Source organism: Tachyglossus aculeatus, chromosome X1, assembly GCF_015852505.1.
Source record: "Tachyglossus aculeatus isolate mTacAcu1 chromosome X1, mTacAcu1.pri, whole genome shotgun sequence".
NCBI lineage: Eukaryota > Metazoa > Chordata > Mammalia > Monotremata > Tachyglossidae > Tachyglossus > Tachyglossus aculeatus.
In genome coordinates, this window is record NC_052101.1 from 82,165,636 (window position 1) to 82,453,993 (window position 288,358).

At 43.9% G+C, this 288,358-nt stretch overlaps 1 protein-coding gene and 2 non-coding genes across 3 annotated transcripts; 1 reads left to right on the forward strand and 2 right to left on the reverse strand.

Annotated features, from left to right (window-relative positions):
- Positions 1–34,995: 34,995 nt before the first annotated feature.
- FBLN2 (fibulin 2) lies at positions 34,996–242,317 on the reverse strand. The gene is made up of 18 exons (XM_038740258.1): positions 242,125–242,317; positions 185,234–186,768; positions 87,329–87,440; positions 83,431–83,560; positions 82,937–83,123; positions 77,512–77,718; positions 65,728–65,841; positions 64,292–64,393; positions 62,413–62,553; positions 52,999–53,133; positions 50,785–50,922; positions 50,281–50,424; positions 47,217–47,345; positions 45,182–45,307; positions 44,454–44,570; positions 43,867–43,995; positions 40,269–40,392; positions 34,996–35,518 (listed from the first exon to the last, which is right to left on the reverse strand). The coding sequence occupies exons 2-18, from the start codon at positions 186,648–186,650 to the stop codon at positions 35,161–35,163; spliced, it is 3,810 nt and encodes a 1,269-aa protein (XP_038596186.1). The 5' UTR covers positions 186,651–186,768; positions 242,125–242,317; the 3' UTR covers positions 34,996–35,160.
- Positions 121,333–121,468, forward strand: LOC119920087. Its single transcript, XR_005447854.1, has one exon. It is a non-coding gene; the product is annotated as a small nucleolar RNA SNORA7 (small nucleolar RNA).
- Positions 242,318–279,247: 36,930 nt separating the features above from the next.
- LOC119920657 lies at positions 279,248–279,385 on the reverse strand. The gene has a single exon (XR_005448388.1). It is a non-coding gene; the product is annotated as a small nucleolar RNA SNORA7 (small nucleolar RNA).
- Between the last annotated feature and the right edge of the window lie 8,973 nt (positions 279,386–288,358).

Genomic DNA, 288,358 nt, shown 5'->3' on the forward strand with positions numbered 1-288,358 from the left:
TTCCAGGTAGAAGGGAGGGTTAAGCAAGAAGTTCAATCCTCCAGACTGTAAACCTGGTGTGGGCAGGGATTCTCTCTCTTTATTGCTGAACTGCACTTTCCAAGCACTTAGTACAGTGCTCTGCACACAGTGAGCACTCAATAAATACGATTCAATGAATGAATGAATGAATGTAAAAAAGTTACTGTGAGAGAGAGGAAACCAGGTGTCATAATTGGCTTGAGAGGAGCAAAGCATGAGTGCTGGGGTGTAGTGGGCATGGTGTGGGGGGGAGGGAAGATCTTAAGGAGGGCCTTAAAGCCAATGGTCAGGAGTTTCTGCTTGATGTTGAGAAGAATGGGCAACAAGTGGAGGATTTTACGGAGTGAAAAATGTTTCAGAAAAAATTATCTGGGCAGCGGGATCAGTGTTGGCAGTTTGGATGGAGAGGAAGGGGTGGATTCTGGAGATGAGAAGGAAGAACTGACAGGATTTGGTGACAAACTGAGTTATGTGGAGATTAAAAAAGATGGATGAATCAAGGATAATACCAAGGTTGAGGGCTTGAGAGATGGAGTGGATGGAGATGCTGTCAATGAAGAAGGGAAAGTTAGTAATGGATAGGATTTGGGTGTGAAGATGAGAAGTTCAGTTTTGGACATGTTGTGATGTCCTGGAGACAGGAGGTGATTTGAGATGGCAAGGAAGGAGAGAGGTCAGGGCTACTGAGGTAGAATTGGGAGTTTTCTTATCTGTAAAATAGAGATCAGAGGAAAAAAATATAAAATTCACTGATTTTAGTAGAAGACTTTACTCAATACATAAGACTGACTGACTGAATGAATGAATGAATATTTCCATCCTTGAACATCATCAAAGCAATTGCCACATTGACGTTGGGCCAGCTAAAATGGATTCTACAGCACTAGACCCCCATGGACAATCCAGAAACCATGTAATGATGATTATGATGAAAAAACAAAACCATTATTCAAGAAGAGAGGATTTGTTTGGGAAACCCATGAGCTGTCACCCTCCTATTCAGGTAGAGCCAAATTCAGCATCCTAGATGTTGCTGAGCACTTACTATGCATCAAGCACTGTTATAAGCACTGGGGTAGATACAGTTTTATCAGGTTGGACACAGTCCACGTTCCATATGGGGTTCACAGCTTAAGTAGGAGGGAGAACAGGTATTGAATCACCATTTTACAGTTGAGGAAACTGAGGCCCAGAGAAGTTAAGGGACTTGCCCAAAGTCACACACAGCAAGCAATTGGCAGAGCCAAAATTAGAACCCAGGTCCTCTGACTCCCAGGTCCATGCTTTTTCCACAAGGCCATGGTGCTCCTCCATGCATGGCTTGAACCTCAATTCAGAAACCCAGACCACTGATGGATGCTGGGAGACTTCAGTGGAAAAACTCACTCTCAAGCATGAGGTATACTCCAATTCTCCTAATTCCCAGAACGTATAATGGAATTCTGCAATTACCCTTTATGTCTCTGTCCAGGAAGACAGGTCACCCTGTCTTCCAATAATTCCAATATGGTGATCACTGACCTGCCTGCCTGCAATCCAGGTCCTGGGTCAATAAGCTATCTCTAGGGTGACAGTGGGGGTCCCATTGGTGGCACTGACTCAAGAAGCCAGCAACTGCAGCTGTCCAAAAGATGGAGCTGGTTCAGGGTTGCGGTTATCTTCAGGGCTCAGGCTTGCAACTCTCTCACTGATGGCAGTAGTCTTGTTTCTGCAGGCACAGCAATTTTTCAATAGGTGGCATTTTTCAATTAATCCATCAACAGCATTTATTAAGCAGTGAGCATGTGCAGAGCACTGTACTAAATGCTTGGGAGAGTACAATAGAGTAGGTAGGCAGCTGACGGTCTAGAAGGGGAGATGTGTTAAAACACATTACAGACAGAGTAGCAGCATGAGAAGCCACGCAGTCTAGTGGTAAGAGCACAGGTCTGGGAGTCAGAGGACCTGGGTTCTAATCCTGGCTCTGCCAACTGTGTCCAACCTGATTGTCTTGTATCTACCCCAGAACTTAGAACAGTGCCTGGCAATAGTAAGCGATTAACAAATACCATCATTATAAATTGCCTGCTGTGTGACCTTGGGCAAGACACTTTGCTTCTCTGTACCTCAGTTTCCTCAACTGTAAAATTGGGATTCAATACCTGTCCTCCCTCCTGCTTAGACTGTGAGCCCCAAGTGGGACAGGGACTGTGTCCAAACTGATTAACTTTTATCTACCCCAGGGCTTAGCACAGTGCTTGACACATAGTAAGTATTTAACAAGTATAATAATAATAATAATAATAATAATGTTAATAATAGTAATAATGAATAGGGATAACGTACACAAGTGTTCTGGAAGTGGGAATGGGGTGAATACCAACGTGCTCAAGATGTATGTACCTAAGTGCATAGGTGATGCAGAAGGAAAAGAGAACTGGATGTGGAGATTTGAGATTAGTCAGGGAAGACTTCCTGGAGGAGATGTGATTTTAGTAGGACTTGGAAGATGGGAAAAGGTGGTGGTCTACCATGGCGATCTCACTCTCTGACAAGTAGATTCTAGTCCTAGATCCACAAACTACTTCTTCTATTACCCTGAGTCAAGGTGAGCCAAACTCTGTCTTCCCCCTGATTTTCCCATCACTGTAGACAGCACCATCATCATCCTTCCTCTCTCACAAGCCCGTAAACTTGGCATTATCCTCAACTCATCTCTCTCATTCAACCCACATATTCAATCTACCACTAAATCCTTTTAGTTCAACCTTCACAACATCGCTAAAATCTGCCCTTTCTTCTCCATCCCAAATTGCTACCATGTTAATCCAAGCACTTGTCCAATCCTGCCTTGATTCTTGTATCAGTCTTCTTGCTGACCTCCCTGTCTCCTGCATCTCCACACCCCAGTCCATACTTCACTCTGCTGCCTGGATCATTTTTCTACAAAACATTCAGTCCCTATTTCCCCACTCCTCAAGAACTTCCAGTAGTTGCCTATTCACCTCCACATTAAATAGGAACTACTTACCATCTGCTTTAAAGCACTCATTCACCTTGCCCACACCTACCTCACTTTGCCACTCTCCTACTACAACCCAGTCCGCCCACTTCATTCCTCTAATGCCAACCTATTCACTGTGCCTTGATCTCACCTATCTTGCCACTGACCCATAGGCCATGTCCTGCCTCTGGCCTAGAATGCCCTCCCTCTTCATATCCGACAGACAATTAGTCTCCCCACCTTCAAAGCCTTACTGAAGACACATCTCCAAGAGGCCTTCTCTGACTATGCCCTCATTTCCTTTTCTCCCAACTCCCTTCTGCATCACTCTGATTTGCTCCTTTTATTCACCACCCTTCAGTCCCATGGCAATTCTGTATATATCCACGATTCAGTTATTTATAGTAATGTCTGTTTCCCCCTCTAGATGGTACACTCGTTGTGGGCAGTGAATGTGCCTACTATGTTGTTATATTATACTCTCCCAAGCACTTATTACAGTGCTCTGCACACAGTAAGTGCTTCTTAAATATAATTGATTGATTGATTGATTGACTGACTTTCTGTCTGAGCTGAATCCGTTTTCAAGGATCTCATACTTTACCATTCATATATAACTTGTACCAGTCTCCCTGGTCTTTAATTTTTTAGGTAGGTGACTTCTTGTCAATCCTTGCTCATGTTGGGTGAGTTTTTTTCCCCCGACTGCTATCTGCTCTCTTTTATCTCTCTTATCTGGAGGTAATCTGCAAATAGTGGGCCAACTCCTAGTTAGAGGGGATACATACAAATCTCCTTGAAAACGCCAATGATTGGCTCGATTCAACCACTGGGTGGCAGCAAAATCTCTTGGGCAGAACCCCCTTGTTACAAAGTGAACTGCAAAGGAAAGTACTGAGAGATGGGGGCTGTTTTCCAAGGGAGGTTAGACGTTCGAATGGACGGTTCCATGGAAAGGGCTAGCCCTCACCTGCACATTAGAGAGCTGACAAACAAACGAAGAGGAGATGATGAAGCATCCCTCTCTGAGGGATCCCTACTACAATAATAATAAAAATAATAATTACAGCATTCGTTAAGCACTTACTATGGACCAGACTGCACTCTACTAAGCGCTGGGATGGATACAAGCAAATCCTGTTGAACATGGTCCCTGTCCCACGTCGGGCTCACAGTGTCAATCCCCATTTCACAGATGAGGTAACTGAGGCACAGAGAAGTAAGGTGACTTGCCCAAAGTCACCCAGCAGACAAGTGGCAGAGCTGGGATTAGAGCCCACAACCTTCTGACTCCCAGGCCTGTGCTCTACCCACTATGCCATGCTGCTTTTCCTCAATACTCAGTGACCCTTTAGGAGGCACCTTGAAATATAGAAGTGAAGCCCAGAGTCACACAGGAATGATGATCCCATGCCAAAAGAACCAACTGAGAAGATAAGCCTTGTGGAGGGACTAGTTGCTTCTAATTCTAATAATAATGATGGTATTTGTTAAGCACTATGTGCAAAACACTGTTCTAAGCACTGGGGAGGATACAAGATGATCAGACTGTCTCACGTGGAGCTTCCCAGTCTTCATCCCCATTTTACAGATAAGGTAACTGAGGCACAGAGAAGTTAAGTGACTTGCCCAAAGTCACACAGCTGACAATTGGCGGAGGCAGGATTTGAATCTATGACCTCTGACTCCCAAGCCCATGCTCTTTTCATTGAGCCACACTGCTTCTCTGAATTCTAGTGCTGTATTCCCCAGAAGTATCCCCCTAAATCAGGTAGCATTGTGGGATCATTCAGGAGCTTGATTGGCCTGAACTGGGGATTGGCTGGAGCCAATTTCCTTCCCCAGTGGACAAGTGGTTTAGAACAGTGCTTTGTACATAGTAAGCGCTAATAAATGCCATCATCATTAAGTGGTTACCTTGTGAAAGCTTTCTGGATAATACTACTAGCCAAGGCAAGAGATGAGACAGCATAGAGGATAAGGATCCAACAGCTTGGAGAAGCAGGGTGGTCTAATGGATAGAGCACTGGCCTGGGAGTCAGAAGGACCTGGGTTCCAATCCCGGATCTGCTGTTTGTTTGTTGTGTGACCTTGGGTAAGTCACTTCACTTCTCTGTGCCTCAGTTGCCTTTTCTGTAAAAAGGGGATTAAGACTGTGAGTTCCCTGTGGGATATGAACTGTGTCCAATCTGATTAGTTTGTATCTACCCCACCACTTAGTACAGTGCCTGGCACTATTTGTAAGTGTCTAACAAATACCATTAAGAAAGAAAACCCCGGCCTAGAGACTCTACCCGCCTTTCTTAGAGGGATGAGCTCTCAAGAATAGAGAAGAGGGTTGAGAGAAATACTGGGGGTCATTTTCTGATCTTTTCTCCCTATGCAGTGTGGTTCAGTGGAAAGAGCACGGGCTTGGGAGTCAAAAGTCATGGGTTCTAATCCTGGCTTTGCCACATGTCTGCTGTGTGACCTTGGGCAAGTCACTTAACTTCTCTGAGCCTCAGTTACTTCATCTGTAAAAGGGGGATTAAGACTGTGAGCCTCGCGTGGGACAACCTGATCACCTTGTATCCCCCCATCACTTAGAACAGTGCTTTGCACATAGTAAGCACTTAACAAATGCCATCATTATTATTATTATTCGTGTCACTCTACCCACCTTTAAAGTCTTATTAAAAGCACTTCTCCTCCAAGGCCTTCTCCAACTAAGTCCTCATTTACACTTCTCCCACTCCCTTCTGTGTCACCCTGGCACTTGGATTTGCACCCTTTCTTCATCTCTCGCTCAGCCCTATAGCACTTAAGTGCATATCCATAATTTATTTATTTATATTAATGTCTGTCTTTCCCTCCATTCATTCCCTTAATCATATTTACTGAATCCTTAATGTGTGTGAAGCATTGTACTAAGCCCTTTGGAGAGTACAATATAACAATAAACAGATGCATTCCCTGCCCATAAGGAACTTAGTCTGTAACATGTCTACCAACCCTGTTATATTGCACTCTCCCAAGCACTTAGTACAGGTGCTTTGCACATAACAAGGTCTCGATAAATACAATTGATTGATTGATTGATTGATGTCCTTTTAGGGCTGTTCACTTCTAGTGAAGTGAAGTTGAATACAAATTCAAGGTGCTCCTCCTATTCTTGAAATCCTCTCACTGAAACCCAGTGGATCACCAAGCTCCATAGATAACCAGCAAAAAAATTGCTTTTTACTAAACACATCATATCAACTCCAGCATAATTGCACCTTTTGACAAATGACTTGTTAATGATATCTGGTCTGTACTTCCACTAAGTAATTAACCCATAATTAATTTTTGTCTTCAGTAGAAGAGCCAGGATAGGCAGGGTGGGGCAAATTTTTCTTTTTCTACCTTGAACAGGGACTTTCCCCCCATACCCTCTGGGCTTTAAGAAGACCCAGAAGATGCCTAGGGAGCAGAGAAAGAGGAGAGAGATACAATGATCATCCTTTGCTATTGTATAGCTAGCTGCGTCACTTGGGTTTTGCTCAGAAAAAAATCAGGGAAATTCATTTCAGTGTGCTTGAAAAAACCAGTTGGAAAGAGTTAGGGACCAACAGGGACATTTCCACTTCATCAATGTGGATGAGCACTTTTTATGGTGTATGTTAAGCACTTACTATGTATCAAACACTGTTCTAGATGCTGGCATAGGTACAAGTTAATTAGGCCATGGAGCTCACAGTCTGAGGGAGAATAGCTACTTAATACCTATTTTCAGGGGAGGAGACTGAGGCACAGAGAAGTTAAGTGACTTCTCCAAGGTCACACAGCAAGCAATTGGCAGAGCTGGGATTGGAACCCAGGTCCTCTGACTCCTAGGCCCATGCTCTTTCCACATACCTTCGAGAAGACGCTCAAAAACTTTGCAGTTTTACAGAGCCAGTAGTATGCTTTGGTCTGCCATCAAGAAGAACGGTAGCATCTTAAGAAGGCTCGTCCTACCAATACAATAGACAGAAATACATTCCACAGCTAGCAAGAGCAGGCCCTGTGCTCCTATAAGACCAAGCATTCAGGCTACATCACCAATTACAGCCTTCACTGGGATAGGGGGAGATCAGATACAGTGTTGGAAGTGAAAGTTAAGCCATTTCCAGGGCTTGCTGGCTCCATTAGCATGCAAATACTTTCCAATGGTTTGCATAAATTATGTATCCCCCTTGGGCATTCAGACAAAATTTTATTATCTTCAAAGGGACAGGAGGTGGAGAAGGACTGTCTATCCTAGTCCCTGTCTCTCTCAAGAAAGTAAAATTGTTTCATCTAGCCTAAATACCTGAGAAGAGTACATTCTCATGCATATCTTATGCAAATCTACGGAAATGATCCAGCAATACTATAGCCAGGACTTCTGGAGTAAGTAATTTCCATTTGCACACTGGATCCACACCGTATTTGCAGGTATTGAGTGAATATGCCAAGGTTTCAGGTCAAAGGAGATGTTTGTAGCTTTTCCAATAAAATATGAAATGAAAGCAGAAGTTCAATATCAAGACTTCAGAATTCCATTAATCATCTCATATGTAAAAGTTTCTTTTTCAATTGTGATAAAAAACCCAACAGAAGTGCTAATGTGCAAAGTATATGAAAAAAATCACCCCAAATGGCAGACTTACCACTTAAGTGTCATACTCACACCCTAAATAAATCAAGTGCCAGTCATGAATTATATCAACATTTTATTCTAACACTCATAAAAGTACTCTTATATACAGACATTTATAGATTAATATGTGGTAATGGTTGGAACCTGATTGAAAATGAATATCCACTATGTCAAAATCACTGCTTTAGTTATAAATCTCCAGACTCATAGGGGGGTTAGAAAAAAATCAGTGAGTAACAGGTTATAAATCAGAGATTTTCTATGATTTCGCCAAGGCTTTGGAATTGGTAGCTCCTTCATAATTTTCAATTTCCCTGCATATGAAATGAGCCAGCTGGGAGATCAAGAAGGGATATTTAGTCATTACTGTTAATGAAGCTTTTTTATGGACAAATGGTCATTTCTTTTCAGGTGAGATAGTCTGAGGCACTGCGGGATAATGGCTCACAAACATTAGGGGTTCCTTAGAGGGCCGTGCTTCTAAACGCTCCCAATACACCCCATCCTGTTTATCTTTTTCCCAAACAAAACTACAAAATGACTTGGCCAAAGAAGGGAAAAAGTGAATGCAGAAAGGGCGGTGAATGGAACACAGTGTGCAGGACTAGGTTTCAGAGTAAAAAAAAAAAATCTAGCACATCCTCTATAAAGCTGGAGACTCTCCTGGCCACATTTCTATATTTAATCTTCACTGCGAACACCAGGATTGTTCCCTTCGCTGTAGTAGTCTCTTTCATTTCCATGCTTATTTCCAAGAGCAGTGACATCTCTACTTTTAGCTCCCTGGGGTCCACACAGGAATGAAAACGAGGTTGTTTCACACCACATGGCCTCTATGGCTGTCATCATGATTCATCTTTACTAGGCCCCAGCAGAGTGCTAGCTGAACTCTTGTCTCTCACCTGGTTTCCCTCCCATGACATTGGGCCGCTGTGCACTGTTGTTGCCTGGGAAGTAAGAAAGAGATTGGAAAATGGAGTCTTGCTGAAAATCTGAGCTGTTTCTCAGAAGAGAAATTCTTGTAGTCTGAATGGTTCCCAACCCCAATTTTTATCTCCCTGTGCCCTCGCAACCATCTTTGATAGCTGTGCGATCCCTCTGAAGTCCAGAGCAAACAAGATTTTTTTTCCCCAAGCACTTTTACTATGGAAGAAAAACTGCTTCACATTTGCTAGGTTATCTACTTCATCTACATACCTACATGGCCCCACTGTCCTAGGGGAGCCCCATGAGAGCAAAAGCCACCCCTTCCTCCCCATTCAACACCACAGGAGCCCTGCCTGACTCCATGACATTTAGAACATTTAAAAAGGTTGTGGCAGTTTGGATCAGGGCAGCTGAGACTAGAGAAATGAGAAGACAATTTGAACTGATACCTTTAACTGTTATACTGTCGTTCGTTGTGTCGTTTTTTGTTTATTTTGCTTGTCAATCTTTCTAGATGCTTGCCTTTCCTCCCTCCCTCGTGTTATAGATGGCCAGTCCTAAGTGAGCCAGGGACAGGGTCTGAATTAGTGCCCAGGTATTCTCAACACTTAGTACAGTGCTTTGCGCACTGTTAGTGTTGAAAAAATGTCATCATTCATTGATTGTTTGATTACCAGTCCTATTCACTGATCAATCAATCAATCAATCAATCATATTTATTGAGTGCTTACTGTGTGCAGAGCACTGTACTAAGCGCTTGGGAATTACAAGTTGGCAACATATAGAGACAGTCCCTACCCAACAGTGGGCTTACAGTCTAAAAGGGGGAGACAGAGAACAAAACCAAACATACTAACAAAATAAAATAAATAGAATAAATATGTACAAGTAAAATAAATAAATAGAGTAATAAATATGTACAAACATATATACATATATACCGGTGCTGTGGGGAAGGGAAGGAGGTAAGATGGGGGGGATGGAGAGGGGGATGAGGGGGACTTTCCACTGAGGTGGAAAGTGAATCACAGAAAGGTTTTAAAAGTCTTGATGAAAGTCCTACAGCAAGACAGAACTAAGACTGGACTCTAGTTCTCCTGACTCCCATAATTCCATAGGTCAGTGCTTTAGTAGATGCCTGCATTATTCAGTCGTACTTACTGAGTGCTTACTGTTTGCAAAGCACTGCATAAAGCACTTGGGAAAGTACAATACAATAATAAACAGACACATTCCTTGCCCATAACAAGCTAACATATGATGATTATTCAAACGTTCATCTGTTGAAAAATATTGGGGGTGGGGGTTGTTGCATGTGATTTCCCTGCTAATTTCTGCGCACAGAATTGTCTCATTCTTCTCTTTCCCTTTGAAGTTGCTTAGAAATTTCCAGTTAAAACTCAGTTGCTCCCGACAGCACCTATTTTAGGGTTTCAGCATCTTCTGTTTCATGGGCCTACAGAGTAGAATCGGTAGCTGAAAGAGGTTCATTAGTCCAGAGCGCTGATCTAATTGGCAGTAATAAATCTCTTGGCAACTTCAGTGACTTGTGCTGAGGTATCTAGAGAGTGGCATTTAATTTAAGCCCTTCAATGAGTTGGAAGAAAGAAGAAAAATAAACATCATTTTCTGAAGGTTTCATCTTGTTTCTGAGTCAGTCAGGCAAGCCACTGCGGCAGTTCAGAACAAGGCCAATGAGGAAGAACTCTAGATTTGGCCACAAGCACAGTCACTGCAGAATATTTTCTCTACATTTTTTGACACAAGTTGGGTTGGCGCCAAGAGATACAAAGCAAATGGAACACCTCTTTTCATTTTTCTTAAGGCATTTGTTAAGTGCTTATAATAATAATAATAATGGTATTTGTTAAGCGCTTACTATGTGTAAAGCACTGTTCTAAGTGCTGGGGAGGTTACAAGGTGATCAGGTTGTCCCATGGAGAGATCACAGTTTTAATCCCCATTTTACAGATGAAGTAACTGAGACACAGAGGAGTTAAGTGACTTGCCCAAGGTCACACAGCTGACAGTTGACGGAGCTGGGATTTGAGCCCATGGCTCTTTCCGTTGAGTCACGCTTATGTTTCAAGCATTGTTCTAAGTGCTGGGATAGACACAAGTTAATCAGACCAGATACAGTCCCTGTCCCACATGGGGCTCACAGTCAGGTAGGAGGGGGAAAGGGTATTGAATTTTCATTTTGCAGCTGAGGAAACTGAGCACAGAGAAGTTAAATGAATTCACTTAGCTGGCAAATGGTTGAGCTGTGAATAGAACCCAGGTTCTCGTGCTTCCAGGCCCAGGGTTTTATCCACTTGGCCACACTGCTTCCCCAGGTGAAGTGTTCTTCATTTCAAAGTTGATCTCCCTCCCCTCCTTGAGGGCGGGGATTATGTCCACTTGTAGTATACTCTTCCAAGTGTTTAGTGCAGCACTCTGGACAAAGTAAGCACTCAATAAACACCACTGATGGAGTGAGTGGGTGGTACAGATGACACTCCCTGTCCTGATCTTCAGAAAAGACAGATAGAAGAAAAGAGGGAAAAACCACGGTGGCTCTTTAGAGCATCAGGTATTGCAATCAGTGCTAAAGCTTGTCTAGCTGAAACTCCAGATGAATTGCAGAGAGAGAGCCCAAGGTTGGATCAAACTGGGCAAAGGGGCCAGAAGGAGGTGATGTCCAAAAACAAATCTTCCCCAATAATAATTATGTCTTTCTGTTAAGTACTTACTATGTGCCAGGCACTTAGTGAAGGCACATCACCTCCAAGAGGCTTTCCCAAACTAAACCACCCCCTTTCCTCTTCTCTCACTCCCTTCTGCATTGCCCTGACTTGCTCCCTTTGTTCTTCCCCCCCTCCCAGCCCCACTGCATCGCGCTGTAAATTTCTGTAATTTATTTATTTGCATTAATGTCTCTCTTCCCCTAGACTGTAAGCTCATTGTGGACAGGAAATATGTCTGTTTACTGTTGTACTGTACTTGTTGCATTGTACTTTCTCAAGCACTTAGTACAGTGCTTTGCATACTGTAAGTGCTCAATAAATATGATAGATTGAATGAATGAATGTATAATGCACTGGGAAAGCTACATTATAATCAAGTTGGACACAGTCCTTCTCCCACAGGGGATTTACAGTCTAAGTAAGAGGGACAACAGGTCTTTAGTCCCCATTTTACAGATGAGGTAACTGAAGCACAGAGAAGTAAAGTGACTTTTCTTCAACTCCTGTCTGTGTCACCCTGACTTGTTCCCTTTATTCACCTCCCCCTACCAGATCCACAGCCCTTATGTACATATCTGTAATTTGTTTATTTATCTTAATGTCTGTCTCCCCCTCTGGACTGTAAGCTCATTGTGAGCAGGGAATGTGTCTGTTACATTATTATATTGTACTCTCCCAACTGCTTAGTACAGTGTTCTGCACACAGTAAGCGCTCAATAAATATGATTGACTGACTGACTGAATTACCTAATTAGGGACCCTCATGGGTATGGAGCAGATAGTCACCCAAGACCTTCCCCCTGCACCACAGGGCTGCCTCCCTGGAGACCGCCCATTTATATACAGTTCTCCAAGTGCTGGAAGTCTGCGTCCCAAACAGGTTTGACTCATCTCAAGCTCACCGGCTGCAATCCTTGTGCAGAGGCTGGAGAAATTTTCTAATTTCCCTCTCACTTGTTTGTAATTTATTACAGGAATTTGTTCTCATACAGTTCTACAAAAAATATTGAAATTGCATGCTTTCAAGGGAAGGAAAATACTTCGCCCCCTTCATTCATTCATTCAATTGTATTTATTGAGTGCTTACTGTGTGCAGAGCACTGTACTAAGTGCTTGGGAAGTACAAGTTGGCCACATATAGAGACAGTCCCTACCCAACAACGGGCTCACAGTCTAGAAGGGGGAGACAGACAACAAAACAAAACATGTGGACAGGTGTCAAGTCATCAGAATAAATAGAATTAAAGCTAAATACACATCATTAACAAAATAAATAGAATAGTAAATATGTACAAGTAAAATAAATAGAGTAATAAATCTGTACAAACACATATACAGGTGTTGTGGGGAGGGGAAGAAGGTAGGGCAGGGGGGATGGAGAGGAGGAAAGGAAAAACGGTGGCTCAGTCTGGGAAGGCCTCTTGGAAGAGGTGAGCTCTCAGTAGGGCTGAGAGCTAGCTTGGCAGATGTGTGGAAGGAGGGCATTCGAGGCCGGGGGGGGCGGGCGGACATGGGCCGGGGGTCGACGGCGGGACACGCGAGAACGAAGTACAGTGAGGAGGTTAGCGGCAGAGGATCGGAGGGTGCGGGCTGGGCTGTAGAAGGAGAGAAGGGAGGCGAGGTAAGATGGGGCAAGGTGATGGAGAGCCTTGAAGCTTGCTTGATGCATAGGTTGACAGGCAGCCCCTTTCTGCCCTAAACTCTAGTGATCATATGCAGACTGCTTTCACCTGAATTCCAGTTTCTGATTTCCCTATTCCCACAGTCTGTGTTTTTGTGTGGAACTGGTGATCAGGAGACCTGGGGAAAAGAGAGTGCCTATTGCCATGAGAAGCAGGACACAATGGGTGGTTAGTACCCACTGCACCCACCCTCCCTGATTCAGAGCGAGGGGATTATATCGCTGGCTCGAAGGACTCAACAGGGAGATTATCCCACCAATTCAATCTGGCCTAGGAGTGATGAGCTCTAAACAAGATTTGCCCACCAAATAGAGGAGGAAGTAGGAGGGATGGATCATAAACCAATGCTTTAATTGGAAGAATCTCAGAAACAAAGGTTTACCAGAAGTCTTTCATTGTCAAGGGAGTCATAGATTAGCAAGCCAGGACCCTATCATCTACCCCTTGAGAGATCATTTAGTTAATCCTCATGCCTCCAAGCTGGAATGTACATATCCTTAAATATCTACTCTGAAAGATATTTTAAAATGTTTTTAAGGATTTGAAGGAAAGGATTTATATAATGATCTCCTGAGATTGTAAACTCAGTTCCCATTATTGCTTCCTTTTATTTTCTGAGGCTGTTGGGCATGCAACATTCCTGGAGGCCATGATAGCATGAAAATGAGTCAATTTTTTTATGGTATTTGTTACATGTCAAGCACTGTTCTAAATACTGGGGTGGATACAAGTAAATCAGGTTGGACACAGTCCCTGCAGCACATGGGGCTCCAAGTCTAAGTAGGAGGGTGAACCAGATTGAATCCCCATTTTCCAGGTGAGGAAACTGAGGTAGAGCTGCTAAGTGACTTGCCCAAAGTCACACAGCAGACAAGTGGTGGAACTGGGATTAATAATAATAATTGTGGTATTTGTTAAGCACTTACTATGTGCCAAGCATTGTACTAAGCACTGGGGTGGATACAAACAAATTGGGTTGGACACAGTCCCTGTCCCTCTTGGGACTCACAGTCTCAATCCCCATTTTACAGTAACCGACGCCCAGGGAAGTGAAGTGACTTGCCCAAGACCACATAGCAGACAAGTGGTGCAGACAAGTAGAGAAGCAGCGAGACAGTCGCAAGAGCACGGGCTTTGGAGTCAGAGGTCATTGGTTCTAATCCCAGCTCTGCCACTTGTCAGCTGTGTGACTTTGGGCAAGCCACTTAACTTCTCTGTGCCTCAGTTTCCTCATCTGTAAAATGGAGATTAAGACTGTGAGCCCCACGTGGTTGCCCTGTATCTACCCCAGTGCTTAGAACAGTGCTTGGCACATAGTAAGCACTTAACAAGTACCATTATTATTATTATTATTATTATTATTATTATTATGGTGGAAATGGGATTAGAACCCAGGTCCTTCGAATCTTAGACCCACACTCTACCCACTAGGCCATGCTGTTTCCCAGCCATCCATTTCCCTCAGTTTTTCCAAATGGTTCCCAAATTCTCATCCCATGATCTCTCTTTAGACTCCCATACCCATCATGCCTCACATCACCCCTCCATAAAAAACAACAGCCTACGTTGGTCTTGTAAGCATGACCACTATAAAGTGACCATATTTTGGGAATCTTAAAGTAGGACAGTTGCGATGTCTCTAGGGAATGATCAGCAGGTGCACCGAAACACAACCACACACACTTACAGGACTCACCCAGCCTTTGTGACCACTCATACCATGGCAACAGGTCTTGCCCCCACCACAGGCTATATCCTGGAGGTTTCAGGTGTGGCTGGAAACACATCCAAATGACTGTGCAAGAAACTCTTGGATATGGCCAATTTGACTGCAGTGGTGGTAATGGCAGTGGCTGCTGTGAAGCAGGCTAACAGCTTCTTCATTTTTCCACCTTCCTGCTGTTCCTGATGCCCCCTCTGGTGGCCTGTTCCCCTTCTGCTACCCTGGCCTAATGTAGGACCTCAGTGGATCCCACTGGAGCATTCTTGGGTGGTGGGACAGAACCCCCAAATTGGTGACTGTTCCAGCTAATATGGGCTATGTAGTGATATTACGTCACTGATAAGCAGATGTTTGGAGCTCAGCAGCTTGTCTCCCTCTGAGCAGATTTTAATGGTTTGGGGAGACAGGGATGAAGGAAGGAAAAAGAGAGGGAGGGAGGGCAAAGGAAGGGCTCTGAAGGCTGAAGTGGGCAGCTCAGCCCACCTCATAGTCCTCATCTAGCTCCAGTCTCTGGGTCCACTCAGTGATTCCTCCCCTTAGATGAACAATCTGAACATGCAGTTCTCTCACTTGCAGTCAAAGATTAATGCTAACCCAGCCCACCAATTCCAAAATCCAGTCTTGTATCAGAAAAGAAAACTCTCTCTCTCTCTCTCTCTCTCTCTCTCTCTCTCTCTCTCCCCCCCCCCCCCCCCCCCGCCCCCAAACCTTTAGTCTCCACTAAAATGTAAATATCAGGACTGATGCCAGGGTCAGACGAGACAAGACCCAAAGTGTCAACATTCACATCCTGTCCCCTTGCCCAGAAACACTTCTAGCACCCCACCACACCCCTCAGGCCTGCATTCCTGTTCCTCCAAGCTGCCCAGAGCTTACCCCGAGAATGTCAGCCTACAGAGCTCCCATGGGGAGGATCCTGGCTCCTGACTTTAGGTTATTCTTGGCAGGCAAGGCCCCTTCTTAGGAGAAGGGAGAACTCCAGAAACAGACTTGTCTGGGGAGATGCTGAGCCAAAGCATCCTGCCAGGACTCACGACTGGACACTGGGAGAAGAAACTAAAACCTAATTTCCTGGAGTCCCTTATGGTTTTCTCTGCCCTGAGCCTATTTCAAATGCTGGCAACAAATGGCCCCTATTTCAAATGCTGGCAACAAATGACTCAGATGAAGGGGGCTCAGTCTGAAAGGAAAAGCAATGCCCTGAGAAGGGAGTTTCCAAAGTTGCAGAGTGAAATCACTGCAGACCTTTGAAGCTTGACATTGCTGGGAAGCTAAGCCATGATGGAAGTGGCTAAGAAAAACTTAAACTCACTTCCAACTTCTAACTTGGGACTCCTGGCAGATTCTTTCCTCCATTCAAACAAACCCACAAAATGCTCTAAGTTAAACAAAGTACTGAGTGTATTTTTTTCCTCCCCTTTCTCTTGTGTACCTAACCGTTAAGTGCTTTGAAATGACATGGCACAGTTTGACTATTCACATCTCAGGAACAAAAAACCCTTGAGAAAGGTTTAGAATGAAGACACTGTACATTGTGTTGTATTACAAATCTGCCGTGCCCTGTAGGATTCTACTGTCTAGCTTTAAGAGCTATTCACTGGATCTACTGAGGGAATAAAGGTAACTGGAGAGTTAGTACTTCTTCCTTGGGTTTGCATTTTATCGCTGTGGTCAAGAGACAATAAAGAGCCTGGGATGGAGTGAGAGGGTGAGACAGCCCTGTTTATTTAGCCCATTAACTTGGAAACTGTCACTAGAGGGCAAGGACCCTTCTCCAGTCAGGCTTTAAATTCCCACTTTGTTCTGCCAGCCAAGACCTGAATAATAATAACAATAACTGTGGTATTTGTTAAGCGCTTAGTAGGTACCAGACACTGTATTAAGCACTGGGGAGGATACAAGCAGTCACACAGTACTTGTTCCACATCGGGCTCACAGTCTTAATCCCCATTTTACAGATGAGGTAACTGAGGCCCAGAGAAGTGAAGTGACTTGTCCAAGGTCACTCAGCAGATGTGGCATAGTCAGGATTAGAACCCGGGTTCTCTGACTCCCAGGCCCTTGCTCTTTCCACTAAGCCATGCCGCCTATAAAGGGCAAAGATTACAGAGCGACTAGCATCAACGGATGCTCCCTACAGTAGCATCAGGAGAAACCAGCTGCCACAGTCAGCCCTGATTAGGATGGGATGACCAATGGCATAGAGAAGCAGGAACAGCTAAAATCCTGAAGATGGGAACTTTTGCTCCTGGCCAGACAGGAATTCTGATCCCTAGAGCTGAACTAGGCTTTATCCTTACCTGGACCAAGGGAGAACAATGTAGGAACATGAATGGGGCACTGAACCCTAATCCTCACTGCTCCATGCATAGATCCAAAAAAAAAGCAGGAAGACTTTCTCAATTATCTCCCTGCTGGATCTGTGACTTTTGGGCATTTGGTATTTGCCCCACCCTCAGCACTTATGTACATATCTATAAATTATTCATTTATAGGCAAGTCTACCTCCCCCTCTAGATTGCAAATTTGGTGTGTGCGGGGAACGTCTACTACTTACTGCCCACAATAAACACTCAATAAATACCACTGATTGATTGTTTACTGCAAATGGCAAAATGTCTGGCTTCTGAAGTCTAGACACCTTGTGCAGTTAAACAACTCTGACCTGGAGAAGCAGTGTGGCTTAGTTAATAAAGCACAGGCCTGGGAATAAAAAGGACCTGGGCTCTAATACTGGCTCAACTGCCTGTCCGTTGTGTGACCTTGGGCATGTCTGTTAGCTTCTCTGTGCCTCTGTTACCTCATCTGTAAAATGGGGATGAAGACTGTGAGCCCCTTGTGGGACATGAACTATGTCCAACCTGATTACCTTGTATCTACCCCAGGGCTTAGAACAGTGCCTGGCATATAGTAAGCACTTAACAAAAGCAAACAAATACACAAAAAAACTTAATCCAAGAAAGAGGCAGCTCCAGGACTCCATTATGTGCTTGGAAGAGAGAGAAGAAGCTGCCATCATTATTATCATCAGTAGCATTTTGGAAACCCCTCTCTGGGAGTGAGAGTATGCTGGTTAAACAGCACAGGTTCTGCCCTCTAGAAGCTTGCAATCTAAGACAAGAAATTTAAGGTTTAAGGTTGTTCTAAACCCTGGGGTAGATACAAGCAAATTAGATCAGGCACAGTCCCCGTTCAACATGGGTCTCACAGTCTAAGAGGGAGAACAGGTGTTGAATCCCCATTTTACAGATGAGAAAACTGAGGCATCATGAAGTTAGGTGACTTGGCCAAGGTCACACAGCTGGCAAGTGATAGAGCTGGACTTTTTATTATTATTAGAACCCAGGTCCTCTGACTTCCAGAACTGTGCTCTTTCCACTAGGCAATGCTGCTTCCCCCCCCAACAAAAGCCCTACTTTTGCCCCTGTATGCCATGCATGGTACATGGTACACCTGCACCGGAAATACTGTCTGTTGCATTTTAGGAATATCTTAGTAGAGCTGGAGAAGGTACAGAGGACAACCTAAATAATCAGGCAGTTGGAGGAGCTTTCCTATTAGAATATCCTGAAAAGATAGGTCTCTTCAGTTTGGTAAGATGAAGGCAGGAAAGGAAAGCTATTGAGGTTTGTAAAGTCATAAAAGGTGTGCTCAGGGAAAACACAGAAATTGCTGCTCACCAAATCCCACAACTAGAGGAAGAGAGGGAACCCATGAGAGCTTGTGAGGAGGTGGCTGGTTCAACACAAACCAAAGGAAATGTTGCTTCATGCAGTGGGTGATAAAACATGGAGTTTGTTACTTCAAAAATTATGAGCAGGTTCAGGAGAGGTTTGGATAAATTCAAGGTAAGCCACAATGTGTTACTTCAGGTAAACCTATGAATCCAGGGAGAAAAGTTAGTGATGCTAGATGGCATATTCCTAAACTTTAGGATAGGTGTCAAGGAGGACAATCATTTCACAGTGTTAATGTCAGAGACAGAATACTGGGCTGGATGGAATTTTGACCTGACACATGGTCTTGTTTGAGCACAACTAAAAACTCATCTCTGAGCCCTCCAAGGGGCTAATTTCTGGTGCTTAGTACAATGCACTGCACACAGTCAAGTGCTTAATAAATACTATTACCACCACCACTACTACTAGTACCTGGTAATGGCAGTGTTCATGTTCCAGGTTTATGAACTGCCACAAACTCCAACTCATTCCCCATCGTGGTAGAATAGGAGGGGGTTGAAACAACTGGATGTAGGGGAGTACCTACTGGAGCTATGCCATCAATGGTGAAGGACCTCCAAGAATGTCTCACGTGGTGGACAGGCTCAGCAGGAATTCTGAAAATAGGTGACTAATTTGGGCAGCAAAGATTGCAGCAGCTCCCAAAGCAGCTATCCTGTCAGCTCCCTGCAGGTCTCTGGCACTACAGAGAATCAGCCCTTTGCTGCAACCACTTTGTAATAAATGTTTTTTGTAATTTACACATTCCAATGAACTGGACCTCTGCCTACCTACTTGCCAGCTGCCCCAGAGGAAACATGACCATCAGGGAAGAGAGTTCCGTGCTGTGGCAGAAACCTCTGGCACCATAATCAATTACCGGAATCAGTTTCTCTGCCCTGAACTTTTCATGACTGGACCAAGTATTTATGTACCCTTTAAGCACTTGATATTCACCCCACCCTCAGCCCCACAGCACTTATATATAGATCTGTAATTCATTTATATTAATATCTTCCTCCCCCCGTGGACTGTAAGCCCCTTGTGGACAGAGAACCTGTCTACCATCTCTGTTATATTGTACTCTCCCAAGTGCTTAGTACAGTATTCTGCACACAGTCAATGCTCATTAATAAAAACCATGGATTGACTGATTGTAAAGCATTTAATATTATATGTACCTCAATGCTAAACCATGGGGAAATCCTGGCTATCTAAGTGGATTCATTCTCTGTTAGTTTCTCAGGGGAGAATTTCCCCGTGTTTTCTCCACCACCATCACCAAGAGCAGTATGTACTGAGCACTCATTCTACGCAGAGCCAGTTCTGTATGCTGCGTGGGGGATTGCAAGGGAAGGATACAACAGAAACCTTTCCCTCAAAGAGTCTACAATAGGGAGGTAGTGTGGCCTAGTGGAAAGAGAACAGGCTTGGGAGTCAGAGGACCTGAGTTCTAATCCAGCCTCTGCCACTTGTCTGCTGTAGGTGACTTTGGAGAAGTCATAATTTATCTCAGTGCCTCAGTTTCTTCAACTGTAAAATGGAGACTCAATACCTGTTCATTCATTCATTCAACCATATTTATTGAGCGCTTACTGTGTGCAGAGCACTGTACTAAGCACCAGAGCACTGTACTAAGCACTTGGGAAGTACAAGTTGGTAACATATAAAGACGTTCCCTACCCAAAAACAGGCTCACAGTCTAGAAGGGGGAGACAGACAACAAAACAAAACATATAGACAGGTGTCAAAGTCATCAGAACAAATAGAATTAAAGCTATATGTACATCATTAACAAAATAAATAGAATAGTAAACATGAACAAGTAAAATAGAGTAATAAATCTGTACAAATATATATACAAGTGCTGTGGGGAGGGGAAGGAGGTAGGGCTTGGGGGGGGATGGGGAGGAGGAGAGGAAAAAGGGGGCTCAGTCTGGGAAGGTCTCCTGGAGGAGGTGAGCTCCCAGTAGGGCTTCTCAGTGTTCTCTCTCTTACTTAGACTGGGAGCCTTATGTGGGTCAGGGACTGTGTCTGATCGTATGAACTTGTATCTACTCTAGCACTTAGAATAATGCTTGACACATAGTAAGTATTTGACAAATGTCATAATAATAATTCTGGCTAGGCCACTTGTCGGCTGTATGACCTTGGGCAAGTCATTTAACTTCTCTGTGCCTCAGTTACCTCATCTGTAAAATGGGGATTAAGACTGTGAGGCCCATATGCATCAGGGACTGTATCCAAACTGATTATCTTGTACCCACTTCAGCACTTAGAACAGTGCTTGAGACATAATGAGTGCTTAACAAATACCATAAAACCAAAACCAAAAAACCCCCAAAACCCTCAAGTGTACAGTTACAGTATAAAATGCATGTGCTGCCAAAGTGAATGGTGTGGCCAGTATTTTTCCAAGGGTTACTTTTCCAAACAAATATAATAATAGTAATGATAATGGCATTTATTAAGAACTTACTATGTGCAAAGCACTGTTCTAAGCGCTGGGGAGGTTACAAGGTGATCAGGCTGTCCCAAGGGGGCTCACAGTCTTAATCCCCATTTTACAGATGAGGTAACTGAGGCCCAGAGAAGTGAAGTGACTTGCCCAAAGTCACACAGCTGACAAGTGGCAGAGCAGGGATTTGAACCCATGACCTCTGACTCCAAATCACGTGCTCCTTCCAATGAGCCACGCTCCTTCTCTATATAAGATAAAAGATACTTTAGAGCTTTGTTAGAGAGCCAGACATTCTAACGGTAACTTGTGTGAGCCCCATTCCTGCCTAAGTCTACTTGGAAATCTCATGGGAGAATCCTTTCATTAACACAGAGAGGTATGGCTCTGTGTGGTCAGGATTGGTGAGTTTGGACAGAGCAGGCTTTTGTGATGATAACATCTGGCAGAACCTTCCACCTGGGCACAGTCAACCTGACCCTGCAGTGACCCTTAGCTTTATACATTTTAAAATTTGACATTGAAAAACACTGAAAATGCTCTATTTTCAGCAGTTCAGCCACCTGGGGAAGCAAGTGGCCTAGTGAGAGAGAACAGGCCTGGGAGTCTGAGGATATGGGTTCTAATCCCAGCTCTGCCAGTTATCTGCTGTGTAGTCTTGAGGAAGTCATTTCACTTCTTTATGCCTCAGTTTCCTCATCTGAAAAAGTGGGGATTAAATCCTCCCTCCTACTTAGACTGTGAGTCTGATGTGGGACAGGGACTGTGTCCAATCTGATTATCTTGTGTTTACCCCAGCACTTAGTACAGTGCTTGGTATCAAGTAAGCACTTTACAAGTACTACTAATAAAAACAAACAAAATTTAGTATCAAAATAAAAAAACATTTAAGAAAAATAATTCCCCCTCAGTTATTTTCAAAGGTTTCCCCTGTGGCCAGGGCCAGAGACATTGAATAATACCATCCTGAATTTGAATAGAAAGTTTTATTTTTCCATTACTTTTTTTAAAATAATAGCGTTTATTAAGTGGCCCAACACAGGTGAAAAGTACTATGCTAAACCCTGGGGTAGATACAAGATGATACTTAGTTGATTCCATCTTCAAACCATCCCTGTGAGGCAGGCAGGAAGATTTCCCCTCATCTTACAGTTAAGAAAACTAAAGCCAAAGGAGGTCTAATGACATGTCCAAGGTCACACAGCAGGAAGAGCTGGGGCCTTGAATTAATTACATTAAGAATGCCAAGTGTGGGCATAGGGCAAAGGTGAGCCTCCTTTGCCATAGATTGAGTTGGGGTTTGGCCTGAGGTGGAGAAACTGGTACCTGGTTTCTTCCTGCTCCAGCTGGAGATGCTCTGATGCTGGCTGGTTGTCAGTCACAGATTATTTAGATGCCACCAGAGGAGACATTCCTTAGACCTGCAATGGAAAAATCATGCTTAATATAGTGCTTTGCATATAGTAAGCACTCAATAAATAACACTGATTGATCTAATGCTATGTCATCGATTCTCTGGTGCTGATGGAAAGAAAGGACTCAGCAACCATATCCACCGGGCTACAGAAAAGCTTAATTTTGAACAGGTAAACTTGGATCAGGGCTCTCCTAATCATATTCCAGGTTTTTCCCAGTCCAGAATCTTTCTCTGTAGGGTTGAGAGTCAGATTGCTCCATTATGGCATCTCTTGGCTTATCTTACACTGGAAATTTCACTAAACTTTGTTGTGGCTTGCAGTCCTATGGTCTGTGAACTATTTGTCAAATACACTGCTGTCTGTTGCTGAACATGGTTTGTCAAGATGAATATTGTTTCCCTGAGGTGCAATTGGATTAACTCTAATAGATGTGGGCAATGTTTAAGATAAGTGAGATGACTCTGCAGAAACATCGACAGTAAAGACTCTGTCACCCAGGAGCTGGGCCGTTTTAGATTTGAACAAGCTTAGTTGGGGAAATAGACAACGGCTATGTCCTTTCAAATGGGGAAAATCCAAGCCAGAGGGCATCTTTCTGCTCGGACCCAAAACTCAGGAATGGAGGAATCAAGAGTCTCCTGGTCAAGCCTAGGTTGAGGGCAGATAGTGGGGGTGGGGGGGTGGCGTTGTTCTCCCCTGGAAAGACTTCCTTTTTGGGTGCTTAGGAGACATTACTAAGTCACAAAATGTCTTCCCCAATACCCAACATTTGGGACATTTTTATTTTTACTGCAAGCTCCTAGAGAATAAAGGGAGGTGGGGATGGGGGGTGGGGTGTGTGTGTGTTTCAAGTATGTCCTAGACATAATATATTGTCCTACAAGAGAGAGTTCACTAAATAACCCACATGCCCAGTACTGCCATTATGAGAAGGCAACCCCTCTGGGCTTTAGGGTATTCCAGCACTACTACCATGTTCTCTTCAGCCTTCCTTTGGGGTGCTTCCCCTCTGAGTCTCACCATTTAATGGTGTGGGTCCTCTTTATGTCCAGTCCCCTTTATAGTTCCAGTCTTTGTCCTTCTGCTTAGCACTTGTGAGTCCAACACAGTTGCACCCAATTGCAGAGATGATTAACAGACTCAGCACCTTGGTTCACATACCTGGAACTGGGGCAGGTGTACTTGATGCTGCTGCTAGTAAAGCATCCAACAGCTCCTACTCCATGCTAATCCTCCTCGACCTCTCAGCTGCCTTCGACACTGTGGACCACCCCCTTCTCCTCAGCACACTATTCAACCTTGGCTTCACAGACTCTGTCCTCTCCTGGTTCTCCTCTTATCTCTCCGGCCGTTCATTCTCAGTTTCTTTTGCAGGCTCCTCCTCCCCCTCCCATCCCCTTACTGTAGGGGCTCCTCAAGGGTCAGTTCTTGGTCCCCTTCTGTTCTCTATCTACACTCACTCCCTTGGTGAACTCATTCGCCCCCACGGCTTCAACTATCATCTTTACGCTGCTGACACCCAAATCTACATCTCCGCCACGGCTCTCTCTCCCTCCCTTCAGGCTCGTGTCTCCTCCTGACTTCAAGACATCTCCATCTGGATGTCTGCCTGCCATCTAACACTCAATATGTCCAAGACTGAACTCCTTATCTTCCTTCCCAAACCCTCCCTGACTTTCCCATCACTGTTGATGGCACTACCATCCTTCCCATCTCACAAGCCCGCAACCTTGCTGTCATCCTCGACTCTGCTCTCTCGTTCACCCCTCACATCCAATCTGTCACCAAAACCTGCCAGTCTCACCTCCACTACATTGCCGAGATCGATCTGCCCTTTCCTCTCCATCCAAACCGCTACCCTGCTGGTTCAATCTTTCATCTTATCCTGACTAGATTACTGCATCAGCCTCCTCTCTGATCTCCCATCCTCCTCTCTCTCCCCACTTCAGTCTATACTTCACGCTGCTGCCCGGATCATCTTTGTGCAGAAATGCTCTGGGCATATTACTCCCCTCCTCAAAAATCTCCAGTGGCTACCAATCAACCTATGCATCAGGCAAAAATTCCTCACTCTCGGCTTCAAGGCTCTCCATCACCTCGCCCCTTCCTACCTCATCTCCCTTCTTTCCTTCTACAGCCCAGCCCACACCCTCCACTCCTCTGCTGCTAACCTCCTCACTGTGCCTCGTTCTCGCCTGTCCCACCGTCGACCCCTGGCCCACGTCCTCCCCCTGGCCTGGAATGCCCTCCCTCCACACATTCACCAAGCTAGCTCTTTTCCTCCCTTCAAAGCCCTACTGAGAGCTCACCTCCTCCAGGAGGCCTTCCCAGACTGAGCCCTCTCCTTCCTCTCCCCCTCCTTCCCCTCCCCATCCCCCCTGCCTTACCTCCTTCCCCTCCCCACAGCACCTGTATATCTGTATATATGTTTGTACATATTTATTACTCTATTTATTTTATTAGTACATATTTATTCTATTTATTTTATTTTGTTAATATGTTTTGTTTTGTTGTCTGTCTCCCCCTTCTAGACTCTGAGCCTGCTGTTGGGTAGGGACCGTCTCTAAAAGGTGCCAACTTGTACTTCCCAAGTGCTTAGTACAGTGAGTGCTCTGTACACAGTAAGCACTCAATAAATATGACTGGCTGAATGAATGAATGAATATGCACGGTCACTAAGCCTAGCACTACTTCTGGAAAAGTTCAGGGAAGAACAGAGGCAATTCCTATTTAATTCAGGTGGACACTCCCATTTTTATCATATCAGAAGCATGTCTTGAACGCAGAGCACTTTATTGAATGCTTGGAAACACACAATAGAACTACAGATTGCAATCCCTGTCTCCAAACACTTAGTAAAGTGAATGACATGCAGTAGATGCTCAATAAATACTATTACTCAAGGGGCTTACAATACAATTTTACCTGATTAATCGGAATAGAAGCAGATTTAGGAATTCAGTGTAAATGATCCAGGTATTGGATGTGCCAGTGGGGACCTGGCCTTGGAAATTCAGTTCTTAAAGGCAGTTGATCTTCCTCGCAGACAGGTCTCCTCAAGGTGAGATGAGTGCTTCAATGGGAGGCAAATTGTTAGAGAAGAGTTACTCTCCAAATTAGTCACAGTCTAGAAGGGAACAGTGCTGTATACATTATTCATACAGACCAATTGCTTTTTGGACCACCCATAATCTAGACCAGTCATCTTCTAGAGAAACAGTGTGGCCTAGTGGAAAGAACATGTGGAAAGAAAGTATGTGGCTCATACTCTATCCTAATCCTCCTCGACCTCTCAGCTGCCTTCGACACTGTGGACCACCCCCTTCTCCTCAACACACTATCCAACCTTGGCTTCACAGACTCTGTCCTCTCCTGGTTCTCCTCTTATCTCTCCAGTCATTCATTCTCAGTCTCTTTTGCAGGCTCCTCCTCCCCCTCCCATCCCCTTACTGTGGGGGTTCCCCAAGGTTCAGTTCTTGGTCCCGTTCTGTTCTCGATCTACACTCACTACTTTGGTGACCCCATTCGCTCCCATGGCTTCAACTATCATCTCTACGCTGATGACACCCAAATCTAAATCTCTGCCCCTGCTCTCTCCCCCTCCCTCCAGGCTCGCATCTCCTCCTGCCTTCAGGACATTTTCATCTGTATGTCTGCCTGTCACCTAAAACTCAACATGTCCAAGACTGAACTCCTTGTCTTCCCTCCGAAACCCTGCCCTCTCCCTGACTTTCCCATCACTGTTGACGGCACTACCATCCTTCTCGTCTCACAAGCCCGCAACCTTGGTGTCATCCTCGACTCCGCTCTCTCATTCACCCCTCACATCCAAGCCATCACCAAAACCTGCCAGTCTCAGCTCCGCAACATTGCCAAGATCCGCCCTTTCTTCTCCATCCAAACTGCTACCCTGCTCTTTCAAGCTCTCATCCTATCCCATCTGGACTACTGTATCAGCCTCCTCTCTGATCTCCCATCCGCGTGTCTCTCCCCACTTCAATCCATACTTCATGCTGCTGCCCAGATTGTCTTTGTCCAGAAATGCTCTGGGCATGTTACTCCCCTCCTCAAAAATCTCCAGTGGCTACCAATCAATCTGCGCATCAGGCAGAAACTCCTCACCCTGGGCTTCAAGGCTCTCCATCACCTCGCCCCCTCCTACCTCACCTCCCTTCTCTCCTTCTACAGCCCAGCCTGCACCCTCCGCTCCTCTGCCGCTAATCTCCTCATTGTGCCTCGTTCTTGCCTGTCCTGCCGTCGACCCCCGGCCCGCGTCATCCGCCTGGCCTGGAATGCCCTCCCTCCCAACGTCTGCCAAGCTAGCTCTCTTCCTCCCTTCAAGGCCCTACTGAGAGCTCACCTCCTCCAGGAGGCCTTCCCAGACTGAGCCCCCTCCTTCCTCTCCCCCTCATCCCCCTCTCCATCCCCCCGTCTTACCTCCTTCCCTTCCCCACAGCACCTGTATATATGTATATATGTTTGTACATATTTATTACTCTATTTATTTATTTATTTTACTTGTACATATCTATTCTATTTATTTCATTCTGTTAATAAGTTTGGTTTTGTTCTCTGTCTCCCCCTTCTAGACTGTGAGCCCACTGTTGGGTAGGGACTGTCTAATATGTTGCCAACTTGTACTTCCCAAGCGCTTAGTACAGTGCTCTGCACACAGTAAGTGCTCAATAACTGCAATTGATTGGTTGATTGATTGATTAACATGGGCCTGGGTTTCAGAGGAGCTGGGTTCGAACCCCAGCTCTGCCCCTTGCCTGGTGTGTGAATTTGGGCAAGTCACTTAACTTACCTGTGCCTCAGTTGCCTCATCTGTAAAGTGGGGATTAAAACTGCGAGCCCCATGGAGGACATTGGCCATATCCAACCTGAACATGGACTTTGTCCAACTTAATTAGCCTGTATCTACGCCAGAGCTTAGTACAGTGCCTGGCATGTAGTAAGCACTTAACAAATACCATTAAAAAAGGTCTTAACATCTCTGTGCCTCAGTTTCCTCATCAGTAAAATGGATAAAAAATACCTGTTCTTCCCCTACCTTAGACTGTGAACTCTATGTGGAACAGGAGCTGTGTCTGATGTGCTTATATCCTGTATCTGCCCAAGTGCTTGGTGCATGGTACTCACTTCCTCTAGAAAGGAAGGGAAATGCTTTCCCATAGAAATCTATATTAGTATCTCCTTTCTTTCCTTCCTCACCCATCACCTCCTCTTCCAGCTTTTCTCCAGAGTGCATGCTTGCTAAATTTCCTAGGACCAGGCTTTGGTTTAAATAAAGTGGGATTTCAACAGGATCTGGTATCCACCATTACAAGGCTTTAAGGAGAATCAATCAATAATCAATCAATCAATCGGTGGTATTTATTAAGCACTTACTGTGTGCAGAGCACTATAATAAGCACTTAGGAGAGTACAACAGAATTGGTAGACATGTTCCCTGACCACCAGGAACATATAGTCTAGAGGGGAAGACAGACATTAAAATAAATTCTTGGTATGTTCACAAGTGCTGTGGGGCTCAGTAGGGTAAATATCAATATGAATATCAAAGGATACAGATCCAAGTTCATAGGTGACAGAGAAGGCAGAGGGAGCAGGGGAAAAAAGGGCTTAATTGGGGAAGGCCTCTTAGAGGAGATCTGATTTTAATATGGCTTTGAAGGTGGGGAGAGTGGTGGTCTGTTATATGAGAAGGGAGAGGGAATTCCAGATCAGGGGCAGGATGTGGGCAATGGGTCGTCGGCAGAGAGAAGACATTGAGGTAGAGTGAGTAGGTCAGCATTGGAGGAACGAAGTGTGCGGGCTGAGTTATAGTAGGAAATCAGTGAGGTGAGTTAGGAGGCAGGGAGGTGATTGAGAGCTTTAAAGTTGATAGTAAGGAGTTTCTGTTGGATGCAGAGGTGGATGGGAAATCACTGGAGGTTTGTACGGAGTGAGGAGAGGTGAACTGAATTTTTTTTTAGAAAAATGATCCAGGCAGAATAGTGAAGTATGGACTGGAGGGTGGAGAGGCAGGAAGCAGGGAGGTCATGGACGAGGCCAATGCAGTAGTCAAGGCGGGATAGGATAAGTGCTTGGATCAGTGTAGTAGTAGCAGTTTGGATGGAGAAGAAAGGGCATATTTTAGCGATCTTGTGAAGGTAGAACCAACAGGATTTGGTGACAGATTGAAAATGTGGGTTGAATGGGAGAGATTTGTTTGAGATAAACCTAAGTTTCCCCTCTCAGGGTCGCACCTGGAGAGTTCCCAGTACAGGAGGGAGAGTCAAGCAGAGGCATACCCATTCCATTCCTAGCTTGGGCAGTGGCTAGTGAGTGGAAGGCAGTCTGCTAAAAGTCAAAACTCACCTGTGCTGGGCAGCAGCAGCATGGGAGGGAGTCAAGGGAAGAGACTCGTTTACTGTGTGGAAAGAGGCAGTGGTAAACCACTTCTGAATTTTTACCAAGGAAACTCTATGGATACGCTACCAGAACGATTGCAGCTGGAAGTGGGGCGTTCTGGGAGAGATGTGTCTATGGCGTCGCTATGGGTCGGGCACTACTCTACAGCATAAGACAACAACAACGCTAAGGTGAAGGGCTTGGGAGATAGGGAGGATAGTGTTTAGTGTTGTTGTCTTCAGTGATGGGAAAGAGAGGGGGAGGACAGAGTTTGAGTGGGTAGATGAGGAGTTCTGTCTTATTCATGTTTAGTTTGAGGAGTTGGTGGGACAGCCAAATAGAGATATCCTGAAGGTAGGAGGAAATGTGAAACTGCAGAGGAGAGAGGTCAGGGCCTACTATGTGCAGAGCACTGCACTAAGGGTGTAGGAGCATACAGTATAGGTAACAGGCACAGTCCATTTCTCTGAAGGGACACAATAAATGACCTTTTGCCTTTCACAGAAAGTGAGGGAAGCTGAATGGAGAGATCTGTAAGCAAGCTCTTTGGTCAACCAAAAAAAAAAACCTGAACAGAGAATCACAGCTGTGGAGTTAATTAATCAATGGTATTTATTGAGTGCTTACTGGGAGCAGATCACTGTACTAAGGGCTTGGGAGAGTACAGTACAGCTGAGTTGGCAGGCATGCTCCCTGAGAATTTACCAGAACGATTGCAGTGAACTTACAGTCTAGAGGGAGCTTACAGTCCACAGCACTCCCCATCTTCAAAGCCCTACTAAAACCGTATCTCCTCCAAGAGGCCTATCCTAACTCCTCATTTCTCTACCCTGCTTATCCTCCCTTCTGTATCACCTATGCACTTGAGTCTGTACTCCTTAAGCACTTTGATATTCATCCCTCCCCCAGCCCCACAGCATTTATGTAGGTATCCATCTGTAATTTATCTTAATGTCTGTCTCCCTTTCTAATCTGTAAGCTCCTTGTAGGCAGGGACCATGTCTATCAACTCCATTGTATTGTGCTCTCCCAAGTGCTTAGGATAGTGCTCTGCACATAATAAGCACTCTACAAGTACCACTGATTGATCAACACTATTGTCTATTGACAAGACTTTCCATTTGACCTCCATGGGCCTCAGTTTCCTCATATGTAAAATGGAAATAATTTTTCCTGTTTTTCCATACTTCACAACAGCTCTAGAATCTGCTCTTTCTCTTCTTCCAAATGGCTCCTGTGTTGGTCCAACCACCTGTCATATCCCACCTCAACTACTGCATCAGCCTCCTCACTGACCCCCCTGCCTCTAGCCTCTCCCCACTCCATTCCATACTTCACCCATTTCATTTTTCTAAAATATATTCTGAGCACATCTCTCCATTATGCAAAAATGTCCAATAGTTGCCCATCCATCTCCGCATCAAGCAAGAACTCCTCACCATTGACTTCAAGGTACTCAATCAGCTCCCTCTGTCCTATTCATCAATCAATGGTATTTATTGAGAACTTACTGTTTTCCAAGCACTGTAGTAAGCACTTACCTTATCCTCACTCCTCTCCCACTATAACCCCGCCTGCACACTTAACTCTTCTAATACCAATCTACTCTCTCTGTACTCCCTGGATTTCATCTTCCTAGTTTTTGACCTCTTGCTCACACCTTCCCTCCTGCCAGGAACTTGCTTCCCCTTCATATCTGACAGACGACCACTCTCCCTCTCTTCAAAGCCCTTCTTAAAATCATATTTCCTCCAGGAAGCCTTCCCTGATTAACCTCTTCTCCCCACTCTATTCCCTCTCCCTTCTACATTTCCTTTGCACTTGGGTCTAAACACCCACTAAACACTTAGATACTCACCCTACCCCCATCCCCACAGCACTTTTTGCATATCTTTACACTCTGTTGCTTCCCCATCTGTAATTCATGTTACTGTCTCCCCCACTAGACTGTAAACTCACTGTGGGCAGGGAAAATGTCTACCCACTGTTGTATTGCACTGTCCCAACTGCTTAGTACAGTGCTCTGCACACAGAGAGCTGTCAATAAGGGCAAATAAATCAAATATTAAGGAGGAAAATAAAATAGTGACTGCCTATCTAAGTAATATTTGTATTCTTTTCTTGTCTCAACATTCTAGACAAATCTACTAAAAAAATCTGTGAGGATAAATAAAATAATCTGTGGGAAGGCACTTTTGAGTGTTTGGGAAGAAAAGTGCTATAGATATACAATTTTGATTTCTCTTCTTTGGGGGCCTTTACAGCCTTGATGGTGCTAAGGGCCAATGCCATGGGAATCTGAGGGCTGGAATTTTATCTGCCTTTTCTTAGTGAAAGCTACAATACATGGAAAATAAAACTTCTCCTCTCCCCTTCCCTCAGGCTTTTCTAGGTGCACTCTGAAGCATGAAAATTGAGGCAACTTTCTCCATACATGGCTCTCATCCCACCCTTCCCCTCCTAGAGCCAGATACCTTCCCAAGTCCTCTCAGGCAATCAAATAATTAGGATTGCAATAGTTTCCTTGGAGTCGTAATCTAACAAATGCCATTTATTTGGAATTGACTGGAACAAAAATTGGTAACGTGCTTCGGTACTTAATTCATGGGAAAATTACCCATCTAAAGACCTGCCCTCGTTTAAAAAATAAAAAGCAGAGTATTTCCATAGTGGTGTAATTTATTTAGAAACAGCTTACACAAAATGGAATTGGTAACAGGAATTTTGTTTTCATATGCTCACAAAAAGCTATTAATATCTGGCCTGGCCCAAGAAAGTCAGATGTGCTTGCAAACATGGTACATAGATTAGCAATGTCAGCAAGGGGAGAGAGAAAAGAGGGGGAGAGAAATTTTCATGGAACCACCAAGTAACTCATCTTCATCCCATCAACCCAGTTTAGGAAGCCCAGCAGGGACCATGACGATGAAGAGGGGAGAGAAGATGAAAGTCAGTGATGAGAATTTGGGAAGTGATATTTTGCTGAGCATCACAGGTTGACAAGCCCCTCTCAATAACATCTCTCCCTTCCCCCAGAGACCAAATGGATGTCAGATGCTCAGACCAAGATTGAAGGCCCAGGGCCTGATGATCAAGTATCAAAATAGCTCACTAGCCCTTTTCCAGAAGTTTCTTCCCTGCTTTGCAGGAAAAATCAATCCGTTTTGTGAACTGCTGGAGACTTAACAGAATGATTGACTGTGGTCTCTTTTAGCCTGCTGAAGGCCTTCCGGCAGCAAATCACTTGTCCATTAATTCTCTGACAGCACCGGGTGCTGGAGTTGGAATGGCATTTACTCACAATCAAATCCTAATGCTGATGGAGATCTTTTGGATTTCAGTGATTTTTGATGGGCCTAAGCTGAGGTCTCTGTTGAATGTGCCTATCATGGGACAGGGATGAAAGCAGTGGGTGGGGGTGGGAGGGCAGATGGGGGAAGGGAAGACTTGTGACTGTCTTTACTTCTTGAACAATCTTGCTAATCTTAGGGCTATAGATATATACCCTCATTCTCTTGTAATGCAGGAGTTCCATTAATCAGAAAAACTCATGCCAAAGCGAACATGTCTTAACTGACACCATGCACATGTGTACAACCTTTTCTTCCAGCATCATGTCACATTCTTTCCAGATAGATGCATGCCACTGGAAGGATGTCCCTTAATGGTCTAGCAATGTTTGATCCAAATCCTGCAGTGAAAAGACAGGATTATGGAAAATTGAGTGTACATTTTTATTTTTTAGCTGGCGGCTAGTTTCTTGAAATGTCAGAGCTGAGGTCCCATTTTTGAATATGGCTTTAGGGGACAGTAGGTCAGGCATTTATAATGAAAAGTGCCAAAATCACCCACTCACTCTCATTTCTAAATATGAGTACACTGGCTTATCACCAAGCCTGGAAATGGTGTCTGAAAAATAAGTTTCATTCCCTCTGAGGGCAGAACTCTTTGATGGTGAGCACACCATGCAAACATAACAAACCCACATTTTTCGAGCCGGCAACCTCTAGGTCCCATATGCCACGGCTTAGCTTGTCTGTTGCTTATTTCTACTCTGCAATACGTATTGGAGAGAATGGAGCTGATTACATGATGTAGTATGGACTGCTCTATTGGAAATTCAGAATTAATCTGGGAAAGATTATGACAAATGAGGAATCTCTGGCAGAAAAGGCCTAGTTGCCATACACAATCCTTAGTGAAAATGTGTGGTCCTGGAGCAGCTTCCAAAAGGGGAAATAAAGCCACTGAGAAGTTCTCCTACTTGTTGTTGCGTCCTACCTATCATGTCATATTGCCACATCAACCACATCTGACACTCAGCTCTGGACCACTTCCAGTTTCTTATGGAACATGAGAAAATCCAGTTTGAAATGCAGGTTGTGCTACTAGAAAATGGCTCAGACGAACTGCCTATTTAATGTTTTCCCCTGAGCCATTAAGATTGAATTCCTCAGATCAATTTCCTCAGAAAAAGAAGTCCCTCCCTTTTGATCATTTCATACAAAAGAATAATAAGGATATTACAATGCAAAGTCTCATTCGCTTAGTCTATCTGCATGCTGTATTTGGAAATTAGGCAGAAGCATATGCAGGCCATTCTTAACATCAAATGGTAAAGCAGTGTGACAAACAAAGAAATCCTGGAATGCACTTAGTCCACCAACATGGAAGCATAGCCTAGCTTTTCATGGTGTGATATGTGAAGAGAATGGATGACATCAGGACAACCAAGCAGCTATTCTATGGTGAAGTGGAGGGACTGTAAGCAAGAAGAACAGAAACAGATGTTTTAAACGTTCAGGGAAGCATCCCCTTAGGCACTGTGGGATAAGGGCCACCAATGGGAAGCAACAGCAGGAGAGAAAGAGCCTGGAGAATGATAATCAGGGAAGGGCTAGCTCTTGGGGAGTAAAGGCCTCAGGTAGCAAAGAATGAATGTTACATGTGCACAATATGTAAGCTACTATTGGTTGTTCCAGCCACACCTGGACATACGGATAAAATTTTACTGTCAGTAGTGTCATATTCAAATATGAAGGACAGCTCTGTGTATATATATATATATACACATACATACATATATATACACACAGTGGTCAATATAATGGTTCCATCTTTGGTATATGTCTAAGGATTATAATACATCCAATTTGTGGCAGGAAATACCTGGATAGAATGCATCTATAGAATGAGAAGCTTAGCCACACCAGGGCCAACTGCTACAAAAACACCCCACTATCCATTTCGAATGGGAAGTGAAACACACTCCTCTGATTTTCCTCTTGATAGGCTATATCCCAGTAGAAAAGTGAAACAGAATCAAGCTTTCACGTGAGGTAAGCCACTGTGGTGCCAATCCTGAAGTGTAGGGGAAGAGTACCTACACACCAGATCAATGGGCAAACAAAATTCCTAATTTTGGTACAGTGAGGAATTGTTCAGGGTTTTTCTTTTAATTTATCATCCTCCCAAACCTAATTCCTTTCAAAACTGACCACCTGACTTTAAAGGCAAGGTCCTGTAGGGTGCGTGTGTATGTACCCACCTGAAAAATCAGTTTCAAAAATCATTTGGCTTCCAAAGTTCTACTGGGCTGCAAATTAGCACCGACTTGAATCATAGAATCAGAGAAGCAGTGTGGCTCAGTGGAAAGAACACGGGCTTGGGAGTCAGAGTTCATGGGTTCTAATCCCAGCTCCCCCACATGTCTGCTGTGTGACCTTGGGCAAGTCACTTGACTTCTCTGAGCCTCAGTTACCTCATCTGTAAAATGGGGATTAAGACTGTAAGCCCCATGTGGGACAACATGATTACCTTGTATCCCCCCCAGCGCTTAGAACAGTGCTTTGCACATAGTAAGCGCTTAACAAATGCCATCATCATTATTATTATATTTCCCACAGCTCTATTTCACATTCTTCTACCGCAATCCCACCCTCCCACCTGCCAAAGCTAAAAGAACACCAGCATTTCCCTGCTGTAATCTAATAGCAGGCCAGCACACTTAGAGTTTCCCCCAGACAGAGATTTTCTCAGAAAGCCCACACAACACTGTGTGATTTCTCTTGGGTACTGGACCATTGCTTATTTTCATGGCTTGGGTACACACACACACACACACACACACACATTCTCTCTCTCTCTCTCTCTCAAATTGGAATGGATTTTAGAGACTTAACTGATTTTCAAATGCTTAGAACTTTGGCTACAAATCTGCCTGTTTCCCTTTCAACACCAGCACCACTGTAACTCTTCGCTCACGTGCGGTCCAAAAAAGAAAATTAAAGAAGAAATGAGTCAGTAAAAATTAAGTTAATTTTTAAAAAATAATGATTGAAGCAATTAAAGAAAAATAATAGGGATGCTGAATACAGTAAATATCACTTCCACAGTAATAAGCTTTGGAGGGGGCAGGGATGAATAAAGAGCACAGAACAGCCAACCCCAATGTCCCCGCGTGCCTCAGAAAGCATGGGCTGTGATGAAGATGTAAATTTTGGCCAGGAAAGTGGTGTAGCTCCCTTGACGCCAGAGTTTCATTTCAACATCTAATAAAAAGTCTTTGGGCTCCTTGACAGGCCGCTGGAGATAGACCACACCAGTGTAGGAGTTGAGCTTTCGGGTACTGAAGTAACTTTCCTCATTTCCTTTGGTGATGGTCAGGATGATGTTATCACCTGCATAGGCAGGAGATGGACCGATGCGAAAAATGTGAGCTGGGACAACAATGTTAGTCTGAAAGTTGAGCTGATAGTATGTAATCCGCACCGGGGTGTTCTGGCAATCCAAATAGTTGTAGCAATTGCTCCTTTCACACCTCCTGAGAAAAGGGAATGAGAAACCATGACGTGTTGATGACAAGATCTGAACTAGTCAGAGTCACCTAAAACCCATTTCATGTGTGACCTGAGCCAGCCATTCACCCAAAACCCATTTTTATGTGTGAGGCAGATGTGGAAACAGAACCCTGGAAATTTCAGCAGGGCCGTTAACAGCTGCTGGCTTTCATTTCACAGACTCCCCACTTCAATCAATCAATCAATCATATTTATTGAGCGCTTACTATGTGCAGAGCACTGTACTAAGCGCTTGGGAAGTACAAATTGGCAACACATAGAGACAGTCCCTACCCAACAGTGGGCTCACAGTCTAAAAGGGGGAGACAGAGAACAGAACCAAACATACCAACAAAATAAAATAAATAGGATAGAAATGTGCAAGTAAAATAAATAAATAAATAAATAAATAGAGTAATAAATATGTACAACCATATATACATATATACAGGTGCTATGGGGAAGGGAAGGAGCTAAGATGGGGGGATGGAGAGGGGGACGAGGGGGAGAGGAAGGAAGGGGCTCAGTCTGGGAAGGCCTCCTGGAGGAGGTGAGCTCTCAGCAGGGCCTTGAAGGGAGGAAGAGAGCTAGCTTGGCGGAGGGGCAGAGGGAGGGCATTCCAGGCCCGGGGGATGACGTGGGCCGGGGGGCGACGGCGGGACAGGCGAGAACGAGGTACAGTGAGGAGATTAGCGGTGGAGGAGCGGAGGTTGCGGGCTGGGCAGTAGAAGGAGAGAAGGGAGGTGAGGTAGGAGGGGGCGAGGTGATGGAGAGCCTTGAAGCCCAGGGTGAGGAGTTTCTGCCTGATGCACAGATTGATTGGTAGCCACTGGAGATTTTTGAGGAGGGGAGTAATATGCCCAGAGCGTTTCTGGACAAAGATAATCCGGGCAGCAGCATGAAGTATGGATTGAAGTGGAGAGAGACACGAGGATGGGAGATCAGAGAGAAGGCTGGTGCAGTAGTCCAGACGGGATAGGATGAGAGCTTGAATGAGCAGGGTAGCAGTTTGGATGGAGAGGAAAGGGCGGATCTTGGCAATGTTGCGGAGCTGAGACCGGCAGGTTTTGGTGACGGCTTGGATGTGAGGGGTGAATGAGAGAGCGGAGTCGAGGATGACACCAAGGTTGCGGGCTTGTGAGACGGGAAGGATGGTAGTGCCGTCAACAGAGATGGGAAAGTCAGGGAGAGGACAAGGTTTGGGAGGGAAGACAAGGAGCTCAGTCTTCGACATGTTGAGCTTTAGGTGGCGGGCGGACATCCAGATGGAGATGTCCTGAAGGCAGGAGGAGATGCGAGCCTGGAGGGAGGGGGAGAGAGCAGGGGCAGAGATGTAGATCTGGGTGTCATCAGCGTAGAGATGATAGTTGAAGCCGTGGGAGCGAATGAGGTCACCAAGGGAGTGAGTGTAGACAGAGAACAGAAGGGGACCAAGCACTGAACCTTGGGGAACCCCCACAGTAAGGGATGGGAGGGGGAGGAGGAGCCTGCAAAAGAGACTGAGAAAGAACGACCGGAGAGATAAGAGGAGAACCAGGAGAGGACGGAGTCTGTGAAGCCAAGGTCAGATAGCGTGTTGAGGAGAAGGGGGTGGTCCACAGTGTCAAAGGCAGCTGAGAGGTCGAGGAGGATTAGGACAGAATATGAGCCGTTGGATTTGGCAAGCAGGAGGTCATTGGTGACCTTTGAGAGGGCAGTTTCCGTGGAATGAAGGGGACGGAAGCCAGACTGGAGGGGGTCGAGGAGAGAGTTGTCGTTGAGGAATTCTAGGCAGCGCGTGTAGACAACTCGTTCAAGGAGTTTGGAAAGGAATGGTAGGAGGGATATGGGACGATAACTAGAAGGTGAGGTGGGGTCAAGAGAGGGTTTTTTTAGGATGGGAGAGACATGGGCATGTTTGAAGGCAGAGGAGATGATGATGTCACTAGGAGAGGGCTCCTCATGGGGAAAGGACACAGATAGGTAAACTGCTGTGGGAGGGAACCAGAAAGGGACAGAGCATTGTTTTGAGCTCACTACTAGGCATGAGGCAACTGCAAAGTCTTGTTGATCAGGGCTGAGGTCCTCCTTTTGGAATTGTGTCAGTAATCCAAAACCAGCCACTATTCTTCTTCCCCCCTAAGTGAACATTTAATTCATATCCAAGGCAACTGCACAAAGTGGTGCTTTGGCAATATGTTTTTTTTTAATTGGTATTTGTGAAGTGCTTACTCTGTGTCAAGCACTGTTTAAAGTGCTGGTGTAGATACAGGTAACTTGGGTCACACATTCCCTGTCTCACACAGGGTTCACAGTCTAAGTAGGAGGGAAAACAGGTTTAGAATCCCCACTTTACAACTGAGGAAACTGAGGCACTGAAAAGTCAAGTGACTTGCCCAAGGTCACTCAGCAGGCAACTGGCAGAGGCAAGATTAGAACGCAGATCCTCTGACTTCCAGGCCTGTGCTCTTCCCACTAAGCCATACTGCTTCCCCTATAGTTGCACATAAACAAATAAACTTTCCAACTGAATCCTTCCCATGTGAATTTTTCACCAATCCCTGAGCTGTTCCAAGACAAACTGTATATGTGTAAATATAAAATCCATACAGTCTTGACACATGTAATATTTAGATCCATAGAAACACAATCACAGTAGCTCTCTGAACATACATATGTTGTTATTCATTTGTTGAAGCAGCGTGGCCTAGTGGAAAGAGCACGGGCCTGGGAGTCAGAAGGAACTGAATTCTAATCCCGGCTCTGCCACGTGCCTGCTGTGTGACCTTGGGCAAATCACTTAACTTCTCTGTGCCTCAGTTACCGCATTTGTAAAATGGGGACTCAATACCAATTCTCCCTCCTACTTAGACTGTGAGCCCCATGTGGAATAGGGACCGTGTCTGATCTGATTATCTTGTACCTTCCCCAGTGCTTAGAACAATGAGTAAGGGCTTAACAAATACAAGTATAAAATTTACTTTACTTACCCCTGAAACATATGCCTCTCCAGAAATGATATACAAACTACTGTATGTAAAAGGTAAATTTGAGCAGCAAAGGTCAACAAATACATAAAACTAGTAGAAACAAAATAATAATTATAATGATATTTATTAAATGCTTACTATGTGTCAAGCACTGTCCTAAGGTCTGGGGTAGATATGAGATAATCAGATCCTACATGGAGTTCACACTCTAAGTAGGAGAGAGAACAGGTTTTGAATCCCCATTTTGTAGAAGAGGGAACTGAGAGGCATAGAGAAGTGGAGTGATTTTCCCAAAGTCACACAGCAGCCAAGTCACACAGAGCCAGGATTAGAACCTAGCTCCTCTGACTCCTTGGACTGTGCTTTTCCCACTTACTGTGGAGAACTTAATTACTACTTAATAAGACCTTAATAATACTTTGTATGGCCTAGTGCCATGCAGGCAAGTTTCAGAGCTGGGTTTAGAACCCAAGGTTTCTTGACTCCTATATTTATGCTCTTTCACTTGTCCACTGGGTAACCTTGGGCAAGTCACTTAACTTCTCTGGGCTTCAGTTTCCTCTCCCCAAAATGGGGACTGAATTCCTGTTCTCTCTCCCTCTTATTCATTCATTCAATTGTATTTATTGAGCACTTACTATGTGCAGAGCACTGTACTAAGTGCTTGAAAGAGTACAATATAGCAATAAATGGACATATTCCCTTCCCACAATGAGCTTACAGTCTAGAGGACTGTGAGCCTTAGGTTGTATGCCTCAGATAGGACAGGGACTGTGTCCGATCTGACTGTATTGCATCTATCCCAGTACTCAGTACAGTGTCTGTCACACAGTAATGTCTTACCAAATATCATTATTATTAGCAAAAGCACTATCACATCAATGATTCATTGAATCCTCACAACACATACCTGTGAGGCTTAGCTTTCTGTCCTTCTTTATACTTAATCACCTGCATCTTTCTCAGTTTTTTGTCCATTTATCTTTTTCCTCTATTGGTTCTGGACTTTTTGGAGCTCCCTTTCCTAGCCACTCAAGGCTTTCCTGGCCCCTCGATGACTCTCATTGACCTTCTCAGCCCCTCAGGACTTCCCTTCTCAATCTCTTGGACAAGCAGACCTTCCTTTCCTGGCCACTCCAAGCCCCTCTGCATATTTTCCTCAGAGACTTGGCTTCAGGGTACTTGTTCAGTTAAGATTCTTTCTCTCCTTCTACCCACTTCCCTCAACCCCTTTCCTGCTTCCAGGAAAGGAGTAACCGAGGGTTCCTCATTTCTTAACATGGACTCACAGAACTGGAGAGATCCTCTGGTACACAAGATCATTTGGTACACCTCCATGCAGACATCTAAACTAGGCCATCCAGGACAGAGTGTTCAATTTGTATTTAAAGACCTTCGAGGCTAAACCCTCCCCAACCTCCTTCGGTAGATAGCCCCTTTCTATGTTTTTTACCCCTGATGGTCAAGAACTTCTTCATTATGACCAAGCTAACTCTCTCCTGCTTCAGTTATTCATACAGAAAATAAGATCAACAATTTTACCACAGAGAGGAGTTTTTGCTTAAAAATTGAGTTGGAGCCTGAAAATGGGTTAAGCCCACAGCCAAAGAAGCTTGAGGAAGATAATGGCTGAAAAAAAAAAACCTTTAGCACATTGATTTCTTGAAAGGTTAGCAGGAGTGGCAAGATGGGCTCGATGATGCTAATTGACCCAGAGAAAAGGTGGATTTTTTGGGTCTACCTGGCACCATGTGATGAAACTTACATGTCAGAGACTTTTTTGTAGTTCTGAGGACATTCAAATAATAGGCATCGGAAGCTGCCCTGGATATTATGACAGGTCTCAGCTGCGGAGCAGTTGTGTGTGCCCAGGGTACACTCATCGAGATCTGAAGATAATAACCAAGAGAAGACAAATAGGTCATAAAAGGTCTGATTAGCAACAAGGCAAATAAGCCATAAAATGTCTGATTAGCAACAACCACAACCCACACTTTAACCATCCCAGGGAAAGAGAAAGCTAATGGATTGGGGGAAGAATGTTACTGGACTCAAACAATGAAAACACACACACACTCACATGACTCTTACAGTGTTAATTACCTTGTGGGTAAACAATACATTCTTGTTGACTGTTAGACCCACAAGCACACACTCAAAAGCAATTTCCTTTTTAGTACCTCAGACTAAGGTAGGGAAATATTGCTTGTCTGTGATAGACAATTTTCAACCCCATTCACTTGTGCTACAGGAAGGAGAAAACTCATATTCAGAGCTCCTGCCGAATGCATATTGTGTACTCCTGGACAGTACTTTGTACTCTCCCAGTCTCCACCTCGTTGAATTGCTTCCCAGCTATAAGGCTCAAATCGTGTGTGTGTGTGTGTGTGTGTGTGTGTGTGTGTGTGTGTGTGTGTATGGGGTGAGCGGAAGTGTTGGAGGAGCAGAAAGTCCTCTACTTCCTGGACAAAGTGGTTTCAAATTTTGCACCGTTCCCTCAACTGGAGTGAGACTCAAATTGTATAAAAGAAGATAAGCACCAATAATTACTGGAGAGGAAAGACTGGGATTGTGTGTTCCCTCTTTGTGCCAATTTGCATTTAGAGACCTGGGGGGGTACAGGAAATCCATCTCCAGGTGCTGGGACTGACCCTAGCAAATCCTGGCACAGACTAAGCACTGTTGCTAGCCAATGTAAAGGGTGCATATATTAAAGAAGAGATAGTGCATGGAAGGGAGGGAGAGGAATTATTCCTTTGTCCTACGTCAACCTGTGTGGTGGATGCTCACTATAGGTGGAAAACGGAGCTAAAAATGTATTTTATCAAACTCAGTCCTAGCTCAATTCAATCTAGTGGAGTGGAGTTGGCTGTAATTGGCAGACCTGATCAATCTGCTGACCTTTATCAAGCAGATTTCAGATTGCACAGACAAGAGCCAGCAAGAGAGCTGGGCCAGCTTGCAGAAGTGAAGCAGGGGCCCTCCCTTCCTGAAACAAGCTCGGCTTGTTCCTCTGCATTGTGCAGACTATAGTTTCCCACAAAACTCTTTTGTGAGTGGAGCATTATGTGGCTCTGACCACCGACCAACTAATTATGCTGCCCTAGGGGATTTCTACAGATCCGGTGGAGTAGAAAGAATGGCAGGAAATTTACTTCTCTGCAAATGCCATTAGTAATAAGAGGAGAGGGTTGAAGATGAGAAGAGGGTATGAATAGAGCTAGGTCTGGTTCTAAACATAATATGGCCCTCGTTTTCCCCCAAGGCTTCACCAGGATGGCGAGAAGTCATAAAATGAGAATATGATGGAGAGAAAAGTTTGCAAAAGACTCTAACAGCAAAAATCTAATATAGCATAAACCAGTCCCAATTTCCAGGAGGGGGAGGCTCTCTAGTTTTCTTGCAGAGGTCGCCCCAGTCAACAGCAACAGTTCATGTGAGAGTGAAACTAATGCAACAGGATGGGCTGCCCAGGGAGCAGTCATAGCTGAGGGACAGGACCACTAGCATCTGAAAGGGAAGGCTGATGAGGTTAGAGTTAGAAAGGGGTGTGGGGGTCATAGGGCTCATTCACAACTTGAGCCCTACTTCTCCTTCCTCATTAGTACTCTAAATTCTGCAGACAGAGAGCTTTGTGACAGAAATCTGCCACAGTCCTGAGTGATAGGTGACATAGAGCAAGAACCCTTGTTTCACAGAAGGACTCACGATTCAAGGACTACCAACCGGTCAAGACTTCAAACTCGGACCCTTTCTTTTGGTTCATGAGTTCTAATCTCCTGGGTCATACTCCTTCTGGCTTCAGGTTATTTCCACATTTGTATCAGAGTCAGTAGCAACAGTGTTTACTGTGCCTAGTGCCTGCAGAGTCCTGCCATGGCACTTGAAGAAAATACCAAATAAGTAAAAGACACAATCCGGGCTTTCAATCGTATTTATTGAGCGCTTACTGTGTGCAGAGCACTGTACTAAGCGCTTGGGAAGTACAAGTTGGCAACATATAGAGACAGTCCCTACCCAACGGTGGGCTCACAGTTTAAGTTATTAAACACTTTATTATTATTTAAGTTATTATATGTTATTATTTAAGTTAAAAGTTATTAAGTGTTTACTATGCGTCAAACACTGTTCTCTAAGCACTTGGGTAGATATAAGTTAATTAGTTGGGCACAGTCCTTGTCCCTCATGGGGCCCATAGTTTAAGCAGGAGGGAGAACAGGCCCATGCTCTTTCTACTAGGCCCTGCTGCTTCTCATGTTTTCAGTCATCTTGTAAGCTAACGGGGGAGACAGTAGACATACATTGATGAGAATACAGCAGTTAAGTAGTTGGTGTGACAAGAATTATTTAATAGCAAAACCAATAAGCAGTGTGGTCTCGTGGAAAGAGCACGGGGTTGGAAGTTGGAGGGCTGCTTCAATGTTTAGAACAGTGCTTCGCACATAGTAAGCGCTTAACAAATACCATTAAGGAAAAAGAAAAGAAGGGCTAGGGTTCTAATCCCAGCTCTGCCACTTGCCTGTTATGTGACCTAGGGCAAGTCACTTAACTTCTCCGTGCCTCAGTTTACTTATATGTAAAATGGGAATTCAATGATCTTTTCTCTCTCCTACTTAGACTGTGAGTTCCGTGTAGCGTGGCAGGGACTGTGTCCAGCCTCATTATCTTGTATCTACCTCAGAGTTTAGTACAGTGCTTGCAAAGTAGTAAACACTTAATGAATACCACAATTATTATTAGAGAAGCAGTGTGGCTCAGTGGAAAGAGCACGGGCTTGGGAGCCAGAAGTCATGGGTACTAATCCCGGCTCTGCCACTTGTCAGCTGTGTGACCTTGGGAAAGTCACTTAACTTCTCTGTGCTTCAGTTACCTCATCTGTAAAATGGGGATTAAGACTGTGAGCCCCACGTGGGACAACCCAATTACCTTGTATCTACCCCAGTGCTTAAAACAGTGCTTGGCACATAGTAAGCGCTTAACAAATACTAACATTATTATTATTATTCTCTGGGCCTCAGTTACCTCATCTGTAAAATGGGGTTTAAAACTGTGAGCCCCATGTGGGACAACCTGGTCACCTTGTATCCCACCCCAGCGCTTAGAACAGTGCTTCGCACATAGTAAGTGCTTAACAAATGCCATCATTAATTATTATTATCCACATTATAACACTAAGGAAACAGAAAGCCTAAGGCAATGCTGTGACTGCACCCAAACCCATGCACCACTCTCAGGCGATTTTTTACTTGTAGGAGTCTAAACTGTAAAACTGATGCTGCCCTGGGGGAATTTAGCTGATGAGTCTCCTCACATGAACCTCCAGTGGAAATATTACCAGTCCTCTTCCTCCAGCTCTCACTTACCCCTGCAAGTTCTTCCATTGGCCATCATGGTGTAGCCCTGCTCAGGACAGGCACACTGGTAACTGCCAGGCACGTTCACACAGCGGAAAGTACAGAGCATGCCAGAACTCTGGGCACACTCATCGATATCTGCAGGACAAGAGTCAGTGTCTTGTCACTTGGAGTCTGGAAAAGGGTTGAAGCCCAGACACCCACTTCTGATTCATAATTCCTCACCCCTTGCCCATGGTTACAGGTGCCAGTGTAGAAGATATACTGAGAGGAGATGTATTGCCATGGCATTATATACTCCCAGAGATCTTCCCAGATCCTAGATATACATCCATTAACCCCTGCCATGTCCCTCACTTAGCTATGGGACACAGCTGCTGCCTAGCCCAGTGCTTTGGACGAGATTGCTACAGTGAAAACTCCTTGAGTCCTTCTTTCATAGGTATCAGGCACCAAATGCAGTGTTTTGTCTTGTATAGGGTAGTGTAGACCACCATTTAGAGAGATTTGGATCCCCCTCTTCCTTTATTTCCTCTCACTTCCACTGGCATAGCATCTCTCCCTGAACACCTTGCCATTTGAGACACAGTCTGTACCTTTACACGCATGTCCATCCTCTGCCAGCTGGTAACCTTGTCTGCAGTAGCACTGGTAGGAGCCATAGATATTGGCACATTCCTGACTGCAGGGATTATTCTCACATTCATTCACATCTGCAGCGAAGAGGGTCAATAATGGAATATCATCACCTGGATGGATGTAGAACTCAGAGCCCAAGCCTTCCCAGTGGTGCCAACCAGTCATGCCCAGGATCAAAAAAAAATTCTGAGTTGGGCCCAGCAGTATCAGACTTAAACGTGTCAACTCCTGTTGAAATGCACAACCTTAATGGCCGGGGGGGAGGTGTCAAGGTCAAAGAAAGGGAGATTCAGCCAGTTTCCCAGGGGAGCAGCAGCTGAATCTCTGTGATAGGGTTGGGTGCCTTTATGTGAAGGTAACCAAAGCAAGATGGCTTTGCTTGGCCAAGAGTAAAGACACAGAAAAGGGAATGATTGAGTCTGGAACAAGGCAGGGGGAGCACCCAGGGAAGGAGATAGAGAATGAGAGGAGGACCTGAGAAACTGCTAGGGGGGAAAAAAGGAATCAACAACATTCCTGAGGTTGGAAGTATTCTCAGCTTTAGAGAAGAGTATAGGAGAGACTAGATTTTGGGCAAAATTATTCATTATTCCAGGTCTTGGGTCTGTAGATATTCCAGCCCAAACTCCCAGTATTGCAAGTTGTGTTAGAAAAGAAAAGGTGAAGAAACCGAGCAGCCAGGTACCTTCACAGTGTTTCTCATCAAAGACCAACCGGAAACCATTGGAGCAGGAGCAGTGATAAGACCCCGGGGTGTTCTCACAGGTGTGTTGGCACAGGCGTCCTGGGTAATTCCAACACTCATTCATGTCTGTGAGCCAGACAAAGGGGAAAACACAATCTCAGTGAGATCTCAATTTTCCAGGGAGCCAGTCAGCAAAAAGTACAGAGAAGGGGATCATTTTTTTTCTCCCCAGGTCACATCTTCTCAACTACCTCCTCAGCAGCACTTCTGAACCACCTCCAGCTATATACTCACAACCAGTACAGCACTTCTGTACTTAATAACTTACACACTCTATTTAAGCACTTACTCATTCACCTATCCATCTTTCCATTCCTCCTACCTGTATTCATTTCATTTTGTCTCCCCCACTGGATTGTAAATTCCTGGAGGGCATGGATCATGTCTACTAAGTCTATTGTACTCTTCCAAGTGCTTAGTTTAGTTTCCTGCACAGAATAATACCTGATTAATTGATAGATTAATAGAGATAGAGGACATTGATTCCTCTAAACTGCACTGGTGCATTTTGGCACAGAATTTGATTTTGACTATATCATGCAATAGAATTACTAGAATGTGCATCTGAGCAGCATGAATAATAATGATAATAATAGTATTAAGCACATATTATGTCCCAAGCATTGTACTAAGCGCTGAAGTAGATTCATGATAATCAAGTCAGACCCAGTTCCTTTCCCATATGGGGCTCATTCTATGTAGAAAAGAGAACAGATATTTCATCCCCACTTTACAGATGAGGAAACTGAAACACAGAGAAGTGACTTGCCTAAGGTTATCCAGCAGCATTCTCTGAGCCTTCCTTTCCCAGCTTAGGTTTCCTCAGCATGTCTAAGATAAAGTAAATGTGTGCCTTGGGAAGGCAGGTGCTCCAGGGTCACCGTAGGAGATGATATCTCCCAGAATCCTAAACTTCCACTTTGACTCTATAAATTCCCCTTTCCCGACTAGCTCAAGCCACTTGGAAGTAACCCAGGAAGAACACTATTTCTGCTCTCTTCCAGTGGTGGAAGCAGGTTCCCAGTTACATAGTGGATCTTCTAGTTCACTCAGTGTAAATAAAAATTAGAGGGGACATGGAGAAATAGATGAGAGCCTTGGGAAGTAGTAGTAATAGTATTTATTATACAACTACTGTGTGAAGAGGCCTGTATTATGTGCTGGGAGAAAATACAGAAGTGAGAATTACGCATGATTCCTATCCCTTTGGGGTGCTCAGAGATGAGTTTGAGTTGTGCTCAAACAGGACCGAGGATCATGAGCTTTGTTATGGTCTGTTCTGAGAAAGGGTCCTACTACTATTATTACTACTAATAATAATGGTATTTGTTAAGCACTTACTGTGTGCCAGGCACCGTACTAAGCACTGGGGTGAATACAAGCCAATTGGGTTGGACACAAGTCCCTGTTCCATATGGGGCTCACAGTCTTAATCCCCATTTTAGAGATAACTGAGAAGTTAGGTGACTTGCCCAAGGTCACACAGCAGACAAATGGCAGAGCAGGGATTAGAACCCAAGACCTTCTGACTCCCAGGCCCATATTCTATCCACTAGACCACATTGCTTCTCTAGTAGTAGTAGTAGCAGCAATGGGAATTACTGAGCACCTACTGAGTGTAATGCACTGTACTAAGTGCTGGGACAAGTACAACAGAAGCACAAGAAACATTCCCTGCCCACAAAGCGCATACTCTCTACTAAGGGAGACAGAAATAAAATTATTTATAAACACTGCAAAAAAAATTCTTAAGCGGGGGTCTAATTAATAACCTCCAGTATGGGGCAAACCCAATCAATAAGCTTCAACTGAATTAAATCAGTGATATCTGCAAAACAGCTCATAATTGGGACATGAGGAATGAAAACGCATTTTCTGGTAGCTCTGTTTCTTCTTTTGCATCTGGTGCAGTAAATATAATAACCATCACCTAAGCAAGAGGTTGAGAATCATCTTCCTAGGGGTTCTTACATACCGATACACGCCCTGTTAAATGCATCATACTGATAGCCAATCTTGCAGTCGCAGCGGTATGTCCCAGGGAGGTTGTGGCAAATCTGCCCTTCTCCACAGCGGTGGACACCGGTCTGACATTCATCTACATCTGGAGAAGGAAAGGCCAGATAATCAGCTACGGAGTTCCTTTACTGTAGAAGCAGAATTAACTCAAAACAAGACAGAGTGATTCAAAGTCCCAATTCCCAGTCAACCTTCAAAATTGTTCAAAGTTGATGATGGAACGGAGGGCCAACTCCTGTTCCTTCTCCAGTCTATTACTGGATAACAGTTTCCTCTGAGCTGCTTCCCAGAAAGTACAGAGGGGACCAAAAACATATCACCAGATATACCATATGGATGAGCCAAGCAGCACACTACCTCAGAATGTCAACTTTAGAGGACCTGGACTGGAGGTGTTCAGACAGTATGTTGTGAGTGCTCAAAAATAAGTAACTGGCCCTCAAATGGGTCAGCAGCTGGGCGTAGGCACATTAAACCTGAGGAAGTTATAGATTCTTTGGTGTATCTATTCCTTCTTTTGATTAATGAAACCTCTCTCCCTCACTCCCCGTTCTAACTTCTCATTCTTTTAACACCCACCCTCCCCTTCCAGTGGACAGCAGCACTTGGCCCTTGAACTTCCTTCTCATTCTCTCTGACTCCAGATCCGCTGGCCTGTGGCCATGTTTTCTTTTCTGGTTTTGGAATGGCCATTCACCCAACTTCTCACCAGAGTGCCAATCTATGGCTCCATAATACCAATTTTTCACAGGAAGCACTTAGTACCAAGCGCTTAGTACAGTGCTCTGCACACAGTAAGCGCTCAATAAATATGATTGAATGAATGAAAAGGACGAAGCAGAGGAAGAATGAATCAGGGCCTAGCGCAGGGTGAGCCAGTGGCAGAGTTTCCAAAACCCGCTAGAAAGCTCCAGAGTTAAAGTGCTTCCTGCCAACAACCCACAGTGTTTTGGTGATGGTCAATCTAAAACTAGGCACACATCAGGAGGCAGGAAGTCACCCATTTACCCTAAATGCCCATCTCAAAGGGAAAGTCATCAATCACATTTATTGAGCATTTACTGTGTGCAGTGCATTATACTAAGTGCTTGAGGGAGTACACTATGACAATATAACAGAGTTGGTAGACATGTTTCTTGCCCACAGCTAGTTTACAGTCTAGAAGGGATTGTAAGTGCATTGCCTGAGGGCATCATCTGAAACGTGGCCTATGTGGGGGTGGGTAAAGAAAAGGAGGAGGGGGCTAGGCGAAGTCAATCTTTTCTTGGAAAAGTTCTACCTTTAAGGAAAGGCATTTTGAAGAAGGAAATGGGTTTAATGTTTGGTTGTGCAAAAAGAGCTACTGTTGTGGGGTAATTTCCATGCTGAAACCAGAAGGCTAATTTAGAGCCTGGGTTCATATTTTGTTAAAGCTGAACTGCCTCCCTTGGTGACATATTGATACTCTATAACTGATTTAAAGCTGGTTATAATCAATATTCTCTAGGGTCTGGGTGAAAAGAGTGAGTAGTGTTAGCATCCAGTGACACAGGGTGGGGAGGAAGAAATATCTCTCTGAATTCTCAGCAACCAGTCCTGGGGAAATGTGACTGGCTAACAGGACCCCAGATGATTCCCCTGCCAGGGTGCTGGACAAACTTTCAGGGGTTAATTCTTGGGGTCACACTCACAGGCCCCCAAGAATCACCCCTTACCTAGGAAAGGAAAATCCAAGGTCTTAAGGACCCAGAGAACACCTCTGAGTGTTGGAGCTCTCTTACAAGTGGCTTTGGGGGTTCTCTCAATCAATCATATTTATTGATGTTACTTATGAGAAGTAGCATGGCTTAGCAGAAACAGCACAAGGCTGAGAGTCAGAAGGACCTGGGTTCCATTTCCCAGCTCTGCCACTTGTCTGTTGTGTAACCTTGGGCAAATCACTTAACATCTCTGTGCCTCGGTTATCTTATCTGTAAAATGGGGATTAAGACTGTGAGCCAAATGTGGGACAGGGACTGCGTCCAACTTGATTAACTTGTAGCTACTCCAGTGCTTAGAACAGTGCCTGGCAAATAGTAAGTGCTTATTGAGTGCTTACCATGTGCAGAGCACTGTTTTAAGCTCTTAGGAGAGTACAATATAACAGAGTAGGCAGACATATTCCCTACCCACCATGAGCTTACAGTCCAGAGGGGAAGACAGATATTAATATAAATTACAAATATGTACATAAGTGCTGAAATGACCCCTAAACGTTCATAGGTTGCTGACAGAACTCTAGCCAGACTCCATTTTATTGGCCCAACCCAAATCACCTCGGACTCAGTTCTGTTCATGGTCAGCTCCACCAGAGCCCTGGGACTCTGGTGTCTGAGGAGCCTAAAGCTACTATCCTCCACTTGTTTGGCTGCTCCCCATTACTATCCCAATGAAGAACCCCTAGCACCTCAGACCTAAACCTGAATTGTAAGCCCCATGCAAAATGAATCAGATTTGGGAGGGTTCATCCCAGTCCAACCCATAGACTTGGGTAACTTCCCAACTTTCTGGCCCAGACTCATAAGCTGGAGAAAAATCACGTACACTCAGTTCTGCCATAACGTGTGTTTTCACTCTTTGTTTTGGCTAGAATGCAAGGCAGAATTCATAAACCTTCTGACAGCATGAAACTGTCTGGACACAGCACGGTGTGATGGAGGAACACAACCCCTACGTTATAGAAGAATCAAGTATATTTCCATATCCTCCAGCTCAGAGAGAGTAACACATCATGGTAATTACAATTTTCTTCGAGTGTACCTTCAGCTGGATTCTCCTCTCTAAACACGGAGTATGTGTTCACAATAGGTGGTGGGAAAGCCTCTTGCATACCCCTCTACCTGAAATATCCAGCTGTTTCAGGCTAATGTGTATTTTGGGGGCCAGAGTCATTGGAATTCTTTGTCCAAAATTAGATATCTCAAAAACTGCTTTGGATCTGAAATCACTTCCTGCTTTACTGCCAATGTCTCTCTCACCAGGTGCATAGGTCCAACCCTTACCAACACACTTGGTTCCATCCTCACTAGAATGATAACCTCTGGTACACAGCAGCTGATTTTTCTGACAGGTGTAAGATCCTACTGTGTTGATGCAGTTGAATCCTGGCTTACATGGCTCTGGCAGAGAGGTGCACTCGTTAATATCTGAAGAAGAAAAATCAGCATATCAGTCTTAAGGCTCTGAAATATAACCGCTCCTTCTCTCCCAGCTGTCATGCCTTTACCATTTCTCTGATTTTGATTTATTGAGCAGTACATTTTGTGTGAAAGAGAATCTGTTTCCTCTGCAGTTTCAAACTAGACCGCTTGCAAATTTAATTTATTCACTTTCTTCCTCCCTCCTGCCCCCTGGCCCCCAAAAAGAAGGAGCAGTAGTATTTAGAGAACAATCTCCCAGCTATTTTAGGTTCATTAAACATGATGAATGTACATTCTGGGAATGGAATCAGAGGCCTGATGATGCCTTTGTAGACATGATGTATTTATTGCTGTCGTCACACTTACCAACACAATTGCCCTCAGGGTCTTGTAAAAATCCATCCATGCACCGCTGCTTAGATTCGCAGTAGAATGAACCTTTTGTATTCTGACACACAAAGTTGACTTTGCAACTATGAGTTCCACTTGTGCATTCATCAATATCTATTAATGAGGAAGCAAGCAATTTGTCACTCATTTAACTGCATTTTTTATCTAGCTCATTGATGGAAATAAATACAAGAAAGGCCTCAACAGGAAATTAGTTCTTAAGCAAGGCTGGTAGACTCTACATCAAGAAGTGGTATCAAAACCCAACTATTCTATCCAGTCAAAATTTTAATGTGTTAAGAGTCCCATCCAGAGCAATTATAATTATTATTATGATTAATTGTTGAATGTCTAGAAGTGTAGATGCCATTCTCTATTTGGGAGGCATACACATACACACAACTAATCTCTCCTCTGCGCCTACCCTAGAACTTTTAAGCAATCATTCAATGGTAATTACTGAGTGCTTACTGTGTGCAGAACACTGTACTACATATCACAAGGAATTTACAGTCTAATGACTCTTTGAAGGACAAAATACAGGGCTGTCAGCACACTGGGATATCAGCTGTCCACTGTGAGGATTCCCAGGGCAATCAGGAGGCAGGCACTGAGAAGCCTACATCATGATCTGCTGCTTTTGCTCCACAAGCCCAAAAATTGTCATTTTCAAGGCAAAATGTGGAATTACAACAAAAAAAACCCTGTCCCCTTATCACTGGTGGAAAATGAGTATTGTATCACAAGGGCACTAAGCAGCAGGAAATTTCTAATTGCTATACTGTTCTCTTCTAGATGCAACCAAGATTCAGCTCCTTGACTAACAGTACTTGAATATCTTATCTATCACAGGAAAACTGCTCACCTCCTCCAGGAGGCCTTCCCAGACTAAGCCCCCCCTTTCCTCTGTTCCCCCTCCCCATTGCCCCAACTCACTCCTTTTGCTCTACCTCCCTCCCCACCCCACAGCACTTGTGTATATGTACATATTTCTAATTCTATTTATTTATAATTCTATTTATTTATATTAATGATGTGTATATCAATAATTCTATTTATATTGATGCTATTGATACCTGTTTACTTGTTGTGATGTCTGTCCCCGCCCTTCTAAACTCTGAGCCCATTGTGGGCAGGGATGGTCTCTGTTGCTGAATTGTACTTTCCAAATGCTTAGTACAATGCTCTGCACACAATAAGTGCTCAATAAATATGATTGAATGAATGAAAAAAAGAAAAAGAATCCAGGTGTATCTCCTGCTGGGGAGGAGGAAGTCAAGACATCCTGGTACTCAACGAGTTTTGTTATGCAAGCTTCCTGGTCAGCCCAGTCATTCAGATGATTGACAATTGACATTCAAAGATCCGACAATTCTCTTCTCCTTTGCTCCACCTTGCTGTCAGCCCACCAGAACTCTGGGAACTGTGCTAAGGCCACCCACCTTAAAGGTTTGCAATGGGATGTTGAAACAGCACAGAGGGAGGAGGGAAAAGGCCTGAGATATCAGTTAACTTGGTATGCCGATGTCCGGGTTACCGCACGGGCCTAGAGTGGGACTAGTGGTTTGGGCCTCTGCTAATGCTTGCTGCAATTGTACAGAACAGTCACTACAAGTGTTAATAAGGTCCTGAGTGTCAGATTCGTCCCATTTTGAATAGCAATTAGTGTGGAAATTCCTATTGAAGGATTCAGTTAGGAAAAATTCCCTGGCCTGGTATAGACATGATAAAATGTCATCTGAAATTGGAATGACTTAGGTTAAGTCTATAAAATGAAGTGGAGATTTGGCAGTTATTGAGTTAAATTGGCAATGGAGAAACCAACAAAGATATTGCAGGCAGATAATTCAAGTCCAAAAATCCACTGTGGCTCAGTGAACTCATCTAATTGTACTGAGAATTGTCAGCTCTCCACTTTGTGCTGGGTAGATTCGGCACAAGTTATGTATGTTTTGTTGATTTTAACCCCTCAGGTCTAAATATAATCCATCACCGGATTATCATTTGGTCTCATCTAGGCTTTTGGTAGAAATGCAATAATTACTCTTATAACACATAGCAATGAAAGATATTCATACATTACCTGTAGTACTAATTAAATGTGAGCCGCTGACAAGAAAAACAAAAACAATTCATTAATAGAGGATGCCATACCAATGGGAGAAATGCTATAGGAAAATGGCTTCTTACCTACACACTCGCCTTCCTTTAGCTCATAGCCAGATTCACAGTTGAGGTCTTTGTAACAGTGAAAAGATCCAATTGTATTCACACAGTGCTCCCCCCTGGTGCAGGTGTGCGTGTCTGTCACACATTCATTAATATCTATGGGAGAATCAAGGAGTGAATTTAGCAGCTTGACCCCAGACAACCCCAGCTTCCTCATCTCAGCAGAACCAATCTCTCTGAAGAATAAAAAAGACTCTCAGTGTTAAAATTCGGATGGCCTGGCTGCTAAATGGAGAGAGATTTTAACGTCAGATGTTTTCACAGCCCAAGATTCCATTTACTCAGGTGTCTTTTGAACTGCAAGGTGTAAAGAATAAGAGTCAATGAGAATCAATCAGGCATGAAACCCGGGAAAGAGGTTAGAGTAAATCAGCTCACATGTAATTGATGGAACCAGGGTTTATCAGTGATAGAGCTCTTAATGTCAAATGGTTGGGTAGAAACTTTGGGATATCTTAACCCAATTCTCCTGCTGTCCCATACTGCAATGGTACAGTGAAGCTCAGAGTAGGTAGGAGGAGGGACATGTGATTAAGTTGTTTTTCAATAGGGGTGATGGGTTGCACTGAGTCATCCATACTCTCTTGCACAGTTCCCCTAGAAAAAGTACATCTGGTGAGATGGTTGGCTGGAGGGAAGGATCTGTGGCTGAGGAACAGAATATTTCTGTGTGCTCTCCTCAAGAGTAAACCTTACTCTGCTCTCCTCCAGTTTGTATACCATTGTCGAAGACACTACTCATTCAGTCATTCATTCGATCGTATTTATTGAGCGCTTACTGTGTGCACAGCACTATACTAAACGCTTGGGAAGTCCAAGTTGGCAACGTATAGAGACGGTCCCTACCCAACAGCGGGCTCACAGGCTAGAAGGGGGAGACAGACGACAAAACAAAACATATTAACAAAATGACAACCGTCAGAATAAACAGAATTATGACTATATTTTACCGATTAGGTCACTGAGGTGCAGGGAAGTGAGGTGATTTCATTCATTCATTCATTCAATTGTATTTATTGAGCACTTACTGTGTGCAGAACACTGTACTAAGCGCTTGGGAAGTCCAAGTTGGCAACATATAGAGACGGTCCCTACCCAACAGTGGGCTCACAGTCTAGATATTATTGTTATTATCATCAAGCGCTTAGTCAATCAATCAATCGTATTTATCGAGCGCTTCCTGTGCGCAGAGCACTGTACTAAGCGCTTGGGAAGTCCAAGTTGGCAACATATAGAGACGGTCCCTACCCAACAGTGGGTTCACAGTCTAGATATTATTATTAGTATCATCAAGCGCTTAGTCCAGTGCTCCGCACACAGGAAGCACTCTATAAATACGACTGAAGGGACGAATTTCTATGGCTAACTGTTCCTATTACCACTAACATTATTCATTCATTTATTCATTCATTCAATTGTATTTACTGAGCGCTTACTGTGTGCAGAGCACTGTACTAAGCACTTGGGAAGTCCAAGTTGTCCTCCTGTCCAAGTACTCCTGTCCAAGTACTCCTGTCCACTCAATCAATTGTTGGGTTCTTCCTTGGGAGATCAGGTGAGGTCAGTGAGCAGGAAACAGAAAATCTCTGTGCACCCTCTCAAAAGAAGATTTTTGATATCTCCTCCCATTATGTACTCTACTACTGAGCAAGATACACCCTTCCTCTGTACAAAGCACTAAAGATCAGAAAAATAACTTGGAACTAATTCCAAAGGCCAGGGTTTGCGGGGGTGGGGAGATGGTGTTGGATGAGGAGAATTTCACCTAGAATTCAGTGTTCCATTTACAAAAAGGTGGAAACAGCAAACAGGAAAATCATATGTTCAGGGGTTGCTTTACATTAGAATCTTTCAGGAGGTACAAAGGCTGTTCCTTGGTGGATTGGAAAGAACACAGCAGGAAAACTGAGAAAATAAGAGAATGTGTTTTTGCAACATACATCTGTCATCATGATTCCTTTTTCTTGGTTTACCAGGTATCGCCCAAGCCTAGGGAGCAGAGGCCTTAGTCACTGAAAGGGCATCCTGATTCTTGTTCCACCCCTTTTCCCCAGAAATCATAGAGTTCAGATTAATGAAGAATGGGTCTCCTGGGCGCAGTTGTCAAACACAACATGCTTTCAAATAGAGCCCTTCTAGGACCTGGCCTAGTCTGCCCCAACCCAAACCAAGCCCAGGGAGATTGGACCCTACCCAGAATGAAGTCCTAATGGAGCCCGGACTCACTTCCAGGTGAGGGTGGAACCAGGCATGTAGAGCATGTAGTCTTAGCAACTGCATGAGGATTCTGTGTAGGTGGGATTCTTTCATGTATTGGCTAAGTTTCTTCTGGCCAGAAGGGTCATAAGAAGGTGGCTGTGGGAATGGTGGGGAGGGAAGGGGAGCATATATTGGTCTGAGTGTAGCCTAATCTCTCTAAGACCTGGCCCATGTTTGGCTCTACTTCAATGATCAGGAGGGAGTGAAGGCTGTTCACCTTGGCCCCGACTTGAATATCTCAGTTTTAATCACAAATTCTTTTCTACACTCAGTTCTCTCTCTCAGCCTCCGAGCATTTGCCCAAGCTGTCCCTTCTAATAATTATAATTATGGCATTTGTTAAGTGCTTACTATGTGCCAGGCATTGGACTAAGCACAAGAATGGTTGTTTCAGGGCTCTAGCCTACTTATCATATACTTTTTATCCCCCTCCTAAATCAGAACACAAGGCCCTCCTCCTCCAGGAAGCTTTCCCAAATTAATCTCACCCATTCTCCAACCCACCACAAGGATCCAAGACCCACTTCTGTTACCAACTCATTCTTGTATCTCCAAGGACAGGTTTAGGTTTACACATGTTTTTCTGCCCTGTTTCTCCCCTATTAGACTGACAGAACCTTGAGCAGAACACTTCTAAGCTCTCTGTAGCTATTTTCCTAGTCCATCCTTGGATTGATAAATGGTTTAGTTTACACCAGGAAAAGGCTACAGAGAAGCAAACTCTGCCAATATGGATGTAAGTGATCACTGAACACAGTAATAACAATACTAATAATGATATTTCTTAAGCACTTACTATGTGTCAAGCACTGTTCCAAGCACTGCAACAGATATGAGCTATTCAGTTTTGACACAGTCTTTTTCTCACATGGAGCTCACAGTTTTCATCTCCATTTTACAGATGAGGTAACTGAAGTACACATAAATTAAGTGACTTGCCCTAGGTCACACAGCAGACCAATGGCAGAGTCTGGATTTGAACCCAGGTCCTTATGACTCCCTGGCCCATGCACTATCCACTAGGCCATGTTGACAGGGTTATGATTTTTTTTTTAGTATTTCTTAAGTACTTACTGTGTGCCAGGCACTGTACTAAGTACTGGGGTAGATACAAGCTAATCAAATTGAACACAGTCCATAACCCACATATGGCTCACAGTCTTAATCTCCATTTTACAGCTGAGGGAACTTAGGCCCAGAGAAGTGAAGTGACTTCCCCAAGGTCACACAGCAGCCAATTGGCAGAATCTGGATTAGAACCCAGGTCCTTCTGACTCCCAGGCCCGTGCTGTATCCACTAGGCTATGCTGTTGCCCATATGTTTCTTCCTTACCCATGCCAGTATTTGCAAAAAGCTGACTGCGTAGAAGCCCAGCTTTTCCTTTCCACCCAGCCACAAAGAAACATCCCTCCATTCTTAAACAGATTACGTTAGAGGGAGAGCTTCTTTAAATTCAGACTTGGTACCCTGGATATACTGGCCAGAAGCATGCCCTCTGAGGTCCCAGAGAGGCCAGGAATTCTGTGTATTACACCAGTCAAGATTTGATACCCATTAACTAAAGTTTAGTTCAGCTCTCTAGCATATCTTCCAGGGCCAAATTGAGTTAAGGCCCTTAGACGTTAATCTCCTTAAGGGCAAGGGTCACAATTTATACTTTTTCATTATGTCCTCATCACCAAGTACAGTCCTCTGCACACAGTAGGTGGTCAATAAATGTTATGGATGATGATGGCAACAAAATCACGGTCATCATAATCACTTAAGAATATACAATAGAAGTAAAAGGCAATCCCTGCCCATGAGGGTTTCAAATGGGATGCCATCTGGCCAGGGCATCCCTAAAACCAGGAAGGGTCCCATGGTTATGGATGACAGTAGTCATTAATCCTTGGTTTGGTAGCCAAGCAGCAAGGCATACAGTAAGTGATCTGTAAGTTTCCACCTCCTTAGCTATCTATCCTTGCATCTTTTGAAAATCTGCTAGGCAGATAGAATTCAGTAGCAGCATTCAGCTCTGTGCTCCAGCTACTGACCTTTGTTTATATGCACGGTTTGCCAGGAACAGGCCAGTAGAAAACTTCATTCTTCTTCAGACTAAATAATAATAATGGCATTTACTAAGCGCTTACTATGTGCAAAGCACTGTTCTAAGCGCTTGATAAATCGTACAACTTTGCCGATTCTGAGAAACAGTCCATAATAATCCACATGTCCTCTTATCAACATATGAATTCCTCCCTGAGTGATTCAAGGCCTTTTGATGATGCTCCCAATTTGGTGAAAGTTTTCCATAAGAGTGAAATAATTTTGGAATCAAATTCTGAACACCAGCTTCCAGATTCCCTACTGCATCCTCAAGTATGGCTGCCTAGAATAGATTGAAAGATATTGGTCCTAGCACACAGTCCTGCTTTGCTCCTTTGGTGATGGAGAAAGATTCTAACGAGATCCCTCTGAGTTTCTGATACAGCCAGGCAGATGATCATAGGATAATCTTGGAATTCTGGTAGACATTTCAAGGCAGTCAACGCTCTTCAGTATGTCAGAGCCCAGATCTACTGATGGTATTAAATGCTTTTGTTTGGTCTCCGAATAGCATAGAAAGATCTTGATTTGGTTTTCTCTTGTACCTCATATGCAACAAAGATCATATTTGCTCTGTGTCCCTGTGGCATGAAGCTACATTATGATTCCAGTTGGGTATGGCTAATGTTGTTCTTCAGTAGCCTGTACAAGAGAACTCTGGCCAGAGCAGTGAGATCGCATACTAGTTTCCACAGTCAACTCTTGTTTTTCCCTCTTCAGAGATATTTATTGAGTGCTTAGTACCGAGCACTGTGCTAAGCTCCTGAGTGTGTAAACCAGAAGCAAAGCACATGTTCCCTGCCTTCAAGGACTCCACAGACTTCTTGAAGAGAGGGCTAATGTTAGCATCTTTGTAATTTGGTGGCAGCTCCTTAGAGTGATACATAAATCTATGATGGTGATTGAGTGTAGATCTCACCTGCTATTCCATCATATCTGGAAGTTTTACCATCCTTCATGGCTCTGATTTCATCAAGTTTTGGAGCAAAAGCCCTATCTTAAGATGTTGGGAGGCAAACTAATGTCTGTAGAGTGTCATCCTCAGTGATGGAACGAATGCTAGGAAATCATTGAAAGATTACCATCTCTTCAGCTTCCTACTTCATGTGCGATGTGGGCAGAGTCATTGCTACTCTCCAGTAGTTCTGTGGTGGTGTGTGGGCCCGCATACACTCTTCAGGGATGAAGTGAAGCCCTTGGTTTGAATTCTGCCTCTCTAGCCTTGTATTTTCACACTTGGCATCCCACAACATGTTACTCATGCTTCTTACCTTGCTCTGTCTTCCATGATGTAGGCTTTGAAAAGCAGCCCCTATCATCAGGGTGGCGACTACCTGTGAGGAGTTGTGTTGTTTTGTGGTGTACTGCTTAGACCCACACTCTGCACTTACAGTATCACTAACAGTTATGTGTGTGTGTCCTCAAAAAGACATAAGGTCAAGCCAGACTCTTTTCCACTAACTGAAATCTCTTATCAGGGAAGACAATCTCAGAGATGAACACTTGTGTAATTTCCCTTGTGTACTATTTTAAAAAATAAAACTCTCCACCACAGGGTACCTGGATGGAGGCTGTGTTGCTGGAGGTGTGGGAAATGGCAGTGCGGTGTTTTGAGAGGGTCACAGAACTACCCTATAGAGAGAGAGAAGAGCAAAGGGCTTGGACAGAAAGCAAAGAAGGAAGGGGGAAGTTCCAGGTTTGGAGAAGAGACAAAATCTGTCTCTGCTCATGTGGGAAAAGGAGTGCCTTAACAGGAACCATAATAAAGACTTAGAGCATGTGTGTGGGCAAGAGAGGAGGTGCCATGTAGCCCTCCAGTGATGTTATTATTATTAATAGTTATGATGATGATAATAATATTAATAATAATTATATTTGTTAAATGCCATGCACTGTATTAAGTTCTGGGGTAGATATAAGATAATCGGATTGGACAGTCCCTGTCCCTCATGAGACTAACAGTCTAAGGAGAGCAAGTATTGAATCCCCATTTTATAGGTGAGGAAACTGATGCACAGAGAAGTGACTTGCCCAAGGTCACCCAGAAGGCAAGAGGCAGAGCCAGGATTAGAACCCAGGTCCTCCAACTCCCAGGCCTTTACTCTTTCTACTAGGCCATGCTGACAGGGGGGAGGAATGATCTATCCTAGGAAGGACACAGAAAGTCCCCAGAAAAGGAAGCAAATTTTCTCTTAATTCCCACTGAAAAATTGAGGGCAGGGTTAAAGGAGAATAAGATCATTCTCTCCCTAGAGAGGGTCATTTTAGTAGGAATGGTGAGAGGGCTAGCTCTCCTTTCATCAGTTTATATGATATCCACTTTATCCCCCATTGGTTTGAAAAGTCTTTGAGGACAGGCTTTGCATCTTTTATTTTTTTTGCCTAATTTAGTGCTCTGCACCTAGAAGGTGCTCAACAAATACTGTTGATGATGATACTGGTCTTGGCAGAGGACTCCTGAGGCTCCCCATACTGCCTGCCTCGGGCCTTAGGACGCATGCTTCCATTCACTTAATGGGAAGTGTAAGATGACCAAAATCCAGACAAAGAATAGCAATCCAGAAAAGATACCAAATTGTATGATAAAGACAGAAGAACAGAATGAATTATAGTTATGCAAAGGCTCATAGCAACCATTAACCAAGAAAAGGAGAGGAGGGCCTCAGTTGTATTCAGGATCCCTATTTTGCCAAAATCCCTGGATGAGTCTCTACAGAGGAGTAATCAGAGTCCCCGAGGAACTGGTCTCACTAACCTTGGCTGCACTCAAAGAGATCAAAAATACGATATTCAATCAATTGTATTTATTGAACGCTCACTGTGTGCAGAGCACTGTACTAAGCACTTGGGATAGTGCAATATAACAATACTAACAGACATATTCCCTGCCCATGACAAGCTTGTGGGGGCAGGGCTTTTATTCCTAATCATGTCAAATAAATTTTTCTGGTGTGCTAGTTCTGGTCCTCTGAGGGCCTAGGCCTGAGCAACTTTATCCAAGAGACAGTTGTTTTGTTTGTTCTTCCAAAAGTATTCAAGAAGCCAAATTTTTTCAACAAGGTCTCCTGAACCTCAGGCACCCTCTATGTTGGACCCCAGTGCATAGTCAGCCAGCAATTCTAAATCTTTCCTTCCTGGAAGGTGGGTAATGCATCCACGAAGGTGGGCAATGCTCTTTCTGGATTATTTCACACCATGAAGCAGCGACTAGGAAAACACTGAGTAGGGGTGACAAGAAGGTCTCACTGCATTGCTCAGAGGAAAAAATAATGGGCTGGAAGCAGCAAGAAGAGGAAACAGACCCTGTGCTTTTCCCCCCAAAGGAAAATCTTCATGGCCCTTTCCCCTCTATCCCGTCCCCATAAATAAGGAGTCCTCTTCTAAACTGCCAAGAGAAACAACTTTCTTTAAGGTATTATCTCTGAGAGACATGAACATTCAAGAAGGAAGGGACTGTTATATCCATGCAGAAAACTTCCCAGAGGAGAGGAGGTGTTTGCATGCTGTTTAAACAGCCGGTGACTCTTCATCTCACTTGGGTGCCTTTCAGGAATATTAAGAATCTGCTGCAGACTGCACCTGGAATTTTAATCTACAATAACTTAACTCAAGGAAATGCAAGAAGAAATATTCTCAGATAAACTATTGTATTTCATGCTCAGGATTATTATTGTCATTCCAACTGTACATGCATTGACATGATCAAAATTTGGAAGAGAATTCAAAGAAACAACCATCATTTGCAAGCAGAATATGAAAGCTCTTCACATGTTTTTCCAAACGGCTCAAGATGGTGTAGGGATATAGGGATCTGGTTCAGGCCTCCTTGGATAAACATGGATGCAATAGACAGCTGCTAGCCCAGCACTCCATAAAGTAAAAGCCATAGAAGATGGGTGGAGTTTTCCCCATCTCTCACAGAAAAAAACAGGAGAAAATGTTCCCACTGCACATATTCTGCAAGCACACAGACAACAAAGGAAAATAAGGTTCAGCAGGCCCAGAGCTGAGTTTCCCAACTCACGAGGAAACTGTTCCAGGGCCATCATGGTACATATGACTTTCACCTGCTCAGGTCTTTGTGGTAACCGGCTGTTTTTTGTTTGTGTATGTGTGTGTGTGTTTGTGTTGGTGTTTGTATTTCAATAAAGATGAATGACACATCAAACCTACAAACATCTTATACTTTTGCCCAAGATCCCAGTTTGACGGCTGCTACTTATGATGCATGGAGACCTGGAGAGGGGCCTCTACAGAAGAGATTACTGAGGCTTGGCCTTATTTGCATATCTAACAACCGGAAGTCATAGCAATACAAGTAGTAGCTATACTGGTATTTATTGAGTGCCCACTTGGTGCAGGGCATCGTACTAGACATTTGAACCCTCAATTTAGAGTCACTTTATGGATTAGTAATAATCATGGTATTGATAAAGGACTATGTGCCAAGAACATTATCAAGGTCCCTTTGAAATTCCTCTCTCTTCCCCGACCTAGCCGCCTCCCAATGGGAACATTTTACTTATCAGTAGCACCTCTACCTGAGGGTAGGCTCAGAGGGAAATTACAGATAAAATTTGAATGGGTCAAATTTGTTTTTGGTAGGATTTCTGGTAAAAGGTTGCAAGGTTGGATGTCTATGCTGTAATGAAGACTTTGGCTTATTGGTGGGTTTCAATGATCCAGGCTACACCTGTTTCCCAAGGCCATGGATAATTGAATCTCCTACCCTCTCCTGGGGCTCATCATTAACATTGACCTCCCAGCTTCCCACTTCAGCAACATGCTCCCTGGGTGTCTATTTGTCAGGGAGTGGAGAGAGGGGAAGAAAGCTAAATAGCACACAACACAACACTGAGCAGAAGGCGGGCATGGGCTTGAACAGACCGGATTGCATTGAAATGTCGTATGCAAAGGTGGCCAGAGGACCCTTCCTTTAGCATACGGGGGTGGGGGGGTGGGATGTATGGTGCGGCATGGAGAGCTGGGATGGGGCGGTGCTGAGCGACTAGCAGCTCTTAGCTTACCAACGCACTTCCTATTCATGTTGAGGATAAAGCCCTCGGCACAGATCACTGTGTGGTTGACACAATAGAATGATCCCAATGTGTTCACACAGAACTGTCTTCGGGTACAACCGTGAGTACTTGTGTGGCACTCGTTCACGTCTAAGGCCACGTGGGGGCCACCGGAAGGGAAAAACAGAGCTCAATTAGAATGACACTAGGGCTCACAAACCAGTCTTTTCAACATTCTAAGGGGAGGGAGCATTATAATTATCATTGAGTTTGTATCGTTCTTTGATGTCCCCAAACCACTTTCACACCAGTTACCTTATTTTTTCCTCACAACATTTGTGAAGAGTAGTCTGGATGATGAAAGTGAGACATAAAGTTCACCGAGCATGTCAGTGGTAGAACTGGGACCATACTGCCTCCCAAGTAGTAAGCCAATTTAGTGAGCTGGCACGAGGTTCCCAGCCAAACCAAATGTCCCCTTCCTCTCCATACTCACTCAGCGAGACCCTCATTCAGAAAATGTCCATAACTTTTCACAACTCCTTATCATGGTTTCACACTTTTTCTTCTGTGGTTCTGCTCATTTTGATTCATTTTGAACTCAGTGTTTCATCTACCAGATCCTTAGCATATTATGCATGTGTGTAAGAGCATGCACGATTGTGGGGGAGTGTGTAGGCTAGTTGAGGGAAGAGTGTGTGCATATGTGTTTGCATGGACTAGCCCAGAGTTCACATTCCAGACTAGCCATCTGAGGGGATGTCAAATTGCTTCCCAGCCTCTCCTCCTGTTCAAAGCAGCAAGGGGACAAAAGAGGATCTATATATTCCCATCCCGAAAACAGCACATTGACCTGACATCAGTGGTCTTAGAATCCTGGGCTTTACTACTGGGAAAGGTTTGAGGACAAAGGGAAGAGGGTGAGGGGCTAATACTGCAGGAATCCCATTTTGCTAGTGGCTTCTTGCTCACTGAGAGCTCTCCAGATGGCTTGTCTTTCAAGCATTAACTTCAAGTAGGCTGAGAAAATTCAGTTTTGTATCAGTTCCCTGAGAGCACTTTATAACTTGGGGAAATAGGGGTAAGATGTCCATGTGATGGTCTAGAAACCATTAGAACAGAGAAACAACTTATCCCTCAAGACCTCTCTTGTGGAGAAGCTCCCCTGCTTGGCATGTCAATCACTCACCTAGTGACATCAGCAGGAGCAAAACCAATTACAGAGAAGCATTTCGGTTTAAGAGAAGGGTACTAGTAGAGTGGGAGGAAACTCCAGAGCTGTGATGAGAAGGGGAGTTTGTGTTAGGTGTCTGCAGGAACTGGACTTGGGAAGCAGAATTCCTGCTAGGCATCCAACGGGAATGAGTGTGAGAAGCTGGAACTAGCCAGAAAGGCAGAACTAAGAGGGGAGAACTAGTGGATGGCATTCTCACAGAAGACCCACTAAGGGAACAAGTTCCTGATTAGGGATAGGGAATTATTCCTGGATCTAGGTTAAGATTCTGCTCTATAACTACCGCTTTTATTGAAATCTTTAATAAAATAAATATTACTCAAGTTTTAATGATCAAAGAGTGAGCAGGAGCCATTGCTGTGCTCCTGCAGTAGGGAATGGAGCATTTGACATCCAACCAAACTTCAGGTACAGGACTGGCTTGCCGAACCGCAAATGCTTCCTGTGCTTTTCAGGGGTTCCAAATATTAGTCGCTACTGGGGCCATCTTGGGTTGTATTAGCATGGCTGTAATTTTTTTGGAGCACTAGGACCCTAATTCTGCAACTGAGTGTTTGACCCCAAAAGTGACCTAAATTCTACAGTCCATGATCCCAATGACAGTCTAAAGTAGATGGTTTGTGTAATTAGCTTGTCATCTGAGAGGATACTCACCTTCACAGGAAACCCCATCACCCATGATAGCGTATCCAGGAAAGCAAGAGCACATGGCTTTATTTTCAATAACGTTGCAGACTTGTTTGCAGGGCCCATTGTCTAGAAAAAATGCAAAATTCAAAGTTGTTACAGTGGCCAGTGGTGCTCTAAGCACTAAGACCCTACTCAGTAGCCTGTCATTTTCAAACTCAATACTGAGAACCACCCCAGCAAGTGGGTCGAGAATTGCTGGGGCAATCATAGAGGCCGGCTACTTCCAGGCTGACCTGTGCTCCTCTTCCTCTCTCCTCCTAACAGATCTTGCCTCTCCAAATCCTCTCTTCCCTCCAAGAGCAGCTCGAGGTTCAGTTTCTCTGGGCTATGCTGGGATGAAGAAAATCACAATGTTCCTTTTTTAACATGGTATTTTTTAGATGCTTACTTTGTGCCAGGCACTGCACTAAGTGCTGCGGTCAATACGAGCTCGTCATGTTGGGCACAGTCAATGTCCAAATGGGGCTCACAGTCTTAATCCCCATTTTACAGATGAGGTAACTGAATTCCAGAGAAGTTAAGTGTCTTACCCAAGGACATATTCATTCATTCATTCAATCGTATTTATTGAGCGCTTACTGTGTGCAGAGCACTGTACTAAGAGCTTGGGAAGTACAAGTTGGCAACATATAGAGGCGGTCCCTACCCAACAGTGGGCTCACAGTCTAGAAGGGGGAGACAGAGAACAAAACAAAGCATTTTAACAAAATAAAATAAATAGAATAAATATGTACAAATAAAATATAGTAATAAATACATACAAACACATATACATATATACAGGTGCTGTGGGGAGGGAAAGGAGGTAAGGCGGGGGGATGGGGAGGGGGAAGAGGGGGAGAGGAAGGAGGGGGCTCAGTCTGGGAAGGCCTCCTGGAGGAGGTGAGCTCTCAGTAGGGCCTTGAAGGGAGGAAGAGAGCTAGCTTGGCGGATGTATATAGCAGACAAGTGGAGGAGCCAGGATTAGAACTCATGTCCTTCTGACTCCCAGGCCCGTGCTCTATTCACTAGGCCATGCTGATTTCTGGGGAGAGTGTTCTTTAATCTCAAAGGGTTTGAGCACTCCTGCACAGGAATAATCTAATTTGTCAGCAGACAAGGCAGAAGCAAGGATGCTGTTGATTTTCTATCCCTCTGTCTTTATCTCCCTCCTGTGGCCCTCAAATTCTTCAGGACTGATTCTAACTGGCCTGTAACAGAACTCTTAAACTGGCAGCTCTCTCCACCCAAATAGTCAGCACACCCCCAGGTTCATCAGAGGCAGATCATCCATTCTCGTTCTAAAGGAAACAACACAGGAGCACGGGGTGAAATGAGTGAGACAAGTGAAACACAGACTGATTTATTCCATTCTGGGGAATTTCACTACCTGGTCCCAAAAGTGCCATCACCTCACTTACCTTTGCAGATGTCAGGGACTGCTTGTATCCTATCAATGATGGCAGGCTGGTTGTGGGAGATTTCAGAATGGAGAGTGTCTTCTCCCAAAGTAGCCTGCTTCTTTTCTTCTCTGTCTGTTAGTGGGTAAACAAAGGAAAAATTAGGGACAGAGGAAGCTGGAGGCTGTGGAAGGGAGAGGAGAGTGTTCTGGAATGGATGAGTCAAGCCAGAGGACCCTGCAACGGAGTCTACACAAAGTCAATTTCATGGTGAAAAAAGATGAAAACATCTGAGCAGATCTTGTCCACTGTTTTACAATGTGACCTTTCTTGACCTCATTTCTATCCCACTAATGGGGAATTGGTAACTGGTGGGGAATTGGTAACTGGTAATATCTACCCCAAGTAAGTCTTGTTCCCTTTGAGACCACTCAGAATATTTGAGCTCATGGCCACAAGTGAATCAGTGGGTGATAACTGCTTTCTCATGTTTGCTCCCTTAGTGTCTTGACAATATGTCCTATTGACAGATCATGTCCTGCCATTCCTTGCCCCCCTTATCCATTGCCAGCCTGTCTGGATTTTGTGGACAGCCCTGATAGAGAAGGGGAGTTGGCACTATCTGAGATATCCTCTTTCAATAAAGTTGACATTGTGACAGAATTCCCAGGCAGGGCTTAGAACTGCAAGTAATGGGGCTCAGGCCCTGGCCCAGCCCCTATGATGATTTATTGGGCACTAGAAGAGCAGCTTATCCCAGGTGAATTATGGCAAAAACAGAGGTAGCTCTTGAAATAATAATAATAATAATGATGGCATTTGTTTCATGTATGAAAAATATATGATAGTTAATAATAATTATTATGGCATTTGTTAAGCGCTTACTATGTGTGAAGCACTGTTCTAAGCACTGGGGAGATACAAGGTGATCAGGTTGTCCCATGTGGGGCTCACAGTCTTAATCCCCATTTTACAGATGAGGTAACTGAGGCTCAGAGAACTTAAATGACTGGCCCAAGGTCACACAGCAGACATGTGGCGGAGCTGGGATTAGAACCCATGATCTCTGACTCCCAAGCCCATGCTCTTTCCACTGAGCCATGCTGCTTAGTTCCTTGGTATTTATGGCGGATCAATTAGAGAAACCCCTGAGAATTACAGGAAATTGTCACAGCTGCACTTACAGCACTAGAAAGTTTATTCAACAACTTATGGTCTCTTGGACTTTCTCAGGGTGGTTGTGGGGAGGCCAGTCAGCCACCAAAGAGGTGGGGCTGTGGCTTCAACCAAAGACACAACAGACGGAAGGGGCCTGGGCTCCCCATCACGCCACAGCTGCAAGAATGGGTGCAGCCCACCATGAGTAGGCAAATCCCCGAATTAAAAATCCACTAGAGCCAAGGAACTACTGTACTTGCCTGGTATTGACACCATAGTGGCATATTTGAATCCTGGCTGTCCATGAATCTTTGCTAAGGAATCGTTTCATTCACAGTGCCATGGGGGACACTGACATTTTGAACAAAAGACTCTTTGGGTTTTAATACTTCAGTTCATAAAATATGTATTACTCTGCACTCAATACCGTGCCACTAACAATCACATGAGTCAGTGACAATATCAGGCTTCTTCTCCCCGTGACAGTTAGGGCTGTCTCTGTTCTTTTTGGAATTAGTGGGTTAGGGGAGTGTAATCAATCAATCAATCAATCAATCAATCGTATTTATTGAGCGCTTACTATGTGCAGAGCACTGTACTAAGCGCTTGGGAAGTACAAATTGGCATCACATAGAGACAGTCCCTACCCAACAGTGGGCTCACAGTCTAAAAGGGGGAGACAGAGAACAGAACCAAACATACCAACAAAATAAAATAAGTAGGATAGAAATGTACAAGTAAAATAAATAAATAGAGTAATAAATATGTACAACCATATATACATATATACAGGTGCTGTGGGGAAGGGAAGGAGGTAAGACGGGGGGATGGAGGGGGAGAGGAAAGAAGGGGCTCAGTCTGGGAAGGCCTCCTGGAGGAGGTGAGCTCTCAGCAGGGCCGTAATATGGGTAGGAATTGGTTAAGTGGCTACAATCAGAAGTTCTAGCCTATGTCGTGTCTCCTGTCCCACTGTGTACTCTGCCAAGCACTTAGTACAGAGTTCTGCACACAGTAAGAGCTCACTAAATATGATTGATTGATTGCTACCACAAGTCCATTTACCTCTGGTACCACCAGCATGCCAAAGGCTGAGTTATCCCAACAGCCCCGGCCAGGAAATAAACAGAGACAGTGAAGCAAGCAATACCATCCTTCCCATCTCACAAGCCCACAACCTTGGTGTCCTCCTCGACTCTGCTCTCTCATTCACCACTCACATCCAATCCATCACCAAAACCTGCCGGTCTCACCTCCGCAATATCGCCAAGATCGGCCCTTTCCTCTCCATTCAAACCGCTACCCTGCTGGTTCAATCTCTCATTCTTTCCCGACCGGATTACTGCATCAGCCTCCTCTCTGATCTCCCAAGCTCCTGTCTCTCCCCACTTCAGTCTATACTTCACGCTGCTGCCCGGATCATCTTGGTGCAGAAATGCTCTCGGCATGTTACTCCCCTCCTCAAAAATATCCTGTGGCTACCAGTCAACCTACGCATCAGGCAAAAACTCCTCACTCTCGGTTTCAAGGCTCTCCATCACCTCACCCCCTACCTCACCTCCCTTCTTTCCTTCTACAGCCCAGCCCGCACCCTCCGCTCCTCTGCTGCTAACCTCCTCACTGTGCCTCGTTCTCGCCTGTCCCACCGTCGAACCCCAGCCCATGTCCTCCCCCTGGCCTGGAATAACCTCCCTCCACACATCCGCCAAGCTAGCTCTCTTCCTCCCTTCAAAGCCCTACTGAGAGTTCACCTCCTCCAGGAGGCCTTCCCAGACTGAGCCCCCTCCTTCCTCTCCCCTTCCCCATCCTCCCCACCCTACCTCCTTCCTTGCCCCACAGCACCTGTATATATGTTTGTACAGATTTATTACTCTATTTTACTTGTATGTATTTACTATTCTATTTATTTTATTTTGTTAATATGTTTTGTTTTGTTGTCTGTTTCCCCCTTCTAGACTGTGAGCCCGTTGTTGGGTAGGGACCGTCTCAATATGTTGCCAACTTGTACTTCCCAAGCACTTAGAACAGTGTTCTGCACACAGTAAGTACTCAATAAATACGATTGAATGAATGAATATTCCAAGAGGTAGGGATGAGGGAGAAGCACCTTCCTTAGGATTTCCAACTTGAATGAAATGACTCCAGCTGGCTTTGGTGCTTTGCTTCCCCTGTAGCAATGAGTAAGGTGACCAGTCATCTGGATTTAAGCACCTTTTAGAGTTCTGTCCCACCACTCAGAAAGCCTAAAATTGAACCAGAACCACTTTTAACTGGGATGTCAGAAAGGGACCAAAAAAGGCCCTGGTGGCAGTGAGAGTGGCAGGGCATAGGATTAAAAAAATTGTCCAGATGCCCCCCCTTTCTCTTGCCACTGCTGTCACAGCTGAGCCAGCCTATCGTGAATTGGTTCTGGAAACTTATATCATACGTGGAATGATGCTGAAAAGGCCCCAGGATTAGTCTGGCATGAGTCAGTTCAATCCAGGTTTTCAGTGTCCTTGCTATCTCCACCTCTACCACTTCTATTTAGGTGATGGTGGCACTGGAAACCTTGACTGAACTGGGCAATCTTGGGGCTTGCCACCACCCCCACTTCCATTCAGATAGTGATAGATAATGGTGGTTAGGTTAGTTGTTCCTCTCCCACCTCTCTCTCTTTCTCCTGCTCTCTCTCTAACTCTATCTGTTTCTGTCCTCCACTCAGTCCCACCCAGCAAGGCCTCACTCACAACCCATTTTTTGGTAGCTAGAACTCTGGTCACCTTAAAAACAATTCATATTTTAGAGAATCTCAAGTTCTCTCTGCCTTCTGTCAAAGTAAACTAGAGAACAGGGAGCAGTAGGTGTGGCCTAGTGATTTGAAAAATTAATCACTCATCAGTCAAAACCCATGGGGGTTGTCAGGGGAAGAGTTCTGGATTCAGGGGAAGTGGGAAGGATTTGGGCATGGTGTGATCCAGTTGGATTTCCTTCTGTGGAAAGGAGGAGTGGTAGATAACATTTCCATGAGTGGTGTAGTGGGACTTCCTGCCTTGAGGATCAGCGAGCCCAGAGGAGGAAACTGGCCTCCAGAAATTTTGTCGGTCCAAAAGGGAAGTTCTGGACTCTGACCTTCACGAGTAGTCTCAGCTTAATGATACATCCACCTTAAAACTCACTACAGTATCAGAGCAGGAAAGGGGAGTCCTGAACCCACTGACTGAGCCAAGATCCAAGAACAGTTGATTTACAGTTCCATCAAGACTTATCAAAACACGACCTCTCCCTTCATCCCTCTCTGATTGCCATCTTCAACCATTCACTCTCCAGTGGCTTCTTCTTTATTGCTTTCAAACATGCTCGGGTATCTCGTAGACTAAAAAACAACCCCTCCCTTAAATCCACAGCTCCCTCCAGTTATCTCCCCATCTCCTTCCCACAACTTCAATTAACCAATCATATTTCTTGAGTGCTTACTGTGTGAAAAGCACTGTGCTAAGCTGTACTGTACTTGGGAGAGTACAATATAACAATATCGTATACATTCCTCTCCAATATAAAAATATATATTCCTGTCCAAACTCCATGAGCAAGTTGTCTACACCCACTGTCTCCACTTCCTTTCCTCAACTCTCTCCCTGACCCCCTCCAATCTGGTTTCCACCCCCTTTACTCTACTGAAACTGACCTCTCAAAAATCACTCTCCTTCTTGCCAAATCCTAATCCTCCTCGACCTCTCGACTGCCTTTGACACTGTTGACCACCCCCTTCTCCTGGAAACATGATCTAACCTTGGCTTCACTAACATTTGTCCTCTCCTGGTTCTCCTATTTCTCTGGCTGCTCATTCTCAGTCTCTTTCGCAGATTCAGTCCCTCAGGGTTCAGTTCTGGGTCTCCTCCTTTTCTCTATCTATGCACATCCTTGGAGAACTCATTTGCTCTGAGGCTTCAACCACCATCTCTATGTGGATGATTTCCAAATCTACATCTCCTTCTCTGCAGTCTCATATTTCCTTCTGCCTGCAGGATATCTCTACTTGGATGTCCTGTCAACATCTCAAACTTAACATGTCCAAAACAGAACTCCTCATCATCCCACCAAAACCTTGTCCTCCCCTTGACTTTCCCCTCAGCAAAGACAGCACCACTATCCTCCCTGTCTCATAAGCCCATTATCTTGGCATTATCCTTGACTTTCTCATTCAACCCATTATCGCTAAAATCTGTCCTTCCCTCTCCATTCAAACTGCTACTATATTAATCCAAGCATTTACTCTATCCTACCTTAACTACTGCATCAGCCTCCTTGCTGACCTCTCTGTCTCCTGTCTCTCCCCCCTCCAGTCCATACTTCACTCTGCTGCCCAGATCATTTTTCTACAAAAACGTTCAGTCCATTTTTCCCCATTTTTCCTCAAGAACTTTCAAGAGTTGCCCATTCTCCTCCACCACAAATGGAAACTCCTTACCATTGGCTTTAAAGCATTCAATCACCTTGTCCCCTCCTATCTTATGTCTGATTTCTTACAGAAACACAGCACATTCACTCACTCCTCTAACACAAGCTTTCTCACACTCAATCTCATCTACTTTGCTGCCGACCCCTTCCCCATGAGTTGCCTCTGGCCTTGGACTCCCTCCTCCTTCATATCCGATAGACCATCATTCTCCCCACCTTCAAAGCTTTATTAAAATCACATCTCCAAGGGGTCCTCCTCACCTCATTTCCCCTACTCCCTTTACCTTCTGCATCACCTTTGCACTTGGATTTGTATCCTTTACTAACATGCTGCCCCCTTCCCCTCCCCGCCCCCCGCCAGCCACACAGCACTTGTGTATAATCCATAATTTATTTATTTTAATTAATGTCTGCCTCCCCCTCTAGACTGTAAGCTCCTTTTGGGCAGGGAACATATCTACCATATAACATATCTACCTGTTATATTGTACTCTCCCAAGCACTTAGTACAGTGCTCTGCAATGCCATTTATTGATTGTTAAATAGGCTTCCGCTGACCCTTGGGGAAGATGAGTGGGGTGAGGGAAATCCTCGGGGAATTCTACCAGGATGTCTGTAGAGAAAGTCAGAGAGAATGACAGAGAGAGAGAGACAGAGAATTCAGGAAAGTGAGGGCTGCTCAAGTAACTTAACAGGAAAGAAAAAAGCTCTAAGGGGAAACAAATATCTAAAAACTTAACATTTAAAAGCCAATCATCAGTAAATTTCAAGCATGTAAGTTTCTGAAAATTTAAATCAAAACAGCTACAATCTCAATTACCAAAATATCTAGATTGATAGAGGTTGAAAAATCTCCATTCTGGTCAGAGCATGTTATAGGCACTTCTGATATGACGGTGGTGCTGATCAGTCTAGCCTTGAGCAGAAAGAGTTGTATCTGAATAATAATAATGATACCATTTGTTAAGCACTTACTATGTACAAAGCACTGTTCTAAGCGCTGGGGGTGGTTACAAGGTGATCAGGTTGTCCCATGTGGGGCTCACAGTCTTAACCCCCATTTTACAGATGAGGTAACTGAGGCTCAGAGAAGTTAAGTGACTTGCCCAAGGTCACACAGCAGACATGTGGTGGAGCTGGGATTAGAACGCATGACCTCTGACTCCCAAGCCCGGGCTCTTTCAACTGAGCCACACTGCTTCTCAATAATAATTACGGTATTTGTTAAGCACTTACTATGTACCAGGCACTGTATTTATCACTGGGGAAGATACAAGATAATCAAGTTGAACACAGTTCCTGTCCTACATGGGGCTCACAGTCTCAATCCCCATTTTACAGATGAGGTAACTGAGGCCCAGAGAAGTGAGGTGTCTTGCCCAAGGTCTCACAGCAGACAAGTGGCAGAGCCAGGATTAGAACCCATGATCTTCTGACTCCCAGCCTCGTGCTCTATCCACTACACCATACTACTTCTCTTTCAAATCTCACAGAAGAGATTTAGGAGGGTCTTCTGGAACAAAAATGGGCTCAGGATGCCTAACACTAACTGAGTCAGGTGTACTGAGTGAAGCCCTCACCAATTTGTATGGAGGAAAAAGTAAGCTCTTTGTGGGCAGGAATGTGTCTGTTTATTGTTGTATTGTACTCTCCCAAGAACTTAGTACAGTGCTCTGCACACAGTAAGCACTCAATAAATATGACTGAATGAACAAATGAATGAAAGAAGTGGAGGAAATGGACCCAATTGGATGAAGATGCCACCTTCCTTTATTTTAGAAGGTCAGGAAATGTAAGCCCGGTGTAGGCAGGGATTGTCTCTCTTTATTGCTGAATTGTACTTTCCAAGCATTTAGTACAGTGCTCTGCACAAAGTAAGCGCTCAATAAATACAATTGACTGAATGAATCCTCTCTAGCCCCTATTCCTGGGAAAGAAAGAAGAGTCTAATAGCCAGAATTGGTCTGACCTATCACCTTCATCTCATGATGATGATTTTTGGATAAATGGTTGAATGGTCTGCGTACATGAAAGCCCTCAATCAATACCAGTGACTGACTGATTGGTTAATGTCTTAATATTGAGTTAAACAGTGCTTGACCATTTGATGGCTAATTTGTTATAGTACCAGGACAAATACATAGCTATAGTGTAAGGAACAAGAGTGCAAGCCCAAGAAAACACGGGAGAAGTGCATAAGGGGCAATGTAGACTAGCATTATACATAATAATCTTGGGAATTTGACAGCAGTTGATTCCCATGTCTGTTTATTGTTCTGTTGTACTCTCCCTCAAGTACTTAGTACAGTGCTCTGCACACAGTAAGCGCTCAATAAATACTATTGAAAGAATGACAGAATGAATTTGGAGGGCAGCCATTACAAATAAGTCAGTTTGTGGTATGTATTCAGTGAACCCCGTACTAGATGCAGTGGTGTGTTATAAATGAGCAAATTACACTTTAATGGAAAAGACAGGATAGAAACAAATACACAAATGTTAATCAAGAGTCAAAATGAGCATGCTCAAGTGAACAGATGGATGGTGCAGGATATGGTGCGCTTAGTACAGTGCCTGGCATGTAGTAAGTGCTTAACAAATACCATAAAAAAATGGTGACAGTGAAGGATCTCACTAATGCTGAGATCTAGTGGGATGGAAACAACAGTGGCAAATGATATATACCTCTGCTTAGGACTGGCCTCTGCTTTTCAGTGTCTCTAGCCTGAGCTATGGAGGTGAAGCCTCACTCTTCCACCGTAACAGGACAAGTCAAGCAGCTCCTTCCACCTATCATGTCAGTGCTTCTGTCCTGAAAGAGGAGGGCTACAATCCAGGACACCACGTGACTATGTTCCTCCTTTTGAAGGAGAGCTGCCAAAGCATCACAGAACAACTAGCATGGCCTAGTGGAAAAAGCACGTGCCTGGGAATCAGAAGGACCTGAGTTCTAACCCCAGCTCTGCCACTTGTCTGCTGGGTGACCCTGGGCAAGTCACAACATCTCCGTGCCTTATCTGTAAAATAATAATAATAATAATATGGACTCTGTCCAACCTGATTATCTTGTATCTACCACAGGGCTTAGTACAGTGCCTGGTACATAGAAAGAGATTAGCAAATACCATTAAAAAAAAAACCCTACCACAACTACATCCTGTGCTCTCACAGCACCATGTTGTTGCGGGGAAGATGGCAAAATGGCAGGAAGAGATGGGGAGAAGAATGAGGACAAACATGGTGATACCTTATGAATGGTTTTTGGGTCTCAGGAGGTAAATATGTTGTGGGCAGGGATTTTACTCTTTATTGTTGTATTGTACTTTCCCAAGCTCATAGTACAGTGTTCTGCACACAGTAAACATTTAACAAATATGATCAAATGAATGAATGAACATTTGAAAAGGTACATACGGGTTTAATTGACAAACAGAGAAAGGTACAGAGTTGAGGGTTTTTTAAGGGTTTTTAATAAGTGCTTACTATGTGCCAGGGACTGTATTAAGTGCTGGGGTAGATACAAGCTATTCAAGTTGTACACCATCCCTTTCCCACAAAGGGGTCACAGTCTTAATCCCCATTTTACAGAAGAGGTGACTGAGGCACAGAGAAGTTAAGTGACTTGCCCAAGGTCACTCTTTAGACAAGTGGCAGAGCCAGGATTTGAACCCAGGTCCTCTTACTCCCACTCCCATGCTCTTTCCACTAGGCCATGCTGTTTCTCTATGTATGACTGGGTTGGCCAATACCAGGAAGGTTTCTCTGGAGGTAGCGTGACTTTTGAAGAAGAATGAAGCAGGAAAGGGACAGAGGCAAAGAAGAGAAAAGAGTTTTTCCAGTAAAGGTGCTGGGGGAGTCTGGGAGAACAGGTCAGGGAAGCAGTACCACAACCATCCATAAGAAAACAGATTCCAACTGTACTCAATATGGATAGGGCAGCATATCATACAGTGGTCTTTTCAGTTAGATTCACACACACTCCACCTCCCTCAACACACACATACACTCAGAGTAACACTGCCAGCCCCACTATCTTTCAGTAGAAAGAATTGAAAACCCAGTATTCCTCAGAAATGCAGACATAGGGCAATGAAGTGTACTGAATCATTAAAATAATACAGTATCTGGATTGATCTGTAGAGTCAACTCTCTATTAGTCAGGGGCTGATTATCCAGTTTGCCAATTAACCAGGAAGACCCCTTCACCTCTCTTTTTCTCCTCTGCCCCAACCTTTTGTCCATTTCCCTACCCATGAGCACCTAATAGTAGCAATAGTATTTGAAGTGCCCACTAGGGGCAGTACACTCACTGTACTAAGTGCTAGGGAATAACAATAATGGTAATAATAATAATAATAATAGTAATAACAACAAAAAGAAGTGACAAGTGTGCATTAGTAGGTGGTCTGGAGCAGAGAAAGTAGTTATTTTTGCTCCTCTTGAGCATCTTTTGTGACAGGTTTTTTGAGGGGAGGAGGTTGAAACTCTTGCCTACAAAAAGGTTTTGAGGCACAGTGGATTTCAATTATTCATGCTCTGTCAGTCCCCCACGACCATGGACAATCAACAGTTAGTTGTACAGCTCAGATATTTTATTTCTACAGGTTTGGAGGAGAGATGTGTTTCCCCTGCCAAGCCATGGTTCTGCTTCAGCAGTTAGTTTCAATAGTTTCTGGCCCTGCCACTAAAACGACTACAAATAGCCCTGATCCTAACTCATTCTGGTTGCCAGGCATGGAACTCCTGCCTTTCTACCTCCAACTCTGCAAAAATATTCTCCCCACTGCATTTCCTTAAAGGTTTTATTCAAAATGCTTTGATACAAACTAAACAACAGACAATGGCAGCAGTCACCACCAGAAAATACATTTTTACCAACAGCCAAATGTGATGAAGAGAAACCACTATAACGAGAACTGGTTTGGATTTGGCAGACAGTGCACATGGTCTCAGGGATACCAGTCATCAAACAGCATCAGGGCTATTTCTCTTGCTAAATGATTGGCTATTCACTAACCTAATGTTTTAACTTTCCTATAATCTGGGTTGAAATCTTGCCTTGAGTCAACTCAGGAGGCTAAACAAAGGCAGCAAATGAGACCTCTTTCCCACAGAAGACTTCCCTTGAATGAGGTAAGGATGGGCTATAAATCTCTAGATATAGGTCAATGGCTGCAGGTAAGGTAGAAATTTGGGAAGAGTGGTGTGTATGGTCTGAATAAAGATTACTAGTAGCAATCAAAATGTCATTGTCTTACTGAATGCAGTACAGCAAGTTGGGGAAATCCTTTATGGTTGCTTGATTTCAAGTCCCATGTATCCTAGCACACTCTGCGTCAGGCTTCATGACATGGAAAACCTTATCAGAGGAATGGAGGGAATCTTCTCTGACTGGAAAAACAGTATGGCCTAGTAGAAAAATTGATGGCCTGGGAGTCAGAGGACCTGGATTCTAATCCTGACTCCACCACTTTCCAGCTGGGTGACTTTGGGCAAATCATTTCACTTCTCTGTGCCTTAGTTCATTCTTTCATTCATTCAATCACATTTATTGAGTACTTACTGTGTGCAGAGCACTGTACCAAGCCCTTGGGAGAGTACAGTAAATGGACACATTCTCTGCCCACAGTGAGCTTAAATGGGGATTCAATACCTGTTATCTCCTCTACTCAGATTTGAAGCACCAGGTGGGTCCTGATTATCTTGTATCTACCCCAGAGCTTACAACAGTGCTTGACACATAGTAAGCGTTTAACAAATACCACAATTATTATTATTATTGGTGGGATGAGGCCCATTCAAAAAGAACTGGTTTGCACCCAGGGTGGCTCCATGAGGTGCACGAAGACCACAGCAAGACACCAAAGGGGAGCATGTAGAAAGCGACCTTGGGACAATGATTTAAGATTTCACGAATGAGTTCAGTTCTTACAAAATGTTCCAGACTTAGAGTCCTTGGTACTAATGCGGGGTTCTCAGCTAAGGATCAGGAACTGCATGGGGAAGAGCAGCACAGTTTCCTTCTGTCTCCCGGTACCTCTTCCTCTCTGTGTGAAACAAATACACTTAACTCTTCCCAAGGATGAACAATGTTGGACATCTCTCCCATCAGCTTAAACCTGTAAGATCAATGAAGCTTGAAACAGAATATGGCAGAGCCAAAGAGGCAGTGAAGCTTTCCCTCATTGGCCTCACACTCACTCTGCTCACCTGGGTTGCAGCTAAGCCCATCTTCCTGCAGGATAAAGCTGGGGAAACAGGCACACTTGTAGGATCCCACAGTGTTGATGCACAGGTGCTGACACAGCTCTCCGGGGTAGGCCATGCACTCATCGAGATCGTCGCCAGGTAAGTTGTTTGACAGCTCTGCTTCATTGCTGATGGACAAGGCTTCGTTGTGATCATCTGTATCTGAAACTATCAACAATCCAGGGCAATTACCTCATGTCAAGGCACATAGAGGAATACACAGGCCCTTTGGAGAGCACCTCTGAAGTAACTGCTCTGCTAAGGGTGGGGACATTATTAGGCTGACTATAGCCTTGATAACTGCGGTGCCATATGCATTCATCTTGGTATAGAGCAACTTATGGAGATCAGCTAAATAAAACTAAAGAAGGAAAGCACAAAATTGGAGCAAAAGAGGAGAGGAATCAGATGGATGGGCAAGAGAAAAAATGAGCAGTGAATTCTGCACAAAATAAGTCCGCAATAAATACTATTGCTGGATCAATTTGAAACTATAGGCAGGGCAGGGAGAAACCATAGCAGCAGCACATAGCCACAGTTGTTCCTCTGCCCTCAGAGTGGCAAAGCAAGTCAAGCAATGTGGAAAGAGCATGGGCCTGGGTGTCAGAGGACTGAAGTTCTAATTCCGGCTCCACGACTGTGCCATGACCTGGGCCTCGGTGGAAATATTACTGACAGGGACAAGAGATTTAAAGTGGTCCTGGGCAAATCTCTATCATCAATTCCTTCATTCAAGTTCTTGGTCCTGAGGACTCAAAGCCAAGGCTCATTCATCATTCCTGAGGGCAGATTCCATTATCGCAGCAAACTGGTCATGTGTCTATAAAAACGAAGTCAAAATGATGGTGTATGTAGGGCCAGGGAGCAGAGAAAAACGCTGGGAGTTGAGAAACTCTTCACATGGGTAGATACATGCCCAGGTCATAGTGGGACCCAACCTGGTTTGCCCATACCCAAACATTTAGGAAAAAGATTTTCTGATAATTGTCATCTTTTTTTTATGGCATTTGCTAAGTGCTGTTTGCCAGGCACTGTAGCAAGGGCTGAAATGGTCTTGATGAGAGTCAGACTGGATTTATTTGCATAATGAGCATGACTATTAATACTAATGATAATGATGGTATTTGTTAAGCACTTACTATGTTCCGAGTACTGTTTTAAGCACTGGGATAGATACAAAGGTATCAGATTGTCCGACGTGGGGCTCATAGTCCCTGTTTTACAGATGGGGTAACTGAGGCACAGAGAAGTTAAGTGACTTGCCCAAGGTCACAGAGCACACAAGTCATTTAGCCAGGATTAGAATCCTTCTGACTCCCAGGCCAGTGCTCTATCCACTAGATCATCATCTGTAAATAAATAAATTACAGGTATGTACATAAGTGTTGTGGGGCTGAGGGAGGGGTGAATAGAGGGTGCAAATCCAAGTATAAGGGTGGTGCAGAAGAGAGTGGGAGAAGAGGAAAAGAGGGCTTAGTCGGGGAAGGCCTCTTGTTGGACATGCTTTTTTTAATAAGGTTTTGAAGGGGGGAAGACTGATTGTCTGTCAGATATAAAGAGGGAAGGGAGGGTCTTCCAGGCTAGAAGCAGGACACGAGTGAGAGGTCGGTGATGAGATAGGCGAGATTGAGGTACAGTGAGGAGCAAAGTGTATGGGCTGGAATGTAGCAGGAAATCACGGAGATAAGGTAGGAGGGTGCAAGGTGATTGAGTCCTTTAAAGCCTATGGTAATGAATTTCTGTTTGATGCAGGGGTGGATGGGCAACCACTGGAGGTTCTTGAGGAGTGGGCAAACACGGACTGAATGTTTTTGTAGAAAAACAATCTGGGCAACAGAGTGAAGTACGGACTGAAGTGGGGAGAAACAGGAGGTATTACGGGTGATACAGTAATCAAGGCGGGATAGGATAAATTCTTGGATTAATAAGGTAGCAGTTTGGATGGAGAGGAAAGGACAGATTTTAGTGATGATGTGGCTGTTGAACCAATAGGATATTGGTGACAATGACTATGTGGGTTGAATGAGAGGGATGGGTCCAGGATAACGCCAAGGTTATGGGCTTGTGAGGCAGGATGGTGGTGCCGTCTACAGTGATGGGAAAGTTAAGGGGAGGACAAGGTTTTGGTGGGAAGATGAGGAGTTGTTTTGGATATGTTAAGTTTAAGCTGTTGGCAGGGCATCCTAGTAAAGATGTCCTAGCTGCAAGAGGAAATGCGACACTACAGAGAAGGAGAGAGATCAGAATTGGAGATGTAGATTTGGGAATCATCCACCTAGTTAAAGGCATGGGAGTGAATCAGTTCTCCAAGGGAGTGGGTGTCAATGGAAAATAGAATGGGACCCAGAACTGAGCCTTGAGGGACTCCCACAGTTAGGGGGTAGGAGGCAGGGGAGAAGCCCATCAAAGAGTCTGAGAAGGACTGGTCAGAGAAATTGGAAGAGAACCACGAGAAGACAGTGTGTTAATAATGTTTCCAGGAGAAGTGGGTGGTCGTGAGGCAGCTGAGAGATCAAGGAGAATTAGGATGGAGTAGAGGCGGTTAGATTTGGCAAGGAGGAGCTCATTTGTCACCTTTGAGAAGGCAGTTTCTGTGGAATGAAGGGGGTGGAAGCCAGATTGAGGGGGTTAAGGAGAGGACTGGAGGAGAGGAACTGGAGACAGCAGGTGTAGACAACTCACTCGAGGAGTTTGGAGAGGAATGGTAGAATGGAGATGGTATGGAGGGAGATGGAACAGTAACTGGAGGGAGCCATAGGGGTAAGGAAAGGTGGTTTTTTTTTAGGATGGGGGAGGTATGAGAAGGTTTGAAAGCAGTGGGGAAAAGGCCATTGAAAAGTAAACTGTTGAAGATGGTAGTCAGGAAGTGAAGAAGGGAGGGGGCAAGCGGTTTGATTAGGTGCAAAGGGATGGGGTCAGGGGCACAGGTTTGTGGGGGTGGATTTTGAGATGAGGCAGGAGATCTCTTCTTGAGGTACTGCTGGGAAAGATGGGAGACTTGAAGGAGCAGGAAGAGGGAGGGACAGGAGAGGAGCAGGGGAGATTTTATGGGGAGCACACCTGATGGTTTTATTTTATCAATAAAGTACATGGCCAGGTCATTAGGGGCAAGATATGAGGGAGGTAGAAGGACAGAGGGTTTGATGAGGGAGTTAAAGGTCTGAAACAAGTGAAGGAAGCAGACTGTGGAGGTGGTCCAGAGCTGTGGGTTAGTGGTATGAGATTGGTGAAGGAATTCCTCAGATCCCATCCTGTGAAATGGGGATAACATATAGGAAAATTGGGGGGTTTACTCCCCAGCTCGTGTTCCCTTCTTCTCTCAAGCAAACTTTCTAATTATCCCTTGCTCTTTTCTCTCCCACCTCCAAACATTATTCATGCCATTTTCCATGACTGGAACACCCTCTCCACCACTCAGGGTCACCAAATCATCTCTCTCCCCTTCTTTAAAGGCCTGCTAAAAAGCCACCTTCTCCAGGAGGCATTTCTCAATAGCCTCCCCCGACCACTCGAACTTTCTAGTCATGCCACCCTTTCAGACACCTCAGTATTTTAATGTGCTTATTTTCTAATTTATTCATTTTTAATGTATTCATTTCTGGAGAAGCAGCATGGCTTAGTGAATAGAATAAAGGCCTGGGAGTCAGAAAGACCTGGGTTCTAATCCTGACTCCATCACATCTGCTGTGCGGCCTTGGGCAAGTCACATAACTTCCCTGGGCCTCAGTTAACTTGTCTGTAGAATGGGAATTAAGAGATTGAGACCCATGTTGGACAGGGGCTGTGTCCAAACTCATTAACTTGTATCTACTCAATGCTCAAAAAACGGCTTGGCACATAACACTTAGCAAGTACCATTATTATTATAATTCTGTAGGGCTTTGAAGGTGAGGAAGGAAGAAGGTTGGTAGATTTGAGGGGAGAAGATGTTTTATGCCGGGATATAAATGTGAGAAGTGTGCCAGAGATGGGAAAGTTTGAGTGAAATGCACATAGGATATTTTCTGGGGTGGAACAAAGAGCACGAGCTGAAATGTAGCAGAAGAAAGTGGACAGGTACGAAGGCAGCCGTTGATGGAGAGTCTTGAAGCTCGTGGTTAGGAATATTCATTTTATGTGAGAAGAAATGGGAATCATTCAATGTTGCTGAGGTAGGGCGGTTGATGTATTCTGATTAGCACTTTGGAAAGACTATATATGCAGCTGATTATAGGCTAGATGGGAAACAGGAGACACTTTGAGGTAGGGAGACCCACATGAAGGCTATTTCAGTAGTCCAATCAGGAGATGATTATGGTGGTGGTGGTGGTGGTGGTGGTGGTGGTGGTGGTAAAAGTGGAGAGGATGGGGAGATTGGTGAAATATTCTAGAGGAACATCTACAGGATTTAGACACAGATTGAATAGGAGAGGCAAATGACAGAGCCCAACATGGCACCAAATTTGTAAGCAGGGACGAAGGTTAATGCTGGTGGAAGAAAGTTAGGGTCAGTGGAGGATTTAGGAGAAAAGATGAGGAAATCCACTTTTTTGACAAATTTTAGTTTAAGGTGCTGGGGGTGGGGTCCATCTAAGTAGAGATGGAGCCTTCTCCCCTCCCCATCGCCCCCTTCCCTCTGCCCTACCCCCATCCCCCCCCACAGCACTTGTATATATTTGTACATATTTGTTACTCTATCTTATTTGTACATATTTACTATATTTATTTTATTAATGATGTGTATATAGCTATAACTATTTATTCTGATGGTATTGACACCTGTCTACTTGTTTTGTTTTGTTGTCTGTCTCCCCCTTCGAGACTGTGAGCCCATTGTTGGGTAGGGACTGTCTCTATATGTTGCCGATTTGTACTTCCCAAGCGCTTAGTACAGTGCTCTGCATACAGTAAGTGCACAGTAAATATGATTGAATGAATGAATGAATAAAGTAGGTGAGTGGGTTAGAGCTGGAGGTGTAGATTTGGGGGTCATTTGGATAGGCATGGTACCTGAAACTAGGTGAGCAAATGAGCTCTAAAAATTGAGCATAAAGAATTAAGCCTTTCAAGACACCCACAATTAGAAGAAAGGTGAGAAAGGGAAGAAGTGTGAAGATCTACCTAGATCTCATGAAGCACCCGAAGGGGACATGGCTGCTTTCTGCAACCTTAGGTCAATAAGGGTGGGCATGTAGGTAGGAGCAAGTGCTTCTAACAGGTGCAAAGGGATGGGCATCTAAGTCCCAGGTTAACAGAGCCCAGAAATGAACACTCTTTAATCAATAATCTCCCTTATCACAACATCACAATGGCTTTCACATTCTCACTTCTGGATAGGTCTGGACCTGCAAGTGGTGAATTCAACTTAACTGGGATCGGAAGTGTACAGGAAATGGCCATCACCTACCTTTCTGTGGAGTCACAGTGGGCAGGGGCTCAGAGTGCCGTTTGATTTCTGGAACAAAGAGATGATCCTCACCCTCACAACAGGAGAGCATCACGTGGTTGCAGGGATAGCCAAGATTTGGATTGGACTCACAGACTTGGCCCTCACTCTTGACTTTCAGTCCCAGGGCACAACAGTCACAGCATTGCTGTAAAAAAGTGATCCCCATTAATCTTGTTACCGTCCCCAGGGAGGAATCCCCATGCCCAGGGGGGATTGTGCAGCAGATAGTTTTCACCTTGACCAAGACAAGTGAGGATATATGGGGTGGATATTAACTGATGATGATGAATGGTATATTCATTGCAATGCTCTCCTTTACCTCTTCATTGCATTGTACTGTTTCCCTAAATGCAAACATGCTGGGGGTTTTCTATAACCTTGGTACGAGCTTCTGAAACAGAAAGAGCAATAAGCGGAACCAAAAATCATGTGGAGAAGCGACAGAGTCTTACCTTGTACAGAGACACTCCACAGGTGTCATTATCCTCAGGCCCACAGAGGTCACCTTCTTTGGCACCAATCATACCAGCAACACAGCTTTTTTCCTTTAAATAAGAGACACAACACTGCTTCTGAGCCACTCTGTGGGGAAAGACAAAAATTTGAATCAGAAGCCACATTGATTTGTTGAAGAAAATAGGTAAATGCAGATGAAGAGTGACAAGGCCAGAAGCAGGGTGGCCTAGAGGATAGAGCATGGGCCCAGGAGTCAGAAGGATTTGGGTTCTAATCCAGGCTTTGTCATATGTCTGCTGTGTGACCTTGAGCACGTCACTTAACTTCTCTAGGCCTCAGTTACCTCATCTGTAAAATGGGGATTAAGATTGTGAGCCCCATGTGGGACAGGGACTGTGTCCAACCCGATTTGCTTGTATCCACCCCAGAGCTTAGGACAGTGCTTGGCACATAGTAAGCACTTAACAAATACCACTATTATTATCATTTATTACTAAGTCCTGTAAATTCAGAGACAAACAAGGATGCTGATTGATGATGCTTTCCACTTGATTCATAGGCAAGAGGAGATCATCATCTTTGGCTTAAATTCACTGAAGAAATTGGCTCTTCAAAGTGGACAGTGGCAAATACCTATTAGAATCAGCAAACCCTAAACAAAGCATTCATTGCTAATGTGAAATGATCTCCTTCATAATAAAACCTTTAACAGAGTTTTCCATTGGCCCTGACAACCCATGGTGTACTTAGCTACACTTTTTTTAAATGACATTTGTTAGGTGCTTACAGTGTGCCAGGCTCTGTTATAAACCCTGGGGTAGATACAAAATAATCACATTGGATGCATGGGGCTCACAGTCTTAATCCCCATTTTACAGATGAGGTAACTGAGCCACAGAGAAGTGAATTGACGTGCCCAAGGTCATACAACAGACAAGTGGCGGAGATGGGATTAGAACCCAGGTCCTTCTGGCTCCCAGCCCTGTGCTCTATCCACTAGAACATGCTGCTTCTGAGAGACTTTCATTTTAAGAACTCCATAAACCAAGTTCCTGAAATTGGCTCCTTTGGTTTCATTATAAAGAGGTTTAACAGATCTTTGATCATTAATACTAAACACGTTAAGCAACCCTTTCAGAAAACCAACTCCCTCTCATTTCTCAGACAAGGGTATATTTGGGGGCTTGTTTCCTCGGACAGTTCCCATTACTTCTGATGGTGAAAACTATTAGGAAACTATTAGGAAACGTTTAAAGTCTCACCCAGCAAGAGACCCTGCCGAGTGGGGATGCCGATATCACTAACAGGCTGGGGCCTGTTTATGTCAGGGAATCAGTGATTTAAAACAGGACCGAGGAAAAGAGGGCGTTATTCTTTCATGTTTCAGGAATGTGCATTTCCCTGAAGAGAGGGCCACAGAGAAGAAAACAAGATGTTGGTTTGGGAGGAAAATATAGAATTCCCTGGGCCATCATTTCACAGTGACAGCCAGCCAAGGATGGCTGACTTTCCTTCAATAAAAAGTTGGGGGAGTCTAAGAGTCTCAAATTCTTTCCTCATGATGAGGCACCTACAGTCCAACAGGATTGAAACAATCTTTGAATATCAGGGTAAGGCCTTTGGACTGTGCCCAGAAGTCCCCAGAACTTTGAATTTTGTTGTGCAAATGTCCTCTCGGATATAAAATTGAACTCTGTAGATTTAGAGCAGAGTTTTCAGCACACTGGGGCCCCACCTTCTTTCTTCCTATGAGAGTGGGGCACAGAGTTTGGAAATCATTAAGGCAATTCTGAGCCAGAGAATGATTACACATTCTCAAAGCTTTGAACGCCATCTCCTCTCTGTTGCCGCAGAGCCTTTCCTCCTATTCTTTAACTGGGCAGAAATTTATGAATGCGGAAGAATCCCCTCACAACAAAGGAAGAGCTTTCTGTTAAGCAGTGGCTTTCCCTCTTCCCTTTCTATTTATTCCCCTTCGCCCCCAACCCCTGCCTCCACTCATTCTGCTCTGGACTCAGGACTACACTCTCTAGAACATTTTGTCTCTCCAATTTCTAGGTTGCAGGAAAGGCAAAAATATATCCAGAGCTAAAGGAAAAAGCGTCATCACTAACAGTTTGAATTTTTTTAAGTGATTTGATCCTGGATGACTGGAAGTGGCAGGGGGAGACTCACCAATGGTATAGCAAGTTGTGAAAATGCCGTGTATGCCCAGCCTAGTCCTTTCCTGATCCCACCCTTCCAACTGGACACTCCAAGGCCAGGGATGTTGAAATTTCAGCTAACTGACAAACATGGTTGGGGTCAGGATTTGGAGAGTCTACTTGCAAGGCTGCTTTACTAAAGAAAATGGGTTCAATTATCAGCAATGTTCAGTATTCTGTTAGTGTAACTGAAGACGAAATGAGAGAAAGAAATTAGCCCTTGGTTTCCAACACTCAGCAGTCATGGCTGCCCAGAATAAACCTAGCACTGTGATTGGAAAAAAGTTTTTCAGAATCCACCTGTTTCTTAATGATGCTAATGGTGACCAAGTTGTTGGCTGACTAATGCTCAGGGGATTGGTGACTAGTATTGCTTTCTCTAGCAATTCAGCATGGAAAGATCATTTTGGGTTCTCATGCAGGCCATGTGATTTGACTGAGACTTTGCCTCATTGTCTGGTATCGCCTCCTCCACCTACCCTCTAGACTGTGAACTCACTGTAGACAGGAAAGGTGCCTACCAACTCTGTGGTACTGTAGTCTCCCAAGTGCTTAGTACAGTGCTCTACAACAGTAAGAGCTCAACAAACACCCTTGATTGACTGATTCCCTGCCTTCATGTCACCTGGGCCTTGGAAAATGCACACAGGCCATCCATGGTGGTACCAGGGTGCAGAGAGAAGGCTGAGGGGAGAAAAAGAATGCTGTCTGTCATTTAGCATGGGTAGGTTGATTTTCAGAATTCCTTGGGTAAGTGTGGAGGTGGGATTTTTTTAAAAAAAGATTAGGGCTCTAGAAATATTAGTCTTATCAACATTGTGTAATACCTGATAAAATTAATTTGGCGGTTACTTAGGTAGAATCTAAATAAAATTTTTGACTAGAAAACTTTTTTTTTTTTTTTTTTTTTACAAAGATGCTACCTTTGAGCCCTGAAAGTTTCTGCCACCCTGGACTTCCTTTCCACTCCCAACCACACACAAACACAGCCACACAACTGAATCAAAATTGAGGAGCACTGAAACAGCAAATAAATTGGGAAAGGAGCAGAGGATAGTGGGGAGGGGAGTCCTAGCAGGTCAGGGGCTCACCCGATGCAAGTCAGTTGTTCCACCTTCAGACTAAATTTCAAAATCTGAAACGTTGCCGAAAACTCTTTCAAACTTAAAACCAATGAGCAGTCCCATTACACTGGTCAGACTGTAGTCTGTCCAGTCTAGTATTCTGTCTCTGACTGGCAACAGAATGTTCTTGGAGGGACTGTGTGATACCTGAATTCTGGCAGAGCATGTTGGAAAAAAAAGTCATGTGGAAAAGGAAAAAGAAAAGAACCATGTATTCACAAGAAATAAGTCATCTGGGCTTATGGTAGCCCCAAATGGTTTGGCTCCCCAAATACGAAAATAAAGCAAAAAGAACTAAGGTGATTTAAAAAAAAATCAGGCACGGATTTCAAAATATAGTAGTACCACCTTAGAATGAGCTCTCTCATCACAAGCATCCTTATAATATTAGTTCCCATAACCCATGGTGTAATTTGTCATGCGTATTGGGGTCCCCTGCAAATTAGTCCCTTTGCTTTCGTTACAAGAAGAGGTGTTACAGTGCAGCCACGGGATTCCAAGAACCTGCCCAAGAACCTGATTTGAAAACCCCATCTGGGCAGGCTTGATGAGGGCCCCTTCCCCACCTGCACACTTTGCTGTCAGTGCCGCTTACGGGAAGCTTTGTGCATTCATCATTGTCGATTGCCCACTGTTGCCCAGCTGCACAGCATGTCTCAATCAGGTCCTTGGTAGAACCTGCAAAAAGAACATAGGCAAAATGAGGGAATGTGGATACAATCTCAGAGAACCTGCAGCCAATGATCGTGGCACAGTTGCCTTTCCTGGTGCTTAGGAGGGTTTAATGTGGCCCAGTGGGATTTCTTCTAAAAAACAATTCACAAAAAAGGCAATCCTAAAGCTCATATGGAGAACCAACTCCACACCCTAAGGAGTCCTGTTCTCAGTATCAGCCCCCGGAAAAAGCAAACACCCAGGGAGAGCTGCAGAAAGCAAAACTGCTTTGGCTGAAAACTCTAAAGGATGAGAAATCTGCTCATATTGCTAAAGCCAGTCACAGGTTGACTCACACTTGTGTGCACACACACATGCAAATACACAATGAAAAAGGCAGAAGGAGCAGGTAATGGATTGGAGAGAAGCTAAAGAAGGCCAGAAGACAGGGGAGAAAGAGAGAAGCAGGGAGAGCAACCACATAGCAAAACGTACTTACAACCATTTTCTCCTTCGGAATCATAAGATCATAAGGGCTTTAGCGGTAAATTGGAAATCAGACTAGTGCTATGTTTTTCCATGCTCAGATTTCCACCAAAGGCTCAAGGAATCATAGTCAAATGATTCATTCCCCAACTGTTGATATATATCCACAGATTGGTCATGAATAATTCTGGCAATTGGCCGAAATAAGAGACATAAGTCACTTTGCTGTTATTGTTTAGGAATGTTGTTCTGGAATATAATCTGGCAAAAGGCCCCAGGCAAACCTCCCTCCAAATCATGGGATAGAGACATTCTGCTATTAAACCTTACTGAGCAGATGTAGCAAACTTACATAGTGCAGATGTAAACTCTGCTTCTTCATGAATGGTAGTACTCTGTGGCCCACTAACTATTGGTGACAGTCCTTCTTGTCTATAGGACCTGCTATCCCCAGAAATCTCCTTTTCACCCATGTGAGCAGGGTTTACCTCTAAGCTTGCCTGCCTTTCCCTGCTCTCTTCCCCCCTTCAGTATCTACCTCCCTCCAGTTCTAGGGTCTCTAATTTACCCTTATTTTATCAACCCTACATAAGTGGCACTGAATTGAATGCCAGGCTGAGATGGTGTTGGAAATTTGTGGAAATCCTTTCACCTCAAAACAATGTTCCCTTGAAAAGGTGCTTTCCTGTAACTTCAGGCACAGGACAATAAAATTTTTCACAAGAATCATACAATATAGAAGCTGAAGTCTCTACCAACCAGTGCCCAAGGAGTATCCCCCATGCTTTACATCCTAAATCTCTGAAAATTTACCAAGATTTGCCAGCCAGTTACTCAGGGATGTAGTCAAATGAAAATGAACATGACGATTTTTCAACAGCACATGGGGAGTTAGCATTAAAATTCTGTCTTCCCTCCTGCAAGTGGCAGAGATGGGTGGAGAGGGAGTCAACACTTCCATTAAACCCTTGAAATGTTATCCTAGACTTGAGTTTCTAAACTGAATCAGATATTGTTCCACCTTCAATCCTATTCTCTTCACCTCCCTCAGATGTATTAGATGTGGCAGAAAAACTGTGGAGTTGTTTTTTGCTCTACCATGTGTTGGGAAAATGCTTTTTTGCTGTTGTCCTGAACGCAGACCTATAGGAGCTAACTGCTATGGAAGAGCTAAATAATTTGGAACAACAAGCAGCATCTTTGAATTTTGGTTTAATAGTCCTTTATGTGTGGTTTGAAAACCAGATGATAACTGTTTGGTTTTTTATTTGTATCATTTGCCTATCCTGTTCGTTGTGCCTTCTCTCAACTCTCAGTTCTGGTTATCTGATCTCTATTTCCAACTCTTCCCCATACTGAAACCTGAAAGCCTCTGTGTGTGTCTCTGTCAGTCTCTATCTCTCCCCCCACCCCACACCCATCCAAAGAAACATCACCTCCATGAGGGACTCATGTGTGTGTGTATGTGTGTGTTTGCTATGGTGTGACCCTGACTGGTATCGGCCTGTGATTTACACAACAGATTCTTTTGAAATGAGGAGGCAGAGTTTGTTGGGCCTGACAACTCTCTGACAGTGCCTGACAACGTGGGGCTTAGAAGGGAATAGGATTCATTCTCTGACTAAGGATTAGTGTTTGTCTTGGCCCTGCACTTCTTGGCAGTGGACATTAATTGAAATGCCACCGGCTCAAACAGACTGACACAAATGAAATGACTTTGCGGAAAGGATGATAGGACAGAATAAAGGGAAGGGGTGGAAGGGTAAGAGGGCAAGCTGAGAATTTATAAGAGGAGTACTGTTCTCATGAGGGGAGCAATGCCAAGCCAAATGATTTTCCTACTGAAGGAATAATGTTTTTTCTCAGAGCTGACAGGCATTCATAGGGCAGTGTCAGAGTCCCAGTCATTTATCTCTCCAGGGCACTGGGCTATAAGCCAAGTTATCCTGGGATGTAGACCACCAAGGCAGAGTTTGATCACACTACCCAAGGAGTCAACCCCATAAAATGTCTAAAAACCCATCTATGCCAGATGCAGCATCTGTGGCTCCATTCAGGTTGGGCCTGTTCACTCCTGCATTCACCCCAAGGTCATCAATACAGCAGAAAAACAACATCTTCCTGAGACTGAGAACAAGTCAGTGTGGCCAAATTCCATTTCTAACTCCTTTTGTTTTTCCTTTGGCACCATTGCTTATTAAAGTATCTAAGATGGACTCCAATAAGTCTGGTTTCTGTTAGCCCATTCAGATTGAATCCCCAAGTTTAGCTGAAAGCAATTCCAAGGCCATTTTTGACTTTCAGAAGAAGAATCCACCAGTCACATTTCATTATTATAATGGAAGGAGGAGGGAGAAGAGACATTAATCCAGTCACTTATCCTATCCTGCCTTGATTACTTTACCAGCCTCCTTGCTGAACTCCCTGCCTCCGGTCTCTCCCTACTCCTGTCCATACTTCACTCTGCTGCTAGATCATTTTTCTACAAAAACTTTCAGGCCATATTTCCCCACTCCTCAAGAAGCTCCAGTGGTTGCCCATCCACCTCCACATCAAATATTGGCTTTCAAGCATTCAATCACCTTGCCCCCTCCTACATCACCTCACTGCTCTCCCACTACAACCCAGCCAGCACACTTCACTCCTCTAATGCTAACCTTCTCACTGTACCTCGATCTTGTCTATCTCGCCACCAACCTCTTGCCCACTCCTTGCCTCTGGACTTGAATGCCCTCCCTCCTCATATCTCTTCTCCCACTCAGGTCTGTGTTGCCCTGACTTGCTCCCTTTATTCATCCCCCCCACCATGAGACCCACAGCACTTATGTACATATCTGTAATTTATTTATTTATGTTAATGTCTGTCTCTATTGTGGGCAGGGAATGTCTGTTTATTGTTGCATTGTACTCTCCCTAGAGCTTAGTACAGTGCTCTGTACATAGTAAACACTCAGGGAATGTCTGTTTATTGTTGTATTGTACTCTTCCTAGAGCTTAGAACAGTTCTCTGTACATAGTAAGCACTCAATACGATTGACTGACTGACATTGATTGAGGAGACAAAAAAGCCAAGAAAACAGTTTTAATTAACTGGATTTAGTTACCAGGTTGAACTTGGGGCCTAATCATCTGCTTCCTTCCATGAACTATCACTCATACCTCTTAGAGTCTTATGCTATCTCATGCCATCGAGTAGTCTCTGACCCATAGCGATGCCATGGACACATCTCTCTCAGAATGCCCCACCTCCATCTTCAATCGTTCTGGTAGCACATCATAGGGAAACTTTATTTTTTGTTATTAATAGGCAAAAGATAGGTTTGGCTGAGCAGTGTTTGCAATGTTTTATGCTAGTTGAAACAAAACTTCATAAGAATCCAAGACTCTAAATGACTCATAGCCTGATGCCTGGAAGGAGAACTAGGGGTGACAGTGTAGGCCTCAATTCCTGATGGGATTCTACACCTGATTACCCAACTCTACAAGATGGGAAATAAAAGACCAAAACTTGGAGAAAGAAACTGAAAGAAGCTCATAATTTTGGTTCCTAAATCCCAGGCTTAACTAACCCTGATTTGCTACGTGGCCATGGCCAGGTGATATATGACCATAAACAGTGCCATTACTGGAATAAACTAAAAATAATAATGGCATTTGTTAAGCAGTTAACATGCGCCAAGCACTATGCTGAGCACTGGGATAGATACAAGATAATCAAGCTGGACACAGTCCCTGTCCACACATGGGACTCACAGTCTAAGTAGGAGGGACAATAGATATTCAATCCCCATTTTATAGATGAGGGAACTGAGGCACAGAGGGGTTAGGTGACTTACCCAAGATCACACAACAGGCATGTGGCAGAGACAGGATTAGAACCAAGGTCTTCCAAATGCCAGGCCTGTGGTCTTTCCACTAGGCCATGCTACTTCCCCCACTGATCCATCCAGCCCAATGTTCTGTCTCTAACTGTGGCAATATGATGCTGGAAGGAAGCATGTGATGGTTGCCCCCCATACATCCAATGTAATAGTTAGGGATGTCCCACTTAACAGAATTAGCTTTTCCTCCTGTATTCCTAACTTTTCCTCTAATAAACACATATTGAACCACCTATCCTGATCTGAATATCCTGTATCTACTCCAGTACTTGATACAGTGCTTGGCACATAGTAAGCGCTTAACAAATACCATAGTAACAGTAATACTATCCATTAATTTGCTCAAGCTTCTCTTGAATCTACTAATACTTTCCAGCCACACAGCTTCCTGAGGGAACAAATTCCATATGTATTCCACACAGAATGTGTTTCAATCAATCATATTTATTAAGTGCTAATTGTGTGCAGAGCACTGTAGTAAGTGCTTGGGAGAGTAAAAAACTAGAGAGCCACTTTCAAACTTCAATGGGTACCCTTCTCATTTTGGTGTGCAATCTAGTGAATAATTTGTCCAAACCCTTCATAGTTTTGTGAACTTCCTCATCTCATAAATAGGGGTAACGTTTACTGATTGGAAAAATGGTATTTACTTTCCCTCCTTTTCAAGGTCCTATGAGAAACAAACTGCTATATGGACAGGTGGGAAGTTTCAGTGGAACAAAGATGCCATTTCTGGTTTCCCTCGCAGCTTTTCACAGAAAAATGAACAATGCAGTCCTATTAAGAGACCTTCCCTGATTCAGCACTCTTTTCCCCTGCTCCCTCTCCCTTCTGCATCATATGTACACTTGGATATGCAAACTTTGGGCATTTGGTATTCATCCTACCCCTCAGCCCCACATCACTTATGTATATATCTATAAATTATATATTATAAACTATTTATTTATATTAATATCTGTCTTCCCCTCTAGTCTGCAAGGCTCTTGTGGGCAGGGAGTATGTCTACCAACTCTGTTGTACTGTACTTTCACAAGAAGCAGCGTGGCTCAGAGGAAAGAGCACGGGCTTGGGAGTCAGAGGTCATGGGTTCTAATCCCGGCTCCACCACTTGTCTGCTGTGTGACTTTGGGCAAGTCACTTCACTTCTCTGTGCCTCAGTTCCCTCATCTGTAAAATGGGGATTAAGATTGTGAGCCCCTTGTGGGACAACCTGATTACCTTGTATCTACCCCAGCTCTTAGAACAGTGCTTGGCACATAATAAGCGCTTAACAAATGCCATCATTATTATTATTACTTTCTCAAGTACTTAGTACAGTGGTCTGTACATGGAAAACACTCAATAAATACCACTGATTTATTGATTGATATTACCAAAAGTGCCCCAGCTCTTGATTTTAAGTTGGGAGTTAACTGTCATTGAAGTTGGCAGATGTGTATGTTAATTTAATATTAAAACACACTGTAATCCAAACACTAATCTTTTATAATCAAACTTCCAGATTTGTCTTATAAAGTCTTCAGTGTTTGTCCAGGTAGGAACAAAGCCCAGAATATTCTAGGGAATTTAGGTGTGCCCAGCCTCAAAGTGAGACTGGTTTTACATGTTCCAGTTTGGAATCTCATGACCATTATTTACTATAAGATATTTTGTTCTTGGACTGAAGCTATCAAATTAAGATGTGATAACTAAACTCCAAATGGGCTAGAATATTTTCATCTACATGGTGCAAGACCTTTGAAACTACTCTAATTTCTAACTAGCTTAATGTTTCTCTCCTTTCACCTTTCAAACCATTAAATGGCTGATTTAAAAGCTGACATCCATTTAACACCAGTAAAACTAGCTCATTTGCCAATACTACAGTCATATATATTTATCAGTTGTTATACACCTCTGATCCCTCAGATGGCAATTTAAGGAGATTCCTTAGCTGTGAGTTGCTCTTTCTGAAGCAGACTTTCTGTGCTGAAAGAGCTGATTTCTGTCAGCCTCAACTCCATCACATCTCCACACTGGTTTTCCAAGTGCTAACTCATATCCGGCAATTACATGCTTACATCTTAGTGAAGCTATGAATTGGCCCTCCATTTTGGCACCTCCTCAAACTTTCATGCTCAGTCATTTAGAAATGCAATTTGACTAATGCTATTAAAGAAATACTTGTATCCTTCCTGAGCTTTATAATTAAAATGCAATTGTGTTTGAAATTTCAAATATGGACACTCTAATTCCCCTCTCTGATGAAGCAGCATGGCGTAGTGGGTAGGGCACAGGCCTGGGGGTCTAATGAGTTCTAATCTCGGATCTGCCATTTGCTTGGTGTGTGGCCTTGGGCAAGTCACTTAACTTCTCTGTGCCTCAGTTACCTCATCTGTAAAATGGGGATTAAGACTGTGAGCCCCAAGTGGGATGGGGACTGTGTCTAACCCGATTTGCTTGTATCCACCCCAGTCCTTAGTACAGTGCTTGGCACATAGTAAGCGCTTAACAAATACCAAAATTATTATTATGTAATACAGTTCATTGTGTTGGCGGGCCAGTAATAGCCCCCATAACAAGAATACTGATGTTTAAAGGGAAAAAAGCCCTTGCATGAGGGAGGGAAAAAAAAGCTGAGACAGAAAAAGAGAGAGAGCCCACGTGAGAGAGCGTGTGTGCAAGAGTGAGTGAACACGATGGTGAAAGACAATCAGATAGAAAGAAAGAAAACACACTGAAATTAAATTTCCCCCAAATGAAGATTGGGATTTTCAAAACATTTTCGTAGGCTCTATACCTTTAAAGAACATATCCAGTCATTCCTAATGGACTATTCCATGTTACTAACAATAAATCCAATGAATAGCAAAGGGCCATCCAGTCTACCCATGGAGCTGACTGTTGAAACTGCTGGCTAATGAAGACACATGCAAGCAATTTTGCAACAAAATTGAAGCGGACCTTCTAAGGCAAGAAACCCTATCTGCCTCTACCAATGTGATCAATTTTGTGTCTCTACAGGACACTCTCTTATTCTCTAGCCGGTAGCCCTTTCTTGCTACCATCAAGCAATTATGAAGATCAGCAGTAAAGCTCACCGGAGGAAGAGAGCCTGGAAACTTGCAAATAACCTTAGAGGGTTGTGATCAGCAGGGGAAATGGACCAGAGAAAAATTGACAGAAGTAATGCAGGGAAATAAGAGTAGCGGTGGGTGAGGAAGGGAGAAAGTGTCTCTTTGTTAAGCCATTACCTGAAGGACAGACATCTATTACAAGATTTCTTTTAAGTTCTGTTGATCGACTATTAATTCTGTCAAGTCAGCTGAAATCAAAGGATTATTTGTCACATATTAAGACTTAAGTTCCTTGGGGGCAGGGATCATGTCGACTGATTCTACGGTACTGTACTTTCCCAAGTGCTTAGTATACTGCTCTGCACAAAGTAAGTGCTCAATAAGCACCACTATTTTAAGGATTTTGCTAAAACTAAATCACTTCATTTGATTACAATGTTTGATTACAACTATAACTAATTAAAACCTGGTTAGGATCACTCATCTTTAGAGTGGGTGTGAGCACAGTGTGTGAGACTCACAACCATTAGGGCCAAGCAGGGAAAGGGAAAAAAAAACTTCACCATGTTTAATATAAAATAATCCAATCTCTTACAAGTGGCTTGGGAAAAGGGCTGGAATTACATCTGAACTGCCATAGCCGGCAGATCTGTCTTGGAAAATGGCATGACAACTTTGCAATATCATGAGGCCCCTGCAGTGACTCAGGCCTCTGACCCCCAATCCAGTCACCAAGAGATCCACCAAGCTGTCTGCCTGGAGAGGTGAGCATGTGGATGACACCTCTTTATGGAATTTCGGGACCTAGGTTTCATTCATTCATACAATCATATTTATTGAGCACTTACTGTGTGCAGAGCACTGTACTAACCACTTGTAAAGTACAATTTGGCAACAGATAGAGACAATCCCTACTCAACAATGGGATCACAGTCTAGAAGGGTCTCAGCTCTGTCCTGCAGTATTGGGTCCAGTTAGGAACAGAAAAGTGGTGGCAGAGGAAAAGACAGCATGGGTGAATACCCTTTTCTTTAAAATAATAATTGTGTTATTTGCTCAACCCTTATTAGGTGCCAAATACAGTGCTAAGTTTTGGGGTAAACAATCAGATCAGTTAGTCCTTCTTCCACATACGACTCAGAGTCTAAGGGGGGAGGGAGTATAACTATTTAATCCCCATTTTATAAATGAGGAAACTGAGGCACAGAGAAGTGACTTGCCCAAGTTCACACAGTTTGCATGTGGCGGAGCTGGGTTTAGAACCCAGGTCTTCTGACTCTTTCTTCTATGTCCAGCCCCTCTTTCCTTCTTGTTCCTTCAACAGTGCTCTGCACACAGTAAGCGCTCAATAAATATGATTGAATGAATGAATTAATCTTTTCCTCCCCTGCCCCCACAAAGCTCTGCCCCTACTGAACTGACACCAAGTTCCTCCTTCTTGCTCAAAAATGAAAACAGAGAACCCCTGGTGGGGTAACAAATGCAGCTTCTCAGTAACGGGCAATTCTTCCATGCACACAAATTGGTAAGGATTGTCAGGCACTGACTGGGTTTATCAGTGAAAGTCATGGATAAAAATCTCACCAGTAGTACCACCATCTTCAAACCCAAAAGGCAGCTATGTCAATCTATCACTTGTTTTTACTGAGCACTTATTGTGTGCAGAGCACTATACTAAGCACTTGGGAAAGTACAATACAAGAGTTGGCAGACACATTCCTTGCCCGCAAGGAGTAAGGATTTTTCCTTATCCTGTCATAGCCCCCAGCTGATTGTGAGCAATTGTTCACCAATCCACTAGACTGGAAGCAGTGCAAAGGCAGGGGACTGTGCCTCATATGCTTTCTTTAAATAATAATAATAATAATGGTATTTGTTAAGTGCTTACTATGTGCCAAACACAACATTTTCACATGTTTTTCACAGAGGCTGTGAAGCTGGCAATGGAGGCTTCCATCTAGGAGAACTTCAGGCTTATAGCACACCAAACAAGTGCATATTTGGATAAAAATGCCTCAGAAGAAAGTCATTTGGGGCCCTGATCCACACAGGAAAAGAAACAAGAAGCACTGTGGCCTGGTGGATAGAGCACGAGCCTGGGAGTCAGAAGGACCTATATTTTAATCCTGGCTTCATGACTAGTCTGCTGTGTGACTTTGGGCAAATCACTTAACTTCTCTGTGCTGTTACCTCATCTGTGCTGTTTATTACCTCATCTATAAAATGGGGTTTAAGACTGCATCCAACCTGATTAGCTTGTATCTACCCCAGAGCTGACTACAGTGCCTGACACCATCATCATCATCATCATCAATCGTATTTATTGAGCACTTACTATGTGCAGAGCACTGTACTAAGTGCTTGGGAAGTACAAATTGGCAACATAGAGACAGTCCCTACCCAACAGTGGGCTCACAGTCTAAAAGGGGGAGACAGAGAACAAAACCAAACATACTAACAAAATAAAATTAATAGAATAGATATGTACAAATAAATTAAATAAATAGAGTAAAAAATATGTACAAACATATATACATATATACAGGTGCTGTGGGGAAGGGAGGGAGGTAAGATGGGGGGATGGAGAGGGGGACGAGGGGGAGAGGAAGGAAGGGGCTCAGTCTGGGAAGGCCTCCTGGAGGAGGTGAGCTCTCAGTAGGGCCTTGAAGGGAGGAAGAGAGCTAGCTTGGCGGATGGGCAGAGGGAGGGCATTCCAGGCCCGGGGGATGACGTGGGACGGGGGTCGATGGCGGGACAGGCGAGAGCGAGGTACGGTGAGGAGATCAGCGGTGGAGGAGCGGAGGGTGCGGACTGGGCTGTAGAAGGAGAGAAGGGAGGTGAGGTAGGAGGGGGCGAGGTGATGGACAGCCTTGAAGCCCAGGGTGAGGAGTTTCTGCCTGATGCACAGATTGATTGGTAGCCACTGGAGATTTTTGAGGAGGGGAGTGATATGCCCAGAGCGTTTCTGGACAAAGATAATCCGGGCAGCAGCATGAAGTATGGATTGAAGTGGAGAGAGACACGAGGATGGGAGATCAGAGAGAAGGCTGATGCAGTAGTCCAGACGGGATAGGATGAGAGCTTGAATGAGCAGGGTAGCGGTTGGGATGGAGAGGAAAGGGCGGATCTTGGCAATGTTGTGGAGCTGAGACCAGCAGGTTTTGGTGACGGTTTGGATGTGAGGGGTGAAGGAGAGAGCGGAGTCGAGGATGACACCAAGGTTGCGGGCTTGTGAGACGGGAAGGATGGTAGTGCCGTCAACAGAGATGGGAAAGTCAGGGAGAGGACAAGGTTTGGGAGGGAAGACAAGGAGCTCAGTCTTCGACATGTTGAGCTTTAGGTGGCGGGCGGACATCCAGATGGAGATGTCCTGAAGGCAGGAGGAGATGTGAGCCTGGAGGGAGGGGGAGAGAGCAGGGGCAGAGATGTAGATCTGGGTGTCATCAGCGTAGAGATGATAGTTGAAGCCGTGGGAGCGAATGAGGTCACCAAGGGAGTGAGTGTAGATTGAGAACAGAAGGGGACCGAGCACTGAACCTTGGGGAACCCCCACAGTGAGAGAATGGGAGGGGGAGGAGGAGCCTGCAAAAGAGACTGAGAAAGAACGACCGGAGAGGTAAGAGGAGAACCAGGAGAGGACGGAGTCTGTGAAGCCAAGGTCAGATAGCGTGTTGAGAAGAAGGGGGTGGTCCACAGTGTCAAAGGCAGCTGAGAGGTCGAGGAGGATTAGGACAGAGTATGAGCCGTTGGATTTGGCAAGCAGGAGGTCATTGGTGACCTTTGAGAGGGCAGTTTCCGTGGAATGTAGGGGACGGAAGCCAGACTGGAGGGGGTCGAGGAGAGAGTTGTTATTGAGGAATTCTAGGCAGCGAGTGTAGACAACTCGTTCAAGGAGTTTGGAAAGGAATGGTAGGAGGGATATGGGACGATAACTAGAAGGTGAGGTGGGGTCAAGAGAGGGTTTTTTTAGGATGGGAGAGACATGGGCATGTTTGAAGGCAGAGGGGAAGGAACCAGTGGAGAGTGAGCGGTTGAAGATGGAAGTTAAGGAGGGGAGAAGGGATGGAGCGAGAGATTTAATGAGATGAGAGGGAATGGGGTCAGAAGCACAGGTGGCCGGAGTAGCACTTGAGAGGAGGGAGGAGAGCTCCTCTGAGGATAATGCTGGGAAGGATGAGAGAGTAGCAGAGAGTGTTGAGAGCCGGGGGGATGGAGAAAGGGGGGAAGAGACTTTGGGGAGGTCGGACCTGATGGATTTAATTTTGCTAATGAAGTAGGAGGCCAGATCGTTGGGGGTGAGGGAAGGAGGAGGGGGAGGAACCGGGGGCCTGAGAAGGGAGTTGAGTGTACGGAAGAGCTGGCGGGGGTACACGTAGTAAGCGCTTAAGAAATCCCATTAAAAAAATACAAAAGGAAAAGCCTAACACCAATCAAGAATAGTGCTAAGCAGACAAGATTAATGGTTGTGTAGTCATGCTCCTCTAGTTCTCTTCTGAATACTCCCTGGAAACCCTAATAATAGCACCCCTGCTTCCCTAAGACTTCTCTGTGGGAGTTTAATTTAATTGGCATTTTAATCTCAAGCCCTGTCCTCCTGTCCACAGCCACCCCTGGAATCAATCAATCAATCGTATTTACTGACTGTGTGCAGAGCAATGTACTAAGCTCTTGGGAAAGTACAATATAACATAGTAGACACGTTTCCTGCCCACAAAGAGCACTCAGAGCTCTTTGCTGCGTCTAGTCAGGGCAGAGTGTAAGGCCATCCACTGGAAAGACTCCTGGAATCACACACGAGGTTACGTCCTCACCACATCCATACTCTGCGTCCATCAGATCAGCCAAACGTTCCTTTGCCTAACCATGCCCAATTGCAATAAAAAATAACATCAGGAGAAACGTGGAGCTGAACCTGATCTGGGAACTCACTCAAATTTAAGGAAGCTAACCTGAGCCCTCTCCGCACCTGGTTTCCCTGCCCATCCATTTCTGTGGATGGCCCAGGCATTGGTTTTGTGGGTTCCTCCCCTCTCTAGACTGTAAGCCCATAGTGGGCAAGGATTGTCTCTATTGCTGAACTGTACTTTCCAAGTGCTTAGTACAGTGTTCTGCACACAGTAAGTACTCAATAAATACAATTGAATAAATGAATGAGGGAAAAGTATAGGAGGTATCTGGGCTTGTGGAGCAGCTCCCACTGTGATGCAATAGAAGCACTGGGGACCCATACCACTTTACTCTAGGCTCGTACCTGTTCCCTGCCACCAGTGAAGGTAGCAAGGGCAGGGGATAATGTTGGAGGTGGCTGAGTCAGTGGCATGTGTCCCCAGAGCTCCTGGGCTACCATTTCTTGGTTACTCTCAGGTCTTCAGTGTAGTAAGAACTTTGGCAGTACAGAAACCCATGAAGCTAACCCTAGCAATCTCCAGAACTGTCCCCTGTCTATGCCATATCTATAGGCAACAGGGGCACCAGGGGAAATGGGGTTGTGAGTCCATCCAACTCTTACAGTGCTGTTTTCCATTCCTTCTGGTCCCTGCCAAAATTGGTCCTGTCTCCCCAGAAACCTTATTTTGGTGGCTGTTGGAAAATCGAAGCCCTTTTAGATTAGCAAATGCCCCTAACATGGGCTGGCTAGTGAGTCAGTGCCAGTCCAGTACTCTCCACTGATTGAGTCAGAAAGCCATCAAACCAATAAGTTCTGTAAAGCTATCTGCCAAACATGGCCACTGGATCATGAAGTCAAGGCACACTCTACATCATTGGACTTCAACCTGTGACCTTTGGACATTTGATTTTCACCCCACCCTCAACCACACAGCACCTATGTACGTATCTTGTTGGGTAGAGACCATCTCTATATGTTGCCAACTTGTACTTCCCAAGTGCTTAGCACAGGGCTGTGCACACAGTAAGCACTCAATAAATATGATTGAATGAATGAATGAATATCTATAAATTATATAGTATAAATTATTCATTTGTGTCCATGTCTGTCCCCCTGTAGGCTGTAAGCTCGTTGTGAGCAGGGACTGTGTCTACCAACTCTTTTGTATTGTCCTCTCCCAAGTACTTAGTACAGTGCTCTCCACAATGTAAGCGCTTAATACCACTATGATCATCTTCATCACTAATAATGAGATACAGCTTTAATGAAGCATCTTTCTCCTTCAAAGGAGTTGACACCCATTAACAGATTGATTGTAATTAATGGACTAAAAATGCACTTGAAATTTCTGATGATATCCTAAAGGTAAAAACAGCTGGCACCCAAATAGCACATTTCATCCTGGATTCTGAAATTTTTTCTTGGTTTTAATCATTAATTACTTCAATCTCACAAATCGTGGTGATACCCAGTTGTATAGTCCACCCAAGTACAAGAAAGCAGAGCCTTTGAGTCTGACAGTTTTCCTCAAGGTCATACAGTGAGTCAGTGGCAGAGCCAACAAGTAATTCACAAATCTTGCCCTCACCCCACATCCTGCTGAGGCCTCTAAACCACTTACGAACTGTACCAAGTCATTCATGATATTTTCTATTTTTTAACACAGAGTAAGTTGGCAAAGAGAGCTGCTAAGGCCACTATGGAAAGCAACTCACAAACAGCGGAAGAATAAACACTCAAAAACTGCTGGCTCCGCTAACCGTCAATTTCTTTTTTATGCCCATTTGAAATGTTTCTCATTCCACCTCCTATTTGCTGGTGGCTCAAAATTCAATTCACTGTGGCTGATTTCCCTGACAAATGCCATGGAGTTTTCAGCATGCATTTTCCACTCTCTTTTCTCCCTTCTGCCCCCTACAAACAAATGAACAGAGGCCTTCAAAAGATAATCACTCTTCCAGTTCTAGTGCCTTCTATGATGGAGATAAAAGAGTATGTGATATTAAGTTTCTAAGCACCAAAAGTAAACAAAAGACTATAATCAGTGATGACAATTATCTTGGCTGAATTGTGCTATAGCTACAAAAATACCGTCTCCAAGTCCCCATTTTCACCTCCCCCGCCAACACTTATTACCAACTCCATCATTTCCTTCTACTGTTTCACCAAGGAGGAACTCTGCAAGTTTTTTTTCCATTGACTTATATGCCCCTTGATGTCCCTTCCTAGGAAAGTGTTTCATCAAGCCCATTCAGAGCATGGCATTTGTTATTCAGGGCAAAGCTACACTTGATTCCATTTCCCTCTAAAATCACAGAACAGATTTTAATGGCAGAGATATGGGGGCAGGGGAAGGGGAGAAACCTAAGAGTAATATCGTGATCCTGAAACCAGCTGCCTGAACCAGAAGATATATCTGCAATGACAATTGTAGTTTTTGTACCAAAAGCTGTTAGAACAACAGGAATAAGAGGTCATTATCAGTGGTCTGATTCAAGTTCCAAAGTAAGGAGCTCTGGTGCAGGAAGTCCTGAATCATCAACTTCCCCTTTCCCTCCTCTGCCTTCCATTCTGGGTATAGAACTGCCCAATCAGCCAGTAGCCTAGTGGAAAGAGCATGGTTCTGGGAGTTAGGGGACATAGCTTCTAATCCCAGTTTCACCACTTGCCTGTTGAGGGACCTGAGACAACTCATTTAACTTCTCTGTGTCTCAGTTTCCTCTTCTGTAAAATGGAGATTAAATGCCTTTTTTCTCCTCCCCGCTTACCTTGTGAGATTCATGAGGAACGGGTACTCTGTCTGATCTGATTGTATTGTATTTACCTCAGTGCTTAGTACAGTGCTGGGCACATACTAAGCATTTAGCAAATGCCACTATTATTATTCCCCCAAAACACTGGAAATGTCAAGAGGGAAGAGTGTGTTTGAAGTTAGGGGCACATGACAGTGGGGAATGGGATAAAAATGCTTATGCCAGTCTCCTTCTCTGGGATTCCTCACCATTGCTGGGGCTACCAAAGTAGAATTAGGGTGCTGACATCACTGACGTGGTGCATTTCAAGACTGTAAGCTTGTTGTGCGCAGGGAACATGTCTTCCAATTCTGTTTTATTGTACTCTCCCAAGAGCTTAGTACAGTGCTCTGCACACATGAAGCACTCAAATACAATTGATTGATGGATTGATTTCAAGATCATTATCATTCACTGAATATCTTCTATGTGCAGAGAACTCTACTAGGTGTTTGGGAACCTCCAAGACAAGTAGAAGACGTGGTCCCTGTCCACTGGCAACCCCCCCCCCCCAAAAAAAAAAAAAACCTGGCACAGAGTACTTAAATTTGCTATGACATAAAATAAAGGAACCAGATGGAGTGGCTGATATCTCCCTTATTATCACCCCAGTGACTAGCTCTGAAAGGAGCTGTAGCCTTTAAAGCCCCTGAAACTCCTGAAACACTGATCTGTCACACACTGCTCTGGTTCACTGTGATTTCAGGAAAACTAAAACAGAGAGAAGCTTGAGGGTTTTTTTTTTAATGGCATTTATTAAGTGCTTACTATGTGCAAAGCACTGTTCTAAGCACTGGGGAGGTTACAAGGTGATCAGGTTGTCCCACGGGGGGCTCACAGTCTTAATCCCCATTTTACAGATGAGGGAACTGAGGCACAGAGAAGTGAAGTGACTTGCCCAAAGTCACACAGCTGACAATTGGTGGAGCTGCAATTTGAACCCCTGACCTCTGACTCCAAAGCCCATGCTCTTTCCACTGAGCCATGCTGAGTTGTTACTGTCACCCTCAAGTAGGAACTAAAGGACATACTAGCTCCAAGTATGAGATTTCCCTGCATCTGTTTGGCAAGCAGACATACCTACTGAACAAACCATGAGGCATTCTGGTTCCTTCCTATAGATCCATACAACGTTTGGACAAGCGTGTCTGTCTTCCTAAATTTGCTGCCTTCTTGTTCAATTGTGAGAGCCTCAAAGGCAAGGACTTTGTATTTTCCTTCCTTTGTAAATACCCTCAATGCTTAGCACATTGGACAGTGTACTGTGCTCTCCCAAGAGCTTAGGACAGTGCTTTGCACACAGTAAACACTCAATAAATACCATTGATTGATTTGTATTTTGCACATAGCAGTCATTCAATAAATACTGCTGCTGTTCCTGATGGTACCAAAAAAGATCTGCCCTAATAAGGACATAGAGAGGGTTAAATAAATGAAAACAGCATTCCACACTCCTAGACCAGCAGAAATCACTATTCAGTCTCTCACCCACTGGCCGATGATATTTGCAAGGAGGGAGAAAGAGCAATCACAGCAGGAGAAAGCAGTTGAGGAGCCAGTGTTGCTGAGTAGGAGTCTTGTTTGAAAAGTCAGAAATGAATCTGCCCTATGCTAAGTACATTATTGAAAGGAGATGGAACAGTGGGCCCCTTTCAAGACAACCCCTTGCTGAAAATACTAAGCTGCTTCTCAGCTTCCTAGTCTGAGGAGGAGGCAGGAAGTGTTCAGCTCAGTTCTGACTTGCTCCTTCTCAAATCTCTAACACACCAGGACATTGCATCACCCTTGAAAAGACAGCAAACACAAAAACCATTGACGTTTTCATGCCCCATCCAAAGTAGACCCAACCCAAAGTTACTGGAGCCAAAAGGAGAATGCTGGACAAATGTCACAGAGTGACAGAGCACAAGAAAGTGGCTTTAGTATGTAGTGTGATGTCTATTACTGCATCTCTGGGTCTTGTAGCCAAGTTGTTCTCGGTTATGCTTGGTTTTCAACAAGGTTAGCTTTTCGACTCCACTTCCAAGTACAAAAAGAACAAAAGGATTGAAATTCCCCTGTAAGAATCACATCCATGGGAGCTGCTGAAAGCTGTTCCTTTGGCCTCTTTGTACTACCTGACGTCTTTCTGAATTTGACATTGACAGAGAGAAGGAAGGTCCATCAACACTCAGGTTCAGCTCTGATTTATGATTCATTCAACATCTCTCCAATAGCAACCTATCTAATCCAGTGGTTCACAAAATAAGTATCCAGAAGCACTGGCATGTGGTAGGGATGGATGCTATGTAAGCTCATTGTGGGCAGGGAACGTGTCTACTAACACTCCTTCTTCTCCATCCAAACTGCTACGACATTAATGCAAGCACTTATCCTATCCTGCCTTGATTATTGTATCAGTCTCCTTGCTGACCTCCCTGTCCCCTGTCCCCTATGACGCTCCAGTCCGTATGCCATTCTGCTGCCCAGATCATTTTCCTTCAAAAATATTCAGACCATGTTTCCCCACTCCTCAAGTAACTCCTTGCAAAGGCAACTAAAAGTTGGAACAGCAAGAGGAATGACTTCAAACATAAAGCTCTTTCTGCCTAAAGGTATGGTATAGATGACATCTAAATATCCCTTCAGTTTTAAGACCGAGTACCAGGGATCTCTGAAAATGCTCTAGAATCTGGTAGATCTTGGGTGAGAATGTATCCAGTTTTGCCTTCAGAGCTGATTTAGATAAGGCGTTTGACTGAGGAGTCCTGAAAGAGCCAGGGATGTAAATCACTTAGCTTCCTGTAAATAGATCCAATAGGAAGAATAGAGACATGTCTAAATATTCCACAGCTGGGCCTGCACACTAATTTCCACCCCCTTCCTCTCCAGTTACCTCCTAGCCCCTAAGCACTGGGTTTCTAGCTAGGTTTAAACTGCCACCCCATATTATTTAAGGTGCTTTCACTTTACACATCCTATTTATAGAGAGGGGAAACTGGGAATGAAAAACTCTGCAAAAAGGGTAAATTCCTTCTTTTTCTTAAGCCCTTAAAAATGTGCTATTTGTTGTTTAAGAATCTATGTTTTTATGAACGCAGCATTTCTTAAAAGTAGTGAGAGCCCAAAGAAGGGGATGGTCCAAAGTTTTGCTGAAATCCTTTGCTGTTATTACCATATATACACAACGATTCTCTCCTATGAATCAATGCCTTACCGTGGCAGGAGAGTTTCCGTACGCCAATCAAGCTTAGAGTGATGCCATTGAGAGCTACGCTTGCTAGGGTTGCCCAAGAACATCGATTCCTTTGAAACATGGTGTTGGAGAAGAATACCATGGACTGCCCAAAAAACAAATAAATGGATTTTGGAGCAAATTAAACCAAAGTGGCCTTTGGAAGGCCAAATAACTCAACTTAGATTAGCTTATTTTGGACACATAATAAGGAAGACATTCTCTGGAGAAGACACTAATGTTAGGAAAAGTCCAGGGAAAATGTGGAAGAGGCAGGCCAGCTGCTAGATGGATAGAGACCATAACAACGATAACAGAAGAACTGGTAGAAAGGTTGTGGATAATAGCAGAGGACAGAATGTTCTGGAGAAAGTATACCCATGGAGTCGCTATGAATCGGAAATGACTCGACGGCACTTAATAATAATAATAATAAAACACAAGGATTTGTTGAATTTATATCATTTCTAAAATTGCATAGCTATATCAAAGCCCTACAAAGCCCTACTGAAGGCTCACCTCCTCCAAGAGGCCTTCCCAGACTAAGCCCCCCTTTTCCTCAGCTCCCCCCATCCGTGTCACCTTGACTCACTTCCCTTTGCTCCTCCCCCCTTCTCTCCTCCCCACAGCACTTAGGTATATATGAATATATCTATAATTCTATTGATGCCTGTTTACTTGTTTTGATGCCTGTCTTCTCCCTTCTAAACTGTAAGCCCAGTATGGGCAGGGATCATCTCTATTGCTGAATTGTACTTTCCCAGTGCTTAGTACAGTGCTCTTCACACAGTAAGCACTCAATAAATACTACTGAATGAATGAATATCTTGTCTTCTCTGTCCAAGTATAAATTCCTTCCATCAATAGTCTTTATGAGTGCTTACTCTGTGCAGAGCACTGTACTAAGAATTTGGGAGAGTATAACAAAGTAGACAGGATTCTTGTAAAATCAATTACAGGTGAGGAGAAGCAATAGCATATGAAAATATGGGCATAAATGCAATATGTGTGCATTTCCCTAAGTGCCTAGGTAATGTAGATGTGCTGAAGTGGCTGGGGAGATGAAATGTTTGGCAATATTAAGAAATATTACTTTAGATTGAAAGCTCATTGTGGGTAGGGACAATGTCTACTAACTCTGTTGCACTGGACTTCCAAGTGCTTAGTACAGTGCTCTGCACACAGTAAGCACATTGATTGATTGAAGGCTGCCTGGAGGAGATGTGACTTCAGAAGGGAAATTCCTTAAGAGCAGGGACCAATTCTAGACCTTAAAACATATCCTTATCATATGAAACAGGTTGTGAGTGCTTAGTGAATGAATAAATGAAGGAAAAATGAAAGAAAGAAACTGTACGCACTCAACGTTCTCAGAAAATGTCTGGTTTTTGGATTGTTGTTGCCCACAAGGTTACAGTGATATCAAAGGCCCAAGATAAATGAAATATTTTTTCTTTTGCTCTGGCGTCTACCGCACACTTCTCAAAGTATAACTTCTCTGATTTTCTGGACTATACTGCTACAGTCTATAGTTAACAGTTCTCACCAAGGGTATAGTGCTGGCCCTGATAATAATAATCATAATTGTGGTATTTGTTTAGCATTTACTGTGTGCCAAGCACTGTACTAAGCACTGGGGTAGACACAATATGATCATCTCCCACATGGGGCTCACAATCTACATAAGAGGGAGAACAGGTATTAAATCCCCATTTTGCAGGTGAGGTAGCTGAGGCACAGAGAAGTTAAGTGAGTTGCCCAAGGTCAATCAATCAATCAATCGTATTTATTGAGTGCTTACTGTGTGCAGAGCACTGTACGAAGCACTTGGGAAGTACAAGTTGGCAACATACAGAGACGGTCCCTACCCAACAGTGGGCTCACAGTCTAGAAGGGGGAGACAGAGAACAAAACAAAACATATTAACAAAATAAAATTAATAGAATAGATATGTACAAGTAAAATAGAGTAATAAATATGTACAAACATATATATAGAGAGAGGTGCTGTGGGGAAGGGAAGGAGGTAAGGTGGGGGGGGATGGAGAGTGGGAGGAGGGGGAGAGGAAGGAGGGGGCTCAGTCTGGGAAGGCCTCCTAGAGGAGGTGAGCTCTCAGTAGGGCCTTGAAGGGAGGAAGAGAGCTAGCTTGGAGGATGTTGGGAGGGAGGGCATTCCAGGCCAGGGGGATGACGTGGGCAGGGGGTCGACGGCGGGACAGGTGAGAACGAGGCACGGTGAGGAGACTAGCAGCAGAGGGGCGGAGGGTGTGGGCTGGGCTGTAGAAGGAGAGAAGGGAGGTGAGGTAGGAGGGGGCGAGGTGATGGACAGCCTTGAAGCCCAGGGTGAGGAGTTTCTGCCTGATGCGTAGGTTGATTGGTAGCCACTGGAGATTTTTGAGGAGGGGAATAACATGTCCAGAGCGTTTCTGGACAAAGACAATCCAGGCAGCGGCGTGAAGTATGGATTGAAGTGGGGAGAGACAAGAGGATGGGAGATCGGAGAGGAAGCTGATACAGTAGTCCAGACAGGATAGGATGCGAGCTTGAACGAGCAGGGTAGCGGTTCGGATGGAAAGGAAAGGGCGGATCTTGGCAATGTTGTGGAGCTGAGACTGTCAGGTTTTGGTGACGGCTTGGATGTGAGGGGAGAACGAGAGAGCGGAGTCGAGGATGACACCAAGGTTGCTGGCCTGTGAGACGGGAAGGATGGTAGTGCCGTCAACAGTGATGGGAAAGTCAGGGAGAGGGCAGGGTTTGGGAGGGAAGACAAGGAGTTCAGTCTTGGACATGTTGAGTTTTAGGTGGTGGGCAGACATCCAGATGGAGATGTCCTGAAGGCAGGAGGAGACGCGAGCCTGGAGGGAGGAGGAGAGAGCAGGGGCAGAGATGTAGATTTGGGTGTCATCAGCATAGAGATGATAGTTGAAGCCGTGGGAGCAAATGAGGTCACCAAGGGACTGAGTGTAGATCGAGAACAGAAGGGGACCAAGAACTGAACCCTGAGGTCACCCAACAGGTAAGTAGCAGAGCCAGAACTAGAACAGAATTAGAGGAGCAGTGTGGCTCAGTGGAAAGAGCATGGACTGGGGAGCCAGAGGTCATGGGTTCTAATCCCTGCTCTGCCACTTGTCAGCTGTGTGACCTTGGGCAAGTTAACTTCTCTGGGCCTCAGTTCCCTCATCTGTAAAATGGCGATGAAGACTGTGAGCCCCCCGTGGGACAATCTGATTACCTAGTATCTACCCCAGTGCTTAGAACAGTGCTTTGCACATAGTAAGCACTTAACAAATGCTATATAAAAAAAAAAAACTTAGGTCCTTTTTCCACTAGGCCATGCTGTATCCTGATATGGCACTGAAGTGAACTTCTGAACTTGGTGAGTAGAAAAAGGCAATTTTGTGTTTTATCTGTTAAGCTCCTGGGAATGTAAGCAATAGAGAAAGAAGAAAATAAATGTTTTGGAGTTGCGTGTGTTTTACTGGGGGTGGGGAATGCAGAGAGGAGGGGCAGGGAAGAGTCTGATTTTCCATATCCACCTACAAAGTATTATAAATTCTTGATGAGTGACATATCACTTTAGCACTAGCGTCTTTGATCGATAATGCATTCTGCTCATTTCCTGGGGATGACAACAATAGTAATAATAATACTAATAAAGTTATTTGTTAAGCCCTTACTATGTGTCAGGCACTGTCCGAAGTGTTGGTGTAGATACAGGACAATTCGGTCAGACAAAGTCCCTGTCCCACCAGGGACTCACAGTCTAAATAGGAAGGAAAACATACATATTTACATATGAGGAAACTAAGGCAAGGAGTTGAGTGATTTGTCCAAGGTCACACAGCAGGCAGGAGGCAGAACCAGGATTAGAACCCAGGTCCTCTGCCTCCCAGACCAGTGCTCTTTCAACTAAGCCACACAACTTCGCATGTCATCACACTGCCCATCGATCGGTGGTCTTGTGGGATGAGAATGACATCTCTCTCTCAGTACCCTGATGTGCCTGTGTTCACAATGAATCCTAACCTTTGGATCTGTACTGTGATTCCAAATGCAAATCAGGAAGTGAATGCTAAACTAGTCAAAATGATTCTGGTTAGAATCTTGCTGGCAGTAAGAAACAATAGGATGATCTCTAATTTTTCACTTGAAGCTGGTGATTGTGGTGGCATCTATGGAACCCTTTGGCATTTCTTTAGTGTTCCATATATCAAGGAAAAGCTCATACAGACACCTGTAGATTAGATTCCCTTATTGCTTGTAGATTTCTACAGAAATGCCCAAATTTAGGTGATTTACTAGTTTTCATGGCTTTGTTGTTGGAAGTTTCTTCTTCAGGTAACTAGGCTTCCAGTGGTCTAAGGCTCATGCTTTCTAGGTTTCGAAAGTTTTCTCCTGGATGGTAGAAGGTATGTACAAATAGTGATTGTTATGTTCTTGTCACCTACAGGCTGATCTTGGTAGGCCTCCATTTAGCTATAATCACAAGTAGCTGCAAGGCACTGTTGATAAATTTCTTGTTTTGCTACAACTAGTTTTTAGTTTTTCAGATGTTTTCTCTGAATCAGTCTCAGAAGTGCCTCTTTGTCATATCTAGTACCGTTGACATCAGCATCAGTAGCTGCTGTCCCTTGTCCCAATAGGTATGAGATGATTCTGTCACTTGGGAGCTTTACAAGCTTCTTGATTCTCCAGAAATTCATATTTAACCTTCTCAATTCCTTGAATTCTGCTTTTCAATAAACTGCATGAATTGAAAACTTAAACTTGGAACTCATGAGCTGTAATCTGAAATACACTTCTTTGCAACTTGGGTGCCTGCATCCATTATAATTTTTTTTGATACTGCAGGCCACTCATCTTCTTCTTCTTCTTCATGTTACCTCCTCTTACCTCTTTGGCAAATCTTTCTCAATCTCTCTCCCTCGTTCTTCCCAATTGGGATATCCCTCAAGACTCTATTCAGGGTTCCCTTCTCTTATCACTTCACACATTTCCTTGGGAAGCCCATTCACTTCCATGGCTTCAACTGCCACCTCTAAGTGGATGACTCCCAAATCTATCTCACACGCCTTGACCTCTCTTTTCTGCAATCACGCATCCCCTCCTGCCTCCAGGACATCTTTACATGTCCAAAACTGAACTCCTCCTCTTTTATTCCCAATCATCTTCTCCATCAAACTTTCCCATTACAGTTGAAAACACCACAACTCCCCCTCATCTCTGAAGTCTGCAACCTTGGCATTATTTTTGACTCTTTCTTTTTCAATCTCTATATTCAGTCTGTCACCAAATCCTATTGGTTTTTCCTCCACAGTTTTCTAGGATCCACCCCTTCCTCTCCATCCAAACAGCCACATGCTGATCCAAGGGCTTTTCACACCCCAAATATTGCATCAGCCTCCTTGCTGATCTCCCTGACTTTAGCTTCACACTTCACTCTGCTGCCCAGATCAATTTCCTAAAACATTATTCTGCACATCTGCCCACACCTCAGTAACCTCCAAAGATTGTTCATTTCTCTCTGCAACAAACAGAAACTTTTGACCATTGGCTTTAAGACACTTAATCAGCTCTCTCTCTCCTTCTTATCCATTCTCTTCTCCCACTAGACCCTAGCTTGGACTCTTCTTTCCTCTCAATCCAACCTACACACTGTGCATCATTCTCATTTCTCCCAATAGCAACCTCTTGCTCACACTCACCCTTCTTCCTGGAGCTCCCAGCCCCTTCATGTAACATCTACCTCCCCCACTAGATTAAAAACTCCTTCGGAGCAGGGACCATGTCTACAAATTCATTTTACTCTACCAAGTGCTTAGTATAGTGCACTGCACAGAAAAGGTGCTCAATAAAGATTATTCATTGATTGATGTATACTGGTGACTATGCTCGAGAGGCACAAGAAGACGTATAAATGATTAGGATTCATGTGTATATAGGGTTGTTTTTTGGTCCAAAGATGAGGGTGAGATTGTATCCATGAGAGTGAGTGCCTTGCTGAGAGTACAGTGCACACTTTCAAATTGTGCCTATTTAAACACAGTAATGAACCTCAACTGCCTCCAATTTTTCTGCAAAATCTGATAACTTTGGCTCTGAATTCTGCCCTACAAGGTACTGGTAACTTTGACCTCCTAGCCTCATGTGACATGTAAGTATACTCGCATCATTCCTTTTAGAAGCAAAATTGTAACTTCAAGCTTTTATCCTGTGACTCAGACAAATCCTAGTGAAGTACAAAGGGGCAGGGACCAAACTACTTATTACTTCAGAGAGAATTTGTTTTTAAAAACTTCAAGATGGAAAATCACAGCTCTATAATGAGACAGACTATTCCAGTTCTCACAATTAGAGGTATACAATGACTCATTTGAATTAGACCTTTTGAGCAATTCTGTTTTCCACTTTAGGCATACAAATTTAAAAACAGCATTTCATGCTTGACATTTTCAGCAATCATCAATGGCTTGTTGATGTTTATGCAAAATGCTGTAGTGAGTCTATATTTAATGTGATAATAAGGAAGCCAACATTTAAAATTATAGGCAGGGAAACCCAAAATTCCCTCTAACACTTCAGAATCTGAACCTGAACTATTTGAGACCTGGAAGTTGACTGAGAATTGAAAATGCTCAACATCACAAAACAAAGTTTCTTTTGAGTTCTACTGACTCTTTTTTGAAAATAACTTGAAGACTCGATCATGTACAATACTACAAAATAAAATTTTCATCCTGCTGAACTGAACTAAGGGTATGTGAATTGCTTGGAGATACTTTGAGCAAAAGCATTCTAAGAGAAATAGGTGAATGGGTCATATCAGTATCATCATCATTGCCAAAAATAATTTACATTTGCAGGCCACAGGTTATTGTCCCTGTCTTCAGATAATTTACAATGAAGAGGGACAGAGAAGGGAAGGGTAAGGAGAAAGGGGGAGGAGAAGGGGAGGGAGAAAGGGAGAGAGAAGGGGAAAAATGGAGGTGTAAAGGCAAGGTGAAGGAGGGGGGGGAGCACAAAGAAGGAAGAGTGTGGGGGGAGAAAGACAGGAGGAGGGAGAAAGCAATGCTCTTCAGATTTCAAGTATTGTTAGCTAGACCTTGTGCCTAAATGTGGCTGAAAAGATAAAATATGGAACTGGCAATTCCTTTCCCACCTTATGTAGGTAAAGCTCATCTTTTGTTGTGCTGTAACATTTGCTTTCTGCTGTACTGGATGTCATTTTGTGGGCAGAAAGTGTCTACCAACTGTTATATTGCACTCTCCCAAGCCCGTAGTACAGTGCCCTGCACACAGTACATGGTCAATAGATATGATTGATTTCAAGTCTGCCTCCCAGTATTATGATTTTTTCAAAGCCCTTTACTGAGTCATTCTATTTCTAATTTGCTGCAAGCCAGGTTGGTCCTTATGCTGCTCTGGCTTCCCACCAGTCTATAGGTTTGTCTCATTGTCTATTGTTTGGAATTTTACTTCATTGACTTTTTAAAATATTATCTCTGTCTCCCTTGTTTATGGTTTTCTCACTTCAGTGCACCACCCCGCAGTTAACAATAATAATAACACTGATGGCATTTGCTAAGCATTTACTATGTGCGAAGAACTGTTCTAAGTACTGGGGGGATACAAGGTGATCAGGCTGTCCCATGTGGGGCTCACAGTTTTAATCCCCATTTGACAGATGAGGTAACTGAGGCCCAGAGAAGTTAAGTGACTTGCCCAAAGTCACACAGCTGACAAGTGGCGGAGCCGGGATTAGAACCCATGACCCCTGGCTCTCAAACCTGTGCTCTTTCCACTGAGCTGTTTGGGTATCCTTTATGGGACATCCTCAGGTGTACCACCCAGTAAGATATGATGCAAAAAGAATTGCTTTAATTCAGGTGTATTAACTGCATTCCAGGGTTTGCAATATCAATTAATCTGTAGTATTTACTGAGGGCTTACTGTGTACGGAACACTGTACTAAGTGCTTGGGAGAGTACAACAAAGCAGAGTTGGAAGACATATTCCCTGCCCACAATGAGCTTACAGTCTAGAGTAATAATGTAATAAGATGACACAGGGATGACACTGATGGAACTGCTCAAAGGTTCACACGCGGTGTTTATAGTAAATCCCGGTCTTACAGCGATATAGAAGATTGGATTTTAACTCAATCTCCAAAGTTTCAGATTGGTCTGGTTTTATGCCCTGTTGGTGTCCTACTCTGTCAGTCTCCCGAGTGAAACGCTCTACATCTTGATTTTGTTTTCCCCATCTATTTTTGCCTCATTGAGACAATGTTGCTACTTAATAATGCAGTGACAGCATTTCACCCTGTCCCAGTAGAGATCCTTAGCTGAGGTCAGATTATTTGCAGTGCGGCTTAGTGGATAGAGCATGGGCCTGGAAGTCATAAGGACCTGAGTTCTAATTGCAGCTCCACCACATGTCTGTTGTGTGACCTCTGGCAAGTCACAACTTCCCTGAGCCTCAATTACCTCATCTGTAAAATGGGGAAAAGACTGTGAGCCCTATGTGGGACAGGGATTGTGTCCAACTTGATTAACTTGTATCTACCCCAGCACTTAGAACAGTGCTAGGCACATAGTAAGTGCTTAACAAGTACCATAATAATTATTGTGTGAACATTTTGTGGAGGGCTAATTCAATCACTAGCACTTTATGAAGTGCTTTTCAGAATCAGTAATCATCTACTGGTATTCCTGAGTGTTCTTCTAAAATTCCATCATCAACACAAAAAAATATCTACTGACTGGCTGATTCAAGGACTTCCTGTGATGCTCTTCACATGTTGAGATGGAATAGTTTCCCAGAATACTAGAAGAGTAATCCTAATGACAGTTTCCACATCTATGGTTGTGTCCTCAATCACGTCTGCTTAAAATCAGTTGAACAAAATTGGACCTATTACACAATCATAGCTTTACTGATGAGTAAAAAGTTAGAGAAGACTGCAGTTCTCACACGGCTGGCCATATCACTGTGAGTGGCCTTGGGATCTTGACTGTAAGCTCCCCCACTAAACTGTAAGCTTCCCTCTGTACACTGTAAGCTCCTTGTGGGCAGGGATTGTGTCTTCCAACTCTATGGCCCACTTTCCCTGGTGCTTAGTACTGTGTTCTTCACACAGTAAGCATCCAATAAATATAACTGATGGATGACAAACTTCTCAATGCAGCCCAAACTACTAAATAGTTGACAGGACCCAGGCCTCTTAACTAATGATGGTAGTTATTAAGTGCTTACTATGTGTCACTTTTAATAATAATAATAATAATAATAATAATGGTATTTGTTAAGCACTTACTATATGCCAAGTAAGCACTTGCATGGATAGAAGATAAGCAGAGTGACCATATAATCCCTGTCCCAAATGGTCCACACAATCTAAGAAGAAGGAAGAGTCAGTATCTCATCTCCATTTAACAGTGAGCCAACAGAACAGTTAAGTGACTTGCCCAAAGTGACACAGCAAGCCAGGAGTATACCTGCGACTAGAACCTGGGTTCTTGTCTTCCCAGGCCAAAGCTCTTTCTGCTAGGCTATGTTGCCTCTCTTGATGGAATCCAATGTTTTGGGAGATCTATGAACACACTGTACAGGTGCTGAAATTGTTCCAAGCACTCTTCCTATGTCCTATCCAACCAAAAAGTAGTCATGAAAATAATTACGGTATTCGTTAAGCACTTACTGTGGGCGAGGCACTGAACTAAGCGCTGGGGTGGATACAAGCAAATCAGGTTAGATACAGTCCCTGTCCCATTTGGGGCTCACAGTCTCAATCCCCATTTTACAGATAACAGGCACAGAGAACTGAAATGACTTGTGGCGGAGCCAGAATTAGAACCCATGACCTTCTGACTCCCAGGCCCGTGCTCTATCCACTAAGCCACATTGTTTCTAGTAGTAATAGTACTAAGCGCCTACTGTGTGCAGTACACTGGGGATCACGTATACTCTACGTTGTGAGCTAAAGCCACACGGCAACTTTGGGAAAACTTAGTTCAGAAGTTTTTGGACAGCACTGAGATTTCACATTTTTAGTTTGTTTTAGTTTGTTTAGTTTAGTTGTTTGTTTTAGTTTGTTTGTTTTGAAGATGTTGACAGTCATAGCATTGAACCAATGTTCAACTTCCTTGCTGTTCCATAGGTTGAGGAGGAGATTGTGTAAACCTTCCAGCTTCATAGATCTCATCAGGTGTACTAACAAACTCTGATGCTGGCTTCCTTAGTAGTCAAAGCAAAAGCCATGTCTTCACATTTTGTCAAGTTCCCTTATTTGTAGAGGCTTGTCCATGATGATATGTTCCAAAGATGATTAAGTGTGGTTGTCATCTCTTCAGGATTACTTTTTAGCTTGTGGTAATCAATTGATCAATCATATTTATTGAGCGTTTACCAGGTGCAGAGCACTATACTAAGCACTTAAAAAATCAATCAATCAATTGTAGTATGATAGGAATAGAACCATCTGCACTTTTCACTGGTGCTACGGTAGAGTGCAATGGGACATTTCAACTTCTGCAGGGCACATAGAAGTCCTTGATTTGCATTTGCTCTGCATAGCCTTGACATCCCAGTTCTTTCTCCATGATAAATCAATGAGCCACCCTTTTGTCTGTCAAGAGGATAGGCAAGGGGTTGACAATTAATTGCAGCAAGAATTCTTTATGATCTTGATGTCATCTGAATCAAATGAACCCTAGTAGAGACGACCATCTTAACGGCAACTTGATATTTTCTTTTATGGACAACTATTTGTAGTTGCTTTGGTCAAAGTAGATATGGTTTCTTTCTCTGATAGAGTTGATTTGAAGTTGTAATGACGGTCCTTTTTTATCTTCATTCTTTAGATGTTCAGCCATCTGGATGGTTGGCTGGCTTCTTAGGGATAACTAGCAATGATGAGTCCAGCATTTGGGACCATGCATAGCAGCAGGGATATGAATATCCTTTCAGTCTCCCTGTCAAATAACGATAAGTAGTTCCTGCAAAAATAGGCCTTTACATTGTTGGATTTGTTCCTGAACAATTTATTTCTTAACACCAAGCAGACATTTACAAGGTTTAGGAAAAATAAACAAACTGTAAATTGAAGGCCTAATCTTGTTTTTTTTTATTAAGTATCCCCAGAGAAACCTTCAAGTAGAGGGAGAAAAAAGATATAACTTTGGTTTCTGTCTGCCCCCCTCTCTCATTCTCTCTTTCTCTCTCTAAATGTAAATCTCCTCTGAAATACTTCCCAGTGCTCAGTCATGAAGAGGTTACATTGTATTTCCGCCATGCTGTGAAAGGAAAATTGTTTCCCCAAGCCCGGTTTGGTGGGTTGGAGGGGAAACCCTTTTCCCTTCCTCTCCATTGCTTTCAGGCAATTTGCTGCCTGGATAAATGTTTACACTCTCTCCAGCTGCCAGTTTTAGGCAGGCAATACAAAAGGATGGGAGAGGGGAGAGGTGGAGGGAGGGGGAGGGGTTGTGAAGCAGAGCATTTCAAATACTTACTGATGCACCTTTGGCTGAGAATCTCCAGAGTCCTGCAGAGGGAAGCACATCAGTCCAGCGACATTTCATCGGGCAGCCAGCAGGGGGCGTGGAGTGTAATACTGGCAACATGCCTGGAATTCTGAAACATTAAACACCAAAGACTAGGGGAGGCATGGGTGGTGGAAAGGAGGCACACAGGCTCATGGAAGCATGAATTTTTGCTTTAATTTTTTTTTGGTAGAAAATTCTATCAAGGGGACAGAAAATGAATTTCTTCTCTGCTGGTGTGACCCCCCCCAACACCCCCACGGTGGGTTCAGAGCAGGAAATGTGTTCCATTGGGTGGACGGGGAGACTCGATCCTCTAACAAAAGAAAGAGAATGAAACAGACAAAAGGTGGAGGGGAGGGGAACAAGGGACAGGCCAATCTAGACACAAGTGCAAACCATTCTGCTTGCCATCCTGTGTGCCTCCTGCAGAGCTTCTGGGTGGGGAGAGCTGTCTGTCCACACTGTATGTACAGGCAGCCTGATAGGAGGGGTCTAGGGAGATACGGTGAAGTTCATCAGCTTCAGATCATGAATTCAGTACTGGGCAATCAAATATGGGGATGAGTGGGAGTTGCATGGAGGGGATTGACTGAAAAGCTTTCTCTCATTTCCACTGGAAAGAACACTTCTCAAATGTCAATTTTGCAATCAACAAGCTCTCAAGAACACATCTGCCAGCATTAGAGAGGACTACTCTAGAGTCCAAAAGATTCCAGTGTTTAGCTCTCAGGCACATCCAAGAGGTCAGTAAGCCAGTGGGTGTTTGATGATCATAAGCTTTTGTTTGGCACATTACTGGGAGTGAATAGACCATTGTGAGTAAACCACTGCTATTAACTATCTTATCCTGTGTGGTCCATTTATTTCATTCCATGCTTCAGCATTGCTATCTACATGTACATGAAATCTCCCATGATGATCAGCTTGTATGAGATTGGCACTGCTATGATGAGTCTTGCCAGATGGTTATAGAACCTTTCTTCTTCCTCACCATTAGACCCAACTCCAAGCATGCCATCTTGGCAGAACCTCTCATTCAGCTTTGCCCAACCTACTGTGGTCCCAGGTGGCCTCAGGGCAGTTCCCAGAGGCTTGGCAAGTTGAAGGAGGATTCACCATGCCCAGATTTCAAGCATCAACTGTACAGATCAGGGGATAATCAGGAGACACACAAGAAAGCACCCCCCTCAGACCTGCTCCTTGCCTGCAGAAATCCAAGGAAGCGTTCACTTACCAATCAGATCAGGCTCAACTGAAACCAAATTCCAACTACCAATCCCTCTGTCCTAAAAGAAAAAAGGCTGGGGACTGCAACAGTTATTATAAGCAGTACATTGCATCTATTTGAATGCTTTCCTTGTTATTCAAACTGCTGTGTTATGTCTAGAAATTGTAGTCACAAAAACCTCAAAAAACATCTGCACAAATGAAATAAAGTATTTGTAGATTGTCTCCCCGAGATGAACTTCCTCTTTGAAAGCAAAGTTAGGCAGCTTCAGAAGCTGATTCAACCTTTGGGCAATTGCTGGAGGGAGGAGGCAGGTATTCTCTTGCTGCCTGAAAGAATGACCGTACTTTCCTGAAGCAACTAAATTACTTCCAGGAAGAGACTCTAGGGAAAGTATCCTAGAATAAGGAGGTGTCTTAGTCCCTACCTTCAAGGAATTTTCAATCTTAAGTGGAGAAGACAAAAAAATTTAACTCTCCAAAAAGATAGTACCTTACAACTGCAACAAAAATCTACCCACAGACAAACCTCATGGCCTAAATAAAAGCTAAAAGGCAATTAACAGCTTTTTCTGACTTGAGATCCCAAGCAGCCCAAGGTTTCAGATTTCCAATGTTTTCATAACATTCAGAAGATTGTGGAGGCCAGCTAGAGAGTAGGATTTCTGCATTGGAGAATGAGAGGGAGAACTTGAGAGAGGCCCCTCCTAAAATGTTCCAATTTTTCATCTTGACCATGAGGTTGAGGTTGAGGTTGGGGAAAAGAAGGGTGCTTCAGAGAAACTTATTCCATCTAATATAGTATAAACAGACAATTCTTACAGAATTTCAAAAGGCAACAAACAGTTCACCAGCACTTGACAAAACCACCTATTTGGGAATCACCCCCTGGCCTGCAACTAGTTAAACTGCCCCTCAGCTCTGAGCCCACGCACCCAATCTTTCTGCTCCATCTCTTCTAACCCCTCCATTAGCCACCTTTATTACCATCAATAGTGTATTTTGGGCATATAGTTTGTGGAAAGAGCACAGGCCTGGGAATGAGAGGACCTAGGTTCTAGTCTTGGCTCTCTCACTTGCCTGCTGTGTGACCTTGAGCAAATCACTTAACTTCTCTCCGCCTCAGTTTCCTCCTACTTAGGCTGTGAACCCTGTGTAGGACAGGGACTGTCAGACCTGATTATCATGTATCTACCCAGCACTTAGTATAGTGGTTGGCACATAGGGAGTGCTTAACAAACACCACCACCAACTAGGTTCCTGAGGAACCGATAATAAAAATCAAAAGACAAATCCCTCCCTTTAGTGGGGAAGACAAGCAAATACTAATTGTCAAATCTAGGTTTCAACCAATCAATAGTATTTATTGAGCACTTCCTCTGTGCAGAGTATTATACTTAGTACTTGGGAGAATACAAGAGAGTAGGTAGACATGATCCCAGTGCACAAGGCATGCGGGGTGGGTGGGGGGAACAGAAATTAAAATACATTTCAGATGGGTCTCTATGTAAAGTGCTATAGGGCTAGGGGAGATAACCCTGGCTTTCTCAACCATAGTTTTGAGTACCCACATTCAATATTTTTGTAGAACATTATGGTTGCCATATTATAGTCTTGTTGATCCTCCTGTTCCCACTATTTGTAAGTAATGTTAGTCTGTCCACCCCATTAGATTGTAAACTCCTGGAAGGCAACAATCATAAAAATAATAATAATAATAATGGTATTTGTTAAGCACTTACTATGTAACAGGCACTGTACTCGTGTCTTGCTCTGTTTTACTTTCCCAAGCACTTAGCACAGTGCTTCACACTAAATAAATTCTACTGAAGATGATGCAATAATTTTGAGTAACTAGTTTTCCTTGACTGTAGATAACAATTCAGGTCATTTCAGGCCAGCTGCATCTGATACAGCATACAGGTTCCAGATTACTGTATCAATAGACCATTATCATTACCCAGGGAATTCACTGTAACTACTTAAACTTCAAAATTATAATATGTTTAAATGTGATCTTTAAGAGAGCAGCTTTCTTGAAGGAGGCCTAGAATGCTTTGCTTTTCTATTTCTTTTCCATGCACCTTTTTGAATTTCACCCTGACTGGCCAAAAACTGAGCAGTTACCAGCTCCTTCTTTAATTTGGAATTGCCAACAGTGAATGCTTTCAGGAACCTAACTCCCATGGTTGGTGTGGGGAATCTGTAAACTACAGGTAACAGAGCAAGAGAATAGATACAAATAATAAAAACCATATACGAAACTCAAATGAGCAATTAAATACAAAATAAACATATATTAATAAATGTTAAAGTGATTTATGGAGTGACATCATCAGGTAGGGAATTGGTCAGGGAGAGCCTCCTGGAGGAGGTGACTTTTTACATGGTTTAGTGGAGGGGAAGGAGTTCCATGCAAGGGGAAAGACATGAACAATGGGTCAGAGTTATGAGGTTAGTAGAGTCAGAAGATTAACTTGGGAGAAATATAGAGTGCAAGATGGGGAGTAGCAAGAGAAAACAGCAACAGTTTAGATAGCCATGCTCTTAGCCCCGACCTTCCTAGATACAACCACCCTCAAACAGTAAATCTGCCTACTTCTCAAAGGAAAATGACCACATATGCTACACATTCACTACATATTTTGCTGCATATCCTGCAGAAGTAGAGGGACAGCAGCAGCTTCAGAAGGAATGTAAGTTAGCTCTGCTGAGGTAGTCTGTCTCTCTGTTCTCTCAATGGATAACAAGTAGTGAGATTAGCCCTTTCTGATGTTAGGTACCTGTTGCTTATTCATTCTTTTACTCTTTTCCTATGTTTCATGATCCCCTCTCAGGGTTGCACCTGAAGAGTTTCCAGTACTCTACCAGTCTTGACTATGGGAGGGAGTCAAGCAGAGGCATATCCATTCAATTCCTAGCTTGGGCAGTGGCTAGCGAGTGGAAGGCAATCTGCTACAAGTCAAAACTCACCTGTTCTGGGCAGCAGCAGCATGGGAGATAGCCGAGGGCAGAAACTCAGGTTTACTGCACAGGAGGAAGCAATGGTAAACCACTTCTATATTTTTACCAAGAAAACTCTATGGGTACACTACCAGAACAATTGCAGATGGAGGTGGGGTATTCTGGGAGAGATGTGTCCATGGCGACGCTATGGATCGGAGATGACTCGACAACATAAGACTAGACAACGTTTCATGAATGTTCTTTCTCTGCTTGTTATTAGCTCCCTTCCGTCCTGATCTTCTTCCCCTTGGTCCTTGTATTCTCTACCTCCCTGTTTTTCCAATTGCCCTTGCTTTCACTCCCATTCCTCATTCCTCTCTATCCCCCTTTCTGGTTATTTCCCTCCTGTTCCCATTGCTGCTTTTCTCCCTCCTTTCATTTTATAAGAAAGACTCTGATTTCCCTCTCTCCCCAGACCTGGCCTCCAGTCTTTGCTTGGTTAAGGGAGTCCCACCACCTCTTCCTTCCTAACCCCTTCCTCACCAACTAGGCCTATCCAACTTCAAAATCACTTGCCTCACCTGCTGCCTCCTCTGTTGCCACAGCCTTCAAAATGCCAGAAGAGACTACATGAAGAAGTTTTGGAAAGAACCAAAATGTTCATAAATGAATCAAAGTGAATGGTGAAAGGCTAGAAGACTGCGGAGCACCCACTTGGGGGGACACGGATTCCTTAGTGTTTGGGGGTAAGCTCTCCTACTTGCCTTCTGACCTCTAGATTTTGTGTCTGTGGTTCCTCCCCAGTGGTAAGAAGGATCCAGCTGCATGGCAGGACTTCTCCCATGGTGGCCGGTGAAGGGGAGGATCCTGAGTCATCAATCAATCAATCGTATTTATTGAGTACTTACTATGTGCAGAGCACTGTACTAAGCACTTGGGAAGTACAAATTGGCAACATATAGAGACGGTCCCTACCCAACAGTGGGCCCAGTCTAGAAGGGGGAGACAGAGAACAAAACATATTAACAAAATAAAATAAACAGGATATGTACAAGTAAAATAAATAAAAAGAGTAATAAATACGTACAAATATATACATATATACAGGTGCTGTGGGGAAGGGAAGGAGGTAAGGCGGGGGGGACGGAGAGGGGGATGTGGGGGAGAGGAAGGAGGGGGCTCAGTCTGGGAAGGCCTCCTGGAGGAGGTGAGCTCTCAGTAGGGCCTTGAAGGGAGGAAGAGAGCTAGCTTGGCGGATGTGGGGAGGGAGGGCATTCCAGGCCAGGGGGATGATGTGGGCCGGGGGTCGACGGCAGGACAGGTGAGAATGAGGCACAGTGAGGAGATTAGCGGCAGAGGAGCGGAGGGTGCGGGCAGGGCTGTAGAAGGAGAGAAGGGCCATCTCCATCCCTCTGTCCCCATGTCCCAGTGCTGAAGAAGGTCCAGGCCAGGAGATTTCACTTCTGGTTGCACTCACAGATTCTGTAGGGTGGCTTTATTGAACAGGGGTCAGTCTGCTCCCTACAGTTACTTGACAACTAACATTACAAGGCATTCCCTAAGTTACATCTACCCCATGATACATATATACATACAACTGGGGGATATGGTCAGTATTAACTGATTCTTTAAACTAGGTTACAACCACCGCAGGGACACAAGCTAGGTTTCAGTCAATCAGTGGTAATAATAATAATAATGATGATGGCATTTTATTAAGTGCTTACTATGTGCAAAGCACTGTTCTAAGCGCTGGACAGGTTGCAAGGTGATCAGGTTGTCCCACAGGGGGCTCACAGTTTTAATCCCCATTTTACAGATGAGGTAACTGAGGCACAAAGAAGTTAAGTTACTTGCCCAAAGCCACACAGCTGGCAATTGGTGGAGCCGGGATTGGAACCCATGACCTCTGACTCCAAAGCCCGTGCTCTTTCCACTGAGCCATGCTGCTTCCCCTGGTAGTAGTAATCATATTTAGTGGTAGTAGTAATCATATTTACTGGGAGAGACTACATAGGTGGGAATTAGACATGGTCCCTGTCCATTGGGGGACTCACAATCTAAGAATATTCACTGCTTGATGCCTTAATCCACACAAATGTCTGGGTGCCCTGATAAATCCAACCCTTGCCTCTTCCCCAGTTGGTTAAGATTAAACAAACAATCAATCAGTCAAGATGCAGGAATCTTGAGGAAACTCTACCCACACTTTGCGTCAGATGATTAAAGTGTAGAAGAGAACCCTGAGCAGTTACTGAAGTTATTGAACTGGGGAGGAAACTAAATTTAGAAATAGATAATGTGGATGTTGATTTATTAATTGCATCACATTCGGAGACGGCGTCCAATGAGGACTTCATCAAGCATCACTAATCCATGCCTCATCTCAAGGTGCCGAAAAAGAAGTAGTTATGGACTCTATACCACTGCTCAAATTTGGGGATGAAGAGGTTTTTCACTAGTTCTCAGGTAAGCAGATCATCATCATTGTCAGTATCTATAAAGTGCTTACTGTGCGGAGCACTGTACTGAACGCTTGGGAGAGTTGGAGTTGGTAGACCCGTTCCCTGACCACAACACGCTTACAGCAGATAAATTTGTAAAAATTATTGAAGATGACCCTGAAGGAAAGAGGAATTGTAAAATATGTGGAACTGTTTAGAAAGGGGTAGCTTGATAGAAGGCATTTTATGAAGAAAAGAAGGCTGTTGCTCAACCTAAATTGGAAAAACAGTCCAGTAGAGTGGAAAAACCACTACTACAGCCCACAGAATAAGCTTCTACTTCTGCAGCCTACTGCAGGCTCATAATCCTGTTACAACTCCTCTTTTAGCTAATATTGTCCTAGTTTGCTTTGAATTACTATTACAAAGATTATACAAAATGTAGCACAAAGAATAATTTCACATTATTTTTCCAGGTTAAAGTTCATATGGAAACCATACCCCATGATGCAGCCAGCCATTCACAACACAGCTCCACTGTGAGATGTGCCTGTTTAACAACTATAACCATGGATATGCTAAATTCCACGGAAAATCTGCAACATGCCTTGATAGGTCAAGAATTTGAACATTTTCCTTTCAAAAGCAAACCAAACTATTAATAACTGGTCATATCCAGTATAATTTACTGTACCTGTTCCGGAGTAGATTTTACATCAGGCACATTAGTTATTTCTTTTGACTTCTTCCCCAGAAGATACAGTTAAGAATGGAGAAACACAAACACTGACCATTAGCAGATTATGGAATTATGGTCACACTAGCATCCTGCCTTTTTCTTGGAAATTATGTATGTTGTTAAAATTAATAGTAGGATATGTGCATAAATTCTACACATTTGGAAGAGTCAGTTGAAAGTATTTACTGAGCACCTGATGAGGGAAGAGCCTTGGAATTGGATTGTCTCGGGGAGTGGGGGTTAGGGAGGAGGTTATTGCAGTAACTCTTCTATCTGACTTGTGATCAATCACCCATAGACTACTGCTAAAATGAAATGAATAGTCTTTTTCCTAAGTGTAGACATAGTGAAGTTTAGCCTGTAGAAGCACCCTGGAAGTCAGAAGACTTTGGTTCTAATCCCAGCTCCACTACATGTCTGCTGCTTGTCTGAGGCACTTAACTTCTCTGTGCCTCAGTTACCTCATCTGAAAGATGGTGGGGATTAAGACTGTGAGCCCATGTGAGACTGGGACTGTGTCTGACTTGATTACCTTGTGTCTACCCCAATGCTTAGAACAGTGCTTAGCATGTTGTAAACACAAATACCACAAACACTACAATTATTATCAAAAAACATGGTACTGCAGAAGACTCTTGGGAGGCAAAAGCAGCACAGAGATCAGCCTGGCAAGCAGCAATCAGGCACGGGGTTAGACCTTATGGAGACCTGAGTTATAATTACATGAATATGTGTGAGGGGTGGGGGGAAAAGCCAAAGCAGTGTTGCCTGGCACACCATCATATAACACTGTATTATTTAAAAGTTAATCTATTCTCTTTTCCACCCCTCTTTCCCCTGAAGAAATTGAGAACTATTTCAAGAATTTGATTTGTGGTTTAAAGAAGTTTTTCAGAAAGAAATATGCCAGGTAAAAATGGATTGTTTCCAGTTCTGCCTCCTTCCTTTGGCAGGCAGTTCCCTCCTGATTTGTCATATTTCTCAATGGCCTATGGATCTACTCTTTTGCAGTTCCCCTTAAGTAATGTAGTGTTCTGTGACAATTTACATCATTCATAACATCTGTGAAATGACAAAAACGACATTTTGCCAACATCTGTTCCATGAGCTGATGGGTTGCAAATAACGAACCAGCAAGAAAGCTGTTTGGAGCTGAGTTCCAAAAGATTGGCTAATCCCTGGAGTCTTTAGTACCATGCTTCAAATAAACCACCTCTAAATGGGGACCAAATTGCATTCTGGGCCCCAGGCACCCAAAGTAGGAATGAAATCACCCTCATTATCAGGTCAGTAGTTTGCACTTGATTTCATGACACTTTACTCTGTGCCAAACCAATGAACTTTGACTGACTGACCATCTACATGCGGTAACTGCAAGGTAATTTGGAAGAAAAATAAAAGTTAGTGGAAAAAGCACAGGACTAGGAGCCAGGAGACCTGGATTCTAATCCCTTCTGTGCCACTTGTCTGCTGTGTGACCTTGGGCAAGTCACTTGATGTCTCTATATCTCAGCTTCCTTCTTTGTAAAATGGGGGTGAGATACTTGTCCTCCCTATGAGCCCCCTGCGGTACCGAGACTGTGGCTGACCCTATTGTAGTGTATCTACCCCAGCGCTTAGCATATAGTAAGAGCTTAATAAATATGACCATTAAGGGTGCAAAAGTTAGCAACGCCCATGTTTCCAACTGATGTGGTGCATAGGGCCCCTATCCCTGAACCAAACTATAGATGGGGCTATGCTAAGGCAAATGGCCATCTCCCCAGCCTGGCTTTATGTGGAGCTGGGGACTCTTTTTGCTCAGTATCCATGTACAGTGGAGGGCTGGAGATTTTCTCATATGGCGCTAGAGAGTCTCCGGAAGTAATTTGAGGTCTAAGACAGATCTGTGCTACACCAGGCCCCAGGGTGAGGTAGGGGGCAGGGGCACTGTTTTCTGTTTAGTCACAATTCAGCTTGGTTCACCTGGAAAATGCTAGACTGAACTTGAGGACACCAGGTATTCTTTTCATAGGACCACTTCCTTGTCTGTGCCTCTTGAGTGGACCAGGAGTCCACATACTTAACAGTCGTTCCCCAACCTCCACCTGACCCTGCCACCAGCTTGTCTGGACTCTGGTGATTCTCTGGAGGCCACCCAGGTTGACCATGAAGTAGGACAAAAGGCTTAAAAGTTCTGCAAGGCTCTCTGTCAACTGGGCAAATGTGCTAGCCCACCATACCTAGGCCGCTCCTAGAGGAGTGACTGGTGTCTGTATGCACACTTAATGTTTGTTTAGCTTATATTTAGATTGATGTTTCCTGTCAAACTGACTTCACGTAAACATGTGGGAGAAGCTCTATTTTCTGAAGAAAATATAACTTCTCCAAACCCTCCTGCCATGTACAGACACATTCATTGCCTGATACTTTAATTAAACCTTAGGATTTGTGCTGGTGAGATCATGTGGATTCTCACATGCAAATTATTCAGATAATTGAGGCCTAAAAATACACTTTGGTTTGTAGTATTCATATACTACATACTTCATATCCCTACAGCAGCAGGATAACTGAGGTCAAAGTGGAATCTGTATTGCACAGATAATTTGTGTGCTACCCTAGACCTACATGGAAATTTGACCAATTATAAGATGAATTTAATCAATCAATCAAGCAAATTTACTGAGCACATACTGTGTGCAGAGCACTATACTATGCATTTCAGAGAGTCCAATACAACAGAGTGGGCAACCAGTGTGGATAGTCAATCTAGATGATTCCCCCAAGCCCCATGATCGAAAGAAAAGGGTGGATTTCACCCTCCTATAGAGGCACAAACTCCAGGGAACAAGACAGGAATGATATGAACCAGAGAAAGTTATCTTCATACCTACTCTGGTGGCTGTTGAATCAGTGACTCTTTGTGTGGAAGCCCCGCCATTGATCCAGGGCAAAAAGCACTGCTCTGAGGATCAGGAGACGTAGGTTCTAGTAACACTGATTTCATAATTCTATCTAATAATTAATAATTATGGAATTTGTTAAGTGCTTACTATGTGCCAAGCACTGTTCTAAGTCCTGGGGTAGATACAAGGTAATCGGGTTGTACCACGTGGGGCTCATAGTCTTAATCCCCATTTTACATATGAGGTAACTGAGGCAAAGAGAAGTTAAGTGGCTTGTCTACCTTAACACAGCAGACAAGTGGCAGAGCCAGAATTAGAACCCACGTCCTCTGACTCCCAAGCCCGTGCTTTTTCCACTAAGCTTCGCTGCTTCTCATAACTAGTAACTAGCACTAGTAACTCACAACTTGCTTCTCATAACTAGTCTATATTGAGTAAAACACAAGGGTAGAAATGCTTAGTCCAGTTCTCGGCAATTAAGTGCAAGCAGCAAAGCTCTTCTTAGCTGATATTTTAACTATATGAACCTCTTTCTAATTCAGATTTATCCCTCTATATTGTAAGCTAGTAGTGGGCAGGGAATGTATTTATTGTTATATTGAACTGTCCCAAGCTCTCAGTACAGTGCTCTGCACTAAGCACTCAATACATGATTGAATGAATGAATTCAGAGTTTCCCACTTCCTGAGCTAAGCTCTACACTTAGTCCATTTAAAAAACCCTCAAATTTTAAAATATGTCGTAAACATATGGGTTGCCACTGAAAACAAACTGACCTAGGTATATAAACGCAAACATCAATCTATATTATTTCAGTGCCAACTGTGTGCAGAGCACTGTACTAAGCACTCAAGAGTACAATAGAATCGGTAGGCATGATTCCTGCCCCGAAAGAGCTTAAAATAGACATTTTTTGCACCATTTTAAAGATACCCATTCATGTATATTGTCTCTGCTCCCTCACTCCAATCCAAATGCTTTCATCAATTAAAAAACAGAAAATTCCTTTATGATCACCTTTGATTCTTTTAATCAAGTTACTATGCACCATGAAACATGAGGGGCAGCACCTAAAAACATCATGCCCAAATCCCTGAAGCCGCCAGCTGGAAGAATGTCCCTCATAAAATCACACTCTAGCCATGTCTACATTGGCAAATGATTTCTATTTAAAATGTTCTTTCAGTCAGTACTCTACGTGAGCAGCCTTAACAACCCAAGCCTTTGCTTTCAGATGAAAATGCTTATTTCACACGCACATGTTTCCAGAAGGGAAGCATCTGTTTCAATAGCTGTAGTTAAAACATGTTTGCCTTAGGGCCCAACAGACCACCCAAATACTTTGTGATGCTTCCACCCACTATTTCAAATGGAAAAGTGCTTCTAGGGTTAATGTTTTCACAAAACATTTGTGCAATTAGGCCAGCGCAAATATTTTGAAAATCTTAAAGTGGAGAAAAAAAATATATTGACAGTTTTGATACTCCCAATTAAAAATGATTGCACTGAGGCAAAAATAGCATTCAAGTGGAATGAACTTATGAAAGATTCAAGGCAGTTCACATATCATCCCTTCTTACCCTTCCCCGACCCTTTTAAAATTTCTAGGATTTAATTGGCCTGAGGATCTTCGCACTTTTATGATGTCAGTTCCCCTAGCTGAGACAACCCAGGTGCAACAATGTGATGAAAACTAGCATCCTGACCATCCTTATAGTTGGGGCAACCTATGGTATTTATATTGAATTGTGTCAAGTATATGTGTCTGGCATATTAAGGAAGCAGCATGGCTTAGTGGAAAAAGCAAGGGCGAGGGAGACAGAGGACCTGGGTTCTAATTCCAGATCCACCACTTGCCTGCTGTTGACCTTGGGAAAATCATTTGACTGCTCTGTGCCTCAGTTTCCTCAACTGCAAAATGGGAATTCACTACCTGTTCTCCCTCCTACTTAACTCTGTGAGCTCAATGTGGGACAGGGACAGTTTCCAACCTGTATATCCCTACACAGACTGAGAATCTGGGTCCCAGCCTCATTCAACCAGAGCAAAACCAGGAATGTGGCACTGCACTCTCTCAGAGTCCCTGTGGGAAGGGGCATAGGGACTGGCATGCCTTTTTCATAGTGAATGCTTGAAGGAGCCACAAGTTCCCTCTGCTCCAAGGAGGTCTGAAATAGGGTAGGGGCCTGTATGCCCAGGCTACCCCACTTTGGCCAAATCTTGGCTCATCTTTCCATAGATCAGGTCAAACTCCATGCTGGGCTCATTAAAGAGAACACCTTTCCAGTGAAGATCAAGTTGTGAATTTGACAGAGCAGTGGGCTAAATTTGAGAAACTGCTAAAATCTCTGCACCAGAGTTTTTTGGTCATTCGTGAAATGCAGCCAAAATGATCAAAACAAAAGAACCACGGCCTTGACTTCTCCAGAGAAATTGGATGAAGAATCTTGAAGCCATCTTAGGTAATGGAAACAACTCTTTCAGTCTGCCAGCTAGGTAAGTAAGCCCAGGAATTACACCTCCCACAGAGACTCATATGTAGCTAACCCAAAATTTACAGACAAACAGAATCCCCTGGGCTGTTCTCCAGGGAGAGCAACTAGCAAGACTCCCTTGCCATCCCATATCAGGGGAGTCAACAGAGATGCTGAACATTACTCCAAGGTATTGCACATCATCCACACAAACATGGATGCACATCACCCCTGCAGTAACCAGGGTTCAAAGCCCAGAATAGTCCAATTATGAAACATCCTATCTAATTAACGTCACCTGAAAGGGAAAGAAAAGCCTAGTATAAGCTGGCCCTCACTTAACCTTAGAATTTCCACATCACTTTAGCAGTAGGTTACCCACTCCTCCTCCCACCAGTAACACCTAGGTACATATCCTCAAACTCTGTATCTTCCTCCTACCTGTAATTTAGTGTCTGTCTCCCCAACTAGGTGGTAAGCTCCTTGAGGGCAGGGATAGCCTCTACCAACTAATTTATACTCTCCAACAGGCTTAGTACGGTGCTCTGCACAAAATAATAATGAAAGTAATCATTGTGGTATCTGGTGTTTACTATGTGCCAAGCACTGTACTAAGCACTGGGGTCGATACAATATAAGGAAATCGGACACAATCCCTGTCCCTCACAGTCTAAGGGGCTGGACAAACAGGTATTTCATCTGCATGTTTACAGATGAGGAACCTGAGGCACAGGAAAGATAAGTCTAGACTGTGAGCCCACTGTTAGGTAGGGACTGTCTTGTTGCCAACTTGTACTTCCCAAGTGCTTAGTACAGTGCTCTGCACACAGTAAGTGCTCAATAAATACGATTGAATGAATGAATAAGTGACCTACCCAAGGACACACAGCAGGGAAGTGATAGACTTGGCTGGGATCAGAACCTCCTCTGACTCCCAGGATCATGCTCTTTGCTTTCTCTTATATTTGGGAAGCAGCAGTAAATACTATTGATTGATCGACTGAACAGAATCCACAAAGAATACTGTGGATTGAATCTGCCCTTTGGGGACTATCAGGTGACCAACAGGATAAATGAGAAATAAATCTTTTAAAATGCTCAAGAAAATTCATCTCCAATCTGATCTGGTTGCATGACATTTAGGGAAAACAATGATAAAAAAAATAGGCACTACCTCCTCCAGCAAAGAGTTGGAAAGAAAGTATTAGAGTCACTCTTAGGCTCTGTCCCCTCCTTGTCTCCTTTTCTTAGCATTTGTGAGTTCTAGCGGCAAAATTCACTGGAAGAGGAGGAGTCAGTTTTGACTACCTGATGAACATCCCCACCATTTAGCTCCTCTCTGAAAAGTTTGGTGCATGCCTCCCCAGGAAAGTGTTTTGGGGGGAGATTCTTTCAGTAGAAATGATCGTTTCTGAGACAAACCTAATCTACTAATGACTTTAAATAAGAATTGCGCTGTACAGACACATCAAGGCTCATTCTGCCTATGGACCCCACTCCAGCAATCCAGACTTCAGTTCATATTGGGAAAGAGGAGTCGAATCTTCTCCCCCTGCCCAATCTTGTCTCCACACCCTGTTGTCACCCTGGTGTGTGTGCAGGGGGAAGTGGGGGGGCGAGGGGGAGTCTCCATCCTGTCCTCAGATGCCAAGGTGCCCAGTGGTAGGCAAAAGGGAGGAATCCAGAGCTACTACACCCACGTGGAATAATTATAAATTATGGATACAAACCACCAAGAGCCAGTCTCTGTGAATTCAACCCAGTGTTTTCCATAGCTTCCTTACTGATTTTTTTTATGATATTTGCCAAGTGCTTACTATGTGTCAAACACTGCTCTAAGTGCTGGGGTAGATACAAGTTAATTAGGTTGGACACAGTTAATGTCCCACATGGGGCTTCACAGTCAGGGAGAATGCACTGTACTGAATTGCACTAAAATGTACAAGTTACTAAACCCCTTCTCTTTAGCTTGAAATCAAAGTTGGAAAAGTTAAGATACTTTAAAAAACAGATTCCATTAACCTTGTCATTTTTTTTCAGCTTTCACTAAGGATCACCCTTATGTTGCCAACTTGTACTTCCCAAGCTCTTAGTACAGTGCTCTGCACACAGTAAGCACTCAATAAATACGATTGAATGAATGAATGAATCACCCCAGATAAATATGTGCTTTTTCCGGTCAGGAACTTGGATTCCAAATGAGCACATTTTTGCATGCAGGTCAAATAGCTAACTGTTCACCCCCCCCCCACACGTAATCCCAAATACTCAGGCAATTTTCATTCCATTTTAGCCGGTAATGTTTTGCATTAATTTAATGGGTCTGGAGAGGGGAGAGCAAACTCCACATCTTTCTCAAATGAAATTTCATCCATACTTGCAGGTGTTGATCAGAGAAAATAACTGAAGTTATAAAATTATGGTTGAAATATCTTAAACTATCATTAGAAAATCTGTTAATGTCAAGGGGTATTTTTCCCAACTGAAATTTCGGGTAGAAATTCTGTTTTTCATAACATTCCAGACATGACAAACTTGACCCAAGGCCTGTTCTGATACTAGCAGTGTTTGGTTTGTACAATTTGGGAAGCAGCATGGCCTAGTGGAAAGCACATGGGACTGGGAGTCAGAGGATCTGGGTTCTAATCCCAGCTCCACCACTTGTTTCTGTGTGACCTTGGGCAAGTCACTTAACTACTCTGGGCCTCAGGTTCCTCATCTGTAAAATGAGGATTAAACCCTACTCCCTCCTATTTTGACTGTGGGCACTATGTGGGACAGGAACTCAGTCCAACCTGATTATCTTATACCTAAGTCAGTGCTTAGCACATTGTTTGGCTTATAGTAAGTACTTAACAAGTACCATACCACCCATAACCTTGGCATTATCCTTAACTCCTCTCTCCCATTCAACCCACATATTCAATCCATCACTAAATCCTGTTGGTCCCACCTTCACAACATCACTAAAATCCACCCTTTCCTCTCCATCCAAACTGCAACCACCATAATACAATCACTCATACTACCCCCACTCCCTGTATTTCTGCATCAGCCTCCTTGCTGACCTCCCAGCCTCCTGTCTCTCCCCACTCCAGTCCATACTCCACTCTGCTGCCCAGATCATTTTCCCTCAAAAATGTTCAGACCATGTTCAGTCACCACTCCTCAAGAAACTCCAGTGGTTGCCCATCTACCTCAGTATCAAACAAAACTCCTCACCATTGGCTTTAAAGCACTCCATCACCTAGCTCCCTCCTGCCTCACCAATCTCCTACTACTATCCAGCTTGCACACTTTGCTCCTCTAATGCCCACCTTCTCACTGTACCTCGATCTCACCTATCTTGCCACCGACTCCCCCGCCCACATCCTGCCTCGGGCTTGGAATATGTATATGTGTATATATACATATATATGTACGTATATATACATACCTGTATATATGTTTGTTCGTATTTATTACTCTATTTATTTATTTTACTTGTACATATCTATTCTATTTATTTTATTTTGTTAATATGTTTTGTTTTGTTCTCTGTCTCCCCCTTCTAGACTGTGAGCCCACTGTTGGGTAGGGACCATCTCTATATGTTGCCAACTTGTACTTCCCAAGCGCTTAGTACAGTGCTCTGCATACAGTAAGTGCTCAATAAATACGATTGATTGATTGATTGATTGGAATGCCCTCCATCCTCAAATCCTACAGAAAATTACTCTCCTAACCTCTTCAAAGCCTTATTGAAGGCACATCTCTTCCAGGAGGCCTTCCCTGACTAATCCCACCCCACCCTCCTTCTCCCAATCCCTTCTGCATCTCCCTGACTTGCTCTCTTTGTTCTTACCCCCTCCCAGCCCCAAAACACTTACATACATATCTGTAATTTATGTATTTATATTAATGTCTGTCTCCCCCCTCTAGACTGTAAGCTCATTGTAGGCAGGTAGTGTGTCTGTTTATTGTTTTACTGTACTCTTCCAAGCTCTTAGTCCAGTGCTCTGCACACAGTAAACACTCAATAAATATACTTGATTGAATGAATGGTCATTATTATTATCATTAGTATTATTATATCCATTTATTCACTCATTCAATCATATTTATTGAGCACTTACTGTGTGCAGAGCACTGTACTAAGCACTTGGTACAAATTGGCAACATATAGAAACGGTCCCTACCCAACAACGGGAGTCATAAGTCTCTGGTAGGGTGGTGCATACCACTAATTCTGCCTCTAGGTCTGTCCCTGAAACCCTGTGATCACCAGTTTGGCTTGATTGATGGCAGATTTTTCTACCCCCTCCTACCCTGATGCTGATACCACCCTGGTGGGCTCAATACGTTTCCAGGAGTCCTGGGACAACATGCAGCAAGGTGCAAGGAGGAAAACAATGCTACCAGGACCCACAGATGTGAAAAGTCAATCACATCGACCACAGGATAGTCAGGAGGTATGCATAAGAAAGCATAAATTATTTCCCTATCTTGTCTCAACAAGCCCAAGCTAGCATCTGTCAGGTGAACATCTTAATTGCTACCCAAAATACTAATTATCTGTCCCTTTCTTGGTAGGTTGAAAATGAGGCTGGAGAACTACGCAGATTCTTTTCATTTTTTTCCAAACTTCTGTACTCTTTGCTTATTATAGGCGTAACAGATTCACAACAGCTGAACAAACACAAATTAATTGATGCATTGACACAGAATGGGATTTTTCCCAAGAAGAAACTACTCCCTGGAGATAAATCGGACACCTTGGAAAAATTGTTTTCACTCTTTCAGGCCACTGGGAGGGTGGGGAAGGTATGAGGTTTGGGAAATGGGGGGTTATTTGCCAAATGGTAATTTACTAGATCTCCTTCTAATGACCCTAAATTTCTTAGTTCCAGGGGAGCAACAACCACATGCATTTTGCCTGATGTAGATATGCAATGTATATTATGGATAAAAGAAACTGTTCAGTTAGCATAGGAAACTGTGTCAATATTCCTCTTCCCCAGACTGACCATGGTTCATTGTCTTTGCCAGATCTAATCACAAAGCCTTGGAAATAAGCATCCAACTCATGTTGTGTTTTAGAGATAAATAACTAGGTGAGTAGTATAGTGTGTAACCAGGAGGATTAGAGTTGGAAGAACAAGAAAGTATTCCCCTTCCTAAAGCCCTGCAGAGGTCAAAATCCTAAGGCCCAGCTTGCTCCAGACCTCATCCTGAGTTTGAATCCTACCTAGGCTGGCCACTGATAGCCCTCACAGATGTCACATGCGTAATGGTCAGAATACAATCTGAGGTAACATGTGCTGTTCTAGGGAGTTCTGTCTGAGCCCACCGACATGTACAGAGTCTTTCCAGGGGGAGCCCTGACCCCCCCACCTCCCCTTGCCCCCTTATTCCAGAACCTTTGCAATTGCTTCCCCTATCCCTGTTAACATGGGTGCCACTTTCAAGCTGCAGAACTTGGCAGAAGCTGAGTCAGAGGAAGGCTGGGAGCTTAAAATAAAAGGCTCCAGATACAAAGCTTCCAGTTGGTGGTGTATCAATATCGGCCAGGGCAGAGACCAGCTGTGAACTGGACTGTCTGGTATAAAACCAGCTAATGATCATCTTAATTGGTCCAGAACCACAACATAAAACAACCAGTTCCCTGAAATTAGACTGAGTGGCCATGAATTTTCCATATAGCTTGATTTGATGCTGCAAGCATAAAACTAGTTCCTGCCATTTCATGGCTTGGCCCAACTAGATTCAATTCAATTCAATCGTATTTATTGAGCACTTACTATGTGCCTGGTCCATGTAGGGCTCTATCCTTTATCCATTAGAGAAAATATGACATGATTTCTGCTACTTAATTTGCCCACAAAAAACAACAGACCCTTGGCCAGGATCTGTCCAAAGCACGTAGCCTCTGGAATGCAAACACCCAGCATCACAATGAGTCAAGGAAGCACACTGGTGAGTAGGGGACTAGTTGGGAAAAAAAGATCATGTCAACCTGAAACCTTTCCTCCATTCCCTTTCGGTTCTTCCCACAGTCTTGGCCTCCGTTCTCCATGAGCTTTGTCCAACACAAATTGGAGGAAAAAAACGGAGTGGACCCTATCTAGGTATGCCCATCATTGCTGCCATGCCTTTGTTGGGAGTTATAAGGCCTCAGTTCTTGTCCCTGCTTCCATATCCAGCTGTTGAGTCTTGGATAAAGCAGGATCTAATCTCTGTGCCCCAGTTTCCCTAACTTACAGAGGGGGAATGAGGAAGATTATATGACTAGATTTTATTTGCATCCTCACAATATTAACTCAGGGGAACCCCTCTGGGCTACAGTTTCCCCTTTTGTGAAATGGGACAAGTCCCGGTCTTTCCCTCTCCCCATCAAAGGATGCAATCATATTTGCTGAGGTCAGGTCTACAGAGGTCTGAGCATGCCTCGCTGGCTGGCTGGCATCGAGATACATACAATCATGTCTGTGCCCTGCCTGGGAGAGAACAATTAAATCAGCGCAACTGCCTTAAAGGCTACAATTTCACAAAGGTCATACAGCTCTCAAGGCCTAGTTAGACTGGGGCTCCTCCACCAATTTGGCAGTCTCAGTTACTATAGCCCAGGACTCAGACTTCTCATAAAAATTTATTTCATTGGAGTTTCATCATCAGAGCACTCCACTCATTTATTTCATCTCAGAGTTAAGCACGTTATAACCTATTAAGTGTTTTCTTTAAGCTCCACATGGTAGATGGGACATTAAGAGCCCCTCACTGTATTAACAGCCAAGGAGGGAGATGTCTAGAAGATTGGAGAAATAAAGAACTCCAAGAACTATGGCCAGGAGCCTGGAGCCATTTTAAGGAGCCGGCGCCTGCCTCCCTACTTTGCTCAACAGTTTCCCCTCCTTTGCCGCCAGCCACATTGTCTAGTCACAGCCCCTTTGAATCTCCTTTCCTGTCAGTCAGCTCCTTAAGCCACTTCATCATTTTTGTTGCTCTTCTCATTTCTGCACAACTGTCAACATCTTTCCAGGGTTTCATTTTCTCGAGTTGCACAAAATGTTCTTGGAGAGGTCTCCTGCAGTAACTCACCAACCAAAATGCGAAGTTAATTCAAACATTTACCCAGTTGGAGATTTCTCTAGGAATAAAAGACAAGAAAATAATTCAAGCACAGTTACGGTGAAAACTCCTGCTGCACACATGTGGGACTGGATGGCAAAGGGGGAAAATAAGCCATTTCCTTCACTGAACACTTGTCCCTAAGACTACCCCATCCCTTCTCCAAAGAGATCATTTTTCCCTTCACTCAAAAGATTTCTGTTTCTCACCCGCCTCTCAGGCTTACTTGATTTAAGAGCAGGAGAGGAGGGTGGTCACCTGGACTGCCATTTTTCAGGAAACACAAGTTGGGGGAATATTGCCTGGGCCAGGATCCTTTTGGCTCATCCTGGTTGTGGAAATGTTCAACCCCGTATTGAAGGCAGAACTGACATCAGAGAGGACCTAAAGTAGTTGTAGGGAACCTATTCAAGCTTCTCTATCTCAGAGTCTAGAAGGGCATTTCCTAGAATATTCTAGGAGACTGAAATCTTTTTTTGAAATCCCTCTCTGATCTGATCTCTGAAATCCCTCTCTCTGATCATAATCTTCTCACCTGCCTCCTCACTCACACTCCTTTCCCCTGTAAATCCATATTACTCCCTCACAGAGATCTCCGCTCTCTTGACCCCATCCATCTTTCTGAGCGCCTCACACCCCACCTCGCCTCCCTCTCCTCTCTACCCAGTCTTGATGATCAGATTACTGCTCTCAACTCTACCCTTTCTACTCAGCTAGACTCACTCGCTCCCCTTTCCCTTCGCTGCTCTCGTACCACTAACCCACAGCCCTGGATCACTGCCACTGTCTGCCTCCTTCGCTCTTATGCTCGAGCTGCCGAACACTGCTGGCAAAAGTCTAAACACCATGCCAACCTCGTTCACTTCAAGTTTATCCTTTCCTGCCTTAACTCAGCCCTCTCCTCTGCCAGACAAAACTATTTCTCCTCCCTTATTGACACCCATGCCCACCATCCCCGTCAACTCTGCCGTACATTCAACTCCCTTCTCAGGCCCCCGGTTCCTCCCCCTCCTCCTTCCCTCACCCCTAACGATCTGGCCTCCTACTTCATTAACAAGATTAAATCCATCAGGTCCGACCTCCCCAAAGTCACTCCCCACCCTTCTCCAACCCCCCGGCTCTCAACACTCTCTGCTACTCTCCCATCCTTCCCAGCAGTATCCTCAGAGGAGCTCTCCTCCCTCCTTTCAAGTGCTACTCTGGCCACCTGTGCTTCTGACACCATTCCCTCTCATCTCATGAAATCTCTTGCTCCATCCCTTCTCCCCTCCTTAACTTCTATCTTCAACCGCTCACTCTCCACTGGTTCCTTCCCCTCTGCCTTCAAACATGCCCATGTCTCTCCCATCCTAAAAAAACCCTCTCTTGACCCCACCTCACCTTCTAGTTACCACCCCATATCCCTCCTACCATTCCTTTCCAAACTCCTTGAACGAGTTGTCTACATGCGCTGCCTCAAATTCATCAACACCAACTCTCTCCTCGACCCCCTCCAGTCTGGCTTCCGTCCCCTACATTCCATGGAAACTGCCCTCTCAAAGGTCTCCAATGACCTCCTCCTTGCCAAATCCAACGGCTCATACTCTCTCCTAATCCTCCTCGACGTCTCAGCTGCCTTCGACACTGTGGACCACCCCCTTCTCCTCAACACTCTATCCAACCTTGGCTTCACAGACTCCGTCCTCTCCTGGTTCTCCTCTTATCTCTCCAGTCGTTCATTCTCAGTCTCTTTTGTAGGCTCCTCCTCCCCCTCCCATCCCCTTACTGTGGGGGTTCCCCAAGGTTCAGTTCTTGGTCCCCTTCTGTTCTTGATCTACACTCACTCCCTTGGTGACCTCATTCGCTCCCACGGCTTCAACTATCATCTCTACGCTGATGACACCCAGATCTACATCTCTGCCCCTGCTCTCTCCTCCTCCCTCCAGGCTCGCATCTCCTCCTGCCTTCAGGACATCTCCATCTGGATGTCTGCCCACCACCTAAAACTCAACATGTTCAAGACTGAACTCCTTGTCTTACCTCCCAAACCCTGCCCTCTCCCTGACTTTCCCATCACTGTTGACGGCACTACCATCCTTCCTGTCTCACAAGCCCGCAACCTTGGAGTCATCCTCGACTCCGCTCTCTCATTCACCCCTCACATCCAAGCCATCACCAAAACCTGCCGGTCTCAGCTCCGAAACATTGCCAAGATCCGCCCTTTCCTCTCCATCCAAACCGCTACCCTGCTCATTCAAGCTCTCACCCTATCCCGTCTGGACTACTGCATCAGCCTTCTCTCCAATCTCCCATCCTCGTGTCTCTCCCCACTTCAATCCGTACTTCATGCTGCTGCCCTGATTGTCTTTGTCCAGAAACACTCTGGGCAAAGCGTCCTCAAAAATCTCCAGTGGCTACCAATCAATCTGCGCATTAGGCAGAAACTCCTCACCCTCGGCTTCAAGGCTCTCCATCACCTCACCCCCTCCTACCTCACCTCCCTTCTCTCCTTCAACAGCCCAGCCCGCAACCTCCGCTCCTCTGCCACTAATCTCCTCACCGTGCCTCGTTCTCGCCTGTCCCGCCGTCGACCCCTGGCCCATGTCATCCCCCTGGCCTGGAATGCCCTCCCTCTGCCCATCCGCCAAGCTAGCTCTCTTCCTCCCTTCAAGGCCCTACTGAGAGCTCACCTCCTCCAGGAGGCCTTCCCAGACTGAGCCCCTTCCTTCCTCTCCCCCTCGTCCCCCTCTCCATCCCCTCCATCTTACCTCCTTCCCTTCCCCACAGCACCTGTATATATGTTTGTACATATTTATTACTCTATTTATTTTACTTGTACATATCTATTCTATTTATTTTATTTTGTTAATATGTTTGGTTTTGTTCTCTGTCACCCCCTTCTAGATTGTGAGCCCACTGTTGGGTAGTTACTGTCTCTATATGTTGCCAACTTGTACTTCCCAAGCGCTTAGTACAGTGCTCTGCACACAGTAAGCGCTCAATAAATACAATTGATTGATTGATTTTTTTGTAATGGTATTTGTTTTGTTTTGTAAAATATATAAGGGGTTTTTTTAATGGTATTTGTTAAGCACTTACTGAGGTAGATACAAGCTAATCAGGGTGGACACAGTTCATGTCACACATGGGGCTCCCAGTCTTGATCTCCATTTAACAGATGAGGTAACTGAGGCATGGAGAAGTTAAGCAACTTGCTCAAGATCACATGGCAGACAAGTGGTAGAGCCAGGATTAGAACTCAGGCCCTCTGAATCCCAGGCCCACGCTCTTTCCACTAGGCCATGCTGCTTCTCAGTATCCCTCTGGAAGAATAATGTGACTGGCCAATTCCTCTACCATTAACCTTCATTGACTAGCTTTCCCAGAATGCCTCATGAATTGCAATCACATTCTTATTGGGTAGAACTTGAATTTGAGACCTGGTCCACCCCAACTCACCCATTTACCAACTTGAACACATGCTGGATGTCATAAGCACTAATCACTGTGCAATCTCCTACCTCACCAATGCTTAAATCCCATTCTCACCACAACTTCCTTATTTGCCTTCTCTCCCAATCAATCAATCAATCGTATTTATTGAGCGCTTACTATGTGCAGAGCACTGTACTAAGCGCTTGGGAAGTACAAATTGGCAACACATAGAGACAGTCCCTACCCAACAGTGGGCTCACAGTCTAAAAGGGGGAGACAGAGAACAGAACCAAACATACCAACAAAATAAAATAAATAGGATAGAAATGTACAAGTAAAATAAATAAATAAATAAATAAATAGAGTAATAAATATGTACAACCATATATACATATATACAGGTGCTGTGGGGAAGGGAAGGAGGTAAGATGGGGGGATGGAGAGGGGGACGAGGGGGAGAGGAGGGAAGGGGCTCAGTCTGGGAAGGCCTCCTGGAGGAGGTGAGCTCTCAGCAGGGCCTTGAAGGGAGGAAGAGAGCTAGCTTGGCGGAGGGGCAGAGGGAGGGCATTCCAGGCCCGGGGGATGACGTGGGCCGGGGGGCGACGGCGGGACAGGCGAGGACAAGGTACAGTGAGGAGATTAGCGGTGGAGGAGCGGAGGTTGCGGGCTGGGCAGTAGAAGGAGAGAAGGGAGGTGAGGTAGGAGGGGGCGAGGTGATGGACAGCCTTGAAGCCGAGGGTGAGGAGTTTCTGCCTGATGCGCAGATTGATTGGTAGCCACTGGAGATTTTTGAGGAGGGGAGTAATATGCCCAGAGCGTTTCTGGACAAAGATAATCCGGGCAGCAGCATGAAGTATGGGTTGAAGTGGAGAGAGACACGAGGATGGGAGATCAGAGAGAAGGCTGGTGCAGTAGTCCAGACGGGATAGGGTGAGAGCTTGAATGAGCAGGGTAGCAGTTTGGATGGAGAGGAAAGGGCGGATCTTGGCAATGTTGCGGAGCTGAGACCGGCAGGTTTTGGTGACGGTTTGGATGTGAGGGGTGAAGGAGAGAGCGGAGTCGAGGATGACACCAAGGTTGCGGGCTTGTGAGATGGGAAGGATGGTAGTGCCGTCAACAGAGATGGGAAAGTCAGGGAGAGGACAAGGTTTGGGAGGGAAGACAAGGAGCTCAGTCTTTGACATGTTGAGCTTTAGGTGGCGGGCGGACATCCAGATGGAGATGTCCTGAAGGCAGGAGGAGATGCGAGCCTGGAGGGAGGGGGAGAGAGCAGGGGCAGAGATGTAGATCTGGGTGTCATCAGCGTAGAGATGATAGTTGAAGCCGTGGGAGCGAATGAGGTCACCAAGGGAGTGAGTGTAGATTGAGAACAGAAGGGGACCGAGCACTGAACCTTCGGGAACCCCCACAGTAAGAGGATGGGAGGGGTAGGAGGAGCCTGCAAAAGAGACTGAGAAAGAACGACCGGAGAGATAAGAGGAGAACCAGGAGAGGACGGAGTCTGTGAAGCCAAGGTCAGATAGCGTGTTGAGGAGAAGGGGGTGGTCCACAGTGTCAAAGGCAGCTGAGAGGTCGAGGAGGATTAGGACAGAATATGAGCTGTTGGATTTGGCAAGCAGGAGGTCATTGGTGACCTTTGAGAGGGCAGTTTCCATGGAATGAAGGGGACGGAAGCCAGACTGGAGGGGGTCGAGGAGAGAGTTGTTGTTGAGGAATTCTAGGCAGTGCGTGTAGACAACTCGTTCAAGGAGTTTGGAAAGGAATGGTAGGAGGGATATGGGACGATAACTAGAAGGTGAGGTGGGGTCAAGAGAGGGTTTTTTTAGGATGGGAGAGACATGGGCATGTTTGAAGGCAGAGGGGAAGGAACCAGTGGAGAGTGAGCGGTTGAAGATGGAAGTTAAGGAGGGGAGGAGGGATGGAGCGAGAGATTTCATAAGATGAGAGGGAATGGGGTCAGAAGCACAGGTGGCCGGAGTAGCACTTAAGAGGAGGGAGGAGAGTTCCTCTGAGGATACCACTGGGAAGGATGGGAGAGTAGCAGAGAGTGTTGAGAGCCGGGGGGATGGAGAAAGGGGGGAAGAGACTTCCCACACACCCTTCCCTGCAAAACTGTCTTTCCTCTCCCTCTGGCATCCAATCTCTTGACCCCCTCCAGTTACCTCATGCCATTATGCCCCATTTGGACTTCCTACCCTGTCTCCCCTCTCCTGATGCATAAATCCCCGCTCTCAACCCCACCCCCTCTACCAAACCACCTTGCATCCTTCCACCTCCATTAATCTCGTACCAGCTCTGGATCCGCTTCAAAATATGCTTTCTCTGTTCATGTGCTCACACTACAGAGTCCTGTTGGCAGAATTCCAGTACCACCACCTCGCTCACCCTAATGACCTCACCTAACTGTGAGCCTGTTGTTGGGTAGGAACCATCTCTATATGTTGCCGATTTGTACTTCCCAAACACTTAGTACAGTGCTCTGCACACAATAAGTGCTCAGTAAATACGATTGAATAAATGAATGAAAAAAATTGAAACCAACAGGTAACAACTCCCCCAAACCTCTCCTCCACACCACCCCAACTCCCTCCTTCCTCACCATGCACTCTTATCCTTTGTTGCTCTTTCTCAAGAGATCCCCTATCTAATTTTGAAATCTATCCCCTTCCCCCACACCTCTCACCCTATCCTCACACACATTAGAAAACCAATGGTGCCCGTACTTCTTTCCTCCACGACTGCCATCTTCAATCACTTACTCCCTATTGGATACTTCCTTTCCATTTTCAAACATACCCATGTGTTTCCTATTTAATAAACAAACACACCTTCTCAACCCCACTGCAATATCCAGGTATTGTTCTGTCTCCTTCCTACCATTCCTGTCCAAACTCCTTGAATGGGTTCTTAGCTCCCACTGCCTCCATTTACTTTCTTCCAACTCACTTCTTGATTCTATAATCTGGCTTCTACCCTCTCCACTCCACTGAAACTACTTTCTCTAAAGTTACCAATGACCTACCTCCTCCTCTTCATCAAATTAATTCATTCATTCAATCGTATTTATTGAGCGCTTACTATGTGCAGAGCACTGTACTAAGCGCTTGGAAAGTACAGGTTGGCAACATATAGAGATGGTCCCTGCCCAACAGTGGGCTCACAGTCTAGAAGGAGGAGACAGAGAACAAAACAAAACATATTAACAAAATAAAATAAATAGAATAAATATGTACAAGTAAAATAAATAAACAGAGTAATAAATACGTACAAACACATATACATATATACAGGTGCTGTGGGGAAGGGAAGGAGGTAAGGGGGGGGGCGGGGATGGAGAGGGGAAGGAGGGAGAGAGTAGTCCAGTAGTCAAATCTAAGACTACTCTGACATAATCCTCCTTGACCACTCAGGAACCTTGACAATGTGGGCCACCCTCTTCTCCTGAATACACTATTTAAACTTGGTTTCTCTGGCACAGTCCTCTCCTGATTCCCAATCTCTTTTTCTGGCTCTCTCTAACTAGATGTCATTCAAAGGCTCAATTCTTGGTTCCCTTCTATTCTTAGCCTATAGTCACTCTCTTGGGGAGCTCATCTGTCCCGTCCTCTTTATCCAAATTGCCGCCACACTGATCCAAGAACTTGTCAATATCACATCTCGACTACTGTGTTAGCCTCCTCACACACTACCCTGCCTCCAACCTCTATCCTCCCTAAACCATACATCACTCAGCTGACTGGATCATTTTTCTAAAACGCCCTTTTGCACACATCTCCCTTTTCCTCAAAATCCTTCAATGGTTGCCCATTCCTCTCTGCATCAAGCAAAAGTTCCTGACTATTGTCTTTATGGGACTCAATTTACTTTCTTCCCATTACATGTCTGCACTCCTCTCCCATTACAATCCAAATTGCACACTCCATTCCTCTAGTGTCAGCCTACTCACTGTACCTTATTCTCATCTCTCTTGCCACTGATCTCTTTCTTGCTCATGCTTTCCCTCCTGCTTGGAACTCCCTCTCCCTGCACATCTGACAGACCAGTGTTCTCCCCTTCTCCATGGCCCTTCTAAAAATCACATCTCCCCCTCTAGACTGTAAGGTGCTTGTGGGCAGGGAACATGTCTACCAACTCTGTACTCTGCACACAGAAAGTGCTTAATATGATTGATTGACCTCCTCCAGAAAGCCTTCCCTGATTAATCTCTCATGTCAACCTATTACCCCCTCTACTATTCTAGCACTTCTGCATCACCTAAACACTCAGGTACTCAGCTCCCCTCCTCATAGCACTTAGGTGCTTATCTTTAAACTCTGTTACTTCACCCTACCTGCAATTTATTTTCATTTCTGTATCCCCCATTTAATTGTAAGCTCCTTGAAGGCAGGGATCAGATTCTACTCTCCTAAGCACTTAGAACTGTGCTCTCCACAGAGTAAACATTCGATACTACAGATTGATCAACTGGACTAGCATGAAAAATTAGAGAATGAAACTCTTGATCCTTTAACTTTTATGTAACAAATGCCAGGAGTTTAAAGCAACACAAAATCCAAGGAAGTTTGTCGACTTCTGGCCCTCTCAGAGAGAATCTGCATGAATCTGAAGGGAAACTGACAGCTGAAGTAACACTTAGGATGACAGATTTATCTGAGAACTAACCTCACAGAGAATGGCAGCATCCCAGATCTCCTCTGGGGGCCATTCATCTGTACAATACATACACTGATAAAAGATTCCTCAACTCAAAAGCCTGCATTAGCTTGAACATGTGGAATGAAACCTGATCCTGTTTCTCAGTAGAGTGGGGGGCCCAAAGTGCTGTCAAGAGTTGTGCCAAATAAAAACCTCTCAGGCAACAGCATTGCCGTCGTGACTATGGTAACTAGATTTAGGGGAGCCCAAAATGGGATAGGAGAGCAGAGTGGAAAAGTCCAGAAAGGCCAAGTTAGAAACCCAGAGATGTGCAGAGACAGAGAGAAAAGAAGGACGAGAAAGAAGAAAAAGACAGAGAGTACAGAAGAACGGAGATAGCTAGAAAAACCCAGAGATAGAGAACAGAGATACCAAATGGAGGAAGCAGAGAGAGGAGAACAGGGAGAACAGGAGAAGTTGGGGAGCACAAAGAGGGTGGAGACAGGAGGAGGAGTGAGACAGTCTCTTCCTGTACTACCCCACTTCCTTGACCTGGGCAGCTAATGCCATCACCTCCTGCCACTCAGCCCTGAAGGGACCCACCAGAGCCTCTTGGGTAGTGAGTCTAAACCCCAAATTTGTAACTGGCACACCTAACCAGAATATCTGGCCACATTAGTCATGACATTGGAGCAAAAGTCCCCTAAGATTCCATGTCTCTTCAATGGACGATCCCTTTGAACAGAACATGTCAGGTACCTTTTTAAATTCAGCATCAGATTTCAGTGTTTTCACAAAGCTGGGATTTCAGTGGTGGTCAGAGTGCAATTATGTACATTATGCTCTTAATTAGACAGCAAAAGAATGGCTGATGTCTAATGCTGCTAATTAGGCAAGAAGCACATCCTGGTCAGGTGACTGGAATTCGGAGGGGAACTGGGAGAGGAGTTCATGGCAAAGGATTGGGAAGTCAGAAAGAGAAGGGGGAAGAATAGGACATTTCCTGAGATAATTAAAAGTCATCAAGTGTGCTAGAAAGGTCAGCCCTGCCTCATTTTAAAGCTGACCACTATCTTCCTGGTCTAATTGATTTGCTCAATCTGTATGGAAAGGTGCACAAATATGCTTAGTTTCTTCAAATGAAGATAGTCTTTTTTGGTGTCTATTCTATGATTTTCTAAGTAATTTTTCTAAATCTTTTTTAAACAATATTTTCTGTCAGTTCCAATTTCACAGCACTGCTACAAACGTCCCTTTCTTCTCCATCCACACTGGTAGCATACTGATCCAAGCACTTATACTATCTTGCCTTGACTATTGCATCTGCCTTCTCGTTGACCTCCCGTCCTCCTGTGTCTCCCCACTCCAATCCATACTGCATTCTGTTGCACAAGTCATTTATCAACAAGAACATTAGGTTCATGTCTCCCCACTCCTCAAGAAACTCCAATGGCTGCCCATCCATCTCTGCATCAAATAGAAACTCCTTACCATTGGTTTTAAAGCACTCAATCAGCTTGACTAAGCTCCTACTACAGCCCAGCCCACACCCTCCGCTCCTCTAGCACCAGCTTATTCACTGTGCCCCTATCTCAGCTCGTCGCCAACCCCTTCCCCACATCTTCCCCCTAGTCTGGAACTCCCTTCCCTTCTATAAACACCAGACCACCACTCTCTCCACCTTCAAAGCATTACTGAGGTCACATGAGAAGCAGCATCGCGTAGTGGATAGAGCAAGAGGCCTGAGATTCAGAAGGTCATGGGTTCTAATCCTGACTCCACCACTTTTCTGCTGGGTGACCTTGGGCAAGTCACTTCACTTCTCCGTGCCTCAGTTTCCTCATCTGCAAAATGGGGATTGAGACTGGGAGCCCCACGTGGGACAGGGACTGTGTCCAACCCCACTTGTTTGTATCCATCTCAATGGTTAGTACAGTGCCTGGCACATAGTAAGCACTGAGCAAATACCATAATTACAATAATTATTATCTCCTCCAAGAAGCCTTCCCCAATTATGCCCTCTATTCCCCAGCTCGCTCTCCCTTCTACATCATCTACGCACTTCAAATCTGTGACCTTTGGACATTTGAGAGTCACCCCACCTCCAACCCCACAGCATTTATGTCCATATCTTTAAATTATATTGTATAAATTTTATTCATTCATTCACTCAATTGTATTTATTGAGCACTTACTGTGCACAAAGCACTGTACTAAGCACTTGGGAGAGTACAGTATAACAGACACCTTCCTGCCCACAACAAACTCCAGTCTAGAGGAGTTAATAAATACAATTGAATGGATGAATGAATGAATACTATTCATTCATTTATTCATATTAATGTCTGTTTCCCCAACTAAACTGTAAGCTCATTATGGGCAGGAAGCAAATCTACTAATTCTTTTGTACTCTCCCAAGCACTTAGTACAGTGCTCTGCACACAGTAAGTGCTCAATAAATATGATTGATTGAACTCTTCTCAGGATTGGGATTGTGAGCACTCTTGGACCCATCTATAAGACACAGTGCTTTTCTTCAAAGCCCATGCTCTATTACCTAATATTTCTAGTATTGCCAAGTAGTACATGGGGCAGGGGTAAAAAAAAGAGGCAGGAAAGGAAAACAGAAGGGTAAGCAAAAATGGGGAGGGGAAGGAGGAGAGAGTCCTGCCTCTGCCCCACCTCCTGCCCCAACTGCAGCAGCTGAAGACCATTTCCTAGCGGTTTTCTGAATGGGTGTTCTTCATGCAGTTCTAGTCTTGCCTGAAACCTCCAGGTCTGGGCACGCAGAAACAGTCAAGGTCTCCACTGAGGTAGTGAATGAGGAGGAGGAAGAGGAGGAGCCATTACCTACTGTTTTGCCACCACCACCATCAAGTATTCTCTTTTACTTCCTACTTCATGTGGGATGACTAGGCACTCTATTCTTACTTGCAAATGTCTTTCCTTTGGGAGACAGGGGCTGCAGTCAGACTTTCTCCTCCTATTAATAGGACGTTTAATCATCGAAGCTGAAATGATCAGAGAGACGAGATCTCCACAGATAAAAGGAGGAGGGAAATTCAGGCAATTACCTGGGCAATTCAAGCACAAGTGGGTAGATTTTGTTGTTATGGCTTTGGAGATGTGTACTGCAAGTGTTACTGCCTTTAAATATCCAACATGTGCACCCATCAAGCGCTCAGTGGAGTGCCCTGCACCCAGTAAGCACTATTGATGATTGATCTGAGGGTGATTTCCTGGCTGCAAGGACTCCAGCCCTTGGTTATTAGGAAAAACAGTATGAAGGATTTTATCCTTGCTGAGAACCATTAGGAAATGTGTTGGATAAACTGGGATTTGTTTTTTTCCTCCACCAGCAAAATAAAGATTCATAACCTAATTGATCTTTCCTAGTTTGCAGAGTTATGGATAATTATGAATACATGATATAGAAAAATGGAAATGAAAATGTCCTCTCTAGACATTCCAAATGACTGACCCCAGAATGAAGCTCCTGTGAAAGATTACTTGTTGGAGTTGAGTAAAATGAGTGGTAATCGTTTGGACTGTCTATGCTTTCTGTGTCTACTTATATTTTCCTCATTAATTTGATGTTAGAGCTAACTTTCAGAACTTGCTGACTATTTTTATGATAGTTATAACTATTAAGATGTAACCCTGTGCTATCAGACTGTTTCAAAATACACCTCAATTATAGCAAGATTCTTGCTGATTTAATAAATGTAATGTAATTTCTTCTGGAAATTATTAGAAATCAAAATTCTGCCCTACTCAGGTATAATGGATCAGATGATTCAATTTTCCTTAGCTCGTTGGCTACTACTCACAGAACAACATTCTAGAAAGGTTTAGTTAAATCAATGAAATGAAATCATTGCCAATCTAGCTCAAAATGCTTTTGCAAAAGGTTACCTAATATGTAAAATTACCTAATACATAAAACTTTAGTTGGACCTATAATGCTAGGGATGGAGGCAATACATGGTTCCGGTTTTGAGGGTGCAGTTACTCTTTTCTGGCAACAACTATCGATTCCAGTCCTAATAGTCATCACCAGCAATGTAAAGAAATAAATTCCTAGATATGACAGGTGATTGGGCAAGGGAGAGGAAGAGGATTAGCTTAAACTCTGCTTTGAACTATTTGATATTTCTATAAAAAGGAACATATCAGTGGCTATTATGCTATCTTCATCAAGTGTGTGCCATGGAGAAGTCAGTGAAACGATGAGTCTTGGGAACAAAATCTGCTCTCGTAGGGGCAGGACTGTATCTGTGGGTGGTAAAATTCTTGCCAAAATTTTCACAATACACTCTCCCGGTGATCTGAAGAGCAATTTAAGCTCAGGTCCTGTCCCCTGTGAGCTCCCCTCTGGACTGTAAGCTCATTGTGGGCAGGGAATATGTATGTTTATTGTTGTATTGTACTCTCCCAAGTGCTTAGTACAGTGTTCTGCAACACAGTAAATACCATTGACTAACTGACAATTTCATCTTCAACACAGAGCGACCCTCTCCCTTCTCTCCAACTGGCCAGTCCCCATCAATGGCAACAGGTGACAGAGCTAAGAACTCAGATTAGCCAACCAGAAGTATTCATATTGTTCCTACAACAGAAGAACTGCACCAGAGCTTGGGAAAACTTAAAAAGAATATGAATGGACACTGTTTGCTTCTCATCTACCATAGTGTTTTCAGCTGCATTTTCAATCCCATGAAACTATGATTGATTACTGGTCATTTTTGTTGTAATTAAGCACAATTCACATTGAGAAGGCTAAGGTGGGTTTGTCAGGACATGGTGACAGCATGACATGATATGGCATTGTTTCCTTTTTCTTTTTTTTTTAAACGTATTTAAGAGCATACTATATGCCAAGCACTATACTAAATTCTGGGTAGATACAAGGTAATCAGATTGAACACAGTCCCTAGTCACTGTACCATAAAGCGCTCACAGTCTCAATCCCCACTTTACAGGCAGTGTAACTGAAACACAGAGAAGTGAAGTGACTTGCCCAAGGTCACACAGCAAAGAGGTGGTGGAGCCAGGATTAGAACATAGGTCCTACTGACTCCCAGGCCCGTGCTGTATCCACTAGGCCATGCTGCTTGTCTAGTGTGCTCCTTCCTATTGACCTAGAAATATGCATAATTGACAGTTGATTCCTCAATTGACTGCTTGATTGAATCATAGCTAAAACTGAACTTTCTACTGAAAAATTTAGAAGGGAAAAATTTGATTGCCTGATAAAGACACAATTTTGGTCCTCCAAGCATCTCAAGGGAACAGCATTCCACAATGCCTAAGACATACTGTGTGATCTGGGGGGAAGTCACTTTACCTCTGTCCATGCTCAGTTCATCTGTACACTGGGGAGATTGACACTGAATTATTACTACTATGGTGCTTGTTAAATGCTTACTATGTGCCAAGCACTGTACTAAGCACTAGGGTAGATCCCTGTCCCACACAGGGCTCACAACCTAAATTGGAGGGAGTAAGATTAAATTTCCATTGTAAAGATGAGAGTACCGAGGCACAAAGAGGTTAAGTGACTTGCCCGAGGTCACACAACAGACAAGTGGCAGAGGAGTCCTCTGACTCCTAGACCCATGCTCTTACGCCTAGACCACACTGTTTCCCTGAATCTATGCATTGAGGTGGGAAATGAAGTGCTGTGAAGGGGAATTTATCTATATCCATTTGAATTGAACAGCTAGCCTATATGGCTAAGGAAGGATTTCAGATTAAAGAAACCAGATCAACTACTGCAGAATTTACCTTCCCAAGTGGATCTCCACCCAGCTTCTCTCCAAGGTAGCACTGTTTATTAAACTCTATGAAATCAACTGCAAGTCTAGGTCTACCTGGCAGGCCACACTAGCTGGAAAGGATTTAACCTGTTCAAGTGTACTTTCTTCCCCCATTCAAATCTAGTGCATCCTCTTTTACCAGTTTTAAGTACACTTGCTAATCTGATCCGTATATATTTAAGATACCCACAAACTGGATCTTTATGTGTTGCTGTGGTTTTAGGAGAGTTAAATTCTCATCTACCCAAACAAAGCCACTAGCTTGGATTATTTCATCATATAATACAGATTTGTAAATGCACACTCCAATAAGAGGTTAGACCTGTTGAGAAAACACACCCACTCTGTTCTCACTTGGATGTGATTCTAAACATTCTAGAGGGAATCATGCCAGCCGCCCCACCCCCACCTCACCTCTTATGACTAACTTTCAGAAATCAGCTAAAAAGCCCTTTCATCAAGTCTGAGAAACACCTAACCACAAAGAATGTTCAGTTACAACCTTATCCAGAAATGTAAACAGTTTTAAGAAGGTCGGTAATTGTCCCCAGACTGCAGCTAATTAAACAACTATTCTATACAACCTCCACAGGAAGAAACTGGAGAGGAAATGAGACTCTATATCAGAGGGTAGATTTCAAGGTTTATAGTTTCCCCTCTTTCAGAGCAATTGTTTCATGCCAATAAAATGCTATAGGCATAACAGTGGAGCTCTATCATTAAAGGTCTGTCAGATATGCAATTATCAAGTTATAATAAAAAATCCCAGGACCCTCCCAAAGATGTGGTCAGAGCTAAATTTTTCTAAATCCCAGAGTGAGATTAGTTTGGAAGACCCATATCCTTTGGCATTACCTAATTGTGAGATGACAGAACACTGTATTAATTCATTTAACATGTTCTATCGCACTGGAAGGAGATAAAGGCAAATTTGGAAATTTATAGTATTGGGCACATATTCTTTAATGTCAGAATAACCAACATGAAATCCTTCCCATCCTGGTTATTTTCATTTTACAGACTCTCTTCAGCAGACAGTTTAGCATAATCAAGTACTGTTGATAAAATTACAGCAAAAATGACTGTCAGTGGATTGAAAAACCTCCTAGAACAAACTGCAGGAGGGTTGGAAGGTTTACTTTAGGTTTGCCACATGAGTGAAGTCTGTCGTCCTGAGATTTATGGGCTGAAACTCTTTTTAGGAACTACACAGAGATTAAGGTGGATCCTACTTGGATCCTTCTCACAAAGCAGCATCGCCGATTAAGGTGATGGAAAACTCAACAAACCACACAGTCATTCCACCAATTACTGAATGGTACTTATTGAGTGCTTTGTTGTCCGCTAGCGGACTTGACATGACTGACTCCATTTTGTGTATGCTGACAGTAACCCTCCATTTTGTGCAGGCCAAGAGAACAACTCCTTTTTTTGTATTTTATGCAAGGCTCAGTAACAGATGTCTTCAAGGCCAGTAACAAGTATCAATGCAAGGCCATAGGGCAGATAACAACAACCTGCACAAGGCAGTGAGAACAGAGAATAATGAGAATTTATAACATCCTGTCAGTCCTAATTGGATTCCTGAAATTCCCAAATGCTCCACTCCCATGTTGCTGTAACTCAATAAAAGAAACAGTGAGAATGGGATCGGGGCTGCTTGTCACTCGTACCTCTCCCAGGAGATGAACGGGCAGGTAGCCACTTTAGTTCTTTTCTGCTCTATCTGAACTCATGTCTCCGAGTCATTTTTCCTATCTGCGTCACCACCTTGGGTACACGAACCCTGCAGCCGATTTACACCGATTAACCTATTTTGCACCCTACTTGTCGATAACAGCTTACTGTGTTTAAGAGCACTATACTCATTGCTTGGGAGAGTCCAAACCAACAGAAGTGGTAGACTACTCCTTGCCTTCAACAAGCTTAAATTCTAGAGGGGAAGACAGACATTAATATAAAAAACTGTATAATTTATAGGTACATACCTAAGTGCTGTGGGGATAAGAGTGGAATGAATACCAAACACCCAAAGGTCACAGACAGCACAGAAGGGAGAGGGAGCCGGGGGAAAGAGGGCTTAATCAGGGAGGGCCTCATGGAGGAGATGTGGCCTTAATAAAGCTTTGAAGGTGGAGAGAGTGGTGAGCTGGTGTAAATACGCAGGGGGAGGGAATCCCAGGCCAGAGGGAGGATGTGGGAAAGGGGTCGGTGGCAAGACAGATGAAATCAGGGTACAGTGAGCAAGCTGGCGCTAGAGGAGTGAAGTGTTTAGGCTGAGCTGTAGTAAGAGATCAAGGAGGTAACGTAGGTGGGGGGGTGAACTGATTGAGTGCTTTAAAGCTGATGGTAAGGAGTTTCTGTTTGATGTGGAGGTGGATGGGCAACCACTAGAGGTTCTTGAGTAGTGGGGAGACATGGATTGAATTATTTTTAGAAAAAAGATTTAGGCAGCAGAGAGAAGTATGGACTGGAGTGGGGAGAGACAGGGAGACAGGAGACAGGGAGGTCAGCAAAGAGGCAGATGCAGTAGTCAAGGCAGGATAGAGTAAGTGCTTGAATCGGCATAGTAGCACTTTAGATGGAAAGGAAAGGGCAGAATTTAGCCAGGTTGTGAAGGTAGAACTGACAGGATTTGGTGACAGATTGAATGAGAATCCTTTCCTCTTCCTTTTTATCCCTTTTCAAATTTTCTCATTTCACTAGACATCTCCAAGATTTTCTTTGGCACAGCAAAAGAAAAAAAAAATTCAGCTAATCCATTTCAATCCAGCCTGACTTCTACTGAAACCTGTACTCGGTTTGAATCCTAGCATATAGGTACATTTATGTCGTTTTAGTTGGAATTGAAAGATGATTAATCAAGCGGAAAGTTCACCCAATTGATCTAAAGGGTCTACTGCAGAACTCAATACCAGCTACTGAACTTAATTGTCACTCCATTTTTAGTCAGCAGTTGTCCTACAGTGTGTAAAAAGGTATTCATTCTACTTTGAGAAAACAAACATTTTAAAATTTTTATCTGAAGGAAAGAACTCAGATTCCTCAGGCATGTTCCAACCTAAATATTCCTAGACACTCTCAATTTAGGTAGAGATTTTTTTGAATCCCCATTTCAGTGCCCACGTGTTTTAGGCACAGGCATTTCAATTTTTTTTTCCCTTTGGGTATTTTTCAGTGGGGGAGTGGAAGCCTTTTGGCAACAGGGAAAGGTCCCAGTGGCCACAGATTTCTTCGCCTCAATCAATCATTTTATTGAGTACTTACTGTATGCAGAGCACTAAGCACTTGGGAGAGTACGATATAACAGACACCCTGTCCAAAGGGAGCTTAGTCTAGAAAATGACACAAAGTCATTGCCTCTCTCTGAGTACTTTCACCTGTATTCATTCAATCGTATTTACTGAGCACTTGCTGTGTGCAGAGCACTGTATTAAGCACTTGGGAAGTACCTGTATGTCTTGGCACCAGGCATTGTGAAGGCAGCAATCAGGAAGTTTCTCAAGATGAATAAAGTCTTCTTTTCCCCCTTTTTTTGGTGTTTTTCTAAATGAAGCAGGGTAGGGGAGATTCAAAACGTGAAAACTATCCATGTTTTCAAAGAGATAATAAGAATTAGGCTGATGTTTCTACCCTAAGCAAAACTTGTACCATGTTTAAGTGATACGTATATTTTTTCCTTTACTTTCACATGAACAATTCAGTGGGCCCAAAAAGCCTAGCTTTTTCAGGAGGGATTTTAGACTTGGCATTTTTTTTATTAGTCATGGTCCCTTCATTCATTCATTATACATCCCAGGGACCCGCAAATAGCACTCCTTTGTCCACAGACAGCAGAAAATGGGGGAGGAGAAAATCATGGATTGCCAGTTCCTGCCCCCTGCCAACAATTGCTCCCCCACTGCTTCCCCAATTCCTCCCACTACTCACCATACCCATTTGAAATTGCGTCTTCCCTCCAAATTTGCCATTGCCCAAGGTGGAGTGCATTTGCTGACTTCAAAAAAAAAAAAATATCAATCGATCAATGGTATTTACTGAGCCCTTACCATCTACAGATCACTGTACTAAGCACTTGGGAGAGTGCAGTACAACAGAGTTGGTAGATACACTCTCTGCCCACAATAAGCTCACAGTCCAGAGGAACTAGACTTGTCTAGTCTTGTCATGCATTATCTTCATTTGAGCAATTCACCTTCAGTTGGCATTGAAGAGAGATCTAATACCTCCCTTTTGTCCTGAAAAATGTAGCAGATAGATGGCATTAATGTAGACACTTGATAGAGGTAACCATCATGGTTGGAGGCTTCACTATCCTGATTGCAAAATCAGAGCCTTGCTACCTTTCTATTTTCACTCTCAGCTTTCTGCTCATATACATTTTGTGACACAAGGGGAGAAGGCAATGCCCAGGTCTTGGCCAAGACTCACTGTGTTTCATCTACGAATATCACTGTAATTTTAGACTTCAGTTTTCACAGCAGAACATATGTTCACATTGCTATTTCTATGCCAAGCTTTGACATTTTCTATGTTCAGAAAGTTTGTTTAAATGTCAAATGACAAAAGCAACAGCTCAATGACCTGACCTCTTAGTCTTGTTGAACAGGAGGTAGGGTAAACAGGACAAATTATCCCAGACTTATGGCTACCTTCCTTGATTTTTCAAAAATAAACTTGGTCAAAATCTAGCTAAGTACAATCCTTTTCCTTTCTAGAAAAAGAGTGCTGGCTGTTTCAAACCTTGTATTGTTTAGAGTGACTGATCCCTGGGGTCTGTCTTTCAATAAAGCAGGAAATCCCAAAAGGAAGTCCTAGAGTGGTACTGTTTGTTTGGCTTAGGTCTGAAAGACAGAAAAGTCTCTTTATCTCTATTTAACATGCTGTATAAGAGATAGCAATTCATTTGAATGCAGAAGAAAAAACTTCTGTCATCATGGGATGGGAAAATTGGGGAATGTAAGCAACTATTTTGTAAGGATGAGGGGTTATCAAGAGTGCCTTTTAGGCACTTACCCCAGTGTGATTTTTCATAAAATATCACTAAAGTCCAAACCTTGCAGGATTGACCACTGTTAAAAAGGGAAAGGAAACCCAGATTAAAAAACAAAGCAACACAAAACAAAAAACAGTCCCTGTGGTTGATTTATTGTGTGCAGAGCACTGTACTAAGTACTTGGAAGAGCACAATAAAGTTGGTAATAATAATAGCAGCATTTATTAAGCGCTTACTGTGTGCAAAGCACTGTTCTAAGCACTGGAGAGGTTACAAGGTGATCAGGTTGTCCCACGGGGGGGCTCACAGTCTTAATCCCCATTTTACAGATGAGGTAACTGAGGCACAGAGAAGTCAAGTGACTTGCCCAAGGTCACACAGCTGGCAATTGGCAGAGCCGGCATTTGAACCCATGACCTCTGACTCCAAAGCCCGTGCTCTTTCCACTGAGCCACACTGCTTCCCTTGAGCCACACTGCTTCCCTGACATGGTAGACATGATCCCTTCCCTGACTGCAAAGATCTTACAACCTAGTTGGGGAGACACGTTAAAATCAATTACAGGTGATGGAAGTAATCCAACTACAGAGATAAGTACATACATGCTGTGGAGTTGGGTGGTAGGGTGAATACCTTGTACTTTAAGTGCATAAGGGGTAAGGACTCAAGTGCATAGGTGATGCAGAAGGGAGGGATTAGTCAAGAAAGGTTTCCTGGAGGAGATCTGATTTTAGAAGGGCTTTGAAAATTGGGAGGGTAATGGTCTGTAGAATATGAAGGGGGAGGGGGATCCGGGCAGGAGGGAGGGAGGGAGGGAGCAAGGGGTTAATGGTGAGAGAGATGTGAGGAAGACACTGTAAGTTGGTTGGTGCTAGAGAAGTGAAGTATGTTGGCTGGGTGGTAGTGGGAGAGGAAGAAGGATAGGCAGGAGAGTGAGAGCTGATTGCATGCCTTAAACCCAGTGGGGCAGAGTTTCTGTTTGATCCAGAGATGGATAGGCAAACCATCGGAGCTTTTTGAGGAGTGGGGAGATGTGCGTGAAAAACGTTTTTAGAAAAGTGATCCTCAAAGCAGAATCAAGTACGGACTGGAAAGGGGAGAAACTAGGAGCAGGAAAGTCAGCGAGGAGGCTGATACAGTAGCTGAGATGGGATATGACAATTGCATGGCCCAGAGTAGTAACAGTTTGTATGGAGAGGAGGGGGTGGATTCTAGAGATGTTATAAAGATAGAAGCTCCGTAACTGACTCAATATATGGGTTGAAGGAGAACGCTAAGTCAAGGGTAATGCCAGGTTTGTGAGCTTGGGAGACAGGGAGGTTGGTGGTGCTGTCAAGATGGTGGGAAAGTCTGGGGGAGGAGAAGATTTTGATGGAAAGATGAAGAATTCATTCATTCATTCAATCGTATTTATTGAGTGCTTACTGTGTGCAGAACACTGTACTAAGCACTTGGGAAGTACAAGTCGTCAACATATAGAGACGGTCCCTACCCAACAACAGGCTCACAGTCTAGAAGGGGGAGACAGACAACAAAACAAAACATGTAGATAGGTGTCAAAATCATCAGAATAAATAGAATTATAGCTATAGGAATTCTGTTTTGGACTTGCTAGTTTTGAGAAGTTGGCAGAACATCCACGTAGGGATGTCCTGAAGGAAGGAGGAAACGTGAGATTGCAGAGGAGAGAGGTTGGGGCTGGAGAGGTAGATTTGGGAGTCATCCATGTAGAGATGGTAGTTGAAGCTATAGGAGAGAATGGGTTTGCTAAGGGAATGGCTGTAATTGGAGAATAGTAGGGGACCCAGAACTGAGACTTGAGGGACCCTCACAGTGAAGGGGTGGGAGGTAGAAGAAGAGTAGATGAAAAATACTGAAAAGGAAAGGCCAGAGAGATAAGAGGAGATCCAGGAGAGGAGAGTATCAGTGAAACCAAGGTTGGATAGTGTCTCCAGGAGAAGGAGGCAGTCCACAGTGTCAAAGGTGTCTGAGGGGTCAAGGAGAATTAGGCTGGAATAGAGTAATTCTCCTTCTCAGAGTCAGGAGTCTATTAGGCTTATCCCTGACACAGGTGCTTCATTATTTTGCAAAAGTATGGCCACTGTAATACAGTTTCAATATCGTTTTCCCTACTATGATGAGAGTTTTGCTCTTTTTAAGTAAATTACACCTAGTACTTGCAGGTCTATAATTTATTCCAAGAGGACCACAAAAGAGAACAAATAGATGGAAAGTGGTGGAAAGTTCTGTGCAGAAAAATCACAATCCATTCTGTTTAAAACCGGCACACAAAGCAAAGATATTTACAATCATGTGAACTGCAAAGAACTAACTTCCCATCCAAAGGTTCAGGCTTTTTTTAGACTTTTGCTTATTATTGCAATGGTAGGGAGTGACCTCTTTATGTTGAAATGGAAAAATGCCTCTCAGACTGTACATTTGTCTCACATCCTAATAGAGGGTGCACTGTTAACTTGGAATATCAGAAACAGCACCTATGGTGATGAACCCGAGATACTAAGTATGTGTGATTAAAGGACCCCAAACTAAAACCATCAGCAACAATGTAGCACTGTCACAAGACGTTTTCCAAATAATGATCAAGAAATAAGAAAAATTGCTTTCTTTCCCTTAGTTTTCAAAAGACTAAATGATATTACTGAGTTACTGCTGTTGAAACAACTAAAAAGAAAAAAAATCCCTCCTCTTTTGACTCCTGCTAATGATGCCAGTAAGGTTTTGTAAGCTAGGCAGGGTCACAAAGTCAGTACATGGATGGAAGAGTTATAGAAAAATTCAATGCTTTTTTTTTAAAAAAAGTGTTAGATCACCATGCTTATGATATAGCTTTCAAAAATGAGTTTTAAGGTTATAGCTCTGTTTGGATTTGGGGGGTTGTTGGAGCTAAGGACACTGTATTTCAGAAAAACGATAAAAAAAAGTTCATCTCTCCTCAATACTTCTAAGAAGAAGAGAGAGGTTAATACTAATTTCCCACTCAGATTGCAATCAGAATAAAAGTATCTTTTCCACTTTCAACTCCCTATATTTTGGATAAGGATATATTAAAGTCCAGCACTAGGTTATTGTAAGTCATCCTGTCTTTTAGACTGTGAGCCCACTGTTGGGTAGGGACTGTTTCTATATGTTGCCAACTTGTACTTCCCAAACGCTTAGTACAGTGCTCTGCAAACAGTAAGCGCTCAATAAATACGATTGATTGATTGATCCTGATTTCACTTTGGCTTCATTGCCTTGGAGGAGGGGTCATTTAAAATGTTTCAAGTATATGATGATTTTAGCTCTTAAAGATCTCCTAAACACCGACTCACTTAAAAATCAGCTCCATTTAGAACTGGGCTGCTCAAGATGAGGCTGCTTTAAATGTGTACGGTGTTCAACAAATCTTGGGAAGTGTTTCTCAATGTCTTGGAAAATATGCCTGGCTGGATTTATCCTGGGCCAGGAAACCAGTACTGCTAATGGTAAGCCCAGACAACCCCATTTTCATACTGTAGTGGCATAGATTCCACAACAGTTAAAAAATTTTTTGCTGTGGAGACCTGGGAGTGAGAATGCATATTTGGCACAAAATGGTCCCTGATATTAGCCATAATGGAGAACAGAAGATATCAACCTGTACCAATTACTTCTGCAAACATCTAGAAATAAATATTCCTTTCAATGACTTCTAATGGTAGAGTCACTTCTGGATTTGGAGCACAAAATTAGGGCTGTTAAAAAAAAAAAAAACGAACAAGCTCCTTGTGGTTGGGAAAGTGTCTACCAACTCTGTTGTATTGTACACTTCTGAGGGCTTAGTACAGTGCTATGCACACATTAAATAGTCAATAAATACCACTGATGATGATGGTCAATCGTGCAACATTACTCTTAGGTCCCGATTTTGGGGAGGGTGCCAAGATTTTCTCTAATTGAACATGTTAATGATGATCTGAATTTTCAATCTGTCATTTCAGTTATGTTGTCTTGACAGAGTGTAAGAGCTCATAATCCTCTCCTAACACCTCATAATGGATTCCCTGAAGGGTTTTCAAAGCAAACACGCAAGACGCCAGAGTCTATCCTGCCAAGAACCAGCCTTTCAGAGTCCTTCTGCATTTATTTACTTGAATATCTATAAAATCTCCTTAAGCCTATTTCAGGAGTATGTAAACACATATTTTATGGGGCAATATGAAGGCCTTAATTATAAAGTATTTTGTTAAAGGCCGTTTAGGGGCTTTACCCACCCCACACGCACGCATGTGAGCATCCATGCATTCAAACACACAGTTTAAGACTCCAGATGGAGCTAAATTCACAGTTTCCTAAGAAGGAACCCAAGAAGTGCACTAGTTTAGAAACCTAGGCTGGTTCAGCCAGGAAGTGGAGCAAGGTAATCAGATGCAGTGACTTCATTTAGGCACAGTCATAACTATGTTGCAATTCTGGTGACAGGGATTCATCTCTTCCTTAGAAGTGTATATGAAGAGAAAAGGTAGCTTGGGATGATTTGTGTATTCTGGTAATTCTGGTCCTGCTAGGATGGATGTGGCAGTCCTGTTATAGCTCGGAATGACAGAAAACTGCAGACATTGGAAACCATCTAAGCTGTCCATGACTCATCCTTTAGTGACACTTGCAGTCTGAGAGGAAGAAAGCACTAAATCTACTTGGGTTCCATTAATGTACACAAACTGCACATACCTGTAATGAGTTGTTAGAGGAATGAGGTGCCGGGGTATAGACTTGGGTAAGCAGAACGAATCCCTAAGGCATGTTGATTCTCTCAATCCTATTTGTTGAGAACTTATGTGCGGAGCACTGGCTTGACCTTTTAGGGACAGTACAAAATAATGGAGTTGGTAAACATGTTCCCTGCCCACAAGGAGCCTACAGTCTAGTTGGAGAGACATTGTAACACTGTACCCACAGCTGCATCCTATTGAAAATGATCAATTGAACCTGTGGTTTTGGATGCCCTGCAGCCCAATTCCCCCCCCCACCCCCCCAGCCCATTAATGTCTTTATGCCAACAGAGAGCTCGTCAACTCTGCTACTCCTAATCCATTCCACTGGCAACAGACAAACCTCAAAGATGCTCGATGTCCTTTGGCAATCTGGATGTCACAGCTATCCATTACACGAACTGTGCAGGTTATGCAATGGAATGTAATGATGTCATATACAACCTTTTGCGGGAATCCACAGGACCTAATATGCATCACCGAGGAGGGGAGGGAATGGGCACAAGGCTTTTAAAACTATGGGAGTGGTGGTGGCAAGCTGCTCCAGCTGGCCTGTGACCCAAAGAGGATGATGGGACCACCACAGGACCCCTCTGGGCCAGAGGCCACGTCATGTGGGCCGAAGAGTGGGAGCAACAGAAACACGGGCCACCTAATCCCCATCCCCAGGCCCTAAACTCCACCCGAGAGCCATACCAATTATCTGCAGGAGTCGCTGGTAGCCAATTGGCTGCCTGCTGCACTGCAGTTTGGGTTCCTTTCTGCGACCTCAGGTAGGGACTGGCACTGCCCAGGTAGGGGCCAAGTCGGCACTTTCAGAACTCATGCTTGAAAAGGGCACCCCAGTGCACCTACCGGCCACCCCCCCACCCCACCCCCACGCACACACCAACCCCATCACAGTGGAATCCCTGGTCCAGGCAGCTTGGCTCAGTGCCAAAACAATTAAGGTCTGTTTCAAAATAATTCAAACCAGAACTTATTCTTTCACTAGTGCTCTGTTTCAGGTCTTTCACCCCTGATTAATCCCCTCCCTCATTCCAGAACCCCAGTGTTCCTCTCTCAGGACCCTGTAAGCACAGGTATTTCAAAGCCATTTCAAAGCAATGGGTCTCACTAGCAGGAGTTGAGATGGGTGGCAAATGGATTTTTGAAATAAAAATTATTGACATAATGGTAACCAGTACCAAAGCACTCCTGGACAAGAGACAGACCAGTTGAAAACCACTTGAATAACCACACTGACTGCAGCCTTTTTCAGCAGGTGACAGTGATTTGGCTTCAAGAGGGGAGCCTAGTGAAACAACTGTTTTCATCAGTGCCTTGCCCTCTGTGACTTTTAAATCAATTTCTGGGGCCCTCTTTTATTCTGTTCTACTCAATTCCACTGCCTCCAGTGGCCCCCACCACTCTGCTTCTCTCTGATCTTTACACAACTTGTCTGAGAGAGGTGTTTGGGGAAAGTATGAAAAAGTGTGTCAGACCTCTGGAAGCAGATGCAAGCCTGCTTCTTAAGTAATAGGGAGGCGAAGGGTAAAAACAACCTCCCCCCTACCAAAATTCAGTACCCATGATCTAACATCCTACGGTAATCTGGTACAGATCATTGCTATGTAATGAGCTCAGAGTTTAGATTTATTATTGTTAAAGAGTATGCCAGTATCACACTTTGGAAATGCTGTTAACTCATTGTCCATTGGACAGTGACCCAAATACAGACCGCTTGAGGACCACTTCATCATTCTCATTACCAAAAAGCACTTCTCTGTGCCTCAGTTACCTCCTCTGTAAAATGGGGATTCAATACCTGTTCTCTTTTCTACTCAGACTGTGAGCCCTGTGTGGGGCAGAGATTGTGTCAGACCTGATTATCTTTTATTTTCCCTCTGGATATCAATGAACCAAGGGTTAGGGATACAATTTAAACACTAGACATAGTCCTTACCCTTAAGGGGCTTACAGTTTAAAAGGGAAAGCATTATAGACAATAACAAATAATGTTGGTATTTGTTAAGCACTTACTATGTGTCAAGCACTGTTCTAAGCACTGGGGGAGATACAAGATATACAGGTTGTCCCACGTGGGGCTCACAGTCTTAATCTCCATTTTACAGATGAGGTAACTGAGGCACAGAGAAGTTAAGTGACTTGCCCAAAGTCACACAGCTTACAGGTGGCAGAGCCAGGATTAGAACCCACAACCTCTGACTCCCAAGCCTTGCTCTTTCCACTAAACCACGAGTTCCACCTCAGGAAAACCAATGGTTATTGCTGGGACAAACTTGTCCCAGGTTAATTTGAGGATTGATGCCAATATAAAGATTCTGGTCAGTTCAAAATTGCCTATCCCATAGTTCCCTGAGACTCTATTGCTGTCATTTCTAAAAGGGCAGTTCTTAGAAAGTTGCTGCCACATGTAACAGCCCAAATCTCTCTAGCTTGTTCTTATCAGCCCCTCCACAGAATTACTCTCCACCTCCCATACTCCAGAGACCTACCTCAATCTTCCTGATTCTCAGGCTTGACAAACTTCCATTTTATTTTTATCAAACCACAAAAAGATAAGAGACCAGCTGGGGAAGTTCTCACTTCCCCAGGAGGCAGCCTTTTACTCAAACAATCTAAATCAGAATGGGAGTTTTGTTGTAGCCCCCACTCTCCCAGGCCTCTTATGGATCTCATGCCAATAAGGAGCACAAGAACATTTCCATTCTAGAATGAAAATCTTTTTTTTTGTCATTTTGCCCAAAGCAAAACAATCCACCACCCACCCCTATTCTTTGATTTCGACATCTCCTCCCCAACCTGCCTGTGGCTTGTTTCTCCAAGCAAAATGGCTTTTATTAGAAGTTTCTTGTCCTGCTGCAATTGGATAAGAAAGCCAGTTTCTGAAATCATTTCTGAGACTTGACAGTAACCTTGGCTGAGCTGATGTTGATGGCTCTCAGTTTGCAGAGCTTGTGAGTTACAAACCTGGCAGTGGACCATGTCTGCCATGTTTTTCATTTAATCAAAACTGCCCCAGGGATTTTATGTTTTGATTCTGAACCAATGAAAGCATAATGCTGGTGTCAGTGCATCAACTAGTACCTAAACCTCTACTTGTCTCCAATGAGAAACAACTCTGTACCTTTTGCACTACATCCATCCATGCTTCTAAGTCAAGCTTTTTTTTTAAAAAAAGTTATTTGTTAAGTGCTAGACTGTAAGCCCACTGTTGGGTAAGGACTGTCTCTATATGTTGCCAACTTGTACTTCCCAAGCACTTAGTACAGTGCTCTGAACACAGTAAGCGCTCAATAAATACAATTGAATGAATGAATGAATGTACCAGGCACTATTCTAAGTGCTCAGGTATGTACAAGCTACCTTGGTTGGACACGGTCTCTGTACCACATGGGGCTCCCAGTCTTAATGATGATGATGATGGCATTTATTAAGCGCTTACTATGTGCATTGCACTGTTCTAAGCACTGGGGAGGTTACAAGGTGATCAGGTTGTCCCACAGGGGGCTCACAGTCTTAATCCCCATTTTACAGATGAGGTAACTGAGGCACAGAGAAGTTAAGTGACTTGCCCAAGGTCACACAGCAGACAGCAGTGGAGTCAGAATTAGAATTCAGGTCTTTCTGACTGTCAGGTCCATGCTGTATCCACTAGGCCATGCTGCTTCTCTTGAGAAGTGTGAATTAAAACCTCACCAAGACTCGGGTTTGGCTATACTTTGAGAAGTCTTTGGACAAGGATAGCTGCTTATGTGAGGTTCAGGCTTACTTAGGAGTCAACCTTTGCCCCTCAAGAAGCTTAGGATCAGTCTCCTCTCAAGGAGCAAACACACTTTCATTTGGTATGAAGATTGTCACTTGAATATCTTTCTGCAGCTTGTGTGTCCTGAAAGATTTAGGATACATGGGGATATGTGAGTTGACTAGAATCACTGCTCAGAAATCAGACTGCTACCAGAATTTCTCTATTTGTTTCTCCAAAGGACACACAACATTCTGTGCTTCCTATTCTGACTTCTGCAGAACTCACTGACTGAGTCTGCATGAGGCTTAAACAAATGTCCATTTGAAAATAAAAAATTGCAGAATCCATCTATTTCTTCATGTCCCTAATTCATTCATTCATTCAATCATATTTATTGAGTGCTTACTGTGTGCAGAGCACTGTACTAAGTGCTTGGAAATTACAATTCGGCAACAGATAGAGACAATCCCTACCCAACAACGGGCTCCCAGTCTATTAGATAGCTAATTCACTTTCAACCTGCCAAAAGGGGGATTTTCTACTCATTCTAGTTGTTACAAGTTACCAAGGAAAAGCTGGAAAGCTTTAGGTTGAGTTACACAGCCAGGGGCTCTACCAACTCTATCGTATTGGACTTTTCCAAGTGTTTAGTACAGTGCTCTGCACACAGTAAGTGCTCAGTAAATACTATTAATTCACTGCTTCATTCATTCATTCAATTGTGATTGATGGTGTCCTTGGGTATATAACTCATGATTTGCCTGGGAGTCTATCTTATTGTCAGCAGCTGCCTAAGAATAAAATTCAATTTTGGTTTGCTCTCTCTATGACAGCAGCTAGAGCTCACATGGTAGATGAAACTCTTAGGGTTAGGGAAGCATTTTCTTGTTGAATGAGGTAGCTCTCTCTGAATCTTGCTTTCCCATGTGAAGAGAGGATACAAAAGAAACAGAGACTCCAGCAAGCTACCCCAGTATCCCACCTTGCCTGATAATTCCCAAACTGCTTGGTCAAAAGCAAGGCTCTCCCTCTTCTTACCTCCAACCAGTCTGGACTCCAATCATTTTTCTGAACTCATCCAAGATAGGATTGGGATGGGGAGGTGGGCAGGATTACTGGGGAAGTACAAGAAGTGAGAGTACAGTTGTGAAAAAGCCTGAAACATTATCCAACAGCAAAGTTCCCTGGGGGACTGGGAGGTGAAACTAGTGTCATCCGTGGCTCCTGCTCTGCATGAGGTAATTAATTTAGAGGCAAAAGTTGGGTATATCCCATGTAGATTCAGTTGAAAAACATATTTTTCCCACAGGAAACTTTAAAAAAATAAACTTCTTGTCCCAATCAGTCGCAGCCACTGATGGCTTCTAGGTCACTGAGAAGCTGCATGGCCTAGTGGAAAGAGCATGGGTCTGGAACCTGGGTTCTAATCCCAGCTCCACCACATGCATGCTTTGTGACCTTGGGCACATCATTTAACTTCTCTGTGCCTCAGTTATCCAGTCTGTAAAATGGACATGAATACTCCTCCCTTCAACTTAGACTGTGAGCAGCATATGAGACAGGGACTATGTCCAACCTGATAAACTTGATCTATCCCAGTGCTTAGAACGGTGCTTGGCACATAGTAAGTACTTAATGAATACCAATCAATCAATCAATCAATCGTATTTATTGAGCGCTTACTATGTGCAGAGCACTGTACTAAGCGCTTGGGAAGTACAAATTGGCAACACATAGAGGCAGTCCCTACCCAACAGTGGGCTCACAGTCTAAAAGGGGGAGACAGAGAACAGAACCAAACATACCAACAAAATAAAATAAATAGGATAGAAATGTACAAGTAAAATAAATAAATAAATAAATAAATAGAGTAATAAATATGTACAACCATATATACATATATACAGGTGCTGTGGGGAAGGGAAGGAGGTAAGATGGGGGGATGGAGAGGGGGACGAGGGGGAGAGGAGGGAAGGGGCTCAGTCTGGGAAGGCCTCCTGGAGGAGGTGAGCTCTCAGCAGGGCCTTGAAGGGAGGAAGAGAGCTAGCTTGGCGGAGGGGCAGAGGGAGGGCATTCCAGGCCCGGGGGATGACGTGGGCCGGGGGGCGACGGCGGGACAGGCGAGAACGAGGTACAGTGAGGAGATTAGCGGTGGAGGAGCGGAGGTTGCGGGCTGGGCAGTAGAAGGAGAGAAGGGAGGTGAGGTAGGAAGGGGCGAGGTGATGGAGAGCCTTGAAGCCGAGGGTGAGGAGTTTCTGCCTGATGCGCAGATTGATTGGTAGCCACTGGAGATTTTTGAGGAGGGGAGTAATATGCCCAGAGCGTTTCTGGACAAAGATAATCCGGGCAGCAGCATGAAGTATGGATTGAAGTGGAGAGAGACACGAGGATGGGAGATCAGAGAGAAGGCTGGTGCAGTAGTCCAGATGGGATAGGATGAGAGCTTGAATGAGCAGGGTAGCAGTTTGGATGGAGAGGAAAGGGCGGATCTTGGCAATGTTGCGGAGCTGAGACCGGCAGGTTTTGGTGACGGCTTGGATGTGAGGGGTGAATGAGAGAGCGGAGTCGAGGATGACACCAAGGTTGCGGGCTTGTGAGACGGGAAGGATGGTAGTGCCGTCAACAGAGATGGGAAAGTCAGGGAGAGGACAGGGTTTGGGAGGGAAGACAAGGAGCTCAGTCTTCGACATGTTGAGCTTTAGGTGGTGGGCGGACATCCAGATGGAGATTACCAATGATAATAATAATAATAATAGTGGTATTGGTTAAGTACTTACAATGAGAAGCAGCACAGTTTAGCAGAAAGAGCACGGGATTGGGAATCAGAGGACGTGGGTTCTATTCCCGGCTCCCCCACTTGTCTGCTGTGTGACCTTGGGCAAGCCACTCAAATTCTCTGTTCCTCAGTTACCTCATCTGTAAAATGGGGATTAAGACTTTGAGCCCCAAATGGAACAAGATGATTACCTTGTATCTACACCAGTGCTTAGAACATAGTAAGTGTTTAATAAATACCATAATAATTCATTATTATTATTATTATGTGTCAAGTACTGTTCTAAGAGCTGGGGAAGATAATCAGGTCAGGCATAGTTCCTGTTCCACAAAGGGCTCATAATCTGAGTAAGGAGGAGAACAGCTATTGAATCTCCATTTTACAGATAAGGTAACTGAGGCGCAGAGAAGTTAAGTGATTTGCCCAAGGTCATACATCAAGTACTTGGCAGAGCCGGGATTAGAACCCAGGTCCTCTGACTCCAAGGCTCGTGCTTTTTCCTTTAGGCCACATTGCTCCTCAGAACAACAAAAAAGGACTAGGCGATGCAGCTTTAGTAATAGTGGGGCAGTTGTGTAAATATGCCAAGAGGGTCAAGAAACAGTAACCAATATGGAAACTGGTATGTCTGCTTCTCATCTACTCCATGCCTTTACAATTAAAATTTACTCTTGTTCCTAAAAATAAGTGCTTCATCCACTGAAGTGCTGACAATGTCATGATAAGTCTTGATATCCCCAATGAGAAGACCACAGGGAGTCAAACACACTGTGGTAGGACTAAAACCCACTTAGAGTACGGTGCTTTTGTGAAACCAGTTTAGCTTCATGCGTAGGGCTATGAATCTTGGCCCTATGTTTGATTAATGCAATATACATCAACTGGAGGTAGAGTGTCATCTAGCAGTTAATACCAAACAGTAGAAAGGAACAGTCTCCAAACAAACTGGAACATTAACCAAAATTGACAATAAATCTCTGCCAGCACACTCAGGGGGGGACATTTGGGTGATACCACCTGGGGCATCTAACAACCTACTAGAGGAGAGCAACTGCTCCAGGAACAAAGACGCAGAGAAGGCACTATAACTCCATTCTCACCCTCTCCTCTTCCCACAACCCTGCACCCTACCATCATCCCCAATGACAGAGATCAAGGAAGGAAGATTTGGGTGGGCTGCTGGTGATTTTTATCCTAATTGCAAAGATTTTTATTCTAATTGCAAACCTCATATAAACAACTTGTTCATATAAACTACAAAAGATCTGGCAAAGTACACACATGCACGCACATATACACACTTCAATACAGCTGATTATTTTCTTCCTGGGTCATTATACTGATTTCATTTCACGAGAATCCATATAAAAGAATTTGGGGTAAACCAGGATTTAGTTGTTGTGGTTTAGAACATAGCATTTCTATTTCATTTTCAATCTGCAAAGACTTTTTTCCCATGGTTATTAACCCCCCCCTAACCACATACATCTCTCTGCTAAGCTCCTCTCCCAATATGAAGCTCAAATGATCAAACATTTGCTTTGCCCATGTGTCTACAGGAACCATTTGTTCTATTATATAGACAAAGGACATTTAACATTAGAACATCAGCTTCCACTGCCTTTTAAACCATCCTCCCGGCAAATAATCCCCTTTCCTAAACCTGTTTGCTATGTTAAGAGACATAAAAATCCATTCAGAGTTTTCAGTAATCCTGTGAGAGCCAAGAACCTGTTCAGAGTGCTCCTATATTATAATAATAATAACAATGATAGCATTTATTAAGCATTTACTATGTGCAAAGCACTGTTCTAAGTGCTGGGGAAGTTACAAGGTGATCACGTTGTCCCACGGGGGGCTCACAGTCTTTATCCCCATTTTACAGATGAGGTAACTGAGGCACAGAGAAGTTAATGACTTGCCAAAGGTCATACAGCTGGCAATTAGCAGAGTCAGGATTTGAACCCATGATCACTGATTCCAAAGCCCGTGCTCTTTCCACTAAGCCATGATATTCTCCCTTCCAGCCAGGCAGAAGGCAGCTGGAGGTTAGAATGTGAACGAGGGGCAATGTCCCTTGTATGCCCAGGAAGCCATTTATTTAGTCTGTGCCTCTGGGAGCCAAGGGCCGAATACAGGCCAGCAAGTCATCCTTTCCCCATGTTTCAACTACTCCCTAGGGATACACTGGAAATCCACTGGTTGGCTAGCAGCATGGCTTAGTGGAAAGAGCATGGGCTTGGGAGTCAGAGGTCGTGGGCTCTAATCCCGGCTCTGCTACTTGTCAGCTGTGTGACTTTGGGCAAGTCACTTAACTTCTCTGTGCCTAAGTTATCTCATCTGTAAAATGGGGATTAAGACTGTGAACCCCACGTGTGAAAACCTGATTACCTTGTATCTACCCCAGCACTCAGAACAGTGCTTGGCATATAGTAAATGCTTAAATACCATCATCATCATCATCACTTTTACTCTTTCAGGACTTTGAGGGCAGTGAAGGGCTAACTTTCTGAAATTCATTCATTCATTCGATCGTATTTATTGAGTGCTTACTCAATGCGCAGAGCACTGTACTAAATGCTTCAAAAGTACAATTCAGCAACATAAAGAGACAGTCCCTCCCCAACAACGGGCTGGCTTGGAAGAACAAATGCAGCTTTTAAAGGTGCCTCATTAACCACCAGGAACAAGTGCGACACCAGGGGAAAAAAAAAAATCGCACTCTTCTTTATCGTGAAAGGTGTGTGTCAGTTTTACAAAACACTCCGGTCATGGTGGCATGCCAATTTTTGACCCCCTTGTGCCACACAACCCTAGGTGCCTAAACTGAATTCACCTTCCAAAATATGGGAAAATTAAGTAGTTATAAAAAGTTTTTTGAGATTCAGCACTTGCTCCTTTTTCATACCTTCATAAGACCTGTCAGCGAGTCACCAAGAGAAGAAATAAAGAAAATTACAAGGAAGAAAATAATGGCTAAGTTGAAAGATTTCCAAAGAATAAATCCCTAAAGTCTCTCTCCCAAGACTTCCTACCAGTACAACTTCAATCCCATTAATTACCACATTAAAGAAAAACACCAAATCTTTTAATGGTCTGACAGTTTGAGCCATTTCCATTTCACCCACAATGTAAGCGAAGGGATCACAATCACAAACATAGTTCTCGGACAAAGGCAGGAAAGTGTATAAGAGGCAACTGAGGTTTTAAGGTTTCTACAGATAACATGTAACAAGAGTAAGTGTGCAAGGACTTGGCCTTAAATCCTAACTGGGGACTTTTCATTGTGGTTGTGAAAGGGAATTGATTGATGACTCCAGGAGGAAGCAGCAAATATGAGTTAGTTAATAAAATGTGAAACCTACTTTTACTAATCACCAGGAGGCGGGAACCAGACAATGGAATTAAAATACAACCACCACAATTCAAAATGGAAAGGATCAGTCCTGGGACACCTTGTTATGTATTTCCCTCTCCCCCCTGGGTCTTTTATCAGTGTACTGAATTACACTGTGGATTGCCAAGACTAATGGAAAACTTCACCATTTGAAGATTTTATGAAGAGGTTCAGAATAACATACAAATTCTACTTTTCTAGATTCAGGATGTAACATAAATGGAACTCTATGCCCGACCCAAAAGTTTTGTTTGAAGGCCCAGTGACTAATTCCAAATCTCAAATCTTCAGTTTAATTAATTTTTCTGGTAGAGATTATCCTCCTTTTGTTATATATTCGGCAAGCATGCACATTAAATGTTGGACCATTTAATAAAAAAAAAAACCCAAAAGAAAGAAAATTAGACTGTGAACAGTCTTTTTCTCTTCTTTGCTGACTTCAGTGGATTTCATTAATCTTTCCCTTGCATATTATTTGTCTAAAATTATTCCTAACTGGAGTGGCTTTATCCTTTTGTATCAATGCCACCTTTTTCTTTTCCCCTGAATATTCCCATGGCTGATTGTACATTCATAAGATATCCCTGAAAGATATCTTCTGCTTTCTGGACTGAAATTGACAGACTTTTGAAATAACAGAAATTCAATTTTTCACCTCTTTTCAAATTTCCACCTCTCCATCCCTCTCTTATGCATGTTTCTTTGCCATCTTCTGAACAGCTAAATGACCATGTAAGCAGAACAAAGGCTTCTGGCAGCACACAATTGATTATAATAGCATTATAAAAACTCCAGTCAGCTGAATGAGTAAAATTGAATTTACTCCTGGCATCAAAACACAGAAAACACACTAAGCAAAATATATTTGCTCCTGCCACTGACCAGCAACTTAAATTGAATGATATCATTTCCATTGCAGATACCTCAGACCCAACACTGAGTTGTTTTCAATAAAGTTCAAAGGTACCAAAGAGTTGATAAATTCTATAGTACATTCTCTGGGCCATCAGAATCTGAAATGTTTCCTCATTTCCCTACAGAGTCTCCTTTATAAGATTTGGAGCATTCCCTAAAAAGTACAAAAATTTTCACTCAGGTCTGATATTCCTCGCAGATTAACTTATAGTCACTTCTCCCACTCCCTAACTTTCTAGGGTTTCTCCTGTGGTATGAAAACCCTTTGATAGACTTAACCAATTAATCAGTGGTATTTATTGAGCACCTTCCAAGTGCTATGCCCTGTTCTAAGAACTTGGGAAAGTTCAACAGAAGCAAGGCCCAAATTCCCTGCTCATAAGGAGTTCACTGGATTCAAATGTTGCCCCACACAGCATCACAATCAACCAAATGAATGCTTATTTTCCACTGATGCAACTCCTTCTACCCATGATTCATTGGCTAGCCACTTATTACTGTATACCTTGTATCCCCCTAACACTTAGAAAGTGCTTTGCACATAGTAAGCACTTAATACCATTATTATTATTATTTATAATTTATGAGTAGAAAGATTATTTATTTATCCATTATATATATGGCCCCTCTAGACCGTCAGCTCATTGTGGGCAGGGAATGTACCTACCAACTCTGCAGTGCTCTGCACACAGTAAGTACTTAATAAATACCATTTATTGATTGATTGATTTCTTCCTCCTCTAATACCAACCTACTCACTGTACCTTGATCTCATCTATCTCACTGTCAACCTTTAGCCCACTTGCTGCCTCTGGTCTGGGACATCCTCCAGACAATTATTAATCTACCCCCCACTTCAAAGCCTTACTGAAGGCACATCTCTTCCAAGAGGCCTTCCCAGACTAAGCCTTGTTCTCCTTTTATTTCATTCCCTTCTGCATCTCTCTGACTTGATCCCTTTATTCATCCGTCCTCCCAGCCCTACATCACTTATGTACATATCCATAAATTATTTATTTATATTACTGTCTGTCTTCCCCTATAGACTGTAAGCTCGTTATGGACAGGGAACTGCGTCTGTTATATTGTTATATTGTACTCTCCCAAACGCTTAGTACAGTGCTCTGCACATAGTAAGTGCTCAATGAATACAATTGATTGATTGTTTGAATAAAAAATCTTTAATAAACTCAGGGCTAGTAGACCAAGAAGACATTAAATATTAGGCAAAGTGGGAGAAAGAAGAGGATTAAAAAGTAGTTGAGCAGAGGAACATAGTGCTATCAGTTTAAAGTGAGGCTCAGGAAAAACAGTTGCTAAACGACCTGGACAGGACAATTCTTCACAATCAGCATGCACCATGTTTGCCATAGGTAAAGCAATTCTGCAGTGACTATAGGTGTGTTTAGCTTCATGCATCCTGAAGACAAGCCAAAACGTCTCAGCAGGAGGAAAGCCCTTGTATTTTTCCTACAGTAATGATGATGTTTTTCCTAAATCTTTTTTTTTTCCATAGAAAAGTTCCATTCTAGCCATGATGACATGGCAAAGTCTGACATTTAGCATGTAATCTTTAGCCTGGGAGGGTCATGTGACACATTCAACTAGGAGCCCTCCCCTCACTAAATGTACCTGATAACATCTCAGGCTTTACTCCCATTGGTGACCTCCAGTTCCCAGCCCATAAATTGCTGCTAGTCTGGGAAAGCATCCTCAGCAACCAGATACGCTGGCAGTAGAATAGGGGACTGAAGGGCAGAGCCATCAGCTCCTTAGCACATTAGTTGGCAACTGCTTATTTCCCATTCAATCAGGAGGAACACACAAGGAGACTCTATCATGGACTCAGGAACCCAACCTAGCAGTCTCAGAATGAACTGGGTCTAGCTAAAATCACCAATTACCAATCCTCCTTGAGTTGAATTAAAATTAAGGCTCATAGTTCTAATGCCATCAAACAGCAGTTGGAATATGCTCAGAGGCTTTTTGGTGGGGAGTCAGGTCATGCATCTTGGTAGCTATAAACATAATGATAATGATAATAATAATAATGGTATTTGTTAAGTGCTCACTATGTGTCAAGCATTGTTCTAACACTGGGGTAGATACTAGCTAATCAGGTTGGACCCAGGCCCTGTCCCACATGGGGCTCACAGTCTTAATCCCCATTTTACAGCCGAGGTAACTAAGGTGCACAGAAGTTTACCCAAGGTCACACAGCATACAAGTGGCAGAGCCGGAATAAGAACCCAGGTCCTCTGACTCCCAGGCACATGCTCTACCCACTAGGCCATACTGCTTCTCTGGTAAAGCAGCTGTAGGGTTTATTGACAGGCTAGGTAACTGATCAGGCCTATTTAGGAACACACTGCTCACCATGAATGAGGCAGTTTCCCTAAACATTACCTTAATCACCAAATTCATTACTAGCTCATCAGAGGACTGAACTTACTTAGCTTTAATATTTCAGTGATTTTTATACACAAAACACAGAATACAGTAGACTGGACGTGTGCTGACATGCATCAGATGTCACTGTCAGCATCATCTTACAAAGTGAATGACACGTTCATTCCTCCCTGTGGGCAAGTCATCATGTCTACCAACTCTGCTGTATTATACTTTCTGAAGAGTGTATTACAGTGCTCTGTACACAGTGGGTGCTCAGTAAATACCATTCATTGATCTGCTTACACACTCTGACTCTACCAACATCCATAATTGAAGTGGATTGCTTTTAAATAAAGCTACATATCAAGTCCTGCTTGGAGGGAGATCATGGAGAAAAGCCATTGTTTCCAGGTTAGGTTTGAGAGTTCAGGGGAGGAATTGCATCCTGTGCAAGAAGAAAGAGAATGGAGCATTCATCTAGTCTAACAACTGAACGTTACTGTTGACAGATATTGCTAAAACTGACATTCATGTTGCTGCTAATGATGCAAAGGATAGTGAAACACAGAAAACTTGACTGAAGCAATGAATAGCATATCTGGCCTCAGACACTATTCTAGTGGAAAGGGCATGGGCCTAGGAGTCAGAGGACCTGGGTTCTAATCCTGCTTCTACCACTTACCTGCTATATGACCTTGGGCAAGTCACTTAACTTCTCTGTGCCTCAGTTTCCTCATCCCCTTCTAAATTCTAAGTTCACTGTAGGCAGGGAATGTGTCTACCAACTCTTGTGTTGTACTCTCCCAAGCTTGTAGTACAGTGCTCTGCACACAGTAAGCACTCAATACAAATAATTCATTGTAAGATGGGGATTAAATATCTATCCTCTCTCCTACTTAGACTGTGAGTCCCATGTGGGACAGGGAATGTGTTCAGCCTGATTATCTTGAATCTATCCTAGTGCTTGGTCCTTAAGAAGTGCTTAATAAATACGTTAATCATTATTATTAAATAAAACAAGGCCTGAAACCAAAACCTAAATGTTAGGATAAAGAGGGAAATGAAGGGTTATTTTTTTTTTTTTAATCACCCACCTAAACCTAGACTTAAGCGAGGAAAGGATTAGTTTCACTGCCTTTATCAGTATACAGTTAACAGCCATATCGTTACATTCTGAACCCCTTCTACTTGGCTAGCACGAGTTCCTTGGAAGAACTTTTTTCCTGGCAGGGTAGTCTGCTGACTCTGTAACTTCATGGTAAATGTCAAGCGGTGGTAGAGAAATTAAACCAAAACAACTTGGAGATGGGAAGACACATATTGCTGAATTCTAAACCAAACTATTAAAAATTGGTGGAGATCTTTCAGTCATCCTTTTTCAACTTAGTGGATTTTTCTCCCCATTTCCTAAGCCACTACCTCACTTCTCTTCTTTCTGCCCCTAGGCACCTAGCACCTTAAAATTCCCTCTTCAGGTGACCTTTACCTGTGCCACCATCTCAACACACGATGCATAATCATTGACTTGTACCAAGGTCCAGTACCAAAGTTATGAGACAAGGTGTGCAGCTGATGACTAAGATCTAAGGACAGCTGGAGATATATTTTGGAAACTCACCATCCAAAAAGTTTTCAAAGAAGTGAAAATACAGCTCTGATTTCCAACTCTGCTCTCTTCCTGGAACACACCCCCATTTACACTTGTACATATTTTATAAGGAAACCTTTCGTGCAGTGGAAAAGTATAGGAGGAAGAGAATGTTCTGAGCAGGAAAGCGGCTTGAGCCTAAAGGTGAACTGGTGTGAATGAAAGAGGGTCTAAAAATATACTTAAGAAAATAGATAAAGATTTAAAGTTTAAATATTTTCTTCTTTTTTCTATCTAAGGAAACCTAGCTAGGAGTATCTTTTCAAGCATTCCCAAGGATCATCAAGACACTGGAGTTAGAATCCCAGAGTTCAGTTTAGTCACTGTCCAAGAGGTCTGACAGCATGATTTTCATTTCAGCTGCCAGATCTAGAACACCCAAATTGACCCCACTGGGGAAAAGAGTGAGATCAGGGTGGTAGAGTACTTTGCTCCTCAGTTTGAAGATTAAACCCCAAGAGTGATTATCTTAAATTTGGAATCAACCTGATATAGAAATTGACTTTTCAATTTTTTTAATTTTTTTTTTGTAAAAAGTACTGTGCCTCTGGGATTGCAAAATGGTGTGCCCTCTGGGGCCGAGGGATGAGGGGAGGGTCAGATGGGGCAGAAAGGGAGTGTTCCATAGGTGGAAATGTAAATCCCCACCACTGCCACTGCCTTCCAAGCATTAGTATTCTAAAGGAAACTCCAAGTGGAGGGAGGGAGGGAGGCACATGAGCCAGGGAATTCATTCAATCATATTTATTGAGTGCTTACTGTGTGCACAGCACTGTACTAAGTGCTTGGGAAGTACAAGTCAGCAACATATAGAGACGGTCCCTACTGTCAACCTGCCCTTTCTCCTCCCTCACCAATGTTAAGAACCTTGCTTGCTGGGTTGGAGTGAAGCAAGAATAAAGGACTTAAGAATAAAGAAAAGAATAAAGGGAATAAAATCTGGGCCTGGAAATGGTCTGTGGATATAGTTCCACATGGCCCCAAACCAGTTATAGTCTGTTCCCAGAGAGTGGCACCCAGAACTCCATCAATATTCAGCACTCCAGATGAATGTTCTTCAAAGAGCAGCATGTGCATTATTAAAATGCCAGTGCACATTTCATGATCCGCTGATGGAATTTTCCTTTAGGATCCATTTTCTTCTTAAGTTATAAAAGCCCTTTTTATCTCCCTAAATGCCTATCCTCACAATCCCTGAAAATCCTAAGAAGGCCTCAGAGTAGGTTATGACATCAATATCCTTTACTTTTTAATTAATGACTACAATTGTCCACATCAGCCTATTCTTATCCAAATCATACATGGTTTTATCCACTTGTAATTTATATTCTTGGTGACTTGATAGGTCTAAGAATGAAAGAAATCAGAAGCTCTCCACTAGAGTATAGCCTGCTTGTGGGCAGGGAATATGTCTTCTGCTTCTTTTTTTGTACATCCTGAGCATCTAAGTACAGCATATTGCATTCAGTAGGCATTCAAATACTACCACAAACACTGCTACTACTACTTTCCACGCTCTACCATATTTGCTGCCAATGTATTGAGTATGAAAATCCAGTCTCTTTAAGACCTTAGCTAAGGTTCTAGTCAGGAGAGTTTGTAATGTTCTATGTTGTACAATTCCTCCACATCTTGAGAGCCTGTTCCTTTTTTGTACCCAGATACGAATAGCACGTGTCCCCTCATACTGCCATTTATCAAAATTTAATGAATAATCCCCTGAACTGTTCAGGCAACATACTCTCAGTTCATGTATGTTGAATTGTCATAGGTAAAGAAACTAGCCCATCCCCTAAATTAGAGTTTGGTTCCCTTAATCACCATCCTGGAGAAAGAGGGCAAGCCTGAGAAATTGCTGAGGAAGCTTCCTCAAGAGACAGGTTCCCCCAGGAGGTGCCACGAACACATCCAAACAGTAGAGAAATCCTGTTTCCCACAGAAGCAGAGAGTGGGTGAATGAGTGCCTTCATAAAATTTACAAGCTTTCTATTTACTGTGTTTGCAAAGGGGGAAAGGGGGATGAGGGGGTGGGAGGAAGAGGGAGAGGAGCAATCTGGCCAAGCAGCACTTCTCTGAATTTTTAATATTAGTCATTTCTATGCTTCCAGGACCCAGAAGCACTTCAACATCACCCCTCTGACCAAACCTTTTCCATCGTTCATGTTCAAATATGTCAAAATTTCAGGCTGGTCATCCATGAAACTATTACCAGCCTGTGCTGCTTCTTTCTCTGATTCTTCCCCGAGAATGTGTGTAATGGTCTACTTGGTTTTCTTAAACTGGTAGATGGAGTTACACGCTGAAAATATAGCATTCTCTTCTAACAGGAATTATTCAGAAACCTGGCACTCCTGGGTTTCACTCAAACCCTTCCAAGAGTTGGAAGAGGTACCAACGGCCCAGTGACCAAGAGTAAAGGAAAAAAGTCAACCTGTAGAGTTCTGCATCAAAAGAACAGAAGTCATAGCAGACCTCTGATCGGCACACCCAACCCAAGATGGAATCACATCATCAATGGTATTTATTGAGCAATTACTGTGGGCAGGGAACTGTACGAACACCTTGGGAGAGTATAATTTAACAACATTGGTAGACATGCCCACAAGGAGCTTACAATCTAGAAGTGGAGACAGACATTAATGTAAATAATTTATAAGATATAATTCACATATAGGTACATAAGTGCTGCAGGGTTGAGGGTGGGGCAAATATCAGATGCGCAAAGGACATAGATCCAAGTGCACAGACGATGCCAAAGGGAGAAGGAGTAGGGGAAAAGAGGGCTTAATCAGGGAAGGCAACCTGGTGGAGATGTGACCTTAGTTGTTCCTCAAATGAAAAACAACTGAGTTACCAAGTTCGGCACTCCCATCCCTGTTGGCCAAGACTCTGGTGTTTCCATCCTGGGCTCTAAAGGCTCTGAGGTAATCCCCAAATTCTACTGAATAAGAGTGGGCTCATGAATGGATGTTCCAAAGCTGCAAGTCTAACCAGAAGCATCTGGGAAACCAATCACCCAGCCAAAATGAGTTGCCAGGAACCAACAAATGGAAAAAGCTGGAAAAGTATAAATGCTTTCTATCTGATGGAGACACAGAGCCATCACAGCTCAGTGCTTCAGTCCTGGACCTCTGCTTATAGCAAAAGTACTTGTCAGAAACTGATAGGCAAAATTTGGGGATATTAGATAATATATCCTTAACTATGAGGGGGGAGGTCAAGAAGAGCAGCCATCATTTTGTTCCTCCAAACACATCACTGCCACTGCCAGAAATAGAGTAGAGGGATGAGCCAGTATAGAGTTTCTTAGATTCTTATGTTCTTAAGCATCCATGACCAGGATAAAATAAAAGTTCTGATAGCAAGAGAACTTGGCATGCCAGGTTTTCAGGCACTAGCCAAAAGACTTGTTTGGAAAATTGACTCTACCCTGACTAATGATTTACTAGCCTTATGTAAACTAGGCCTAGTGACTATACAAAGGATTTACCAGCTCATTTTTTTAAAAAAAAACCTCGTTGTTCTCTATGATAAATATAACTGGTAGTAAAATGAATGAATCAGCATTCTTCTCTTTGGCATAAGTTCCCGGGGATGTAGGCAAGCAGATCTTTACCAGACTGATTTTGCCATCCAAAAATGACACAATTTCAAAATATTGACAATGACACAGTAAAATGGTTTCAATAACGGGACCCACGTTCTGCAACTCTGCCAAATTCAAGTGGACTGGTTTTAGTGGAAATTTTAGATGTGCCAAGTGTGCACAATACCATTTCCCTCTGGGTGGGCTAGGGACTCTGACCTTTATTAAAAGTCTCAAAAGGGTTGAACTACCCCCAGAGGGCTGACTACCTGTTCTTCCTTTCATCATAGAGCAGTATATCCCCTCACAAACTTGGGGAAACACCAGGGAAACACCAAAAGTAGCATCTTTAGGCTGCAGATTCCAGTTCTGTGAGATCTAATAGTCAAGTTCTCAGTAAATAACACAGAATTCACCTCTTCACATAGACTAACCAGCAGATTAAGAAATTTCTATTACCTCCAGTCCTGCTAAGACAACTAGTTTTAAAGGGTGGAGAAGGAATGTGGCAAGAAAAGACATTTGGGAGTAATTCATGAATGCCCAGAATTCTGGCCAAAGGTTGCAAAGAAACACATTAAAGAGAGTGGTTCATCCTTCAGCATGCACCATTCCAAATACCACAGAGCAGGATAATTTCTCAATCAGCTGCTCCTATTATATTTTTAGACCATGTGTACATGATGGGGCAAAAGAATACAAATCAATCTGCTTAAGAGTTTCTACATTAAATGTTTTTCCTCTGTATCTACACTACAATCACTGCTACTACTTTTTCTTAATGCTTAGCTAAAGGAATTGCAAATCCACACTATTGGGTGTGTTTTTCCTAAAATGGACATATTTCCTTTTAATATGGTTTCAGGCATGAAACAGGACTTTGCCTTGAAAATATGACTGAATACTACATGCATTTGAAATGGGGTCATGAATCTAGATAGAGATGTGTTCAGCAATCTCTGATTGCTCAGAGAATCTGTAAATTTTCCAATCCAGTCATCAAACCATTTGAAACATCCAGATGCTATTTTGTATCTGTTTCCAGAAGGAAAATGAAAACCCTGTCATAAAGATCAATAGTGTGTGTGTGTGTGTGTGTGTGCACGCGAGAGAGAGAAAGAGAGAGAGAGAGAGAGAGACAGAGAGAGAGAGAGAGAGAGAGAGAGAGAGATTCATGGGGAGGGGAAAGAGGGTCATTGTGTATGTATGTGTTGGGGGGTGAGGCGGGGAGAGAGGGTCAAACTTACTGATTCTGGGAGCCACATAACCAGTTAGAGGGCTTCAAGACATGAGTGCCTGGGGGAGGTAATAGGTGCAGCATCATTTTGACCCTTGCACATAACCTCTCTCTTTTCAGTCATCACCCCTCAAGTTCAATAGCATTTTATTACTAATACCCCACCATATTGGTCAAGCTAGTTTCAGTGTAGGGAGTGTGGGTGTGTGATTCAGGCTTGAAGCCATCAGCTGGCAGTAAGAAGAGTCAAAAATGGCATAGAAGCCATGGTTGAATACCCCTAGTATAGCTAGCCTCCCAACTAATCTGGGTCTTTACCAGAATATATGGGTAACTGGTATAACATATAAATGGAACTATCATTCCTTTATCCTGTTAGAATTTTCTATCACCATTATTCACAACTGTGCATTGATGATAGGATTTTCTTCAGCCGATATCACAGTATGCTTTAACTTCATCATTCTCAAAAATGAATGGGAAAGTAGGAAAGAAAGTAATGCAGCAAAAATGAAATGGTCCCTCATGGCAAGTATACCTGCTCTCTATTTTTATTATATCCCCTTCAATTTTTTTAAGCCTGTCAGCAACTCAGGTTTTAAAAACTCTTTTCTAGGAGAATAACCACACCAATGATCAAGCAAAGTCAGATTTGCTTTCCCAAAGGGGTTCCTTTTCTTCCACACGTCACTATAATTTCAGCAGAAAGTATGAGGCAGGAGCTTCAGTGGACACAGACATTTAATTACTGGGCCTGTCTAGAGTTGGGAAAGAATGAGAATGCCACAACCAATGCTTTTATCCAAAAGGATATCTTATTCTTGTCACTGCCATAGTCATTCTATGTCTCTGATTGTCTGACAGCATTGGCTAGTTGTAACGACTGTAAGGCTTAGTAATGAACCCAACAAATATTTGTTTCCATCCTTACTCCCAGAAAAAGAAATGCAATTCTCTTTCATCCTCTGGCTGAAGCTATTACAAGTCTCTTTATACTAATTCAAGAGTCCTCCAAAAGAAAATGGACATGTGCATTTGATTATGCAGAACACATGAATATACTCGTCAGACACAACCCAATCCCAATTAAAGCAACAATAGTTCCTGAGCAATTGCCTTACTCCTAACCATGCCAGGCAACTTTCCTCAAGCTGAAATGCTTCCCGAGGCTTTTGCAGAAAGCCCATAAAGTTTGTTACAATAAACTGGCCATCATGGAGTAACACAAAACGGAAACATTGTGCTTTCTGGGCCCAATGGAGGCTGAAGCCACCCTACTGCTGGGTATAGTCAATCACTCAATCGATGGTATTTATTGAGGCCTTACTTTATGTAGAGCACTGCACTAGAGTGCTTAGTACAGTGCTCTGCACAAAGTAAACACTCAATAAATATGATTGATTACTAAGCACTTGGGAGAGTACAAGTGGTAGACACACTCCCTGCCTGCAAGGAGCTTACAGTTTAAAGGGAAGCTTATAGTCTACAGCCTTGGGCTCTTCATTCAACCTGGTGCTACAACGAAGACTGCTGCAATTCCATACCAGCAGTCGCTCCTGTGGTTCTTGCCTTTCTGCTTCAATGCAATTACTTCAATTAGACATCTAAGGCTTGAGTGGGACCATCATTCTTGCTGCATTACTAGAAATATTTTTGGTTTCTGGGAGCAAGCACAAGCTGCCCTTTGCATGCCCAGAGAGAGAAGAAATGCTGTTTATTATGTTTTTGTAACAAATGGAATCAGCAGAGCCCTGAAGAAAAACTGATGGGTTTTCCACATTTCTTCTAGGTCCAGGGTTTGAAGGAGAATAGAAGCACATCTGTCAAAGGCCACATTCCCCTGCAGCTGCAGCATCTTCTCCTTCTTCTGGTATGTATGACGAGCTTGCTATATGCCAAAGCACTATGTTCTCCCCCTAGACGGCACCCAGGGAGCTGGGTTTGGGAAGGGGTAGGCTGCATTGCAGGTTCCTGACCTTGAACTTAATAAAAACACAGAAGGGCATTGGATTGAGCACTGGATTACAAAAATCAGACTCCCAGAAATCAAAGGGGCCTTGTTAGAGCCACCTCAACCACTCCACAGGAAGATGTCCAACTCATCCCAAACAGATGAGACTCTACCCTATTTCTTAATGACTACCCTATTTCCTTCTGCCCACTAGGCCAGGCTTCATACTCAATTGCTCAATAGCACTCAATTGTAAACTGAATAGATGGTAATCTCCATCCACAGATTTTTTATTACAGCTCTGCCACAATGACCATTAAGAAAATATGTTGGGTGAGTGAGACAGAATAATGAAATATCCATGAGACTGGCTGCAAGATGAAGACCAAAGTGGGGTCTGGATGCTTATTTAAAATTCAGGATTTATGGAAAAGAGAATAGGAATTCACAAGACCCCATGTTCGAAGAAAATATCATTCCACATTCATCATTTTATATAAGTAGATAAAGAGATGGAGCCCAAGTCTTCTCCATGCCTAATTCCCACTGAAGGGACTAGCGAGAGTATTGCGAAGCCTTGAATAGCCCCCAGTTGACCTAAAAGACTGAGTAGGGCTTTGCAAATAGTAGGCACCCAATAAATCCCTCGTGATTACATTGATCATAAATATACTTTCCTAAGCAATTCAATGACTCTCCAGGAGGAAATGTTGGGGAGAACTTTGCCAATTGGATTCACAATGTAACAAATACTAAAGTTAGAATTTAGGGTTTTGCAAAACAGATTTTAATACCCTATTACACAGTCTGTCTTTAAACCATTAAATCACAGTGTGTAAGGGAGGCAGGAGAAGAAAGAGACTCACACAAATTGCATTTTTTTTTAGATTGGCAGGCTAAGGGTAAGCCATTTTTTATTGTATTTGTTAAGCATTTACTATGTGTCCGACACTGTTCTAAGCACTGGGGTAGATATAAGTTAATTAGATTGGACGAAGTCCCTGTCCCACATGGGGCTTGCAGTCTAAGTAGGAGGGAGAACATGAGAACTGAGGCTCAGAGATGTTAAGTGATTTACCCAAGGTCACCCAGCAAGCAATTGGCAAGAATCAGGATTAGAACCCAGGTCATCTAATTCCCAGGCCCATGCTCTTTCCACTAGGCCATGCTGCTTCTCATTTTGCCCCTTAGCACATGGACTAGAGCCTCTGTGTCACATGTATTCTTGGATCAAGGCAGGATCTAAGTTGAAAAGGGGTAGTAGGTCAGCCCCTGCTACCAATATACAGTTGACCCAAGGAGAAAATCTTAGCCCAACCTAATCAATGTCCTTTGCTTGCATACATTACTCTAAATGAGAGATGTGACAACCAGGTGTCCTGCATTAACTAGATCAATGGACAGGGTTTCTATCCCACCACCTATCAGTTGGGAGTTGGGTCAGAGGGAGAGTGAGGGAGAGGATGTGCCATCATTGTTCCTATTACCATACAGATTTTGAGGACTGGAACAAATTAAAAAGAATAAAAAGGTAGTTAGGGTGTGTTGAAGGTCCAGCATCTCTGTGCACTGGAAAGGGGAGTGAGGGTAATCTCCCCAAAGCTGTAATGATGGGGATTCAAGTTTATAAGAAGGAGGGATCAATGAGGATGGGTGGGATGAGGAGATAGTAATAGGAGTAATAACAGTATTTAATAAGCACCTATTGGGTGCAGAGCACAGCTTTAAGCACTGAAATAAATACAAAAGCGAGAGGAAGATAAGAACCATATATGGGTTTGCAATCTAAGAATAAAATGGGGGAAAGGTTTGAAAGATGAAATAACAAATACAAAAAACAACCTAAAAGACAGAGTCAAACAAGTGTCATGGTAAAGGAGTACCTGGAGGGGCACGATGGTGCAGTTGCCCAGATCCTCAAGAGTCCAATCACAAGTAAATTGCTTAAAGTTCTAAAATTTGGAGAACTTGACTTTTAATCTCCTACAGGCTGGTATGCACATGACATGTTGGGAGTGAGGGCACTGGATATCAGGATGGGAAGGTGGCAGGGTTTCCAGGTGGTTTCACTTGGCAGTTCTGGCGGGGTGGGGGGGGGTGGGGGAGAGAAAAAAGACTGAGAAGAGTATTGCCACTGCTCAAATCCCCACAGCCCCTCTTGCACAGGGCAGGGAAAAGGAGGGGTGAGTAAAGATAATGGCTAAAAATGGCTTACCTGATTGACAGCTGGCAGCAACAGTGAGATTTCCAGGGCTGTGGCCAGCAATAACTAGCCAGTACATCTCTCTAAGCACGTGAACAGAAAATGGCCCCAAACTGCCAGCAGTGGCAGCAGCAGCAAGCAACAGCAAAGAGAGTCAAAGCTAAGGGTCTGAATAGTCGACAAGCTAGAAATATCACTCCTAAATATTTGAGAGTTACACTTTAACTGCTTGAAAATAAAAATAGCTTTCAAAAACCAGAACTAAAAATTTTGTTGGTGGTGATTAGGCACTTGGAACTGACAATTAAGTTTTTAATACGGAAATACATTTCTCTGATAAACAGCCCCGTGAGTGCTTACCTTCATGAATGGCAAACAACTGCAGAACGGTTGGCCTATGACATTATAAGACAAGGGAAAGCAGACAGCAACAGAAAGCTCTTGGTTTCCCAGAATTAAATAAGCAACAGAGAATGTCTGCGTGACATGGAGGCCAAAAGTACAATAAGGAAAATGTCCTGTAGTTTGTGTAACCTGAAGGAAGGGGAGAATGCAGTGCCTCTGAGACACCAGACTCAAAAGAAAGCTTTGTTTGCCAAAGGCAAAAAATCGATTCATAATTGACTGGCTGATCAGCTGAAAATGAGTTGAGTCTCTTACCTTCCTGGACTCTGGAAACAGAATGAATCGAGTTGGGGTCTCCCTCTCCCTCTGTGTGGTAATGGAAAAGCACCTGCGGCTGCTTGGGCGGCTTCGGGGTCTGGCTCTGAGCAGTGGGAGAGGATGTAGTTGGACCAACTTTGGCCTTAAAGAAAGCACTGTTCTCCTGGACAGGCAGCAGCATGTTTGGCTCTGTGGTGGTGGCTTCTTTTAAGCCCACAAGAATGTGTCCTTCTCCTCCTTCCCCCACCTCCTTCAGGCTTGGCTTTGAGTTGGGAATGGTGTTAATTTTAGGCTCAGCTGTTTCTAGGTCCCCGAACCTCGCCTGGGTTTGCACAGCAGGTTCCACTGAGTTGCTTGGGGTTCCAGCTCCCACTGTTTCTCTGGCCTCACTCTGGGCCTCCACAGTGAATGAGACTTTCTGGGCCACTTCATGCATCCCGGAGACCCTTGTGGGGCTGACTTGCTCCCTGTCCTCCTCCTCTTCCTCATCCTCCTCCTCTTCCTCGTCCTCCTCCTCCTCCTCCACCTGTTCCTCCTCCATGGGCACACGTCTAGCTTTAGACTGGCTGGGGGCTTTGGTTCTGAGCACAGCGGGAGGCTGCTCAGTGGTGGAAATAGGCTGGGTCATAGCAGGAGTAGTCACGCTACTGGCGACATAGTCATAGTCCTCGTTTTGCTGCTCCTGTAGCTCTAGACTGTTGTGGTCTGGAGTGAACTGGGCGGCATGGTGGGTCCTGGACTTTCTGGGTGGCTCCACCTGTGGATGGTCACTTTCTGCAGCCTCCTGGTCATAGCTGTAAGGGTCATCATAGTGCCTCTCAGGGTCACTCTCCCCATGCTCTGAAAAGTTGCCGGAGGGCTGGAGGGCAGAGGCATCACAGTTTGGGACCTGGTAGCAAATGAGCTTCCCTCCAGAGTTGGGGCAGTGGCAAACCTGGCAATCAGGCATGCTCACTGTGTGTCCGGCCACATACTTCTGTCCCTGGTGCAGGCAGCCAATTCTCCCGCACTGTGGACAGCTGTCGGTGGGCATGACCGCATCGATGCAGTTTGGGGGGAGTTCTGGGCATAGCATGAACTGGCAGCTGATCTTGCCCCCACCCTTGGGGCATGAGCACTCAGTGCTCCCAAAGTCCACAAAGTAGGACTGGCCCTCGGGCACCTTGCCATTCATGAAGCCCACGTTGACGCAGTCATAGTACTGATAGCCCTCACATGTGCAACCATGCTGCAAGCACATGGCACAGCACTCTCCTGGCTCCAGAACCTCCTCAATGCAGTTCTCCAGCGGCTTGCAATCGACCCCCGTGCAGTCCTTCTGGGCCTGGGAGCCACTGCAAAGAAGCAGAGCCCAAGTGATGGTTGCTAAAGAGAAGGAGTGGTGCCAAGGGGTTCTTCTGGGCAGTGCCATCATCTTCCTCCCCACTGTAGGCACCCGACCAATTGCACTTCACCTCCTTTCTCCAGAAGAAATTGCAAGTTCTGGTCTGGGGCTGTAGCAATTTCCCCAAACTCTGCTTTTCTCCTCAGTCCTAGGTTTATGAAAGAAAACTCTTGTTAGTGGCTCCACTCAACACACACACCCTGCCTGTTAAGCATTATAGACCTTTAGAAGTTGGGATCAAGTCCAACATCTGGAAACCTCAGTAAAAAGTTAATCACGTTGTCTCCAAAGCACTGTAGGCTCCCATTCGCTCGCTTTGGGCTGCACAGAGCTAGCCCCCATGATTTTGCTCAATTCACGGTTGCTGGCTGAATCAATTCCAAATAGTTCTCAGTTAGCAAAGCAAATCCTCCATACACATCGAAGCCGGAGGGGAGTCTTGGTTCCCACTTATCACAATGTCTCTTTTTCCCAGTTAGGAAACAGTAGAAACCTCCTTTTCCCGCTTTTGAAAAAGCGGGGTGCACCTAAATTCACCCCTTCCCTGAGGGTTGTTTTAATTGATGAGTTTACCCGATATGGAAAGAGGAAGTTAGAATACACAAAATTCCAGTTTGGTACCTTTCATATCTCCCATCACACAAACCACAATTAACAGTTAAAAACAATGAATGTTGAACATGTTCACTGAACGACTTGGTCGCAAGATCAAACCAAGTGGGAAACATGGGCAAAAGTCACTATTCTGTCTATATATTCATAGCGTGAATTACCTGAGTGCTGCTTTGGGTGCTCATGCATTTGTGCCCCCTGAGATGTCCAGGAAGCCCCCATTCCATGACCATTACCCCGCACACTGAGGTAACCATTACTCCACTGGCTGACTTTGCCAGCAGCATTCCAGTTGCCACAATTGGCCCGATGTTTGACACTTGGGCTCTGCCATGTAGGCATGAATCTGCACTCCAGGTGACAACTTGGTCCTCCTCAAACTGGGCATTATTATCCATGGTACAAACCCAGCTACTCTTCAGTCTTCCTGCTCTCACAATCCAGAATTAAACTTTCTTCCATGCTCACTGATGGTCCAGTGAGGCATTCAAAGTGCAAATGGCTGTTTGGTTTTCCCTTAGTATGACAGCACAAATGCCCCTATCTACCTGGCATTTATAGAACTGCTTGCCTTAGCATCCAGATGCCACGACCAATATTGTTCTCAAAGTGCTCTCTGAGAGGTCCACCATTCTACAGTTGAGAAGAAAAAGGCACAGTGAGGTTTGGCCAGTGATTTCATGGCCATGCCTGAACTAGAGCATTGACAAGCACAGTTAATCCCCGCTTCGCCACTTGTCTGCTGTATGACCTTGGGCAAGTTACTTAACTTCTCTATGCCCCAGTTACCATATCTGTAAAATGGGCATTCAGCCTGTGAGCCCTATGTAGGACAGGGACTGAGTCCAACCTGATTATCTGGTATCTACCCCAGCACTTGGTACAGTGCCTGGTACATAATAAGTGCTTAACAAATACCATTTTTAAAAAAAATTACTCTCTCCAAAGCTCTAAACACTTGACTACACCATCTCTCTAGTTCTACACATTGCCATTAATAACTATTTAAAAACTATCATTCTCCTTTATAAATTACATTATCTTTGCACACAGCCCTCTAATATACGATGGTTATCATGTGGAGAACAGTTGTTCTTCTCCAAAGTGGACGGAACAAGAGGCGACAGGCTTGAATTGCATAAGAATGAACTTTGACAGTAGGAATTTTTTAACACTGGAATGAGTTATGTGGGAAGCTGGTGGAAACTGCTTTTTCAGAGATCTTTAAGAACAGGAGAAATCCCTATTTTTCTGAAAAGGTAAAGGTGAAGTTTTCCAGGAGGCAGGGTTTACCATAGATCACCTCCACAGTTCCCTTCTAAATCTGGTTTCTAAGATTGTGCCTATCAGTAAACATATTATGTTTGTCCTAGAAATATGTACACCTCCATACTCCCCTGCTTCCCCTCCTAGTCCCCCCCCCCCCCCCCCACTTCTTTTCTGGCACCAGTGACTCAGAACATATTTCATTTTTTGGCTGGAAAAACTACACTTTCACATACAGCGTCCCCAAGAACAATATGTTGAGGAGAGCAGAGGAATTCTGCCAAAAGAGCCATTCAAACAATTACTTCTCCCAGAGAAATTCAATCCCCAGAAAATTATGTCAGAGGCATTCCTGGAGGTAGGCCAGAATGTAAAAACAAATATATATGTGCCTGATTTGACTAGATATGAATGCTGTATTTTACTTTGGGAACAGTACCAGGTTAGAATCTGTACTGCTAGGCTGCACGCATCACTAACCTGGTAATGACTCCAAATCACATTAGCAAGAAGGGGCAGAGACAGGTCTGAATATAGGCCTAGAAACTTTGATGTCAAGTGATTCAACAGAGAAAAGGAGAGGAGGGGGGGGAAGTACTCTTTCTTAAGTATGTCCTGCAGGACCTCTACCTCAGTCACTGGTTAATAAAATTCTTTAGTCCTTTTTCTTCTAGATTTCAGTCCTATTATATTCACCAGCCTCCCAAGTTTCATCCATTTTCTGACTGCTCCACGAATTTTGGAAATTTCACTCACTCACCCCATCTTATACATTTTTGTCCCCTCTAATTTCCCTACATTGTCTCACACCTTTAGCCTGACCAGTGCTGCCACCAACATCTCCTTACCCCATTTTTACCCATAACATTTCTACCTCCCAAGACAATTACTCAATGTCTTCTTTCCAGTCCTTTATTGAAGGCCAAGTCCTTTGGCTTTGACTCTAAAAATATCCTCACTGCAATGGGGCCCCCATTGCCACCTTCCAGACCCCAGCAGCCAGAGGCAAGCCTCCTATCAGCATGGGCTGAGCAGTTATTGCAGACAGAGGAGGGTGGGCAGAGCTTGCCACCAACCCAAATGTGGCTGCTCTTCAGGGGATGTTGATAGACGTTCCTTGCAGGGTCGGATGATGGGTTTCCAGCCGTGGGAATACAAATAACTGGAAACTAATGGATAGAGCATGGGCCTGGGAGTCAGAAGGACCTGGGGTCTAATCCCAGCTCTGCCACTGGTCTGCTGTGTGACCTAGGGCAAGTCCCTTAACATCACTGTGCCTCAGTTACCTCATCTGTAAAATGGAGATTAAGAATGTGAGTCCCATGTGGGACAGGGACAGTGTCCAATCCTATTAATTTGGATCTACCCAAGTGCCTAGTACAGTGCCTGGAACATACTAGATGCCTAACGAATACCACAATTAGTATTATTAGTAGTAGTATTAGTATTATGAATAGCCTCAATAACCTCACATTCAGCGGTGGCAGTAAGAACTGATAACTCCACTGAAGAAGAGGATCATTTCCCTTCCTCTTCAGCAGCAGCAACCACCACCATTACATCATGGGCATTCTCTCTCACCACACCTTCAAGGGTAATTATTAGGATCATTATTATTGTATTTGTTAAGCTCTTACTATGTGCAAAGCACCGTATTAAGCACTGTGGTAAATACAATATCATCAGACCAGACACAGTCGCTGTCCCATATGGGGTTCACTGCCTAAGTAGGAGGGAGTAAGATTTAATGGCTTGGCTTCACAGACTCTGTCCTCTCCTGGTTCTCCTCATCTCTCCGGTCGTTCATTCTCAGTCTCTTTTGCGGGCTCCTCCTCCCCCTCCCATCCCCTTACTGTAGGGGTTCCTCAAGGGTCAGTTCTCGGTCCCCTTCTCTTCTCATCTACACTCACTTCCTTGGTGAACTAATTCACTCCCACGGCTTCAACTATCATCTCTACGCTGATGACACCCAAATCTACATCTCTGCCCCTGCTCTCTCTCCCTCCCTCCAGGCTCGCATCTCCTCCTGCCTTCAGGACATCTCCATCTGGATGTCTGCCCGCCATCTAAAACCCAACATGTCCAAGACTGAACTCCTTATCTTCCCTCCCAAACCCTGCCCTCTCCCTGACTTTCCCATCACTGTTGACGGCACTACCATCCTTCCCATCTCACAAGCCCACAACCTTGGTGTCATCCTCGACTCTGCTCTCTCGTTCACCCCTCACATCCAAGCCATCACCAAAACCTGCCAGTCTCACCTCCACAACATTGCCAAGATCCACACTTTCCTCTCCATCCAAAATGCTACCCTGCTTGTTCAGTCTCTCATCCTATCCTGACTGGATTACTACATCAGCCTCCTCTCTGATCTCCCAGCCTGCTGTCTCTCCCCACTTCAATCGATACTTTACGCTGCTGCCCGGATCATCTTTGTGCAGAAATGCTCTGGGCATGTTACTCCCTTCCTCAAAAGTCTCCAGTGGCTACCAATCAATCTACGCATCAGGCAAAAACTCCTCATCCTGGGATCAAGGCTCTCCATCACCCCTCCCCCTCCTACCTCACCTCCCTTCTCTCCTTCTACAGCCCACCCCGCACCCTCCGCTCCTCTGCCGCTAATCTCCTCACCGTGCCTCGTTCTCAGGCCCACGTCATCCCCCTGGCCTGGAATGCCCTCCCTCCACACATCCGCCAAGCTAGCTCTCTTCCTCCCTTCAAAGCCCTACTGAGAGCTCACCTCCTCCAGGAAGCCTTCCCAGACTGAGCCCCTTCCTTCCTCTCCCCCTCCTCCCCCTCCCCACCCCCCGCCTTACCTCCTTCCCCTCCCCACAGCACCTGTATATATGTATATATTTTTGTACATATTTATTACTCTACTTATTTTATTTGTACATATTTATTCTATTTATTTTATCTTGTTAATATGTTTTGTTCTGTTGTCTGTCTCCCCCTTCTAGACTGTGAGCCCACTGTTGGGTAGGGACTGTCTCTATATGTTGCCAACTTGTACTTCCCAAGCGCTTAGTACAGTGCTCTGCACACAGTAAGCACTCAATAAATACTATTGAATGAATGAATGAATGAATTTAATCCTCATTTTACAGATGAGGAAACAGAGGCATAGAAAAGTTAAGTGATTTACCCAAGGTCACAGCAGGAAAGTGGCAGAGCCAGAAACAGAATACAGGTCAGCCAGATGACCACTAGGTCTGTGCTCTTTCCACTGCCAACACTGCCACCACAGGCCTTTCTAGTGCGGGGTCAAGACTCTCTAGAAGTGAGGTGTCTGGTCACCTTATCTCAGCCCTTCATCATCAATCGTATTTATTTATCCTTCACCCACTGGCCCACTCCTGCCAGCCTGCTTCCCTGCCTGGGCTCTTCTGAGCTGCTATCTTTTGGGCACTGCCTCCATCAACTGCTTGAATTACTTGAACTGCTTCTGTTCGTGGCCTTTCTAGAGTCTTAGGGTAGCAATTCTGTTTTCTGTTTGAGACGCATATGTGGATTTTTTTCCAACTGGAAAAACACAGGCATTTTTATGGGACTTTCCAAACAAGGAGATAATAGAATTAAGTCATAACATCTCCAGAAAGAGTTCAGCAGGTCTCAGACTATGAGATCTAACCAATCTTCTCCTTCCTCGCAGCAGTTTTGGGGAAATCAGTTTTATTGGCAGTTTGTGGTATGTTGTTGTTGAAAACAAGTCCTCACAAGAGCAACAATACTCATCTTTCTGCAACCTCTAGAAACTTTACAAACCACAAGAGCAGAACGCCCAAGTTTGGCCTAGAGACCTCAAAGTTAGGATAATTCTGCTGCTGGAGTTGTGGAGAAATGAAGATAAAACCATATTCACTGGGTAAGTTTATAATGGGGTCACCACACACCAGAAATAAGAGATAAAAGGTGCTTAGCTACTAATGCTCTTAGTTCCCTATGGGGATATGTTGGACTCTCCTAGAATCCTGTTCTCTACAAACATTCACATTAAATGCTCAGATCTCGCTCAAGCTGAGACACCTACAGTGAATTAGGAAACCCTGACCTACAATCTAGGCTTTCTAGACTGGCCAGGCAATCTGCTTTAGGGATTGCACTGTTAGGGAAGCAGCACGGCCTAGTGGAAAGAGTCTGGGAGTCTGGAAATGCTGGGAATCAGAGGGCCTGGATTCTAGACCAGACTCCACCACTTACCTGCCATGTGACCTTGGGAAAGTCACTTAACTTATCTGTGCCTCAGTTCCCTCATCTGCAAAATAAGTAGGAAAGAGAATAAGGATTGAATCCCTAGTCTGTGAGCCCCATGTGGTACCCAATTATCTTGTATCTACCTCAGTGCTTAGTACGGTCTTTGGCACATAGTAAACATTTGAGAAAAATCACAATTATAATTAGGCCACCCTGCAACTGATTCAATCCATGGACTATTAGGATCCAAATGATGTTAATAATTATGCATCTTGTTAAGCACTTACTATGTGCAAATCACTGTACTAAGTGCTGGGGCTAATATAATATAATCACATCAGACTCAGATGGGGCTCCCAATCTAAGTAAGAGGGAGAATGGGTACTGAATCCCCACTTCACAGATGAGGGAAGGAGGTAGAGCTGGGATTAGAATCCAGGTCCTCTCTGACTCCCATTCCCATGTCCTTCTAGTAGGCAACACTGCTTCCTAATGTCTTATTGGTATTGTCCTCTGCGCCTCCCTTGTAGCCATAGAGGAATCTCAGAAACTTAGCTAGATTTTCCACCCTCTCTCTAAAACACACATTGCAGACACTGGGCTGGTGGAAGATCTGTTAAATATTTACTCTGGATACCAAAACCCCAACCTGCTGCCTGTTTCTAGAAAGGGCATGAGGCAGGAAGGGTTATTTCAAACACTGGGTAAATGGGCCCTGACCTACCACCCTCGGGAGGCTCCTCATGGAATGGGAGAGTTCCCTCAGGGCTCACTGTAGCCATCAGAGAATCCACCATAGCACATCCAACAGCACTCTGCCCATATTCTAACCTCCACTGTGGCTGTCTGTTTCTGACCGTAAACCAAATGCCAGGCAAAGCAAGAACAAACAGATTTGTTTAGGGAATGGACTCAAAATGAACCTAGTTTTCATGTCTTCAAAGAGATGTTATAAAGAGGAAAAAATAAACTTTGAAAGATAAAACGGAAGGACTGTTAAGAAGTAACAGTTTGAAATAACTATGGTTTTCTTTCATAATGTCTGTGGGATCCTTTGAGCTCTTGGATGAAAAATGCTACAGCAGAGAAAAAAGTATACAGTAGATGTGGAAATAAAGCCTTCATTTTATTCAATACTTTGTCCCTAATTTAGCTTTTTTCACCCAAGAGCTCAAAGGATCCTGTAGATATTAACTCGGTAATGCTCAGTAACTCTAGCATTGCCCCAGTGAAACAGATCAGAGTAGAGGTAGAAAAAGGCCAAGTTTCTCCCAGCATTCCCATCTTCATTTATGTCCCAGAGGATTCAAATTCCTGTGCCTTATTAAATAAATGAAAGGCTCAGTTTCAACCTTTCCCCACTCGCTGCCTTCTGGCTAATTCACCCTCCACTTTATCCCTGAGCATTTGGGTTCCCTACAAATGGTATTTTCCACAAAACAATCCACATCTTGGTGCCCTTTCAAGCTGGGAGCAATAGAAAGAGCAGGTGTTAGGTGAGTAGATTCCCATACTTGTTTCTCCTTTCACATCTGTCTTTTCTCTCCTTGACCCTGTAACACTGTCTATGACAAACTGTCACATTGATGCCCCCATTTTTCAGGTACAGAAGATTTCTAGCTGGGAGCCACCCTGGCCAAAGACTTAGGTTCTAAGATTCTAGTGGTCTGGTTCTGCTACAGATATGAAGGGCTGCAATGTAAGCTGAACTCACTGCAGGAAATTTCTAGTACAAGATCCCTCCACCCTTAAATAAAGACCATATGAAACAAAAAAGTGAGTCATCTTGCCCTTCCTGGATTTTGTAACAAGTAAAGATCCCGGGTGCATATTGGCCCAAATAATCTGAAAAGACTCTTCCTCATGATATTTGATCTCTCCACAAACTGTTCATATACCCTGTTGAAAAATGGAGATCATCTCATGTGACTGCATTTCAAAACGCAACAGGCTGGATCTTTGCAGAAGGAAGGAAATAAATCACTCAAAGAGTACATTAATTCTTCCAGATTTTTAGCAATGCCACTTCATAAATTTCCTCTCTCAGGGTGCTGTCACGGCCTTGAAAGAGGTCCCACACATGCAAAAAGCAGATAACTTCCTAAGAATCTATTACAAAGGAGTCTTAAAATAATGTGAAATGTTCTTTATTTCAAGCTGAAATCCACGTTTCTCCAATATGGTAGAGTGGACTAACGTAACTATAATGAATTATTCAGGGAAGAAGGAAGGACTAGGGCTTTGTTCTTTGATGTCTATCTCCCTCCTTCTAGACTGTGAGCCCCTTGTGAGCAGGGATTATCTCTCTTTGTTACTGAATTGTACTTCCCAAGCACTTAGTATGGTGTTCTGCATAAAGTAAGCACTCAATAAATACAATTGAATGAATGGTTGTGATGATGATGATGGTATTTGTTAAGCACTTACTATGTGCCAGGCACTGCTCTAAGTGCTGGGGAGATACAAGGTAAGCAGGTTGTCCCACGTGGGGCTCACAGTCTTAATCCCCATTTTACAGATGAGGTAACTGAGGCTCAGAGAAGTTAAGTGACTTGCCCAAGGTCACACAGCAGACATTGCGGAGTCGGGATCAGAATCCATGCATGACCTCTGACTCCCAAACCCGTGCTCTTTCCACTGAGCAACGCTTCCAAGTAGCGTGATGATGGTGATGATGATGATGATGATCAATCAGTGGTATTTGTTCAGCATCTACTGTGTGCAGATCACTATACTAAGGACTTGGGACATGTTCCTTGCCCACAAGCAGCTTCATGATGATGATAACCACAATTAAAGCTCGACAAATGCATTCTGCAATGTCCAGTGAAATAGCAGTTGAGTGATACTGCCCTCTTTATCTCTCTCACTTCTCCCCCTCCAACCTCCAGCACTTCCCTTCTTCCATTTCCCCTCCTCCCTTCCTGGGCTCCAGAGCTAGGGTTTGCCAAGAGCCTTAATACCCCTTTACAAGCAAATGAGAAGCCTTCTGCTCCCTCCAAGTTGTGCCCTCTGGAAAACCTGCCCCCTCAAAATTGTAGCCCAAGCTTCCTCTCCACAACTCAAATGATAATGATAAATGTTCCACCTTTTAGTCCCACTCACTTAAATTCCTCAAAACAAAGATATGATGGGTCACTCACCATTTGGCTGGAAGATATATTTTCTTCATTCATTAATTCAATCGCATTTATTGAACGCTTACTGTGTGCAAAGCACTGTACTAAGCACTTGGGAGAGTACAGTAATAACAACAGACATACTCCTGCCCACAGCGAGCTCACAATCTCTAGATGTGATCTCTCTAGGGAGAGATGGACAGTAATATAAATAAATAAATAAATACATGAATTACAGATATATACAGATAGATACACTCATTCAATCACTTATCCTCATAGTTCTTTTCTAAGTGTGTAGGTTTTTGCCACTTGTTTTTAATGTTTTCTTTCACATGATTTTCTTTTGGTGCTTATCTTACCTTCCCCATTGTTTGAGGGCAGGGACCTTTTCATTTCCTTCCTCTATAATCACCATAGTGTCCAGTATAAGTTTTGCACTTACTAAGTATAAAATGAATACTCGACCATGGCCCAAACTGGGCTAAGGATGGTAGTTTCTGATGCATCCAGATGACATACTTCTTATGTCACATGTAGCACTAATATATTTCAGTTTTTTCAATGGTATTTGCTATGCGTTTACTATATATGCCAGGCACTGTACTAAGCACTGGGGTAGATACGAGCTTATCAGGTTGGACACAGTCCCTGTCCCACGTGGGGCTCACAGTCTTAATTTTCATTTTGCAGATGATGCATCAGGCAGAAACTCCTCACCCTCGGCTTCAAGGCTCTCCATCACCTTGCCCCCTCCTACCTCACCTCCCTTCTCTCCTTCTACAGCCCAGTCTGCACCCTCCACTCCTCTACCGCTAATCTCCTCACCGTGCCTCGTTCTCGCCTGTCCCGCCGTCGACCCCTGGCCCACATCATCCCCCTGGCCTGGAATGCCCCCCCTCCCCACATCCGCCAAGCTAGCTCTCTTCCTCCCTTCAAGGCCCTACTGAGAGCTCACCTCCTCCAGGAGGCCTTCCCAGACTGAGCCCCCTCCTTCCTCTCCCCCTCCTCCCCCTCTCCATCGCCCCGGCTTACCTCCTTCCCTTCCCCACAGCACCTGTATATATGTATATATGTTTGTACGTATTTATTACTCTATTTATTTATTTATTTTACTTGTACATATTTATTCTACTTATTTTATTTTGTTAATATGTTTTGTTCTCTGTCTCCCCCTTCTAGACTGTGAGCCCACTGTTGGGTAGGGACCGTCTCTATATGTTGCCAACTTGTACTTCCCAAGCACTTAGTACATTGTTCTGCACACAGTAAGCGTTCAATAAATACGATTGAATGAATGAATGAATGTATGAATAAATGAGGTAACTGAGGCCCAGAGACGTTGAGTGATGTACCCAAGGTCACACAAGTGGCAGAGCCAGATTAAAATGCAGGCCCATGCTCTATCCACTAGGCCATGCTGCTTTACTCCTATCCTCAGCATTTATGTACCTATATATAATTTATTTGTTTATTCAAATATTTCAGCATGGTCTAGTGGAAAGAGCATGAGATTGGGAGTCAGGAGATCCAGAGTCTAATTTCAGCTCTGCCACTGCACTGACCAGCAAGTCCATTAATTTCTCTGAGCCTCAGTTTCTTCATCTGTAAAATGGGGATAAGATAGCTACTCTCCTGACTTCTTAGGCTGTGAACCCACAAGTGAGACATGGACTGTGTCTGGTCTGATTACCTACATCCTCCCCAGAACTTAGCACAGCATTTTGGCAGGTAGGAAGCACTTAAAAGATACCTTGATTATTATTATTCAGGTATTTTCATCCTTATATGCTTGTATTGCACTCTCCCAAGTGCTTAACACAGTGCTCTACACATAGTAAACACTTACTAAATACCACTGATTGATTCATACTGCTTCCTGCTGTAATCCTTGTTCTTCCTCCTGGTCCCACTATTTGTAAATTCATTCATTCATTCAACTGTATTTATTGATCACTTACTGTGTACAGAGCACTGTACTAAGTGCTTGGGAAGTACAAGTTGGCAACATATAGAGATAGTTCTTATGGGCTCACAGTCTAGAAGGGGGAGACAGAGAACAAAACATATTAACAAAATAAAATAATTAGAATAAATATGTACAAATAAAATAGAGGAATGAATACATACAAACATATATACATATATACAGGTGCTGTGGAGAGGGGAAGGAGGTAAGGCGGGGGGGGTGGGGAGGGGGAGGAGGGGGAAAGGAAGGAGGGGGCTCAGTCTGGGAAGGCCTCCCTCCTGGAGGTGGTGAGCTCTCAGTAGGGCCTTGAAGGGAGGAAGAGAGCTAGCTTGGCAGATATGTGGAGGGAGGGTACAATTTTGGTCAGCACCCACTACTAGATTATAAACTTCTGGTTGGCAGTGATCACATTTCCCCACTCAAGAAACTCCAGTGGTTGCCCATCCACCTCCACAAACAAAGACTCCTTACCATTAGCTTTAAAGCACTCAATCCTACCTCACCTCCCTACTCTCCTACTGCAACCCAGCCACACACTTTGCTCCTCTAATGCCAACCTTCTCACTGTACTTCAATCTTGTCTATCTCACCACCAATCCCTCACCCATGTCCCGCCTCTGGCCTGGAAAGTACTCCCTCCTCAAATTTGACAGACAATTACTCTCCTCCACATTCAAAGCCTTTATTGAAGGCACATCTCCTCCAAGAGGCCTAGCTTGACTAAGCCCTCCTTTCCTCTTCTCCCACTCCCTTCGGCATCACTCTGATTTGCTCCCTTTATTCATCCCCCTTCCAGACCCACAGCACTTTTGTACATATCTGTAATTTATTTATATTAACATCTGTCTTCCCCTCTAGACTGTAGGCTCGTTGTAGGCAGGGAATGTGTCTGTTGATTGTTATAGTGTACTCTCCCAAGTGCTTAGTACAGTGTTCTGCACACAGTAAGTACTCAATAAATATGATTGAATGAATGTGTCTTGCTTCTGTTGAACTTTCTAATCCTGGGGTTCATAGAGAAGCAGCATGGCTCAGTGGAAAAAGCATGGGCTTTGGAGTCAGAGGTCATGGGTTCAAATCCCTGCTCCACCACTTATCAGCTGTGTGACTTTGGGCAAGTCACTTAACTTCTCTGTGCCTCAGTTACCTCAGCTGGAAAATGGAGATTAAGAATGTGAGCCCCACGTGGGACAACCTGATCACCGTGTAACCTCTCCAGCGCTTAGAACAGTGATTTGTACATAGTAAGCACTTAACAAATGCCATCATTATTATTATTATTATTATTATTATTCTAATCCCAGCTCTGCCACTAGTCTGCTGTGTGACCTTGGGCACATCACTTCCCTGTGCCTCGGTTACCTCATCTGTAAAACGGGGATTGAGACTGTGAGCCCCATGTAGGACAGGGACTGTGTCCAACCCGATTTGCTTGTATCCACCCCAGTGCTTAGAATAGTGTTTGGCACATAGTAAGCACTTAACAAATACCACAATTATTATCATAATCATTATTATTATTATTCCCAAGTGCATCACACTCAATCAGTGTTGAACGAATACCACTGCTTAGGAAGTTGATGATTTCCAACCATACCCAAAATTCCAATCCTTGACCAGTTGCTGCCCATCATTACCACGGATACTAAGGATTTTTGTCTCACCACCCCAGTTTAAAGTCAGAACCTGGGTCGCACCATACGGCTTTCCCATAGTGGGGATAAAATCCCCAAAAGATGACTATCCCACCTAATGTGGGATGTCTGTTCACCTTACTCTACACTTTGCTGTGAGAGTCTATCATTCTCCTAGACACCAAATAAATGGGCAGGGAATGTGTCAGTTATATTGTTATACTGTATTCTCCCACATGCTTAGTACAGTGCTCTGCACACAGTAAGTACTCAATAAATACCACTGATTAATAGGCTAAGCTCCCCATCCATCTCTCACCCTGTAATGATTGAACTTACAAAAGCCTCAGTGACTCCCTTTTTATTTTTAAATAAGCTCAGGCCAGAGATAGTATTTTCTTTATAAAAGAATGAGCTCATGTGAACTAATGGAAACATAATTTCTCAAGTGACATGTCCAATGTTTTTTTGTAAAAACCTGCCTGCTGGTGAGAGCTGAGCTTTTAAATGTGAAATAAGTGCCTTACAAATGTAAGCACTCAGAGAATTACATAGATTGATCAATTTCTATTATTTTTATTCAACTTTAGAGAAAATATTTTTCTTGGAGGAAAGAGGTTTTTCCCTTTCCATTCATTCTCCATTCTAAAGCATAAACCCTCACCAACAGATGCGGATGCAAAGGAAACAGGGCCAAGTGGCATGCACCACAATTTCCATTCAGGTAACTTACACAAAACACTAGGGAGGTAGGGCTCACCTTTCCCGCAGGTCCCCCATTTTTCAGGGTGTGTATGGGGGAGGGGCAGGCAGAGTTGAAGTCCAGAATAGTGTAGGAAGCAGTGGAAGCCCCATAGGGGAATTAGGAATTCCTTAAAAAAATAATTGTGATGATGGTGGTATTTGTTAAGCACTTACTATGTGTTAAGCACTTTGTGCCAAGCACTGTTCTAAGCCTTGGGGTAGATACAAGGTAATCAGATTGTCCCACGTGTGCCTCACAGTCTTAATCCTCATTTTACAGCTGAGGAAACTGAGGCATTGAGCAGTTAAGTGACTTGCCTAAAGTCACACAGTTGACAAGTTGCAGAGCTGGGATTAGAACCCACAACCTCTGACTCCCAAGCCCGGGTTCTTTCCACTAGGCTATGCTGCTTCTCTCAATGCTTCTCTTGTGGTGCTTGTTAAACAGTTACTACATGGCAAGCACAGAGCTAAGCACTGGGGAAGATACAGGATAATCAAATCAGACACACTCCCTGACCCACATTGGCTTTCAGTCTAAAGGGGCGGGGGGGGGGGGGGGGGGGGGGGGGACAGGTATCTTATCCCTAGTTTACAGATGAGGAAACAGGTACAGAGAAGTTAAATTACTTGCCCAACGTCACAAAGCAGGCAAATAGGAGAGGCAGGATTCGAACCCAGGTTTTCTGACTCTCAGTCCTGTGCTCTATCTATTAGGCCACACCACTTCTCCTGAGTGAATCATGGAATGGGTTTGGACTATCATCCACAGGGGATTAAAGTAAGAAAAATCTACAAAAAGGAATGTTTACCACTACACAGACGAGCACTATGATTTTCTTCTGTGCATATGCAAAGGTGTGCTGCAATCAATCGATTTGAGTGTCTTAGCCCGGAGACAGATTTTTAATTAAATGCTCCAAAGTGGGGGGAACTGGTTGGAGGCTACTGCGTGACTCAGCTGACTCACTGGCTCAGAGGATTTTAATGAGTTTCACTAAAACCTCTCCATAGAGGCTCAGTCAGGAAAGGGACTTTCTAAGGTGTAACCACTCAAACTTTTTTATTTGGTTTGCAGAAAGTATGGGCAGAGAACTATGGAGCAGGCAGTGGTTATGGTCAGCTCAACTCTATTCCTTGCACATTTGGCACTAGAGTGGTCAGTCGTCCAATTTTATTCCAGACTGTTTGTCAGCTGACCTGTCCCCTATTTGGTTCCAATACTATACCAGACTCCTATATCCAGATTTTTATTTTTGGTGCTGAGCCTCCCATTGCCACAGCTCAGACACTGCAACAGACTTCACTGTCTTGGGAGGGGGATGAAAAGGCTGTGGAACAAGTGGAGGGGTTCAGGGGTCCCTCCCCTGGGAGAGAAAATACTCACAGTTCATGCAAAATCCCCATATTATCACATATTGGGTCCAACAAAACGGTTCCCATGTGTGCCTGGAGTAGCACCTGTAACGTCAAGTGTGTTTCCTTGTCCAATATGTAGGATGACCATCAGTGGATATCCGACTTAAGCCTCCTTTATGTATTTCTGATTAGACATCTGATTTCTAACATGTAACAGGCAGGGATGAAGGGCAAGATCAAGGGATCAAAATCTGAAAGTCACCAAAAACTACTGTCCAGCAGTAGTCAGCTAAATTCAGAGGGGGGAAGGGTTTTATTTTTTTATGGCATTTATTAAGCGCTTACTATGTGCAAAGCACTGTTCTAAGCACTGGGGAGGTTACAAGGTGATCAGGTTGTCCCACTTGGGGCTCACAGTCTTCATCCCCATTTTCCAGCTGAGGTAACTGAGGCCCAGAGAAGTTAAGTGACTTGCCCAAAGTCGCACAACTGACAATTGGCGGAGCTGGGAGTTGAACCCATGACCTCTGACTCCCAAGCCCATGCTCATTCCACTGAGCCATGCTGCTTCTCTATTAATCTTCTTATTTATCATCAACAACTCCTTTTTCCCCTCTTCTCTGACCCCACCTCTCCAATCACAAAAGCACACGTGCACACACCTTATACAACAAATACTCATCAAAGAGATAAGAACACGAACAAGTGCTGACCAACAGAGCAATCAACCTTCCATAGGAGAGGGGACCAAATAAGTAGGAACTGAAAAGTCAAGGGCCAGTAAAAAGCCATGGTAGAATTGAACTTCCTTCTCTTTACCTTTTGGGGAGAAAATCTTGCAACCTCATTGTGGATGTTTTATATACAGGTGCTACACACACAGGAAATAACTGATACTCAATATACTTGGGATGCGGGAGGAAAGAATACAGGGAATGTGAATGAGAGGAAAAGGGAGGGAGGGGCAGAAGAAGAGTCACAAATCAAAAGGAAAGTGAAAAGGAGGGGTTGAGAGAGGACCCATCAGGATACAGTACTGGGAAAATTCCATGGGTCCAGTGAACCATAAGGGCCAATCTGAGCCTATTTAGAGAAGATTCTCAAGTGTTCATGTGAATTGACAAATTACAGCTGACAACATAAACAAAAGGCTTTTGGGTCTTATCAATCTTAAAACTCAAGAATTGCAAAATTTCAGGATTTCATACAACTCTGTACATTTATAGTGATGAGTCTGTGTTTGCCATTACTTGCAGTTTACAGCTTTTTTATGCTGCTTCTGGTTTTTTTCAACTCAAAAATCTTTTAACATTCTTTCATTTTTAGTGCTGTGGCTTTGCATTTATTTGCTATATTTGATGTCATCATTCTCATGTATCATATTCTTTGTTGCATTTCCTAAAATGATGGAATTGAGTTCCACGTTGCCAACGTACTCAAAGATGACACCACTGATGGTAAAGGACTCGGCGTGAGCATGCGGGTGTCCGAAAAGTCCAATATGGGATCCACAGTCTCAACAACTCCAGGGACAGGTTTTTGTTTTTCTGTCATGTTTGTCACGTGCAGCATCTGACAGTGTTTTCACTTTTGACTCCTTGCCTCATGAACCATTCTAAGCTTCTGCTCAAAGATCACTGCTCCTTTCTTGATTACAGTGCTTCCTGCTGCTCTTTCAGCCCCAGTTGTCTCCCAGTTTTCAGAAGAAATGTTGTCTGAAGCTTTGATTCACTGCCTCATTTCCTCTGTGCCTCATATTTTTGGTTACCCAGTTTCAATACACCATTAAACAACTACCTGCTGTGTGGCCTTGGGCAAGTCATTTCACTTCTCTGTGCCTCAGTAACCTCATCTGTAAAATGGGGATTGAGACTGTGAGCCCCACAAGGGACAGGGACTGGGTCCAGTCCAATTTGCTTGTATCCACCCCAGAACTTAATACAGTACCTGGCAAGTGCTTAACAAATACCATAATTGTTGTTATTATTATTATTCATTCTTCTTGCATGTTCAATCAGTGGTATTTATTAAGGTCTTCATATTGGCAGAACACTGCACTAAGCACTTGGGAGAGCACGATACAAGACCTGGTAGACACGTTCCCTGCCCGCAACGAGCTTCCACCCAGCAAAGCCATGTAGCTGCAGTACTAACAAGGAGACTAACTTTGTTTCAGGACTTCATTGTTAGTCTTCCTACTTCATGTTGATGATGGACCTTAAGTAACTTTGATGAAACTCTTCAAGGAACCTGCTTTGGAGTGAGAAGAGGAACAGCATGGCCTAGTGGAAAGAACACAGGCCTGGGAGTCATGGGACTTGGTTTCTAATCCCAGCTCTACCACTTGCCTGCTGTGTGACCTTGGGCAAGTCACATCACTTATCTTCGTCTCAGCTTCCTCATCTGTAAAATGGGGGTTAACTATCTGTTCTCCCTCCCTCCCTCGTAGTACTTGAGCTTCATCCTCTAGACTGGAAGCTCATCTCTAGACTGGAAGCTCACTGTGGGCAGGAAATGTGTCTATTGTTATAGTGTACTCTCCCAAGCACTTAATACAGTGATCTGCACACAGTAAGTGCTCAATAAATACGATTGAAAGAATGAATGAGCCCCATATGGGGCGGGGACTGTCCCCAAATATGCTATGTTGTATCTACCTCAGCACTTAGTACTGTGTTTGGCACATAGTAAGGGGTAACAAATACTAGGATAATAATGATGAAGACATGACTAGGTCTCCCGACTATAGACAAGGTTAACTAGTACTTTAATTCTGCAGCTCTTTAGTTTGATTTGAAAACTATTAGCATGCTGCCTTCCCACTTGGTTTGACAACCACCCAAAGGATGTAGTGGCCGTTTTCTACTAGTCTATCACTGTAGACATGATCAGTGTGCTGCCTAGGGAGTAGATTTCTGTGATGGCGTCTAGTTCCATGTTGCCAATATGGATCTTTGGTTTTATGCAAAGTTTGCCTGGCTCTGGTTGATGCATTACTTTAATTGTCCTCAGATATTTCACCAATCTGTAATGCCCAATGATTTGGCAAAGAGGATGTATGTACTCCTCCTCACCCTAACTAAAACATGGCTATCTCCGGACGACATGGTCTCTTCTGCTGCTCTCTCCAGTGGAGACCTCTCCTTCTCCCATTCCCCCAGACTCACCGGAAAAGGAGGAGGTGTCGGTTTCCTTCTCGCCCACCAGTGTCGCTTTCGCACTATCCCTCCTCCCCCTTCCCTTTCCTTCTCTTCCTTTGAAGCCCACATTATTTGCCTCTACCACCCCCTCCAGATTCTTATAGCTGTCATCTACCACCACCCCCCGGACCCACCTCCAACTTCTTTAACGATTTTGACCCCTTCCTCACCTTCCTTCTCTCCTTTTCCATGCCCACTCTGATCCTCGGAGACTTCAACATCCACATGGATATCCCTGGTGACTCCTCTGCAGCCCACCTTCTATCTCTCCTTGACGCTGCCAACCTCTTGCTCCATCCCACCGCACCCACTCACCAACTTGGTCACACCCTCAACCTCATCATCTCCTACCACTGCACTGTCTCCACCCTCACCAACTCTGAAATCCCTCTCTCTGATCATAATCTTCTCACCTGCCTCCTCACTCACACTCCTTTCCCCTGTAAATCCATATTACTCCCTCACAGAGATCTCCGCTCTCTTGACCCCATCCATCTTTCTGAGCGCCTCACACCCCACCTCTCCTCCCTTTCCTCTCTACCCAATCTTGATGATCAGATTACTGTTCTCAACTCTACCCTTTCTACTCAGCTTGACTCGCTCGCTCCCCTTTCCCTTCACCGCTCTCGTACCACTAACCCACAGCCCTGGATCACTGCCACTGACTGCCTCCTTCGCTCTTATGCTCGAGCTGCCGAACGCTGCTGGCGAAAGTCTAAACACCATGCCAACCTTGTTCACTTCAAGTTTATCCTTTCCTGTCTTAACTCAGCCCTCTCCTCTGCCAAACAAAACTATTTCTCCTCCCTTATTGACACCCATGCCCATCATCCCCGTCAGCTCTTCCGCACATTCAACTCCCTGCTCAGGCCCCCAGTTCCTCCCCCTCCTCCTTCCCTCACCGCCAACAATCTGGCCTCCTACTTCATTAACAAAATTAAATCCATCACATCTGAGTTCCCCAAAGTCACTCCCCCCCCCGCCCCCGTTCTCTAACCCCCCGGCTCTCAATGCTCTCCACTACTCTCCCATTCTTCCCAGCAGTTTCCTCAGAGGAGATCTCCTCCCTCCTCTCAAGTGCTACTCCAGCCACCAGTGCTTCTGACCCCATTCCCTCTCATCTTATGAAATCTCTTGCTCCGTCCCTTCTCCCCTCCTTAACTTCCATCTTCAACCGCTCACTCTCCACTGGTTCCTTCCCCTCTGCCTTCAAACATGCCCATGTCTCTCCCATCCTAAAAAAACCCTCTCTTGACCCCACCTCACCTTCTAGTTATCGCCCTCTCTCCTACCATTGCTTTCCAAGCTCCTTGAACGAGTCGTCTACACGCGCTGCCTTTAATTCCTTAACGCCAACTCTCTTCTTGACCCCCTTCAATCTGGCTTCCATCCCCTACATTCCACGGAAACTGCCCTCTCAAAGGTCACCAATGACCTCCTGCTTGCCAAAACCAACGGCTCATACTCTATCCTAATCCTCCTCAACCTCTCAGCTGCCTTCAACACTGTGGACCACCCCCTTCTCCTCAACACACTATCCAATCTTGGCTTCACAGACTCCATCCTCTCCTGGTTCTCCTCATCTCTCTGGTCATTCATTCTCAGTCTCTTTTGCAGGCTCCTCCTCCCCCTCCCATCCCCTTACTGTAAGGGTTCCTCAAGGGTCAGTTCTTGGTCCCCTTCTGTTCTCGATCTACACTCACTCCTTTGGTGACCTCATTCACTCCCACAGTTTCAACTATCATCTCTATGCTGATGACACCCAAATCTACATCTCTGCCCCCGCTCTCTCTCCCTCCCTCCCTCCCTCCAGGCTCACATCTCCTCCTGCCTTCAGGACATCTCCATCTGGATGTCTGCCCGCCACCTAAAACTCAACATGTCCAAGACTGAACTCTGTCTTCCCTCCCAAACCCTGCCCTGTCCCTGACTTTCCCATCACTGTTGATGGCACTACCATCCTTCCCGTCTCACAAGCCCACAACCTTGGTGTCAACTTCGACTCCGCTCTCTAGTTCACCCCTCACATCCAAGCCGTCACCAAATCCTGCTGGTCTCACCCCCGCAACATTGCCAAGATCCGCCTTTTCCTCTCCATCCAAACCGCTACCCTGCTCGTTCAAGATCTCATCCTATCCTGTCTGGATTACAGTATCAGCCTCCTCTCCGATCTCCCATCCTCCTGTCTCTCCTCACTTCAATCCATACTTCACGCCGCTGCCCAGATTGTCTTTGTCCAGAAACACTCTGGGCATGTTACTCCCCTCCTCAAAAATCTCCAGTGGCTACCAATCAATCTGCGCATCAGGCAGAAACTCCTCACCCTGGGCTTCAAGGCTCTCCCTCACCTCACCTCCCTTCTCTCCTTCTACAGCTCAGCCCGCACCCTCCGCTCCTCTGCCACTAATCTCCTCACCACGCCTTGTTCTCGCCTGTCCCGCCATCAACCCCCGGCCCACGTCATCCCCCTGGCCTGGAATGCCCTCCCTCCGCATATCCGCCAAGCTAGCTCTCTTCCTCCCTTCAAGGCCCTACTGAGAGCTCACCTCCTCCAGGAGGCCTTCCCAGACTAAGCCCCCTCCTTCCTCTCCCTCTCCTCCCCCTCCCCATCCCCCTCGCCTTACCTCCTTCCCCTCCCCACAACACCTGTATATATGTTTGTACGTATTTATTACTCTGTTTAATTTGTACATGTTTATTCTATTTTATTTTGTTAATATGTTTTGTTTTGTTCTCTGTCTCCCCCTTCTAGACAGCGAGCCCACTGTTGGGTAGGGACCGTCTCTATATGTTGCCAACTTGTACTTCCCAAGGCTTAGTACAGTGCTCTGCACACAGTAAGTGCTCAATAAATACGATTGAATGAATGAATTTATCAATTAACCAATCATATTGACCGAGCACTGTAATAAGTGCTTGTGACAGTACAAAATAGCAGAGTTTGTAAACATATCCCATGCCCCAAAGATCTAGAGAGACAGATGTTAAAATAAATTATGGATACATACGTAAGTGCTGAGGGTGGGGTGAATAAAGGACACAAATCCAAGTTCAAGGGTCACACAAAAGGGAGAGGGAGTAGGGGAAATGAAAGCTTAATCAGGAAAGGTCTCTTAGAGATGTGATTTTAGTAAGAATTTGAAGGTAGGAAGAGTGATGGTCTGTTGGATATGAAGGGGGAGAAAGATCCAGGCCAGAGGCAGGGCATGGATATTGGGTAGGTGGAGAGATAGACATGATCAAGGTACAGTGAGTAACTTGGTACCAGAGGAGCAAAATGAACATTCTGGGTTGTAGTAAGAAATCAATAAAGATAAGAGGGGGCAAGGTGATTGAGTGCTTTAAAGTCAATGGTAAGGAGTTTCTGTTTGATGCAGAAGTGGATGGGCAAACGTAAGCTCCTTGTGGGCAGGGAATCTGTCTGTTTATTGTTATATTGTACTCTCCCAAGCATGCTCTGCACACAATAAGTGCTCACTAAATACAATTGAATGAATGGACCACTAGAGGTTCTTGAAGACTGGGGGAAATACGGATTGAACGTTTTTATTTAGAAAAATGATACAGTCAGCAGAGTGAATTATGGAATGGGGATGAATGGGAGCAGGGAGGTTAGCAAAGAGGCTGATGGAGTAGTCAAGGTGGGCTAGGATAAGTGCTTGGATCAACATAGTAGCAATTTGGATGGAGAGGAAAGGGTAGATTTTAGCAATGTTGTGAAGGTAGAACCAATAGGTGATGGATTTTTTCTAATGGTATTTGTTAAGTGCTTACTATGTTCTATGAACAATGCTAAGTGCTGGGTTAGATGTAAGAAAACCAGGTTGGACATAGTACGAGTCCTATATAGGGCTCACAGTCTTAATCATTATTTCACAGATGAGGTAACTAAGGCACAAAGAAGTAAGTGACTTGTCCAAGATCATTGAGCAGATAAGTAGTGGAACCAGGATTACACCACAGGTCCTCCAACTCCCAGGCCTGGCTCTTTCCACTAGGCCACACTGCTTCTCAAGACAGATTGAATATGTGGATTGAATGAGAGAGAGGAGTAGAGGATAACTCCAATCTTACAGGCTTGTGACATAGGGCGGATGGTGGTGCTGTCTACAGTGATGGGGAAATCATGGGGGAGGACAGGGGTTGGGTGGGAAGATGAGGAGTTCCATTTCAATCATCTGGAAGATAAGGGTTACAATCATTTGCATGGTATTTTGGGATTTGCACCTTTAGAGTACAGTAATCTGCATATAGCAATTCTTAAATGGCTGTCTCTAGGACTTTGAATGATGCTCAAAGCCTGTTGAGTTGGAAGACTTGTCTGGAGGAGTGGAAGCATATTCCCATGCCTGTGTTCAGGCCTCATTACACATCTTCTAACATGGCCACACAGAATAAATTGAAGAAAACTGGACCAAATAGGCATTCCAGCCTCACTCCACTGTGGAAGGGGATGGATCAGATAAGGAACCCCATCTCTGACCTGGACAGACAAGCAATAATAAAGCAGTCTCAGAATTTTAGTGAACTTCTCAGGGAAGCCAAATTTTTAGTCGACAGCTACTTATATCGAATGCTCTTTAAAGGTTTATAAAAATTATATGGGTTTTGTGATGGATTTCAGCAAGGTATTACAGTTGAACATATATTAGAAGTATATACTTGATTGCATACCTAGATTTGAGTGGGTTAGGGTGAGAGAGCAAGGAAATTGGGAAAAGGAAGCTGAAAAGAAGAAAGGATGAAAGAGAAGAAAAGGGAGAGGACATTTAACCATTACTGCCGTATTCTGCTGCCCTAACCACCCAAGTGGTGGCCGCTATGGTGATCCAACCCGTGATGGGCCAGTTGAGCTGGGGAGACTGCCAGGGCCTCTGCTGCTGTTGTTCAGATGCCAGTAGCAGAGGTCAGCTGACTCTTCCTTGGCCGGGCCAGTGAGCTGGCTTCTGCCCAGTGGCAGCAGCGAAGGATGGCAGCTCCTAGTACACCCTAGGCCGGTCCTCAGGACCATCATCCTCTTATCTTGTCACCAAAGCAGAAGGTGTGATGAACCCACAACAAGCTGCCATTTTAGTGACTGTTTGTGATCCTGTAAACAGCAACAAGGAAGAGACTCGTACTGAGGCACTATTTGAGGCAGGTGATTGTGAGCCTGTTGGGGCGGAGCATGGAGGGAGGCAGGGCTTTCTCTCCCTGTTCTACTCAGTAACAGGTCTGAGCCAACCCATGACTGCCATGTAGAGCCCCAGTGGCAACGCCTAAGGCAGATAAAAGGTGGCCCATTTGAATTGCAGGGGGGCATGCTGGAAAGGGGGTACCTGGAGGCAGCACGGAGGCACAAAGAGAAGCAGAGGGAGTCACCTGCAGCAGAAGCAGCAGGAGAGCAGCACAAGGCAGCAGCACTTGGAAGCAGAAAGACAAAGCATTGGTATAACGGGCTCCTTTGACCTCAGACTGGTATTGGACCCTTGGTGGAGGGGAGTAAGTGAGTGTGTGTATGTGTTGCTCCCTTGCACATTGGTAAAACTAAGTAAGAAAACTTCCCACAGTAACCTTGGTGATCAGAGGTGTGGTTTGAACTCTACTACATGTCACTGAGGCTTCCCGGGTCTAGGAAGGTCCTGGTTGGTATGAACCAGGGGCTCGCGAGGGAAAGGGTAGCAGAGGTGACCATGACAGCCCAGTTCAGGATAGGCCAGATAAACTGCAGCCTCCACCAGTGCTATCACCGAGGCTTCACTTGACATCACCACCCTAAAATAGCAATGAACTCAGTTCTTTCCACAACTGTATCAGTCAACCTTAGAGCCGTGTGTGAAAACAAGCTTTCAGTGTTTTCACATACAATACAAACATACAATTCTGGCCATGCTAGAAACTCTTATCTTGTATAGTTCTAGGAGAAACTATAGTTCCAGCTGTGGTGGCTGCTGCTGTTACTGAAGAGAATGAAGAACCACCTCCTCCCCCCTGCTGCTGTGCTCTTGCTAACCCAGTCACCAATTTTGGCTCGGTGGGGTCCTTTCCCACCATGTCAGCCCAAGGCATGACTCTAATAGGTCCCACCTTAGGCTTTTTGGGTGTGGGAGTGAAACCCCATATAGTGTGACCATCCCACCCATTTACGATGGTCTGGTCACATTATTAATGAGAAGAGGGTCTGCAGGATTCCCTCACTTCCAGTTGTGGTGGACCAGAGGCTCGGTCCCCAAAACAGAGACTTTCTCTGCTGGACCCCTGTGGAAAGGGTGGAGAGTAACCCCTGGGTGGGGAGAGCAAATGGAAAGAGGTGGGCCGACATAACCACGCTTTGGAGACAGGATTCACCACTGAAAGTAAAGAGCTAAGAGAAAGAAAAAGAAATGTAGATTTAAAGGGGGAAAAACAACTTGAGAACAGAATGTTCATGGAAACACGAGCATGTTCAAGTTTGACTCTCATAAGCACCATTAAGAAAACAAATGATACCTCCCTCTGGGACTCGATAGTCTCCTCTCCTCTTGCCGTTCTCTGCAGTACTTCCTTCTCTTTCTCTCATCCATGCCTGTGGCCAGAGACTTGCCTGGACTCTTTTTCCTTTGGTCCAAGTTTCCCTACTGAGGTGCCACTCCCCTACCACAGCCAAAGCTAGGAGGGATGCTGACTTCTGTCCCCTACTGCACATCTATCTAAACTCCTCAACGATAGGGATCCAGTCTTTACTTTCCTATATGCTTAAGGGCCTAGTACAGTTTTCTGCACACAACAGGTGCTCCAATAACTCTGTCGATAATCAATCCATTGATGATATTTATTGAGTGCTTATTGGGTGCAGAGCACTATACTTAGCACTTAGGAAAATAGACTAGGTAGACATGACCCCTGCCCACAAGGAGCTTACAGTCCACAGACTACCCAGTCTACAGGTCACACATACACCTTCCTTTCCCATCACATAGACTCAGCCCTCCACCCCCAAATAGCAATAAATTTGGAAATGTTCTGAATGGGGGGTGGGAGGGGTGTCATCCTTTGGAAAGTGACACGCTTACCACAATGTTGGCAGAGCACTGCCTGGGACAAGAAGTTTCTCATGCAATGTTCTCAAACAAACATCAGTTAAATCAGCAAACCCTGGGGCTCTATCAAGATATCCAGCCCGCAAAAATATTTTTTTTCATCATCAATTAGAGAAACACAACCTTAATTAAGACTCATTCAAAAGCAGAAACTAAATTGGTGCCGCGGACTTTTAAAGAGGAACACATTCTCTTAGGCTCCTAAAGGAACCTTGAAACTAATAGCTTTTGACAGCAAAGCAATGTTGGGATGTCTCTCTAGTCACTGGAAAATGTGCTGCTTTGAGCCAAAAAGTATTTAGCTGGATTATGCAAGAAGTGGATCTAGTTGCTCTCAGGTTCTCTCCCAAAACAGGAGGCTCCGCAGATGAGGAGAAGCAGCCTTGGGTGGTGTGTCAATGGTCTCTTTGTCTCTTCTAAAGAAATGGGAGAAAAAAAGAACCTTCCAAATAGCTGAGACTATAACAGCATAAATGGCTGTTTAGGAGAGCTCCTTCTCCAGCCCCATGGGTTACACAGAACACGTTTCTACATCACTACCAACAGCTGTTACTGTTAGGAGAGGCTGGAGCATGGAGTCACTCAGTTTTGTCACAGTTTCTCTCGGCAGCCCTATTTCCTCAGGGGCAGGGTGGGGAGAAGAAGGCTGATGAACAAAGATCTGCTCTCTGGGTTTCTCTCTTCTTCTGTGCCTTTAGCTAATCCTTGCGCCCAGCCGACCATTAAAATCACATCCTCTAAATCACAATGACCAGCTGATAGCAATAGATTTGGGAATCAATCAATGGTATTTACTGAATGCTTACTGGGTGCAGAGCACTGCCATAAAATGCTTGGGAGAGTACAATACAAAGCTATTGAGTCTTACCCAGATCCTCAAATAACTGATAGGTTGTTTATTCAGAAAACATTTCACTGCTACACTGGATGGGTCAGATTATGGGAATGCATTTAAAAAAAGAAAGGCAAATGGTCAAATCACTCATCTGTGCCCCAAAGAAGACGTTAGAAGATTAAAATTCACCTCTCTAGCACACAATTTATAATGGAAATGGTGAAAAGTTATTATATGTTCCACCACAGTTACTTTATCAATCAACTAATTTCATTTGTTGAGGATTAACTGTGTGTCAAGCACTGTACTAAACAACTGAGAGAGGAGAATAAATAGTACAATCCCTGTCCTCATGAAGTTTATAAACTAGGCTCTCAGATATTCTTCAATCATATTTATTGAGCACTTACTGTGTGCAGAGCACTGTACTAAGCTCTGGGAAAGTACAAGTCGGTAACATACAGAGATGGTCCCTACCCAACAACGGGCTCACAGTCTAGAAGGGGGAGATAGACAACAAAAACACATGTAGCCAGGTGTCAAAATCATCAGAACAAATAGAATTAAAGCTATGTGCACATCATTAACAAAATAAATAGTAAATATGTACAAGTAATAGAGTAGTAAGTCTGTACAAATATATATACAGGTGCAGTGGGGAGGGGAAGAAGGTAGGGCAGGGGGGATGGGGAGGAGGAGAAAAAAAAGGGGGCTCAGTCTGGGAAGGCCTCCTGGAGGAGGTGAGCTCTCAGTAGGGCTTTGAAGGGAGGAAGAGAGCTAGCTTGGCGGATGTGTGGAGGGAGGGCATTCCAGGCCAGGGGAAGGACGTGAGCCGGTATAAGTTTGCTTTCAACAGCAAAGAGCTTAAATGGACTCATGTGAATCTGTAGAGAACTGCATTAAAAAGAAAAACAAACCTAGTAGAAAGACCATAGGCCTGGGAGTCAGAGGACCTGAGTTCTAATCCTGACCCAACCACTTGTCTTCAGTATGAGCTTGGGCAAGTCAATCAATGAATCAATTGAGTACTCACTATGTGCAGGACACTGTACTAAGTGCTTGGGAGAGTACAAACAACGTAACAGATACAACCCACAGCGAGCTTAGTCTAGAGGTCACAACTTCTCTGTGCCTCCGTTCCCTCATCTGCAAAATGGGGATTCACTACCTGGTCTCCCTCCTACTTAGACTGAGCCCCATATGGAACCTGATCATCTTGTATGTACCCCAGCGCTTAGTACAATCCCTGACACACGGTAATCACTTAAATATTACAATTAATATTATTAAATCTAGAGGCCACACAATGCCTACATGGACAAAATATGAGAGTGCACTCACATTGCATAAGAGTGCTCCCACTGCCTTCCAAAAGGCAGTGACCAGATATCCCATATTAGGTGGGGCAGTCACTTTATTCAAGATTCCATCTGGCCATGGAAAAGCCTAAAGCAAACTACTCCCATCTCCAACCCTACTCAATTGGACCCATTCAACCAGAGTAACAAAAGCAATGCTAGAAGAGACAGGTGAGTTTCCCCATTTCCCTCCCCTCTCTTATTCCATCTCTTCTCTCCCATTTTCTTTCTGGTCCTCACCCCTCCCCTGCCTAAGGAGCAATTTTCCTAGATCCACTTGATGTGCATAAAAAAACAAGGCCTTCCTAAAGCCTTCTCCAAATTAAAACAAAAATACATATTTGTTTTAGAATGCCTGCATTTTATAGCTCTAACACACAAAATGATGCAATCAACAAGCACTGGAGGCACAGGTGACAAGGAAAATGGTAAGTGACCAAATTTGGCCCCAAACCCTCATGGCTCAATACACCACAATCCATCACAAGTGGGCCCAGCCCTATACAATTGAAAATGTGTGAATTCAGCTTTCCTTTTACACATGTCAGTCCTCAAATTTCCTAATGACCCCACTTTTTTATGGTATTTGTTAAGTGCTTAACTACATGCCAGGCATTGTGGCAGATACAAGATAATCAGGCTGGACATGGGCCATGTCCCAAACAGGGTTCACAATCTTAATTCAGTCAACCATATTTATTGAGTGCTTACTGTGTGCAGAGCACTGTACTAAGCGCTTGGGAGAATACAATTTAACACTGTAACAGACACATTCAGATGAGGTAACTCAGGCACAAAGAAGTGAAGGAACTTGCCCAAGATCACAAAGCAGATGAGTGGTGGAGACAGGATTAGAACCCTGGTCCTCTTCTTTCTTTCTTTCTTTTCTTTTATGGCATTTGTTAAGCTCTTACTATGTGCCAGGCACTGTTCTAAGTGCTGGGGAATCAGGTTGTACACAGTCCCTGTCCCACATGGGGCTCGCAGTCTTAATGCCCATTTTACAGATGAGGGAACTGAGGCCCAGCATAGTGAAGTGACTTGCCCAAGGTCACAGGGAGACAAGTGGCAGAGACAGGATTAGAACCCAGGAACTTCTGACTTCCAGGCCCATGCTCTTTCCAGAAGGCCACACTCCTTCTCAGCCTGCTATCTGGAGAATTCTTGCTTTACCAAGCATCACTTACTGTAAAGCATTTTTATATTCTGGGAGAGGTCCATCATCCTGCAGGGTTCTTGGTCTTTCTTCTGACCCAGCATGACCTTAACTATTTTTCTGGAAGAGCAAGGCTGCTCTAAACAACCTCCCAATGACCCTCAAGAGGGTTTGCCCTCCAGCTGGACTGGCTACAAAATTCTTCTCCTCCCTCCTTCCCTACCCCCTCACCCCCATTGTCTCAGATTGGGCCTGGAAGACATTTATAGGAATTCCTTCCATATGTACATTCCTCAAGCTTCCTCCTGCCAGCAATGCAGTCTGGAGCCATCTTTCCAAATATCATTTGTCTGATCCACCTAAACGACCCCCTTGGCCACACCCACTCCCCCCCCCCCCCCCAAATGCTTTTGCTGGAGAAGGTTGTTGAATGTGGTGTGCGTGTCTTTAAAAAAAGTTTATAAATTCCAAGGAAATCCCAGGTTGCTATGAAAATGCAAAGAAATGAGGATGTCTGGTGGCCACAGCACATTATGAGAAACCCCCAAACAAAATCAAAGCCAGATACCCAGAGTTTAGAAAAGAATTGGCTCAAGAAACAGTAAACAATTAATTATCTGGATTTGGGATGACCAAAATAACGTATCATTTAATTTGTGAATTTTGCTTAATGACTCCAGGGTGGCTGTAGATGCATCATTTGGATCCCTGAAATTGTCTTCTGGAAAAAGGCATGACAATTTACTATGGGAATCAATCAAGGCATTTTGCTCATTTAATTTCAGTAGACTAAGTTCTGTGCCTATGCTCCCAGGTGCTATGTACATAACCACAAAATTCAGATGGGTAATAGTGGTTTCACATCATGGGACCTACAACTCTTCCCTCGTTACTGCATTTCATTTTCTGGAGAAGCAGCATGGGCCTGAGAGTCAGAAGGTAGTGTCTGCTGTGTGACTTCGGGCAAGTAATTTCACTTCTCTGTGCCTCAGTCACCTCATCTGTAAAATGGGGACTGAGACTGTGAGCCCCACATGGGACAGGGACTGTGACCAAGTCGATTTGCTTGTATCCACCTCAGTGCTTAGTACAGTGCCTGGCACAGAGTAAGCACTTTACCATTACTATTATTATTATTATTACTATACTGTAAGCTTGTTGAGGACAGTGAAATGTCTGTTGTGTTGAACTTTCCAAAGTGCTTTGTACAGTGCTCTGCACACAGTAAGTGCTTAATAAATAAAATTGATTGATTCTGTCCCAAAATTGAAACTGTACGTTGAACCATTTTCAGAGTGTATTTCTTTTTTCTTTCCTCAAAGAGAAAACTCAAGCTTGTGATTTGGAATTGTTGAGACTTTACCTTTAATTACAACTAAAGTGTCAGTAGAGCCAATTCTCATATTCTGCAGAGAGCTTACTGGTATCGCAAACTAATTTTAAGCCTTTCAACTGCCATTTCAAGGGGGGGAAAATGCTATAGTACCATTTTCTTCATTCTATTCATAGGGCACATCACTTTTTTGTCTTTTTACCATCAAAGTTGAAAGCTCAATCAGTACATGCAGAGTAGATTGTGTCAACAGAGTAGAAAAGTGGGGTTACAAGTACTTAATAATGGGCTTGGGAAATCATGAGGGTTGGCTATTTTTCCAGGATCCTCTGAAAACTTTCTGCATGAACTTAGTGCTGTCCCTCACCAAATGAGGGAATAAGAGCATCCAGTTCTGGTTCCAAGCTGATCCTCTAGACTGTGAGTTAGTTGTGGATAGGAATGTGTCTGTTTATTGTTATAGTGTAATCCCCTAACCACTTAGCACAGTGCTTTGCACACCGTATGTGCTCAATAAATACGATTGAATGAATGAATGATCCATACTATGGGTTCATGTATCACTGGGCAATGAACATATGAACTGTTCCTTGCCCTCCCCACCCCCAATTTGGTCTCCATTTTGTTGCATTTAGTGTACTCTACTGAATTCAACTGCTCCTGTTAATCTTCACCCTACCAACTGCTATCCCCACAGAACAGGGCTGGGTCAGTAGTCTGTCATGTCCACCCACCCCCACCCCAAATCAGTCCTATCTCTCCCCTTCTAAAACCGGGTAGACCTTCCTCTCCTTACACCTCTAGTCTTGTCCTGGGGCTGGAAATCCCAGGCTGCCATGGGTCACAGAAGAAAAAAAGAGAAGGAAATATTTTTTTCCCCAGCAGGTAGTAAGCATTTGGAATTTGTTACCACAGAAAGTTGTACAGGCAGAAAATATTGGTATGTTCAAGAAGGCTCTGGACAAACTCACAGGCAAGCAGTCTATAAGTTGCTAAAGGGAAAGTAAGGAGAATAGGTGGAAAATCCCTAAACATCCCTACATCTGAGTGTCCTGTTGCCACGGTCAGAGACAAAATAATAGGACTGGATAGCTCATTGGTCTGATTCAGTAATGGCACTGGTTTTGGTCTCATCTGCTCTGTCTGGTAGAACTAAGAAATATTCCAAACTTGGTTTCCCTCAAGATAAGAGATCCTAGTGTTTTCCAGAGATCTTTTCATTTGGATTTTTATTTCATGATGTTCTCCATAGTAATGAAGATAAATTCTCTTCCTACCCACAGCCTAACCTAAGCATCAAAAGCAGTCCCTAAATATTTACAGTCTAGATACAAGATACAGAGATCTGGGAACTTTCCTGACAAAGTTATTGGTCAGAAGGAAAAAAAAAAAGCTTATGGTAAATACAGGAAAGAGGCAACAACTCCTAAATAAGAAGAAGCTCCTAGAAGAGGCAGGCATTCTGAGGCTCACACTAGGGTTACTCAGATTGTTATCATTCAATTAAGCCCTCATTTCCCCCAGTTCCTCTCCCTTCTGCTATGCCCTTGCACTTGGATTTGTACCCTTTATTCACCCCAACCTCAGACCCACAGCATTTCTATACATATCCCTCATCTCTCTCCCTTTCTAATCTGTAAGCTCCTTGTGGATGGTGGATGTGTCTACCAACTCTGTTGTATTGTACTCTCCCAAGCACTTAGTGCAGTGCTCTGCACACAACCAATGCTCAATCAATACCATTGATCGGAGAGGTGAAGGTTTCTTAGGTAACAAGATGGATAGGGATTCCTGAAGGGTTGGGGGGAGGGGGGGAGACAGAACAGAGTCTACTCCCCCACTCCCACTAACTCTGCTGGGAAGAAAGTTTTCCAACTGCCCAGCGTGTTGTCTGTATGAATGGAGACTGTAAGCTCCATTCATAAAATCCAAATGAAAAGATCTCTGGAAAACACTAGGATCTCTTATCTTGGCAGGGAACAGGTCTACCAACTCTGTTATGCAGTAGTCTCCCCAGTGCTTAGCACACAGTAAGCACTCAGCAAATACCATTGATTGACTGGGTGGGTGGCCGGCCTGCTGGGTAGAATTAAACCCACCTCCCCAGTGGGGCCCCATAGTCAGAATGATTTTACAGCACCTTCAATTGGATTCCATGAACAAGGATATTAAACAAATCATTAAAACCAAGAGACACTCATTTCCAAAGACTGATCCCAAGATAAATATATCTGCACAGCTGATTTTTCCTCCCAAATGAAAGCAAAATTTCTCTGGCTGAAGCTTGCATTCATCATCCCAGTAATCAGATCGTAGCCACAAATTTAATCCATCAGTCAAAGCCAACTCTCCATACCAAGTAATGGAATTAATTTGGTTTGTTAGATACAAATGTAAATAAATGCACACCTTTTGATTCCATGTAAAATTCTATCCATCAGAAGTAACAATATTGTCAGCTGTTTGTAGCTATTAGCAGTCACTCTTGCCACTCTTCCAAGCTCTCCCTGCTCTATTTATTTTTCATTGCTCTGCTGAGTAAAGTTATCTAAAAAACTGCAGAGATAGGAGATAATATGCAATATGCATCACTGCATGACTTAACCCAGAGAGATTAAATTGTAATGAGGTGTTTGCTTAATGTGTCAATTAAACACAACTTGGAGAAGCAGGGCCTAGTTCAGGCCCCAGCAGCCCAGAGCCACATGCTGGGAGGACAATGACTCTGGATTTTTATAGCCTGGGGCCCAGGATCTACTCTGGCTAGCAGTTCCCAAGTAGGAGGAAACATTCCAACGATCTTCTCCCCATTTTTCATTTCCTTAAGATCTCAAGCTGTGTCAGTCCATTCAGAGGATTAGAATCCTAATAATAATAAATGTTCTTATTTGTAAAGCAATAACAATTTTATTATTCATACAGCAATAATAACTGTGCTATTTATAAAGCACTTAACTGTGACCCAAGCCCTACACTAAGTGCTGGGACAGATATAAGATAATCAGATTGGTGTCTCTCTCTCTCTCTCCCACATGGGGCTCACAGTCTAAAGGGGAGGGAGAACTGGTATTTTATCCTGCTTTTACAGGTGAGGAAACTGAGGTTAAGTGCTAAGTGACAGGGCCAGAATTAGAACCCAGGTCCGCCAACTCACAGGCCTACCTGTGCTCTTTCCTCTAGACCACTGTGCTTTCTAACCATAGATCTGGACCCCCAAACAGTGCAGACACTTTTAACTCAAAGCTCTTCACTATCCACTAATGCCCTAATCCTCACTAGGGACATTTTCCCTATTCTCAATAGAATTTCCATAATTAAAGCAAATAAGATACAGGATCGCTTGCCTGTTTGAAGGGCATGTTTCTCTGAATCCACCTAAAAAAGGTACAAGTAAACTTCACAGGTGCCCCATTGGACTGACACCCCTACCCCAACTTGTGCACCTTGACAAACAGGTGACCAGCACAGGAACCATTAAAGAGGTAGAGTTGCCTAGAGTTTTAGGGTTTATCTAAAACACTCAGATAATATTGCTCTACTGAACGGGATCAACCCAGGGCCCTGAGGGAAAAGAGCTCCTCGGCCTATAGCTTCATTAGCTCCTGGCTACTCAAGTGACTTTGGGATAGACACTGACTCTCTCAATTTCCCTGTTTCTCCTTTTGCTAAAATGGGGATTCAAGTAAGCCTCACCAGGTTCTATCAAAGGTGATAAGATCTGAAGCTGGAAGATGCTGAATTTGAAATAAAAATTTGCCCTCAAGCTTGTTAGCATTTAAGCTGCTACCAAATCTTCTTCAACCTTAGGATGGGCACCTACAACAGTGCCTTTCATTACATACAACATCAGCATCTATTAAGCACTAGTATGGATCAATCAATAGCATTTATTGAGTGCTTGCTGTGTGCAGAGCACTGTACTAAGTGCTTTGGAGAGTATAATACAATAGAGTTGGCAGACACATTCCCTGCCCAAAAGGAGCTTACAGTCTAGGGTGCAGCAGGGAGACAGACATTAAAATACATTATGGATTTGTACGTAAGTGCGGTGGGGCTGAGGGTGAAGTGAATTAAAGGGAATAAATCCAAGTGCAAGAGCAACACAGAAGGGAGAGGGAGACTCTAATCCTAGACTCTAGTGTATACCTGCCCTTCATCTTCCAAGATGATGCTTCTGATGGTGAGACCCCCATCCATGCTTGAGTGTGTCTGAAAAGCCAAATATGTTATTGACACTCCCTTCTACACTGTGTACACACAAAGGTAGATCCCTCTTGAGCCCAGTTTGTTTCAAACAAGTATGGTCTGCCTCTGTTTTCGAGGCTGTCTCTTGGCATCCAGTTCTTCATTCTTGCTTAATGAAAAAGCAGCATGGCTTAGTGGAAAGAGCACTAGCCTGAGAGTCAAAGGACCTGGGTTCTAATCCTGCTGCCACCACATGTCTGCTGTATGACCTAGGACAAGTCACTTAACTTCTCTGTTTCTCAGTTTCCTCGTCTGTAAAATGGGGATTAAGCCTGGGAGTCCCAGGTGGGATAGGGACTTTGTCCAACCTGATGATCTTGTATCTATCCCAGTGCTTAGTACAATGCCTGGCACATATTAGTAAGTGCTTAACAAATACCATAAAGTAAAGAGTGACTCCTCACCTAACTGCTGTCTACCAGGTCCATCTGACTGCTGCAGAGGTCTCCCAAGAATCCGCTGCTACGTAGCATTGTTTAAGAATGTGCTTCAATCTGTCTTTCACTTACTCTGTCCTCCTGGCTTGTATGTGTCAGTCACCCATACAGTAGCTGAAATAGCCATTTGTTTAATGGGTGAGCATGTTCCCTGTCCTCCTCCCCCCAACCCAATCACTCCAATAATAATAATAATAATAATAATAATAATAATAATAATAATTGCTGGTTTAAGCACTTACTATGTGCCAGGCTCTGCACTAAGAGCTGGGGTAGATACAAGATAATTGGGTTGGACACAGTCCCTGTCCCACACTGGGCTCAGAGTCTTCATCCCCATTTTACAGTTGACATAACTGAGGCACAGAGAAGTGAAGTGGCTTGCCCAAGGTCACACAGCAGACAAGTGGTAGAGTGGGGATTAGGACTCAAGACCTTGAAAATGGACATGAGGTGTAAATTTTGAAGGAAGCCTGCATGAGGCTTAGCCCTGGGGGAGCATCTCTGTCCTGGATAGTGCCTGGGGAATTAATGTACCCATGTAAATTGGGGTTGAAGCTGAAAATGGGTGTATGTCTTCCACCAGAAAAAGAGCATGCAAACGATTTAAAAAGACATGGTCCCAACCTACACTCTGGAAACTGGAGAAAGGAAAAAAAAATCATGACAAAGTTTCAGCTGGCGCAGTGCTTTGGAAATATGCCTGTACTCACCTAACAGAACCATTCTGCACCCATTCTGCTAATGAAAAGCAGTGGTAGGATTCAGGCTTATAACTGTGGTATTTGGTAAGTGCTTACTATGCTGCCAGACACTGTACTAAGCACTGGGGTGGATAAAAGCAATCATGCTGGGCACAGTCCCTGTCCCATGTGGGGCTCACAGTCTGAATCCCCATTTTTCAGATGAAGTAACAGGCACAAAGAAGTGACTTGTCCAAGGTCACACAGAAGACAAGCGGCAGAGCTGAGATTAGAATCCATGACCTTCTGACTCCCAAGCCTGTGCTCAACCCACTGATGGTCCAAAATAATCTCCCTCAACTCATTCACATATTTCAGTATCTCCAGACACAGAGCAGGAGTCAAAGGCTGAGAATCTCAGCCCCCAAATTCCCTTGCTTTTGACAGCCTGGGCCACACACTTTACTGCAGCTCTGACACCAACTAGGAATTACAAAAGAATTGTCTTTTACTGCAGATGTTTGTGGCCTACAACCAGAGTCAGAAAGCCTGCCCGTTTCTTCCTCAGTAAGAATAACAAAGGCCGCATTATTTTTGTATGGTTTTAAATGCCCTGATCCCAATGTTGACTCCAACCCATAGTAAAAATCAGATGAAATATTTCAGCTATATCCTCGGGCCATCTGAGGTTTAATCAACTTCTCACCTAGATGCTTTCAGGTCTGAGTTATTTTGATTATATATCTTACATGGTAAGCCCCTACACACAAAGAATAGATCTCCAGCATTTTAGAGCTCAACTACAAGGAATGATAATGATGGTATTTGTTAAGCGCTCACTATTTTCCAAGTGCCGTACTAAGTGCTGGACTGCTACATAGTCCCTGTCCCTCACAGTCTAAGTCAAAGGGAAAACAAATATTTAACCTCCATTTGACAGATGAGGAAACAGGATAGAGATGTTAAGTGACTTGCTCAAGGCAAGTGGCAGTGCAGGAATAAGACCCCAGTTCCTCTGACTCCCAGGCCCATGTGCTTTCCTTTAGGCCATGCTGCTTCCCACTTTCACACTGCTCTTGACTAAAGGAGAATACTATATCTAGTGGATCATAAAGACTGTGAGCCCATTGTTGGGTAGGGACCCTCTCTATATGTTGCCAACCTGTAGTTCCCAAGCACTTAGTACAGTGCTCTGCACACAGTAAGCACTCAAATACGATTGAATGAATAGGTCTTTTTTTCTACGAAATCAGGAGAATCTAGTCCTTATTCCAAGTCAATCATTAACTTGTCAGGCAACCTGAGCAAATTATTTCCCCACTCGGTCCCTCTGAAGATGGATTATTAATTCATTCGATCATATTTATTGAGTGCTTACTGTGTGCAGACCACTGTATTAAGCACTTGGGATAGTACAGTACAACAGTAAGTGACATTCCCTGACCACAAGGAGCTTACAGTCTAGAAGGATTAGAGAATACTCGTTCCTGTCATTTTTCCCTCCTCGCCACCAAAAATATTACTATGATTATTTAGATTCAAAGTGGATCCACAAAGCACTTAGAGCTCTTTGGGAAGAGATACCATGAAGAAAACAAATCAAAGTGTAAGCCTTCTGTTTTTCTTCTACTTTTTGTTAAGAAGAACAGAAAGGATTCATTCATTCAATCATATTTATTGAGCGCTTACTGTGTGCAGAGCACTGTACCAAGGATAACACTAGGGCAGTGTATCATTACATATATTTTCAACATCACATATGCTTTGATATTACCTTTTTGTATTCAAAAGCTAGCAGATTTGGACTCTTAGGCAGACTAAATTTTTCAAACTAAGTGCCAAAATCAGGTGTATATATTGTATTCAGATAAGTGCATATTTGCCAAGTCTACAGAAAGTTTGTTATTCTCTAATTAGGGGAATATCTGCCAAAATGCTGATCTTATTTCCCCTGATCTTTCATCAAAACACCACCAATCTCATGTAGAAGGCATCAAATTCCCTAGTTTTGTAAAAACATATTTCATTTGCTGCTGTAGAAAAAGCAAAAGCAAGAATAAAAAGTATATATCAAGTGAACTTAAGCCCTTACTATGTGCCAAGAACTGTACAAAATGCTGGGATAGATACAAGATAATCAGGTTGGACACAGTCTATGTGCTTGCAGTCTTAATCCCCATTTTACAGATGAAACAACTGAGGTGCAGAGGAATTAAGTGACTTGTCCAAGGTCACACAGCAGACAAGTGGCAGAGCTGGGATTAGAATACATGTCCTTTGAACCCCAGACCTGAGCTCTTTCCAGTAGCCCACACTGCTTCTCTGTGTAGAGCACAGAACTAACAGCTTGGGAGAATGCAGTAGTTAGTAGACATGATCCCAGCCCTCAAGGAGTTAAACTAATTAGGGGAGATGGTCACTTAGTAGATCAATGACTAAGCCAAGATTTAATATCAGAGGTCATGGGAACCTACCAGTCTTCTACTCAGAGATAATGAAGGTTTGTTGGAGGAGGTGGGACTGTAGGAGGGCTCTGAAAATGGGAAGACTGGGGCCTCTAGGTTGGAACACATTACTTTCTGGATGAAGAGAAGCATACCAGGCTAAAGGCAGGGTTTGGTCTTACACATTTCAAATAAAAGTTGAATTCTTAAGGAACCCACATTTAATAAGGACCTATGGCTTTAACAAGGAATCCCAATGAGCGCATTCAAGTGAAAACAAATCTGCAACAGAATCAGATAGAAAACTCAAAACTCATCTTGGGTGGAGAATTTGGAAAGAGTTCAGAGAGCAATGAAAGTTAATAAAGAGTTATGAAATGGGGCCTGTGATGAAAGGTTATGGAATTTCCTTTTTGGGAGATCTTTTCAAATTAAATAGACGCCCTTGGGTTGGAAACTTATGTCTAGAGGTATCTGGAGTAAAGGAGGTGGACTAAATTAACTGGGAAATGTCAAGTATCTCACAACCCTTAGTTACAACAGGAAAAAGAGTATGAACTCTTGAGGCCCAGGACTGGGTTTAGCCTCCAGAAGAGTGTGGAACCAGATCACTTCCACACCCTTGGCATCAGTCCCACAGAAAAATATATGGTATGCAAAACTGTCCAAAAGAACAATATCACAGTACAGTTTGAGAACACAGCAGTCCCCAGCTACATCCAAGGGGAAGAGCGAGTGGACCACGTACTTGCTGTAGTGATCAAATTTAAATAACCCCGATGGGAAAGAAAGGAGAAGTGTGTGTGTGTGTGTGTGTGTGTGTGTGTGTGTGTGTACATGCCTGCACACATGCACACAAAAAGTTCCCATGGGGCCTGCTACTCCAAAATAAACCCAGATCAAGATGCTAGAAAAGCAAACGATTCAGTCCCAGAATGAAAGGAATCAACTGTCTAGAAATTCTCCCCCTTTAGACTGCAAGCTTGTAATGGGCAGAGAACGTATCTGCTAATTCTGTTGTATCGTACTCTCCCAAGACCTTAGTACAGTGCTCTGCACATAGTAAGTGCTGAATACAATTGATTCAGATCCATCTGCCCTCTCATATGTCCAGAATCCTCTCTGTGATCTTGAACACTATTCAGTAAGGTGTGGGTGAGGGGGAGGGAGAACAAGCACAACTAAGGAGAGCTAGGGTGCCAAGACCCGCCCTTTCCTCTCCATACAAACTGCTACCCTGCTCGTTCAAGCTCTCATCCTATCCCGTCTGGACTACTGCATCAGCCTCCTCTCTGATCTCCCACCCTCGTGTCTCTCCCCACTTCAATCCATACTTCACGCTGCTGCCCGGATTGTCTTTGTCCAGAAATGCTCTGGGCATGTTACTCCCCTCCTCAAAAATCTCCAGTGGCTACCAATCAATCTGCGCATCAGGCAGAAACTCCTCACCCTCGGCTTCAAGATTGTCCATCACCTCGCCCCCTCCTACCTCACCTCCCTTCTCTCCTTCTACAGCCCAGCCCGCACCCTCTGCTCCTCTGCCACTAATCTCCTCACCGTGCCTCGTTCTCACCTGTCCCGTCGTCGACCCCCGGCCCACGTCATCCCCATGGCCTGGAATGCCCTCCCTCCCAACATCCACCAAGCTAGCTCTCTTCCTCCCTTCAAGGCCCTACTGAGAGCTCACCTCCTCCAGGAGGCCTTCCCAGACTGAGCCCCCACCGTCCTCTCCCCCTCGCCTCCCTCTCCATCCCCGTCTTACCTCCTTCCCTTCCCCACAGCACCTGTATATACGTATATATGTTTGTGCATATTTACTCTAAATATTTATTTTACTTATACATATCTATTCTATTTATTTTATTTTGTTAATATGTTTGGTTTTGTTCTCTGTCTCCCCCTTCTAGACTGTGAGCCCACTGTTGGGTTGGGACTGTCTCTATATGTTGCCAACTTGTACTTCCCAAGTGCTTAGTACAGTGCTCTGCACACAGTAAGCGCTCAATAAATACAATTGATTGATTGACTGAACCTCAGAGTAAGAGATCACAGTATGCCTTTTTCCAAATTTCATCTTGCCTTGTCTATGTTGGCCCTATCCTTTTTAACTCGGCAAGGAATTTGAGACACCAAACTCCTCTTGTTCTAATAAAATACAAATTTTTAGTGAAAATTAGAAGAAACCTTTGAAATAAATACACATGGAATAAGAAATTAGTGATAAGATACATGCATAGAAGTGTTAAGGTGCGTAATGGGCTTCCATGACCAGGACGGTGAGAGGTAGATGGGGTACTTTAATTTTAATTAAATGCCTCCTGGAGGAGGTGGCTTTCTGAAGGCCTTGGAAGGAGGGAAGGGAAAGAGTTGGGGGAGGTGGTAGGGAAGAAAGGGATAAGCAAGGACTCAGAGGCAGGAGAGTGGAGAGTGAAGAAAGTTCCAGTAAGGAGGTTTGCTTGGGAGAAGAAAAGAACATAAGCCTTCCTAATTTGGAGGTTTGGGGCACTCTCTCTCTCACCCTCTCTTTACTTGTGGCTAGGGCTCCTGGGAGGAAGGACTTCCAGAGGAAAAAAAAAGAAAGTCTCAGCAACTCCTTCCCAATTTGCCTTGGACTGCAAAAAAGCACGACATCACTTGCCACTCAACACCAAACTTAAAACCAGGATTGAGCAACATTGCATTTTCAGCATCTTCTCTGGAGGGAGAACATTTAATTTCTTTGGATGACTTCTAACAGTCCAGTGAATAAGAGTAGTTTACTTTGGCATATACAGTAGTAGACATAAAACAAGCACAGATAACTGGATTTTAGTATTAACATCAATATTTTTTCTCTCCTTGCATGATGTTGATGAATAGAGTCTCCTCACTCAATTATTTTTTACATAATGGATTAGACATGAGTTTTGTCAACAGAAGCTTAAAAGAACAGAAGGGAGAAAATGTAGGACAGCAATCAACAGCAAGATGGGTATAATAGTCTGGAATTGCAAACTTCTGCAGTTCACATTAAATGGAATCAGTTGTGAACAGTAGCATGTGAACTGTCCAGTTCTCCAAAAACCTGGCTTAGTCATTCTGAAATATCTGATTACTAGGGCATCTTAGGAGAACTTCTCAAGCATAACCATCAACTCCATGGAGTCCAAAGGGACAATCTCCCCATGAGCTTGGCACCTTGGGGTCAAAGTCACTAGTTTCATCCTCATAGCTTTTGGAATGGGGACAAGCAGCCATAACTAGCCTATCTGGCAATTTAGAGTCATACAGGGATTGGAGGTGGAGCCAAAAATGAAGGCACAATGTCTTGTCCCCTTTGCTGACAAGATACAGCTTCCAGCCCCACCTTGGGATCTGTGGGGCTTCCACTGTCCTCATTGGGAAGCAGCATGGCCTAGTGGATGGAGTACAGGCCTGGGAGTCAAAAGGACCTGGGTTCTAATCCTACCTCTGCCACACTGCTGTGTGACCTTGGACAAGTCACTTTGCTTCTCTGTTCCTCAGTTAACTCATTTGTAAAATGGGGATTAAGACTGTAAGCCTCAAGTGGGACAGGGACTGTGTCCTACACAATTTGCTTGTATCCACCCCAGTACCTAATAGAGTGCCTCGGACATAGTAAGTGCTTAACAAATACCACAGTTATTGTAATTATTATTACTGGGCTGCAGGAATGCCTTTGGTCACAGTACCCTCGTGCACAGTCTCCCTTCCTGGCACAGCCACCATCAGTGCTCAGTAAATATAGTTAATTGATGTACTGCCAAACATTCATTCGATCATATTTATTGAGCACTTACTGTTTGCAGAGCACTCTACTAAGTGCTTGGGAGAGTAAAATAAACAGATGTCCTGCCCACAGTGAGCTTAGTTACTGAATGCTGTGTGCAGAGAGCACTCTACTAAGAGCTTGGAAGATTTCAACCCTAACCCACAAAGAGCTTACAGTCTAGAGGGGGAAACAGATATTAATATAAATTACAGGTATGCACATATGTTCTGTGCAGTTGAGCATGGTGTGAATAAAGGGTGCAAATTCAAGTGCAAGGGTAATGCTGAAGGGAGTGGGAGAAAAGGAAATGAGGACTTAGGGAAGGCATCTTGAAAGAGAGGTGCTTTTAAAGATGTGCCACTGAAACTTGAGCTAATGCAAAGCATGTGTTGCAGTGATTCTGGATCACCCAACCTGCAGTGGACAGTAGCATTTTCAGGTGACCCATCCCAGGAGGCAAAACAGGTCTGGGGCAAGGGCAACCTGTGATCTATTCCCACAGCAGCATGAGGGCAAACTCAACAGCGGCATCAGAGGAGGAAAATGGGGGAAAAAGATGACAACTCAGCAAGAAAGGTGGGTCAATTTACTGATATGTAGAGCCTGGTACAAGGTACTTGGGAGAAAGGGATTGTCTCTGTTGCCGAATTGTACTTTCCAAGTGCTTAGTACAGTGCTCTGCACACAGTAAGTGCTTAATAAATACAATTGAATGAATGAACCAATAGAAGAAAGAGAACCAGTCTAGTGCTCTCTTTCTATCCTCTGCCTCCCCACCTCTTTTCCTTTCTTCCTCCTTTCTCCCCCACTTTTTCTTTTCTCTCCCTGATTTCTCCCCCTCCTTTCTTCCTTCTGGTCCCACTATTTCTATATTATCTTTGTTTCCCCACCAGATTGAAACTTCCTTAAAGGCAGGGATAGTATCCTCTAACTCTCCTGTATCCTCCAAGTACTTCATACGGTACTCTGAACCTGGTAATAATAATAAAAATGATGGCATTTGTTAAGCGCTTACTATGTGCCAAGCACTGTTCTAAGCACTGGGGAGGTTACAAGGTGAACAGGTTGTCCCACGGGGGCTCACAGTCTTAATCCCCATTTTACAGATGAGGTAACAGGCACAGAGAAGTTAAGTGACTTGCCCAAAGTCACACAGCTGACAAGTGGCAGAGCTGGGATTTGAACCCATGGCCTCTGACTCCAAAGCCCGTGCTCTTTCCACTGAGCCACACTGCTTCTCTACTAGTAGGTGCTTAATAAATGGTTCTCTCCCTCTTGTCCTTCCCCTCTTTCTCTCTGATTCCCCACCCTTTCTATCCCTCTCCCCAATCTTAATACTCTACCCTAAGTTTGCCTTCCACCTCAAAATGAAAGGTTGACACCCCTGATCTCATGCCTTTCCTCTTCTGGAGTCAGTTGAGACACCCCTTTTTGTCCCACTCCCACAGGTAAATAAACATGAAGAAGTGAGCAGTGACCTTATACTTGAGAAGATATCTTTGCAGATTCCTTCTCTCCTCATCTTCTTTGACAAAGTAAACACCTCAAAGTTTCTAGGAACATTTAAAGCTAAGACTAACTGCAACAGCATGGAATTCCAACTCACTTGGGGTGCCTGAAAACATCTTGCTCGGACCCATCCAAATTCCGGCCCCTTTCAGCTTGACATCATTTCACTTCTTGAAAATAAAAGATGTGTTGCAGGTCACCTACTCAAGCCAAACAATTTGCTTCTTGGGCTCTCTCAAAATCTGTTTTTCCTTTAAAGATTGCCTTCAAATTGTTCAAATTTATACTGTTTATTTTACCCAAATCCCATTTCTTCCTTACAGATGGATATGATCTGTCAAAGACCTGAAATATCTTATCCTGTAGCAAAACCTATTTAAAGCACCATCTGTTCTTCATGCAAGGGTACAGCTCCGCCAGCAACTATTTACCCTTCCATAAATTAGAAGCAGATCGCTTCCCTTTGATCTTAAAAGTGGAAAATGGAGGTAAAGATAATTGGGACCCAGAAAACTTCACAATGAGCTATTGTCTTCTCTCCAGCCCTGGAGAAAACTATTTACCCACTCTCCCCGGTAAAGGAACAATTTAAATCCAGCCATTTCTAGCTTGGCAAGTGGCTAGCTAGTGGAAGGCAATTTGCTACAAGTCAAGACTTCCCTGTGCTGGGCAGCAGCAGCATAGGAGAGAGTTGAGGGTGGAGACTCAGGTTTACTGTGTGGAAGGAAGCAATGGTAAACCACTTCCATTATTTTTACCAAGAAAACTCCATTCATTCAATCATATTTATTGAGCGCAGAACACTGTACTAAGTGCTTGGGAAGTACAAGTTGGCAACATATAGAGAAGGTCCCTACCCAACAACAGGCTCACAGTCTAGAAGGGGGAGACAGACAACAAAACAAAACATGTGGATGGATACACTACCAGAACAATTGCAGATGGAGGTGGAGCATTCTGGGCAACAAAACAAAACATGTGGATGGATACACTACCAGAACAATTGCAGATGGAGGTGGAGCATTCTGGGAGAGATGTGTCCACAGTGTCACTATGGGTTGGAAACTACTTGTCAGCATGACAAGAAAAGAGTAGAAGAGATAGCTGATAATTCTTTTTGTCCTCCGTGTGCCACTTCCTTAGCGCCGGTCAGGCTGATCGACTCCATTATTTGGCCCTCATTAGATGATGAGGCCACCCACCGATAGACAAGGAACAATTGATAAAACCATGGTCCTGAGACTTCTCAGGCCTGTACTTATTTACAAGGCTTTTCAGTACTATATGAACATGCAAGAAATATTATCCATATTAACTTCACAGAGATGTCAGTTTCTCCAAATTCTTCAGAGCAACTCATTTTTAATCAGCAATGCGGGAAGCAGTAGCCTTATTGATTTAAAGTTAAGAAAGGTTAATTAGTATTCACAAATCTAAAGACCTCTTTGGATTGGTTAACACGTTATCTCTAAACGTCCCAGAAATCTCAGAGTCCTTACTCTGATCCATTAATCAAATATCACAGTCAATCTGAAGTCCTTGTTTAAGAACATAATGGGACTAAATTGCAATGAGATAGTTTGATGAAACATAAGGAAAGAAATTTTAATGTCAGATTGATTGAATGCTGGAAGAGGCTTTCCAAGGGTTATGGAATCTCAATTCCTGGGGATCTCTGGAAAAAAAAAAAAGAGAGAAAGAAAAGGTAACCTTTGGCCCTCAATGTTTCAGGCTCCAGTGGCATCACTAGGATGCTGCTATATGTAGGAAAGATTGGGGAAATTTTGGCTGGTCGATAAAAAAAAGAGAGACTCAAAAATCTTGTAGTCTCTACCTGCAAGTTTGCTATATGAGCTTTCAAAGAGCTCTTGTATAAATAGTTGCAGATAGTTCTGAAAGCCTTCCTGCCCCTACAAGCATTGTTGCTTCTTTCTTTCCAATATAAAAGACAGTCTTTTTTCCAAAAATCCACATTTTGGGAAACCATAAATGAATCCAAAGATCAATCATTTGGGGATATTTCTAGGGACAAACACTTTTTATACCTGTACTGTTTATGTGACAGAGCGCTCTACCTCATCAATAAAATCTTATTATTTTTTGATTGCATTAAGTTCATTCATTCAGTCATATTTATTGAGTGCTTAACTATGTGCAGAGCACTGTACTAAGCACTTGGAAAGTACAGTTCAGCAACAGAGAGAGACAGTCCCTATCCAACAACAGGCTCACAGTCTTGACCCCAATCTGTACTTCAGTAGGTAAAACGGAATCAGGGATAAATTAACGCTCCATGAGTGGAAATACAGCCAAAGTTTGAAAGCATTTGACTAATATAGATGTTGCTTAGATATCAGCAGAATGTAATAGACACACACTTTGCTGTAACGGTGCTAGCCAAAAGCTCAGAGACCACCCAGTGCAGGGCAATAAAGGGAAAGAGGATGCATTCAGCCCAGCTGCTATACTGCTACTACTCAAATGACCATAAGCATTCAAACTGAGGGTTCTTTTACCTTTTCTCAGTACAATTGAAGCAGAAAATGCAAATGGTAAAAAGCAATCCCAATAGGCAATTCTCTATTGCAAAACTAAAGAGATTCATTCATTCATATTTATTGAGCACTTACTCTGTGCAGAGCACTGGGAAAGTACAACAATAAAGAGAGATAATCCCTGCCTGCAACCGAGCTCAATGTCTGGGGTGGGGTGGGGGCCAGGGGAGAGAGAACACAGACATCAATACAAGTAAACAGACATCAGTATAAATAAAGTTACAGATATATACATAATTGCTTTGGGGATGGGAAGGGGGAAGACCAAATGGCCAGAAGTAGAACATGAGCCAGGTGTTGGCGGTGAGATCGAGGCATAGTGAGAAGGTTAGCACCAGGGGAGCAGAGTGTGTGGGCTGGGTTGTACAGGGAGAGAAAGGAGATGAAGTAGGAGAGGGCAAGGTGACAGAGAGCTTTAAAGCCAATGGTGAAGAGTTTTTGTTTGATATGGATATGGTTAGGCAACCACTGGAGATTTGGGGGGGGGGGGGGGCGACATGCCCTGAACTTTTCTGTAGAGAGATAATCCTGGCAGCGGAGTGAAGTGTGGACTGGAGTGGGGAGAGGCAGGAAGTTGGGAGGTCAGAAAGGAGGCTGATGCAGTAATCTAGGCGGGATAGGATTGCGGGATTGCACTAATGTGGTAGCAGTTTGAATGGAGAGGAAAGGACAGATTTTTCGCGATGTTAAAGAGATAACATTAAAGCCAAGCAAAGACTCTTCTTCATACCGTATTTTTAGCATGGATTCTAACCAGACAAGTAGCCCAGAGTTAATTTCTACGAATGTGTGGGTGTTAGGTCACATAGTAAGTCTTTGATCTCCAAGTCCGCTTCAGTACTCTGCGCTCAAGGATCAAATCTACTTGCAAGTCTCTTTTCTCTATTCTACTCAAGAAACTGTCTAGAGTTTTTGGTGTAACCTGAGTAGGGAAGTATTGATTGGGGTTTTTTAAAAAAGGGAAGTCACTAAATCAGACAAATCACCACCCCTTCCACACGCATAGTGTAAGGAAATACTTTTTATATTTCAAAGTATTGTTGTCTCTCCAATATGACTGAGAAATAATGAAAACCAAAACTTTTGTGTTTGGCGACTGAAACGTCTCTGGCTCCCTTGAAGTTTAGTTATCTGCATCAACCTTGAGCCAAGGCTGCATGATTTAAGCTCTTCTCTAGTCTGCAAGCTCCTTGTGGGCAGAGGGTGTTACTACCAACTCTGTTGTACTATACTCTCCCAAGCACTTAGTACAATGCTCTGTGCTCAGTAAATACCACTGACTTGACAAGACAGGAACTCTTAAGTCAAAGGTTTTCTCCTTGCAAGGTAAATGTTCCCCTGCAGTTTTTCCAAACTTAACTAAACTCCTTAGTCATTGAGCAGCTCTGCCTTGGATACTGCAAAAATTCCCAAATTTAGCAAGTCATGGTGATCAGAACTGGGGGTATGGGTGCAGTGGTGGGAAATGGAGGGAAAGAGGGAAAAGGTGGGGGAGGAACAGGAAAGAACCCATAACTAGGTAGGCAGAATAAATATTTTAAAGGCACAATGAAGCAAAGCTTCAGATAGTGTAGTACAGCTTTGGCCAACTGGGAGGAGAGAAGGGGAGACTAGAATTGGGGTGTTCTTTTAGAATAGAGGCTTCAAGCAGATGGCAGAACCAAAAGGTGGAATTGAAACCAATGCCAAGTTCTAGATAGCAAATGCAATAGCACAATACAGGACATTATACAGGCACATAGGGGAGAAGCATTTTTCCCTAATGCATTAATCTTACCAGTGATACTTGCATACATTTTTTTAAAGTCACATCATTATTAACATCATCTTCAAAAATACTGTATGCCTAAATACTTACAATATTTACCATTAAGGAACAAGTTAAATGACCCATGGTTCTGATTTTAGATCAAGTGGTCAAAAGTCATCTTTGAAAGTAGTTCTCAGCTGGAAAGTCCTTAATGGTACATGAGTCTTCAAATGTCAGTAATACCTTCAACCTGAAACTCTCAAATTTCCAGTGAAACACTCAGTTTTCCAAAGGACATTTTATCTGAACTTAAGAACTTTCTGACCCTTCCCCGCCCTTTCTTCCACCACCAATACCTGCTCTACACTCAAGAACTACGGAAATATTTCCATCCCTGGCCCAGCATGATTTGTCTCAATGCTCAGTCATTACCTGTCATCCAGTTACATTTGACTATCCACTCTCAGCACATGTACTGATCAGAGAATATGTGTGTGGATCTCCCAGTCCCCAATTAGGGGGATAGGGCAAGAAATGAGAAAAGTTAGGCTCTACACAGACAGTTAAGAGAAAAAAAGTGCCCCTGGATTCCTTCTCCCTATTTCTGACAACACCTAGCAGCTCACAAAAATCAGTCTAGGTTGGGTAAAGAGTAGTCTTTTTTTTCTAAATCAGGAATGTCCACCTTTCTCAAGCAGTGAAATAATCCACCTGGCTTATATTACAGGCCTGCCCTGGTTGAAAGTCTAGAATCCAGTTCAGCTGAACTTAGGCCCCTCTAGGGTCCTGGTATGTGTACAGTCCAAAATTGACTGGACCCTAATAATAATATGTTCATTTTATATGTTTTATTTATAAATCCTAGGGTAGATACAAGATAATCAGGTTGGACACCATCCCTGTACATGTGGCTCACAGACTAAGGTAGAAGAAGAACAGGTTCTGAATTCCCATTTTACAGATGAGAAAACTGAGGCACAGAGAAGTTAAGTGATTTGCCCAAGGTCACACAGCAAGCAAGTGACAGAGACCCCAGGTCCTCTGACTCCCAGGCCCATACTCTTTCCAACTACATCACGCAGATGCTTATATAGACAACCTCATCTCTGGGAGGATGGTGGTGGATGGGTGGAATGGGACATGGTTACTCAAGTGTAATGTAGCATCAATCAGTGCTATTTACTGAGCACTTACTGTGTGCAGAGCACTGTACCAACCCTGAATGTAGTTTTTTTCAAGGATTGTGGGACTTGTCTCAATGAATGCACCGGGATGTCACTCATGCAGCAGAACAGTGAGGCCAAGACTGCTGGAGACTGCTGTCATCTTCGACCTGAGAACTGAATCAGGATGGAAGATGGTTATAGACTGGGAAGAAGAAAGGGCAAGAGGGTTGAAATGGATCACTTCAACCCAACTTTCAGTGGTCAGCAGCCTTTAGACCTCTTGCTCCTCTTCCAAATACACATTTGCTGCAGCCCATCAGAACCTGTCACTACTATGACATCCCCCAAAGCTCTGTTTACACTCACTTTCTCTGGGAGCTCATCCATTCACATAGCTTCAACTACCAGCTCTATGTGAATGACTCCCAAATCTATCTCTCTAGTCCTGATCTCCCATCTGACCTGCAGTACCACATCTCCTCTTGCCTCCAGGACATCTTCACTTGGAATGGGTGAGCATCAACAGTATCAGTAGTATTTAGTGAGTCTTACTTTGTGCAGAGCACTGTACTAAGCACTTGAAAGAGTACAATAGAGATAGTAGACATGGGTCCTGTCTTGGAGGAGCTTTCAGTCTAGTGGGAGAAGACAGACACTAAAATAAATTACATTTAGGGGAAGCAATAGAGTATAAAGCTATGAATATAAGTGCAATGGCAGTGAGAGGTGAAAGTACCCAAGTTCCCCCATTTTGGAACTCCCTCCCATCCCCACATCAAATCACAGTTCTTCCCAGTTTCAAACCCCACCTCCTCCAACCAGCTATCCCTGATTTCCCAGCATCATCATCCTCATCATTTCAGCCAGCTCCAGTACTTATGAACTTAACTACTTCCTTAGCACTCATGTTTAAATGTCTGCTCATGCTCATTGATTTCATTTTGATCACTCTAGGCCTTGTGGAAAGAGCACGGGCCTGGGAGTCAAGAGGACCTGGGTTCTAATCCCAGCTCTGCCACATGCCTGCTGCGTGATCTTGGGCAAGTCACTTAATTCATTCAATTGTATTTATTGAGTAACTTAGTGTGTGCAGAGCACTGTATCAAGTGCCTGGAAAGTACAATTTGGCACCATATACAGTCCCTACCCAACAACAGGCTCACAGTCCAGAAGCTTAACTTATCTGTGCCTCAGTTACCTCATCTGCATAATGGGGATTCAATACTTGTTCTCTTTCCTACTTAAATTGTGAGCACTGTGAGGGACAGGGATTGTATCTGAGCTGATTATCTTGTCTGTTACCCAGTGCTTGACAATTACCACAATTATTATCATTACTATTCTATAACTGTCTTCCCCATTAGAGTGTGAGCTCCTTGTTGATGGGGAACATGGCACTTAAGTGTCTAGTACAAAGCACTAAGTGGGCACTCAGTGAGTGCTGCTGCTGCTGCTACTACATGCTTCTTACAGCAGTGATCTCGAGGAGCCTAGCTCCAGTACTGAGAAAGAGCAGGGGCACAGTTGACATGATGGATTAAAAGCCAGCGTGGCTCGGTGGAAAGAGCACAGGCTTTGGAGTCAGAGGTCATGGGTTCAAATTCAGACTCCGCCACTTATCGGCTGTGTGACTTTGGGCAACTCCCTTAACTTCTCTGTGCCTCAGTTACCTCATCTGTAAAATGGGGACTGTGAGCCCTCCGTGGGACAACTTGATCACCTTATAACCTCCCCAGTGCTTAGAACAGTGCTTTGCACATAGTAAGCGCTTAATAAATGCCATTTAAAAAAAAGCCAGTCCTCAAAGGCCTAAGGTTCTAGTGTGACCTTGCACAAGTCACTGAATTTATCCATGCCTCAGTTTCATCATCTGTAAAATGGGGAATAAATACTTCTCCCCCCCCTTAGGCTGTGAACCCCATGTGAGACAGGGATTATGTCTAACCTGATTAACTTCTATCTACCCCAGCATTTACAGTGCTTGGCAAATTGTAACTGTTTAACAAATATTACAGTCAATATCAACATTGGGTCTTTGCCAAGCACCAAACTTTAGCAGAAGTAGGTAGCTCTAGCCTACAAATACCCAAAATACTCCAATAGCTCCTCCAAGAATCATCTTAACCATGTTTGCATAGTTTGTTGGACAATCAATCCCTACTGTGTGTAGAGCACTGTACTAGGCACTTGTGAGAGTAAAATAAAATATACTTCCCAGACTGAGCCCCCCTCCTTCCTCTCCCCCTCCCCTCCCCACAGCACCTGTATATATGTTTGTACAGATTTATTACTCTGTTTTACTTGTACATATCCACTATTCTATTTATTTTATTTTGTTTTGTTGTCTTTCTCCCCTTCTAGACTGTGAGCCTGTTGTTGGGTAGGGACCGTCTCTATATGTTCCCAACTTGTACTTCCCAAGCACTTAGTACAGTGCTCTGCAGATGGTAAGTGCTCAATAAATATGATTGAATGAATGAGTATACATGATTCTTCTTCTCAAGGAGTTTACAGTCTAGTGGAGGAAACAGACACTATAATGAATAGCAACTACAGAAAGTAATAGACTCTAAAAGATATGTACATAAGTGCAATAGGGGTTTTGTGAGAACTTCAATGCTCAGATGATGCAAAAGTGCTGTAGCGGCAACTGAGCAGGGAATGGGGGAAATGAGTAAAGTGGGGAGATTAGAAATCAATGAGGGGAAGCCTCCTGGAGAAGTGGTTTCAGAAGGGCTTTGAAGTTGGGGAGAGCTGTGGTCTGACAGATATGAAGGGGACGGGGGGAGAAAGTAAGCAAGATGGCAGTGGGAGAGACAAGAATAAGGCACAGTGAATAGGTTGGCTTAAAAGGAAGAAAGAGTGAAAGCTTGGTGTATTGGGAGAAGAAAGTGGGTAAGCAAGAATGAGAAAGCTGGTTGAGTGCCTTAAAAATATCAGTGGAAAGGAGTTTCCACTTGATGCAGAGAGGAAAAGTCAGAGGTTTTTGAGCAGAGAGACATGAACATTTTAGAAAAGTGATTTGGGGAGCAGACTGAAATATGGACTGGAGAGGGTGGGGACTGGAAACAGGAAACCAATGAAGAGGCTGACGCAGTAGTCAATACCCAACACTGGCAAATCAATGCAGCCTCTTAGTTTTAAAGGCTTTGATGAGAACAAGTAACTTTCTAGTTCTCTTATCTCTCTGGCTGATCCTTCTCAGTCTCCTAAACTGAGACTGCCTTCGCCTCCCCCTCTCTAACCGTAGGTGCCCCAAAAAGCTTAGTTCTAGGCCTTCTTCTCTTTACACTCACTCCATTGGAGAGCTTATCCCCTCCCACTGCTTTAACTATCCCCTTTAGTGGTATCTATCACATTCTAGTGGAATGTGACAAGGGCCTGAACCAGTGTAGTGGCCGTTTGGTTGGAGAGGAAGGGGTAGATTCGGGAAATAGTGTGTAGGAAAAACCAGAAAGATTTAGTTGGCAGACTGAATATGGGGCTTGAACAAGAAGTTGGGTGCAGAGCTAAGGAGTTAAGATTATGGACCTGAGAGATTGGTGGGGGCAGTGTTGCCAACTGTGATGGGAAACTTTGGGTGGAAATGAGGATTTCACAGCAAAGATGAAGAGTTCTGTTTAGGACATATTGAAATTGATGTGTTAGTGGGACATTAATGTAGCAATGTCCTAAAGGTAGAAGGAAATGTGAGATTGCAGGGGGCATGGCTAGTGAGGTAGATTTGGGAGCCATCTACATAGAGGTGATAGTTACAAACAGTGGGTGGGGATGAGCTCTCCAATGGAGTGAGTGTAAAGAGAAGGTGGCTAAGCTTTTAGGGCACCTATAGTTAGTGAGTGGGAGACAGAGGCAGCCTCAGCTAAAGAGACTGAGAAGGATCAGCCAGAGAGGTAAGAGAACTAGTAAGTTACTTGTTCTCATCAAATCCATTAAAACTTAGAGGCTGCATTGACTTGCCAATGTTGGATATTAGCATTTATGACATGTACTTTTAATAATAATGATAATAATAATAATAATGGCATTTATTAAGCACTTGCTATGTGCAAAGCACTGTTCTAAGCACTGGGGAGGTTACAAGGTGATCAGGTTGTCCCACGGGGGGCTCACAGTCTTAATCCCCATTTTACAGATGAGGTAACAGGCACAGAGAAGTTAAGTGACTTGCCCAAAGTCACACAGCTGACAATTGGTGGAGCTGGGATTTGAACAAATGACCTCTGACTCCAAAGCCCGTGCTCTTTCCACTGAGCCATGCTGCTTCCCCATGTGAGCCACTTTTAGAACGTTTGACACCACTAAAGCTTTAGGGACCTGCAAATTGCTATGAAGCTTGATGACCTTACCTCAATCCTGGTTTGTCAATTTCCCAAAAGCCATGCTAGCCTATTTGATTCAATATACTACTTCTTTGTCATTGTATGTATCATTGGACAATACGCTACCTAGGTCCAGAATTTGGTGACACCTCAGTTTTCTTCCATCTTACTGTTAATCTGTAGCACTGTTTCCAAACCTGTGAGGCAATTGATAATTATTTGAATATCTTATGTGCATACCTCAGGAGCTTCCAACAGGATATAAAAAATGCCTGGTTACTAAGGCATAGCCAACATTTGAAATAGTTTCACCAGGGTCACCTATGAGCCATACTGAACATCAAATGGCAGGACTGTCACCTTGCTTCATCACATGCCTAAGTAAAATTTTATAACTTGGTAGCATCATCGTCTCTTCCAGAAAACAGTACCTTCCACTCCCACCCCACCAGAAAAATGTTCACCTAGTCCCAGAAGCTAAGAGATATTGACAGCAGGAGCTAGTCACTGTAAAAGTTAACAGGTAAGTTGATCAGTGTGGAAAAATCCTCTCAGAAGGAATGAGAACAATGACTGCATGTCAGTTTTCTTCAAGCAATAATGCAAATCTCAAAGAGGAGAGCTTCATAAACCTTCAGAACATGAAAAAGAAATGGAATTAAAAAAAACCAACTATGGTTCTTGATTACTGCTCTGACAATCATCTAAAGTGTTTTTCAGGGCATCCTCAGCAGGCTATGCTTCTGGCATCCATTCTGATGGCTCAGCTGCCACCCCTTCCACCCCATTCATAAAAATCAGTCCACACAGCAGGCTCTAACAGCATTCTAATCCTCCTATTGTAGGCTCCATAACCCAAACAAACACAAAGGGCTAGATTTCATAGTAGTGACTTTCATGCTGCTACTCCTTTCACAGCTACAGCTAGTCCAGCGTCACTAGGGAACTGTCCAGCAAAAAGAAAATCATCTACTCTGCACCAGCACCAAGTCCAGAGGGCTGACCTTGGAGCAAGAATTCCATAATCAACTCTCTGCCAATTCAAGTCTACATTCTCCAGCCCACCCATTGATACTAACTCTCGCTATAGTTTCATTTCTTAATGGTTGCAAAATGTCGTCTTCCTTCCTCACTTTCCCATCTCCCAGTTTCCTAAAGCCCAGCGAGAGGTAAATGATCTTACTTCAGAGCAACAGATTCCCCCACCCCATGAACCTCTATCCCAGTGAATCAGAAAGAGGTAGAACTGTCTCTGTCACCACAGCTTGAGGCAAACCAGGCTGAGTCTGATCCCACTCAAGGGCAATCTAGGAGCAGGGGTTGGAACAAGATAAGACCAGGGTAGTTCTTCCAAGAGGCTGCAGAATGTCTAAGTATGGAGGAACTGACAGGAGGAGAGGGGAAATCATGATTAAAGCAAGGACTCTATCTCCCTCTCTTGTCCAAATGGCTCAAAGATCAAATGATCACTACCCAGATCCAGAAAATGTGAATACCATGCAGCAAGTGGTCCAATCTGTGCCTGCTTAATTGCAGCCTGAGCCCTACCCACACCTATTTTTCAACTTCATCTTCCCCTCTCCCTCCCCTCAAATTACAGTAAGGAACGGGAAGGGGTGGGGAGGTGATTAGTGAAGTGCTGGAAAGAGAGGCAGGTCAGCTGACTGAGGCATCCCAATTTAAGCAGGTCAGAGAAGTTCCTTATGAGAAGAAAGAGGAAAACTCTCTCCCCTAATCCATAGAGCAACCCAGCCTATGCTCGGATGTATGCCTCTCTGCTTTCCCAGCCCTCTCCCCAGGGCCTCTGCATCCAGGGGATTGAAGAAGGTACCCTTCCTGAAAAAAAGCCAGCAAAGACTCAGGAAACAACTGAGCTTTCACTGTGACCTTGGCTGGCTCTCCATCTCCTTTAGAGAACTCAGATTAGGCTCACACCCCAGGCGAAGGAGCCAGGAGAATTTGGAGAACAGCTTTAACAAAAACTGAGTGTCGTTGCCAACAGAAATTCCCAAACATATCCAACATTAAATAGGACCGGGGCCTCCAACACCCACTATTCCACAAACGCAGTTAGGGGTCGGTCTCCACCCAAGGCACTGTTTTGCACAAAGCAGAAATTACAGGGAAGCATCTGGGGACTGGTGTGGGTGTGCAACAGTGAATGTGTGTGAATGGATGTGTGTGTTAAGTGCGTCGCGCTCTATCACCCTCTTATACAAAAAAAAATTGAGAGAAGTTTCTTTGGGTGTTTTATTTTTCATCGGAACTCTCTCTCTCTCTCTCTCTCTCTCTCTCTCTCTCACAGCTGATGAATAAAGGTGGAGAGGGCGGGGGGAAGGCCCCGCTGTAGGGTGGCTCTCTAGGTTGCAACGTTAGCTGGCGGCTGTGCTGGCTTGGAGAAGTTGCACTCCCAAACGTGGGAACCGAGAGAAAATGGTCCCGGCCCCTAACGGGCTCCCTTCACGTCCCCCGCCGATGGGGACAGGCGCTTGGGAGCGATAGGGCGGTGGGGGTCTCGGGAAAGAGATTTGCCAGCGGCTGGAGAGGTGTTGGTGTTTGCTCGCTCAACGGGGATCGATACAGAGAGCTGGCGCGGTGGAGGTGTCCATCCGCTCCCCCCCTTTTTTGCGGAGAGGGGGGCTTCACACACTAGAACCATTGGCAGCGGCGGCCGAGGTACCCAGGCTGCTGGAGGGGGGAGACCCCGCAATTAGTGCGGGATTCGGCGGCGCTCCCGGTCCGTCCCGTCCCGTCCGGGCTCCGCGCCCACATCCCGGCACTCACCGCTTACTCCCGTTGTCCGTCCTGGGGCTCGCTCTGCTCAGTCTGTCCGTCCGTCCATCCCTGCCGGGCCAGGCTGGGCGGCGGCGTGGGGGGGAGTTGGGGTGGCTCACTCACCGGGTGCGCTGTCCCGGCCTGCGGCTACAGACGGAGGGAGAGAAGGAGGGAAGGGAAAAGAAGGGAGGGGAGGGGTCGCCCGCCTTGGGAACGGGCTGGGGGGAGGGACCACGGGAGAAAAAAAAAGTTTTTAGACTCCGCTGTCGGGCCCAGGCGAAGGCTGGATAAATCTGCCCTTCCTACACCCCCCGTGGCGGTCCCGTCAATCACTACTAATAACTTCCAGCCGCGGCCAGGCCGCCAGACCAGCCCCTTCGGGCGTCTGGAGAAGGGAAGGGACTAGGCACCCAGAAACCTCAGATCCCTTGCCAGAGACGCTGTAGCACCCCTCTGTTAGCGGGGTGAAGCGGGGTGATGCGGGCCAGGCTGGAAGGCGATCCGTGCCGCTCGGTTTGGAGAGCGAACGAGCTCCCCTTCCCCATCCCCCGACTCCCGCTTTTTGAAGCAATATGCAGGAAGTGGGACCCAGAAGGCCTCTCTGTTTAGGGGATTAGGAATGACACCAGACAGTGGCTGCAGGCGAGCAAGTGGGCCGAGGCTGTTGATCCGGGACTCAGGGACCTCCCCGGCCTGCAGATTGCCCAGCTCCTGCCAAGGACCCCCAAAAGAGAGAGAGCTTTCCTCTTCCCCATCACACACACAGCATGGGTCAGTATGACAGTGCTGACTTCAACAGAAAAGAAAGAGAAGGAAAGAGTAAAGGTAGGGGAAGGAAAAGAGAAGGCCCCAGAGACCAAACATACTCTGTGACACAATCCCTTGCTTTGAGAGCCGAGCTCATGACCATAGTCTTTCTAGGGCACTGTTGTAATCATAATGCCAAGCCATCAGATTTGTGTTTAGGACCATTTCCATTTTTAGTGCTTTCCATTCTGGTCTGAATTAAAAGGAAGTTCTAGGCCAACAAGAACACGAGCCTGACTGTATACCACAAAGCAAAACCCTGCAGAGTGCCAGAAAGAAATTGGGGCACAGATATCCATTGACTACCCCCTTCCAGAGCTTTTAACTGGCAGTCACAGCTCAGGCATAAATCACACCCAGGCCCTCAGAGAAGGGCCATACCCAGGTATTCCTGGAGCCCCACAACTTTTTCTTCCTTCTTCTTCCTTATTTATGTCCCATCCACTTCTACCCTGCCATCTCTCCTGACCCACTGTGTCTATAATCAGTCAATCCCCATTCTGGGTATGCAATTTGTATCCGCCTGTCTCCCCCCATTAGATAGTTCCTCCAGAGCAGGGACCAAGTCTCTCACTTCTACTGGACACAAGTGCCTATTATGCTTCCCTGCCTTGAAAAAAAATGATGAGGAAGGAGTCTTCTGTTGAGAACAGTAGATGAGACAGTAGACTGTTTCCCCCTTCTAGACTGTGAGCCCATTGTTGGGTAGGGGCCATCTCTGTATGTTGCCAACTTGTACTTCCAAAGTGCTTAGTACAGTGCTCTGCACACAGTAAGCACTCAATAAATGTGATTGAATGAATGAATGAATGAGTCTTGCTCCTCAGATTTCAGGACCAAGAACCTCCACAGGGGTCTTGATTATAATCCCTGGTCTCCCTCCTAGCTTGGCTATGATCCTCATATGGGACTGTGTCCAACCTGATTATCATGTATCTGCTCCAGTGCCTAGTACAGTGCTTGGCATATGGTAACACAAATATTATTATCATGGTTCACACTCACACTCTCTCATCCCTGCCAATCATGTTCCCACAGAAGCACAGAATGTAGTCATCAAGCAGGGAGCAGGAGCTCAATACATTGCAAAGTGCCTTCAAATTTTTTTTTACCCTTAGAGCCCATTTATTACACAAATGATCAGAGAATCAAACAATTGCATTTGAGTGCCTACTGTGTGCTTACTGCATTAAGTGCTTGGGAGAATACAATATAACAGAGTTAGCATAGCACCAGTGCTGTGCTTTAGGGCCAAACCTAGCAGGTGGATTGCCTGAGAAGCCAGCACTCTCATTAGTTATTTTTCAGGATACCTGTTCCCGGTTCTTCGGTCAGAAACTTCATCATTTTTGACACAGTTCCAGCTCTGTTCCCCTACTTGCAGAGTTGATATCAGAGCCATGCTCACTCTACACAATAGGCCCTCAATTAAACATTATGGAATGAATAAACAACTAAGGACTGTAAGGATTCTGAGGAGATAACTTGGTACAGGCCCTGCCACTAGAAAGGTGATTGCCTAAATGATCCAGGAGAAGTTTTGTTTCCAGATGTGTTTTTTTCCTCTTTTCAAAGGACTTCAGGGATGGAGGCATCACATTCTCCCCAGGGAGCCTGTTTCAAGGTTTGATTACTTTGACAACAACGAACCAGACAGGAAGTTCTTCATAATGTCTAATCAAACTCTCTTGGCAAGTCAATTTCTCCTGATCCAGAGACAAGAAGGCTTTCGTGGGCTCTTTTCAACTTCCTCCCTTGGCAAGCCATTTCAAGGAACCAACAGCCTCCTCCTAAGCCTGTAACAGTGTCCCTCCCATTCCACACAGCTCTTCTTTGTAAGCATTCAGACTGGATCTGTTGACTGGCAACACCCAGATTCCAAGCCCCATGTAAGTCAACTGGGCCTCTTACCACGTCATTTTCTGCACATCCAGAACCCCTCCCCCAATCCTCCACTCTGTTATACTCTCCCTATATCAACCCCACATCCCTTAGTGCCAGGTGAAAAATGAGAAGGTGTGAAAAGCCATGAGGCTTAGGAACCTGGGAAATGAACTACTGAGATCCTGTCTTTAGCAGGGGCAAAAGCTGATGAATGTGTAAAAAACTCTCCCCAACCGATGTAATTGGGTAACTGTATAAATGTAGGCAAAATCTGTGCATTTTGCCCACAGCAAGCATTTACTATGCTTTGCACCCAGTAAGGACTCAAATACCATTGAGTGCTTTTCTACAGGTGTGATAATAAACTCAGGCCCTGGTGCAGAAGGCCAGGCTGATCCATATTGAATTTGCAAAGTAGACCCCCCTGGACACAGAATATACATTTACTTATAGACCAACAACCAGGAAATTAGACTCATTCTCTCCCACCTCAATGCAAAATGGTCTATTACTTTCCCCATTTTTCCCCACTCCTAAATCCCAACTCTTCTAGGAAAACAAAGGCTAGGGCCAAGATAAACAAACCAGTAGTGTGATTGGATGGTGTGAAAACTGATTTCCTTGTATGTTAGGAGAACTATCAGCTAAACAAATCAAACCCACCAGAGCAGAGGAATTTCATTCAAGGAATCTCAACTTCAAACCGCTTTCCACACCAGTGTTAAACTCAACTTAAGTTACAGTGGTGGTGAAAAAAAATATGAGTGACCATTAGCAAGAACATTTCTTTTAAAGGGAAAAAAGAAAACTAAAGAGTGAGAAGAGATCCGTCTTGAGTTTTCAAATCCATACACTGTAACTCAAATATTTGTGGGCATAGGCAGCTTGCAATTTCTCTTTAATCAGCAGCTAGCAGTACCTCATTATTGCCCAAGTGCAGTCAACCTGGTCGTTACAAACTCAATTACCTTTCTTTACGAAATGCAGCTGGCAACCTAAGCCAAAATACAGGGAAACAAAGTTAATTCCTAGAAACCACGGGCAAGAGCAAAACCATAATTGGGATTCCATATACAGCACCTTATTAGCACCATGTTTCAATATATTACATTGTAATCAGGGCAGCACACCTTCCATTTCATGGCAATTGCAAATATAAATGTATCTGCAGGGCCAGGAGAGTATCATTGTTTCATGAAACAAAGACAGACTGCTGTTTTTGCTATAGAAAAAATTGGATTTTTATATCATGCTAAAGACATGCAATCTGTCTCTAAGAAGGGAGTATGGTTTTGTGTTTTGCCTTGGTAGTTGCCTATTCCTTGATATTTAATCAATCCATCCTTTATAGCCCCAACTTTTCTCCTCTGCAATACTGGATGCCCTCCTGTCTCTGGGACATTTCTACGTGGATATCCCATTGCTACTCAAGCTCAATATATCCAAACTGGATTCCTGTCTCTCCCCGCTTCAATCTATACTTCACTCTGCTGCCCGAATTATCTTTATACAGAAACACTCTGGGCATGTCACTCCCTTCCTCAGAAAATCTCCAGGGGTTGCCTGTCAGCCTAAGAATCATGCAAAAATTCCTCACTCTCGGCTTCAAGGCTCTCCATCACCTCGCCCCCTCCTACCTCACCTACCTTCTGTCTTTCTACAGCCCAGCCCTCACCCTCCACTCCTCTGCTGCTAACTTCCTCACCGTGCCTCGTTCTCTCCTGTCCCACCGTCAACCCCTGGCCCACGTCCTTCCCCTGGCCTGGAATACCCTCCCTCCGCACATCTGCCAAGTTAGCTCTCTTCCTCCCTTCAAGGCCCTACTGAGAACTCACCTCCTCCAGGAGGCCTTCCCAGACTGAGCCCCTTCCTTCCTCTCCCCCTTGTCCCCTTCTCCATCCCCCATCTTACCTCCTTCCCTTCCCCACAGCACCTGTATATATGTATATATGTTTGTACTTATTTATTTATTAATTAATTTATTTATTTATTTTACCTGTACATATCTATTCTATTTATTTTATTTTGTTAGTATGTTTGGTTTTGTTCTCTGTCTCCCCCTTTTAGACTGTGAGCCCACTGTTGGGTAGGGACTGTCTCTATATGTTGCCAACTTGTACTTCCCAAGTGCTTAGTACAGTGCTCTGCACACAGTAAGCGCTCAATAAATACGATTGATTGATTGATTGATTGATTGAGGAGGTTACAAGGCAATCAGGTTGTCCCACCGGGGGCTCACAGTCTTCATCCCCATTTTTACAGATGAGGTAACTGAGGCCCAGAGAAGTTAAGTGACTTGCCCAAAGTCACACAGCTGACAATTGGCGGAGCCAGGATTTGAACCCATGACCTCTGACTCCAAAGCCCAGGCTCTTTCCACTGAGCCACGCTGCTTCTCAAGTAGGTTAGCATTAGAGGAGCGAAGTGTGCCGGCTGGGTTGTAGTATGAGAGTAGTGAGGTGAGGTAGGAAGGAAGGAGCAAGGTGACTGATTACTTCAAAACTGATGGTAAGGAGTTTCTGTTTGATGTGAATGTGGATGGGCAACCACTGGAGGCTCTTGAGGAGTGGGGAAACATGTCCTGAATGTGTTCATAGAAAAATGATCCAGGCAGCAGACTGAAGTATGGACTGGAGCGGGGAGAGACAGGAGGCAGGGAGGTCAGCAAGGAGGCTGATATGGCAATCAAGACAAGATAGGATAAGTGCTTGGATTAGTGTGGTAGCAGTTTGGATGGAGAGGAAAGGCCAGATTCCCTTGTGTGCTTTTGCATCATCGGCTAAGTCATTATTGATTGATTCATCCACTTGCCTTCAGTATTTATAACTACTCTAAGCCTCTTAACTGTTCTTTCATCAATTTTTGTAGGTTGGTCTTTGCCATTAGACTGTTATCGCTGTAAAAGCAGGGATCTTATGTTTAGTTCTTCCATATGTCCCCCAAGCACTAAATATAAGGCTCTGTATACAGTAGGCATTTTAAAATACTATTGACCCCATATTCAGTCTGTCATCAAATGCTGTTTGTTTTACATTCACCACATTTCCAGAATCCATTCCTTCCTCTCCATTCAAATGGCTACTGCACTGGTCTATGCACTTATCATATCCCAACCCAATGGCTGAATTAGTCTTCCTGCAGAACACCCATCCTCCAGTCTTTCCCCACTGTAGTCCATTTTCCACTCTGCTTCCCAGATCATTTTTCTGAAACACTGTTTTGCACATGCTTCCCCAATCCTCAAAAACCTCCAATCATTGCCTATTCCTCTTCATATCAAGCAGAAACTCCTACCATTTGCTTCAAGGCACTCAATCAGCTTTCCCACTCCTATCTAACCTTACTAATCAATCAATGGCATTGATTATGCACTTACTGTGTGTAGAGTACTGTACTAAGCACTGGGTAAAGTACAGTATAACAGAGTTGGTAGACATATGCCCAGCCCACAAAGAGTAATATCCTACTATAACCCAGGCCACACACTTGGTTCTTCTAACACCAACCAACTCACTCCTCATTCTCCTTTATTGATCTTGCTCACGCCCTCCCTTCTGCCTGTAATTCCCTCTTTCCATCTTCAAGGCCCTTCTGAAATTACTTCTCCAGGAGGCCTTCCTTGATTAATCTCTCATCTCCACACCCTATTTTCCCCCCTACTGCTACTTCAACACTTCCTTGTTACCTAAGCACTTGGTTACTTCCCCTTCCTCCCCCTCCCTATTGCATTTATGTCCACATCTTTATACTCTATTGCTCTCCAAACACCTGATTTATTTTAGTGCCTGACTCCCCAACTAGATTGCAAGTTCCTTTAGGGCAGAAATCATGTCTACTATCTCTATTGCACTTTTTGCACTTGTGTATATGTTGTTATACCCTGTTGGGTGCTTCTCTCTGAAATTTATTTTAACTTCTTTCTCCCCTGTTAGATTGTAAGATCCTTGTGGGCATGGATCATGTCCAGCAACTCTACTGTACCATATTCTCCCAAGCACTACCTGTCTACATGCTTTATGTTTTGTTTTTTTCTGTCTCCCCGTCCTTCTAGACTGAGCCCATTGTTGGGTAGGGACCATCTCTATATGTTGCCGACTTGTACTTCCCAAGTGCTTAGTACAGTGCTCTGCACACAGTAAGCGCTCAATAAATACAATTGAATGAATGAATGAATGTTTTAAACACAATGAGTGCTCAGTAAATACCATTGTTGCTTGACTGATTGAGGAGCAACATGGCCTAGGAGCATAGGTCTGGGAGTCAGATGACCTGAGTTCTAATCCTAGCTCTACCACTTGCCTACTGTGTGACCTTGGGCAAGTCACCTAACTTTTCTGTGTTTCAGTTTCCTCATCAGTAAAATGGGGATTCAATGTCTCTTCCCTCTTATTTAGACTGTAAGGCCCAGATGGGACAGAGACTGTTTCTAGCCTCACTATCTTGCCATCACTTAGTACAATGCTTGGCATATAGTAAGCACTTAACAAAACCACCATTATAATTATTATCCTAAGGAATAGGACTGATCAGAGGCATGCTTTGAGAAAGTCTGTGAATTGCAAATGAATACAGACACCTTCATAGCTATTTCCTGGATAATGCTATTGAATTTTAATGCTGGCATTTCTTAGTGTCTCTCACTTTGAGATAATGCTGCCAAGTTTATTTTGGCTTAAACATCTCACTTATTGTTTCCACCATGTCTTATCACCTTCTCTCCCTGCTTTCTTTCTCTTGGATTCTATTATCCACACTTTTTTTTTTGCTCTCAGATAAAAAGTGACACTAGTGCTGCTTGTCAAAGCAAACCATTTGATTTTTTTTTCATTTTTTAATGAAGCTTAATGTTTGACCATAAATTAAAGTGTTTTGCCTCAAGGAAAGCAGAGAAGATGAATTTCCACTAAGATACATGATGATTTCCTCAAGAGAGCCTCCCTACCCCGACTTTGAATATAACATAGTTTGCTTTGTTGTGAACATGCAAACATAATGGGTGTGAGGTCAGGGTTTGGGGTTACAGATTAAGGGGCCTATTTAGCCTAGGGATTATGATGGCCTTGATCTGGTGTTGCTGTTTGAGGACCACACTGATTTCTTTTCGACTCTGAGTACCGGACTAATTTCCACAAGGTTGAGTAGGATAAATTACCTAATCCAAACTCTTGTTATACTCTGGGGTGGATTACTCAGGAAATGGTGGACTACAGGATAGATAACTGTCAGCACTTAGAACAGTGCTCAGTGCTTAGAACAATGCTTGGCACATAGCGCTTACAAATACCATAATTACTATTATTATCATTATTTTTCTGAGATGGATTTGGTGCCATGGAAGTACAGTGGTCAAGGCTTTACATTACTCCCTTTCTCTTTAGGCAATCCCAGCTGAGCTGTTTTGCCTCTAGGCCTGCTTAATTGCCTCCTAACAGGAAAACCACAAGTACAGCTGAGCATGCAAACTTCCCTAACTTGTGTGTTTGAAACTCCATCTTCTTTAAGTGAACAAAGGGTAACTCAATTTTAGAACATGCTGGGAACACTGCATACTTGTTTCAACTGTCAAGGCCATTGGAACCAGATGATAAGGATGTTAGGCACCAAGTCCCCTGTCCCTTGTTATCACCTACCGCCAAGGAAGTCTGAGTGGGAAGAATACTGCTGCCTGTTCTTAGAGCATATAAGTGACTGTCCTATCATTTATCATGCCCTCTGATCGCGTGCAAAGCTCAGATGTGGTACTACCTTACCTAAGGAAACTCTGTATTGCATAGAGTTGACAATCTTGGATCAGCAACATTGCGCAGTAGATAGAGCATGGGCCTGGGAGTCAGAAGGTCATGGGTTCTAATCCTAGATCCGCCACTTGTCAGCTGTGTGAGCTTGGGCAAGTCACTTCACTTCTCTGAGCCTCAGTTACCTCATCTATAAAAGGAGGATTGAGACTATGAGCCCCATGTGGGACAGGGACTGTGTCCAGCCTGATTAGCGTGTATCTACCGCAGCACTTATTACAGTGCCTGGCATATACTAAGCACTAAACAAATACCATCATTATTATTATTATGATGATTGGCAGGGGAAACTCTATCTGTCAACCACCCCTCCCTACTAGTGCTCACAGAAATAAACACGTCTCTGATATATCCACTTGACACAATACAGAATCCATGATGTTTTCTTCGACAGTACATTTTTCCGTCAGAGTAGGGTCTAGGCCCTTCAACCTGATCTCATGAGGTGTTCTGTTCACTAAAGTTTTAAAGTAAACTCATAAAATAAATCAACAAAATGTAAAGTAACAACATTCAATACTTTTGTTTTTTTCTCAGTTAGCTGAAGGTTTTCACTATAAAAAGTAATGAAAGTTCAAGAAGGCAAAATCATCAAGGTAAACTACATTAGGTAAACAGGTGTTGTTTCAGGAAGTAATAGAGTTACTAACAGGCTACAACAGGATACATAAAGAAATCTGAATTTGAAAAGCATCAGAGTTATAGAAAAACTCCTTAAATCAACTTTAAATGATCTTTACTTAGCTTTTACTGTGAGGTGATATATTATTTTACCAAAATAATAATTGTAATTGTTTTATTTATTAAGCACTTACTATATGCCAAGTACTAGAGTAAATACAAAATAATCATTTGGGACATAGTTCTTGCCTACATGGGGCTTACAGTCTAGGGAGGAGGGAGAACAAGTATTTAATTCCCATTTTATAGTTGAAGAAACTGAGGCACAGATACATTTAAGTAACCTACCCAAGTTCACCCTGCAGGAATGGGGGAGAGTCAGGTTTACTAATCCAGTTTCCTTGACACAGGGCCTGTGCTCTTTCTACTTGACCAAGCTGCTTCTCCAAAAAAAAAAATCATACTTCACACTACTGGGAGTCACAACTTATACGAACATGACCCACAGAGAATTACCAACACATAGAAAAGCAGCATGGCCAAGTGGATAGAGCACCGGCCTGGGAGTCAGAAGAACTTGGATTCCAATTACGACAACACCACTTGTATGCTGTGTGACCTTGGGCAAGTCGCTTAACTTGTCTGTGCCTCAGTTACCTCATCTGAAAAATGGGGATCAATCAATTGCATTTATTAAGCACTTACATTGTACAGAGCACTGTACAAAGTGCTTGGGAGAGAACAATGCAACAGAATTAGCAGACACTTTTCCTGCTCATAAGAAGCTTACAATCTAGAGTGGGAGACAGACATTAATATAAATGAGTAGTAATTTATAATATATAATTTAAAGATCTGTACATAAGTGCAATGGGGTTGAGGTGGGGTGAGTATTAAATATCCAAGGGTCACAGATCCAAGTACGACTGTGAGCCCTAGGTGGGTCAGGGACTATGTCCAACCTGATTTGCTTGTATCTACCCCAGCGCTTAGTATAGTGCCTGGCACATAGTAAGTGCTTAACAAATGCCATAAAAAAAACTATAGACAGAAATACAGACACCAATGGGATTCTCCCAGGCACTGATGTAGACACAAAAGTGTGACAGTAGCCATGGCACCTAGACAGACATACAGACATAAATAAAAGAATACTCACTGCCTGAGTGAAATTACCTGATGAAGGACAGAGGCCTGAGACTGGTTATACCTTCTTCTGGAGAGGCCTCCCTTCTTCAGAGTGTTCTTCGGAGTGTTGGATTGACAACCAGACAGTACATAGTCTCTGGCCTTATAAATCTGCCCTGAGGCATAAATGACTGACAGATAAACAGTCAGGGGAGCAGCTTGGCTTAGTGGAAAGAGCATGGACCTAGGAGTCAGGGGACCTGGGTTTTAATCCTGATCTGCCACTTGTCTGCTGCGAGACTTGACAAGTCACTTAACTTCTCTGTGCCTCGGTTTCTTTATCTGCAAAATGGGGATTCAAAACCTGTTCCCCTTCTTACTTAGACTGTGCACCCCATGTGGGACCTGATTATCTTGTATCTACCCCAGTGCTTAGTACAATGCAAATACCACAATTATTACTATAGCCTACACCTGCCTGCAGGCATCTATATGATTTAATCGCCATGTACTTCCCTCAACATAATCTTCAGGAAAACTGATGAATGCCACAAGATTTCGAAGAGGCCAACATAATCACCATATTATAGAAGGAAAATGAGAATGCAGACTGTAGAAACTACCAGGGCATTTCCTTTTTTTTAATTGCTCACTACATTCTTGCCAAAATATTCCGGGTAGAATATTGAAGAACATCTTTAATGGAGAGCAACCTGAATTGCAATTCAGCTGCAACAGAAATAATCTTTGTAGCAGGATAGGTATAGATAAAGGACTGAGAGCAACACCAAGACCTCTATTCACTTTTCATTGATCTTCCAAAAGCATCTTACATCAACAGACAGGATTATGGCAATTCCTAAACAAATTCAGTTAAACTGAGAAATTCCCCAAGCTCTTTAAACTTCTCCAGGATGGCATGATTGCTTGAGTCAGCACTGAAGATGTCTCACTCTTTCCACATCCCTTCAAATTGAAGTAGGGCTGTGTGGTGGGAGTAGTAGTCTGGTGACAGTAGTAGTATTCATTCATTCAATTGTATTCATTGAACACTTACTGTGTGCAAAGCACTGTACTAAGCACTTGGGAGAGTACAACAATAAATAGACGCATTCCTTGCCCATGGTGAATTTACAAGCTGGGGGTGGAGACAGACATCAATACAAATAAATAAAATTACAGATATGTACATAAATGCTGTGGGTCTGGGAGGGGGAAGAGCAAAGGGAGCAAGTCAGGGTGATGCAGAATGGAGTGGGAGATGAAGAAAGGTGGAGCTTAGTCTGGGAAGGCCTCTTGGAGGAGATGTGCCTTCACTAATGCTTTGGGGGGGTGGGGGTGAGAGTAATTGTCTGTCGGATTTGAGGAGGGAGGGCGTTCCAGGCCAGAGGCAGGACATGGGTGAGGGGTCGGTGGTGAGATAGATGAGATGGAGGCACAGTGAGAAGGTTAGCATTAGAGAAGCGAATTGTGCGGGATGGGGTGTAGCAGGGAGAATAGCAAGGAGGGGGCAAAGTGATTGAGTGCTTTAAAGCCAATGGTGAGCAATTTTTGTCAGATGCAGAGGTGGATGGGCAACACTAGAGTTTTCTGAGAAGTGGGGTGACATGTCCTGAATGTTTTTGTAGAAAAATGACCTCAAGAGCAAAGTATGGACTGGAATGGGGAGAGAGAGGAGGCTGGGAGGTCGGTCAGCAAGGAGGCTGATGCAGTAATCCAGACAGGATAGAATAAGAGACTGTATTAACATGGTAGCAGTTTGGATGGAGAAGAAGAATCAGAGTTTATCGATGTTGTGAAGGTGGGACCAACAGGATTTAGTGATGGATTGAATATGTGGGTTGAATGAGAGAGAGGAGTCAAGGATAACACCAGGGTTATGGGCTTGTGAGACAGGAAGGGTGGTGGCGCCGTCTACAGTGATGGAAAATCAGGAGGACAGGGTTTGGGTGGGAAGACAAGGAGTTCTGTTTTGGAGATGTTAATTAAGCTTGAGGTGACAGAAGGGCATCCAAGTAGAGATGTCTTGAAGGCAAGAGGAAATGTGAGACTGCAGAGAGGGAGATCAGGGCTGGAGATGCAGATTTGGGTGTCATCTGCATAGAGGTAGTTGAAGCCTTGGGACCGAATGAGTTCTCCAAGGGAGTGGGTGTAGATGGAGAATAGAAGAGGACCCAGAACTGAACCTTGAGGGACCCCACAGTTAGGGTGTGGTAGGCAGAGGAGGAGCCCATGAAGGAGACTATCCAACCTTGGCTTCACAGACTCCGTCCTCTCCTGGTTCTCCTCTTATCTCTCCGGTCGTTCATTCTCAGTCTCTTTTGCAGGCTCCTCCTCCCCCTCCCATCCCCTTACTGTGGGGGTTCCTCAAGGTTCAGTTCTTGGTCCCATTCTGTTATCGATCTACACTCACTCTTTTGGTGACCTCATTTGCTCCCACGGCTTCAACTATCATCTGTACACTGATGACACCCAAATCTACATCTCTGCCCCTGCTCTCTCCCCCTCCCTCCAGGCTCGCATCTCCTCCTGCCTTCAGGATATCTCCATCTGGATGTCTGCCCGCCACCTAAAACTCAACATGTCCAAGACTGAACTCCATGTCTTCCCTCCCAAACCCTGCCCTCTCCCTGACTTTCCCATCACTGTTGACGGCACTACCATCCTTCCCGTCTCACAAGCCCACAACCTTGGTGTCATCCTCGACTCCGCTCTCTTGTTCACCCCCATATCCAAGCCGTCACCAAAACCTGCCGGTCTCAGTTCTGCAACATTGGCAAGATCCGCCCTTTCCTCTCCATCCAAACCGCTACCCTGCTAGTTCAAGCTCTCATCCTATCCCGTCTGGACTACTGTATCAGCCTCCTCTCCGATCTCCCATCCTCTTGTCTCTCCCCACTTCAATCCATACTTCACGCCGCTGCCCGGATTGTCTTTGTCCAGAAACGCTCTGGGCATGTTACTCCCCTCCTCAAAAATCTCCAGTGGCTACCAATCAACCTACGCATCAGGCAGAAACTCCTCACCCTGGGCTTCAAGGCTCTCCATCACCTTGCCCCCTCCTACCTCACCTCCCTTCTCTCCTTCTACAGCCCAGTCTGCACCCTCCGCTCCTCTGCCGCTAATCTCCTCACCATGCCTCGTTCTCACCTGTCCCGCCATCGACCCCCGGCCCACATCATCCCCCTGGCCTGGAATGCCCTCCCTCCCCACATCCGCCAAGCTAGCTCTCTTCCTCCCTTCAAGGGCCTACTGAGAGCTCACCTCCTCCAGGAGGCCTTCCCAGACTGAGCCCCCTTCTTCTTCTCCCCCTCCTCTCCCTCTCCATCCCCCCTGCCTTACCTCTTTCCCTTCCCCACTGCACCTGTATATATGTATATATGTTTGTATGTATTTATTACTCTATTTATTCATTTATTTTACTTGTACATATCTATTCTATTTATTTTATTTTGCTAATATGTTTTGTTTTGTTCTCTGTCTCCCCCTTCTAGACTGTGAGCCCACTGTTGGGTAGGGACCGTCTCTACATGTTGCCAACTTGTACTTTCCAAGCGCTTAATACAGTGCTCTGCACACAGTAAGTGCTCAACAAATACGATTGATTGATTGATTGATGTAGACTGGTAGACATGTTCCCTGCCCCATGATACAGACAATAATATAAATAAATAAATTACTAGGTTCAACTTCATTCTTTTGCCACTTTGGTTGCAGATGCAATGAGTGATCTGGAACCTGGAGTAGGAATTTGTTTCCAAATCACTGGGAAATTCAATAAGCACCAACCATCATTAAAGGTCATTAAGACAGTAGTTCAGAACAGCTAAATGTAGGCAACTATACTCTTGAGGCATTTGCACAGGAGAAACAGGCAGATGATTTGGTACAGCACTAAAGACTGACAATAAAGCTGGAGAAAACCCAAGGTATTTACCAGTCTATCCCTCTGTTATATTGTACTCTCCCAAGTGCTTAGCATAGTACTCTGCACACCATAAGCACTCAGTAAATTCAAATGATTGATTGATACCCCTGGGAAAACACAAAGGGCAGTGAAACGATTTTTGTAGTTGCCAAAGTGTAAGCTTCCTAAAGGTGTTGAATGTTTTTATAAGTTCTACAAATACTTTGTTGCACTCTTGACGTTGTTCTTTTTCCTTTTTTATTTTTTTGAGACAGAACAGATATGTTCACTGTACTCCCTATGATCTGAAGCTGTATTGTGATTTTGGGAAGGTATGGTTAATGATGATCTTCAGGCATTGATTCAGGATGGTTCCGACTAAAATCTTACTGGCAATGGTTCATTTATGGACTGTGCTCAACATCAAATGGCATGACAGAATTACAACAAACAGTCAGTTTTCTAGAATTGAAGGTATGCTAACTTCAACACAACTATACTAGGAGGGACACATAAAGAGAATGAGCAACAGCAGGATGCTTAAACAGCTGCTGTATAAAGTTTTGAAATAAAGAAACCAAAAGCAAGGAGGACAGAGGAAACACATTTAGGTCATGGTAAAACAAAGTCTCAAGCAATGCTGCATCCTAGCTGAAAACTGGGAGTCAGTTGCTGGAGACACACCAGCATGGCACACTCCTATCAAGAAAGGAATGTTGTGTTTTTTTTCTTTTTAGCAAAAGCTTTGTAAGGAAGTAGAGAAGGAGACAGAATAGAAAACAGTGTTCAGTATTGCAAGCATCAAACATGACAATACAACAAAGATAAGTCTTTTTATGGACACAATGTGGCTGGGATTGTGGGTCCCACATTGGGTCTGTGCCCTTTAAGCCTTTGATATTCATCCCGCCCTAAGTCCCACAGCTCTTATGTACAGATCCGTAATTTAATTTATTTATTTATCTTAACGTCTGTCTCCCCCTCTAACTGTAAGCTTGTTGTAGGCAGGCAATGGGTCTACCAACTCTGTTGTATTGTACTCTCCCAAGCACATAGTACAGTGCTCTGCACATAGTAGTGCTCAATAAATACCATTGATTGATTGGCCTTTTCAGTCACACGTGTTTTTTAGGTGAATTTCATCATCAGTGATGTGTTTTAAATACAAAGGAGAGCAGTGTATACATACTGGCAATGGAAAACAATAAAATTCCATGATAGTTTCCAGTTAGATCTTTCTCCTTTCTTCTTGAAGACAGTGATAATGATTGCATCTTTGAAGCCCCCTAAAAGGGGATGCTTACAAAAGTATGGGAATCACTCAGATATTGGCACTGAGATGAATCTGTCTAGGTCTTTATATAATCTTTCTTTCTCTTCATTGGTTCCTGTCCTGATGGGGCATGTGCACTGATGATTCTGGCACAGTGCTTCCGTTTAAAAGGCAAGTCGGGAGGGCATTCCAGGCCAGAGAGAGGACATGGACAAAGAGTCGGCGGTGAGATCAAGGTACAGAGACTAGGTTGGCGTTAGAGGTTTGTTCATCCATAGCCATATGATTAAAATATTATCTATCAGTAGCCTAATTTTCCAATCCAAGACAGCTTTGTATGCAGGTAATTACAGGATAGCTATGACAGCCTTAACTGTGACCTACACAATTTTCTATAGCCATGTTTACTACAGTTTAAGTCTAGAATGAACATTTGTCTTGAAACAATCCAGGCAGAGCTCAGGCAGGGAAGAGCCAACAGGAACTGCAAGCAGATCATGCATTTTATGTTGCACGGGAAGAGAAAAAGAAAAGGGAGAGGAGGATAAGAAGGAGAGAATAAAGAAGGAAAGGGAGAGGAGGGACGTGCAAAATCGCTAAGAATCTAATTTAGACCTCCAAAGAACTTTTTCTTACTGTGGGCATAATTAAAACCACATTACAAAATCAGTTCTCAAAACCAATAGTCCATTTATATGTTTTTAAAATACCATATTACCTTTTCCATCATCCCAGTAAGATTCTACAATCTCTCACTATAGGTTGAAATCTTTAACTTTTCCCCCCATCACTTTAGATCACTTTGTCCAAAAGCCTTTTGCTGCTTTTTAAGTGCACTCAATCACTCACTTGGCTTTAAGGCACTCAAACAGCTCTCTCCCTGCTACCTTACCTCACTGATCTCCTACTACAAACCAATTGACACACTTAGCTCCTCTAATGCCCAGCTACTCTCTATACTTCAATCTCACCACCAACCTTTTGCCCATGTTCTCTCTCTGGTCTGGAATGCCCGCCTGCTTCATATCTGACAGTCCACCTCTCCCTTTCCTTCAAAACTCTCCTAAAAATCACATTTCCTCCAAGAGGACCTTCCCTGAACTAAGCCCTCATTTACCGTACCCACCTTCTCCTCTGAGTCACCTGTGCACTTATGCTCATATCCTTAACCTATCCTATCCATAATTTATTTTAATGCCTGTCTTTCTCAGTAGACTCTAAGCTCTTTGTGGATAGGGATCAATCAACCATTCAATCAATTATATGCATTCATTCAATCGTATTTATTGAGCACTTACTGTGTGCAAAACACTTTATTAAGTGCTTGGGAGAGTACAATATAATACCAGATACATTCCTGCCCACTATGAGCTCACAATCTAGAGGGGGAGAAAGACATTAATATAAATACATAAATTAAATTACCAATTTGTACATAAGAACTGTGGGACTGAGGCAGGAGTGAAAGAAAAGGGTGCAAATCTAAGTAGAAGATCACGTCTACCAACTCTATTATGTGGTACACTCCCAAGAACTTAGTGCAGTACTCTGTACACAGTAAGTGCTCAATAAGTACCACTGATTGATTGATGTGAAATCTGCATTTCATTCTCCCACATCCTTCTCATTAGCATGTTTTGATGCTGTTGTTGTCCCTGTGTTCCTTGCTCTATCTCTCCCTGTCAACTTTCCCCATATCCCTGTTTGTGCCTGGTTCCGGGATTGGAGCTGAGCCTGGGCTCTGACTCTCTGTGCTCCCTTACCCTTCGCTGCCCACCCCATCTGGTCCCTGGCTTTCTCTGCCTGCCCAACACCTATCTGCTCCCCATGTTCCTACCCTTTTTTGCCTACCTTGTGCCATTTAACCCCCATACATCTTTGTTTGGCTGCCTAAATGAAAACAAGTTTAAACAAAATCAGAACTCGTGGCAGAGGCGTTTTTATTTCAGGCAACAGTGGAAGAGGGGAGGAAGAATCATTAAACAAATATGGCTACTGCACATATGCCATGTCATAAGGGGAGTAGCAAGGGCTCTGCACGTGCAAAGTGGCCTGCTTTGGAGCAGGGAGACACACTGCTATCCCTGACATGTTCTACCTTGAGGCACTTAATTACTTTGCATACCATCAGAATTTGGGCCAGGTCACCATCCTTCCTAAGGTGTCACATCTGTAATTTTGGAACTCTAGCAGATGATTTCGATTAAAGATCAAATAGTGATTGGAATTTAAAAAATGAGGATCTATGGGAAAGCTCCTGGAAATGGATGGACTGGATTAAACAAAACCATTAAAATGTGTCAAGCATCTGAACCTTAGTCATTTTGTATGCAATTGATGAGAAACAGCAATAAACAGCATTAGAAGGCAGAGGACCATCAGAATTTGGTAGCAGTGGACTAAGTAAGAAAACATGACAAAACAGTGAGACTGAGGGTGACATTAAATTGCAAAAAAACGGGATCATCAATCACAAAGAAGACTTACACTGAAAAATTGAGTTACTATTGCAATGGATATAATGATTTTGCAATATCAAAAAAATTTCAGAAACCAAAAAAGTGCAGCATATCTATCAACTAATATGACAGCAGCACACTTAAGTATCTTACTGTGAAAAAATGAAGAAAACTGCAGATTTATAGACAGACATTATCATTGGAAAAATAAAAATTGAACTGACACTGTCCAGATTATAGTATAAAGTTAATATTACATAGAACTGAAATAGAGTAATAGCCAGATGAAATTAAATATGTTTAAAATACATTACCACAAGTTTAACAATAAGTTTAAAGTTGAACTGGACCTATGCAGATGAGCTAAGTTATTTTTCAGATCATTCAAAGAAACAATATCCCAGCCATTATATTATTGCAATATTACAGTACAAATTGAACAAAAGAAGAAAGCTGTATTGTTTAGGGGAATCATTTGGCAACCTCAAAATTGTGGAGCATGCTTAGTTGGGGGTTAATTAAAATGCATATTTTTTTGCCCTCAGAAGATTGTCTAAATGTTGAAGTAGATATCAAGAGATATTGTTCTCTGTCTCCCCTTTCTAGACTGTGAGCCCACTGTTGGGTAGGGACTGTCTCTATATGTTGCCAACTTGTACTTCCCAAGCGCTTAGTACAGTGCTCTGCACACAGTAAGCACTCAATAAATATGATTGATTGATTGATTGATTGATATTTTAAAATACAGCCGTAAAAGTTCAAGAAAGATTACTTTCTGGTACTATACACTTAAAGGAATGGACTCAACTTTAAGGAGAAAATTAAAAGAGGAGCTTAATAAGTTAAAAAAAGGAAGGATTAATGACATAGACCTAAGAAATGAGTTATTAGTTAAAGAAGAAAAAATACTTTTCCTCTCTAAATGCCTCTTTAGGATCCTGGCAGTTACTGTGGAAAACTCTAGTAAACTAACAATTACATTCAATTCACCATTGCTTGCTTGATTGATTGACCATTCAGAAGGAATCATTTCACCATTTGGGTGCAAGGAGATGGAGCAGAGGTAGTGTTGAAGTTTTCCATAAAAGAGGACAACAAATACTAGAAGATGTAGAAGTTACAAAAGTGTTTCATTAGTGGAATGTTGATTTGGGGTGCAACATTAGAGAAGTATGTAGGAGAGCTGAACAGCGCTGAACAGCACTTCTAGATTGTAAGCCCACTGTTGGGTAGGGACCGTCCCTATGTGTTGCCAACTTGTACTTCCCAAGTGCTTAGTACAGTGCTCTGCACACAGTAAGCACTCAATAAATACAATTGATTGATTGATTGATTAATCAAAATAAACAAAACTGGAGCAAAATGGAATAAAATGTCGACAGTGGCTACCAATCAATCTGCGCATCAGGCAGAAACTCCTCACCCTCGGCTTCAAGGCTCTCCATCACCTTGCCCCCTCCTACCTCACCTCCCTTCTCTCCTTCTGCAGCCCAGCCCGCACCCTCCACTCCTCTGCCGCTAATCTCCTCACCGTGCCTCATTCTTGCCTGTCCCGCCGTCGACCCCCAGCCCACGTCATCCCCATGGCCTGGAATGCCCTCCCTCCCAATATCCGCCAAGCTAGTAGCTCTCTTCCTCCCTTCAAGGTCCTACTGAGAGCTCACCTCCTTCAGGAGGCCTTCCCAGACTGAGCCCCCTCCTTCCTCTCCCCGTTGTTCCCCTCTCCATCCCCCCGTCTTACCTTCTTCCCTTCCCCACAGCACCTGTATATATGTATATATGTTTGTACATATTTATTACTCCATTTGTTTATTTATTTTACTTGTACATTTCTATTCTATTTATTTTATTTTGTTAATATGTTTGGTTTTATTCTCTGTCTCCCCCTTCTAGACTGTGAGCCCACTGTTGGGTAGGGACTGTCTCTATGTGTTGCCAACTTGTACTTCCCAAGTGCTTAGTACAGTGCTCTGCACACAGTAAGCACTCAATAAATATGATTGATTGATTGATTGATTGACAGATAAAAGATCACTTTATATACATTTTTTTGTTGGTTTTTTGCCAGGGAACTGTCAGCAGATGGTATATAAATAGATTGAAAAAGACAAGTGCAGACAATTACAAAAAACTGTTTAAAAAGATGAAGATTACAGAAGGCTTTGATTGGGCAGCAAAATTGGGAGCAAGTAGACCACTGGAAACCCATTCTCAGTACTTCTCAGTACTCTTCTGCATATATTTAATTATTTATTTGATCACTTGACCTTTAAATATGCATATGCATGCATATTATGTTTGTCTCTCCCTTTGGAGTGTTAGCTCCATGGGGCCAGGGAATGTGTCATTTCAATATTCTGCACCTCCCAAGCATCTAGTACAGTGCACTACACCAAGTTAGGGCTCAACAAATGCTACTATTATTACAATTATAGTACTACTACTACTACTACTATATTTCCACCACTGGCATTCATTTTCCATCAGTTAGAATCCTGATCCAATCAGGAACCCTGGCCGTGGATGCAACTTTACAGAAAAACATCTTTCTGCAGAACCACCCACTAATGCTTTTCAACTGTTCCTTGCTAAGGGGAAATAAATAGCAACCTGACAAACATCTTTTATAATAATAATTATTGTTATTATGGTATTTGTTAAGAACTTACTATGTGCCAGGCACTGTTCTAAGCACTGGGGTGGATACAGGCAAATCAGGTTGGACATGGTCCCTGTCCCCCATGGGGCTCACTGTCTCAATCTCCATTTTACAGATGAGGTAACTGAGTCCCAGAGAAGTGAAGTGACTTGCGAAAGGTCACACAGAAGACAAGTGGCGGAGCTGGAATTAGAACCCATGACCTTCTGACTCCCAGACCTATGGTCTATCCAATATGCCATGCTGCTTTCTTATGATAGCTTAAACGTTTTCACCCTTATATCATATACGTAAATACATATTTGAGGCAGCATGTTCTAGTGAGAAGAGTGTGAGATTAGAAATCCGGGGATTCAGGTTTTAGTCCCAGGTCCACCTCTTGCCTTCTGTGTGACCTTGTCAAGTTATTTCACCTCACCATGCTTCAGTTTCCTCATCTATAAAATGGGGATTCAATCCCTGTTTTCCCTCCTACTTCATCTGTGAGGCCCATGTGGGAAAAGGACTTACGTTCAATCTGATTATCAACCCCAGCGCTTAGCACAATGCTTGGTGTATCGTAAGCACTTACACAGTTATCATCAACAGGTATGCAGAGTTGGCCATTAGCTCAAGTTGGGAGGCAAATATTTGGAGGGGCAAACAATTACAAATTTACAAACAAGAGCAAGAAGAAACAGTGGAATATGCAAATCTGTTGGTATGAAAAGACATTTATACTAGGGACTGATGGGGTGGCATGATCAAGAAAGTAGGGAATTAATTATGGAATACTTTTTGAAGGAGGTGATTTTTTAAGATGGCTTTGAAAGTGGGGAGGGATGTGGATGTGGTTTGGTAAATTTGAGGGAGTGGGGAGAATTCCATGCAGCGGGGAAGGTATGAATAATGGGTTGGAGCCAGGAGAGTCTCAAGTTAACTTTCAGAGCAGATAGGCATGAGGGAAATAGCTGACAGAGCACTCTGAAGCCTGTGATTAGGATTTTTGTTTCAAGTGGCAAGAAATGCATAGCATTGCATGTTTTAGAAGAAGGTAAAGTTAGGAAGAGGAGAGGATTTAGGGGAAAAAACATAAAGTGGAAAGGAAAGAGTGGATGTGCGAAATATAGTAAAAGAAGAATTGATTAGGCTTTAGAGGTAGAGAGAATGTGATGGAAAAAGAAAGAATCATCAAAGATGACACCGAGATTGAGAGTTTGTGGGCTAGGGAGGATAGTAGCCTTGTTGACAATGATGATTAGAAGATGAGAGCATTCTGGAGGGAAGATGAGGGGTTTGAATTTAAGGTGCCAGTCGATCATCTAGTTGGATGCTAGTCCCAGCTCTGCCCCTTATTTGCTTTATGTGACCTTGGACAAGTCACTTAACTTCTCTGTGCTTCAGTTACCTCATTTGTAAAATGGGGATTAAGACTGGAGCCCCATGTAGGATATGAACTATGTCCAACCTGATTAGCTTGTACAAAGCACTACCCCAGTGCTTTGTAGGGTGCCTGCCACATATTAAGTACTTAAGAAATACCATAAAAGTAAATTTACATTAAAAGGCGGGAGGAAATACAAGATTGTAGAACAGGTAAGAGGTCAGGGCTGGAGATATCAATTTAGGAGTCATCCACAGAGAGGTGGTGGAAAGTGAAAATAAAATGAGATGGAATACCCACAGATGAGGTGAGAAGGAGGATCCAGAAAGGTAAACTGAGAAGGAGGTGTGGGGGAGGTAGCTGGGAGCCAGGAGAGTATTACATTTGTAAAACCATGTTATGATTTCAAGTTCCTGTGTTTAAAATGATTAGCTAGTGGATTAATTCGTTAGTGTAAATTTGCTAAAAATTGTGTTTATCAATTTCTTGGAGGAATAAGCTTTTCTGCTGGACGTTTTAATCTGCTAGAATTCCTGGCTTTTTCTTATTAGCTGGAGCTGTCAGGAAACCATTAGTTTTCCTAGTTCTCAACACCTTTGAAATAAATCTCTAAAATTAAAAATATTTCCTAATAAATATTGATCTAAAATACAGTAATTTTTCCATCCCTATTATGTCCCAGTGACATATCTTGGATAATATCTCTGAACTCACCACCAGTATTCATTCATTAATTATTTATTAAAATCATTTACTAAGCATCCACTTATTACCCATGCAAAGTAGGGTCAGACAATACTCAAAAATATTTCTGGAGACAGAATAAGCAGAAATTACTATTTATGAAGATTTTAATAACTATAAGTGGAGTATGGTATGATGGTGATGGACAATAAGAATTAGAAAAGACTAAGATATCAATTATGTCAGTGAGAGGGAAAGCTTTATCAAATCTCTCAACTAACAGTAAGACAGTATATTTGGCTAAGATATCAATGATGTTATACACCAAGATAAATCAATAAATAACATAAATTCTATAGTTTAAATCACACCCCAATAGGAACATTCTGGAAGCCTAGCTAGGCCTCAAAGCTCTGGTTCAGATATAGAGGCAAGGATCATTGTTCTCTCTCTCCCCTTCCTCCTCCCCACCTCTCTCTCTCTCTCTCTCTCTCTCTCTCTCTCTCTCTCTCTCTCTCTCTCTCTCTCTCTCTCTCTCTCTCTCTCTCTCTCTCCTCCCCCTGCCCTGAGAGGGATTTTTCTCCTGAAATAAGATAGATAAAATTTACTCAGCTTCTTCCTATGCTATTCATCAAAAAAGAGGACCTGGCAATCATGGTTCACTAAGGTCTCTTCCTGGTTAGGATTTTCTTCAGTCTTTACTAATTGCCAATCATTGCTACATTTCCAGGGAGGGGTTTTTAGTCATCCAGATTTTGATCCTTTTTCCTACAAGTTATCTTTAGTTTCCTCCTTTGTCTGGAAAAAATTTCCTTTTGTTCCCTTTCATATCAAAACACTCTTATAGCTTTCACAACGTCCCATCCTCCAGCCCTAATCCGTTTTTGTGAACTTATTGCCATGGGTCAGTGAGCTGCTGATTTCTCAGCTGGTTAAGCTTTTCCTGATTTTCCTAAGTCTTTGGCCTTTTAGCCTGACATATGTCAAATTATTTTGCATAGCTTTGTGCCACCACACACTGTGTGCTGAGTGCTGTACTGGGCAAAACAGGATTGGTCCCTCACCTTGAGGAGCTTCCAATCTAATGGGAAACACAGGATTAACACCAATGTCACATATAGATGTCTCCCAAGCAATTAGTACAGTGTTCTGCACACAGTAAGCGCTCAATAAATGCCACTGAATGAATGAATGAATGAATGAAAAATGTTCACCTCAGTGACTGCCTCACCTGCATTTTGGTGACATTTTTCTTCTGCAAGACATAGAGAGGGGATTTTTGCTGCATGCACAAGTATCCCATGTCAGACCCAGTGCTGAACATTCAATCAGTTGAAGGCATCTGCAAACCAGTTCACTGTAACCATCAAGAAGTGACCTTGAAGCCTTCTTATAGCCATGTTACCTAATAACAGGGATGGGAGTTTGTAATTCAAGCAGTGCTTTACCTGAGCTGATAGAGTGATTAGTACTTCAAGTTTAAGCATTACTTTGTTATGGTTTTATTCATTTTATTTTATTTTATTTTATTCATTCATTTATTTATTTTTGCTCTTTTCACATCTTCAAAAATATACACCCATTTAATTCACCTCTATTGCCAAATGCACAGAATCAGTTTTCTCTCTACCAGGTTTGCCAGCCATCCAGAAATCCACTATCTGCCAAAACTGGCGGTGTCCTTAAAGCCCATAAGCACCGTGTGATGCCCGTAACTAGGGATGGCTGCCAAACCAGGATAGTGGGAGGAGGACAACTCTGCTATGACAGGAAAAGAAGGCGTGGTAGGGAAAAGGGGAAGATAGTATTTGTTAAGCATTTACCATGTGCCAGGCACTGTACTAAGAACTGGGGTAGATACAAGCTAATCAATCAATCAATCATATTTATTGAGCACTTACTGTATGCAGACCACTGTACTAAGTGATTGGGAGAGCACAATATAATGATATACAAGACACAGTCCCTGCCCACAATGAGCTTACAGTCTAGGGGGAACTGGTTGAACACAGTCTGTGTCCCACATCAGGCTCATGGTCTTCATCCCCGTTTTACAGATGAGGCAACTGAGGCAAAGAGAAGTTAAGTGACTTGCCCAAGGTCATACAACAGACAAATGGCAGAGCTGGAATTAGAACCCAGGTCCTTCTGACTTGTGGTCAGGGAATGTGTCTACCAACTCTGTTATATTGTACTCTCCTAAGTACTTAGTGCAGTGCTCTGCATACAGTAAGTGTGCAATAAATACAACTGATTGATTGAAAAATAAATGTGCTAAAAGTTACATTCTCTAGTAGCAGTTGAAAATGTATGTGAAACCTATATATTTAGCACCACATTTCCTTATTGTTTTCATGATCATTTTTAGAGGAATAGCAAGCAACATATATCAGCAGCACCAAAAATAGGTTTAAGTGATGTATTTGTCAAGGATTCTCATAACGAAGAGCTGGAGGCTACAGCCTATTTTGTTGACTCTGGTAGTGGTTTTTCAACTTTGTGGAAGAATTTGCCCAATTTAGTCTGAACAGCAGGATCTGCCTTCTTAACTTCACAAATTAATCAATGGTATTTATTGAGTGCTCACTGTGTACAGAGCACTGTACTAAACGCTTGGGAGAGAACAATACAGTGGAGTTGGAAGGCACCTTTCCTGCCCAAAAGTAGCCGTACCTCGTAGCTTCTGGCTACCACTATGCACCTTTGAACTCCTCTCTCCATTACGGTTTTTTCGATCATTTCTATAAATGCATCCCCTTTATTGAAAATGAATGCAAGACTTCTCAATCCCCCAAATTTAACTAAGAATAGAGTGACCCTAACTTCTTCTTCATCTGTTTCAGTATCTAGCAGTGAATTTTGTTGAGTGAGCCTCTCCCTTCCAAAGCACAAAACATAGGCAATTTAAAAGGAGTTTGGTGATGAAGGTACTGCTTGCAGAGAGTGAAAGTGGAAAAGCAAAAACAAATTCAAAATAAGTGGTGTCTGTGGACACTTTAGGTGGCGTGAAACTACACACATTGCTCCATGTTATTCTGGAAAGTAAATGAGAGGAGAACACCTTCATAAAGTTAACATGATTGCCTAATACTCTATGTTAGACAGAAGGGATTAGGGCAAGGGAACCACATTTTTCCAGAAGCTCCACTCTTCCTGAGCTAAGCCAGTGCATCAGTCAATCAGTCAGTCAATGGTATTTACTTAGCGCCTACAGAGTGCTAGTTGCTCTACCAATCACTTGAGTTTCACCTTTCCAGCACTAGCCTCCATTTTAACATTAGTTCTGGGGATGTTGGCAGGAGGTGAGGCAACAGGAGATACAAGTAAATGGGGAAACAAGAGTCTTGGGGGAGGTCAGGTGAACTGACCTATTTAAAAACATCGCCCCCCCCCCCCCCCCAAACCCCTAATTTCAAGAGAATCTTCCCATCATGTTTTATAAAATGAGCAATACCATGTGCAATTTTTCTGAACATTTCACATTGAAATTAGTTTCTTTTCAAATGAGCAAATAGCATAATTACAGTATGGGGTGGGAGGGGATGGAGGAGGCAAACAACACACAAAACTAAGAAAGGCTCCACTTCCTTACACAGAAGAGTGAAGAACACACTTCCTCTTCAAGAGTCTCACTGCATGGAATATGTCCCAAATATTGCAAAGGGATAGAAAAGCCAAGAAATTATGGTTATTGCTTATTTGTCTACTGGCACTATGGGCTAGGATTACTTGAGGTGACAGGCACTTTACCATCAACACATCTGGTTTTATTTTTATCAATTTCATAACCTAATTGGTTTCCAAACTTCTGCATTATATAAAGTACTGCTGGGATCAATTTAAGGAGATTGGTTAAATATTAATGGCACATCATCAGTTCATATAGATTCTCTCATTTGGCCAAAGGTATTTTTATTTTAGACAGACCAATTTACTTTTTCTGATTATGTAAGTCCAGGATCTATTGCCAGAGTAAAATATAATAGGTTAGCTTGTCTTCATTCAGGATTCAATAATAATAGGTCCTATTCTTCCCCTTCAGAGAATTCATCCAGCATTTAATAATGATGTCTTCATCCAGGATTTAATAATAATGTCTTCATTCGGGTTTTAATCATAATGAATCCCATTCCCTCCCTATTGAGGTTGAAGGACAGGGGTACTTTACTTCATGGAGCCTTGCCTCTGAAGATCTAAGCATGCTCACTGCCATACATACCGCTGCCAACCTCCTGCTCCACTCCACCTCGCCCACTCACCAACTTGGTCACACCCTCAACCTCATCATCTCCTACCGCTGTACTATCTCCACCCTCACCAACTCTGAAATCCCTCTCTTTGATCATAACCTTCTCACCTGCCTCCTCACTCACACTCCTCTCCCCTGTAAATCTATATTACTACCACACGGAGACCTCTGCTCTCTCAACCCCATCCATCTTTCTGAGCGCCTCACACCCCACCTCACCTCCCTTTCCTCTCTACCCAAACTTGATGATCAGATTACTGCTCTCAACTCTACCCTCTCTACTCAGCTAGACTTCCTCACTCCCCTTTCCCTTCGCCATCTTGTACCACTAACCCACAGTGCTGGATCACTGCCACTGTCTGCCTCCTTCGCTCTTATGCTTGAACTGCTGATCGCTGCTGGCGAAAGTCTAAACACCAAGCCAACCTCGTTCACTTTAAGTTTATCCTTTCCTGCCTTAACTCTGCCCTTTCCTCTGCCAGACAAAACTATTTCTCCTCCCTTATTGACACCCATGTCCATCATCCCCTTCAGCTCTTACGTACATTTAACTCCCTTCTCAGGCCCCCTGTTCCTCTCCCTCCTCCTCCCCTCACCCCCAACAATCTGGCCTCCTACTTCATTAGTAAAATTAACTCCATCAGATCTGAGCTCCCCAAAGTCACTCCTCCCCCTTCTCCAACTCCCTGGCTCTCAACACTCTCCTCTACTCTCCCATCCTTCCCAGCAGTATCCTCAGATGAGATCTCCTCCCTCCTCTCAAGTGCTACTCCGGCCACCTGTGCTTCTGACCCCATTCCCTCTCATCTTATGAAATCTCTTGCCCCATCCCTCCTCCCCTCCTTAACTTTCATCTTCAACCGCTCACTCTCCACTGGTTCCTTCCCCTCTGCCTTCAAACATGCCCACATCTCCCCCATCCTAAAAAAACCCTCTCTTGACCCCACCTCCCCTTCTAGTTATTGCCCTATCTCCCTCCTACCATTCCTTTCCAAACTCCTTGAACAAGTCGTTTACACCCGCTGCCTCGAATTCCTCAACACCAACTCTCTCTTCGACCCCCTCCAATCTGGCTTCCATACCCTACATTCCACTGAAACTGCCCTCTCAAAGGTCACCAATGACCTCCTGCATGCCAAATCCAATGGCTCCTAGTATATCCTAATCCTTCTCGACCTCTCAGCTGCCTTCGACACTGTGGACCACCCCTTTCTTCTCAACACGCTATCCAACCTTGGCTTCACAGACTCTGTCCTCTCCTGGTTCTCCTCTTATCTCTCCAGCCATTCATTCGCAGTCTCTTTTGTGGGCTCCTCCTCCCCCTCCCATTCCCTTACTGTAGGGGTTCCTCGAGGGTCAGTTCTTGGTCCCCTTCTGTTCTCTATCTACACTCCCTTGGTGAACTCATTCGCTCCCATGGCTTCAACTATCATCTCTACGCTGATGACACCCAAATCTACATCTCTGCCCCTGCTCTCTCTCCCTCCTTTCAGGCTCGTTTCTCCTCCTGCCTTCAAGACATCTCCATCTGGATGTCTGCCTGCCATCTAAAACTCAATATGTCCAAGACTGAACTCCTTATCTTATAATAATGACGGCATTTATTAAGTGCTTACTATGTGCAAAGCACTGTTCTAAGTGCTGGGGAGTTTACAAGGTGATCAGGTTGTCCCACGAGGGGTTCACAGTCTTAATCCCCATTTTACAGATGAGGGAACTGAGGCTCAGAGAAGTGAAGTGACTTGCCTAAAGTCACACAGCTGACAAGTGGCGGAGCCGGGATTTGAACCTATGACCTCTGACTCCAAAGCCCGGGCTCTTTCCACTGAGCCATGCTGCTTATCTTCCCTCCCAAACCCTGCCCTGTCCCTGACTTTCCCATCACTGTTGATGGCACTACCATCCTTCCTGTTTCACAAGCCCACAACCTTGGTGTCATCCTCGACTCTGCTCTCTCGTTCACCCCTCACATCCAATCCGTCACCAAAACCTGCTGATCTCACCTCCACAACATCGCCAAGATCCGCCCTTTCCTCTCCATCCAAACCACTACCCTCATCAATCTCTCATCCTATCCCGACTGCATTACTGCATCAGCCTCCTCTCTGATCTCCCATCCTCCTGTCTCTCCCCACTTCAATCTATACTTCATGCTGCTGCCCAGATCATCTTTGTGCAGAAACGCTCTGGGCATGTTACTCCCCTCCTCAAAAATCTCCAGTGGCTACCAATCAACCTAGGCATCAGGCAAAAACTCCTCACCCTCGGCTTCAAGTCTCTCTATTACTTCGTCCCCTCCTACCTCACCTCCCTTCTTTCCTTCTACAGCCCAGCCCACACCCTCTGCTCCTCTGCTGCTAACCTCCTCACTGTGCCTCATTCTTGCCTGTGCCACCGTCGACTCCCGGCCCACGTCCTCCCCCTGGCCTGGAATGCCCTCCGTCTGCACATCTGCCAAGCTAGCTCTCTTCCTCCCTTCAAAGCCCTACTGAGAGCTCACCTCCTCCAGGGGGCCTTCCTAGACTGAGCCCCCTCCTTCCTCTCCCTCTCCCCATTCCCTCCACCCTGCCTCCTTCCCCTCCCCACAGCACCTGTATATATGATTGTACAGATTTCTTACTCTATTTTACTTGTACATATTTACTATTCTATTTATTTTATTTTGTTAATATGTTTTGTTTTATTGTGTGTCTCCCCCTTCTAGACTGTGAGCCCGCTGTTGGGTAGGGACAATCTCTATATGTTGCCAACTTGTACTTCCCAAGCGCTTAGTACAGTGCTCTGCACACAGTAAGTGCTCAATAAATATGATTGAATGAATGAATGAATGAATACCCTTGCATTATCCAGTGCTCCCCTATTCATCCACCTGAGCTCCCAGTGACTTTGGGGGATAGTGCAAGTGGTTGAAAGGGCGATCCTGCCTTTGAAGCCCCATGCCTGTTCCAAGGGAAGGTCCCAAAACCAATCCTGGAGAATCATGTTAAATGGTGATCTTTTGAATTTTTATTGCACTGCCTAGGGAAAAGTTCCAGAATTAGTCCTTTAGCTAAGAAAGTTGGTGACAGTGAATTGCTCCCCAGAAACTCAAATGAGTACCATCTCACACTGTCAAATGGTTTTTTAGTATGGAGTGGCTGGAGATGAGAGCAGACTATTTTGTTTGTGTTCAAATTCTTTCAAGGTTATTAGCTTGCTGTGTGGCAGAAAGACCAGTTGGTCAAATGTGCTCAATATTCTTCAATCAAACGATCAGTTATATTTACTGAGTGCTTATTGTGTGCAGAGCAGGGTGATAAGTGCTTGGGAGAGTATAGTATAACAATAACCAGACACATTCCCTGCCCACAATGAGCTTACAGTATAAAGGAGACATGTCCCTTGCCCACAACAAACTTAATAATGTAGCATCTTCTGTAAAAACTTCTTCTCCAAATGGTTTCCTAAACATAGTAAATTGTTTGCCAAATTTGTTCAGATCCAATCCAGTAAACTTGCTTTTTTGTTTTGTTTTTAATAAAAGCCACATGTTCTCATCATCCAAAGCTCCCATCCCACCTTCTTCCAGTGTAGTAAGGGGAATTTGATGCAGCAGCTTATAGCCCAAATGACTCCAACGTTGAAGACAAACTAACCTGGCCTCCCATCTTTTTCAATGTTGGATAGGCTGTGGCCATTGTTGCTGTTGTGACTGTTGGACACTGGACCGCCCTGTCTGAGTGCCGAGAAGCCTGAAACTCTTCTTCTTTGCTTTTCATATTGGATTCAACATTTTCCTGGACCTCTTATGATGTTTTTATTATTTAATCTTTCCATATATGCCTGTCACCCACCCCCAACCCCCATTTAGTCTTAGAATATGAACCCCCTGGGGCCGAGAAACCAGGTATCATTTTCACTCTTTATTTTTTTCCCCAGTGCTTAGTACACTGTTCCCCACACACAGTCTTTGCTCAGTGATTACTACTGAATAATGGCATGAGAAGGCCAAAATGCAGTTTGTTCATTAGGTGGAGGTGCTGTTGTCAGGAATTTCTGAGCATACAAACTTTTGGTCCTATTGTTGGAGTACAATCACAGCTGATGTTAGGTTGATATGTCTAAGTAAGGTTTGCCTCGTGCAGTTTTGAGAGCTAAAACAGGACTGTGTCAGGAACACACTATCTCCGAAGTGCAAATGATCAATTTTATCAACTGGTTTAACAAAATGCATAAAGATTTGTTTCCTCAGTACAACGAGATTCCATGTTACAGAGCATTCAGCCTGATAGGAATGTAGAGGAATGGAGGGTTTTGAGGAGTTTAGTATGCAGAAACACATTTTAGAAAAATGAACCAGGCAGAAGATAATGATCATTATCACTGTGGTATTTGTTACATGCTTACTATTTTCTTTATGGTATTTGTTAAGCACTTACTATATGCCAGACACTGTACTAAGCTCTGGGTTAGATACAAGGTAATCAGGTTGGACACAGTCCATGTCCCACATAGGGCTCACAGTCTTAATACCCATTTTGCAGAAGAGGGAACTGAGGTACAGGGAAGTAAAGTGACTTGCCCAAGGTCCCACAGCACAAAGTGGTGGAGCCAGGATTAGAACCCAGGTCCTTCTGACTCCCACGTCCATGCTCTATCCACTAGGTCATGGTGCTTCTCTTACTATGTGCCAAGCACTGTAGTAACAACTGGGGTAGATACAATATAAGTAGATCGGAGACATTCCCTGCCCCACACTTTAAAGGAGGGGGAGAAGAGGTATTTCATCCCTGTTTTGCAGATGAGGAAACTAAGGTACAGAAGCTAAGTGACTTTCCCAAGGGGTCAATAGCAATAGAAATGTAAATGTGACATTCTCAAAAATAAGTTCTGTGTATGGTTCTGCTCCTCTCCATAATACTATGGACATGCACTATATCCAGTCATGTTCGACCTATTCAATGCTGCCATACTTAAGCGGCAAAAGGAAAATCTGAAAGTTGGAGGTACAATGTGCTCAGCAGGCTATGAGCCTCATAGGTGCTTGAGACAGTGGTCTGGAAACTACTGTATGCAGATGACTGCATTTTTAAGGCACATACCTAAAAGAAGATACGGAAATGATCGAAAATCCCTTTTCAGATTCAGCAGAATGCTGTGGACTGACAATAAGGCTGAAGAAAATGGAATTCACATACCAGGATACACAGGGAAACCCTACACACAATAAAAAGCATTCATTTGAATCACAGAACTTAATGCTGTCTCTGAATTCTCCTACCTAAGTGGTACACGTTTTGACAATATACTGGTAGACAAAGAGGAAGAAAACCAAATCAATAAGGCCAATGTGAATCTTATCAGACTAGAGGAAAGAGTGTGGCAGCAACAGGCATCACATTCCAAACCAAGTTGAAGGTCTAATAAACTGTTTAGTGCCCAACTTGCTATAGGGCTGTGAGATCTGGGCCTACTACATAACACACACATGTACACGCACACACAAACACACATGCACACACAAGCACACACAGAGCTTCTGGAGCAGTTTCACCAGCATCCCTTCCAAACCTTACTCTACATCAATTGGAACGACATGATTACCAACAACAAGATCCTGAAACACAATCAGCTCACCACATTGAAACAAGGCTTTTCAACAGCATAGTTGGGCTGGGAGGGACATGCAAAAAGAATGGATGACAGCAGGATACCCAAGCAGCTGCTGTGGAGGAAACTGAAAGGGGACACCTGCAAACAGGTGTGGCAGAATAAATGACTGAAGACATAGCAAAGCAGTCTCAAACAATGTCACTGTGGGATACCACTGCCTCAGGTAAAATGGACCTAGTGGGAAAGCAGCTAGTAAAGGACTTGTTCTCCTTGATCAAAGGCTTCACAAACATCAGGATACTAAGAGGCAGTCTCAATAGGGATGGGCCCTGTACCGGACAAACTCATTAGCACAGCTAAGATCTTTCTTTTGGGGTAAACAATGTGGAAGAAGTGGAAGGGAAGGTCACAGGCTCGAATGCAACATTGGAATCTTATCATCAGTTCTGACAATTTTGAAACCTGTCTACATGTTTTGTTTTGTTGTCTGTCTCCCCCTTCTAGATTGTGAGCCCGTTGTTGGGTAGGGACCGTCTCGATATGTTGCCGACTTGTACTTCCCAAGCACTTAGTACAGTGCTCTGCACACAGTGCGCACTCAATAAATTTGATTGAATGAATGAATGAATCAGTAGCAGTAAGAGTGATAATGAAGGACAGCTCTACCTATATTAGTCAAGTACTAATTCTTCATAAAGCAATAAGTGTTTCACCAAGTTTTGGAAAGGTGTTTTGGACATCAGCTTTCTCCTGCCTACTTTTATTGGGCACTGCTGAACTTGATAACTCAAGCCTTGCATGTAACTGTTCATAATGAAGAAATGCTACTAAAATTATCTCTCAATTTATAGATACTTATTGAAAGATCAACATCATATTTATTGAGTGCCTATAGAATGCATAACACTGTGCTAGGTGCTTGGGGTCCAAGCTAAGGAATTGACCTGGCTCCTGTCCTCAAGAAATTTACAAAAGATATGAATATATGTATGTTAATGTGGGCATCATAAGAATGAGTTGAGGGGGTGGAGTTGCTTGCAAATTAAAAAGTAGCCTGTGGGAGAATGGGTGGGAGTAATTAAGGAAAGTGTCTTGGAGGAGGTGGGCCTTAGGTTGAGATTTAAAGGAGGGGAGGAATGGCAAAGAGGTGTGTGGGGGTTGTTCCATTCATAAAGAATAATAATAATGATAATAATAATAATAATAATGGCATTTATTAAGCACTTACTATGAGCAAAGCACTGTTCTAAGCACTGGGAGACTACATGGTGATCAGGTTGTCCTACGGGGGGCTCACAATCTTAATCCCCATTTTACAGATGAGGTAACTGAGGCCCAGAGAAGTGAAGTGACTTGCCCAAAGTCACACAGCTGACAAGTAGCAGAGCCGGGATTTGAACCCATGACCTCTGACTCCAAAGCCCGTACACTTTCCACTGAGCCATGCTGCTTCAGCTTGGGTTCTTGGTCTCCTCCACTTTCCAGTTCCTGTGGCTACTCTGTCACTCTTTCCTGCACCCCAAACCTTCCCCCCATTTCTTCTATTCTATAGCTATTCTTTGAATTATTTTTTTAATAGCGCTAATGTTCCTGGGTTCCAATATTGCTACCCCTGTGACCACCACCACCATTTGCCACAGTTTATGCATTACAGGTCTGCTAAACCAAGGGGCTGAGGCTGGTCCAGGGTGGACCAAAGATCCCTCCGCTCCTCTGCCGCTAATCTGCTGCTAATCTCCTCCCTCACCGTGCCTCGTTCTCGCCTGTCCCACCATCGACCCCCGGCCCACGTCATCCCCCGGGCCTGGAATGCCCTCCTTCTGCCCATCCGCCAATATAGCTCTCTTCCTCCCTTCAAGGCCCTACTGAGAGCTCACCTTCTCCAGAAGGCCTTTCCAGACTGAGCCCCTTCCTTCCTCTCCCCCTCGTCTCCCTCTCCATCCCCCATCTTACCTCCTTCCCTTCCCCACAGAACCTGTATATATGTATATATGTTTGTACATATCTATTACTCTATTTATTTATTTATTTATTTATTTTACTTGTACATAGCTATTCATTTTATTTTGTTAGTATGTTTGGTTTTGTTCTCTGTCTCCCCCTTTTAGACTGTGAGCCCACTGTTGGGTAGGGACTGTCTCTATATGTTGCCAACTTGTACTTCCCAAGTGCTTAGTACAGTGCTCTGCACACAGTAAGCACTCAATAAATACGATTGATTGATTGATCTTGCACAGGCTATTCATTCATTCAATCGTATTTATCGAGCACTTACTGTATGCAGAGCACCGTACTAATCGCTTGGGAAGTACACGTCAGCAACATATAGAGACGGTCATTACCTAACAACAGGCAGGCTATGTGTCCTGTGAGTGCTCATTACACTACTTGAAGATGAGTGATCGATTAAACACATTGGCCTTGGTAGAGAGGCAATGATTTATTTAGAAAATGAGAAGAAATCAGGTACTAGTTTCAAGGAATTGACTAAATATTTAAGGCTAAGATTCAGGGTTAAGGGATACTTCAAGTAATAGGCCCAGCCTGAGTACCTAGCTGTTCAAATCAAATAGACATGGATAAACTCCCAATCACAGCACTTAATTTCCCACCTCAATGCATAGATTCAGGGAAGCAGTGTCTAGGAGTCAGAGGACTCCTCTGCCACTTGTCTGCTGTGTGACCTCGGGCAAGTCACTTAACCTCTCTGTACCTCAGTTCCCTCATCTGTACAATGGGAATTTAATACTACTCCCTCCAATTTAGACTGTGAGCCCTGTGTGGGACAGGGACTGTGTCCAATCTGATTATCCTGTATCCACCCCAGCACTTGGTACAGTGCTTGGCACATAGTAAGCACTTAGCAAGTACCATAATAGTAAGAATAGGTCAGGAGAAGGATGATAGGAAAATAAAGAGATCCAACTGATGCAAATGAATGCGATGATTTTAAAACTGTGAAGATTTTACTTGCTAATACTGTTTGGTTCACTGAAATCCAGGAAGTAAATTAAATGATCAATCTAATACTTGTAGGCTTTGGAAGTCCTCAAATTGAGCAGATTAAAGACCTGCTCCCATCTTCTCCAAACAGGGAAGCATGAGTATTTCCTTTGCAAGAGAATATTAGAGTCTAAACAAATCCTTCCAAAACTCCAAGGAGAGAGCTTAGGTGGAGAAAAACAAGGGAAAAGAGAGGAAAGAAAAAGGCAGGAAAAGATACCTTTCTCTTTCCCTGCCCTAGGCAGTCTCAATTAACAGCAGGGATTAATCCAGAAGAGCCCCAATTCAGCCTGGCAGTAATCATTTTCTCTAGAAATTATTGTGCTGCTTGGATTTCTGCTTTGGCAAATATGCCAGAAAGCTAACACTGCCCTGTCCCTGCTCCAGCCCCCATCCAGCTCAGCACTTTCTGGTTCCCAATCCTTAGCTTTCCCTTCCCACATTCCAACTCATCTCTATCTCCCTGGTTCCACAATGCTGTCCCCGCCCCCACCATTTTGTTTCAATTCTTTTAAACGGTTTTTTTAAAATGCCTCGAATACTGCTGAATTCCACAGAAACCTCCTTATTCCTGCTGCCCCACATACCTCCCCTTCAAAGCTTGTGGTTGCCACGTTGCAGGGCTGTAAAGCACGGGAGCCAAGGCTGCATCACAATGGGATGTGGGGATGAGGGCTTTGATCATGTGGATGATAGGGGGAGGAGAAAGAAGGAGAAGGGGCAGAGAGATAGAAGATCTGACTAGGAAGGAGAGGAGGGGGAGAGGATTCTCCCTGTCCCTCCTTCACCACTGCCCCCAGTTCCCCTTCCCCAATCCATCTTGGAGTAGCTCCATCCCCTCGGTTTAGCAGACCTGCAAAGCAGAGCCCATAAGCTGTGGCAGGTGGTCGTGGTGGTGGCAGGAGTTGCAAGTTGCCCAGTGGAACGCAGTAACATCACAGCTATTAAAAAAAAAGAATTAAAAGAATAGCTATAAAATAGTGTGTGGGGGGCGGTATGGTGGGGATCAGGGAACTGGGAGGTAAGTTTGGGATGCAGGAATGAGTGTCAGCTTAGCCATGGGAACTGGGAAGTGGAGGAGAGAGGGCAGGATATGTACCTCAGTTAAAAAGAAGACATATGGGTAATTTTTTTTGTGGGGGGGGGAGTAGCTGTCTGAAGAGTGGGTAATTTGCTAAGAAGTTTTAATTTCTCTCACTCAAATTTTATCCCATGTAACTTTATGCTGAACTGTAAGTGAAATTCTCCATGGCAAACTGAATTCAAGAAAAGAGGGTCAAGAAAAACAACCATATAAAAATCAAACAGGGCTTGTCAAATGTATTTTCTAGAGACTATAGGATGGTCTTCAAATGACTAAGCAATCTGTCTTAATGTGTTACAGTTGGTCATAGATTACCATATACATATACCATATATAGCCTTATTTCTATGGATGAAAAAAGAGAATTCTCAGTGAATCTTAAAATGGTGTAATAATCATTGTCTTGTTTTATGCTCTCAAGTTGTCTTCAACCCATAGCGATGCCATCAACACATCTCTCCCAGAACACCACTGCCATCTGCAATCGTTCTGGAGGTGTATCCATAGAGTTTTCTTGGTAAAAATACAGAAGTGGTTTACCATTGCCTCCTTCCATGCAGTAAACTTGAGTCTCCACCCTTGACTCTCCCCCATGCCACTACTGCCCAGCAAAGGCTAGTTTTGACTTGTAGCAGATTGCCTTCCACTCCCTAGCCACTGGTCAAGCTAGAAATGGAATGGATAGGCCTCTGCCTGACTCTCCCTCCCATAGTCGAGACTGGTAGAGTACTGGAAACTCTCCAGGTGCGATCCTGAGAGGGGGTAATAATCATACAGTCTAGAATTTATTACCCCTGCCTGTTCCTCAACAAGCCCCTTCCATCATCAATAATATGACCACGATCCTTTAGACTATAAACTCCTTGAGGATAGGGATCAGTCATATCTACCAACTGTACTGCATTCTCCCAAACAGTACCCTGCTCTGCACAAAGTAAGCACTCAGTCAACATCACTGAATGATTAATTAATGATCATGTACTTTTCCTTCTTTTCCTTTTCCTTCTTCCTATCTGTAATTTGTTTTAGGATCTCTTTCCTCTGCTAGATTGTATGTTCCATCAGGACGGGGATCATGTCTACTAATTCTATTGTATTGTACTCTCTCTAGCTCTTAATACAGTGCTTTGCCCACAGTAGTTGCTCAATAAATACTGTTGTTTGATTGATCAATGAGCAACATAAGCAGTCCACCTGGTTAATTCAAGTCAAAAAACTTGCCTTTTTCCACAGTAGCTGTGTTTTATTGCTCTGGAGTATTTAGATGATAGTGCCAGTTATTATCTGTGCAGACACAATAATAGTCTCCTTGTCCTCTCTCTCCTCAAGTTGCCCTATGATTCTTTCTCAAAATTTAGCCTGGAAAAGACCATGAAGCTTTATAGCCACTGGTTTTAGGATCTGAAGGAAAATGGCTTATTGCTTGGCACTCTGATGATATTTGGGGGATTATATTTAATACAGAAAAAACAAAAGAATGCTTTAGATTTGATATTGAAAAATAGCATACAGTATTGTGAATCTCCTTGGTCTTCCTCACCCCGCCAATCCACCCCTAAACCTAGCACTTGTCCTCCCAACACCTTATGAAAAACCTAGGTTCTGTAAAATCTGGACTGCTAAAGAGCCTCAGGAAGCCTATCATCCAGTTCTTCACTCCTTCTTCAAGATTCCTTCCAAAGTTCCTGTGACTTCAGGAAAAATCTGCTCTGAAGTTCATGAAGGTAAAAGATGCCAGCCAGAGGAACCCACATCATTTTTGAATCAAGAAAGCACAAAGGTAGGTGCTGACCTGAAGAAAAGAGGGGAAGAGAGGGAATAGGTGTATGATAAAAATAGATCAGAGGTTCCAGTTGGGACTTTCCCAATTTCTGGATTCTCTATCACAACCCTAAAAGCATAAAGACAATGGGCAGGGTGGGGGAAATGGTACCTTTACCTGCGCTGGTGTTGACAACACCAGCAACAAAGGCAGTGCCATGTCCCTCATGCTGCAGTGTTTTTTTCTGGGCTGCTAAGGAATGTGTTTGGGACAACTGGGTATTCAACTGTTCCACCTGGCAAGCAGCTTGAGGATCAGTTGCTTACAGACTGATCCTTCCTTCCCCTTCTCCTATAGCTCATCTTTGTAATGGTCTACTCTGTTTACACTTGTCTTAATTCAGCCCTGGCTTCTGACCCCCCCACCTCTTGCTCCCTTTCTCTCTCTTCTTTATCTCTTCTTTCATGCCTTTCCCTTTGCCTAATCACCAATCGATCAATGGTATTTACTGAGCACTCACTGTGTGCTGTGTATTGTACTAAGCATTTGGGAGAGTAGACTAGAGTAAGTAGACAAATCCCTCCCTCATTGATGCCCCACCACATGTCATGTTATGCTTTGGAAAATATGATCGCCTCAGTGTATGGGTATCATGGAGAGTCTATTCTCCTTCCCAGTGGTTTTCTCCTCATTTACTCTCTGGCTCTCTGTAGCCCTCCATTTTAGTCCTAATGGAATTCCATCCTCAAATCACTCTTGGTCAGTGGTTCTTTTTAGGGATTCAATCCAGCAAGCTCTTATCAGATCTGTTTCAATTTTGTTTTTGTAGAGCTTTTGTTAATCTGTGTAAAAAGAGCTTTATGCCTGGTCTGGTCTGGCTTAAATGAAGTACCAGCTGTATGGAAAAGGATCCAGTGAATTGTGCCCTTTCCTGCTTCCTCTCCTAACAGAATAATTTTCCTTTCACTGGCTAACAAGCAACTCAGTGACTTGCCATTTACAACCTGAGACCTCCTTCTTCCCTTTCCCAGAGCTTGTCTGGGGAGTGGTCTGCTCTGCTTTCACCTGATTCATACATGGATTTTTTTACTTTTCCACTCTTTGCCAAGTCTCTGTGTTTCCGAAGGAAAATGCTTTGGCTCCACAGACATCCAAGCTGCTCAAAGGCCAGACTATTTGATTAAAGATAGGTAAATATTTGCCTTGGCATGCTCGGTAACAGGTAGAATGGAATTTAAAAAAAATTATTGTTGTTAGCTACACATAAGGCTTTGGTTGATGTGCATTATTCCTGAGATGCCCTGGACTGTGGGTAAAGAGGGCCCATGTGGGAGAACAAAAAGCCAGGCAGAAACCTGGGAACCAGATTATAAACAGATGTGAGGCAACACAATTCCTACAAACTGGTCAGTTGCCACATAAGATGGGGTGGGAGGGAGGAGGCAAGTGAGGGGTTAAAAAATGTTCAGCGCTGCAAAAAGCAATTGCTCAGTACCATTGATTGATTGATTGATTTGGCCCAGTTTGAAAGGCTCTAAAGGAACTTGCCAAATAGCCATCCCTGGAGCTGGCTCAGTATCATGCTGGGGTGGTTTAGAGGTATAGAAGTGGAGGACTGAATTCAGTGACCCTTTAGGTTCCTTCCAGCTCTTTCTCTCTGGAAGTTCTCTCCCTAGGTCATCTTACGGGTCCACAGGGTCTTTCAGCTAATCAATCAGTGGTATTTGTTGAGCGCTCCTCATGGACAGGAAAGTGTGCCTACCAACTCTGTTATATTGTACTCTCCCAAGTGCTTAGTACAATGCTCTGCATGCAGTAAGCACTCAGTAATGCCAATAATTGATAAGAGGATCTAGGTTTGGGTTGACTGACTGGGACTGCTGGAGGTTGCCACTGAGATCGGTGTCCCATTTAATAATCCTGGTGTTTAGGGCTAATGGGGGAAATGAATGGAGGGAGTACTTACCATATTGCACATTCATGGTGCTATTCCATGGGGATCAGAAAGCTACAGCCCTAAAATATGCCACATATTTCTCTCAGATTGTTCCTAACACATCCCACAGTCTGAGTCATTCATTCTGATGGGAGCTCAGGGAACCTACACGGAGATCATATGGCCACTCAAGAGGTTAAAGGGAAGTGTGTTTTGTGGGTCAGATGCAATTTTTAGAGCCTGAATCTGCTCACCCTTGTGAGCTCGACAAACCCCAACTAAGGGCAAAGAGGTCTTATTCTGCTTCTTTATTTCCAGAGCAGACTCTTAAAAGCAACATACAACACTGGCCCCGCTGAAAAAAACCAGATGCCACCACTCTGTGTTTGGGAGAAATGCTCAGTTGTCCTTACTTCATCTCCTCCAAATTCTGCTTTAGAGACTAGCCCTGAAAATCCAACTGTTTGACAAAAAAAAAATCACCCCATGTTGCTCTAAACAGGTTTTACTAAACCTGCTAAATAAAGGAAATCACCATTTTGAGTTTTTCAAAAATCTGAAGAAAGCCAGGCTGAGATTGCCTTCATGACATCCAGTTGGAGCAGACCTTATTTTCCTCACTCACCACATACCAATATTTTAGTTTAGGACCTAAGAGTTTTGGGACACTCCCATTTCTTTCTCCAGCTTTCAGAAGGCTGACTACGAGTATTTAACTCTATGTGGTGCTAGGGTGTGAACGGTAGGCAGAAGTTTTCTTCCTTTTCCAGGAGCCAGGAATGGGAACTGAAATGGCAACAGGAGGAATATGGACTAGAGTTTGAAAAGAAATTCCTAACTAAGTCTGTGGATGCTGGAAACCTTTATCCCCAATTGAAGGATCTTCTTCTCTGGAGATTTTAAAACAAAGACAAGCAGTGATCTGTCTGGGATAGGCTCCAAAAGCCTTTGAAATCATATCTTATTTCTTCCCTAGTTAATCCAAAGTCCACCACCCCTAAGATTCTCCCAACTTTCTGAGTGTTGCCCCTCTTTCCAGAATTTTGGTACAGATGTGATATCCAGGTCTCCACCCACCTGGCAGAACAGGAGCCTCAGCAATTGGGAATAGGAACAAAGGATTCCTGCTTGGGTTGAATAATCAGCTCAGAAACCATGGGCAAAATCTGGGGTAACTCCAAACGCTAACCTCTATGGACCTCGCTTCTAACTGACGCATGCATGGTTCATGAAGTTGCTTTCTGCCATGTAAAAGCAGCATGGCCTAATGGATAGAGCACGGGCCTGGGAGTCAGAAAGATCTGGGTTCTAATCCCAGCTCTGCCACTGGTCTTGGGAAAGTCACTTCACTTTTCTGTGCCTTTTCTGTGCCTCATTTACCTCACCTTTAAAATGGGGGTTACGACTGTGAGCCTCACATGGGCCAGGGACTGTGTCCAACCTGATTTGCTTGTGTAGACCCCAGTGCTTAGTACAGTGCCTTGCACATAGTAAGGGCTTAACAAATACTACTATTATTATTCTTATTTTTTGTTACTGAGGCTGAAACTGTAGTAAAGCAGGGTAGAGTATCTTAGGAGCAAAGGGTGGGAAAGGACATGTCTCAGACTTAGTCTGCTGGGTAGCCAAATCCATGGGGAACCACCCCCATGTCTGCCCTCCCACCAAACCAGACAATCCCCATGTCACAGGGATTATTTTCAGGTGTCTGAGGAGTTGGGAATTTAGGGGCAAGGAAGGGACCAGATGTGTTTGTTTCTATTGCTGGATTAAGCATAGACTTGGAGGCGAGGAATGGAGTAGAAGGATCCTTTAAAGTTTCCTATTCCAGCCCTGGGACTCTCTTAGCATGTCACCAGAGACCATTGGGTGGCTCTAATGTAAGAAACTGGGTGGAAGTGATTAATTGGTTCCAGGATGGGGAAGTTTAGCAGGTCACTGGAAAATTGCTCTTATCACTTTTCACTTTAATTTTTTTGTTCTGCCTCCTGCCCTTTCGGTTTTGATCCAAAAGACCTCTGTGGAAAACAAACCCATCTAGAGGCCTGGGAGAGTGGAGGTGAGAGGGTCTGAGCTAATATTGGGATCCAAGAACATTTGGCGTCCAGGCTGGGCTCTGGGCATGTCCCCCATTAGGGACAGCACTGTATGCAAATTGCTTATTTGTGGTATTTGTTAGGTGCTTACTCTGTGCCAGGCACTGTACTAAGCACCGGAATAGATACAAGGTCATTGGGCTGGACATAATCCCTGTCCCACATAGGGCTCATTGTCTTAATCCCCATTTTCCAGATGAGGCAATTGAGGCCCAGAGAAGTGAAGTAACTTGCCCAAGATCACACAACAGACATGTGGCAGAGCTGGCATTCAAATCCAGGTCCTTAGTATATTGTTTCTACCCCAGGACTTTGAATCAATCCATCAATCGATGGTATTTATTGAGCACTTACTATATGCAGAGTACTGAACTAAATTCTGGGGAGAGTACAATATAATACATTAGTATATAATACAATGTAAGTATGTAAAGTCTGATCCCTGACCCCGAGGAATTTACAATCTATGGGGGAGGTGTTAAAATGAATTACAGATAGGGGAAGCAGCAGAATATAAGGATATGAGGATATGTGCATTAAGGGCTGTGGGGCTGGGATTGAGGTGAGTATCAAAGTACTAAAGGGTTAAGGATACAAGTACATAGGTGATGCAGAGGGGATCAATCCATCAATCAATTGTATTTATTGAGTGCTTACTGTGGGCAGAGCACTATACTAAGTGCTTGGGAGAGTACAACATAGAGTTGGTAGACATGTTCCCTGCCCACAGTGAGTTTACAATCTAGAGGAAGAGACAGACATTAATATAAATAAATTACAGATATGTACATAACTGCTGTCTGGCTGAGGTGGGGGTGAAAAAAGAGAGGAAATCAGGGAGACCCAGAAGGGAGTGGAAAAGGAGGAAATGAGGACTTAGGGAAGGCCTCCTGCAGGAGACGTGACTTCAATAAGGCTTTGAAGAAGGGGAAAGTAATTATCTGTTGGATATGAAGAGGGAAGGCGTTCCAGGCCAGAGGCAGGGCATGGGCAAGAGGTTGACATTGAGATAAATGAAATTGAAGTACAGAGAGTAGGTTGGCATCAGAGGAACCAAGTGTGTGAGCTGCACCGTAGTAGGAGTGTAGCCAGGAGACAGGAGGGGACAAGGTGATTAAGTGCTTTGAAGCCAGTGGTAAGGTGTTTCTGTTTGATGTGGCAGTGGATGGGTAACCACTGGAGGTTCTTGAGGAGTGGGGAAAAATGGACTGAACGTCCATGTTCAGGGGAGGCCAAATAGGGTGGGGAAATAAGGGCTTAGTCAGGGAAGACTTCTTGGAGAAGTTAAGATTTTAGTAGGACTTGAAAGATGGGGAGGGTGGTGGTCTGTGTAATATTTAGGAGGAGTGAGTTCCAAGGTGGAGGGAAGACATGAGCAAGGAGTCAGTGACAAGAGAGATGAAAATGAGACAGAGTGATTAGGTTGATGTTAGAGGACTGAAGTGTACAGGTTGGATTGTAGTAGGAGATTAGGAAGGTTACGTAGAATGGGGAAAGTAGATTGAGTGTCTTAAAGTCAATGGTAAGGAGTTTCTGTTTAATGCAAAGATGGATGGGAAACCACTGGAAGATTTTGAGGAGTGGGAAGATATGCACAGAACTTTTCTTAGAAAAATTATGTGGCCAGCAGAGTGAAGTATAGACTGGAGCAGGGGGAGACTAATACGGTACTTGGCATGAGTAAGCACTTAACAAATACCACAATATTATTATTCCTTAGCCCCTCACAAAGTTGGCCCTATATTTCCCTTTGAGGTGTGAACTGAGAGATCACCTAATGGTAGGAGCATTTGGAAGAGGGAAAATATGAAAATGCTGGTGATTGCTATTCGAGACACATCTGCTTGGTTCTCCATACTGTGGGGTGTTCCGCCCTGTAGCGATAATTTGGACTGGTTTCTTTTTGAGCAGGTCAGGGACCAGGCAGCGCCAACATGATTCTCCAAGTCTAAGGAAGTGGCTAAAATGACTCAACCTTCTTGGCAGCAGAACCCACATCCTGTATTTTGTTACTCACCTTCCAAAAACCAAGAAACGACGAGGCTGAAATCACATGCAAGCCATGATAGAGAAGAGAAGCAGCGTGGCTCGGTGGAAAGAGCACAGGCTTTGGAGTCAGAGGTCATGGGTTCAAATCCCAGCTCCGCCAATTGTCAGATGTGACTTTGGGCAACTCACTTGACTCCTCTGTGCCTCAGTTACCTCATCTGTAAAATGGGGATTAAGGCTGTGAGCCCCCCCATGGGACAACCTTATCACATTGTAACCTCCCCAGTACTTAGAACAGTGCTTTGCATGTAGTAAGCACTTAATAAATGCCATCATTATTATTATGATTATTATGATACAAGGAAGACATAGCTGCCTGGAGCTTTTAAAGTAACACCATTAGCTGGAAATCTGAACTTAACCTCATTATAATTTTTTCCTTGATTGCCTTTGGCCTGATTTACAGCAGGGCCTCTTAGTTTGACCTGGTATCTCTTCTAGAAATGTGCCAAGCTTTCTCATGAAATCTCTCGCTCCATCCCTTCTCCCCTCAACTTCCATCTTCAACTGGTTCCTTCCCCTCTGCCTTCAAACATGCCCATGTCTCTCCCATCCTAAAAAAACCCTCTCTTGACCCCACCTCACCTTCTAGTTATCGCCCCATATCCCTCCTACCATTCCTTTCCAAACTCCTTGAACGAGTTGTCTACACTCGCTGCCTAGAATTCCTCAACAACAACTCTCTCCTCGACCCCCTCCAGTCTGGCTTCCGTCCCCTACATTCCACGGAAACTGCCCTCTCAAAGGTCACCAATGACCTCCTGCTTGCCAAATCCAATGGCTCCTACTCTGTCCTAATCCTCCTCGACCTCTCAGCTGCCTTTGACACTTGGACCACCCCCTTCTTCTCAACACGCTATCTGACCTTGGCTTCACAGACTCCGTCCTCTCCTGGTTCTCCTCTTACCTCTCCGGTCGTTCTTTCTCAGTCTCTTTTGCAGGCTCCTCCTCCCCCTCCCATCCTCTTACTGTGGGGGTTCCCCAAGGTTCAGTGCTTGGTCCCCTTCTGTTCTCGATCTACACGCACTCCCTTGGTGACCTCATTCGCTCCCACGGCTTCAACTATCATCTCTACGCTGATGACACCCAGATCTACATCTCTGCCCCTGCTCTCTCCCCCTCTCTCCAGGCTCGCATCTCCTCCTGCCTTCAGGACATCTCCATTTGGATGTCTGCCCACCACCTAAAACTCAACATGTCCAAGACTGAACTCCTTGTCTTCCCTCCCAAACCTTGCCCTCTCCCTGACTTTCTCATCTCTGTTGACGGCATTACCATCCTTCCCGTCTCACAAGCCCGCAACCTTGGTGTCATCCTCGACTCCGCTCTCTCATTCACCCCTCACATCCAAGCCGTGACCAAAACCTGCCGGTCTCAGCTCCACAACATTGCCAAGATCCGCCCTTTCCTCTCCATCCCAACCGCTACCCTGCTCATTCAAGCTCTCATCCTATCCCGTCTGGACTATTGCATCAGCCTTCTCTCTGATCTCCCATCCTCGTGTCTCTCTCCACTTCAATCCATACTTCATGCTGCTGCCCGGATTATCTTTGTCCAGAAATGCTCTGGGCATGTTACTCCCCTCCTCAAAAATCTCCAGTGGCTACCAATCAATCTGCGCATCAGGCAGAAACTCCTCACCCTGGGCTTCAAGGATCTCCATCACCTCGCCCCCTCCTACCTCACCTCCCTTCTCTCCTTCTACTGCCCAGCCCGCACCCTCCGCTCCTCCACCACTAATCTCCTCACTGTACCTCGCTCTCGCCTGTCCCGCCATCGACCCCCGGCCCACGTCATCCCCCGGGCCTGGAATGCCCTCCCTCTGCCCATCCGCCAAGCTAGCTCTCTTCCTCCCTTCAAGGCCCTGCTGAGAGCTCACCTCCTCCAGGAGG

Excerpts from the sequence above, each read along its gene's own strand:
- FBLN2 (XM_038740258.1), bottom strand. The coding sequence starts at position 186,650 with ATGATGGCACTGCCCAGAAGAACCCCTTGGCACCACTCCTTCTCTTTA. Across the intron at positions 50,425-50,784 it reads CCCTGAGGGCAATTGTGTTG|ATATTAACGAGTGCACCTCT; the intron begins GTAAGTGTGACG and ends TTTCTTCTTCAG. Across the intron at positions 40,393-43,866 it reads CAATGGAAGAACTTGCAGGG|ATCTCGATGAGTGTACCCTG; the intron begins GTAAGTGAGAGC and ends TATTATCTTCAG.